This window comes from Trachypithecus francoisi, unplaced genomic scaffold, assembly GCF_009764315.1.
Source record: "Trachypithecus francoisi isolate TF-2019V2 unplaced genomic scaffold, Tfra_2.0 Lachesis_group21, whole genome shotgun sequence".
Lineage (NCBI taxonomy): Eukaryota > Metazoa > Chordata > Mammalia > Primates > Cercopithecidae > Trachypithecus > Trachypithecus francoisi.
The window spans coordinates 29,224,685-29,447,466 of record NW_022681467.1 but is presented as its reverse complement, the minus strand read 5'-3'; the positions used below and the strand labels follow the sequence as shown (position 1 = coordinate 29,447,466).

At 48.4% G+C, this 222,782-nt stretch overlaps 2 protein-coding genes, 2 long non-coding RNA genes and 2 pseudogenes across 8 annotated transcripts; 4 read left to right on the top strand and 2 right to left on the bottom strand.

Moving 5' to 3' along the window:
• The first annotated feature begins 33,789 nt into the window (after nucleotides 1-33,789).
• Nucleotides 33,790-35,238, top strand: LOC117068311 (annotated as a pseudogene).
• Nucleotides 35,239-91,868: 56,630 nt separating this feature from the next.
• CHMP4B (charged multivesicular body protein 4B) lies at nucleotides 91,869-138,912 on the bottom strand. Its single transcript, XM_033186139.1, has 5 exons — nucleotides 138,584-138,912; nucleotides 98,084-98,261; nucleotides 95,364-95,478; nucleotides 94,229-94,355; nucleotides 91,869-92,739 (listed from the first exon to the last, which is right to left on the bottom strand). Exons 1-5 carry the CDS (start codon nucleotides 138,771-138,773, stop codon nucleotides 92,675-92,677), a joined length of 675 nt encoding a protein of 224 aa, XP_033042030.1. The 5' UTR covers nucleotides 138,774-138,912; the 3' UTR covers nucleotides 91,869-92,674.
• Nucleotides 137,911-155,433, top strand: LOC117068667. The gene is made up of 3 exons (XR_004431202.1): nucleotides 137,911-138,175; nucleotides 150,048-150,135; nucleotides 154,539-155,433. It is a non-coding gene; the product is annotated as an uncharacterized LOC117068667 (long non-coding RNA).
• On the top strand, nucleotides 138,186-139,465 carry LOC117068666. Its single transcript, XR_004431201.1, has 2 exons — nucleotides 138,186-138,502; nucleotides 138,648-139,465. It is a non-coding gene; the product is annotated as an uncharacterized LOC117068666 (long non-coding RNA).
• Nucleotides 155,434-156,109: 676 nt separating the features above from the next.
• Nucleotides 156,110-219,901, bottom strand: ZNF341 (zinc finger protein 341). Of its 5 annotated transcripts, none has more exons than XM_033186134.1 (15): nucleotides 219,506-219,901; nucleotides 209,851-209,961; nucleotides 204,679-204,875; nucleotides 201,475-201,624; nucleotides 198,332-198,583; nucleotides 194,384-194,558; nucleotides 192,908-192,998; nucleotides 190,368-190,561; nucleotides 184,289-184,479; nucleotides 181,024-181,232; nucleotides 167,879-167,975; nucleotides 165,096-165,228; nucleotides 159,400-159,511; nucleotides 158,750-158,820; nucleotides 156,110-157,387 (listed from the first exon to the last, which is right to left on the bottom strand). In XM_033186134.1, the coding sequence occupies exons 1-15, from the start codon at nucleotides 219,534-219,536 to the stop codon at nucleotides 156,858-156,860; spliced, it is 2,544 nt and encodes an 847-aa protein (XP_033042025.1). In that variant the 5' UTR covers nucleotides 219,537-219,901; the 3' UTR covers nucleotides 156,110-156,857. The 5 variants fall into 5 exon arrangements, with proteins under 5 accessions (XP_033042025.1, XP_033042024.1, XP_033042028.1 ...); XM_033186133.1 differs by having other exon boundaries at nucleotides 194,363-194,558; nucleotides 219,506-219,793; XM_033186136.1 differs by lacking the exon at nucleotides 198,332-198,583 and having other exon boundaries at nucleotides 156,112-157,387; nucleotides 194,363-194,558; nucleotides 219,506-219,793.
• LOC117069072 lies at nucleotides 198,736-199,276 on the top strand (annotated as a pseudogene).
• Nucleotides 219,902-222,782: the final 2,881 nt, after the last annotated feature.

Below are 222,782 nucleotides of genomic sequence, written 5' to 3'. Positions count from 1 at the left end.
CGCTTGAACCTAGGAGTGTGAGGTTGCAGCAAGCCACGATGATGCCACTACACTCTAGCCTGGGTGATAGAGCCAGACCTTGTCTCAAAAAATTAAATAAGAAAAAGGAAACAATTCTGGTTCTATCCTCCTTCCACTTGGACTCCTTTCACCTCTCATGCCTTAGTAAAGAGTCTGCTGGTTAGAAGAAAAAAAAACACTCCAAAAATGAGGGTAGGCCAGGCACGGTGGCTAACTCCTGTAATACCAGCATTTTGGGAAACTGAGGCAGGTGAATCACCTGAGGTCAGGAGTTTGAGACCAGCCTGGGCAACACAGTGAAGACCCATCTCTACTAAAAATACAAAAATGAGCCGGGCATAGTGACGGGTGCCTGTAATCTCAGCTTCTTGGGAGGCTGAAGCAGGAGAATCGCTTGAACCCAGGAGGCAGAGGTTGTAGTGAGCTGAGATCGCGTCATTGCACTCCAGCCTGGGGAACAAAGGGAAACTCTGTCTCAGAAAAAAAAAAAAAAAACAGGGTTCACATGAGAGGGTCAGAGATCATCACCAGCTGGGTGACCATGGGACTCTCATTCAGCCAAGAGGAGTAAGCAAGCTGAGGGCAGGGCCGAAGAGGTTGGAAAAGAGGCGGACTTTAAAGAACTCCCAAGGGAGAAGAGAAAGAAAGACAGGGGAGCAGTGTGGGAGGTCCCTGGCATGTGCTGTGTGTAACAGGCAACCCCCCTTCTGTCTCCCATGAAATCTTCAGTAAAATGTATTTCTCACTAATGTCCACGGCAGCCTTCACCCAGCCTATTGCTGTGTTCCCAAGGCTCCACTCACACAAGACCATCAGGGAGCAGATTAGTTTCCTAGGGCTGTCATATAGTTGGTGGCTTAAAACAACAACAATGTGTTCTCTAACAGATCCCAGGCCAGAAGTCCCAAGTCAAGGTGTCGGCAGAGCCATGTTTCCTCCAAAGGCTCCATAGGAGGATCATTCCTTGCCTCTTCCTGCTTCCAGTGACTCAGGGCATTCCTGGGCTTGTGGCTGTGTCACTCCAGTCTCTGCCTCCTCCTTCACATGGCCTTCTCCTTTTCTGTTTCTGATCTCTATATATAGATAGATAGATAGAAACAGGGTCTCACCAGGCTGAGCACAGTGGCTCAAGCCTATAATCCCAGCACTTTGGGAAGCTGAGGCAGGCAGATCACTTGAGGTCAGGAGTTCGAGACCAGCCTGGCCAACACAGTGAAACCCGTCTCTACTAAAAATATACAAATTAGCCGGGTGTGGTGGCGCACGCCTGTGCTCCCAGCTACTCAGGAGGCTGAGGCAGGAGAATCGCTTGAACCTGGGAGGCAAAGGTTGCAGTGAGCTGATATCATGCCACTGCACTCCAGCCTGGGCAACAGAGTGAGACTACATCTCAAAAAAAAAAAAGAAAGAAAGAAAAGAAAAGAAACAGGGTCTCACCATGTTGCCCAGGCTGGTCTAGAACTCCTGGACTCAAGTTATCCGCCTGCCTCAGCTTCCCAAAGTGCTGGGATTACAGCCATGAGCCACCACACCCAGCCGCTTCTGTTGCTTATAAGGACGCTTGTCATTAGATTTAGGGCTCACCCAGATAATCCAGAATGATTTCATCTCAAGATCCTTAATTATACCTGTGAAAGTCTTTTTTTTCCAGAAAAAAAGTCATATTCACAGCTTCTGTGGATTTGGATGTGAACATATCTTTTTGGAGCCACAATTCAACCCACCCCTAGAGTTACAACTGATCCTGAAGATTCGAGAACAAACACAAGGAGGTGTCATCACAGAATAAATCATCTCTTGAACTGAGTGTTAGACACTGCTGTAGCCAACGTCCCCCACCTGGGAATGTCACTCCTTTCACCGTGGCCTGTTGCCAATCTCCCCTCTCTATGCCATTTACAAAAATCAGTTAAAACAAAGTGCTAAATAAAGGTTAACAGTAAAAAAAAGAGCAAAGATACATGAGGCAAACGCCATAGACAGTACTTAAGTACTTAGGGAGAGCTGAAAATCCCAGTTCTTTAATCAAGCGCAGCAACACTGGCCCCCAAGCAGGTGTCTCACCTGCTCCCCAGGCATTTCTTTGCATAATCAATAGGTCTCTTGAAATATTTTCCCAAACCCAACAGGAGTTCTTTCTCAAGGAAGAAAGTTCTAACATCTGCCTATAGACAGTATTATGCGCACACTGCATATAAAATAACATATTTTGGGCCGGGTGCGGTGGCTCAAGCCTGTAATCCCAGCACTTTGGGAGGCCGAGATGAGCAGATCACGAGCTCAGGAGATTGAGACCATCCTGGCTAACACGGTGAAACCCCGTCTCTACTAAAAAAAAAAAAAAAAAAAAAAAAAATACAAGAAACTAGCCGGGCGAGGTGGCGGGCGCCTCTAGTCCCAGCTGCTCAGGAGGCTGAGGCAGGAGAATGGCGTAAACCCAGGAGGCGGAGCTTGCAGTGAGCTGAGATCCGGCCACTGCAGTCCAGCCTGGGCGACAGAGCCAGACTCCGTCTCAAAAAATAATAATAATAATAAAAATACCATGTTTTGGCTGGGCGTGGTGGCTCAAGCCTGTAATCCCAGCACTTTGGGAGGCCGAGGCGGGCGGATCACGAGGTCAGGAGATTGAGACCATCCTGGCTAACACGGTGAAACACCGTCTCTACTAAAAAATACAAAACACTAGCTGGGCGAGGTGGCGGGCGCCTGTAGTCCCAGCTACTCGGGAGGCTGAGGCAGGAGAATGGCGTAAACCCGGGAGGCGGAGCTTGCAGTGAGCTGAGATCCGGCCACGGCACTCCAGCCTGGGCGGCAGAGCGAGACTCGGTCTCAAAATAAATAAATAAATAAATAACATGTTTTGGCCGGGTGCAGTGGCTCACGCCTGTAATCCCAGCACTTTGGGAGGCCGATGTGAGTGGATCGCTTGAACCCAGGAGTTTGAGAACAGCCTGGGCAACACAATGAAACTCTATCTCTACTAAAAATACAAAACAGCCCGGTGTGGTGGCGAGCCTGCAGCTCCAGTGACTGGGAAGGCTGAAGTGGGAGCATCGCTTGAGCACAGGAAGTCGGGGCTGCGACCTGTGATTGGGCCACTGCACTCCAACCTGGGTAACACTGAGAGAGCTTGTCTCAAAAAATAAATAAATAAATAATAAAAAATTAATAGGCCAGGTGCGGTGGCTCACACCTGTAATCCCAGCACTTTGGGAGGCTGAGGTGGGCGGATGACTTGAGGTCAGGAGTTTGAGACCAGCCTGGCCAACATGGTGAAACTCCGTCTCTACTAAAAATACAAAAATTAACTGGGCGTGGTGGCACACTCCTGTAATCCCAGTTACTCGGGAGCCGAGGCATGAGAATAGCTTGAACCCGGCAGGTGGAGGCTGCAGTGAGCCGAGACTGTGCCACTGTACTCCAGGCTGGGCAACAGAGCAGAACTCCATCTCAATAAATAAATAAATAAAAATACAAAATACAAAAATTAGCCAGGCACGGTGGCACACACTTGTTGTCCCAGCTACTAGGGAGGCTGAGGCATGAGAATCGCTTGAATTGGGGAGGCAGAGATCACAGTTAGCCAATATTGCACCACTGCACTTCAGTCTGGGCAACAGAGTGAGACTCCTTCTCAAAAATAATAATAATAATAATATTTAATTTAAAAATTAAAATAAAATAACAAGTTTTCTCCTAGCATCAGTAAACTGATCCCTCTGGTTTCCTATGAATCTAGTTCAGTGTAGAGAACTTGGGCTTTCCTGTTCAGGAAAGGATTTTGCAGATACTAGGAGAATTCTCAGCCCAGGGAACATTCATTTAGTCTGTGCTCATTCTTGTTTTCTTTTTAGGCCTTCAAGTAAGCCTTTCAAGCAGAAAAAACAACTCTCGCCTATTTATATCCGTGATTTTTGAGGGTAGAGTTATGTGGGAAAGGGACATCCCCTCTCTGGGCAGTTTTTCTGTCACCAGCATAGGAGAGGGTATATCTAGGACACCTGCAGAGAGGCCTCAGCTGTTGCTCTCTTTTATCTGTTTCAACATGGGGCTTCCATGTCAGATTTCATTGGAAATACACCTAAAGACTGGCAAACTCAATGACTTCCAAGACCTCCATCTAGTTCCACCCTTTGTTCAAGTTATTCAGTAAATATTTACCAAGCACCTGCTAGGGGCCGCGTACTGTCAAGGCACTGAGGACCCATCAGTGAACAAACAGGCCGAAAAAATCTCTTTCCCCAACGAGACCACATTCCTTTTAAAGTAAATTGCACATTCATCAGAAGGTGATGAGTGGTCTGGAGAAGACTCAAATAGACAGGGGAGCTGCAATGTTTAAAAGGGTGATCGGCGGTCCAGGCACGGTGGCTCACACCTGTGATCCCAGCACTTTGGGAGGCCAACGTGAGAGGATCGCTTGAGCTCAAGAGCTTGAGACCAGCCTGGAAAACATAGCAAGACCTCCTTTCTATTAAAAATCAAAAATTTAGTTTGGCATGGTGCTGCATGCCTGTAATCCCAGCTACCTGAGAGGTTTGAGATGGGAGGATGGTTTGAGATGGAGACTGCAGTGATCTGTGATTATACCACTGCACTCCAGCCTGGATGCTAGAGCAAGACCCCAACTCACAACAAACAAATTTAATTAGACAAGAAAATTAAAAAATGATCAGGGAAGGGTTCTGCGAGGGCGGCGTTTGAGCGCTCACAAGGAAAGTGAGGATCGAGCCAAGAGCCATCTCAGGGAGGAGCTTTGTAGCAAGTACTGCTCATGGGCACTCCGGATCCTCCCGGCCTTCCCTGGCTCCACAGATTTGGCCACTGGTTCCAGCTTAGTTGCCGCTGCTCTGTGGCCAGCTCCGTGTGAGCTCTCACTGATCTCATGCCTGGGCCACCTGCCCTCGCCTCCTGCTCTGGAGATTCCCTGTTGACGCTGAGGTTGGAGATGACATGGGACCTGCTGGGAGCCCGTGCCTGAGCTACTGGGAAAGTGGGGGGGTTAATGCCAGTGTTAGTCTGTTTTCACACTGCTATAAAGAACTACCTAAGAATTTCTTCTTAATTCACTAAGAAAAGAGGTTTAATTGACTCACAATTCCACAGGCTTAACAGAAAGCATGACTGGAAGGCCTCAGGAAACTTACAATCATGGCGGAAGGGCGAAGGAGAAGCAAGAACCTTCCTCACATGGTGGCAGGAGACAGTGAAGGGGGAAGCGTCACACGCTTTTAAACCATCAGATCTCACAGCGTCACACACTTAAACCATCAAATCTCACAGTAACTCACTCTCATCATAACCATGATGAGAACAGCAAGGGAGAAATCTGCCCCCACAATCCAATCACCTCCCACTAGGTCCCTCCTCCAATTCAACATGAGGTTTGGGTGGGGACACAAATCCAAGCCATTATCAACACTAGTGAACCTTTACCTAGTGGTAACAGAAGCAGGTGGATGAATTCCTTTCCCTTTGTTCCCTTGGGTAGATTGTCCTGAGCTGGCTTTATTCATGTGGTCTCACAGAAGACATTTCCAGAAGATCGAGCAGTCATGCTTGATACCAAGTGGTGACCTGGTTGGTGGTGCACCCTTGTATTGCCTCTTCCTCCTTCCTTGGGATTGCACTCCGAGTAAACACAGACGTAATAAACATAAGCTGGCCCAGCGCAGTGGTTCATGCCTGTAATCCCAGCACTTCAGGAGGCTGAGGCAGGTGGATCACTTGATCACAGGAGTTCAAGATCAGCCTGGCCAACATGGAGAAACCTTGTCTCTACTAAAAATACAGAAAGTACCCAGGCATGGTGGTATGCGCCTATAATCCCAGCTACTCAGGAGGCTGAGGCAGGAGAATTGCTTGAACCCAGGAGGCAGAGGCTGCAGTGAGCCAAGATCACACCTCTGCACTCCAGCCTGGGCAACACAGTGAGGCGCCATCTCAGAAAAAAAGAAAAAAGAAGAAACAAACCATGAGCTTTCTTCTGGCTCTGCTTTCTGGGGAACCCAGGCTCTGGCAAGTGTTCTAGGCAGGGAAACAGGAAGTACAAAAGCCCTGAGGTAGGAGCAAGATCGGTGTGGTAGAGGAACAGCAAGGTGGCTGAGGCAGAGAGAGAAGGACTGTGGTAGGTGAGGGGACCACTAAGGTGCCTCTGAAACTTTAGTGTGTATTATGAATCACCTGGGGATCTTGTTAAAATGCAGGCTGTGATTCAGGTCTGGGGTGGGATCTGAGATTCTGCTTTTTTTTTTTTTTTTTTTAGAGATGAATCTCACCCTGTCACCTGGGCTGGGGTGCGGTGGTGCAATCATAGCTCACTGCAGCCTTGAACTCCTGGGCTCAGGCAATCCTCCTGCCTTAGCCTCCCAAGTAGCTGGGACTACAGGCGCATGCCACCATGCCCAGATACTGCATTCCTAACCAGTTCTCAGATGATATTGATACTGCTGGCCAATGGATCGCAATTTGAGTAGAAAAGGTATCAGCTATAGTAGGTTCTATGGCTTTTACCCTGAATGAGATGAGAGCCAACAGAGGGTTTGAATGGAGAAATTACATGATCTAATGCACATTTTTAAAGGACATCAGGCCCGACGTGGTGGCACACGTCTGTAATCACAACACTTTGGGAGGCTGAGGTGGGTGGATCACCTGAGGTCAGGAGTTCAAGACCAGCCTGACTAACATGGTGAAACCCCATCTCTACTAAATACAAAAAATTAGCTAGGTGTGGTGGCGCATGCCTGTAATCCCAGTGACTTGGGAGGCTGAGGCGGGAGAATTGCTTGAACCCAGGAGGTGGGGAGGTTGCAATGAGCCAAAATTGTGCCATTGCACTCTAGCCTGGGCAACAAGAGCAAAACTCCATCTCAAAAAGAGAGAAAAAAAAAAGGGGGATACCATTGGCTGGGAGGAAAATAGGTGGGGAATCGGGGTGGCGAGCTTAGAAATAGGAAGGTCAGTTAGGAGGATCTGGCAATAATCCAGGTGAGAGATGCCCTAGGAGTCATTAAGATTTTATCTAAAAGTTTCAGTCTTTTCAATTTAGTATTTATAACTATTTCCCAAAATACAGGACACACATCAGTGGTGGTATATGAGCTCATTTTAGGTAGGACACCAAGTAACCATGTTTTATTTTTATGGTTATGTGTTTATTACAAGTATTTTTGCCTTTCACTTTTAGCAATGATACACAGTTATCTTTTAAAATAAAGGTTTTTAAGTTTATGAAATATGTGTTGATTTAAAGTGAAATACTAAGTAAATGAACAGTGGTGATACAAACATGGCAAATGTGAAGGTGTCTCCCAAATGACTGAGGTCTAGGAAACACTGACTTTAAAATAAATAAAATTAGGCTGGGCGTGGGGGCTCACACCTGTAATCCCAGAACTTTGGGATGCTGAGGCAGGCAGATCACTTGAGGTCAGGAGTTCGAGACCAGCCTCACCAACATGGTGAAACCCCATCTCTACTAAAATATGAAAATTAGCCAGGCATGGTGGTGTGCATCTGTCATCCCAGCTACTTGGAAGGCTGAGGCAGGAGAATCGATTGAACCCGGGAGGTGGAGGTTGCAGTGAGCCGAGATCTACAGTGGGGGTTGCAGTCCACTGCACTCCATCTTGAGCAAGAGAGCAAGACTAACTCTCAAATAAATAAATAAATTAAATTAAATACATAAAATTATTACTGGTTATTTATTTTTTTAATTTCTTTTTTTAAAATTCATGATCCTGCTCCTTCTGTAAGGTGGTTATTTATTTCTTAGCGTAATTTTTTTTTTTTGAAGAACCCATCTCGCATTCTCTAATAAAAAAGCACTGAGAAAATGGGAACTCAAATCTGAGACAGGGTTTGTGAGCCACCTTTTAAAAATGCACCCAAATGTAATAAACACTTACTTCTCACAAAGTCATTGTCCAAAAGGACAGCCCTTCAGTAATGGGAGGCATAGTTGAAAGAGTCACCCCGTGGTGGTTGATCTGAGAGGAATGAGCTGGATTCCAGTTAAGGCAGTTGTCCTCAAGCCTGGCAGGGCATAGTCACCGCTTTAAAAAAAGGAAAAAAAAGAAAAAAAAAAAAAGCCCAGGCCCCACCCCAGGTCAATCATATCAGCATCTCTGAGGGCAGGATCTGGCACCTGTGTGCTTTGAAAGCTCCCAGGTGATTTCATGCCTGTCTGTCCTCTTGTTCCTCCTTGGCACAGGGGAAAGGGCATGGCTTTTGGGACAATACAGACCCGGGTTCAAGTCTTTCCACTTGCATGCTGGGTCATCTTGAACTATTTATTTGACTGAATTTCTGCAATGTATGCAGCTCATCTGTACAATAAGAATCATCAGGCCGGGCGCGGTGGCTCAAGCCTGTAATCCCAGCACTTTGGGAGGCCGAGACGGGCGGATCACGAGGTCAGGAGATCGAGACCATCCTGGCTAACACGGTGAAACCCCATCTCTACTAAAAAATACAAAAAACTAGCCAGGCGAGGTGGTGGGCGCCTGTAGTCCCAGCTACTCGGGAGGCTGAGGCAGGAGAATGGCGTAAACCCGGGAGGCGGAGCTTGCAGTGAGCTGAGATCTGGCCACTGCACTCCAGCCTGGGCAACAGAGCGAGACTCCGTCTCAAAAAAAAAAAAAAAAAAAAAAAGAATCATCATCCCCCCCCCGCCTTAGGGTAGCTATGACAATTCAATGACACAAGATTTGTCACGGGCCCACAAACAACATGCCAAACAACAGGGCTCGGTACACTCTCGTCCCCTCCTTTCCTCAGTGACACTCCCGCCACCCAGACGCTGGCACAGAATGAGCGCCTGGTAGTAGGGCTTCAGCTTCCGCGAGGAATCAGAGGGTGAAGGTCTGAGCTGATTATTTTGGGGGATTAACAGTACCTATGAGTCAAACCTTCATTCATTGTTTTCTATTTTTAATTAATATTTAATTATGTCAGTAAAATGGAACCATTCTTTAAAAAACATTATAAATGGAGCACAAGTCTTCTTTGCCCACCTCCTGCAATCCTGGTCCACGGCCCCTTTCCAAATATTGAACTTGGCAAGTGCCTTCCAGATCTTTCAAAAATATATTCACGCATTTTATAGGAACCCATAGAAAAAATATAATATTGTTTTGTATATTTTAGTAAATAAGTGGATTTTTTTACCGTATATATCATTATGCAGCTTTTCTTTATGCAACAGTGTATTTGCAAGATTTACCCATGTTGTTACATACACCTGAGTTCATTCCTTTTAGCTCCTTGATAATGTTCTATTGTAAGAATTACCATAATTTATGTAATTATTTTCCTCTCGATAGATTCTTTCCAACTTCTTAACATCACAATCACAGCTCCCAAGGACATCCTTGTATTTACCTCCACATACTCGTCTGTATTTTTAACCTTTAAAATTACTCTTTATTCGCTCGACAGTGGAATGAGCACTGGATTGGGAGTCCACGCACTTTGACCTGGTTGCCAGGCTCCTCTGAATCCTAGGCTCTCCATTCTCGGCACAGATCTTTGTCCCTTTTCCACCATGATTCTCTTACCTTAACCACTGCACCTGCCTTGTCACTGAGCTCCCCATCTCTGGCCAGGTCACTGGTTCCTCCCAATCCTCACCTAACATCAACCACTATGTCATTCTGCTTAAAATCCTCCATTGGCTGCAGAGCCTGGCTCCAGCGAGGGCAAAACCTGCCTGAGTGAAGCACAGAGGCCCAGGGCTGGGGAGCAGGGGTCAGAGGGCAGGCAACGGCATTGCGAAGGGCCACAGGGGACAGCGCAAAATCAACCTGCCTGGAGAAGTCCCTGCTGACCACTCAACCCGCCCCATGAAGCCTACTGGGGCATAGCTGCCATTCCTACCTCCTGAACTCGCCTGGGACGGTGTCCTGCTACTATTTCACGCTCTGCATGCTGACTTTTGCATGTTATCTTCCTGCCTGACTCCCCTCGGGCCTGTGACCTCCTCAGAGGCCAGGAGTGTGTCTCTGAATCCTCAGCGGCCAATACAGGGCTTGGCTTAACTAGCAGGTGCGACTCCATGTTTGTTGAACAATGGCATGAGCTTCCGCTTGAAGCTTGGTGGGCAGAGCAGCCCTGACAGGTGGTCAGCAGCAGGAGACCCCACGTGAGTGTCAATTGGGGATCCTGAAGTTGGCCGAGAATAGTTTGCAGCATGCAAAATGGCAGGGGGGAGCCAGACTCTGGTCCTAGCAGGGCTGGAGACTCAGTTACCTATTGCTATTTAATATGCTACTCCACTCCAGACCTCAGTGGCTTAAAATGATGATGTGTTATTGTATTAGTCAGGGTTCTCTAGAGGGTCAGAATAAATGGGATATATATATATATATATAAAGGAGAGGTTATTAAATATTAACTCACATGATCACAAGGTCCCACAATAGGCCGTCTGTAAGCTGGGGAGCAAGGAGAGCCAGTCCGAGTCCCAAAACTGAAGAATTTGGATGCTCAAGGGCAGGAAGCACCCAGCAGAGGAGAAAGGTGTAGGCTGGGAGGCTAGGCCCATCTCACTTTTTCACATTTTTCTGCCTGCTTTATATTCTAGCCAAGCTGGCAGCTGATAGATGTTATCCACCCAGATTGAGGGTGGGTCTGCCTTTCCCAGCCCACTGACTCAAATGTTAATCTCCTTTGGCCACACCCTCACAGGCACACCCAGGATCAATACTTTGTATCCTTCAATCCAATCGAGTTGACACTCACTATTAACCATTGCAGTTCCTTCCTTCCTTGTTCCTTCCTTCCTTCCTTCCTTCCTTCCTTTCTTTCTTCTTTTTTTTTTCTGCCCAGGTTGTAAGGCAATGGCGCCACCTCGGCTCACGGCAACCTCCGCCTCCCAGGTTCAAGCGATTCTCCTGCCTCAGGCCCCTGAGTAACTGGGAGGCATGAGCCACTACATCCAGCTAATTTTGTATTTTTAGTAGAGACTGGGTTTCTCCGTGTTGGTCAGGCTGGTCTCAACATCTCGACCTCAGGTGATCCACCTGCCTTGGCCTCCCAAAGTGCTGGGATTACAGGCGTGAGCCACCGTGCCCAGCCTCCATTAGAGTTATTTCTTATGGTTCTAAGGGATGTCCAGACACAGATGGAAAGTTCTGCTCCACAAGATATTTTTGGGGATCACTCCCACATTCAGCTGGGGCTGGAACACTCAAGACACACATAGAAAGGTTCTGGCCCCTTCCCTATCCAGGGGCTCATCCCTGAACCTCAGCCTTAAACGGCTCCTCCCATTGCCCTGTCTCTGTTTCTTCCTCTACCCTGTCTTCGTGGAGGCCTTGGTTGTCAAGGAGTAGTTGGACCGGCTGGGCCCTGGCTGGGCCTCTCTCCAGAAGGTTAGTTGGATTTGCTTCTCAGTGGCTCAGGGCTCCAAGAGAACGGAAGCTGCTAGGCCTCTTACAAGCCAGGCATGGAACCAACACAAGTGAAAGCAGGTCACAAGGCCAGCCCAGATTCCAGGGAGGAGAAATAGTGCCACCTCTTGACAGGAGCCTGCGTGTCCAGGGACAGGAGGCATTTCGCTCAACAAGACGGAGTTTCGCTCTTGTTATCCAGGCTGGAGTGCAATGGCAGGATCTTGGCTCACGACAACCTCTGCCTCCTGGGTTCAAGCAATTCTCCTACCTCAGCCTCCAAAGTAGCTGGGATTACAGGCATGCACCGCTACACCCGGCATTGTTGGTGGCCATCTTTGGAGGCATCTCCTCAGCTGGGAAAGGAAGCCTGAACACTTGTTTTCCAGGTGCCAGCCTTTATCATCACCTTTATCTAAGTCTTAGGTGGGGTACTGGTAGGAGGAGGACAGGTGGTTGTTAATCCTGTGGGAGTGGCCCAGCATCTGTAGGGAAAAATCCAGAATGGTTAAGAATTGCCTAAGCCAATTGCGGTGGCTCACACCTGTAATCTCAGCACTTTGGGAGGCCGAGGTGGGCGGATCACTTCAGATCAGGAGTTTGAGACAAGCCTGGCCAACATGGTGAAACCCCATCTCTACCAAAAATACCAAAAAAACAAAAAAAAAAATTAGCTGGGCATGGTGGTGGGTGCCTGTAATCCCAGCTACTCGATTCTCTAGCTGATGCAGGAGAATCACTTGAACCCGGGAGGTGGAGGTTGCAGTGAGCCCAGGTTGCACCACTGCACTCCAGCCTGGGCTACAGAATAAGACTCCAATCTCAAAAAAAAAAAAAAGAATTGCCAAGGCCATCAAAAAGAGGAGGTAGATGAAGGGAACATAGAGGCAGGACAATGGTAGGAGGGGTCAAGGCTGGGGTTCAGGGCTAAGCCTCTGGCTGGGGCAGGGGCCAGAATCCTCCTGCCTGTGTCAGTGACCATCATGTCAGGCTAAACAACCGTAATCTGATTTCAGCAAGAAGAGGGGAGAAGCATCATCCAGATGTTGCCCACCCCTCTGATATGTCAGAGACCACAAGACTTACCCCTCCCCACCCACCTAGGCTGGCACTGAACCCCTTACCCACTGGAATCATTCCTAAGCCCACCCCATCTCCACGCCCAGTTAAAGACCAGACAGTTTCTTGTATATCTTCTATTTTTATAATTATTATTTTTTGAAACGGAGTTTCGCTCTTGTTACCCAGACTGGAGTGCAATGGCAGGATCTCGGCTCACCACAATCTCTGCCTCCCGGGTTCAAGCGATTCTCCTGCCTCAGCCTCCCGAAGTAGCTGGGATTACAGGCATGCACTACCACACCCAGCTAATTTTGTATTTTTAGTAGAGACAGGGTTTCTCCATGTTGGTCAGGCTGGTCTTGAACTCCAGAACTCAGGTAATCCACCCGCCTCGGCCTCCCAAAGTGCTGGGACTACAAGCGTGAGCCACCACGCCCAGCCCAGTTTCCTTGTATTTCAATTGCCCTCAGTAATAGACTAAGAATATCTGTCCAGTCTCTCCTGCTAATAAATATTTGAACAGCGGTTTGTTAATTTTTCTTACCCTTCATGATGGAGATTAATTGCTATTTCACATTACACTCAACTTCTATTAGTTTGGGATTTACTTCCTCAGTGATACCACAAGCATTGGGCTTGAATAAAACATTTTAACCTAGACAAGCTCATTAAATTCTTGAAGGTGAATGGACAGAAAGTGGGGAGAACTGGCCCTAGTTTTGCAGTTTTGAGGGCATCAATTTAAATCCATCAGGCAAGTGTCAAACAGGTTTGGAGTTGGGACATGCTCGATGAGGAAGGATGGAGGTTACTGGAAGGACAGTCCTGTTTAGTCCTGCTGCGCCTCAGGCCACCAGAACCAGCCCTTCCCCAGAGCCAGCCCCACCCCACCTGGCTTCACCCTCAAAGTGTCCACAGCCTTGTTGCCAAAGAGTTCACCCTGACCCAAATAGGACTGTTGAATCCTATTTTTTAGGGTCCAATTTTACTCCTTGGACCTGACAGTCCTGCTGAGAGGAGTAAAGTTTTCTCACCTGTAAACAGGAGTGGTCATGCCCATTATCATGTTCACCATCATTATTGTCATAAATATCATGCTACCCCTAGACCCAAGGGTTGGACCCTGCTGACACCTGGGGTGCACCCCCACTTGTGACTAGCGCACCCTATATTATTAAGAACCCCTCTAGTCTTGAAGCCAGCCAACCCAACCACTCCTCTCTGACTCCAGACCCTGCTGGCTCCATTGCTTTCTCTCTCTTGCCTACAGGGATTATGATCATACTACAATATTTTTTTTTTTTTTTGAGGCAGAGTCTTGTTTTGTCACCCAGGCTGGAGTGCAGTGGCATGATCTCGACTCGTTGTAACCTCTGCCTCCCAGGTTCAAGTGATTCTCGTGCCTCAGCCTCCTGAGTAACTGGGATTACAGGCACCTGCCACCACACCTGGCTAATTTTTGTATTTTTACTAGAGATGGGGTTTCGCCATGTTGGCCAGGCTGCTCTCAAACTCCTGACCTCAGGTGATCCACCCGCCTCACCCTCCCAAAATGCTGGAATTACAGGTGTGAGCCACCGCACCCGGGCCAATACTATTTTAAGACCAAAAAATCTAAGAAGTTTCATAGAGTTATAGAATCAGGTGTCTATAAGTTATTCTTAGCTTCCTGAAAGACTCGTAACTTCTAGATCGGGGTGTCCAATCCTTTGGCTTCCCTGGGTCACATTGGAAGAAGAAGAATTGTCTTGGGCCACACGGAAAATACACTAATGGTAGCTGAAGAGCTTATATAATATATATATTTATATATTTATTTATATTTTTATATATATCACAAAAATGTCTCATAACATCTTAAGAAAGTTGGACCACATTCAAAGCTGTCCTGGGGTGCTTGCAGCCCACAGGTTGCACAAAATTGTTCTAGATATTAACCTCTGGTGTTAATCATTTGACGACTTTCAATTATACTGGGAATGAGAAACATACTTGAAGTCACAACCAGAAGCAGCTCTGGAAGAAGTTCGTATTTAACCCTGGTCATTAGTGCAGACTCCCACAGGTATGGTTCTTTTCCCTGTGGGTCTTTACATCATTTTTCCCTCCAGGGGCTTTGGTCGGGCTCATCACAATTAACCAGAAAGGTTGTGATCATGTTTTACCTCAAAAGAAAAGGGCATGGGGCCTCGATTCCTAACCTTTCAGGTAGCTCCTGGCCTGTATGCAAATTTGCCAATTTTCACTCTACAAACTGTGGATTTATTTTGGGGGGCATATTTACATAGCCACAGAATGTCTTTGGGGGTACCTTTCCCCTAGAGCAAGAGGCACCAACTTGCCTGATAATTCCATATTTGAGGGAAGAATCTGGAAGAGTCCAAGAGAATTTGCTGCATCTAGATAGGGAAGAGGTTAAACTATCTTAGGTTCCAGAACACCTAACATCCCACTTATGTAACTACTTGGAGAGCCACGAGGGAGAGGCACAGGGCAGTGCTCACAGGGACCAGGAACCCACAAACCCTTTCACTCTCTTGGAGTCCACGTTTCCCTCTCTCCCCTCCCCCGCCAGCTTCCTCTGCCCGTGCCCCCACATCATGTCCACATGCCACCTAACTGTTTGGGTTCCCCCAGAAGCCGACCTTGAGACAGAGGTTCAAGGGCAAGTCATTTACTTGGGAGGTGATCCCAGGAAGTACCAGTAGGGGAGGGGCAAAGTGAGACAGAGAAAAGAAAGGTACATGATGAAGCCAGTTACCCCATGGGCAATGGGAGCCCAATCCCGCCAGGGGATGCTGGAGACAGTGTAGATCATGGAGGCGGAGTTGCCCCACCCCAGGCAAGGGAGCTGGGTCTGTATCCCATCAGTCATTGGTGGAGGGCTCCTGGCCATTCACCCTCTAGCAGACTGGCTTTCCCTGCACGCAGGTGGACATGCCCTCAGCAGAAAGAAGCCAGATAAAAGCCCGCAGGTGGGAGGTGGCAGGTGTTTGCGATTATACCTTCAGGGGGTAGGGCTGAGGATCTTGCAGACACAAGCAGGGCAGCAGTCATGGTGGCTCCCTTGCCCCAGCTCAGATGCCATGTGAATTTTCATTTCAAACTCTTTGTTATGGGCTGAATTGTGTCGCCTAAAATTCATATATTGAAGCCTTAATCCCCAGTACCTCCGTATCCAAAGACAATATTTGGAGATAGAGCCTTTAAAGAGGGGATTGTATTAGCCAGGCATGGTGGCACACACCTGTAATCCCAGCCACTCAGGAAGCTGAGGCAGGAGAATCGCTTGAACCTGTGAGGCGGAGGTTGCAGTCAGTGAGCTGAGATCGCACCACTGCACTCCAGCCTGGGCAACAAGAGTGAAACTCCATCTCAAATAAAAAAATAAAAATAAGGGGTGGGGGGATTGAGTAAAATGAGGTCGTTAGGGTCAGCCATAATCAGAGCTTAGTCCCCTTGTGAGAAGAGAAAATGTGGACACACGGGAGACACCAGGGATTTGCACCCAGAGGAAAGACCCCATGAGGACGTAGTGAGAAGGTGGCCATTTGCAAGCCAAGGAGGGATGCCTCAAGAGAGGCCATCCCTGGGCACAGTGGCTCACGCCTGTCTTCCCACCATTTTGGGAGGCCGAGGCGAGAGGATCGCTTGAGCCCAGGAGTTTGAGACAAGCCCAGGCAACACAGGGAGACCTCCGTCTCTACAAAACTAAAAAAATTAGCTGGGACTGGGCGCAGTGGCTCATGCCTGTAATCCCAGCACTTTGGGAAGCTGAGGCAGGTGGATCACTTGAGGTCAGGAGTTCCAGATCAGCCTGGTCAATACAGTGAAACCCCTGTCTCTACTAAAAATACAAAAAAAAATTAGCCAGGCCTGGTGGCAGATACCTGTAATCCCAGCTACTCAGGAGGCTGAGGCAGGAGAATTGCTTGAACCCAGGAGGTGGAGGTTGTAGTGAGCCAAGATCATGCCACTGCACTCTAGCCTGGACAACAGAGCGAGACTCAGTCGAAAGAAAAAGAAAGAGAGAGAGAGAGAGAGAGAGGGAGAGAGAGAAAGGTGGGGGGAGAGAGAGAGAGAGAGAGAAAGAAAGGAAGGAAGGAAGGAGGGTGGGAGGGAGGGAGGGAGAGAGAGAGAGAAAGAAAGGGAAGGAAAGGAAGGAAAGAAAGGAAAGAAAGGAAAGAAAAGAAAGGAAGAAAGAAAGAAAGAAAACTGGGTATGGTGGCACATGCCTGCAGCCCCAGCTGCTTAGGAAGCTGAAGTGGGAGGATCACTTGAGCCCGACAAGGTTGAGGGGTGACAGAGCAAGACCCTACCTAAAAAAAAAGAGAGAGAGAAAAGGAGAGAGAAGCCAACCTTGCTGGCACTGTGATCTCAGACTTCTAGTGTCCAGAACTGGGAGAAATCCATTTCTATTGTTTAAGCCACCCAGTCTGTGGTATGTTGTGATGGCAGCCCTCATAAACGAAGACACTCTTTCCCAGTTCTAGTTCTCCATCTCCACTCCTGCCTCTGGTTGACCCAGCCCCTCTCTCAAGCCAGGCTACAGGTCAGAGGTGACTGAGTCTTCTTTGGGTCAGGTGTCCATCTCAGTCCAATCAGCTGCTGTGGGAGAGCAGGGTGCCAGGGCCAGGGTTGTAAATGAGGACAGAGCCCTGGAAAGGGAGCCTCACTGGGGAAGGTCACCCAAAAGTGTCTGCACCGTGGCCTGGGAGGGTTCTGAGCTGAGGCATCCATGTGCTTGCTGTAATCTGGGCTATTTCCAAGCCATCATGTCTTTGTTCTAGAGATAGATCATCCTGGGATATAAATCGGCATGACACTGAGCATCTAGACAGCGCTTCAGCAACCCACACCTTGGGCCTGTGTGAGCTGCTTTCCTGGCTCAGAGATTGTGACGATGACAGCCCCAAGCCTTGTCCACTGGGGCTGAATCGGAAGCTGAAAGGCACAGCTCGCTTCATCTGGAAACCAGCAGGATGTGAGGCTGACAGTTAATTAGATTAATAAGGAAGCCATGCCTTAAAATGTAATGCTGTTTTCATGAGCCTTTAAAGCCTATCAAAATGTTTGCCGAGCTTTATGGCTGGTAATTAACAACCTTGTAAAAATATACAAGGAAACAAGGAGATATCAGGGAGCTAATGAATGTGGCAGCTGCCAGACTCACAGACAGAGCCTGGCTCTGGCTTTCACATCACTGGGGTTTGGGTCCCAGCTCTGCCTCGACTTGCTCAGACAAGTCCCTCACCCTCTATGATCTGTTTCCTCATCTGTCCCGTGGAAAGGCTGGATGACTGCTGAGCCCTGGACCAGCTGCATTTCCCAGCCTTCCACTTTCTTGTGCTTCAGAGCTCAATTCACGGGCAGGTTCCCCTGCTCAGAGGGCCATTCAATCATTAAGACTGACGTTTCCCCACAATAGGTAGGAATCCAGTATCTCAGTGAGATCCTCAACATCCCACTCCATGAAAGTGGACGTAAGCAGCTTTTGTGGCCAAAGGGCCATTCACCCTTCTTTTTTTTTTTTGAGACGGAATCTCACTCTGTCGCCCAGGCTGGAGTGCAGTGGCACGATCTCAGCTTACTGCAACTTCCACCTCCTGGGTTCAAGTGATTCTTCTGCCTCAGCCTCCCAAGTAAATGGGATTACAGGCGCATGCCACCATGCCCAGCTAATTTTTTGTATTTTTAGTAGAAATGGGGTTTCACCATGTTGGTCAGGCCGGTCTTGAACTCCTGACCTCAGGTGATCCACCCGCCTCGGCCTCCCAAAGTGCTGGGATTACAGGTGTGAGCTACCGCACCTGGCCTTTTTTTTTACTTTTTTTGAGACAGGGTCTTGCTCTGTTGCCAGGCTGGAGTGTAGTGGCACAATCAGCTTGCTGCAGCCTCAACCTCCTGGGCTCAAGCCATCCTCCCACCTCAGCCTCCCTAGTAGCTGGCACTACAGGCACACACCACTATGCCTGGCTAATTTTTAATTTTTTTATAGAGACAAGGTCTCCCTTTGTTGCCCAGCCTGGTCTTGAACTCCTGGCCTCAAGTGATCCTTCTGCTCAGCCTCCCAAAGTGCCGAGATTACAGGCATAAACCATGCACTTGGCCTCATCCTTCTTCAGTAACAAATTTTTCCTTCAGCAGATCACTCTCTCCCAGTTCTCAATCCCTAGCTTTAGACAGAGTTGACTCTACCCCTGCTGGTAGGGGTTGGCACGTGTCTCAGTTGTAACCCGTGAGAGCATCGCAAGGATGATCACCTGACCTAGTCAGAGCCAATGCGACACAATGGAGAGAGAGTCTCTCCATTCATTTCCATTGAGATGAAGACGACTTAGACCTGGCATAGCCGGCAGCCATCCGGGCACCATGTGGAGTGTGAACGCTCATCCAGCACACAGCAAGGCCAAGTCAGATGGTGGAGAAAGATCAGGTCGTGGTACTATTGTTTGGGCCCCTGAGTTTAGCCACATCTTAAATTTACCCTTGGACTTTGCAATTGCATGAGTCAATAAATTCCCTTTGTTGATTTAAGATATTTTTGAGGTGAGTTTTCTGTCACTTGCAAACAAGAGTTCTAACAGTTACATGGTGTGTCCGTTAATGGGTGTAAGAGAGAGAGAGAGGAAAAGAAACAAAGTCATGAAAACAGAGAAAAAAAGAAAAATTTTGTTTTACTGAAAGCGCATGCTAGAGTTTGTACGTGCTATTAATATTTCTCATTCGTAAAATGCCATTTGCTCTCTTTTTTCTCTCTGGAGATTCCTAGTCATCCTCTCAAAGCGCATCTCAGTGGCTCCTCTTTCCCAGCTCTCCAGGCAAAGTGAGTCACTTCTTCTCCCTAGAAAGTCAGTCCTTCACGACTTTTGACTTATGGCAGAAGTCATGTATATATTACTAAAAATAAACTACAGAGCGTTATAAGTGGTACATCTATGTGTAAACTAAACATGTTAACAATTACAACTGTTGTTATTCATTGTTATGGTCATTATTGTGGGTTGACATGTGAGCTTGACTGATAGACTTTTTTCCACGTACCCTTTAACCCCAGGACCCTCCACATTATGACTGGAATGGATACATAGGGCTGACACGTGTACCGAGGTCACATGGTCAGAAAGGGACCCACGGAAAGAATCTTCAAATTTTCAACCTCTTTCTTTCCTTTTTCCTTTCCTTTCTTTTCCTTTTATTTCCTTCCTTCTTTCCTTCCTTCCTTCCTTTCCTTGCTTTCTCGCTCTTTCTTTCCTTTCTTTTCTTGTTAGAGACAGGTTCTCACTCTGTCATCCAGGCTGGAGTACAGTGGTGCAGTCACAGCCCACTACAACCTCAAACTCCTGTGCTCAAGTGATTCTCTCGCCTCAGCCTTCTGAGTAGCTGGGACCACAGGTATGTGCCACCAAGTCTGGCTGATTTTTTAAGGTTATTTTGGAGAGATGGGGTCTCACTTTGTTGCCCAGGTTTGTCTCAAACTCCTGGCCTCAAGCAATCCTCTTGCCTCGGCCTTCTGAAGTGCTGGGATTACAGGCGTGAATCACTGCACCTGACCCAAATTTTCCATTTCTAAATTTGAGAGATAAAAATGCTTAGAAAAGAGATGAGAGTGGCCAGGCACGGTGGCTCACGCCTGTAATCCCAGCACTTTGGGGGGCCGAGGCGGGCGGATCACAAGGTCAGGAAATTGAGACCATCCTGGCTAACACATTGAAACCCCGTCTCTACTAAAAAAGACAAAAAATATTAGCCGGGCGTGGTGGCGGGTGCCTGTAGTCCCGGCTACTCGGGAGGCTGAGGCATGAGAATGGCGTGAACCCAGGAGGCAGAGCTTGCAATGAGCCGAGATCGTGCCACTGCACTCCAGCCTGGGCAACAGAGTGAGACTCCATCTCAAAAAAAAAAAAAGAAAAAGAAAAGAGATGAGAGCAAAAAGAACCAGTTTTCGCCAGTTACTTACTTTAACCCATTCTGAATTTCCTCCATAGTAATAGAGTTTAAACTGAACAAATGCTGATTCTCCAGCTAGTGACAACACATCCCAGGCTTCTTTGTGGCTATGTGACCACATGGCTAAGTTGTCACCAAGGGCATATGAACAGAAGGGATGGGGCACCTTTTTCCTAACATTTTTTCTCCTTCCCTGAACATAGATGTGCTGTGACCAAGTTCTGACAATGGAGATGAAGATAACACCATGAAGGATACAGAGAAACAAGATGAAAGGATCTTTAATACCTGAGTGATCATATGGAACAGAGCCATTTCCCCACCCTGCAATACTTACCTTGAGGTTGTTACATGAGAGTGGATAAACTTTTATTTTCTTCAAGCCGCTATATTTTGTGCCCTCTTTATTACAGCAGCTTAGGCTTGCTCGAATTAATATATTCCCAAAAACCTCTCCTCCAATGACTAGAAAATTCCTCCCAGTTAGGAATTTTGGAGAGAAAGAAGAGGGAAGGGTAGAGGCTATATAACCCCATGCCCCAACACACACACACACATACACAAACACACACACGCACACTCACACACACACACACACGCACACACGCACACACACACACGCACACACACACACACGCACGCACACACACGCACACACACACGCACACACGCACACACACACGCACACGCGCACGCACACACGCACACACACACAAACACACGCACACGCACACACACACACACAAACACACACACGCGCACACACACACAAACACACACACACACACAAACACACACACACACGCACACGCACGCACACACACGCACGCACACACACACACACACGCACACACGCACACGCACACACACGCACGCACGCACGCACACACACACACGTACCTTGCCCTTCCCCTAAGACAAGTCACAGATTTGATGGCAGGAAGAAAACAATAAAATTCTTTTGAAGTTTGGGAGATTAAAGAATAAAGACAGCATGTGGCTTATTTCCATCTGGAATTCGTCCTTCGCATTAGGATGTGAGCATCTTTTGTTTTGCCTTCCATCACTTACTTTCCCTTCTTCGGACAACAGTGTCCAATATCCCTCTGGGAGTTCTGGGGATACCCTTAGCTGCCTCTTGTCACATCGGGCCTGTTTCGTACAGCTGCACAGTTTGTGCACTGCACAACACCAGAAAACTCATTTCACATAGACCATGATGTAGATGTGTCGCCTGGAGTTGTGTAACAGGGCAGCCTTGTGGCCCTCCACATACGTCACTAACTCTTGGTCTCCACGAGAGTGGCACCTGGCTGCTGTCACTTCTCCAGGAGGCAGAGCCCAGTCTCAAACTGGATGGAACACTCCATGTATCAATGGAGTGATAAATAATCAACCTGACAATCTCCCCCACTCCATGCTTCCCATAGCACCACTTATATCCTGGGAGTATAATGTTGACCTATGGCTCTGCTGTAAAACTCTTACTGACAATATTCATTATGCAGTTGTCCCTCAGTCTACGCGGGAAATTGGTTCCAGGATACCTTCCCTCCCTTGTGCACACCAAAATCCACACAATCTCATGTCCTGAAGTCAACCCTGAGGAACCTGCATAGGAAAAGTCATCCCTGCATATATGCATATTTGGCATCCTGCGAATACTGTATTTTCAATCTGCATTTGGTAGAAAAAAAATCCACAAATGAGAGGCCCCATGCAGTTCAAACCTGTGTTGTTCAAGGGTCAGCTGTATTATTCAATGCCTCCTTTGAAGAACTCACATGACAAGCTCCCAGGATGAGTTGGGGTGTCTTGAACAATTGGTAGATTTCCTTTGGGACAATAATGAGAGTTATGGAATCCACTGACTTTTTCCCTTTTACTTTCACTATCAAGTGGCCCAAAGTGAGGTTAAATGCCCTCGTCAAGATCACCAATGACCTCCATGTTGCTAGAACCAATGGTCGGTCCTCAGTCCTCACCTTATTTAACCCATTTTCCATACTTGACATACATAATGACATTCTCTCTCTTGAAACTCTTTCTTCATTTGGCTGCTAGGATCCTTTACTTTCTTGGTTTTACTCCTAGCTCACTGGCCTCTTCACATTCTTCTTCGTTGATTCTTCCTCATCTCTCTGAACTTTAAGCATAGGAACGTCATGAGTCCAGTCCTTTTTCATGCTCTTCTCTGCCATACACTTCCACTGGCAATCTTATCTAGCTTCATGACTTTAAATACCATATCTTTGATGATGATGCCTAAATTTATACCTCTAACCTGGGCCTTTCTCCTGAGTTCTAGACCTGTAAATCCAATTGCCAATTTGATGTCTCTTCTTAGATATCCAACAGGTATCTCAGACAACACACATCCGAGACTCAACTCCTTATCATCAAAGCTTCTCTACCACAGGCTCCTCATCTCAGAAAATGAAAACACTCATCTTTGGTTGCTCAGACCAAAACCCCGGAAACATCCTTAACTCCTTTCCCTTTTTTTTCACACCCCATTCCAATCCATCAGCAAATCCTATCACCTCAACCTTTAAAATATATCCTGGATCTGGGGACGGTGGCACATACCTGTAGTCCCAACTACTGGGGAGGCTGAGGTGGGAGGATCACTTGACCCCAGGAGTTCGAGGCTGCAGTGAGCCATGATCATGCCACTGCACTCCGGCCTGAGTGATAGGGTGAGATTTTGTCTCTATTAAAATTTTAAAAAATAAAATATAGCCTGTCTCCAACCTCAGCTCCTCAGTGCTTCCACTCTATTCCAAACTACCATCATCTCTTGCCCGGATTATAGCAATATTCTCCTAACTGGTTTTCCTAATTCTGCCCTTGTCACCCTTTAGTCTATTTTAATCAAGGCCTCCAAAGAGATTTGTTTCATGCCATCCTCTGTGCCTCCAGTGGCACCAGGATTCTTGGAGTAAAAGCCAAAGTTCGTCCTGGCCTATAAGGCCCCAGATGGTCTGACTCCCTGTTTACTGCTCTGACCATCTCTCCTACCGAGTGACTTCCCTCATGCAAAAGATATGACTGGTGGTCACGGGAGTGAGCGAGGTCACTCAGTGTAAGGGAGCTGAGTGGAAAGGGAAGGGGAGGGGAAGGGAGAGAAGGGGAGGGGAGGGGAGGGAACCCAGGATAGAGTTAGACCAAAACATGAGGAGCCTGAGAAAGACAACCAGAGGTCAAAGAGAAGGACCAGCGGAAGGTGGGCCCACCAAAACCAAAGAGAGAGAATGTCTCGAGAAGAAACAGCCTCTCGTCACCGAGCGCCCACAGGCTGAACAAGCCATCTTCAATTTCCCTTTCGTGCAGTTAAACTTTTTAAACCTTTTTAAATGATGAGCCATTTGTCAGGGATGCAGCATCTTGGCAGCCAAACTGGGTAAGGAGAAAAAATATGAGCATCTTTTGACTGGTCATTTTTTTCTCCCTTTCAGCCTAAGCAGGCCAGAACCAGTATTCATTATTAACAGACGCATGTTTTATTAAAGATATAAAGACCAAAGATTTGTAACTTTAATAATCCAGATTCTTATTTTAAATTCTCCAACATTATTATTTATTGATCGGCTGGGGGATGTTTCTTTTGCAATCCCCGACCTGCCAATTCCTGGAGGGGAAATAGAAATGGTGAAATTAGAGGAGTTAGCACTGACACTGATTTACTCCAAGGTGTACAAAACAACTCCCACAAAACGAGCACCTGCTTTGTGCCAGTCCCGGGGCCAGGCACGGGGCATCAGAGCCAGGAGGGCTCACGCACAGCCCTCCCCTAATTGGGCAGGCAGAAAAGCAAATAATTATACAGACAGGGCGATTATTCAGGTGTGTCGGGGAGCAGAGATGAGTCGTCAGAAGCTTTTCTCCGGAATTAGGAAGATTTAAGTCTCAGTGCCACAATTTACTAGCTGTGTGATCTCGAGCATGACACATTCCCTATCTGGACCTCTGTTTTCTCGTCTGTAAGATGGGGATGGTGTGGGTTTTCGTGAAGATTAACTGAGCCACTGATGCATACAGCTTGTTTGGCATGGGACTCAGCATGTAGAAAGCCCCCATTCAACAGCAGTGGTGGTGGTGGTGGTGATGTGAAAAGTTGTAGGGGCCGGGCGCGGTGGCTCATGCCTGTAATCCCAGTACTTTGGGAGGCCAAAGTGGGTGGATCATGACGTTAAGAGATCAAGACCATCCTGGCCAACACGGGAAACCCTGTCTCTACTAAAAATACAAAAATTAGCTGGGTGTGGTGGTGCACACCTGTAGTCCCAGCTACTCGGGGGGCTGAGGCAGGAGAATCACTTGAACTCAGGAGTCAGAGGTTGCAGTGAGCCGAGATCGCACCACTGCACTCCAGCCTGGCGACACAGCAAGACTCTGTCTCCAAAAAAAAAAAAAAGTTATCGGGGGCCGGGCATGGTGGCTCATATCTATAACCAACACTTTGGGAGCCCAAAGTGGACAGATCTCTTCAGCCCAGGAGTTCGAGACCAGCCTGGACACCATGACAAAACCCCATCTATACTTAAAAATTTACAAAAATGTGCCAGGCATGATGGTACGTGCCTGTAGTCCCAGCTACTGGGGAGGCTGAGGTGAGAGAATCACTTGAGCCCTGGAGGTTGAGGCTGCAGTGAACCGTGATCACACCACTGCATTCCAGTCTGGGCAATAGAGTGAGACCCTGTCTCAAAAAGAAAAAAAAAGCAGAGTGCACACACTCTGGGCATTCATTCTTCCTGAAGGAGAGAGTTAAGAGAAGGTGTCACGGAGGAGAATATATTTGAACTGGTTCTTGAAGGATGATGAGAATTTCAAAAGGTTGACAAGTTGAGGGAAGAACATTCCAGATGGAAAGCTGCCACGGAGAAATTCACTGGTGAGTAAATGTGAGTCGTGTCGGGGAAAAGTTGAAGAGCTCCGTGGGCTGAGGACATGGCAGCTTGAGGGGCCTGGTGGGAGGGTGGCAACAGTGCAGAGGGTCTCCAAGTCCAGGCAAGGGATCTGGGTTCGCCCTAAAGGCGATGGGGAGACTTTGAAGTTTTTGGGTTTTTTTTAATTGTGGTAAAAAACATATAACAGGCTGGACACAGTGGCTCATGCCTGTAATCCCAGCACTTTGGGAGGCTGAGGCAGGTGGATCACCTGAGGTCAGGAGTTTGAGACCAGTCTGGCCAACACAGCGAAGCCCCATCTCTACCAAAAACATAAAAAATTAGCCAGGCGTGGTGGCACATGCCTGTAATACCAGCTACTAGGGAGGCTGAGGCATGAGAATCACTTGAACCTGGGAGGCAGAGGTTGCAGTGAGCCAAGATCCTGTGACTGCACTCCAGCCTGGGTGACAGAGCCAGACTCTGTCTCAAAAAACAAACAAACAAACAGGCTGGGCATGGTGACTTACATCTGTAATCCCAGCACTTTGGGAGGCCAAGGCAGGTGGATCACCTGAGGTCAGGAGTTCGAGACCAGGCTGACCAACATGGTGAAACCTCAGCTCTGCTAAAAATACAAAAAAAAAAAAAAAGAAAGAAAGAAAAAAACGTATAACATAAAATTTACCATCTTAACCATTTTTTAGTGTATGGTTCAGTAGCGTTAAGTGTATTTACCTTTTTTGCACAACAGATCTCTACAACTTTTTCATCTTGCAAAACTGAAACTCTCTCCCCCTTGAACAACTTCCCATTTCCCCCGTCCTGGGCAACCACCGCTCTGTTTTCTGTTTCTAGGAGTTCAACTACTTTAGGTCCCTCATGTAGGTGGCTGGCTTATTCACTTAGCATGATGTCTTCAAGATTCATCCACCTTGTGGTATAAGACACGATTTCTTTCTTTTTTTTTTTTTTTTTGAGACAAAGTCTCGCTCTGTCACCCAGGCTGGAGTGCTGTGGCCGGATCTCAGCTCACTGCAAGCTCCGCCTCCCGGGTTCATGCCATTCTCCTGCCTCAGCCTCCCAAGTAGCTGGGACTACAGGCGGCCGCCACCTCGCCCGGCTAGTTTTTTGTAGCTTTTAGTAGAGACGGGGTTTCACCGTGTTAGCCAGGATGGTCTCGATCTCCTGACCTCGTGATCCGCCCGTCTCGGCCTCCCAAAGTGCTGGGATTACAGGCTTGAGCCACCGCGCCCGGCCAGGATTTCTTTCTTTTTAAAGGCTGAACAGTCAGGCATGGTGGCTCACACCTATAATCCTAGCACTTTGGGAAGCTGAGGCAGGAGGATCATTTGAGGCCAGGAGTTTGAGACAAGCCTGGGCAACATAGTGAGACCCCTATCCCTACAAAAAAGTAAAAAATTAGCTGGGAGTGGTGGTGTGCACCTGTGGTGCCAGTCACTTGGGAGGCTGAGGTGGGGGGATTATTTGAACCCAGGAGGTTGAGGCTGCAGTGAGCTATGATTGCACCACTACACACCAGCCTGGGTGCCAGAGTGAGACCCTGCCTCAAAGAAAAAGAAAAAAAGTAGGCCAGGTGTGGGGGCTCATGCCTATAATCCTAGCACTTTGGGAAGTCAAGGCAGGAGGACCACTTGAGCCCAGGAGTTCAAGACCAGCCTGAGCCATATGGTAAAAATCTGTCTCGGGCCGGGTGTGGTGGCTCAAGCCTGTAATCCCAGCACTTTGGGAGGCCGACCTGGGCGGATCACGAGGTCAGGAGATCGAGACCATCCTGGCTAACATGGTGAAACCCCGTCTCTACTAAAAAAGTACAAAAAACTAGCCGGGCGAGGTGGCGGGTGCCTGTAGTCCCAGCTACTCGGGAGGCTGAGACAGAAGAATGGCGTGAACCCGGGAGGTGGAGCTTGCAGTGAGCTGAGATCCGGCCACTGCACTCCAGCCTGGGCGACAGAGCGAGATTCCATCTCAAAAAAACAAAAAACAAACAAACAAAAAAACCTGTCTCTACAAAAAAAAAAAAATACAAAAACAAAAAATTAGTTGGGTTTGGTGGTGCATGCCTGTAGTCCCTACTACTTGGGAGGCTGAAGTGGGAGGATCACCTCAGCCCAGGAGGTCAAGGCTATAATGAGCTGGGATCATACCAGTGCACTCCAGCCTGGGTGTCAGAGGAAGCCCCTGTCTCAAACTAAACTAAACTAAAATAAAATAAAAAAGGCTGAATAATGTTCCATTTGACTTAGATATGACATTTTTATCCACTCATACATGAGGATTTCTTTTTTTCTGAGACGGAGTCCTGCTCTGTCACCTAGGCTGGAGTGCAGTGGCGCGATCTTGGCTCACTGCAAGCTCTGCCTCCCGGGTTCACGCCATTCTCCTGCCTCAGCATCCCAAGTAGCTGGGACTACAGGCGCCCGTCACCAGGCCCGGCTAATTTTTTTTTTTTTTTGTATTTTTTAGTAGAGACGGGGTTTCACCGTGTTAGCCAGGATGTCTCGATCTCCTGACCTCATGATCCGCCCACCTTGGCCTCCAAAAGTGCTGGGATTACAGGCATGAGCCACCGTGCCCGGCCCATGGGGGTGGTTTAAAAAAACCCTCCAAGGGGTGGTGAGGAAGGTGGTATGTAGAGTGAAGTGAAGCAGCCAGATTGGCAGCAGGGAGGCGAGGGAGGGGCTGGTGCAGCTGCCAGGTGCACACGATGATGGTGGCCTGGCTGCAGGTATGGCAGAGGGCTTGGATACAAAACACATTGTGGAGGTGGAATTGGTGGGATTTGATCATTGGCGACATGACATTCGTCCTAACTTCAGAAATCTAGAGGTGACTCAGGTCATTCCCGTCCTCCTACTCCAAAAGTGGGAAAGAGGGCCTGGCTGGTCCCTTCAAGGGTGAGGAGGAGGATAGAGAATTGCTATGGTGGGCGAAAGGCAAATGCCAACACTTCCAGTTCTATTAGGTTGGTACAAAAGTAATCACAGTTTTTGTTTTTGCCGTTACTTTTAATGACAAAAACCGTGATTACTTTTGCACCAACCTAATATAATCTTTCAGAAAGTCCCCACTGTGTAGACTATCTTCCCCACTCTGTCCCCCAGCATGTGACTGGGACATTGGGCAGGATGGCTAGCCAGCCACATGTGTGAGAGAACACAGTCCCAAGGGGAGAGGGAGCTGGCCTTCTGGTCCCTGTGCCACCTGTGTCTTGCTGTGTGACGCTGGTTATGTCCACACGCCTCTGTGGGTCTCAGTTTCTGTGTGTAAAGCAGAAGTGTTGGTGGAGCATTAGCGCTGCTGGGGCTGATGATGCTGATGATGGCGGCGGTGGCCAACGCTTTTTGAGTGCTTACTCTGTGCCAGGTACTCTTCTAAGTGCTTTTCAAGCATACATGCATTGATTCATTTTATTCTTCCAACACGATTATAATCCCCATTGTACAAATGAAGAAATGAAGGCAAGAGAAGCAAAGTTACTTGGCTGAGGTCACAGTGATAACAGGCAGAGCTGGAATTCAAATGCAAGCAGTCTGGCTCCAGGCCGCTCCCTGGAATCACTTGGTGAGCTTGAAAATATCAGATTCCTGGATCCACCCCAGACCTGCTAGATCAGAGCCTCTTGCTAACAAGCTCTCAGGGCTGAAGGCTGGGATTGGAGCTGAGGGTTCCATGGGGACAGACATTGCCTAGGTCTAGCCCAAGAGACAGTGGACCCTGACTCTTCCCCCACCTGCCCCAGCACTGATGTTCCCTGGGTTTGGGAGTGACTGACCCTTTTGGAGACACCCTGCAGGGTGTACCCAGATTATTCCCACCCTCTCACACATGACCTGGAGGGAGCAGCCTCCAACTTCCTCAAGCCCTCCCTGGAGTCCTCAGAAAGGGTCCCAGCAGGACCTGCCTGTTACACAGGTAACAAACGACCCTAAGAAAAGATACTAATCCTCTCTAGTAACCCAATGTCAGTTCGTTTTCTCTTGCTTATCGCAGAGTACCTGAAACGGAGTAATTTGCAAAGAAAAGGGATTGACTTCTTACGGTTATGGAAGTTGAGTAGCCCAAGGTTAAGGGTCTGCATCTACTGAGAACCTCCTTGCTGGTGGAGTGTCCCAAGGCAGTGCAGGGCATCACACATGGCGAGGGGGCTGAGCGTGCTAACTTAAGTCTCTCTTCCTCTTCTTCTTCTTTTTTAAAAAAATTAGAGATGAAGTCTCACTATGTTGCCCAGGCTGGTCTCAAACTCCTGGGCTCAAGCAATCCTCTATCCTCGGCCTCTCGAAGTGCTGGGATTACAGATGCAAGCCACCACACTCACCCCTCTCTTCCTCTGCTTATAAAGCCACCAGTCTGACTCCCGTGATAACCCAGTAATCCACTAACCCATGAATCCATGAATTATTCCAGATTAATCCATTCATAAGGGCAGAGCCCTCAGGACCCAATCACCTCTTGAAGGCCCTACCTCTCAATATTGCCACACTGGAGATTAAATTTCAACATGAGTTTTGCAGGGGACAAATATTCAAACCACAGCACTCAGCAAATGGGAGGTAAAGCAATAAGAAAATGCCCTGGAAGGTTCTCAAGATGGGAGGGCTGTAGTCAGACACCTTCCTAATCAAATTCATCCCTGCTCCATTTGGAACTTGAAGGCACTCGCGTGCTCGCAGGAGCTAAATGACTCTTTTTGTACATATGGTAATGACGGTATTAGACCCACAAATATCTTGGCATGTGGTTATTTTTTAAAAGGACAACATACTGTCAAGCTAGATACCAACAACCAGTAATCGCTCGAGCAATCGCTTTTTAAAACTTCAGTCTAAAAAGGAGTTCAAGAATTACTGCTATCTGCAACAAGAATGAATCTCATAGACTCAGTGAATGAGCAAAACAAGGCAGACACAGAAAGCTAGATACCAGATTATTCCATTTATATGAAATGCAAGAACAGACAAAACCAATCTATGGTGATAGAAGTCAGGATAATGGTTATTTTTGAGGAGTGCTGACTGGAAGGGAACCTTTTAGGGAGGTGGAATGACCTGTGTCTTGCCATGGGTTGGAATTACACGGGTGTACACAAAGTAAAGATTCACTGAGTTCTACATGTATAACTTATGCACTTTACTATGTGCAATTCATGCCTTAAAAATGTTTTTAAAGAGTTGGATTGTTTCTTTCTAGTTATCCATGTCCTTCATTAAGATTCGGATAGTGATTCAGAACTGACTGAGCGCTTACAATGTACACACCCACTCAAGAGGGGCAAGTGGCAGAAACAAGGGAAGGTGAGGCCTTGGCTTAGCCTGGCACTGGACTCTGGACTTACAAGGCTTACAGCTGGAGGGGGCTACCAAGGCCAACTGTGCTTGATGCCATTGAGACCCCCACTCCCACACATAGCCCAAAAGAGCCAAGGGCAGACCTGGGCTACACTGGGGGAGTGGACCAATCAGAAGGCAGCTGGGGCCGGGCGCGGTGGCTCAAGCCTGTAATCCCAGCACTTTGGGAGGCCGAGACGGGCGGATCACGAGGTCAGGAGATCGAGACCATCCTGGCTAATACGGTGAAACCCCGTCTCTACTAAAAAATACAAAAAACTAGCCGGGCGAGGTGGTGGGCGCCTGTAGTCCCAGCTACTCGGGAGGCTGAGGCAGGAGAATGGCGTAAACCCGGGAGGGCGGAGCTTGCAGTGAGCTGAGATCTGGCCACTGCACTCCAGCCTGGGCGACAGAGCGAGACTCCATCTCAAAAAAAAAAAAAAAAAAGGAAGGCAGCTGGACGGACTGGGAACAGGATAAGCTATTAGTCAGCAGCTATCCTGGCCACGGGGCTCTGCAGGATCAAAGATAAGAATTGATCGGGCCCACAGGGCAAGGGAGAGGCCAGAGCCAGCAGGAAGGATAATTAAGAAAGACATCAGGCCAGGGTGGACAATGAAGGCTCAAAGATGTCAGGATTCTCACTCCCTGCTGTGATCACACGCCAGGAGGTGAGTGCGCCCCCTGGGGGCCAAGCAGGTAACGGACAATGGTCCCCAGATAAGAGACCAGAGACGTCCAGTTCTTGCCCAACCTTACGCAGCAAGTCAGGGACTCAGCCAGGCCAAGACCCCATACATCCTGCACTCTATAGGCTCCTCCCCACCCCACCCCAGCAACACCCCAAGGTGATGTTTATTTCCTATCCTAAATGTTCCACATTCTACATTCCCTTCATTTTCAGCTTTTTTTTTTTAAGACTTAATTCTTGATTATTTTGACAGCTTACATCATCCTGAAAGTAAAGTGAAAAAGCCATACCACACTACCCACTTTTAATACAGATCTTTGTAGACTGGGAAGCATAAACAAACCAAAAGAGTGATAATTAGTTCTGAATTCAAGCGAGGTTTATGGAATGTGAACCATTTGGGTAACCGGCTGGGGTGGTGCCATGAAGTGGTAATTAATTTGTTTTTTTCCCTAAAATGTTTTACTTAATTAAGGGAGGTGTTGATTTATGTACAGCCGTCCCCTGGGGATGGTTTGTAAGGCAGGAGAAAATTCCAACTGTCTCCCTGCCACGTTTCTCATCGAATTATTTCATTACATTCAGATACACTTTTGCAACACTGATTGTGACAGATCCTGGAGTTATGAGCTCATAAATACTGGGGGTTGGGGGGAAGCTGGAGATGCACACTTAATGGGAAATGTTCTCATAATCAAAAGAATATTTCAAGCTGTGACAATGCAGGCCAAGAGAGGGAGGGGGAGCCACTTCAAAGAATAACAGGATGCTGAATAACCCAGCACCTGCAGCTCTGCCTCCTTCTGAGTCAGCTGGGCTCTCAAATATCAGCTTGCGAAGGGCGAATGTCAGGAGGATTTGTAGCTAGTCCTGGGTTCTTTGTCACAACTTACTTGGAGCTGATAGTAGCTTAAGTTTGTTCATTAATTAAATATTTATTAAGCAGCTACTATGTGCTGGACACTGTGCTATGCACTGGGAATACAATAGTGAACAAGACAAGCTTGTTTCCTACCTTCATGGAACTTATAGTCCAGGAGGAGAAAAATAATATAAACAAGTAAAAGAAAAAATAGCCGATAAACATATGCCTACTCAATGATCTAGCAATTCTACTCTCAGACATATATCCAAAATAAATGAGTGCATCTCTCCATGAAAAGACATGTAAAAGTGTTCACAGCAGCATTATTCAACAGCAACCAGTCAGGAGCAACCCACGGTCTGCCAGCAGAAGAATGAATAAACGAATTGTGTTATACTGACACAACGGAACACTGCTATGCAATGGAGTATTGCTATGCAGTACTCCATGGAACAGCAATACAAAAAGAACAAACTGCTGTTGCATTTATCCACATGCAAAAATGTGGCTGTATCTCACAGACAATGATGAAAGAAAGAATTTGGGCAAAAAGTGTCCAGATTATACAATTCCACTTACATGAAGCTCAAAGGCAGGCAAAACTCATCTATGATAGAAACCAAATAGAAATTAGAATAGTGGCTACCTTTGGGAAGAAGAGGCACGAGTGAGCTTTCTGGGGTGTCTGGGAACCTTCTATGTCCAGATATGGGAAACGGTTACAAGCACATATATGTAAAAAGTCATCGAGGCCAGGTGCGGTGGCTCACGCCTGTAATCTCAACACTTTGGGAGGCCAAGGCAGGTGGATCACCTGAGGTCAGGAGTTTGAAACCAGCCTGACCAACATGGTGAAACCCCATCTCTACTAAATACAAAAAATTAGCCTGGTATGGTGGCATATGCCTGTAATTCCAGCTACTTGGGAGGCTGAGGCAGGATGATCACTTGAACCTGGGAGGCAGAGGTTGCAGTGAGCCGAGATTGCACCATTGCAGCCCAGCCTGGGCAACAAGAGCGAAACTTTCTCTCTCTCTCAAAAAAAAAAAGTCATTGAGCTATATACTTAATATGATACTTCAATTAAAGCAAATGTTTTAATGAGACAAGAAAAATTTTAAAAATAATAAATAGCTAAGATAATTTCACATGGTGATGAAAGACATGAAGAAAATAAAACCATGCCACAGGATGGGGAGTTCCTTGCAGGTGGGGGTGGGGGAGCAGCGGTATTAGATGGAGAAGCCAGCAAAGATCCTTCTGCAGAGATAGCTTTGAGATGCCACCTTTTCCGGAGGTGGCCCACGGGAAAACCTGAGGAATGAGCATTCCAGATAAGGAAGCTGCAAGGCCGCTGGCTGCAAGGTGGGGCATCTGGGCATGTCTGAGCAACAGCATGGAGACCAGGATGGCTGGACTGGGAGAGTAGAAGAGGCCAGTGGGGCTGTCAGGAGCTAGTCAACCCTACGGGCCACATAAGGATTCGGGTTTTATTCTAAGCATGATATGAGTCATTGGAAAGTGGAAGCAAAGAAGTGGCATGACCCAACTGACCTGATTTTTTAAAATGGAGGACACCTATTGGAATACGGGGGGAAAAATTGACAGTAGGAGAAATGGCTGCAGTGCTGAGTGGAGAGGCAGGACCTGGAGCACAAGCAGGGGCTGGGTGGGCACCGTGACTGGGATCGCCACCATTGAGGAGGTGAAGCGTAAGAGCCAGGTTCAGCAGCAGCAGGCAGATGATGCAGAGGAGAGAGCTGAGCACCTCCAGCAGGGAGTAGAGGGAGCAAGGCGGGCCCGGAACAGGCTGAGGCCAAGGTGGCCTCCTTGAACCGTAGGATCCAGCTGGTTGAAAAGGGGCTGGGCTGTGCTCAGGCGCGCCTGGCCACTGCCCTGCAAAAGCTGGAAGAAGTGGTAAAAGCTGCCGATGAGAGTGGGAGAGGTAGGAAGGTTATTGAAAATCGAGCCTTAGCCGGGCGCGGTGGCTCAAGTCTGTAATCCCAGCACTTTGGGAGGCCGAGACGGGTGGATCACGAGGTCAGGAGATCGAGACCATCCTGGCTAACACGGTGAAACACCGTCTCTACTGAAAAATACAAAAAACTAGCCGGGTGAGGTGGCGGGCGCCTGTAGTCCCAGCTACCTGGGAGGCTGAGGCACGAGAATGGCGTAAACCCGGGAGGCAGAGCTTGCAGTGAGCTGAGATCCGGCCACTGCACTCCAGCCCGGGTGACAGAGCGAGACTCCGTCTCAAAAAAAAAAAAAAAAAAAAAAAATCGAGCCTTAAAAGATGAAGAAAAGGCTGGACACAGTGGCTCCTAGCACTTTGGGAGGCTGAAGTGGGTGGATCACCTGAGGTCAGGAGTTCAAGACCAGCCTGGCCAACATGGTAAAACTCTACTAAAAATACAAAAATTAGCTGGGTGCGGTGGTACACACCTGTAATCCCAGCTACCCGGGAGGCTGAGGCAGGAGAATCACTTGAACCCAGGAGGCGGAGGTTGCAGTGAGCTGAGATCACACCACTGAACTCTAGCCTGGGTGACAGAGGGAGACTGTCTCAAAAAAAAAAAAAAAAAAAGATGAAGGAAAGATGGAACTCCAGGAAATCCAACTCAAAGAAGCTAAGCACATTGCAGAAGACAGGCAGGAAGCATGAAGATGGGGCTCGGCTCATAAGTTGGTGGTTGTTGAAGGAAACTTGGGACACAGAGAGGAACGAGCTGAGCTGGCAGAGTTCTGTGGCCGAGAGATGGATGAGCAGATCAGATCGATGGACCAGAACCTGAAGTGGCTGAGTGCTGCCGAAGAAAAGGACACTCACAAAGACGACAGAAATGAGGAAGCAACCGAGATTCCTACTGATAAGTGCAAGGAGGCAGAGACCTGGGCTGAGTTTGCCAAGACATCAGTAATCAAGCTGGAAGAGATGATTGATGACTTGGAAGATAAACTGAAATGCACCAAAGAGGAGCACCTCTGCACACAAAGGAGGCCGCACCAGACCTGTTGACTGAATGAGATATGCAGAGCACCCCAGTCCCACCTTTGCCACTGCTCCTGCCTCTGACCCCAACTCCACCTAGGCCAGCCTGCCCGAAGCTGCTCTTAAACTGAGAGCTGATCTTTAACTGGAAGGCTGCTTTCTCCTTTCACCGCCCCCACCTCCCCCATGTGTCTTTTGTGCCAAACTGTCTCTGCCTCTTCCCAGAGATTCCAGCTGGGCTAGAGGCTGAGCACCTTCCGGAACAACATTGAAGCGAATGTGAGTGCAACACATAATGTTTTTAAAAGCATGTTGTGTTGTACACATTTTGTAATTACCTTTTTTGTTGTTTTGTAGCAACCATTGATAACACAGTCCAAATAGCTCCACAGCTCTGAAGCAGCTATCTAATCCCTTTCTCCCTTTTGGAAGGTGACTGTTTAGCTTACTGCATATTACTTCCTCTAGAGAAGAGGGAAAAAGATATGAGCCTGCCTTACTGAAAACCAAACAGAGCCCAGGGAAGGACTCCACTCTGAGAAATCATAGCTTTGCACAAAGTACCAGCCAAACCAGAAAGGTGATTCCAGGAGTTAGCCCAAAAACAACAGCAACAAAAAATGTGCTGTTCAGGTTTTCAGCTTTAAGATGTCTTTGGACAAAGTTATTTTTACTTTTTTTTTTTTTTTCCACTAGAAGTGACCACATTAAGCCAGGCACGGTGGCTCACACCTGCAATCCCAGCACTTTGGGAGGCCAAGGGAGGCAGATCACTTGAGGTCAGGAGTGTAAGACCAGCCTGTCCAACATGGTGAAACTCTGTCTCTACTAAACATACAAAAATTAGCCAGACATGGTGGTGTGCGTCTGTAGTCCCAGCTATTCAGGAGGCTGAGGCAGGGGAATCGCTTGAACCTGGGAGGCGGAGGTTGCAGTGAGCCAAGATAGCACCACTGCACTCCAGGCTGGGTGACAGAGCGCGACTCCATCTGGGGGAAAAAAAAAAACAAGAAGTGACCAAATTAAGATAGTGAGATCTCCGAGACCAAATTTTTGTCCCATCTCCACCCCCTTCCCAGCCGCTTACAGAGTGGCTAATGTGCCCCTTACATTGAGGTGACCACTTGATTGCTCTCCTGCCTCCTTGAAAGAAAGAAAGAAGATTATGTTTTTGCCACTGATTTAGCCACATGAAACTCATCTCATTACCCTTTTCTGGGTTTGAAGCTGCTATCTCTAAAAGTGCCATCTCGTTGTGCTTTGTATCAGTCAGTGAGAAATCTTGAATAGCTTGTGTACAAAACTTCTTAAATGTCGTATTATTTTGAAACTCTGCTTCTTTGGGTTTCTGGCACCCTGGCTACCCGCTCTGGCTGTGAGAGCTCTCTACAGTCTGTGGGATGGCAGATTGCTGATCTTTTAAAGTTTCTTTCCCTATCTAATCCCCACTTTTTGGTAAACTTTCTAGGAGGTCTGTTAGGCGTACACACTGCAGCTTATTGGCTTACAATGTACTCTCCTTTGATGCCTCTTTGACAACAATTGGGATAAAGAGAAATCAATACTGCAACTGCTTTGATACTAAAGACTGATGAGTGTCTTTTTGAAATAAAGAACCAGGCCATGCATGGTCGCTTATGCCTGTAATCTCTGCACTTTGGGAGGCCAAAGCAGGTGATCACTTGAGGCCAGGAGTTTGAGACCAGCCTGGCCAACATGGTGAAACCCCATCTCTACTAACCAAAATACAAAGAAATTGGCCAGTCATGGTGGCACATACCTGTAATCCCAGCTACTCAGGAGGCTGAGGCAGGAGAATTGCTTAAACCCAGGAGGCAGAGGTTACAGTGAGCCGAGATTGCACCACTGCCCTCCAGCCTGGGTGACAGAGCAAGACCCTGTCTCAAACCAAAAAAAAAAAAAAAAAGAAAGAAAGAAAGAAAGAATGAGTCCGTCTGAAAAAAGACCCAAACAAACAAGCAAACAAACCCTGACTGTACAGCGCTGGTGAGGATGGTAAGCAATAGGAACTCTCACACGTTGCTGTGGGAAGGCCAAATGGTTCAACTTCTCTGGAAAACACTTTGGCAGTTCCTTACAAAGATAAACATCCACTTAACAAACTACCCAGAAACCTCTTTGGCATTTACTCAAGTGAAACAAAACCCTATGTTGAACCAAAAAAAAATATTAAAATGTTCATATCAGCTTTAATTATAATCATGAAAAACTGGAAACCCCAAATATTTCCAGTTGAGCTGGAAATATTGAGGAAGGACATTGAGGAAGGATAAACTGTAGTTGAGCTATTCAATGGAACCCTATTCGGCAATTAAAAAAACGATGTCTACCTAAAGTAAACAGGAGACCTGCTCTCCAAAACAATTGTTCTCCAGGACAAGCAATTGATACATGCAAAAACTTGGATAAACTTCAAATGTATTGTGTTACCTAAAACAGTTTATTTGGGAATAAGAGGAGGGATATGCATGCTATAGTGAACCACAGGCATATGAGGTGCAACTGAGGGGTTTCGTTTTAAAGACAAAAGGAAAAGTTCACAAAAGCTGCTTTGAAACAAGGACGACTGATTATAGGGCCTGCTGCGATAGTTGGCATCCACTCATTGGCGAAGGCAGCCATTGTCAGTCAAATGTTCTTGTGCAAGAGCCTTATCTGAAATTTTTGAAATTGTTGTGGTTTTCAGAGAGTCCTTACAATCATTCCAATCATAGGCATATGTGCATGAGAGCCTTTCCTTCATGGCCCATGGGCTCCATTTTGTTAGGGGTTAACATAAGTGACTCCATTTTGATTACTGAAGACATCCACAGGGACAAGCAATGGATACAAGCAAAAATGTGGCTGACTCTCAAAGATATTGTGTTACCTAAAAGAAGCCAAAGATACTGTGTGATTTCATTTATATGGCACTCTGGAAAAGGCAAAACTACGGTGATGAAGAACAGATCAGTGGTTGCCAGGGGATCAGGGTGAAGAGAAGGTTTGGCTTCAGAGGGCCCTGGCCACATGACAGAACTGGCTCTGTATCTTGACTGTGGTTGTGGTTTCTGATTCTACACATTTTTCAAAACTCATAGAACTACACACCAGGCCGGGCGCGGTGGCTCAAGCCTGTAATCCCAGCACTTTGGGAGGCCGACCTGGGCGGATCACGAGGTCAGGAGATCGAGACCATCCTGGCTAATACGGTGAAACCCCGTCTCTACTAAAAAAATACAAAAAACTAGCTGGGTGAGGTGACGGGGGCCTGTAGTCCCAGCTACTCGGGAGGCTGAGGCAGGAGAATGGCCTAAACCCGGGAGGCGGAGCTTGCAGTGAGCTGAGATCCGGCCATTGCACTCCAGTCTGGGCAACAGAGCGAGACTCCGTCTCAAAAAAAAAAAAAAAAAAAAAAAGAACTACACACCAAAAAGAGTGACTCTCAGCTGCACGAGGTGGCTCATGCCTGTATCCCAACATTTTGGGAGGCTGAGGTGGGAGGATCGGGAGGATCTCTAGAGCCCAGGAGTTCGAGACCAGCCTGGGCAAAATAATGAGACTGCCTCGCTACAAAAAAATAAATTAGTCAGCCATGGTGGTGTGCATCGGTAGTCCTAGCTACTCAGGAGGCTAAGGTGGGAGGATTGCTTAAGGCTGTAGTAAGCTGTGATCACGCCATTGCACTCCAGCCTGGGCAACAGAGCAAGACCCTGTGACCTTAGTAAGCCCCTTCGTTTTAACCACTGAGTGGGAACGTGTACCTTGCAACAAGAAAACAAAACAAACCAGCCTAACCAAATTCATCCTAAGGAAACCAGAGATGTGAAGATTGTTGCAACACCCAAAATATTTTCAGTGAAAATGTAGGATTTTGCTAACTTAAGAAAAACACTTTGGGAGGCCGAGACGGGCGGATCACGAGGTCAGGAGATCGAGACCATCCTGGCTAACACGGTGAAACCCCATCTCTACTAAAAATACAAAAACTAGCCAGGCGAGGTGGCGGGTGCCTGTAGTCCCAGCTACTCGGGAGGCTGAGGCAGGAGAATGGCGTAAACCGGGAGGCGGAGCTTGCAGTGAGCTGAGATCCGGCCATTGCACTCCAGTCTGGGCAACAGAGCGAGACTCCGTCTCAAAAAAAAAAAAAAAAAAAAAGAACTACACACCAAAAAGAGTGACTCTCAGCTGCACGAGGTGGCTCATGCCTGTAATCCCAACATTTTGGGAGGCTGAGGTGGAGGATCGGGAGGATCTCTAGAGCCCAGGAGTTCGAGACCAGCCTGGGCAAATAATGAGACTGCCTCGCTACAAAAAAATAAATTAGTCAGCCATGGTGGTGTGCATCGGTAGTCCTAGCTACTCAGGAGGCTAAGGTGGGAGGATTGCTAAGGCTGTAGTAAGCTGTGATCACGCCATTGCACTCCAGCCTGGGCAACAGAGCAAGACCCTGTGACCTTAGTAAGCCCCTTCGTTTTAACCACTGAGTGGGAACGTGTACCTTGCAACAAGAAAACAAAACAACCAGCCTAACCAAATTCATCCTAAAGGAAACCAGAGATGTGAAGATTGTTGCAACACCCAAAATATTTTCAGTGAAAATGTAGGATTTTGCTAACTTAAGAAAAACACTTTGGGAGGCCGAGACGGGCGGATCACGAGGTCAGGAGATCGAGACCATCCTGGCTAACACGGTGAACCCCATCTCTACTAAAAATACAAAAAACTAGCCAGGCGAGGTGGCGGGTGCCTGTAGTCCCAGCTACTCGGAGGCTGAGGCAGGAGAATGGCGTAAACCCGGGAGGCGGAGCTTGCAGTGAGCTGAGATCTGGCCACTGCACTCCAGTCCGGGCGACAGAGTGAGACTCCGCCTCAAAAAAAAAAAAAAAAAAAAAAGAAAAACAAATTTGGCTGTGTGCGGTGGCTCACACCTGTAATCCCAGCACTTCGGGAGGCCAAGACGGGCAGAACACCTGAGGTCAGGAGTTCAAGACTAGCCTGGTCAACGTGGTGAAACCCCATCACTACTAAAAATACAAAAATTAGCCAGGCGTGGTGGTGGGCACCTGTCATCCCAGCTACTTGGGAGGCTGAGGCAGGAGAATCGCTTGAACCCAGGAGGTGAAGTTGCAACAAGCCGAGATCACACCACTGCACTCCAGCCTAAGCAACAGAGCCAGACTCTGTCTCAAAAAAAATAAATAAATAAAAACAAATTCACCAACTGGTTTGGCAGGTGTTTCCTCTGGGCTCAGGTTCCCAAGCCATTCTCTGAGTGGCTGGGCTCTGGATGCTCCTCTCCCAGTAGAGAAGTCAGATCGTTCCTCTGTAAAGAGAACCCAGAGCTAAATCAACTTGAAACCAATTCTAAATGCTGAGGCCCTGGGATATAGTAGTCAAACAATGTAGGTTCTAATTCCAGATCAGACTAGCTGTGTCACCTCGGGAAAGTTACTTTACATCTCTGAGCCTCAGCTTTCTCATCCATAAATGGGACTGACAATCAATCTCCTTCTCAGGGTTGTTATAAGAAGGCTGAAACGAATCTAGCTTAGACTTTCATTTAATTTTTTAAAAATTATTTATTCCTGGGCCGGGTACTGTGGCTCAAGCCTGTAATCCCAGAACTTTGGGAGGCCGACACGGGTGGATCACAAGGTCAGGAGATCGAGACCATCCGGCTAACACGGTGAAACCCCGTCTCTACTAAAAAATACAAAAAACTAGCTGGGTGAGGTGGTGGGCGCCTGTAGTCCCAGCTACTGAGGAGGCTGAGGCAGGAGAATGGCATAAACCCAGGAGGCGGAACTTGCAGTGAGCTGAGATCCGGCCACTGCACTCCAGCCCGGGGCAACACAGCGAGACTCCGTCTCAAAAAAAAAAAAAGAATTATTTATTCCTGTTCTGTTCCCCACACTTTAGGAAGGACACAAAAGAATGAGAGCTTTTTCCATGGGTGATGAGGCTGGTGGGAGCACCCAAAACTATTTCGTGCATAATTGATTTACTATTTGGGGAAACAAAAAAGAAGATCCACACAGATCCTCCCCTCAAAATGTATACAAAAATAAACTCCAGATGGAATCCAGTTAAATGTAAGCAAACATTTAAAACCTAGAAGAAAATAGAAACAGATATTCATCAAGTTGGGGAAGACTTCCTAAATTCCAAAGCAATGGAGAAGGCAGGGTGCAGTGGCTTACACCTGTAATCTCAGCACTTTGGGAGGCCAAGGCAGGCAAATCACTTGAGTCCAGGAGTTCAAGACCAGCCTGGGCAACATGGCAAAACCCTGTCTCTACCAAAAATACAAAAAATCAGCCAGGGGTGGTGCTAGGTACCTGCAGTCCTAGCTACTCAGGAGGCTGAGGTGAGAGAATCACCCGAGCCCAGGAAGTTGAGGCTGCAGTGAGCCGTGAATGCACCACTGCAGTCCAGCCTCAGCAATGGGAGTGAGATCCTGTCTTAAAAAAAAAAAAAAAGAATCACAAGAATCACAAAATAAAAGACTGATAGACGAAATTTAAATGATCTCTACAGAAACAACTCACAAATGAAACATATAGGCAAACAAGTTGAGATAATAGTTGGTTTCCAAAACATCCTTAATATATAGAGAGTTCTTACAAATCAACAAGTATAACACCTAGTAAGATCCCTAGCAGATAAAGAGACAAGTGACCTTGGCAGTTTGCACAAGAAGAAATACAAATGACCAATAAATATTAAAGTATTCCATATTATTAAAATTTAAAACATTTGAAGAAAATGAAAAATGTATTCATCTTTACCTATCAAATTAGCAGATATTGAAAAACAGTATTCAATGTTGGAAAAAGTACATATAATGGACACTCATATGATTTTAGCATGAGTAAAAATTGGTTTTAAAGTAATGAATTGGGCTGGGCATCGTAGCTCACGTCTGTAACCCCAGCACTTTGGGAGGCCAGGAGTTTAAGAGCAGCCTGGTCGACATAGTGAGACCCTATCTCTACAAAAACTAAAACAAATTAGCCAGGCATAGGGGCACACGCCTGTAGTCCTAGCTGTTCAGGAGGCTGAAGTAGGAGAATCGCTTGAGCCCCCAAAGTGGAGGCTGTAGTAAGCTGTGATGGAGCCACTGCACTCTAGCCTGGGCCACAGAGTGAGACTCTGTCATGAAAAAAAAAAAATTTAATAATAATTTAAAAATTTTTTAATAATAAAATAAAATAATAAATTGCTCTTACAATTTTTTTTCTCAGCAGAATGCCATGCCTTTGCCTCTGTCCTCCTTAGAGCACCTCAGTCCTAGGTGCTATCCCTGGGATCTGTACTGCTGGTGTGTGAATGATAAGATTTGTAAATGACCAGTACAGTAAGACATCTTTATAAAATTGAAAACAAATGATAAACTTTAGAAAAGGATGTTGTGCACATTTTTACAGTCTGGCTATTGGTGTGACATCTCGTCACACAATATGTTTCCCAAGCTGTATTTATCATCCCATTAAAGCTGTTAAAGACAAAAAAGTTGGGAGAATGTCATCTTTAAAATACCTACAACCCTTGGGCCTAGTGGTAACACTTCTAGGATATAAGTCTAAGGAAATAATTTGAAAGTGGTAAAATACTTTATATACAACTTTTTTTTTAACCACAGCATTGTGACGTAATAGTTAAAAATTAAATATAACCCAAATATCTAACAATTGGGAGCGATCAGTAAATTGTCTAGACAATGGTGTACTACATAATCATTAAAAATAAAAATCATGTCTGCAAAGAAATTTTAATGGTACAGCGAAATATTCCTGTAATAATGTCATGTGGAAAAAAGCAGAGCACCAAATTGTCTATGTACTATGCACTCGATTATGGGAAAAACAAATAGGAAGACAGAAGTAAAAGTTAACAGTGGTTGTTTCTGGGAGTTGGAATTATGGGTAATTTTAATCTTTCTACTTTGACATAAATTTCCCATATTTTCCACAATGCACATGGATTACTTTTCCACTTAAAAAAAGAAAGGCATATATTTAAAGAGAGAGGTGTTTTATTTTCTTAAAGAAATGATGGCTCGGCCATGGTGGCTCACACCTGCAATCCCAGTCATTTGGGAGGCCACGGCGGGCAGATCACCTGAGGTCAGGAGTTTGAGACCAGCCTGGCCAACAAGGTGAAATCCTGTCTCTACTAAAAATACGAAAATAAGAGGTGTGGTGGCACGTGCCTGTAGCCCCAGCTACTCCGGAGGCTGAGACAGGAGAATCGCTTGAACCCAGGAGGTGAAGCTTGCAGTTAGCCGAGACTGCACCACTGCACTCCAGCCTGGGCGATAAAGTGAGACTCTGTCTTAGAAAAAAAAAAAAAAAAAAGAAATGATGGATAAACCTTGTCCTATACAGAACATTTCATCCTTATGGGGATGGGGATGTAGGCGGAGCAGACCACTTCTGGGTGGCCCCAGGGATAGACCTAGGACTGAGCGTGGGGGCCTGGGAGAGGCAGGCAGGAGCTGAATATAAGGAAGAACTACACAGGAGACAGCTGGACTCTGCTGAAGGAGGCTGTCTCTGGAGGGAGGGAGATCCTCATGGCTAGGAGCATTCAAGTAGGGAGTGGACAACTCCTAGTTAATGGTATCATAGGAGAGAAACAGTGTCTGAAGGAAGATTAGAATAGATAAGGAATGTGCCAGCCTGAGATGCCAGGAAAGCGTGAGTGACAATGGTGGTATCTTGGTCCATACAGCAAGGTGGTAGAGGAGAAGTTTTTGGTCAGAGATGAAACTTGGTTGGAGGATTGGGGTCTATAAGAGATAAGTGGGCCAGGCCTAGTGGCTCACACCTCTAATCCCAGCACTTTGGGAGGCCGAGGCGGGCAGATCACAAGGTCAGGAGTTCGAGACCAGCCTGGCCAACATGGTGAAACCCCATCTCTACTAAAAATACAAAAATTAGCTAGGCGTAGTGGTGCTTGCCTGTAATCCCAGCTACTCAGGAGGCTGAGGCAGAAGAATCACTTGAACCTGGGAGGCGGAGCTTGCAGTGAGCCGAGATCACACCATTGCACTCCAGCCTGGGTGACAGAGCGAGACTCCGTCTCAAAAAAAAAAAAAGAGGTAAGTGGAGGCCGGGTTCAGTGGCTCACACATGTAATCCCAACACTTTGGGAGGCTGAGGTGGGTAATTGCCTGACCTCAGGAGTTCATTGCAAAATCCTGTCTTTACAAAAAAAAAATTAACCAGGCATGGTGGCATGTGCCTGTAGTCCCAGCTACTCAGGAGACTGAGGTGGGAGGATGGCTGGAGGCTGGGAGATAGAGGCTGCAGTGAGCCGAGATCGAGCCACTGCACTCCAGCCTGGGTGACAGAGCCAGACCCTGTCTCCAAAAAAAAAAAAAAAAGAGAGAGAGAGAGAAAGAGGTAAGTGGAAAAAATCTTTTTCAACTTTCACACACCACACAACACAACACTTCTGACACCAGATGTGTGAGTGAGAGGTTTTCCCCACACACCAAGCAGTTCTCCAGCAGACACCAACTGGGTGTCCTCTAATTCAATTCAATTCAGATGCATTCTGATGCTCTCTACCTGAAGACAGCATCAGATCACACAGAGTCCCACAACTCTGCCCCCACTTCAGAGGCTAGTTGCAAGTAATAGGTCGTCACCACTGACTGATAGGCTGCAAACTAAGAATCCCACAGCTCGCTCCTTGAGTCAGGTTAACTTGCTGGGACAGCTCACAGAACTCATGGAAGCACTTATGTTTACAGGTTTGTTGCAAAGCGTATTACACAGGACAGATGAACAGCCAGGTGAAGAAATCAACAGGGCAAGGCACGTGGGAGTGAGGGAGCACAGAGCTTCCCCGCCTTCCGGGAGCACCACCCTCCAGGCACCTTCACGTGTTCTGTTACCTAGAAGCTCCCTGGACCCAATCCTTTTGGGTTTTGATGGAGGTTTTATTTCATAGGCTTGACTGATCACATCAGTGGCCACAAGTTACCCACTCAACCTGCAGCCCCCTTCCCCTTCCTGGATATAGGGGGTGGGGCTGAAAGTTCCAGCTATCTAATCACATGGTTGGTTCCCTTGGCAACCAACCCCCATTCTGAGGCTGTCCAGGAGCCCCCCACCAAGAATCACCTGGTAAGAACAAAAGACGCTCCTATCACCTGGGGAATCCTGAGGGATTTAGGAGCTGTGCCTCGTGCTCCCATTACTCAGGCAATTAAAAAGGTTTTTGGAGCTTTGTTTCAGGAACTGGGGTCAAAGACCAAATATCAGAACAAAAGATTCTCCTCACTCCCCTATTGCTCAGGAAACTCCAAGGTCTTAGGAGCTCTATCTCAGGAACCATAGTCAGAGACCAAATACGTATATATTCACTGTCGCCCAGGCTGGAGTGCAGTGGCATGACCTCAGCTCACTGCAGCCTCTACCTCCCAGGCTCAAGCAATCCTCCTGCCTCAGCCTCCCAAGTAGCTGGGACTACAGGTGTGTGCCACCATGCCCAGCTAATTTTTTTTTTTTTTTTTTTTTTGGTAGAAACAGGATTTTGCCATGCTGTCCAGGCTGATCTCGAACTCTTGAGCTCAAGCAATCCGCTTGCCTCGGCCTCCCAAAGTGCCAGGATTACAGACGTGTATTTCTGATAATATTGCTTCACAGAGTCCTTCCAGTCTGGAGGCAGGAACGATCTGAGATGCCTGTGGTACTTCAGGTGTTTGTTTGTTTGTTTGTTTGTTGTTTGTTTTTCTGAGATGGAGTTTCACTGTGTCGCTCAGGCTGGAGTGCAAAGGCACGATCTTGGCCCAATGCAACCTCCACCTCCCAGGTTCAAACGATTCTCCTACCTCAGCCCCCCAAGTAGCTGGGTTACAGGTGCCTGCACCTCGCCTGGCTACTTTTTGTATTTTTAGTAGAGATGGGGTTTCACCCTGTTGGCCAGGCTGGTCTCAAACTCCTGACCTCAGGTGATCCTCCCGCCTCGGCCTCCCAAAGTGCTAGGATTACAGGCGTGAGCCACCATACCCGGCTGTACTTCAGATTTTTAATCCTGGAGTCTCAGCAGGTAGGGACAGGCTCTGCATGTGGGCTCTTACACTTACGCTATCTTTACCATCTTCAGGAGTAGGCCACTGGGCAATATGCCTCCATGTCAGCCCCCAGCCAGTCTTCTCCTTTGGCCAGGCAGAAGTTCTGTTTTACAATTGAGCATCTACCATGTGCCAAGCACTTTACCTTCATGATCTTTTAGTCCTACAATAAGCCCAAGAGATCAGTAATACAGACAAGAAGCTGGGCCTCAGAGAGGTGGTGAGACTCACCCACGCTGGCAGGGCGAGGACTGCCACCCAGGTCCTCCTGCCTACCTGGGATGAGGAGCTACCTCCTACCTCACCTCGAGTCTCCCAACAGCCAGAGATGAACCAAAGCCCGGCAGACAGACAGACAGACAAGACTGTATTGCCATTGCCATTGGCCTCAGCCTAGGCTGTGAGAGCTGCACCTGGCGGGGCATGCAGGCTGACACAGGGCACACCCACTTCACCATACCGAGTTCATTTTGTCCTTATGAAACTGTATGAGAGTTGGGCACAGTGGCTCACACCTGTAATCCCAGCACTTTGGGCGGTCAAGGTGGGAGGTTCCCTTGAGCCCAGGAGTTCGAGACCATCCTAAGCATTTAGACACACCAAAGTTTTTTTAATTAGCTGTAGTCTCAGCTACTCAGGAGGCTGAGGTGGGAGGATTGCTTGAGCCCAGGAGTTCAAGGCTGCAGTGAGCTGTGATTGTGCCACTGCACTCCAGCCTGAGTGACAGAGCAAGACTCTCTCTTTAAAAAGAAAAAAAAAAAAAAAAAAAAAAAAAACCCTGTATTATGTACCCTTTATATAGACAAGGAAACTGAGAAAGAGGGGTTGGAAATGACTTGCCCCATTTACATGGTATACAAGAACTTCCAAAGAAGCTTCAGGTGACCCTCAGGGTAGACTGAGGGGATACAAGCTGGGTGAGACCCTGGGCATCCCATGCTGGTCTTATCCATCCTCCTGTGAGATAGAATACTTTCCATCTTTCAGCAAGTCTACCATGGCATTAATTATAATATGCACCATGATTTTATCAACACGAAGAAAGAAAAAATGCTACTGATTAGAAATACAGCATACCAGCAATTGTAAGACATAGCCTAATTTCAGAGATGTGACAGTGAAAAACTGTGCATCTTAGAATCAATACAATATGGGCTGGATGCGGTGGCTCATGCCTATAATTTCAGCACTTTGGGAGACCAAGGCAGGTGGATCACCTGAGGTTAGGAGTTCGAGACCAGCCTGGCCAACATGGTGAAACTCCGTCTCTACTAAAAATACAAAAATTAGCCAGGCGTGGTGGTATGCACCTGTAATCCCAGCTACCCAGGAGGCTGAGGCAGGAGAATCGCTGGAACCCGGGAGGCAGAGGCTGCAGTGAGCCGAGATCGCACCACTGCACTCCAGCCTGGCTGACAGAGCGAGACTCTGTCTCAAAAAAACAAAACAAAACAAAACAAAAGGATCAATACGATATGGTGTACCCTCATTTTGCAGATGAAAACACCAAGGAAACAAGAATGAATGTCTTCTCTAAAGCTACATAGCTAATAAGCAGCAGAACCAGGATTCATATCTGGGTCCTTTTGACCCAAAGCCTGGCTCTCAACTTCCTGTAGCATAATTTGCAAAGTGATGCTGGACAGGTTGATTGCTGAACTGGGAATGGTGTCCCCTGGGAGTTGTGCAGTGACCATCCTGAGCAACTGTAATTGTCAGTCCTATATATTTGTTCCTCTGAGTCCAGCAAAGGTGGTAGAGTTAGGATGGTGAGGAACATTCCAGGAGGACTGGGGATATACCACAAGCTAAGGCACTACAGTAGGAACAGTCATGGCTTATGTGGCTAGAAACCAGCCTGACTGTGGCAGAGCTGTGTTCACACCACTCTCACTCAGAGAATGAGCAGGAACATCTTGATAAAGAGAGACTGCGCTGGGTGCAGTCACTCACGCCTGTAATCCCAACACTTTGGGAGGCCAAGGCGGGCAGATCACAAGGTCAGGAGATCGAGACCATCCTGGCTAATACAGTGAAACCCCATCTCTACTAAAAATACAAAAAATTAGCTGGGTGTGGTGGCCTTCATTTCTGTCTCAGTCCATTTATGCTGCTGGAACAAAAAACTTGAGACTAAGTAATTTATAAAAGACAACAATATATTGTATTCCCAGCTACTCAGGAGGCTGAAACAGAAGAATCGCTTGAACCCGGGAGGCAGAGTTTGCAGTGAGCCAAGATCATGCCACTGCACTCCAGCCTGGTGACAGAGTGAGACTCCATCTCAAAAAAAAAAAAAAAGAGAGAGAGAGAGGCTGGGGGAACCACATTTCAGTTACAGGAAACAGCAGAAACAAATTCTTGGTAAGAAATCTGGGGGCTGTCACAAGCTGGGTTCCCCAGGAAGCAACCTTGGAGATGAGTATGCAGGATGTTTACGGGGTGTGCTGTTGGGCTCACACCTGTGGATGGGAGGGCACAGAGGCAGGATTGGGCAGAGGGGGCGGTGGGGCTGCAGTGTCTCATTGCAGGTTCAGCTGACTCTGGGAGGGGCTTTCCAGTTGGGATGGTCCTTTGGAGTTGACCTGAACTAGGGCAACTGGACCAGGTCTCTGTACCCCAGCTTTGGTCAGTTGCTGGATGAAGGCTGCCTCTGGAAGGAGGCCTGACCTTGGGATGAGACCGTTTTCTTCTCTTGAGACAATCTCCAAAGAAGGCTAATAGCTGAGGGCTGTCTTCTGGCGGCATTCCCAGAAGCCATGGGAATAAATCCTTCATTTCTGTCTCAGTCCATTTATGCTGCTGGAACAAAAAACCTGAGACTAAGTAATTTATAAAAGACAAAAATATACTTCTCATGTTCTGGAGGCTGAGAAGTCCATGATCAAGGTGCCAGCAGATGCAGTGTCTGGTGAGGGCTGCTCTCTACTTCCGAGATGGCGCCTTGAATGTTGCATCCTCCAGAGGGGACAAACACCTTGTCCTCACATGGCAGAAGGAATGCATGGGGTAAACACACACCCTCAAGCCTTTTTATAAAGCACTAATCCCATCCCTGCAGGCAGACCCCTCACGGCCTAACCACCTCTTAAAGGCCTCACCTCTTAATACTGTTGCATTGGTGATTAAGTTTCAACATAAATTTTGGCGGGGACGTGAACATTCAAACCATAGCGATTCCTAAAGGGGTCCTGGGGAGCACATTACAATGTCTGTCACAAAAGCGGTGGATGGACTTGTAGATAAGGGAGCAGACTCTGAAATTGAGGACAATGATCTGGGTTCAATTTTGGGTTCTACCTCTGACTAGCTGTATGACCTTGGGCAAGTTATCTAACCCATCTGAGTGTTGGTTCTTCCGCTGCACAATGAGGAGAGTCATGCTACTCAGGTGTGCTTGTACTTGACAGGTGCCTGGCACAAAGTAATTACCCAACACATATCCCTTCCATTCATGCCTACCCTGTAGTCCTGAATGACATCACAATTTATTCCACGGTCCCTTCTCCTCCTTTGAACACCCTCACATCCTTGCCATCCCTCACCTATAAAACCATGCCTCCAGCTGTCTGTGATGTATCCCACAGAATGTCCATCAACTTGTCCACAGCCCACCAGAAGAATGATGGCCTTGATCCCAAAAGCGTTGGGGAGCCACTGAGGAGTTTTAAGAGAGTGACAAGATCAGATTTGCATTTAAATAATCACTCTGCCTGCCGTGTGGAGTTAGACTTGTAGAGAGAAAAGAGGGTGCAACCGGCACTTTGGGAGGCCAAGGCGGGCAGATCGCAAGGTCAGGAGATCGAGACCATCCTGGCCAACAAGGTGAAATCCCGTCTCTACTAAAAATACAAAAAACTAGCCAGGCATGGTGGTGCATGCCTGTAGTCCCAGCTACTCAGGAGGCTAAGGCAGGAGAATTGCTTGAACCCGGGAGGCGGAGGTTGCAGTGAGCTGAGATTGCGCTACTGCACTCCAGCCTAGTGACAGCGTGAGACTCCGTCTAAAAAAAAAAGAAAAGAAAAGAAAAAGAAGGTACAAAAGGACCCAACAAAAGGCTCTTGGGAGAGACAGCATGGAAGTCCCCACCCTGTGTCTTCATTTAAGGTTTGAATTCCCAGGAGATGACATCTGATTGATTTAGCTTGGGTAACAGTGCCTGCCCTGTTGGCCTGGGGCTGTGGGTCTGTGATTGACAGCCCTCCAGGATTATGTGGAGTGTGGAAGGTACATTTCTCTGATGCAAACTATGCTAGGAAAACAAAAATAAGAAATGTTTCCAGGAGACCTGATGTCCTATCCTCAAGCCATTCCCATATTTCATGGCTCACAGAACTCAGTTTGTATGCAGGCAGCCATGTACTCTTTCAACTGTGTTCCTATGAAGGGAACTGCTTCAGTTAGGAAGGGTTCCACTGCAATAGCAGAATGCCTGACTAAAGTGCTTACATTATGAGGCTTTGTTAATTCCACATGCCAAGGAAGCTGCTGGTGAGAGGTATCAGGATTGGTGCGATGGTTCAGTGAGGTCACCCAGACTCAGGCCCTTCACTCTGACTTCCATGGTGTGTGGGAAATGTCTCCTTCCTGCTCTCAAAATAGCTGCTGAAACTCCAAGCTTCACATCCCAACAAAGAAAGGAGAGGAGAAAGCGTTCCTTCTAATGTCTCCCTTATCAAGAAGGAGAATCTTTATTGGAGCCCCTAGCATACTTGCCCTTAAATGTCATTGACGGGATGAGGTCACACGCCGACCTCTAGACTGGTCACTAGCAAGGAGGAATGGAATAGTCATAATAATTTGGATCACCCATCATTCATCCCTTGCAGCTGGGCACATGATTGCCTAGACAAAAAAGGACCTAATCCCCCCAACTTTCAGGAGTGTTGGCTGCATCAATGGCTGGTTCATGCCTGGCCTCAATGGAAGACAACTCCAGAGAAGCCCGTAGGATTGACTGAGGAGGCCTCTGTTACCCAACCTGGCTTTCTCACTCTCACAAATGCTCCTGAATGCACTCCCCAATAAACTTCCTGCATGCTAATCCCCACCTCAGAGTCTGCTTCCCTGGAACCGACCTAAGACAGCTTACAAATATGGAGCAAATATGCCTCTTCCACTCCCTGCCTTGGTGGGATATATCACGAATTGATCACAGAGTTCTTTCCTGCTGAACCTGGATAGAACCTCAGAATCCTTCTCAACACAGCACTCAGACTGCCATTCATCACAGGAGATGAAACCACCCAGCTACACCTTGGACCCAAAAGCAGTATCAGAGGAAGGGATCTTCTAGCTCACTCCAATCTCCTTTGAATCCACCAAAAGAACAGAAACTTTACAAAGGACCTCATAGATAGATGACCAAGTAATTTGTAGCAAGGATTCCAGGATTTCTTCAAGTCCCTGAGGTTTTCCTCCCAGCCCTCAAACAAAGCTTGTACCCATCAGCTGTTCTGTCACAGGCTAGTTAATGATCACATCATGCACTAGATGGCTGCGGCCCTAGTGATGACAGTTGGGCCCCACTGAGCAATCTTAGGATATTCTGCATTCCCCTGTTGTGTGGGGGAATTGGAATGACTATTTGATATGCCAGAACAGTTAAACAAAACTGTCATCACCTCCATTTGCTCACAACTGTCTTTGTCTGGGCCGTGACTGAGTAGGATGAAACTCCCTTCATTTTTCCAGAGAGGCACTGTGCTTCTCTGAATGTCTCTGTTATTATTATTGATCTCCCTGGATTTCTTAATGGCCAGAAATACAAAACCCAATTTGATGAGGAGCTGATTTGAACTCCAAGATAAGGTGTGTCAATACACCAGCTAAGAATCAGCTTCCTCACAGCATGGCTATCTCGGAGTGATTGAACCTTTGACATAGTAGTTCAGAACTCCAGTGAGCAAAGTGGAAGCTGCCTCGCCCTCTATGACACAACCTCAGAAGCTATGCAGAGTCACTTCCACTGCATTCAAAGAATGTGTGTGCATGTTGCACACTGTCCCAGTTTCCTCTCCAGCCTCCTCTTAGGATGGAGAAAGCTGAGAAGAGTATCACATCCACCCTCACAACGAGAAAAGGCCAGATAATCTACAATTTTGTATCTTTTCTTATTTATTTATTTATTTATTTTTTGGGACAGGGTCTTGCTCTGTCACCCAGGCTGGAGTACAGTGGCACAATCACAGCTCACTACAGCTTCGACCTCCCTGGGTTCAGGTGATTCTCCCACCTCAGCCTCCCAAGTAGCTAGGACCACAGGTGCACACCACCATGCCTGGCTAATTTTTGTATTTTTTTGTAGAGAGGGGCTTTGCCGTGTTTCCCAGGCTCGTCTTGAACTCCTGGGCTAAGGCAAATCACCCTCCTCTGCCTCCCAAATTGCTAGGATTACAGGCATGAGCCACCGCACCCGGCCTTGTTTGTTGATTTCTTTGTCTCTTGACAGTATGTTATTTTACCTTGCTTCTTTATATGTCTTCTAATTTTTTGTTTACAGATATCTTGCATAGGATGGTGGAGATGAGGTAAATGGTATTTACAACTGGAAATGGGCATGCCTTTTCTTTTGCTAGGCCTTAAGTGTAGGGGACAAGAATGGAGCTGGGTTTGGCCTTTGTTGTTACTGGCTTACCATCAGTGCACTGTGGGCTTCAAATTCTTCTAGCATTCTTTTGTGTTTAAGGTAGAACCAGGTGGGGTTTTTTCCTCAATGATCTTATTCCACCCTCAGCTCCAGACTTTGTCTATGATCCTGCACCTCAGAGATCCTGCATCTCTATGTCTCCTAGGCTGGTCTTGAACTCCTGGGCTCAAGTGATCTTCATGCCTCAACCTTCCGAGTAGCTGGGACTGCAGGCACGTGCCGCCATGCCTGGCTTCTCTATGTGCTCTTGATCCTTCTCCAGCAGCAGACTACTACTTGTTACTTGATACTTGCTAGCCTGGGGCTGGAAGGTGTGCATGTATACTGTGTGGAGATTGTTCTCTGCTGTCTTGGTACTGCTTCAGTTTTAGGCAGGCACTGTGTCTCTGGGTCTTCTGGGTGGGGCCTTCTTACACTTGCTCCTTGCCCACTGGGACAGGAATTTTCTTTTCCCTTCTCCCAGCTGCAATGGGCACTGAGGGTGACAGGATTTGCCAACCTTTCCCAGTGTCTTATGGTTTTTCTCCAGCAGTGGCTGCTACTCCCCTCCCCGAGGCCTGCACCACAATGCAAGCTTTCTCTCGTCTCTCACTCTACCACCAGTCTTTCTCATAGCACCCAATGCTGTCCATGAAGATGAGCCTGTGAGCAGGTGCAAATTCCCCATGTGTCTGCTGCTCCCAGTGGATCCATATTTCTATCCCAGCCATATACTCAGCCTTAGCAACTTATTAAAACTTTAGCTGAATTTTTACCAGTTGTATGGCACCTCATCTCCGCCCCAGGAGAATTGCTTGAACTTGGGACGCAGAGGTTGCAGTGAGCCAAGACCACACCATTGCACTCCAGCCTGGGCAACAAGAGTGAAACTGTGTCAAAAAAAAAGAAAGGAAGGAAAGAAGGAAGGAAGGAAGGAAGGAAGGAAGGAAGGAAGGAAGGAAGGAAGGAAGGAAGGAAAAAGAAAAAGAAAAAAGAAATCAACAACCAGACTCAGATAAGGCCCAGATGTTGGGACTATCATACGTGGATTTTTAAATAACTATGATTACTATGTTAAAGGCTCTAATGGAAAAAATAGACAACATGCATGAACAAATGGGAAATTTCAGCAAAGAGGTGGAAACTAGAAGAAAATATCAAATGTAAATGCCAAAAATATAAAGCACAATATCAGCAATAAAGAGTGTCTTAGATGGGCTGGGCTTGGCAGCTGTAATCCCAGCACTTTGGGAGACACCTGTAATCCTAGCTACTTGGGAGGCTGAGGCAGGAGGATCAGTTGAGCCCAAGAGTTCAAGGCCAGCATAGGCAACACAACAAGACCCTGTCTCTGTAAAAATGAAAAATAAAAACTTCACTAGACATGGTGGTATTCACCTCAGTCTGGAGACTGAGGCAGGAGGATCACTTGAGCCCAGGAGTTTGAAGCTTCAGTAAGCTATGATCGCACCACTGCACTCCAGCCTTAGGTGACAGAGCAAGACCTTGTCCCTTAAAAAAAAAAATCTTGCTGGGCGCGGTGGCTCAAGCCTGTAATCCCAGCACTTTGGGAGGCCGAGACAGACGGATCACGAGGTCAGGAGATTGAGACCATCCTGGCTAACATGGTGAAACCCCGTCTCTACTAAAAATACAAAAAACTAGCCAGGCGAGGTGGTGGGCGCCTGTAGTCCCAGCTACTCGGGAGGCTGAGGCAGGAGAATGGCATAAACCTGAGAGGCGGAGCTTGCAGTAAGCTGAGATCCAGCCACTGCACTCCAGCCTGGGCGACAGAGCGAGACTCCGTCTCAAAAAAAAAAAAAAAAAAATCTTAAATGGGCACATCAGTAGACTTAACACAGCCAAGGAAAGAATCAGAATCAGTGGACTTGAACATGGGTCAGTTAAAAACTATCCAAACAGTGGGAGGTGCAGAGCAGGGGGAACCAACAAACAGATCAGAGCATCTAAGAGCTATGAAAGAATGTCAAATATCAAACGAGCTAACATACATAATTAGAATCTGATAAGTAAAATAGAAAGAGAATAGGGCAGAAGAAATATTTGAAGAGATAACGGCTGGGAATTTTTTCAAAATTAATGATGGACACCAAACCGCAGATCCAGAAAGTTCAGAAAACACTAAGCAAGACCAAAAAAGAAAAAGAAAACAAACAAAAACCCTACAACCCTAGACACAATCATATTCAAACTACTGAAAACCAAAGATAAAGAGAAAATCTTGAAGGCAGCCAAAGAAAAAAGGCATATTACATTCAGAGGGGAAAAGATAAGAATTACAGCCGACTTCTCATCAGAAACTATGCAGAGCAAAAGAGAGTGGAGTGACCGCTTAACAGTGCTGAAAGCAAACAACTGTCAACCTAAAATTCTATACCCAGTGGAAATATCTCTCAAAAGTGAGGAAGAAGTGTGAGATTTCTTCAGTCAAACAAAATCAGGGCATTAATTACCAGTAGACCTGCACTACAAGATGTGTTAAAGGATGTTCTCCAGGCAGAAGGAGTATGATGCCAGAAAGAAACTTGTATCTATGCAAAGAAATAAGATATGCTAGAAATGGCACAAAAGAAGATAAATATAAATTTTGTTTTTTCATATTTTTAGTTATTCTAAAAAATATTTGACCATCTAAAGCAAAACAGTAGCAAAGTACTGTGTGTTTGTAGCAAATGTAAAAATAAAATGCATAATAAGAGTAGCGTGGTGGATGAGAGAGAGGAATGGAGAGTATATTGTTGTAAGGTTCTTATACTACATGTAAAGTAGTACGATATTATTTGAAGGTAGACTCTGACAAATTAAATATGTATATTGTAAACCCTAGGACAACCACAAAAGCCACCACAGTCACTCTCTCAACAGATGTTTCTTGAGTATATATAATGTACCAGGATCCAGGCCTGGTCCTGGGAAAATGGGACCTTCATGGAGCTCACAGAGCATCCAGTGGGTCCATGGAGACAAACACCTGTTACAAAGTTGGTACAGAGGAGGCACCAATAATTTGGGGGTAGCTTATCCCATACTCTTAGCCCTTCCTCCTTTCTGGAGTCTTCAGGTTATAGAGGATGCACTGAAGTGCAGATGCCAAGGGTTGTTAAGTGCAATGGGACCCAGGGCAGAGGACAAAAGGGCATTGAACTCCTTTCTCAAGATAACCACCAAGATGGTGGGGGGGGCACCTCAGGACTAATTAAGGGGCAGCCAGACCAGCTCTTCTACCTCCCCTGGGCCCCCTTTAAATAAGCAGGTGGGGAGTTGGGGGAGGTCTTTGGAGCTAAGTGTCCCAGCCTGAGGAGAAGGCAGGCAGTACTAAGACTTTTCCCTCCCCTGGGAAGGGAGAAGGACTTTCACTTCCCCAATTCAAGCCAAATGCAGGGGGTTCCAAGTGAAATCTCAGAAAGCAGGGCTGCATTTAGGAGAGTCCAGCACCATGTTCTCCAGTGGGGGCTCTGCCTGGGCTCCCCTGCTCTCGTGCCTCTCTTTTTGGGAAGAAGAACTGTGAATGAAGTATGAAAAAATATGGGCAGGCAGAGAGGACATGTGGAACAGCCCACACCCCAACAACTGGGTTAGCAAGGGAGTGGGAGGTTTCCAGGAGCCAAGGGGGCATCATGGGGGAGAGACATCTTGCTGCTCGGCCAGCAAAGAGGGCTGCTGACCAGGGAAGGAGGCCCAGAGGAAAACAGGCAGGAAGGGGAGCTATGGGAGAAAAAGAGGGCACAGAGAGTCAGCTGTGAGAATGCAGGGTAAAGAGGCCTCCAAGGATCCCCCAAAGGACCTGCACCCCATGCCAGAGTCACCATCTGGCCCTAATGACACAGAAATCCCTGGTGGCCAGTTGGGGATGGCCTGAGAGATGGCACAGGCCACAAGAGGCAAGGGGGTCCCCAACAGGAAGCTATTAGGAGAGAGACCTTTTCCCTGTGCCCTCCCTCCTTCACGTTGACCCAGAGGCGAGGTGGGGCTTTCCACTGGGCCACACTGGCCTGGACTCCCTGATGCTCCAGTGTGATTGGCAGTCCGTGCAACCCAAGAAGGGACAGGGAAGACAGAACACGGGTGACGGCAGCGATCAGAGAATAAAACTACACAGGGAGCTCAGTCCAGCCAATAAACCAGAGACATGGAGAACCAGAGCATCCACTTGCAAAACCACTTTTCTTGTTGGCTTTGAAATCTCTTTATTCCGCCCCCCCGCCCCATCTGGCTCTTTTTTTTTTGTTTTTTTGTTTTTTTGTTTTTTTTTTTTATTATACTTTAAGTTCTAGGGTACATGTGCATGACGTTTATATCATGTATAACTCCCCAATGCAATCCCTCCCTCCTCCCCCCTCCCCATGATAGGCCCCAGTGTGTGATGTTCCCCTTCCCGAGTCCAAGTGATCTCATTGTTCAGTTCCCACCTGTGAGTGAGAACATGCGGTGTTTGGTTTTCTCTTCTTGTGATAGTTTGCTAAAAATGATGGTTTCCAGCTGCATCCATGTCCCTACAAAGGATGCAAACTCATCCTTTTTGATGGCTGCATAGTATTCCATGGTGTATATGTGCCACATTTTCTTAATCCAGTCTGTCACAGATGGACATTTGGGTTGATTCCAAGTCTTTGCTATTGTGAATAGTGCCGCAATAAACATACGTGTGCATGTGTCTTTGTAGTAGAGTAATTTATAATCCTTTGGGTATATACCCAGTAGTGGGATGGCTGGGTCATATGGTACATCTAGTTCTAGATCCTTGAGGAATCGCCATACTGTTTTCCATAATGGTTGAACTAGTTTACAATCCCACCAACAGTGTAAAAGTGTTCCTATTTCTCCACATCCTCTCCAACACCTGTTGTTTCCTGACTTCTTAATGATTGCCATTCTAACTGGTGTGAGATGGTATCTCATTGTGGTTTTGATTTGCATTTCTCTGATGGCCAGTGATGATGAGCATTTTTTCATGTGTCTGTTGGCTGTATGGATGTCTTCTTTTGAGAAATGTCTGTTCATATCCTTTCCCCACTTTTTGATGGGGTTGTTGTTTTTTTCTTGTATATTTGTTTGAGTTCTTGGTAGATTCTGGATATTAGCCCTTTGTCAGATGAGTAGGTTGCAAAAATTTTTTCCCATTCTGTAGGTTGCCTGTTCACTCTGATGGTAGTTTCTTTAGCTGTGCAAAAGCTCTTTAGTTTAATTAGATCCCATGTGTCAATTTTTGCTTTTGCTGCCGTTGCTTTTGGTGTTTTAGACATGAAGTCCTTGCCCATGCCTATGTCCTGAATGGTACTACCTAGATTTTCTTCTAGGGTTTTTATGGTATTAGGTCTAACATTTAAGTCTCTAATCCATCTTGAATTAATCTTCGTATAAGGGGTAAGGAAAGGATCCAGTTTCAGCTTTCTACTTATGGCTAGCCAATTTTCCCAGCACCATTTATTAAATAGGGAATCCTTTCCCCATTTCTTGTTTCTCTCAGGTTTGTCAAAGATCAGATGGCTGTAGATATGTGGTATTATTTCTGAGGACTCTGTTCTGTTCCATTGGTCTATATCTCTGTTTTGGTACCAGTACCATGCTGTTTTGGTTACTGTAGCCTTGTAGTATAGTTTGAAGTCAGGTAGTGTGACGCCTCCAGCTTTGTCCTTTTGACTTAGGATTGTCTTGGCAATGCGGGCTCTTTTTTGGTTCCATATGAACTTTAAAGCCGTTTTTTCCAATTCTATGAAGAAAGTCATTGGTAGCTTGATGGGGATGGCATTGAATCTATAAATCACCTTGGGCAGTATGGCCATTTTCACGATATTGATTCTTCCTATCCATGAGCATGGTATGTTCTTCCATTTGTTTGTGTCCTCTTTGATTTCACTGAGCAGTGGTTTGTAGTTCTCCTTGAAGAGGTCCTTTACATCCCTTGTAAGCTGGATTCCTAGGTATTTGATTCTCTTTGAAGCAATTGTGAATGGAAGTTCATTCCTGATTTGGCTCTCTGCTTGTCTGTTACTGGTGTATAAGAATGCTTGTGATTTTTGCACATTAATTTTGTATCCTGAGACTTTGCTGAAGTTGCTTATCAGCTTAAGGAGATTTTGGGCTGAGACAATGGGGTTTTCTAAATATACAATCATGTCATCTGCAAACAGGGACAATTTGACTTCTTCTTTTCCTAACTGGATACCCTTGATTTCTTTCTCTTGCCTGATTGCCCTAGCCAGAACTTCCAACACTATGTTGAATAGGAGTGGTGAGAGAGGGCATCCCTGTCTTGTGCCAGTTTTTAAAGGGAATTTTTCCAGTTTTTGCCCATTCAGTATGATATTGGCTGTGGGTTTGTCATAAATAGCTCTTATTATTTTGAGGTACGTTCCATCAATACCAAATTTATTGAGCGTTTTTAGCATAAAGGACTGTTGAATTTTGTCAAAAGCCTTTTCTGCATCTATTGAGATAATCATGTGGTTCTTGTCTTTGGTTCTGTTTATATGCTGGATTACGTTTATTGATTTGCGAATGTTGAACCAGCCTTGCATCCCAGGGATGAAGCCCACTTGATCATGGTGGATAAGCTTTTTGATGTGCTGCTGAATCCGGTTTGCCAGTATTTTATTGAGGATTTTTGCATCGATGTTCATCAGGGATATTGGTCTAAAATTCTCTCTTTTTGTTGTGTCTCTGCCAGGCTTTGGTATCAGGATGATGTTGGCCTCATAAAAAGAGTTAGGGAGGATTCCCTCTTTTTCTATTGATTGAAATAGTTTCAGAAGGAATGGTACCAGCTCCTCCTTCCACCAAAAAAAGTCCAGGACCAGATGGATTCACATCTGGCTCTTTTTAAAGATACGGCTTCCCCAGGGACAACAGAGATTTGCTATTATGAGTTGAATTGTTCTCTCCAAACCCCTCCAAAAAAAAAAGATATGGACCTCAGAATGTGATCTGATTTGAGAATGGTGTCCTTGCAGGTGTAATTAGTTAAGATGAGGCTATCCTTGAGTAGAATGGGCCCCTAATCTGATAGAACTCTTTTCTTCTAAGAAGACAGCTATGTGAAGTCAGGGAGACTACCCTGTGATGAAGAAGGCAGAGACTGGAGTTACACACCCGCACATCGAGGAACACTGAGGATTGCCGGGAAACCACCAGGAGCCAGAAAGAGGCAAGGAAGGATTCCCCTAGGAAGAGGCAAGGAAGGATTCCCCTAGGAAAAGGCAAGGAAGATTTCAGAGGGAGCAGGCCCGGCTTGATTTCAGACATTTGGCCTCCAGCACTGACACTCCTGAACACACTCCTGTAGCTGTAAGCCTTCCAGTTTGTGACACCTTGTTACAGCAAAGATGGTTCAAGGTCTGCCTGAAAGAGAGGCAGCTGGCACAGCCCTGGAGGAGGAGCAGGATTCAGTGTCAACATCATGATACAATTAGAAATAAGGAATAAGGACTAACATTTATTGCTCAAGAAATGTGCCTATTATATGCCAGGCCCCATTCGAAGCCCTGTATGTGTTTAACCCAAGCGAGTAGGTACCATTATAATTCTATTTTATAGATAAAGGAAGGCCCAGACAGGTGATGTGATTTGCCCAAAGTCACACAGCTAGTAATTATCAGGCAAGAATTTGAACCCAGGCTGTCTGGCTCCCAAGCTGAGGCTCTTAATCACCATATCATCTGCTTCAACAAAATAAGTGAGTAATCAGTGTTATACCTAGGGCCTCTATAAAATACTGGGGGACACTTTGGGAGGCTAAGGCATGCAGATCACTTGAGGTCAGGAGTTTGAGACCAGCTTTATCAACATGGTGAAACTCCGTCTCTACTGAAAATGCAAAAATTAGCCAGGTGTGGTGGTGGGGGCCTGTAATTCCAGCTGCTCAGGAGGCTGAGGCAGGAGAATCGCTTGAGCCTAGGAGGCAGAGGTCGTAGTGAGCCAAGATCGAGCCACTTCACTCCAGCCTGGGCAACAGAGTGAGACTCCATCTCAAAAAAATAAAATACTGAGGGAGTATTTTATACTCTATAAAATAATATATATATATATACACACACACATGTATATGACAGTTTCACTATTATGTGTTGAATTGGTCTCTCCAATCCCATGTGCGTGTGTGTGTGTGTATATATATATATATATATATAGAGAGAGAGAGAGAGAGAGAGAGAGAGAGAGAGAGAGAGTCTTACTCTGTCTCCCAAGCTGGAGTGCTGTGGTACGATCACAGGTCACTGCAAACCAGACCCCCTGGGCTCAAGTAATCATCTCACCTCGGCCTCCCAAAGTGCTCGGATATACCAGCCTGTGTTCTCATCTGTAAAATGGGAGTGAAGAACTCACCAGTTCACAGGGCATAATACACTTGTCCTGTGGCTGGCACAGAAGGAACTCGCTGATTGTTCTGACCCCCGTTGGGGGCTGGGAAAACTCATATTCTGCCCACTGCTTTCCCTGTTCTCTGTGCCTGGCAGAGTTTATTCTGATTTCCATTTGCAAAGAGATTCTTCTTCCCCGTCTTCTGACCCCTCTGGGAGGCCCAGCATCCAAGCACACCCCTGACAGGGGTGCCAGGTGTGGGTTTCTGAGGGCAGCTCAGAGGCACAGCCAGCTTGGAACAGACACAGTCATGCCATCTGCTAAGCCTGCAGGCTGTGTACATGGCCCTCGCCATAAAGTGGACATGGTCAGAGGCAGAGATACAGGGCGGGATGCAGGTGTGTGAGTGCCCAGCTCTTCACGTACACGTCTGAGCATACATGTGGGTGCGTTCACACATGTGCTTGTGAGCGTTGGAGGGATCTTCATATGACACTCTCTGCTTCATGGAATTAGCATTTGCTCATTCATCCTGTGAATATTTATTGAGTACCTACTAAGTACCAAGCTCTGTTGTAGGAGCTGGGGCTATACCAGTGAGCAAGGCAATTGAATGACTTGCCTTTGTAGGGGGAGGCAGCAGTAAACAAGGTCATGTCAGACAGCGCCTTGGAAGAAATGAAGTTGGTGTAGAGCCAGCTCAGGCTGCATAACAAAGTGCCACAGACTGGGTGGCTTAAATCAGCGGTCCCCAACCTTTCGGCACCAGGGACGGGTTTTGTGGAAGACAGTTTTTCCATGGATAGTGGGGGGGATGGTTTCGGGATGATTCACATTATATTTATTGTACACTTTATTTCTATTATTATTACACTGTATTATACAATGAAATAATTATATGACTCACCATAATGTAGAATCAGTGGGAGCCCTGAGCTTGTTTTCCTTTTTTTTTTTTTGTTTGAGATAGAGTCTCTCTCTGTTGCCCAGGCTGGAGTGCAATGGTGCAATCTCAGCTCACTGCAACCTCCGCCTCCTGGGTTCAAGCAATTCTCCTGCCTCAGCCTCCTGAGTAGCTGGGAGTCCAGGCACACACCACCATGTCCAGCTAATTTTTGTATTTTTAGTAGAGACAGGGTTTCACCATGTTGGTCAGGCTGGCCTCAAACTCCTTACCTCATGATCCACCTGCCTCGACCTCCCAAAGTGCTGGGATTACAGGTGTGAGCCACCACTTCCAGCCTGAGCTTGTTTTCCTGCAACTAGATGGTCCCATCTGGGAGTCATGGGAGACAATGACAGATCATCAGGCATTAGATTCTCATAAGGAGTGCACAACCTAGATCCCCCACATGCACAGTTCACAATAGGGTTCACACTCCTATGAGCATCTAATGCAGCCGCTGATCTGACAGGAGGCAGAGCTCAGGCTGCCATTCGAGTGATGAGGAGCAGCTGTATATACAGACGAAGGTTCTCTCACTCACCAGCCACTCACCTCCTGCTGTGTGCCAGGTTCCTAATAGGCCATGGACCGGTACTGGTCCATGGCCAGGGGATTGAGGACCCCTGGCTCAAATAACAAAAATTTATTTTCCCAGAGTTCCAGAGGCTGCAAGTCCAAGATCAAGGCACCAGCAGAGTTTCCTTGGAGGCCTCCCTTCTCGGCTTTTCTCCCCGTGTCCTCACACGGCCTTCCCTCTGTGCACCCTCATCCCTGGTGTTGCTTCCCCCTTTCAAAAAGGATACCAGGCCGGGCACAGTGGCTTACGCCTGTTATCCCAGCACTTTGGGAGGCTGAGACAGGTGGATCATGAGGTCAGGAGTTCAAAACCAGCCTGGCCAACATGGTGAAACCCCATCTCTACTAAAAACAAAAAAAAAAAAATTAGATGGGCATGGTGGCATGTGCCTGTAGTCCCAGCTACTCGGGAGACTGAGGCAGGAGAATTGCTTGAACCCCGGAAGAAGTTGCAGTAAACCAAGATCGCATCACTGCACTCCAGCCTGGAAGATAGAGCAAGACTCTGTCTCAAAAACAAACAAAACAAAACAAAACAAACAAACAAAAGGACACCACTCAGATTGGATTAGGACCCAGCCCCACTGGCCTCATTTTAACTTATTCACCTCTTTAAAGACCTTACCTCCAAACACAGTGACATTCTGAGGTACTGGGGGTTAGGGCTTCAACCTATAAACTTTGAGAAGGACACAATTCAGCCCATAACTTCCAGGAAAGTTGAGGGGGGAGCGGTTTTTTAAGAGATGGGATCTCACTATGTTGCCCAGGCTGGTCTTGAACTCCTGGCCTCAACTGATCTTCCTGTCTTGGCTTCCCAAGTTGGCAGGAGTGAGTAGGATATTTTAGTCAAGGTGGTCAGGGAAGGCCTCTTGGAGTAGGTGTAATTTGAGCTGAGGTCTATTCAGGAGATCTGGGGGAAAGAGAGTTCAAGCAGAGGAAAGTGTAAGAACAAAAGCCCCGAGGCGGGATCAAGTTTGAGGTATTTGAGGAACAAGAAGGCCACACTGGCTGGACCAGAGGTTGGGGACGATGGCAGGGACAGGGTCAGCAGGGCTTTGTAGGCCACAGGAAGGAGCTTGGATTTTATACAATCCTCCTCCTGCTTCACTAGAGGCCATGGGATGTGACAAGAGGTGCTGGGACATAGTAATGAATCTGATACCTCTTCCCCATTGCCCCCCCCAACAGCTCTGACCCCTGCCCAGACGCTCCCAGTCAGGCAGGCAGGTAAGGAGAGGATTTAATCCACTGTGATCATTCCTGATGCAGAGGAGGTATGGGAGAACCTGGGGCCCAAAGCGCTAGCCCTGCCTGAACTAGTTAGGGCAGTGTCTCTGGCCACGCTGCTGGACTCTTGATTTGAGATGACGAAGCAGAAGCATATCCCAGGCAGAGAGACCTGTATAGGCTAAAGCCTGGAGAAATGAAAGGGCTGCTGGTGAGCTCGGGGAGGTGGGGGATATGGGACAGGGCATCGGCAGCACCTGCCACACAAACATCCACCACCTGGGAGCTGGCTAAGGAAATGACGCTCAAGCTGTACCATAGAATGAAGCAGCCTTCTCTCTGCAGATTCGAAAAGATCTCCAAGATGTATTAAGTGCAAAAATCAAAATACAGAACCACGTTCCTGATGAGCTACGCTTTGTATAAAAAGCATGTGTGGGGATGGTAATAAGACTATGTTTTTGTCTTACTTATATTTGCATAAAGAAACGGGAAGGACACACAAGGAACTAAGGCATGTGGTGGGTCATGGGGATGAGGCAGGTGAGGAAGATGCAGGAGTTAGACTTGTTTCACTGTGTGCCTTTTGAATGTTCTTTTGTTTTTGTTTTTGTTTTTTGAGACAGATTCTCGCTCTGTCACCCATGCTGGAGTGCAGTGGCATGATCTTGGCTCACTGCAACCTCCGCCTCCCAAGTTCAAGTGATTCTCCTGCCTCAGCCTCCTGAGTAGCTGGGATTACAGGTGTGCACCACCATGCCCTGCTAAGTTTTGTATTTTTAGTAGAGATGGGGTTTCACCATGTGGGCCAGACTGGTCTCGAACTCCTGACCTCAAGTGACCCACCCACCTCGGCCTCCCAAAGTGCTGGGATTACAGGCATGAGCCACCACATGCAGTCCTTAATGTAATTTTTGAAACCTGTAATCATGAAACTCATTCTTAAAAATTGAAGAGCAAGAATACAGAGGATGTGGCATGGGAGCTGAGGTCACCAGGGCTGAGGTTGCTGTCACAGTATAAAAAGAGACATACTGCAACTATGAGATTAACAAGAGCCATAGGACCCACTTAAGCATCTCACAGGTCAGACACCAGGTGTCACTTAACAGTTGATGCAGCCTGGCCCCAGGATTTCCAACCCTGGCCAGGGGATTTCCAGGAAACAAGACCACCTCAGCACAGATGCAACTTTCATAAACCTTGAAACAAAGCTTCCCCTTACAAGAATAGCTTGAACTTCTTTTTTGAAAGAAACACCTGGCAACGAACCTAGACTGAACCTAGGTCTAAGAAAGGGAGAAGGATCCCCCAAACTCTGAGGATGGTCTCTACACAGAGACCCTCCTGGTCAGCTGGTCCTCTGACCTCTTAAGTGTATCTGGCCCATGTCATTGATGTCTGTCTCGTAATAGCACAGCCAAAATAAATCACTTGAGGCCGGGCACGGTGGTTCATGCCTGTAACTCAGAACTTTGGGAGGCCAAGGGAGGAAGATGGGTTGAGGCCAGGAGTTCAAGATCAGCCTGGGCAACATAGCATGATCCCATCTCTTTAAAAAAAAAAAAAATGGATAAACCACTTAAGCATCAGGCAGTGTCTAAGACTCATCTTTGACATGAATCAAACCAAAGGGGAGAAATTGTCCCTGGGAAAGCTGTTCACCTAGGACCACCAAAACACAACAGCTGCTTATGATTAGGGCAGTAGGGAGCCATGGAAGGATTTAAAGGTGGGGAGGAAGTGTGTGATGTGATCAGACTTGTGAGCAGACAGTGCAGAGAGTGGTTCAAGGGGGCAGCGTGGAGGAGGCAGGTGTGACCATCCAGCTAGTGCCTGGCCTCTGATCCAGGGCAGAGACAAGGAGGTAGGGCAGGGAGCAGAGCGTTGGAGGGGAAAGGGACAGTAGAAAGCAGAGCTAACGAGGCTCCACTGCCAGGCGGGGATGCCAACCAGCTCCTTCCCTTTGGAAGAGAGGTGGATGTCAAACCTCAAGCCTCGCCCAGCCACTCTGGCCCCTGATAAATCCCCACTGGCCAGTCATTAGTCTTTCTGCTTGCAGCCCCCTAATTGCCCAGAGATGAAGTGTCTGAGTCTGCCCTCTTGCCATGGCAGACAAATGCCTGTCTGAGCAAAAGCCGGAGGGAACAGGACAGATGCGGCCCTGTTCAGCTTCCCTGCTCCCAGATCCCAGGCCTCGTGGCTCCTGTGGGCTTTGGGAAACCAACAAGGGCTTGTGTTTAATGAGGTTGCCTGCTCATCCATCATGCAAGGCCAGTGCGCTGTGACGACAGCAACCGCCAAAGATGAGAGCCAGGCCAGGGTCCCTGAATCAGAGCAGGGTGAGGGTGGGGCAGGTTCAGTGCAATCGAATCCAGGCTGTGTAAATCACCACACCTCTCCAGGCTGTGATTTCCTCACCAAAATGGGGATCATGTTTTATGTGGTAGGCATTGCATGTTAACAACTCCACACACACTTGTTCTACTTCTTTACGAGGAAAATCACATTTGTTTTCAGGATGGGGAGGAAAGGTACCACCGAAAAAACTCTCTCCTCCCGCTTCCCGTGGAGCAGGGGCCACTATATGACCAGAGATAAGACATTAGGCCGGGCGCGGTGGCTCATGTCTATAATTTCAACACTTTGGTAGGCTGAGGCAGGAGAATCGCTTGAGCCCAGGAGTTTGAGACCAGCCTGGGCAACATAGTGTGACCTGTCTCTACAAAAGAAGAAGAAAAAGAAGTCTCCGGGAGCGGTGGCTCACGCCTGTAATCCCAGCACTTTGGGAGGCCGAGGTCGGCAGATCACCTGAGGTCAGGAGTTCAAGACCAGTCTGACCAACATGGTGAAACCCTGTCTTTACTAAAAATACAAAATCAGCTGGGCTTGCTGGTGCATGCCTGTAATCCCAGCTACTTGGGAGGCTGAGGCAGGAGAATTGCTTGAACCCAAGAGGCAGAGGTTGCAGCGAGCTGAGATTTCACCATTGTACTCCAGCCTGGACAATAAGAGCGAAACTCTGTCTCAAAAACAAAAAAAAAGTTAAGTTAGCCAGGTGTGGTGGTGCACACCTGTAGTCCCAGTTACTCAGGAGGCCAAGGTAGGAGGATCACTTGAGCCTGGGAGGTTGAGGCAGCAGTGAGCTGTAATCACACCACTGCACTCCAGCCTGGGTGATGGAGTGAGACCCCGTCTCAAAACAAAGAAGCAAAGAAAAGACAGAAGACATGGGACATTTGGAGATGAGATGCCTGGAAGTGCAACAAGAGGGTCAAAGCCGCACCCCAAGGGTGCTGAAATGTGAAAATCAAACATGTCCAAGTCCCTGGTAGCTTCATGGAGCCACTAAGTCACCTGGGGCTGCCATATCCAGACTTCTGAATAGCGCTGGGGTTTGAATGCCTCTGTGAGGATGAAAGACAAGGCTCCCGGCCCTGTGAGAGCCCTCCAGCTGAAGCTAGGCTCCCTACATCAGGAAAAAGCTGGAAATCAGCTGTTTCTTCTTGGGACTGGAAAAACTGCCCAATAACCTTGGGCTGCAGCCTAGAAGTGGGTGTCTTGCCCTGGGCCATAGAAAGAAAAAAGTCACCAAAGATAAACTGAAAAAACAAAACAAACCAAAAAGAAAGACAGAAACTCAATAGGTGGGTTTGACAGTAGTCTGTCATATTCATTTACTGGCCCTGTCATAATAAAACACAGTAGAGTGGCTTAAGTAACAGTAATCTATTAACTCACAGTTCTGGGGGCTGGAAGTCTCAGATCAAGATGCTGGTGTTTGGTTTTTTTGGAGATCTCGCTCTTTGGCTTTCAGATGGCCACCTCCTCACTGTGTCCTCACATGGTCTCCCCTGCACATGCTCATCCTTCCTGCCCCTTGGTGCATCCACATTTCCTCCTCTAGGGACATGGGTCAGATTGCATTAGGAGCCACCCTGACAGCCTCATTTTAACTTAATCACCTCTTCAAAAGCCCTGTCTCCAACATAATCACACTCAGAAGTATTGGGGGCTATAGAACACCTATCAGGGGTATTCACCCAGAATACATCACACAGAGAGATAAAGAAATGTGAAACATAAAGGGGAAGTTAAGACGGAGGATGAAATGAAACAATCCATTATATATCTAATAGGACGTACAACAGGAATAGGAATTCCAGTAAGAGACAGTCAAGAGGATGTGGAAAAAGCAATACATGAAACTATAATAGGGGCCAGGCACGGCCCAGAACTTTGGGAGGCTGAGGCAGGCAGAATACTTAAGGTCAGGAGTTTGAGACCAGCCTGGTCAACATGGTGAAACCCAGTCTGTACTAAAAAATACAAAAATTAGCCAGGCATGGTGGCAGTCACCTGTAATCCCAGCTACTTGGGAGGCTGAGACAGGAGGCGGAGGCTGCAGTGAGCTGAGATTGCACCACTGCACTCCAGCCTGGGTGACAGAGTGAGACTCTGTCTCAAAAATAAACAAATGAATAAAATATAATATAGTTTAATATGATATATAAAAATTTTTCAGGCCGGGCGTGGTGGCTCACGCCTGTAATTCCAGCACTTTGGGAGGCCAAGGCAGGTGGATCACGAGGTCAGGAGATCAAGACCATCCTGGCTAACACGGTGAAACCCCGTCTCTAATAAAAAATAGAAAAAATCAGCCAGGTGTGGTGGGCGCCTGCAGTCCCAGCTAGTCGGGAGGCTGAGGCAGGAGAATGGCATGAACCTGGGAGGCGAAGCTTGCAGTGAGCCGAGATCATACCACTGCACTCCAGCCTGGGCAACAGAGCAAGACTCTGTCTCAAAATAAAAAAAGAATTTTTCAGAATTGAAGAAAGCTCTGTCTTCACAGAGAAAAGCCATAGTTCAGAGTGGGATAAAAATAAATCTAGGCTGGGTGCAGTGCAGTGGCTCAAACATGTAATCTCAATGCCTTGGGAGGCCAAGGCAGGAGGATCACTTGAATCCAGGAGCTCAAGACCCGCCTGACAATATAGGGAGACCCTGTCTCTACAAATAATTTTAAAATTAGCCGGGTGTGGTGGCGTGTGCCTGTAGTCCCAGCTACTTTGGAGGCTGAGGCAGGAGGATTACCCGAGTTCAGGAGGTTGAGGCTGCAGTGAACTATGATCATGCCACTGCAATCCAGTCTAGGTAACAGAGCCAGATCCTGTCTCAAAAATAAACAAATAAAATCTACACTTAGGCATGTTTAATTGCAGTTGGACAATTTTAAGGGTAAAGAGAAAACTTTTGAAGCTCCCAGATTGGTGGGAAAGACGGATTCCCTTCAAAGAAACAATTAGACTAAAAAATAGACTTCTAATTAGCAACAATAGGAGCCAGAAAAGAGTAGAATAATATCTCCAAACACAGTGAAAAAATACTTGTCAGCCTAGAATTCTACACCCGGCTAAACTGTCATTGAAGAGTGAGACCAAAACATATTTCCAGGCCGGGCGTGGTGGCTCATGCCTGTAATCTCAGCCCTTTGGGAGGCTGAGGTGGGTGGATTACTTGAGGCCAGGAGTTCAAGACCAGCCTGGCCAATATGTTGAGACCCCATCTACACAAAAATGCAAAAATTAACTGAGTGTGGTGGCGCACACCTGTAGTCCCAGCTACTCAGGAGGCTGAGGCACGAGAATAGCTTGAACCCAGGAGGTAAAGGTTGCGGTGAGCTGAGATCGCACCACTGCACTCCAGCCTGGACAATAGGGCAAGAATCTGTCTCAAAGTATTTCCAGACATACATGATTTAGAGTTTACTACCCATAGGCCCTCACTGAAAGATTAAAGGATGCACTTCAATAAGAAGGAAAATGATTAAAGAGATGGAGAAGTGAATCCCATCTTGGTCATGTTATTTGAGCCTTTGATCAAGTTCAACCTGAAGATATTCCCGGACTTTTCAGTTTCAGGTGCCCACAAAGTTCCACTTCGTTGAGGGAGGGGGAAGGAGTTAGAGTGTTCTCTCACTTTCAACCAAAAGAGCCCTCACTGACACCACAGCTTTCCCATGGATGCTAACTAAACCAATAAGATTGGTTCCCCCAGCTTGTTGTTTAGCAGAGGTAAATAAATATGTGTTAAATAAATGAAACATGGTCTCTGTCTTTGTGAATCATGGAATCTCATAACTATTGACCAGGAGAGTTCTGAAGACATTGAATCTTGGAATCTGTCCCCACCTGTGGCATCCTAGTTTATCTGGTCTTTGGACCAAGACCCAGCCCATCTAATGAGATTACCTTCCTGTTTGTAACCCCCACACCACTACCACCACACACGCAAGCACGCATGCACGCACACGCTCCTCTTATTAAGCTCACTCTCACTGCTTGTGCCCACAACACCCTCACAACCCCTTCTCTGTTCCCTACCACCACCTTGAACACTTGCCAGGATACGGCCTGCTGCACTGCAGTGCGGTTGGTGAGCAGCAGCAGATCACCCACATGGCTTTTATTCCTCGAGCATCCCACTGATATGTGCCATTTAGTGTCAGATTTGGGGGTGATCTTAGGCAGGTGGAAGCCAGCTGGGAAAATGAGGTGGCTGAACTTGATCTCTATAAGGGTCTTATGGCCACAGAGAAGGGAGCCATCAAACAGCTGGATCTCCCAGTTCCCCGCCTCTAATAGAGTAGGTCCCTCATGATTTCTCGTATATACCTGGCTTTGATGTAAGATTTTCCTTGGAGAAGGGCTCTGTAACAAGTTTGGTTTTGGTTTTGTTTTTCTGAGACACGGTCTCACTCTGTCACCCAGGCTGGAGTACAGTGGTGCAATCACGGCTCACTGCAGCCTCAACCTCCCAGGCTCAAGTGATCATGCCACCTCAGCCTCCCGAGTAGCTGGGACTACAGGCGCCCACCAGCATACCCAGCTAATGTTAGTTATTATTATTATTATTATTATTTGAAGAGACAGCGTTTTGCCATGTTGCCCAGGCTGGTCTCAAATTCCAGGGCTTAAACAATCTACCGACTTCGGCCTCCCAAAGCCCTGGGATTACAGGCGTAAGTCATGGTGCCTGGCCTGTAACAGTTTAAACGTTAAGTTTGGAGCCGGGTGTGGTGGCTCCAAAACTCATTCCCCCTCCCTCACTGAAGTGGGACTTTGTGGGCATGTGAAGCCGAAAAGTCCAGGAGTATCTTCAGGTTAAATTTGATCAAAGGCTCACACCTGTAGTCCCAGCTACTTGGGAGGCTGAGACAAGAGGATTATTTGAGACCAGGAGTTCCAGGCTGCAGTGAGCTATGATCAAACCACAGTGCTCCAGCCTGGTCAACAAGTGAGACCCTATCTCAAAAAAAAGAAAAAAAAAAAAAGTTTTGAAAACTCCCAGAGCTAGCCGGGAGCGGTGGCTCAAGCCTGTAATCCCAGCACTTTGGGAGGCCGAGATGGGCGGATCACGAGATCAGGAGTTCGAGACCATCCTGGCTAACACGGTGAAACCCCGTCTCTACTAAAAAATACAAAAAGCTAGCCGGGCGAGGTGGCTGGTGCCTGTAGTCCCAGCTACTCAGGAGGCTGAGGCAGGAGAATGGCGTAAACCCGGGAGGCGGAGCTTGCAGTGAGCTGAGATCCGGCCACTACACTCCAGCCCGGGCGACAGAGCGAGACTCCGTCTCAAAAAAAAAAAAAAAATGAAAACTCCCAGAGCTGATGAAATATTAAGATCCCATCCAACTCAGTGCTCTACAATACCTCTGAAAATGTAGAGACCAGACGGTGATGGCAGAGACCTTGGGCATCCCAGAGGCCCACCGCTCCCCGCAGAAGACATCCTAGGAAGACATCTTCTGCCCGCCTTGCTCCAAGCAGATTCACCCTGCACCTTTGCAAAGGAAGAAGTCAGTGCAGCGTCCCGCTGCCTTCCTCACTGGGCTTCACGGGAGCATTCAGGCCCAGTCTTGGTGAGATGGCCTGGGATAGCTCATCGTGCCTGGGAGCCTCCATTTCGGCTAATGGGCTCATCGGCACAGGCTCCAGCACCATGTATCCTGTTGGCTGAATCAGGCAGTCAGTGTCCAGAGCCCTGAGCTCAGCAGTGGGTGGGGGCTGCGAATTAGGAGTCTAACCCGGAGGAGGTTGATGGACTCGTCGCCATTTGTAAGCCAGAGCACAGGGTGTTTGGTCCTTCCAGCGCCCCCCACAACTGCCACTCCTGCGCTCAGACAGACGTCTTCTGGGAGGCAAGTCCAGCTGGTCCCTCGGTGAGAGTGCAGGAGAAGTAGACAGGCTCCTCCCTGGGAGAATGCCAGAGAAAGCCTGCAGGCATTTAAAGTCCCCACCTCGGCAGGGCGCGGTGGTTCACGCCTGTAATCCCAGCACCTTTGGGAGGCCGAGGTGGGCTGATCACGAGGTCAGGAGATCGAGACCATCCTGGCTAACACGGTGAAACCCCGTCTCTAATTTAAAAAACACAAAAAATTAGCCGGGTGAGGTGGCGGGCGCCTGTAGTCCCAGCTACTCGGGAGGCTGAGGCAGGAGAATGGCGTGAACCCAGGAGGTGGAGCTTGCAGTGAACCAAGATCAGGGCACTGCACTCCAGCCTGGGCGACAGAGTGAGACTCCATCTCAAAAAAAAAAAAGAAAAAGAAAGAAGAAAGTCCCCACCTCAAAGGCATGGTCCAAGGGCAAGTGGGCAGGGCCCTGGCAGTGTCCACCCAGTGATGGACAGATGAGGTGGTGGCCTCCAGGACAAGAGGAAACAGGGCCTCCCACTGTCAGGATCCCTTCTCCTCCCTCTTCTTTCTTTCCTCTGTGTATTAGTGAGGGTTCTCCAGAGAAACAGAATCAATAGAAAACATGAAGAGGAGACAGCTAGATTTCTCTTAAGGAATTGGCTCACACAGTTGTGGGGGTTTGCAAGTCTGAAATCGGAAGGTCAGGCCCCGGGCTGGAAACTCAGGCAGGATTTTATGCTGCAATCTTGAGGCAGAATTTCTTCTCTGGGGAAGCTGAATTGCTCTTGAGGCCTTCAAGTGATTGGATGAGGCCCACCTACATTACCGGGGATGATCTCCTTTACTTTAAGTCAATTGATTGCAGATGTTGAGCACAGCTACAAAACACCTGCACAGCAACACTGAGATTTGCGTTTAATTGAGTTATAGCCTCACCAGGCTGATGGGATATGAGCCTCACACTCTGCTTCTCTTCATGTCCCTAGCCCTCCTCTCTTTGCACAGAAAGGCTTCTCCAGCGGGTGAGCGTGTAGCTCTGGGCTCCTGTCTTTCCGACTACATGACCAGAGAGGAAGGGGTTCCTCTTCCCTGTCTCCAGTTTAAAAATTCCCAGCAAAGATGGACCCAGGAGTCTGGGTATGAAACAAGATGATGGCATCGTCTGGATCCCAAAGCGGGTGAGGGGTAGTGGGGGGTGGCCAGGGACAGTACCCCCAGAGGAGAGGAGCAACACACACTCCTGAAAGGAGGAAATGCCAGTGGTGAAGCAGGACCTGCCCCCACAGGTCTCCTCCTGCAGGCAGGTGAGGCTGCGCCTAGCCTTCCCCTAACTCTCTGCCTGCACCTGCCAGCCTAGACCCAGCTCCTCCCGGCCCCACCACAACCCCATCAAGGAACATGAAGAAGCCTGAAGCCTTCTCACTTCCTTTTTTTTTTTTTTTTCCATAGACAGGGTCTCTGTCACCCAGGCTGTAGTGCACTGGCACAATTATAATCACTGCAGCCTTGACTCCTGGGCTCAAGCAATCCTCCCACCTCAGCCTCCCAAGTTGTTAAGACTACAGGGGTGCACTACCATGCCCAGGTAATTTTTTTTTTTTTTTTTTTTGTAGGCCAGGCACAGTGGCTTACACCTATAATCCCAGCAGTTTGGGAGGGCTAGGTGAATGGATCAACTTGAACTCAGGAGTTCAAGACCAGCCTGGGCAACATGACAAAATCTCATCTCTACAAAAAAATAGAAAAAATTAGCCAGATGTGGTGCATACGTGTGGTCCCTGCTACTTGAGAGGCTGAGGTGGGAGAATCGCTTGAGCATGGGAGGTGGAGATTGCAGTGAGCTGAGATCACATCATTGCACTCCAGCCTGGATGACAGAGTGAGGCCCTATCTCCAAAAAAAAAAAAAAAAAAAAAAAATTAGAGTAGGATTTCACTATGTTGCCTAGGCTGGTCTATGAACTCCTGGCCTCAAGTGATCCTCCTGCCTCAGCCTCCCAGAGCACTAGAATTATAGGCATAAGTCACCGTGCTGGCCCTTTCCCGCTTCTTAAACACATTCCCCCATCATCATTATTTCCAGGGTATCTACTATGGCCTAGATGGTTGAATCCCATTTCTCCTTTAATCAATATCGCCTTAGTCAACAACCCTGGGGGCTTTTACAGAGGAGAAACCCAGAGAGGGGAAGGGACTTGCTCAAAGTCCCTCAGCTACTAAGTTGAGGATCCAAGACTTAGACCCGGAGACCCAGAGGAGGAATTTCTCACGTCTGTGTGAAGCCAAAGCCAGGACAAAAACTTCTCACAGAAGCATGCTACTTCTCGCAAACAGCCTTTCTGGAAAAGCAAAGAAGATTGGGGGGTTTTTATGATTTGGGCCAGACCTTGGCCCTCCTGGTTAGCTCAGAGGCGAGGCCTGACTGTGGGGAAGGTATTTGAGAGTGAAGGTGTTCGTGTCCTTCCTCTGCCGCATCCTGGGCTCCCAGCTGCCAGCCACAGCTCCGACAGCAGAGTGGCCTAAATCCTCTCATCTAATTAAAAAATAAAATCAAAGAAAGAAAACTTTTTATTACACTCTCCTAATGGTAGAAACTAGTTTCAGGCATAAAAAGGCATTCACTGGCTACTTCCCAGGCGTCAAAAATTAACAGCCACTACATTTTATTCCGAGGAATTAATGGAAAATTTTACATGGTGGTGTAAAATGCAGGGGACAAGATGAAGGACATGATTCTTCATTGAACAGCTCAGCCCCTCGCTTGCAGCAAAGACACTGCTTTGGCCGTCTGCTCTGAGCAGGAATCATGGGTTCACAGGGGCCAAGTAGGTTATGTGGGGGATGGAAGGGAGAGGTGGGGGGAATTGGCTGCAGCCTCCAGGGAAGCTTCTGAACCCCCCAGTTGCACACAATTCTGAACCCTGGCCCCATCCAGTTGTCATCTTTCCTGCAAGATCCCTTCACCCTGAATGATTGCTGACGGTGAAAACTTCAGACTCAGGGGCAGTAGAACTGGGTTCTAGTCCTAATTCTGCCTCAGTCTCTCCATCTGTCAAATGGTCTCTAGAGCTCCGGATCCTGAATCTCTGAATCCTGATGTAAAACAAACTTGGTCTGTGTCTTCTCCTAAAAATATGAGCAAGAGCCTGGGCGAAGCTGGGCAGACCTGGGTTTAAATCCAAGCTCGACCACTCATCAGTTTCATGACCTTAGGAGAGTCACCTCTCTGAGCCTCAGTCACCAACTCTGTAAAATGGGGACAATAGGACACCCCTCTGAGGAGGGCTGTGTGATGTAGACATCAGTTTGTCCCACCTTGTCTAGCTCCAGGGGCCCCCAAGTGAACTCCCAGTGACGCAGGCCCAAGCTCCTTTTCTCCTTTTCTTGTTTCCACAAAAGAGTTTATCCTGAAACATGCCAGTGAGCAGTGAACACTACAGACGCCTCCTGGGGCTAGTGGAGGGGAGGGTTTACGTCACTCACTTGACAGCAAACCCCTGACAAGCCCTTTGGACCACGCTGGAAAGAGAAATCAGTTACTCCCTGGGGAGTGGAATGGAGTGGGCAGGGAGCAGAGGGAACTTTTCAGAACATAATGTGAGCATATTTGGGAAGGCAATGTGCAATTCACTGTTACGTCTGTGCTTTTTCTTTTTTTGTTGTTTTTTTTTTTTTTTTTTTTTTTTTTGAGACAGAGTCTTGCTGTGCTGCCCAGGCTGGAGTGCAGTGACCCGATTTTGGCTCACTGCAAGCTCCGCCTTCCAGGTTCATGCCATTCTCCTGCCTCAACCTCCCGTTAGCTGGGACTACAGGCGCCCGCCACCACGCCCAGCTAATTTTTTGTATTTTTAGCAGAGACGGGGTTTCACCGTGTTAGCCAGGATGGTCTTGATCTCCTCACTTCGTGATCCACCTGTCTCGGCCTCCCAAAGTGCTGGGATTACAGGCGTGAGCCACCACGCCTGGCCATCTGTGCTTTTTCTTTAAAATGTCCCTGAATCCAAACTTTAAGTTTTTAAATACATTTATTTTTAAATAAACATTTACATATTTAATCATATTGGCAATTAAGTTATGCAAGGAGCTGTAAGCTCGGGGTGAAGTCCCCCTCCTCCTCGACTTCTGTCCACTCCACGGCCTCGGGCGCCCCCTTGCCAGCCATGTCCTTGCTCCTTCTCCAGCCTGGACCTTTCTCCAGATCACAGGGCCTCCTGGGTATCTCCCCCCATGCCCCATGTCCCACTCAGAGGGTCCAACATTGAGCACAGCTGCTCGCCACCCCCAACCCCACCCCCAACTCCTCCTCTGTCTCCACCAGCTGCCCAGTTGTGAGCCAGGGTACTGGGCTCCATCCCGGCCACCCTCCTACTCCAATAACTGTCCCCATGGATTCCACCTCTAGGACCTCAGTTGAGTCTGTCACCTACTCTCCAGATCTGCCGCGCCAACCCTAGTTTCCATCTCTTGGCTTCCCACCCCATGCCTGGAGCTCGGGCTCAGCCAACAGTCTCACAGTTTGAGAGCCCCGCACACCAAGCTGTGCCTCTGCTCACACCACACCCTCTCCCTGGCCTGCCCTTCCCTCTGTTTATTTCTCCAGCTCGTGTGCCCTACCTCATCTCAACCTCACACCTAACTCATTTCTAGACACTCTGTACATCACCTTCTAGCCTGGTTCAAGCAATCAACTGCCTTCGAAAACACGTGATGAGCACCTTATGTGTGCTGGGGACACAGCGCCGAGTCCCTGCCCTCAGGGAGTGCCCAGTCTAATGAAAAAGACACAGACAACTAAAATCCTGTTTTGATGATGTGGGATGAAGGGTTCTTACAGGACTGGATAGAAGAACTCCCTGACACAGCTGGGAGATGAAGAACAGCTTCCTGGCCAGGCACGGTGGCTCACACCTGTAATCCCAACACTTTGGGAGGCCGAGGCGGTTGGATCACGAGGTCAGGAGATCGAGACCATCCTGGCTAACACGGTGAAACCCCATCTCTACTAAAAAAGTACGAAAAATTAGCCAGGTGAGGTGGCGGGCGCCTGTAGTCCCAGCGACTTGGGAGGCTGAGGCAGGAGAATAGCATGAACCCAGGAGGCAGAGTTTGCAGTAAGCAGAGATCGCGTCACTGCATTCCAGCCTGGGTGACAGAGCGAGACTCTGTCTCAAAAAAATAAATAAATGAAAATTAAAATTAAATTAAAGAAAAAAAAAGCTTCCTAGAGGAGGTGGGGTTTCGGTCAGGCCTCATCCGAGGAGGATGTATTCAGCCCACACAGCTGGCAGAGAGCACAGCATTGGTAAAGGCCTGGGGTCACCTAACCAGCCTCAAGAAATCTCCTCCTGGTGGCTCCTTTGCCATAAACCTAGGCTGGGAGTATTTCCAATTCTTCGGAGCACTGCCCAGAGGAAACTCTCTATGAGGATGAAGATGTATTTATTTGGTTGTAAAGTGAAAGCCAGACCAAGACAGGGCATAAAGAGGAGGGATAATAGAGAGCTGGCAGAGGACGGCGCCCTGCAGCCCAGGGACCCTGAGCCCGCCCTCCCCTCCGCAGAGGACCCTGCAGCCCCAGGATGCTGAGCCTGCCCTCTCCTCTGCAGAGGACAGCGCCCTGCAGCCTGGGGACCCTGAGCCGGCCTTCCCCTCTGCAGAGGACAGACAGTATATTGCAGCCGGGGGACCCTGAGCCAACCTTCCCCTCAGCTCAGTGCTCCTCCAACAAAGGTCCTGTCACAAACACATAGCAAGCGCCTGCTGCTTACCAGCCCTGTGCCAGGCACGGGGGATACAGCAGCCAATGAGACAAAGCCCCTGCTATCAGCCAGAGATGGAGGTGGACCTAGCAGTGACAGGCCAGGGCTATGCTGAGGCAGCAGGAACCCTGGGGCCTCAAGAACCCAGAGGCAGCCCTTGGCCTGGCCTGGTAGGTGTAGAGGGTAAGAGAGGGTAGACAGAGACAGCATCCAGGAGCCAGGGCCAAGTGAAGGAAGAGGGTATGCAGGATGCCCCCCAGCTGTGCTCTGGGGCCTCTGTGTCTGCAGGGGCCCTGACATGGGACCACCACCATGGCCCTGCTTCTCCCACCCCCTAACTCGCACCCCACGCAGCCACCCAGACCTCCTGCTGCCCTCCTCTTTTTTTTTTTTTTGAGACAGAGTCTCGCTTTGTCGTCTAGGCTTTAGTGTAGTGGTGCCATCTCAGCTCACTGCAACCTCCACCTCCTGGGTTCAAGCGATTCTGCTGCCTCAGCCTCCCAAGTAGCTGCGATTACAGGTGGCTGCCACCATGCCAAGCTAGTTTTTGTATTTTTAGTAGAGACGGGGTTTCACCATGTTGGCCAGTCTGGCCTCGAATGCCTGACCCATTGTCCCGCCTCAGCCTCCCAAAGTGCTGGAATTACAGGCGTGAGGCACCACACCCAGCCTTCTGCTGCCCCTTGAGTCCTTGCCCTGGTAAACAGTCCCAGCCAGCCTTGTTCTCTAGGGTCGACTTGGCCACAGCCTCCTCCATGCATCCCCTCCCTGCCCACCCATACCTAGTCCAATCCCACAGAGGTCCCAGGGCAGAGGCTGGGCCACTGTCTAAGCAGACACACACCTTCTAACATGGCCCAAGATGACTGTCTGCCCATCTAGTGGATACCCCCCATCTCTCTGCAAGGGGTCCCTTTAGAGATCCCCTCTCCTCTCCCACAGGGAGGGGACAATAACTGACCCCCTCCCAGGGGTGACAACTTACGATCCAATAATTCCCCTCTCTCCGTCTCTTGTCAGTTTACTGCTTATGGAGCAGAACGAGGTGATGAGCCAGGGGAGCCGGGAGACGCTGGGGACAACCGAACTGGCTGGACAGTATAAGCCTGAAGGGTGTGTCTGGTCTCAGTTTTAACTATGCTCTTTAGAATGCGGGGGACTTGGCCAAGTGCGGTGGCTCATTCCTGTAATCCCAGCACTTTGGGAGGCAGGTAGATCACCTGAGGTCAGGAGTTCGAGACCAACCTGGCCAACATGGTGAAACCCCACGGCTACTTAAAAAAAAAAAAAAAATTAGCCAGGCCTGGTGGCACACACCTGTAATCCCAGCTACTCGGGAGGCTGAGGCAGGAGAATCACTTGAATCTGGGAGGCGGAGGTTGCAGTGAGCTGAGACGGAGCCACTGCACTCCAACCTGAGTAACAGAGCAAGACTCTGTCTCAAAATAAAATAAAATTAAAAAATAACATGGTGTACTTGATGCTTTTGTCTGTAGCTTGGCCTCAGGCACCATTTCTGGGGCAACAGAAAACTTCATTCCATGCCTCATCCTGGTATGCGTGCAAAAATGTTCATTGCCCCATTACCTGCAACCATGAAAAACTGGAAACGACCCTCAGGCCTAACAGCAGGGGAGGATTATGAACTCTGCAAGAGCAGGAACAACATCTGCCTTGTTCGTTGTTAGGTCTGCAGTGCCCAGCGTGGTGCCCGGTACACAGTAGGTGCTCAGGAAACACCTATGGAAGGAAGAGAACAAAGGAGGAAGGAAGGAAGGGAGGGGAAAAAAGGAAGAAGAAACTTCGAAAGTTCTTCCGGAATCCCAGAAAGCAAACCTTTCCCTGCTCCCGCAGAGCTGGAGAGGACGCACCTTTTGGGGGGCTGTGACTGCTCATTTTTAAAACTTCCATCCAATGCCCCTAAAAACTTCATTCCATCTTGAGTGTTTTTCTTTTTTGATTTTCATCCTCCACCGTTTTTTTAACGCTCACTGTTGAATTTCTCGTTTGGAGAAGCTGATTGAATTGTGGCTCGGGGGACTCGAGACAGTCACTTTAGACATTTAGAGTTCCAGTCATGCTGTCACCACCCCAATCCCCTGCCCCTGGCACCAAGGAAACCATCTCTTATGAGAGCCGATTATCTTTACAGCCTAGAACGTCACACTCTAAAACACAGGCTCTGCAAATCAGAATTCTCCGTGACTAATACATGTCCACGGCCGGGCGCGGTGGCTCAAGCCTGTAATCCCAGCACTTTGGGAGGCCGAGATGGGCGGATCACGAGGTCAGGAGATCGAGACCATCCTGGCTAACACGGTGAAACCCCGTCTCTACTAAAAAAATGCAAAAAAATTAGCCGGGCGAGATGCCGGGCGCCTGTAGTCCCAGCTACTTGGGAGGCTGAGGCGAGAGAATGGCGTAAACCTGGGAGGCGGAGCTTGCAGTGAGCTGAGATCCGGCCACTGCACTCCAGCCTGGGTGGCAGAGCGAGACTCCGTCAAATAAAAAAAAAAAAACAAGACTAATACATGTCCAGTGAAAATATCAAAATGCCTATTTAACAGGAGAGGGCTGATTGGAAAAGCCCATCTGACCTGCTGGTGAAGTTCCGTTGCTGATGTCATTTGAGAGTCACCGGCTCCAAGCCTGGGTGGGGAAGGTTGTGAGATCACCTGTCTGGGGGCCACTGCGTCTCATCCTTCAGGGCCCAGTCAGTGCCCACGGTCCTCCCTCCAGAGACAGTGGTAGGCAGGGGAGGCCAGCGGACGGGGAGGCACGCACGTCAAGTGAGCGCCTACTGTGTGCCGAGCACTGTGCCAGGAAGGATCTCATGCAGTCTGAGAACAACCCTGCCGGCTGAGATTTATCACCGTTTTGCAGAGGGAGCTTCCTATGGGATCTCACAGGATAAAGAGGAGTTAGTTGGGGGAAGTGGAGAGGCCTGGAAAGGCATTCCATGAAGAGGGGATGTCATTGCAAAGGCAAGAGGCAATAAATAGAACAAAAGCAGTCTGGTGTTGCTGAAGCTTAAAGTGCCAGCAGGGAGAGAGAAGGACAAGGCTGGAGAGGTGGACAGGGAAGGAGGAGGGAGGCACAACTAGAAGCCTGGAGAAGCTGGAGTAGGCTGCCACTGTCATTCAGGGGAGAGATGGCAGAGGCTGTAGAGATGTGTGCTGGAGGCAAAGCCAGCAGGACTGGGTGACTGACTCAATGCCCACGGAGGCTGAGGGGCAGTGAGTACCCAAGGATGACACCCAGATTCCAGTCTCCAGAGCTGATGGCGGGGCTGCCTCTGATTCGGGGACTCAAGGGAGGTACCGATGGGGGAAAGATGCTGCATTGCCTCATGGGCATGCTGGGTTCATGGTGCTCGTAAGACATGAGCCCAGGATGACAGGGTCTGACTCATAGTGGGTCTAGACCCAAAATCGAGGCACAGATGTTGGTGGTGAGCTTGACAATGATCCCTATAGCCACAGATCAGAGGGGTGCACATGGAGTGTGGGGGAGGCTGCAGATGAGCACCCTGTTCATTCATCCTGCACACAAGTTCCATTTGGCCTGCAGTGTTTCAAAAATCTTTGAGCCAATGTTTAAAAGTCAAGCATGCTCTCTTAAAAATACAAATCTTTGGTTTTTCTTAGAAACTCAGAAGAGCTGGCAACAGAGACTGGAAATCCCTCAAAGCAACCATTACCGGATTGGTTGTCCCTTAGACAGGGGCACGCGATCTCCTGTTCACCACAGCCCCCACCCTTGTCTATTGCCTCCCAGAACCTGAGGCTAAGTAGTTCTTTTTTTTTTTTTTTTTTTTTTTTTGAGGCGGAGTCTCGCTCTGTCACCCGGACTGGAGTGCAGTGGCCAGATCTCAGCTCACTGCAAGCTCCGCCTCCCGGGTTTACGCCATTCGCCTGCCTCAGCCTCCCGAGTAGCTGGGACTACAGGCGCCCGCCACCTCGCTCGGCTAGTTTTTGTATTTTTAGTAGAGACGGGGTTTCACCGTGTTAGCCAGGATGGTCTCGATCTCCTGACCTCGTGATCCGCCCGTCTCGGCCTCGCAAAGTGCTGGGATTACAGGCTTGAGCCACCGCGCCCGGCCAACTAAGTAGTTCTTGTTGGTGATCACAGCACTTGTAATGATTCTTTGTCCCCTGTCTCTATCAAATGCAGGGAAACAGTAGTCTCAGAGAGTCAGATCCACACATTTAGGTAAAATAGGAGAGGATATATGTTTGCAGAGGCCAAGACAATTCCTTTGCCTTTGCCACACACAATGAGTCTGCGTCAAAGGCCTAATCCAGGCCAGACCTTCTTCTCTCATTCACGTGATCTACTGGTGTCCCCTGGTCTAGAGAGAGAAGAGAAGACACACAGGGAAGAGAGAGATCAAAGAAAGAGGATGATGTGGGAAATTGCCAGGGAAGAGACTCTCAGAGATGTCCAAGACTGCCTGGAAGTCAGATCGGGTAAGGCAGGAAGGATCTGTCCCAGGCAAGTGCACACAAGGCCACACATGCATCCACACACAAAGAAGAATTGCACAGACATGCACACAAACACACATGTGCACATGCCTACACCAGGACATCTCTAGGCCCGCTTACACTCATGTGTGCATGCCCCTCTACACACAGAGGCACATGTGTGCACACACAGAGAGCAGACCAATAAAGCGTATGCACACGCATAGGCAGGCAAACACCCACATGTAGGCGCATGGTCACATACGCTCAGGCACAAAGATATACGTGTCTGCACAGACACGGACATACCCCTGTGCACAGAGCCACCCGAGCCTGTGCCCTCCCAGGGATCTGCGCTCCCACCTCACAAAGCCCTGCCAGTTCCAAACCAGCAACTTGTAACTAAATAAATATGATAAACAACTCCCCTCCAGATGGCTCTGCACACACCCCCACTCCTCTTGCTTAGAGGGATGGCGCATTCTATGCCAATAAATCCTCCTGTTTGAAAACATTTGCCTTCTTAATTGGCCCGTTTATGGGTAAAATATGTTTCTGGGTAGTGCTCTGCCAGAATGGGATGCTGAGATGCAAGGCTGGCAGTGTGTGCTGCCGTCCCGGCCTGGAGGGGTCAGACTTGGCCCACCCCCAGAGACAAGGCCCAAAGTGGGGGTGAAGGGGTCTCAGTACTGCCAGGGCAAGCTCCCCCATGATCTTTTCCTCCCTGTGCCTGCATGTCTTTCTTGGGGTTCATATTTGTTGACCTTACTGTATGTGGCACTGTCCAAGGTCCTTAGAGGAATCCACTGGTCCTGACTTGCCTTTCTCTGAGAGCGAGCCTGTGAGGTGCAGCTGACTGTCAGAGCCCCCAAAGATATGTCCACATCCAAACCCCTGGGACCTGTGAATATGACCTTAGTTAGGGAAAGAGTCTTTGCAGATATAATTAAGTTGGGGATCTTAAGATGATATCATCCTGGATTTCCCTAGTGGGCCCTAAATCCAATGACAAGTATCCTTAGACAGGAGAAGACACACAGAGGAGATGTGACGACAGAGCAGAGATTGGAGACCACAAGCCCAGGAACACCAGGGATCGCTGCATCTTTTCCGGAGAAGGCAGGGCAGGGTTCTCCCCCGGAGCGTCTGCGGGAACGTGGCCCTGCTGACACCTTGATACGAGACTGCTGGCCTGAGCTGTGAGCAAATGCTTGTCTTGTTTTCAGCCACTCAGTTCATGTTCATTTGTCACAGCAATACCAGGAGACTGATCCACCCCGTCGCGTATGGGAGGTGCCCCAACCACACACAGCCAGGCTCAAATCCATCCTCTGCTGCCTCACGGGCTCTGCAGGAGACCCATGCTGGAGGTGGGGAAACTGAGGCCCAGAGAGGGTCGAGGCACCAGTCAGTGGCCAGGCAAGGACTAGAACGCAACACCTTGGCCCTCCTCATGTGGCACCCACCCTGGCAGTTTCCACATCAGGAGCAGGGAGGGGAGGATCCCCAGCCCAGGACAGCCCCAAGCTGAGGGTCCCCTTAGGGTCCCACTCTGAGATGCTCTGAGGAAGGACAGGAAAGAGGCCTCCTTGGGGGGTCAATTTTCCTTCATTCTAAGATGGCCCAAGGTGGGTGAAGCGTGAAGACCCCCCATAGCCACTCCAGCGACTGTTCAGATATGCCATGTGCCAAGACAACCTCTCCTTCACGTGCCCCCACCCCTACCCCCAACTGGGGAGGCAGTTTCTAACATCTCTGCTTCCCTTGCTCCAGGCAGGAGAGTGACGCTGGTGAGACCCCCACTAGCTGGGTCACCAAACTGGTTGGCAACAGAGCCGGGATTCTAGCTCAGGCCCCTCTGCTTCTAGTGCCGCCTGCTATGCTGCCTCGCAGGTAAGAGTCGGGAGCACATCCCAGGGTCGGGGGATGCAGCCAGGCCACCACAAACAGCATGAGGCCCTGGTTCCTCTTTCCCCCTCATTTATAAACTACTGGTCTCTGGCTCCGCTGCCCATTGTGGGCCAGGGTGGGTCAGAAGTTTGAATCCACTGTGTGGCCTTGGTCAGGTCCTCTCCCTCTGTGGGCCTCCATTTTCTCATCTGTACAATGGAGAACGTGGTAATAGCCATTCCTAAGAGTTGTAGTGAGGACCCATGGAAATAAAACCCCGGGAGCCCTTGGCAACATGCTGGCACCCAGCAAGCGCTCAATAAATGCTGGCGGGTGTTCAAGCAAGGTTAGAGGTCAGTGAGAGGGAGCACCTCGCCCCTAGCCACAGAAGGTCACTTGACCAAAGTGGAGGGGAGTGGGGGAGGCTGGTTGTGCTGGCAGTGGGCGGGACTGCAGCGCTGCCCCTGTGCTCACCATGAGCACCCCTCCCCAAAGGACACCAAATCCTCTGCCCATGGCTCAGCCCAGCCACTGTTCTCAGAGCCAAGCGATGGCCGAGTGATCCGCAGATACAGGGAGAAGGGGAGAGAGGAGCATCATCCTGTACGACAATGTGACAGCTGAAGTTCCCAGTCCGGCTAATACGAACAGAAACCAAATCGTCAACGTCAGCCAGGAGGGGTCGGCTAAGATTAAATGTAGGAAGAACAAAGGAAAGTGGCAATGTTGGCGCTGCCAAACCAGGTTCTGCAGAGGCAGTGGCTGCGTGGCCTCCGGAGTCAGGTGTCTGGTCCCTCCTCCCATTGCAGGCAAAGCAGCGGCCCTTTTCTGTTTCATGTCGTGGGCTTCCCTGTAAGATCTCATTTGATGAAATGAGTCTGTTGCCAGAAAACATTTGGAACAGCCCTATCCTGATCCAATTGTCCTTTTCATCAATTAATTCATTTGGCTCAATTTAGCGTGTACTCAGTATCTACTAAGTGCAGGCCTGCAGTGGCGTTGAGCACAGGACTATGCTGCTGATGGTATAAAGGGAGAGATCATACAAGGAAATGTAGTTTCCACAGGGAAGAGAGCCAGGCAGCACGTGTGCGGAGCTGTAAGGATATGTAACTGGGGAGCCCAGGGTCTCAGAACCAGGCCAGGCAGTGGTGGAGCTTTGCCCTTGCTCTCAAGGACAAGTGGCAGGTGTGGGAGTAACAAGATCCAGCCCAGAGATTAAGAGGTACCCCTGGCTGCTGAGTGGAGAATGGTTTATAGGAGATCAGGGACACAGCAGGAAGGCCAGTGAGGAGGTCCTGGCAGGCAAGCCATCCTGGTGGCCTGGAACAGAGCCAGGGCAGGTTTCATGGGTGTGCAACCTGAGCAACTACACAGGGCCCTCACTCAGAAGGGCTGCACAGTTGGTTTAATAGTCTATTGTTGCTGTCTTGAAATTCTTAATAATTTTTGAGCAAGGGGCCCTGTATTTTCACTTTGCACTGGGCCCCTCAGTGATGCAGCCCATCCTGACCAAAGCAGGGCAGGGATCTTTCTGTAACAAGCAGAGTCCTAAACAGACCTTTCCCACTGTTGTGCTGGAGCCGGCTTGTACCAGCTCTGAGACCCTATGATTCAACTTTTCCCCCCACATATTCCAGGGAGCACAGGAATGGCTGAATGTGAAGGAACTTTTCGTCACGTTGGCAGCTTGAAGCTGGCCATGGTAAGAGAATTTACACGATGGAAATCAGCAAAGATTACAAATTAGGGTCTTTTTTTCCGAAGGCATTTCTTCATCAGCGCATCTCCAAGTGCATCCAAGGCCCTCCTTGGCAGTATGATAAAAACATGTCTTCTGGGCACCCCTCCCCAGGCCTTGCTAGGCACTGTGCAAGGTGAGGCTCAGCACTATGAGATCCCCTCAGCTCCAAGGCCACACTGAGCCCACAAACCTCGCAGAAGGAGGAGGCAGAGGAAACTGGTGGAGTGGGGTTGGAAAAGGAAATTTGCCTCCAGTATGGGGGTGGGGAGCTCACCAGGGAAGTAGAGGGCAGCGGTTTGGGTCTGTGCTCTTGGAGAACCAGCTCCAGGGCAACAACTGAAGTCCCCAGCCTAGGACCCGCTCCCACCCTCCCAGGAGCGGGTTGCCTTCCGGCTAGGCCAGATGCAGGGCCTGGGGTGGGGGACACACATGTATCCATGTCCACGGAGCTGTCTTGCTTTGCTGCACTCCTGGGGCCAGCACAGGGACCTGGAACAGGGAGACCGCCTAGAAGATGAGCCAGCAGCTAGCAACTGCAGCCCCCCACCCCAGCACCGCAGAGTGGGCCTCCGTACATGGTGACTATTGCTATGACTGTTGTTACAATGGCCCCACCTCCTGGCTGGCTTGGCCCCCTTCTTCTACACGAGGGCTCTCGGCCTCCAGACCCTGGCAGGAGCTAGGACACAGCCCTCTCCCTATCCATGGGGGTGTCCCCGCGGGCAGGCGGGGGACGAAGGAGTGAGGGGGGCAGTGGGGGCCTGAGAAGCATGGAGAGAGGGGAAAGCGAGGTAGGGCAAGGGAGCAGTCCCCGATGCTAAGCAGACACCGCTCCCCGCCCCACTCCACCGCCTCCTCTAGGCCCCTCCCTGCGCCAGGCGCAGACCAGCCGGGAGGAGCCCACTGTCTCCCCTCGGTTCGGCGGGAGCGGGGTCTCACAGCCTGGGACATGGCGCCACCTGCAGGCCCTTAGGCGCGCTGCCGCGTCGGCCCCTCAAACCCAGGAGGAGGGATGGGGAGGACCCCACACGCTCTAGGGCTCCCCCGACAGCGTTTCCCAAAAGATATTCGGCGGAACTCACACCCTGGTCAGGTAGTTTGGGGGATGTCCCTTGGAGATTCCCAATGCACATTTGACCCTGAAGTCTGGCTTGAGCGAACGCTTCCATTCCCTAAATAAACACAAGCCTCAGGTAAGTGAGCCTTTCTAGGCCTCAGTTTCCTCATCTGCAGAATGGGGATGACGGTGTTGCACTAGAAAAGATTATCTCACAGACCAGGTGGGATTCTCAAACTTGCTGCTTGGGACAGTGCGGCAGCAGGCCAAGGAGCACCCAAGAATGCTAGGAGCTACCAAAATCCACAAGGGCCAAGGAGGAGCCTTCTCCACCAGAGGCTCTGCTGATACCTAGATTTTGGACTTCTGATCCCTTGAACTGTGAGAGAATACATTTCTGTTGTTTTAACTGAAGTTGGTGTGTCCACGTTACAGGCTGCTGATGTGGCCTGGCCACACGCCTGCCCGGTGTCATCTCTACTTGGAGCAGGGGGGTTTGACTGTACAGGATCACAGCTGCTGCAAAGCTGTCTCCACATCACTGAGGGAAATGGAAGGCAACCTTAGAAGCTTCATCTCTATCCTCTCCTGGCCCCAAATTATTGCCTGAGAACCTAATTTTCTTTCTCCCTTTCTTCCTGTTTTCTGTTCCTTCTTTCCTTCCTTCTTCTCTTTCCTTCCGTCCTTTCCTGCCTGCCTGCACTTGCCTTAGTCTCATGCCCTCCATCCCATCTAGCTCCAGCCTCCCTCTCCAGTTCTACCTCCCACTCACTCCAAGCAAGCCCCTTTCCCCAGCCAACTCCTCCTGAGGCAGCCCCTGGCCTCCCTGCCATGTCTCCCTCATCAGGTTCCCTTGGTCTACAGTGCTCCGCCCCTCACAGGCACACGTGGAAAATCTGCTCCTTCATGTGCAAGCTCAGATCCTGCCTCCTCCTGGCACACTCTGGCGACAGTACTTCCCTCTGACTTTCCACCACACCAGTGTTCACATAAACGTCTTTGTACCTGGTCAGTGCCAGGTGGACCTAGGGGCCAGGAAGTACAGCGACCTCACCATATGGTAAGGGAGTGGGAAATGATGAAGAGGCAGCGTGGAGAGGTGGGCAGCAGAGGAGGAAGCAGAAGCTCCTGCAGGACAGGGAGGGCTGTATCCAGGAGGGGAGGGCCACAGGGCCAGAGCACATGCTCCAGGAGACAGGGAAGTCTGGGTAACAGGATTTGGGGTTCAAAGGGAGATGAAAATGGGGGCCAGGTCATGAGGCCAAGTTAGCCATTCTGAGGACTTGATCCTGTGGACCTTGAGTGTTCAAGTGTGGGCTCCAGCCCACCTACATCAGAACTACCTCAGGAGTTCGTGAAAATGCAACTGTCTTTTGAGACAAGAGTCTCACTCTGTTGTCCAGGCTGGAGTGCAGTGGTGCAATCTCAGCTCACTGCAACCTCTGCTTCCGGGGTTCAAGCAATCCTCCTGCCTCAGCCTCCCGAGTAGCTGGGATTAGAGGCATGTACCACCACACCCAGCTAATTTTTGTATTGTTAGTAGAAACAAGGTTTCACCATGTTGGCCAGGCTGGTCTCAAACTCCTGGCCTCAAGTGATCCACCTGCGTCGGCCTCCCGAAGTGCTAGGATTACAGGCGTGAGCCACTGCACACCCAGCAGCGAAATCTAACTCTTGAGTCTCCACCCAGATCTGGGGATTTTTCTTTTTTTTTTTTTTTTTTTTTTGAGACGGAGTCTTGCTCTGTCACCCAAGCTGGAGTGCACTGGCCAGATCTCAGCTCACTGCAAGCTCCGCCTCCTGGGTTCACACCATTCTCCTGCCTCAGCCTCCCGAGTAGCTGGACTACAGGCGCCCGCCACCTCGCCCGGCTAGTTTTTTGTATTTTTTAGTAGAGACGGGGTTTCACCATGTTAGCCAGGATGGTCTCGATCTCCTGACCTTGTGATCCACCCGCCTCGGCCTCCCAAAGTGCTGGGATTACAGGCTTGAGCCACCGCGCCCGGCCACAAATCTGGGGATTTTTCACAAGTTCCTTGGATAATGGTGACGCACCTTTAGTCTGCCTAGAATAGGAGAGGATGGAGGCAGACTGAGGGATTCGAAAGGACCAAGTGTCACGATCAGATCTACTTTTTGGAAGAAATTGGTAGCACCAACCACATACCTATCTTATGTTCTTGGTTCTGCCTCCATGGTGGACACTGTCATTCCACCTACTCAGCAACTATCCCTCCTTCTTCATTGCTAACAGAAGCCTAATTCCATCCAGTATCAAGTAAGTGGGCAGTAATATATTCAGGGAAGAGAGGCTCCACCCCTAGCCCTACAGGAGAGCCCTATTGGTCCCTTTCGTCCGGTACAAACATTCCAGACTCCCTTGCAGCAAGAAGTGGCAATGTGACAGTTGTGGTCCATGAGGCATAAGGGACAAGTTGTGAGATGACTCTGGGGAAGCCTGGCCTGTTAACATAGGCTCAGGTGAAGCAAAAGCTGGCGGGTGCTGGGCCTGCCGCTTCTTGACACTGGGCATGTGAGGAAGGGCCGTCTCACAACCAAGAGACAGCAAGCCTTCCAGCCAGGTGCGGTGGCTCACTCCTGTAAAACCAGCACCTTGGGAGGCCGAGGTGGGAGCATCGCTTGAGCCCAGGAGTCCAAGATCAGCCTGGGCAACATTGTGAGACTCTCTCTCTACAGAAAATTTAAAAATTAGCTGGGAGTAGTGGCGTGTGCCAGCTACTCAGGAGCCTGAGGTGGGAGGACTGCTTGAGCCCAGAAGTTTGAGGCTACAGTAAGCCATGATTACAGCACTGTATCCAAGCCTGGGTGACGAAGTGACACCCTGTCTCAAAAAGAAAAAAAAAGGAAAAAGCCTCTATGTGTGCAGGGTGCCAGAGCAGAAGGATGCAAAGAAGCTGGTTCTTGAGGACATGGTTGAGTCACTACCCCAAACCCAGAACCCCCGCCTCGCCCCACCACCAAGACTTCTTGTCCTGAAATTTTTAGACTGTAACCACCTTGAGGGCAGAGACTCTGATGCCTGTACTCCTGGCCCCTTGAACAGTACTTAGCACACAGTAGGTGCTCAATAAATATTTGTTGACTAAGTTTTCATAAGTAAGTAAATGTCTTCATTGCTTATACCACTGGGTTGAGGCTTCTGTTGCTTGTAGCCAAGGAATCCTGACTCAGTAACTTCTCTGTGTCCCCAAGAACCTCCTGAGAACAGGAGAGTGGCTGAGTATTACTGAACACTGTACCCCACAGGCCCTAGCACAAGACCCACACCTAGTAGAAATAAGCGGCTATTGCTCAGAGGAGTCACAGGCCCTGCCCGGGACCTGGCTCCTGGGTTCACGAGCTAGAGGACTGAGTCTGCAAGTTCCCCTCACACGGGCCTAGGGCAAGACGTCCTGTAACAGCTGATGAGAAGAGCTTAAGAAAGTCCACTGCGGGGCCCGGCCCAGTGGCTCACGCCTGTAATCCCAGCACTTTGGGAGGCCGAGGTGGGTGGATCATGAGGTGAGGAGATCAAGACCATCCTGACTAACATAGTAAAACCCCGTCTCTACTAAAAATACAAAAAATTAGCCAGGCCTGGCAGTGGGCGCCTGTAGTCCCAGCTACTCGGGAGGCTGAGGCAGGAGAATGGGGTGAATCTGGGAGGCAGAGTTTGCAGTGAGCCGAGATCACGTCACTGCACTCCAGCCTGGGCAACAGAGCGAGACTCCATCTCAAAAAAAAAAAAAAGTCCACTGGGTCTCCCACACCAGTGATACCCAGAGGCCACACCAACTGCAGGCTGAGGGGGTGGAAGCTGGCAGCAAGCACTACCACTAGATTTGTTTTGAGGTGAAAGAACTTCTGAGACTAGCCAGACCCAACCTCCACACAAGTCAGGAAGTTTTAAGCCACTGTCTTCAAGTCCCAGTTCTAAGTGTGGCCGCCCTGGGATGATGCAGTGAGGGGTGAGGGGCAGGGCATGAGCCACTCCACACAGACAGGACCTCAGGACTGATCTGCTCCCATCCCCTTGCTTTCCAGGTGAGAACAGGAGCCCCAGAGAGGGGAGGCAACTTGCCCCAGGGCGCCCGGTGAGCAATGATGGTGTCTCGTTATGAACTCAGGTTGGTTTTACTTTAAAAGGTTTGGGAGTGAGCACGGGGGATGGGGGTGTCCTCTCAATACTGCAAATTTGCACGCAAAATTAAGGATGAATATGTAGAGATCCACCCTTCGGAAGAGGTTCCACAGCATGCATCACTCTCAAGGGGATACAAGACCAAAAGAAAAGGGGACAGAGTGGAAGGGGCTGGGCCAGAGTCATATGTTGAGTCTCAGCAGTCCTGAGGTGACTCTGTGTCCTAGATTCTCAGTCACTGCCCTACACTTCCTCCCCACGGGAAAGGCCATTTCTTCAATGTTCCCGATGAGCCTTGTCTGATGGGAGCATCATGGCTTCCAACAGGTAAGGCTCCTGCTGGCACTGCCCATGGACACTTGCAGAGAAGAAATAGGGAAGACCCTGGAGTGCCCAAGAACCAACTCACCCTGAACTGTACCCAGAGAGTCACCAGGCAAGGTGAGGGCCAATCTAGAACGTGAACAGACTTCCAGTGAGACAAGCTCTGCTCTTTCATTCAAACTGTTGATACATGTCATGGTTAAGTCTTCCATGGTTCCAGACTCCACTGTACACCCTGCTGGTCTGGAAAGGGTCAGATCCCGAGGCAAATGATAGATTAAACACAACAGCAAAGTATGAAAATTAATCGAGATATTTAATAGACAGTGCAAACCATAATTTCATCTGAATATAAATGTATGCACATGTTTCCAATGAGTTATCTATCAGTTATCACAAACAGCAACAAGGACCTTATAGCTATGTTAGAAAACTGTATAGCTGGAACTTAATTCTAACAATCTCACTTGCTCTCAAGAGAACACCATCCATCTCAAATCAATGTCACAAACTCCAAAACACCAGGGGAGCAAGGGGGTGAGGAGTGGGCCAGAGTGGTAAACACAGGGCCAATACACAGGTGATGGACAGAAACACAGCTCTGGAGGAAATCAAAATCGGATGCATTATTACAGCTAAGGGCAAGGAAAAGCCTATGGCTTTTGAAAAATGACTTTTCTGCCAGTACCGTACAAGTACACAAAGAGATGTGCGGCAAGTCAACTGACTTACAAGGACAGAGGCTACATTTCAGGTCATTTCAACTGCAATCGGTTGACCCTTTCCACTGAGGATTCAGCAGTGGAGTCAGCGTAGTCCAGAAGCTCAATGTTGGATTTGCAAATACAGTTTATTTTACAGAAATTCAACATTATAAACAGCAGGCACTTCCCACCCCGCCCACCCCCCTCCCCCCGCCCGTCCCCCCAGGTGCAGACCATGCTATGCAGAGAGTGAGCAGCAACGCAGCCCTACTGCTTTGGAGTGAGTCGAGAGCGATGGAACCTGCCTGCACCACATCCTGCCTGCCCCGCACACGCACACGCCTGCTCGCTGTGCAGGTCACCACAGTCTGTCTGGGCCCAGCCCGCGCTGGACCCGTTACATGGATCCAGCCCAGTTCTCCAATTCCTTCATGTCGTCGTCTTCCTCTTCTTTCTTCTTGGCTGTGTGAAGACAGAAAAGGCTATTTAGGATGGCTGGTGCTTTCAACATGTTCTGGCCAGAAACAAGGGCCGCCTGTGCTTCATGGAGTCTGTCAAACAGCCCTGCCCTGTGGCCAGCCTCCTCTCCAGGCTGTAGGCAGACTGCTCCTTGGTGCCTAAAAGCTGCAACATACAACTCTGGAAAACCAAGCACACATTGGCAGCACCCACCCTCCACCTCCAGCAGGCCCAGACAAAACAAGAGGGATTCTACACAGAGGCCCTCAGGATTCCCACGAGGCTTCGGTCCCAGAGCCTGCAAGGTGGGAGGAGGATGGGAAGAACCCCACAAGAGATCTAATCCTTGCCAACCCCCAACTCCACCTCAAGTGGCTTGACCCATGGCCACACAGCTCCAGGAGGCTCGCCGGACAGCCTCTGCCCACACGGGACTCCGGGAGGCTCGCCGGACAGCCTCTGCCCACACGGGACTCCGGGAGGCTCGCCGGACAGCCTCTGCCCACACGGGACTCCGGGAGGCTCGCCGGACAGCCTCTGCCCACACGGGACTCCGGGAGGCTCGCCGGACAGCCTCTGCCCACACGGGACTCCGGGAGGCTCGCCGGACAGCCTCTGCCCACACGGGACTCCGGGAGGCTCGCCGGACAGCCTCTGCCTACACAGCTCCAGGCAGCTGACTCTACTTGAGGGGGCCGTTTCCTCTTTCTACCCGGGAGAGGGAGGTGACCACAGCTGGTCAGGCACTGCCCCCAGGGCTCTCTTTCTCATGCCATATCAAATTGCCTCACTTTTTCTAGAAGTTCTGTGTGGATTACTTCTACCTGGGGGTGAAATATTGTGCAAGGGGATGGGGGAAGGGAAGAAGGAGGAAATGAAGGTTTTATAGAATCAGGTCTCTAAAGGAATCAAAGCTGTTTCCTTCCCCCAGGGGCGGCCTCCAGGGGCCAGGGCTTTCGCAGGTGTGCACAGCACAGGATACTAGAGAGGGGGCAAGAGCTGTACGGGACTCATGCTCTCACACCTTCTCACAGTGCCTGGAACTTTCTCTTCTTTAGTGAAATAGGAAAAATCATTCTAGAAAAGAGGCTCTCAACTGGGGGGATCATCCTCCCAACCCCTACGAAGGGACATTTGGCCATGTGTGAAGACATTTTTGGTTGACGTAACTCAGGGCGGTTGCTACTGGCATCTATTAGGCAGAGGCCAGGGATGGTGCTGAACACCCACAGTGCACCAGACAACCCCACCCCCACCCTCCATTCTCTCGACCCAGAGAGGTGTCTGGCCATGTCCGTAGCGTCAAGATTAAGAAACCCTGTTCCAGAGAGAAACCAGAAAAAGCCAGGTGACATGGCCTCTGTAGCCACTACAATGGATCCTGTCTGGTTCTCAATCTTGGGCAAGCTCAGGATACAAACCAAAGCCAACCGACCACAAGATCACCCGCCACACGGCCTCGTGGGTGTATCATGACTCCAGAAGCACTCACCAGGTTTGGATGGAAGGGCTATAGAGGGAACATTTGGTAGAGGGACTGTTTCGGGTCCACTGATTTCCAGCAAATTCTTGTCTAGTTCCTCCTGTTCTAGTTCTTCTAATTCTGCCATGAGCTCATCCTAGTAAAAGGAAACACAAAGTGAGTGCCCTCCCTGGGAATCCCAGCCCCCGCGGTCATGCCTCCTACCTAATTAATGCTCATGGAGAGACACACCCCTCTGAGAAGGTCTGCGGGGAGGTGAACTCCAGGTTCCACACCTTGTGATTCAAATATCCTAAAGCAGCTTCTACTGGGGAACGTATCACTGCTGCACATCACTGATGTAGACCTCGGTGTCCTGCACTACACTGTGAGCATCTGGGAGAGGGGATCGTATCTTTGCCTTCCTATTTCTTTGGCTCAGAGCTGGGCACACGAGTGAATGCTCAGAAATGTTTGCTGATTTGAAATGAATGAGATTCTTCCATCAAACTCCAGTATGAAAACCCTGGTTTTGAGAACCAAAGGTAAGAGCTGCAGGCTGTTTTCTCAGTTATACAGTGGGGGTCAGAAAGCACAAAGAAAGGTCCAGCAGAAAGGATCTGACCTTTAGGAGATTCAAATCTAACACAGTGGAGTACCTTCAACAGGGGCTGGTACCATTATTTTAAAAACCTAACAGACTCAAGGTCCCAAATTGCTCAGCAGAAACTGGCAGGTGGCCGAGATCCAGACACATCCCCCGGGTCAGGGGTAAGTGGCCCCCCCACCCTTGGCTCTACCTTTCCCTCATGCTGGAGCTGTCTCAGGGCAAATCCTGTGAACTTCTCCAGGACGTGGTCATCTCTGCGGCCCAGCTCTGTGCCAGGGCCCACCCTGGAAAGGTGCAGGCTAGCTACTTGTTCAAATCAGTTAGTGACCTGAAGCCTGCTAAAGCGTTGTGATGAATGTTCCTTTACTCTACCTAAGTTTCCACCCCAAATAGGGAAAGTGTCCCTCAAAATGTAGAATTCAGGGAGGGTTAACACCATGCCCTGTCTCTGTCCAAGTCCAAATGCTCCCTGCCTGAGAGCCTTCAAGAGCACATCAAGGGGCAGCCTCAGGGTGTCATTTGTGAAGCTTATGGGATCTGTACAAAACTACTCACCTCGTCAAACTCTTCTCCAAACCCTACAGGTTTTGAAATTGCTGTTGAAATCTCCTCCGCAAGCTCTTGCTGGTCAGCAATGTCCTGCATTAACTCATCAACTTTATCGATGTCCCTTCAAATGCAATGGACAGGTATCATATCAATTGATTAGGCTGTGTAAAGAGGGCCTGCAAGGCAAGTCAGGAGCAGAAACTGGGCCCCACACAATCAACTTCCCAGCCACACTCCCTGCAATGACTCCCTGTGAGGAGCTACTTGGCATTATTGCCTGCCTCCTCCCCTTTAAAATAGAGCACAAACTCAAGGGGACAGGAATGTCTTCAAGACACTACCCAGTCCAACACCCTACAGGTGGCACTATCAAGGTCCTACATGCAAATTAGCAAAGGTGTCAGATAAGACTGCAGGGCTTTAACTCCTGGGCCAATAGCTCTTTTTCAAGTCTAAGGGTAACTCTGCATGGGGAAAGTAAAAGCACAATCACAGAAGACAGCCATGCCGTCTAATGGCACTTCCATCTACTCAGTCCACCTATGGATCCTCTAGGACCACAAAGGAAAGGCAAATTCTGAAAATACGCAGAATTTTCTTCTACACACTGGACAATCATATAAACCTATATTTACTCAAGCCAATATATGCACATATATGTCAACATTTGCACAGTATTTAATGAGCTGCACTCTGCTAGGTTTTTAGGAGAACACAGAAATGAGGCATATATGGTTCTCATTCAAGCAGCTCAGTCCAACGAACATCTACCCTCAGACAAAACCTCACTTATTTGAAGGCTACTTCTCCTGCAACCTCACATTCCTACAGCAAAATCAGCAAGCTTTTTCTACAAAGGACCAGATAGTAAATACTTTAGAATTTATGGCCAGACAGTCTCTATTACAAATACTTAACCCTGCTGTGTAGCACAAAAGCTGCCACAGACAATATGTAAATTAAGGGACATGACTGTATTTCAATAAAACTTTTAAGGCCAGGCACAGTGACTAACACCTGTAATCCCAAAACTTTGAGAGGCCCAGGAGAGAGGATCACTTGAGGCCAGGAGTTCGAGACCAGTCTGGGCAACACAGTGAGACCCCCATCCCTACAAAAAATTTTTAAAATTAGCCAGGCATGATGTCACACACCCGTAGTCCTAGCTACTCAGGAAGATGAAGTGGGAGAATGGCTTGAGCCCAGGATTTTGAGAATGCAGTGAGCTAGGATTGGGCCACAGTATTCCAGCCCAGGTGATGGGACACAGCAAGACCCTGTCTCAAATAATAATAAAACTTTATTGGGCCGGGCGCGGTGGCTCAAGCCTGTAATCCCAGCACTTTGGGAGGCCGAGACGGGTGGATCACGAGGTCAGGAGTTCGAGACCATCCTGGCTAACACAGTGAAGCCCCGTCTCTACTAAAAATACAAAAAACGGGGCCGGGCACGGTGGCTCAAGCCTGTCATCCCACCACTTTGGGAGGCCGAGACGGGCGGATCACGAGGTCAGGACATGGAGACCATCCTGGCTAACACGGCGAAACCCCGTCTCTACTGAAAAATACAAAAAAAAAAAAAAAAAACTTTATTTACAAAAATAGATGGCAAGCCCTTAGGGTGCATTTTCCCCACCCATTGGACAGCACAGCTGAGTACCCAAAAGGAAGCAAAAAAGGCTCCTGGCACCCCCAAATATATGCTGCCAAATCTAAGCACTACAACAAATGCAGATTTTTTATTTTTATTTATTTATTTTTAATTGAGATGGAGTCTCGCTCTGTCGCCCAGGTTGGAGTGCAGTGGCACAATTTTGGCTCACTGCAACTTCCGCTTCCTGGGTTCAAACAATTCTCCTGCCTCACCTCTAGTAGCTGGGATTACAGGCGCATGCCACGATATCCAGCTAATTTTTGTATTTTTAGTAGAGATGGGGTTTCAACCATGTTGGCCAGGCTGGTCTCGAACTCCTGACCTCAGGTGATCTGCCTGCCTCAGCCTCCCAAAGTGCTGGAATTATGGGCGTGAGTCACCTCGTCCAGCCCAAATGCAGTTTTACTCATGAGAGAGGTCTTCATTTGGAGCCTCCTTACCTTAGCCTTTACCTTGGCTAGTTACAACTGTAACAAGCTTGGTTATCTAGTTTCTTAGGCCACTGCCATGAGAAGTAGCCATATAGGGGAAGAAGGAGTGCTGAGGGCAAGATCACTGTCAGTACGACAGCTACAGCTGGAGAGCAAGGGAGGGGGCAGAAAACGCCATCAAAAGCAGACACAGGAACAGAGAGATCCAAAGCTCTTGGATGAACCACACATTTCAGGGCCCCTGACAGCATCAGGGAAAAATCATGGGCACCGATTCTAATCCCAGTTCTATCCAAGCTCCCATGTCACAGAGGGCAAATCAGCTTCCCTCTCTGGGACACAGCTTCTCCACCTTCACATTCACAGGTCTGGACAACAGGACCTTCTAAAGGCCTTTGCAGCTTGAAACTATGCTCATCACAATAACCCTGAATTACTCAGAAAGTATTTTTGCATGCCATGAGATCTGCTTCCAAAGGCACATCATCCATTTTCGGAGTTCCAAAAAAGAATGAGAATTCAAACAAACTCGGGTGCTCGAATAGGTAAGTCAAGGGATCCGTCTGCCTAAGGCCATGGCCTGGGCACAAGGCATTCCGGGACTGGCAATGCCCTGTGGCGCAGGGGCGGGTGGACACGTACATGTTGTCATGGGCCGCCTTCATGGCCTTGGCGGCATAGCCCATGTTCTTGAGCACCTCGGTGTTGGTGTTGGCATTCTCCAGGGCCTCCCGCTGGAACTCGATGGTTGATAATGTGCCGTCGATCTGCGCCAGCTGCTTCTCATACCTCTTCTTACGCTTCAGTGCCTGGAGGGCCGCTGCGTTGGGGAGAAAACAGGGTTTTAGAGAGCCCAGGCACAGGGCGAGGTCCTAGTGTTCACTGCGTTCTTTCCCCAACTCTACTGGAAGCATCTCTGTTGTTGCTTCCGCTATAGCAGAGGGTTCATAAATTCTACATAGAGAGCACGTTCAATTTTCTACAAAAACATAAAATTCACATACCTCAAAACATGGCCAGTAAACAAGCACACAAGCCAAAGTTCAACCCTCGGGTAACCACGCACACACACAAATCAAAGCATGGACAGCCACACCAAGAAAAGGATGCTGTGGGGTCAAAGTCCTTTAGGGTCAAAGTCCAGCTCACAGACTCAGGTGAGCTACTTGGCTTCCCAGATGGTGTCAGTGTGAGCAGCAAATGACATACTGTATGTAAACACCTGGCACATTCATCAGTGTGTATGCTCCTCAAAAAAAGCAGTTCTCATTATTATAAAGCAACTTTAAAGTACCATTTTATGCCAACTAAATTACAGAAATCATAAATATAATGACTATACCAAATACTAGATCCGTTTGGGTTAAAAATGCTATTTCACGGCCGGGCGCGGTGGCTCAAGCCTGTAATCCCAGCACTTTGGGAGGCCAAGACGGGCGGATCATGAGGTCAGGAGATCGAGACCCTCCTGGCTAATACAGTGAAACCCCGTCTCTACTAAAAATACAAAAACTAGCCGGGCGAGGTGGCGGGCGCCTGTAGTCCCAGCTACTCGGGAGGCTGAGGCAGGAGAATGGCGTAACCCGGGAGGCGGAGCTTGCAGTGAGCTGAGATCCGGCCACTGCACTCCAGCCTGGGCGACAGAGCGAGACTCCGCCTCAAAAAAAAAAAAAAAAAAATGCTATTTCACTCATAGCCAACAACTCTGTAAATTGTTACAATGCTTCCGAAAAGTAACATGGCAACACACAGCAACAACCACCATGATGTTTTTACCCTCTGACCCAGTAATTTCCTTCTGGAAATGTATTCAAAAGCAAAAAGCCCCATGCCTGAAGATGGCTACTACAGCATCCTCCATCATCGAAAACACGACTAAACTAAAAAGCCAGACAGAACTCCCTGCCACGGCCAAACCCAGAGTCTGGCCATTTAGTTGGGTCAGTGGCATCATCAACCTTAGCCTCCTAGCATGCTGAGACTGTGGAGATCATCTCATGTTAAGGTCCAGTCACGGCAAGCAATTTGACCAAGGTGAATCTGTGGCAGAACTGGGACCAAAACCACATCTCCCAACTTGAAACCCAGATTTCCTTCCCCCTCATGGTCTCAGTTCCACTCTTCACACTGAAAAATATCTTTAGCATACATCTTAGATGACGTTAGGGGTCAGGACACACCACCCCAAAATATGACTGTAGGAGACCAGAATATACCACCCCCAAAATATATTTCTTTGGCATATTTTGAGCTGGTTATTCTAAGAAACTAGAGTAGCTCAAAAAGCTGTCCTTTTGTTTAAAAAAAAAAAAAAAGTACATCTAAGAAGAAAATCTACATTACTAAAAGTATCTGTGTCAGGAAGAGGGCTGCTCTGAAAACTTTCATTATCTAAGAGACCTTCTATCTGCATAACAACACATCCTTTACTCACCATACAGTAATTCTTCCCTCACCCTCCGGTAAGCTGTGTCCCCCCACAACAAACTCCAAGCCTTCACCATACAGTAATTCTTCCCTCACCCTCCCCGTAAGCTGTGTCCTCCACAACAACCCCCAAGCCCCTATTCCTTTCTGTAGCTCAGGATACTATATAAGCTTCAAGCATCTGACTCTTCTTCAAGTCTCATATTTTGTGGGATTTCCACATGTACATATGTAACTAAATATGGTTTTTCTCTTGTTAATCTGTCTTATATCAATTTAGTTTGTAGCCCAGCCAAAGAACCTAGAAGGGAAGCTATTTTTTGCTCCCCTGAAATGGGCATCAAAAGCCAGGAAGGAGGCTTAGCACAGACTCCGTCAGAAGAAATGGCTGAGCTGGAGTGGGCTGGGTCGGGAGCACTAGCCTCACACACACATGCACTCAGCACTCCCCCATGTCCTGGAGTTCTGGACCACGGCCATCTCCTGCAGACTGGAGGTCAAAACCCCCTCCCCCATGGAGCTCCGGTTTCTCCACATGTCACATGAATAGGTCCCATGCTCCTTCTACTCACACCCCCTGCTGGAGTGGGATTCCGTCCTAAGGACCATTTGCCAAGGGAAAACAGCTTGGCCTTCTTATAGCACACAGTTCCTCCAAAAGCAGCAGAAAAATTCTCCCAGCCAGTCTTTCCAATGAATGCTGACCAAAATACATACATACGCACATAAAGAGAACTCGTAAAACATCTAAAACAATGAAATGTGCCTCATTAAATCTGAAAAGTCACTGAATCCGTAATCTCCCTTGATTCTGATGTAGGCCGGAATGGCCCAAGACTTCAAGAAACCCATCGTGCAGTCACACCAGGGGATCCTCGAGACCCTTCTCTCTCACCTTCCGGTGGCGTAAGTCATGCTCACTTCATAAGGGCCTCAAAACAGCAACCCTTTAAGGTTAGAATGACCACCCCTTTTAGTTGATGAGGAAACTGAGGTTCAGAGACGTCCTGTGACAGCCCAGGTAACTGGCAGAGAGGGGACTTAAACCAGGTGTGGAACCCCAATGTCCCTGCCCTGCCACTATGTTATGCCCCCCACTTAATGAAAAGGGTAGGATACTGCCCTGGAGGGATCATCCAGTCCTGCAGGGAGTGACATGGGGACCATGGGAACACAGAAGAGGGAATGCAAATCTAACCATTCCTTTGCTGAAAAATCCTCAGTAGCTCCCTTTACCATATAGTTTAATATGGCCTGCGGAGTCCCGCAGAGGCAAGCCGTTAGAATTCTCTCCACAAGCCCAAGACCTGGGAGCCCTAGCACAAGGTCTACAGAACCGCCTTTCCCATGAGTAATGTCAGAAGGAAGAGGTCCTGGGGGAGTCCTGTAAGTGCCCCAGGGCTGGGATGGCTGGATTGCTTCCTGTGACTTCCTTGGTGTTGTGTTCCTTTTCCACAAAAGCCACACCCTAGACATACTCTAATCACCAAGTGACTGTGAATCTTTCCAAGATCAAGTGCCAATGGCCCACAGGTGCCCCCTTCCCAAGTCCCCTCCAGTCAGCTCCATCACCCACAGCCCAGCCCATCATTCAAGATTCACCAAGGCCTTCCAGAACGGGCGCACTGGCTCATGCCTGTAATCCCACCACTTTGGGAGGCCAAGGTGGGTGGATCACCTGAGGTCAGGAGTTCAAGACCAGCCTGGCCACCATGGTGAAACCCCATCTCTACTAAAAATACAAAAATTAGCTGAACATGGTGGCGCACACCTGTAGTCCCAGTTACTCGGGAGGCTGAGGCAGGATAATTTCTTGAACCCAGGAGGTGGAGGCTGCAGTGAGCCCAGGCTACTGAACTCTAGCCTGGGCAACAGAGCAAGACTCCATCTCGGTGGGGGAAAAAAAAGATTCACCAAGGCCTTCCGAGAGCCTGCTGTGTGATGGTGAACAAGCAACGGCAGTCTCATCCGCCTCCTATTTCATTTAATCATCCAGAGATCCCAAATGAACAAGGAGACTGGGGATCAGAAAGGTGATGTAGCTCACCCAAGTCACCCTGCTGCCAAGTGAGGAGGGGAGTAGTCTGTGTAACTCCCAGCTCTATGCTCTTCCTCACGGACTCAGAACAACAGCAAGTGACTCTGAGACTGTTCATAAGAGCAAACACTCTTTGACAGAGCTGCCTTGCTTTTCAGTGTCCTGAATATAGCAGGAGCTTGGTAAAATGCTTATGAAACTGATTTTATACAGTCAGCTACATTCTTATATTTAAAACCAAAGTTACTTCCCTATTAACATCATAGATTTAGAACTGCTTTTTCTCCAATACATTTTCCATTGGCAGTGACTCCTTGTATGCCAATCCTAACTTCCTCTGACTTCCATCTCCCACTTCTAAAATCTCCCAAACAATAAATGATCTGGAAGCAAATACCCAAATATACCAGGGAGGAAACCAAGAGCCCATCCCCACCCCGAATGAAATAATGCTGATATTATTCATGTTTGCAGATCAGCAATCCAGCAAAATAACTGATACACAGTAAGTGCTTCGTATCTACTAAATTGAACCTCCAATTTCATTTGTCTTACAAGGTTTTCATATATTCTGTCCAGGGTTCTTCTGGGGGATCCACCCATATTTTATCTCCCGTGCACCTCTGACCCAGAGAATTGACGTCTTACTGAAACACAGGCTAGAACAATCATTTGGCAGCATCCTTCCACTGCATTCCTCCTGGCCCACAAACAGGGACTTCCCGCAAGCACCTGGCTGTAAGGTGTGCTATCTCATACTGGGGATAGGACCTGAACAAACAGTATGAGGGACAGTCCCGGGGAATCCCTCCAGGACTCCCCTTCCTGCCTGCAGGGTTCACACAGCCTCTTCCCCTCTAAGCAGTGAACTCTCCAGGACGTTGATTTTTCTTATCTAGATCTATCTGCTGTCTGTGTTTCTCAGCTAGTTGAGAACTCCAAAGGGAAAGGCTACATGATTAATTTTCCCCCACAGAAACCCCCAAACATGCTTCATGAGTAAAGTAACCTTGAAAATAGACACGGGGTCAGCATCTGGGCTGCAGAAACAGACGCACACAAATATTCACAGCACTTGAACCACCTCCTGTATCTTACAAATGCGTGGCATCAGTGGTGAGGTGTAACAGGGCAAACTAAAGGCTCAGAGGTATTAGAGTGCTTCCACAAGTAAAATGCCATTCTTCCTGAATACTATTACACTTAGTAAAACTTCCTCCATGCCAACCCTATTTCTGACCACAGAAACTTTCTATCTGTAACCAACCCAGTGTTTTCATAAATATTAAATATATACTGGTTCTTTTTTTTTTTTTTTTTTGAGACGGAGTCTTGCTCTGTCGCCCGGTCTGGAGTGCAGTGGCCGGATCTCAGCTCACTGCAAGCTCCGCCTCCCGGGTTCACGCCATTCTCCTGCCTCAGCCTCCCGAGTAGCTGGGACCACAGGCGCCCGCCACCTCGCCCGGCTAGTTTTTTTTTTTGTATTTTTAGTAGAGACGGGGTTTCACCGTGTTCGCCAGGAGGGTCTCGATCTCCTGACCTCGTGATCCACCCGTCTCGGCCTCCCAAAGTGCTGGGATTACAGGCTTGAGCCACCGCGCCCGGCCTATATACTGGTTCTTAATGTCTTGCCTTAACTTCTCCAGATTCCTGATGTTTAGATTTAAAAACAAGTACTGAGTTAAAGAGAAGCTGTTCATCTAAATCAAATATTCAAAAAAGAGGTGTCTAAAGAAATCCATTTTCTGCCAGAGAACCCCCAGCGTCATTTATAAACACAATGGCTTTAACAATTGAAATCTAACCCAGGTCAATAGAAGTTTAAGAGGTTGCTTTTAGATGGGAAAAAAAACAGTCCTTGGAATCTCCATATTTAATTATGCCTTTGCCAGTTCCAAGAGAGTAATTACAGCAGCAATTACAGAATCTAATAACCAGCTTTATTGGCTCTGAAAGCTGAAGCAAAAACAGCTCCAACCATGTTGAAATAAACATTGGTCTCCAGACAGTTGCTTCATTAGACCCTCCAAACAGCTATTTAGAGGAAAGATACAGAATAGATACCCTAAGAAGCAGAGACCAGTCAAAAAGACGTTTGCCCAGGATGGAAAACCTTCCTGCGAGGCAACAGTTAGAGATTACAGAAACCATTTCTAGAGAATACATCAGTTCGATACAACCAGACAGGACGTTCCTTTCTCCTAGTCAAACACCACTTCTCTGAAAAGCTGCTGAGGAGGGGAAGTTTGTCTGTCCCAGATCTAGGGGTGTTCAGTATAGGGGCAAATAGCCCAGGGCATCTCAACAGATGCCAAGAAGTCATAACTATACACTCATTACTAGTATAGAGAAATTCAAGCATGGAGGGAAGGACGGACCAATAATATGCTCTCACTAAATGAATGGCAGTGCCTACAGTCCTTTCGAAGACCCCAGAGTCTACATTTGAAGTCATCTAACAGAAGGTATGGGGCTGGGAGGGAAGAGGGCTGCTGCTTTCCCACTCTCAGTGTGAACGACAAAGCAAATGAACACACTCCTGAGGACACTTACACACAAATGCAACACCAGGACTCCAGCCTAAGTGGGCGTTCTGAAGAACCCTCAGCAGCCTGGTCCCAGTAGGACTACCGGCAGGCGGGGAGCCAAGCAGGGCTAAGGGAGCCCCACTCTGCCTGCCAGCAATCACTCAGATAGAGCCCCCTGGTTCATTCTGCCAGTGAATAAACTCAGATATTCAGGGTGCCCTTAGCCAGGAGAAGCATGCCTGGCCCTCAAGCCACTAGTTGCTTTGCTGGACAGAGCAAGTGATGGGTGTGCCATCTGTGATCTGTCATCTGCCCCATGAGTATGGGCAAGAAAAGACCCAAAGTTAAGTCTACGGCCATACCACCCTGAATATGCCCAATCTCGTCTGATCTCGGATGACCCAAAGTCAAAACAACACAGTTAACCACCAATGTCAAAGAAACCCATTCACCCATAAACGTGGTTATTAGTGACCATCCTTGCACCACATGGCATTAAAGATCCCACCAAACTTTGACTAAATAAGAGTTACAATCATGGCATCAAGAATAGAGGGAGTGCCGGGCGCGGTGGCTCAAGCCTGTAATCCTAGCACTTTGGGAGGCCGAGACGGGCGGATCACGAGGTCAGGAGATCGAGACCATCCTGACTAACACGGTGAAACCCCGTCTCTACTAAAAACTACAAAAAACTAGCCGGGCGAGGTGGCGGCGCCTGTAGTCCCAGCTACTCGGGAGGCTGAGGCAGGAGAATGGCGTGAACCCGGGAGGCGGAGCTTGCAGTGAGCTGAGATCCGGCCACAGCACTCCAGCCTGGGTGACAGCGCGAGACTCCGTCTCAAAAAAAAAAAAAAAAAAAAAAAAAAAGAATAGAGGGAGCTTGAGGAGCTCTTGGAGATAATGAAGACCAACCCCTCATTAGATAACTGAGAAAAATGATGTCCAGAACAGGTGGCACAGTTTGCCAGGACCCCGCAGTGAGTCAGAGGAAGAACCAGGACTAGAACCCAGGTCTCCAGCCCAGGACTCTTTCCACCACCTCAAGTCTGTTGTTTCCAAATTTAATTGCTACAAATAAATCAGCAGTTCCCTGTGCCATAAGGAAAACAGTCTGCCTAATGTTCTTTCATCCAGCTTCCAAACCCTGCCCTTGATAAACTCCATTTTAAAGCTCATGCTGACACATGAAAACCAAAAAGCTACCTGGTTTGCTCTCCTAGGTCCCCAGACAGCAGAGGGAAAAAAGAATGGGAAAGAGGTGCTAATCAGGCTAGTTCAACAGTACCTTCCCCTAGTAAGTGCTGTTGATGCACCTACAGTTTCAGAAGGCAGGGCAGGGTTAGGCTCTCATTTCTCTACCCTGGGTGAGAGGGTGCCTGGGACAGCATGGGCAAACAGAAAGTTATCAGAAACCAAAATGCACAAAATGCACTTTGGAAGCCCAGACAGAGGCTGTTTTGTGTCGATTGTTGCTGAGACAGTGTTGCAGGCTCACCTGCAGGATGAGGGCCTCATCCTGCAAAAGCCTTGGAATGCTGTCCCTGACATTGCTGTATTTATTCCCACACAGCTGGAGAGTTCAGGCGAGAGGTGCAGACAGCTTTTTCCAGAGCAGCCTCCTTCTCTGTGATATATCTCCCTGTTCCTCTAATTTGCTCTCCGTGGCCTGGAGCTAATGCACTCCATTTAGAGATGGTAAAATAAGTACTTGTGTATGACCAGGAAATAGGAGTCTGAAGCCCTGCTGACTTCATCAGCAAACACATAGGGAGTACAGTACTCACTGCAAGGGAAAATTCTAGACAGAAAGAAAGAAGCCCCTTATCTGTTTGAAAGGGACAAAGATGAAAGAAATAAGCCCCACAACTAACAGCCTAACAGAATATCAAACGCTCTGAATCATTTAAACGGTACATACAAAGTGTGTTCCGTAAAAGGCATGATAAAACACACTCTGCAGTGAAACAACCTTAGGAAATGCTGGGTCACATCAAGTCACAATGGTCATTTAGGGAGTCCAGTTGTCCAGCTTCAAGTTTCACCTCCACCATCAAGTAAATTACTTAATCTCACGAATAACCCTCATGATAATAACACACACCTCATAGGGTTATTGTGAGGATTACAATGAAGTACATATGTAAAGCACCTGACACAGGGCATGACAGGTAAATGTTGGTCACTGGTATTATTTACTGCAGGACTTCCCAGATCCTATTTTGCTAGGAAGAAAACACTGACACCTAACTGGCTCACCAAAAAAAGAAAGAGAAAGACAAGAAAAACCAGCAAGACACACACCGACATCTGTAAAACACGGCTTGGGAGAAACCAATTTAAAACCACCTGACCATTTGGCCAATGCCAGCTTCATCAACCTCTGCCCTTGGTTGATGCCGGCCAGCACTGGGGCATACAGGAAAAAGAATATGAGGCTTGGTACCAGTAGACCAGGTCAGAATTCCAGCCCTGAAGGTGGCTGTCAGGTAAGTTATTTCACATCTCTGAGCATGTTTGTCAGATGCAAGATGGCGGTGAAACCACTACCCCAAGGACAGACGAGAAGGACAGTCACTATGCAAACACTTGGTGAATGTGAGCATTCTCTCTGTCTTGCTCTTTCCTCTCTTTCCTTGCCTGTGTCCAACATTGTCTCTGGGGATCTCTGCATCCTCCTGTCCCTGTCCCATCCCCCACACAATTTTTTTTTTTTTTTTTTTGAGATGGAGTTTCACACTGTCACCCAGGCTAAAGTGCAGGGGGGCGATCTCCGCTCACTGCAACCTCCGCCTCCCGGGTTCAAGTAATTCTCCTGCCTCAGCATCCCAAGGAGCTGGGATTACAGGAGCCGGCCACCATGCAGTGGTGTCCTGTCCCCTTTCCTAGCCCAGTGTGTCTAAGAAAGAGTAGACAATTATGGCATAGTGGAGAAAAAGATAATATATAACAACAGCTAACATTTATGAGAGGTTTCCTGGGTGCCATGATTGGTGCTTTCATGGGAATGAAAAATTGATACTATCCATGCTCACTAGTTCTTCCAGACAAACTATCTATGAGGTAGATACTGTTACTGTCCCACTTGAAAGATCAGGGTATTGAGGCTCAAAGAGTTTATCACCTGCCCAAGTCATATAGTTAGGTAGTGGCAGGCCTGGGATCAAAGTCAAGCTGCCTATCTGCAAATGGCATGTTCTTTCTCTGCAGAAGAGCATCTACCCTGCACCAAGCAGGCATCTGGGCCTGCTTCTGCCTGAGCCTGGGGATCTGAAAGTCCTGAAGGCCTTCCCCTCCCCATGGATCCCACAAGCTAGCAACAGTCTGGCACCGAGGGCATCCAGTGGGCTGCCTGTTCTGCCCACAAACTGTCCACTAGCGACAGTCCAGAGGGTATGCAGTAAAAACCTCTACCTGGAAAAAAAAAATTTTTTTTAGCAGATTTTTTTTTTTTTTTTCTAGCAGATTTTAAATTGGTTAAAAGCACACGGGGCCGGGCGCGGTGGCTCAAGCCTGTAATCCCAGCACTTTGGGAGGCCGAGACGGGCGGATCACGAGGTCAGGAGATCGAGACCATCCTGGCTAGCATGGTGAAACCCCGTCTCTACTAAAAAATACAAAAAACTAGCCGGGCGAGGTGGCGGGCGCCTGTAGTCCCAGCTACTTGGGAGGCTGAGGCAGGAGAATGGCGTGAACCCGGGAGGCGGAGCTTGCAGTGAGCCAAGATTGCGCCACTGCACTCCAGTCTGGGCGACAGAGCGAGACTCCGCCTCAAAAAAAAAAAAAAAAAAGCACACGGGATAAAAATCCAACCATTATCATCCTCTCTATACTTAGGTCGATGACTCTACATAGCTGGAAAGTTTGCTGTAAGCTTTTTTTCTGTGTTTTAAAGAATAAATGTCTTCTTCCCTCATGTCTACCCTAAACCATAAGCTCCTCCAGGGTGGAACCTCCATCTTTGTGCCCCTAACAGCACTGAGACAGGGAGAAGGGAAGGGCACTCCATAATACCCAATGTGACCCCGCCATTTCTTTACCCGTCAGTGCCCTCTGTCCTCTCACCCTATAATGGCTTCCAGCTCTTTTCCCAGGTCCTCATATGGCCTTCCCTCCACATTCTGGAAGGCCCAGGGACCAAAGCTACAAGAACCTCTGTCACTTGCCCACTTTTTTCCTGTGTCAACCCACACTGGAACTGCTAGAACCCTAAAACAAAATGGGTCAGAGGCTTATTATTAGGGGCAATAAGGCTAGGACCTCCCCTGTGACTATACCTGGAGGGAAGCAGCAGAGACCCAAAGTGAGCAGCAGATTATTCCAGACTGGGTCAGCAGGCGTGGCCCAGGCCATAAGGAAGGAGAGAAATGGCCACGGCAGTCAGGGTCACCAAAGGGAACGGTTCAAGGCCTATCTGGGCTGCCTCCTCCTGCTCCCCAAAGGGCAGCTGATCAGGAAGAGAAGGGGTTTCACTTCCTAGACCCAGCAGGCAGCCCTGGAGTAGCTCTTGGTGATCAAGATAATTCAGGGCCAGGGTGGGGAAACCAGGATACTGGGAAGGAAGGTGACCCCCCCCTGGTTAGTGAGGGCCATAGTCATTCAGCCTGTGCCCTGGAATCCAAGGCCAAAGTTCTGTCCTATACACCAGCCAGGCTGCAGAACTGCTATCAGAGGCTAAAACTAAGCGCCCATGCAGTCCACAGATATGTCTTCATTTGTCCCATGTCTTAATTAAGTCGTGTCTTCATACATAAATTTGAATATTACATATTTCACATAAAAATCCAGATTTTGGCTTCCTCTTGTAAAGATAGAGTATCTGGCAACACTGAGCCCACACTGCCACCTAGCAACAATCCACTAGAGCAGAGCAGCAGCCATCCCTTTTGGAAGGGACACATACTTTCCAGTCTATCCAGAGCCCACCACTGCCCACTAACTTCTACCTGGACACATTACTCATTTACATGTCCTGACCGACAGTCCCTGTAACATCTGACACTAATCTTACACCCAGAGGAAACTGCTAGGAGTTATCTGGTACAATCCTTTGCCTTCAGGCAGTTAAGGTTGTGTTCAAGTTAAAGATAGGCGACTGATGTCATAAAGGTTCAACAACGTGCTCAAAGTAACAAAGGTAAAGGTACTTGACAAGGAGGAATCCAAGCCAGGTGCCCCGAACAGGAGACCTGTATCTAGACACAACCTGCAACACGCATCCTATGATCCTGAATCTGGCTTCTAGTTCCAACTCTGCCATGAGTAAAGTATGTCACTGAGCAAGTCCCCTCATTCCTTAGTGCCTCAGACTCCTCATCAAGGACACAAAAAGGGTGGATTAGGTGCTCTCTCCAGGTCTTCCTCCAGCTCTAACAATAGGTGAACCCATATAGTTCTGAGATTTCCAATAACAGGATTGAAACAAACACAAAAGGCTCTTTCTGCTTGATCTTGCGTGATCCAGAATATGTAATTAACATCCATATGCTCCAATTCCCGACTGCTTCACATAATCAAGTTTTTCCTGCCCAATGAAATAAGCAGTCTTTCTTATTTTAACTGGCTTCACAAACTGAGTTAGAAAAATCAGAGACTCCCTTTAGCCTCTGAATTAAGCTGCTTCAACTGGGCAGAGGAAGTCAGCACTCAGATCCAATGTGAGCCACAAATGTCACTTAGGAAGTAACGGTAACTATAGTTAGAATGTGAACACAGACATCTTCACCCTCCATCTCCTTACAAGTTCTGGCACTGCCTCCCTCCTCTCTCTGAAATTCCTCTCTCCTGTCAGCCTTGGGGAATCCCCTAGCCTGGTTCCCTTGGACCAGAGGCCATTCCTTCTTGAGTTTTTGTTTTGTTTTGTTTTTCCTAGATCCTTTCCTCTTCTCAATTCCTAATGGTTGAAGCTCAAATCTTAAAAATCTTGATCCTGGGTTCTTCTGGTTTTTTGTTTTTGTGAGACAGGGTCTTGCTCTATTGCCCAGGCTGGAGTGCAGCGGCACAATCTCGGTGCACTGCAACCTCCACCTCCCAGGCTCAAGTGATCCTCCCACCTCAACCTCCCAAATAGCTGTAGCCCAGGCTGGTCTCCAACTCCTGAGCTCAAGCAATCCAATCCACCTTGGCTTCCTAAAGTGCTGGGATAACAGAAGTGAGCCACCATGCCCAGCCAGTTCTTCCTTTCTCACATGAAGTATCACCTATTCTGAGCCTCATATTTTATTATTGTATTTAATCCTGACAATAAGGAATTCGTCTTACTAGCCAATTTTACAAAGAGATTTGAGGCCTGGAGAGATTATCTCAAAGCTTGTGAATAACAAACCAGCAGAGTCAGGATTCAAATCCAGACTCTTCCTTCTGCTTCTAGCCAAGACAGGATGGCAGGGACTAGATTTACCCCTAGCCCAAGAGAAATGAATCAACAGTTTTTGAGACACTGGACATCAAGCAAAAAAGGACAGTGATCCTTGAGAGCTCGGAAGTAAGTTGAACCTACGGTCACACCCAGTTGATCGCTGAGAGTTTCCAGGCCAAGGTGCAGGCAAGGAAAACCCAGACAGAGTCCAGCAACTTCCTGAATTAATGAGATACAGCTGAGTGTCTGGGGAGACCAATGCAGCTGGAGTTCATGAGAGTATCTGAGGAGAGAGTTGCACGGAGAGAGAAAACCCCAGAGAGCCATGGAGGGTCCCCCTCAAGTATTCAGCAGAATACTGATCAGCACCCATGTGTGAAAAAGCTATCTAAGGCCAGGGAAAGAACCACTCAAAAGGATGACAGAGAATAAATAATATTAAGTACTCACATGGGGCCAGTCATATTGCCTCTTCCTCAGTTAGACTGGAAAAGCCTCATAATTCTTCTTGGAGGGCCTTCAGAAGAGCCTTGTCTTAATAGTAGGGATTAACTAGCCCTATACTAGATAAACACTGCTCTGAGCCTGTCTCATAATTCTTACACCTAAGACCCAAAAGGCAAACTGTTACCAAAAAATTCTGCCCCCGAAACATAAAGAATATTTATGGGAATACAGAAATATTCAGTACCCAACAAGGCAAAATTTACATTTGACATCTAATCAAAATCTACAATTTATACAAAGAAATGGGTAAATAACACCCATGATGCAGAGTAAAATCAACAAATTGCAAGTAACCCAAACTAACACAGATGTCAAAATTAGCAAAGAGATTAAAATAGTTATAACTATAGTCTATATGCTTAAAAAGCGAAGGAAAAACAGGGAAGGTATTTGCTATGGTTTGGATACTGTTTGGCCCACCAAGTCTCAATGTTGCTATCTGATCCCCAGTGTTAGAGGTGGGGCCTAGTGAGAGGCGTCTGGGTCATGGGGGCGGATCCCTCAGGAATGACTTAAGGCCATTACCCAGGAGTGAGTGAGTTCTTAGTCAGTTCTCGAAAGAGCTGGTTGTTAAAAAGAGCCTGGCACCTCCTCCTCTCTCTCTTGCCGTGTGATCTGCACATATAAGCTCCCCTTCGCCTTCCACCATGAGAGGATGCAGCCTGAGTCCTCGTGAGCAGCAGATGCTGGCACCATGCTTCTTTTTTTTTTTTTTTTTTTAAGATGAAGTCTCGCTCTGTCGCCCGGGCTGGAGTGCAGTGGCCGGATCTCAGCTCACTGCAAGCTCCGCCTCCCGGGTTGACGCCATTCTCCTGCCTCAGCCTCCCAAGTAGCTGGGACTACAGGCGCCCGCCACCTCGCCGGGCTAGTTTTTTGTATTTTTTAGTAGAGATGGGGTTTCACTGTGTTAGCCAGGATGGTCAATCTCCTGACCTCGTGATCCGCCCATCTCGGCCTCCCAAAGTGCTGGGATTACAGGCTTGAGCCACCGCGTCCAGCCGGCACCATGCTTCTTGTACAGCCTGCAGAACTATGAGCCAAATAAACCTCTTTTCTTTATACATATCCCAGCCTCTGGTATTTCTTTAATAGCAACACAAATAGACTAAGACAATTTTTTTAAAAACCTAAATCGAGCTTCTAGAAATTAAAATTATTACACGGATTAACAGCAGATCAGACATTTCACTGATGAAAAGATTTGTAAACTTGAATAGCAATAAAAACTATCCAAAATGAAATACAGAGAGAAAAAAGAATTTTAAACATCAGCAGAGCAGCAGTGAGGTGTGGGATAACTTCAAGTAACCTATATACATATAACTGGAGTCCCCAAAGGAGGAGGGCAGGTGAATAAATATGTCAAGAAATAATGGCCAAAAAATTTCCACTTTGACGAAAACTATAAACCCACAGATACAAGCAGCTCAGTGATCCTGGAGCTTAAGAAACATGAAGAAGACCACATATACCAAAGCACATCATATTAAAAGTGCTCAAAATCAGTAATAAAAAGAAAATCTTAAGAGCAGCCAAAGAAAAAAATACACATTATATATACTGAAATAAAGATGACAGAGATTTCTCATAGAAAACAATGCTAGCAAGAAGACGGTGGAGCAATATTTTTAAAGGATCTCATTAATTCTATCACCTGGGATGCAATTAAATTAGGAATCATAGGCCAGGTGCGATGGCTCACGCCTGTAATCCCAGCACTTTGCGAGGCCGAGGTTGGCAGATCCCTTGAGGTCAGGATGTCAAGACCAGCCTGGCCAACATGGTGAAACCTCGTCTCTACTACAAAAATTAGCTGGGCATGGTGGCAGGCGCCTGTAGTCCTAGCTACTCAGGAGGCTGAGGCAGGAGAATTGTTTGAACCCAGGAGGTGGAGGTTGCAGTGAGCTGGGATCACATCACTGCACCCCAGCTTGGGCAATAGAGCAAGACTCCATCTCAAAAATAAAATGGAAACGGAAAAGGAAAGGGAACAAAAAAAACTGTTAATCTGGAATTTTAAACCCTGTGAAATATTTCAAAAACAAAGGCAAGGCTGGGTGTGGTGGCTCACGCCTGTAATCCCAGCACTTTGGGAGGCCAAGCCAGGCGGATCACGAGGTCGAGATAGAGACCATTCTGGCCAACATGGTGAAACCCCATCTCTACTAAAAGTACAAAAAACAATTAGCTGGGCATGGTGGCGCTCACCTGTAGTCCCAGCTACTTGGGAGGCTGAGGCAGAAGAATTGCTTGAACCCGGGAGGCAGAGGTTGCAGTGAGCCGAGATCATGCCACTGCACTCCAGCCTGGCAACAGAGCAAGACTCTGTCTCAAAAAAAAAAAAAAAAAAAGGCAAAATAAAGACTGTCAGACAAAGAAAAGTTGAAAGAATTTATCACCAGAAAACCTTCACTATAAAATTTTTTTTAAAGTCCTTCAGGCAGAAGGAAAATGATACCAGATAAAAATATATATCTACGCAGAGCTATGACAAGTACCAGAAAGGATAAACACATGGGTAAATACATAAGGCTTTAAAATTATTTAAATCTCGCCAGGTGTGGTTGTTCATGCCCAGGATCTCAGTACTTTGGGAGGCCAAGGTGGGAGAATCCCGAGCCCAGGATGTCAAGACTGCAGTGAGCTGTGATTGCACCACTGCACTCCAGCCTAGGTGACAGAGTGAGACCTTGTCTCTAAAAAAATAATAAATAAAATGGAAGTTATTTAAGTATCTTTAAACAAAAACACAGTAATAGTGTAGTGTGGGGATTTATATATAAAAGTAAAACATGGTAATTGCACACAGGCCAGGAAAAGCAAATGAGACTATACATACATGAGGTGATACTGTGTATATCACCTGGGATGGAATTAAATTAGGAATCATAGGCCCAGTGCGGTGGCTCACGCCTGTAATCCCAGCACTTTGTGAGGGCCGAGGCGGGCAGATCCCTTGAGGTCAGGCGTTCAAGACCAGTCCGGCCAACATGGTGAAACCTCGTCTCTACTACAAAAATTAGCCAGGCGTGGTGGTGTGTGCCTGTAGTCCCAGCTACACATGAGGCTAAGGCAGGAGAATCGCTTGAACCCAGGAGGTGGAGGTTGTTGCAGTGAGCCAAGATCATGTCACTGCACCCCAGCTTGGGCAACACAGTGAGACTCTATCTCAAAAAAAATAAAGTAAAATAAATTAGGAATCACAAACAGATATGTTGTGTAAAAACACAACATATCAAAATATGTGGGATGCCACTAATGTGGTACCTTAAAGGAACTAAAGAAGAACAATCTCAAATGGACCTCAGCTTCCACCTTAACAAGCTAGAAAAAGACCAGCTTGGGACTGAGCAACATGGCAAGACTTTATTTCTATTAAAAATTTTTTTCAAAAATTAGCTGGTGGCAGCTGTGGCAGGCACCTGTACTGTCCCAGCTACTTGGGAAGCTGAGGCAAGGAGGATCGCTTGAGCCCAGGAGTTTGAGGCTATAGTGAGCTATGATTGTGCTGCTGTACTCCAGCCCAGGTAAGAGAGTGATAACCTGTCTCCAAAAAAAAATAAAAATAAAGGGCAAACAAAATCCAAAGTCAGCAGAAGAAAGGGAATAAAGATTAAAGTGAAAAATCAATAAAAGACAAAAAAGAAACAAAAGAGAAAGAAGGTCAATGAAATAAAATTCTGGCTCTTTGAGAAGTTCAACAAAATTGAACTTCTAGCCAGACTGAACAGGAAAAAAAGATTACCGGTATCGAGAATGGCAGATGTGGCCGGGCGCGGTGGCTCAAGCCTGTAATCCCAGCACTTTGGGAGGCCGAGACGGGCGGATCACGAGGTCAGGAGATCGAGACCATCCTGGCTAATACGGTGAAACCCCGTCTCTACTTAAAAATACAAAAAACTAGCCGGGCGACGAGGCGGGCGCCTGTAGTCCCAGCTACTCGGGAGGCTGAGGCAGGAGAATGGCATAAACCCGGGAGGCGGAGCTTGCAGTGAGCTGAGATCCGGCCACTGCACTCCAGCCTGGGTGGCAGAGCAAGACTCCGTCTCAAAAAAAAAAAAAAAAAGAGAATGGCAGATGTGATATCACTACAGACTCCATGAACATTAAAAGGATAAAAAGGGGATATTATGAACAACTTCATGACAATACTAGAAAAGGTGAAGCAACTTCATACCAATACTACAAAAGATGCAACAGTTTAGATGAAACAGGCAATTCCTTTGCTTATTCTACTGTACCAGAATTACGCTTTGCTCATGAAACCCTGCTAGGGAACTAGGGACAAAAATTATACAGTCCCAAGGCTGAAGGAATTCACAGGCCAGCAGATATGGACAATGTAATACGATGACAGAGGTCAGCACAGGACACTTAGTGTGGATGCCTAAGGCAGAGAAACTAACTTTTGGGGTTATCATGCATTTTAAAGGATGGCAGGAGACATCCAAGCAGCAGGAAAAGAGGAATATATCCAAGCAGCAGGAAAAGAGAGGCATTGAGAAAATAGGGAAGGGAGCAAGTAAAGATAAAAGTTAAAGAGAGAAACTCAAGGACAGACTTGGATGTCTTGTTAAGGAGCTGCTGGAATCTATCCCAGGGTTAGCAGGAAGCCATTGAAAGATTCAAAGCAGGACAGGAACGTGATCAGATTTACATTTCAGAAAGATCCCTCTGGCTGCTGTGGGGAGAAGGGGCTGGCAACCACTGCAATAATCCAGAGGGTGTGGATTTCAAGGTCCTGAACTGAGGCCACAGCAGAGGGGCTGCCCAGGAGAGGGTGAACTTGAGAGACACCAAGGGGGAGGACCATGGGCCTGTATCACCTATTTGAATGTACAAGAGAAGGAAATGGAGACTGAGTCAGGAATAAGTTCCAAGTTCCTGGCTGGGGCAACCAGGTGGTGGAGATGCCATTTCTCAGAGAGACTAGTAACTCAGGGAAGAGAAGATAAGGCAGGGAGGGAGAAACCATTCTCCCAGGTCTTTCTGTGGGGCCATGGGCTTCAAAATTCAAGTTAGCACCTGACGTTTGAATTAACATTCTCTAAATCCATATGAGGAAGATGGAGTTCAGGGACTGCAGAGTAGGTCAAATCTAAATCATTTCTGGCCAGCCGTGGTGGCTAACATCTACAATCCCAGCACTTTGGAAGGCCAAAGCAGGAGGTTCGTTTGAGGCCAGGAGTTTGAGAACAGCCTAGGCAACATAGTAAGACCCTGTCTCTACAAAAAAAAAAAAAATGTTTTTTTAAATAGCCGGGCATGGTGGTGCACACCTGTAGTCATAGCTATTTGGGAGGCTGAGGCGAGAGGATGCTTGAGCCCAGGAGTTTGAGGCTACAGTGAGCTATGATTGCTCCAATGCACTCCAGCCTGGGCAACAGAACGAGACCCTGTCTCTTTAAAAAAAAAAAAAAAGAAAGAAAAATCGTTTATTGTAAAACTATAAAGAGCACAGGATTCAAAGGTAACCTAATTACTACCATTCATACATGGGCATGTCTCAGAAGAATATACAGGTATAGTATATGCTTGTAATTGCAGAGACTATCTCAGGGCCTTGTAATTGGTCATTTCTGGGAAGGGCACACAGTGACTGAGGCAATGAAGGCACTTTTAAAATTATGTACAATTTACATGACTACCTAATCAAAACAAACAAAAACAACAGCCCATTTCTTCCTCATCCCCAGACGTGGAAAGGCGGTTATATTTAAAGAAGCAAATCATTTACTAAGAACCACCTAACTATGACTGGCACTGGCGCTTTGGTCTGGCCCTCCGGGTGGAATGAAGGCACTGATTGAGCTCCTCCCCCACCCCCCAGGTCCCAGGCTGGATGCTCTTAGCCAGGCTTGATGGAGGTGACCAGGTTCTTGGCTGGGACAGAGGGGAAACAGCCTGTTTTGGTTTTCCGTTCCCAGGCTGGGATGCACTCTTTCTTTTCCGACTGGCTTTTCTTCCTCTGCTTCCAGCTGAATCCATGCCAACAAGGGCCCCCTTCTGCCTGAGCAAGCATGAGAGCACCCTGGCAACCGAGATGACAAGGGAGGTCTGGGGGCTGGGGACGTTTGTGGGGAAGTGGGGAAGAGAGCGAAATGCCGGCAGAAAAATACTTCCAATGTGCACGCTTGTTAGAAAAGCAAGGCAAGAGGGGGCCGGGCGCGGTGGCTCAAGCCTGTAATCCCAGCACTTTGGGAGGCCGAGACGGGCGGATCATGAGGTCAGGAGATCGAGACCATCCTGGCTAACACGGGGAAACCCCGTCTCTACTAAAAAATACAAAAAAACGAGCCGGGCGAGGTGGCGGGCGCCTGTAGTCCCAGCTACTCGGGAGGCTGAGGCAGGAGAATGGCATAAACCCAGGAGGCAGAGCTTGCAGTGAGCTGAGATCCGGCCACTGCACTCCAGCCTGGGCGACAGAGGGAGACTCCGTCTCAAAAAAAAAAAAAAAAAGAAAAGCAAGGCAAGAGGGAAAACCCAACCAGCCTTTTATGCTTTTGGAATCAAAAGAGACATGAAGGGGTTGCAGACAAATGATTTTCCTTGCCCAAATGCAGCAAGGGGCAAAGGGCACTGGAAGCAGATTCTCTTTTGGGAAAAGGTAGTCTTGCCTTAGTCCTTAAAAAATGGGGCACAGATCAGACACGGTGGCTCACACCTGTAACGTTATGTATACTTTACCATAATTAAAAAACAAAAACAGTCTAGTTCATGGGTTTGCTATCCGATCCCTGCTGAACACTGTCACTTACAACTGTATATGTGAAAATAACAAAATTAAAGAATGAACTCCAAACTGTACAGAATTACCAGACACTGAAACACTGACAGAACATAATCTCTGAGGCCAGGTGCAGTGGCTCATGCCTGTAATCCTAGCACTTTGGGAGGCCAAGACAGGAGGATCATTTGAGGCCAGGAGTTCAAGACCAGCCTGGGCAACACAGCAAAACCTCATCTCCACAAAAATTTTTAAAACTTAGCTGGGAGGCTGGGCACGGTGGCTAACATCTGTAATCCTAACACTTTGGGAGGCCAAGGCGGGTAGATCACAGGAGTTTAAGAACAGTCTGGCCAACATAGTGAAACCTCATCTCCACAGAAACTTTTTTTTTTTTTTGAGACGGAGTCTCGCTCTGTCACCCAGGCTGGAGTGCAGTGGCCAGACCTCAGCTCACTGCAAGCTCCGCCTCCCGGGTTCACGCCATTCTCCTGCCTCAGCCTCCTGAGTAGCTGGGACTACAGGCGCCGCCACCTCGCCCAGCTAGTTTTTTGTATTTTTAGTAGAGACGGGGTTTCACCGTGTTAGCCAGGATGGTCTCGATCTCCTGACCTTGTGATCCGCCCATCTCGGCCTCCCAAAGTGCTGGGATTACAGGCTTGAGCCACCGCACCCGGCCCACAGAAACTTTTAAAACTTAGCAGGGCGGGCCGGGCGCGGTGGCTCAAGCCTGTAATCCCAGCACTTTGGGAGGCCGAGATGGGCGGATCACAAGGTCAGGAGATGGAGACCATCCTGGCTAACCTGGTGAAACCCCGTCTCTACTAAAAAATACAAAAAACTAGCCGGGCGAGGTGGCGGGCGCCTGTAGTCCCAGCTACTCGGGAGGCTGAGGCAGGAGAATGGCGTGAACCCGGGAGGCGGAGCTTGCAGTGAGCTGAGATCCGGCCACTGCACTCCAGCCCGGTCGACAGAGCGAGACTCCGTCTCAAAAAAAAAAAAAAAAAAAAAAACTTAGCAGGGCGGCCAGGCACAGTGGCTCATGCCTAGCACTTTGGTAGGCCGAGGTGGGCGGATCACTTGAGGTCAGGAGTTCGAGACCAGCCTGGCCAAAATGGTGAAAACCCGTCTCTACTAAAACTAGCCAGGCGTGGTGGTACCTGCCTGTAATCCCAGCTACTCGGGAGGTGAGGCAGGAGAATCACTTGAACCCAGGAGGCGGAGGTTGCAGTGAGCCAAGATCGCGCCACTGCACTCCAGCCTGGCGACAGACGAAGACTCTGTCTGAAAAAAAAAAAAATGAGCTGAGCATAGGTAGTCTCAGCTACTTGGGAGGCTGAGGTGGGAGGATCCCTTGAGCTGTGGAGGTCCAGGCTGCAATGAGCCATTTTCATGCCAGTGTATTCCAGCCTGAGTGACACAGCAAGACCCTGTCTCAAAAAAATTTTTTTTAAATTAAAAAACAAAACAAAACTCTGTTCCTTTGAACAATTAATTCACAGTGCTAGATTATAATCTGATTGTTTAGAAAATAATGTAAAGAAAGGAATGTCAGAAAGCAGCCTCCCTACCAAGAAAAAAAAACAATACCTCAAGAGTCCTAAAGTAGTCAATCAGAAAACAAAAAGCTAAGGGGTGCTATGGACTGACCTATATCCCCCAGAATTCATATGTTGAAGCCCTGGCCCCAGTGTGGCTGCACTTGGAGATGGAGCCTCTTGGAGGTCATTAAGGCTAACTGATATCACAAGGATGGGACCCTAATCTGACAGGACTGTTAGCCTTATAGGAAGAGAGACACCCCCACTTCCTATCCACCCCCGCGCAATGCACAACACATACTCTACGGGAAGGCCATGTGAGGCCAGAGCAAGAAGGCAGCTGTCTGCCAGTCAGGAAGAGAGCTCTCACCAGAAACGGAATTACCCAGCACCTTGACCACGGACTCTGAGTCTCCAGAACTGAGAAAATAAAGTTTTGTTGCTTAAACCACCCAGTCTATAGTATTTTGTTATGGCAGTCCAAGCTAACTAATATAAGGAAGATAAGCACTATAGATGCCCAAGCCATTCAAAATCTTTCAGCCTGGCCATGGTATCCCCCATACCCTCTTGCTGTAGGGCTCCCAGGTCCCTCCCCTGAGATGATTAACAACCTCAGTGTCTCTCCCACCTCAGCGCCTTGCTTTTCCTGGCTCCATATGCTGAGGGAACCATCAAATGCTTCTGCCACTCCTTTCATCCTCGTCTTCACCACCACCCCCTCCCAGCCAAGCTTCCTTCCACATCCTGCTGAGCACTCCACCAGAACATCTTCATTCTCCAGCACATGTGAGACCTGGTTCTGGTTCCAGCTCTGCTGCCAGTCAGTTCTGGTCACATCAAAGTCTGTTTCCTCATTTGTAAAATGGGAGTGCAGGAATTCCTCATTTGTAAAATGGGAGTCCAGATGATCTCTCAAGTCATTTATATTTCCAAGACCGACAACTCATCAGACCCTGAACAAGGTTCAGCCAGGCGGAGCCATCTGCCCTTCTTCCTTTCCTATCTACTGTCTACACATGTACCAAGATGTGGCTCTATAATGCTCAGATGTTCTATGGTGTTATCTCTTCAGGCTGACCCTACATTAGGCACTGGTCTTAAACCATCTCCGGAGACTCTCTCTAAAGAAAGGGGTCACCATGTGTCTACTCTGGATACAGCCTCCTCCTTTCCTACCAACCACAGAGCTATACGTGTGTATATTAGCCAGTTAAAAGAAAATCTAAAACTTATTTCTCATATATGAAAATGATCAGGAAAGTCTTTCTGGGGTCTGGTTTCACATAAGAAATTGAAATTTTTAATTACTCAACCAAAGAGGGCAAAGAAAGAAATTCAGGCCAAAATTAATTCACAGATTTGTGGCCTTATAACCTTAACACCCAAGACAGAAGGGAAATCAGTTCCTTAGAGTCTAGGGGCCAGAGAAAGGGAGGGAAGTGTCTCTTGTTCTTGCCTGAGTTTGTTTCTGCTTCCCAAGGGAAAGGCAAAGCTGAGCAAACACCACAGATGGGCACTGTCGGCCGGGCCTGCACCTCTCCAAGTACCCAACATGGTCTAAGAATGCAAAGAACTGACCGAGAAGGGGCTAAAGTTCATAATCTGGTCCCTTTCCTATGTTTACAAACAGAGAGAACTGGGGAAAATTCTGTGTCTACATAAATACCACACACCCTCCTCTCTCCCAGCAAGAAGCAGCCTCTCTCCTCCAAGCTTCCTCTCACAGCTCTTCTCGCTTTCTCCCTGGATTCAAGTCATAATCCCTAATGGGCTGTGAGCCCAAGACAGAGGCCAACAATTCTTCATTTCTGGTGTCCCAGCAATACCTAGCACCGTGCCCAGTACTACAAGGTGTTTGGGAAACATGTTGAATGAGTAACAGAAGGATAAATGGCCTCTGAAATTCTAAAAGGGGCCAGAATAAACAAATATTGCTCTATTCTCAAGTCCTAAACTGCTATAAACCCTCCAGCCTGCTGAGTGCTGGATGTTCTCATATCTCGATCTGTGTGGTGGTTACACAAGTGTATACATTTAAAAAATTCATTCAGCTGTCACCTAAGACTTACCTGCTTTACTATAAATAAATTATACCTCAACAACAACAACAAAAAAAAAACAAGAAGCACCAAAAATTACTATTTATATATCAACTTTTTCTTAGGTCTCTTTATAGACTTCCTAACCCTCCCCAGAGTCCTGTAAAATGAGCTGAAAGTAGGAATTATTCTGATCGCTTGCATGGAGGAAACTCTGATGCAGGGAGAGACTTGTTCAGCCTGGTCACACAGAGAGTCAGAAATGTAGGTGCAACAAGACCCTGTAGTTTATGATCCTCCACCACGGCTGTGCCCGCCCGCCTAACCACTGATCGCCAGTTATAACTCAAAAGAAAACAACCCCCTAAAATAGTAACTGTTTACTCCATCTCTCCTGTCAGCTGGCTTTCTGCATGGCACTTTCACTTTATTTTCAAAACTATTCTGGCAGGGTTGGCCACATTTACCACAGCGTCTATTGAGAAGCAGATGAGGCCACAGCAGAATTCACTGGAATGAGGAGATAAGAGACATGAGTTCCAGTCTCAGCTTTCCCTTCAATGAGCTGTGTTACTCTTAACAGGTCACCTCACCTCTCTGGGCCCAGGATTTCCCTCTGTATGGACAAGATGAGCACTAAAGTTTGATCTTCCAGAACTGCTTAGGAGACAGCAATGTACTGGGCAGGTTAATAAAAAGGAGAGGGCTGTTTTAATGTCACTAGTGGAGACCTGAGGTTTTAAAGGGCCTAATTTAGAACCAGGTGGGTAAATGTTTACCATATTCCTAAGAGGCTTAGCTGCTCATGATGGAGCCAGGACTTACGCTAAGCACATGAGGCCTTTGCAGAAAAGCCCGCTGTTCTTTCTGACACCGCCAGGATCATTGATTTTCTCTTCGATCGCCATCCTAAAAAGCAGATTGAATTAAAATGACTCAAGTCAGGCCAGCCCTTAGCAGCTGGTTCCTTTCTTCACTATCCTCACACAGGAGACAAATCCCCTACATCCTGTGGCCCCAAAGGTGGGCAGGTGAGGAAGTCAAGTCCTATCACAAGTCTTACCCCAGTGTGCTTGAAATGTATGGCCTCAGAAATACTGGTCACTGTCATCAACCAAAAAGAATAACTAGCTTTCTTTTTTTTTTTTTTTTTTTTTTTTTGAGACGGAGTCTCGCTCTGTCGCCCAGGCTGGAGTGCAGTGGCCGGATCTCAGCTCACTGCAAGCTCCGCCTCCCAGGTTTACGCCATTCTCTCGCCTCAGCCTCCCGAGTAGCTGGGACTACAGGCGCCCGCCATCTCGCCCGGCTAATTTTTTGTATTTTTTAGTAGAGACGGGGTTTCACCGTGTTAGCCAGGATGGTCTCGATCTCCTGAACTCGTGATCCGCCCGTCTCGGCCTCCCAAAGTGCTGGGATTACAGGCTTGAGCCTAGCTTTCTTTTGAACCAAAGATAAACATGAAAGGAAGATTAAACAATCCCAAAGATCACAACTAATTGAGTTAGCCAGCGAGCCAGCTGGGAATGAAATGCACAATATTAGCCAAGGACCTGATTAATAAATGAGGCTGGGTCAAGCTAGTTTAAGCAAAGAGGATTTGCCTGCTTACCTTTGGCATGCAACTTGAGATACTCTGAAAACAGAAAAATTGCTGTTCTGCTTCTACCAAGCTGCCCAGAATGGCTGGACTTCAAATAAAGCAGAAGAGGAACAGGGAGAACAAACAAGAGAAAGGGTAGTGACTGAGGAACTTCCTTATAAGGGAACAGCCCCCAGACACACCTTGTTCCCTCAGACAGTAATAGACAGACAGCCTACCAATGGGAAACTTCACCTGAGTGCTGTAGGGAGATGGCTGCTGGTCCTAGCAAACTGCTCTCTAGAGACAGAAAGTGTCCATTTGGCATGTGCCTCACTAAATTCAGACTAACACAGATTCCTCAGCTTGGCATCCAGGGCTCCTCAGGGAGGCTGCAACCCACACTCTCACTCCACCTGAGCCACCACCAACCCTCATCTATACCCCATAACCCCTCAACCCTCCCACACACAAACACAGCGCCTGCTAATCTCTGTACCTTGGGTCCCACAGTCCCCTCTACCTCAAATAGTCCTGCCGGCCTCCTCCTTCCCAAATCCCATTCATCAAGTCCCAGCTCAGAACCCCTGCCATCCCCCTGGCGCTACCCTAGAGTCTCCCAGCTGGAATTCACTTCTTCTTCCTTCCTCCTCCTACCATACTTTGACTAAATACCAATGGTAGGCGTGCCTTATTTTACAGAGTTATGCACTGTCTTTCTCTACAGCCCTCACCAGACGGGGAGCTCCTAGAGGGTAAGAACTATGACCCACACCATCCCTTCAAATGGAGTCTTTCACAGTAAACACTCAAAATGTTTGCCAAACTGGGTGGAACTAACAACCTTTCTTCCTTTTCCCACCATCACCTGATAAAAACACACAGCTCCACCCTATGACGCCAACCACGGGTCCATCTCCTAAACCGGGGAGAAGCTGGCTCTTTTTCAGGGACCCTTTGTGTGGCCTTGGCCTCTCTGCTTCTTACCTCTGAAATAAGAATAATGGTTCTTGGCCGGGCGCGGTGGCTCAAGCCTGTAATCCCAGCACTTTGGGAGGCCGAGACGGGCGGATCACGAGGTCAGGAGATCGAGACCATCCTGGCTAACATGGTGAAACCCCGTCTCTACTAAAAAATACAAAAAACTAGCCGGGCGACGTGGCGGGCGCCTGTAGTCCCAGCTACCTGGGAGGCTGAGGCAGGAGAATGGCGTAAACCCAGGAGGCGGAGCTTGCAGTGAGCTGAGACCCGGCCACTGCACTCCAGCCTGGGCGGGGCAGAGCGAGACTCCGTCTCAAAAAAAAAAAAAAAAAAAAGAATAATGGTTCTTGTCAGAGCAGCTCAGTGCTTTGAGATGAGAGGGTTTGCAAACACAGACTCCCAAGTTAAAGGCCATTATTTTAAACTCCCCTTAGACCCATGCACCATTTACTAACTAATGCTAGAAACTTAAAGCTTGTTTCCAGCCAAATGCCTCTTCTTCTATCACAAATGCCCTAGTGTATAGCTGTTGAGAGAGCAGCACTGAACACTCTGGGTAGCCTGTCGGCTTTTTATTTCCAGAGTGTGGAGATTTCCATCTCAAGTGTGAAGACAGCTCATGGTTTCAGGAAAAGCCGAGTTTCGGGTCTGCTGTTCTCTCAAGTCTCCTGGTATAATACGTCAATCAGTTCCCAACCTATGGGTTGTGAGCTCATGGGGTTCACAGTGGTCACTCCGGCGCTCTGTGAATGTGCCCAACTGTGCCCTGCCTGAAACTAAATGATGAATATATCACACAATAATAAAAACAACTACCATGTGTGTAAATTTACCATTTACACAGACACAGACATCGGGAAGAAAGACAGTGGCTATATAGTGAATATCGGATGAAGGGAATTTTGTATTAATATCCCATCTTCTGAATTAACAGGTATTAAAAGTACAACCATTATCATACACCCATTCTCGATACTTTTTGAAACTAGAAAAGGGTTCTTCAACCTGAAAAGACTAGGGACTATGGGTTGATCAAAGAGTCCTGGGTGGGAGGGATTCCCAGCCTAGCCAGACTTCCAGAAAGCAGAGCCAGGTGGCCCTTGGCTAAGTTTCTAGATCTTGGTTTCCCAAGCAGAACAACAAAACGCTAGGGTGAAAAGTACCTAGCAGACTTCCCCCGGCCCTGCTCTTTATGACCCCCTTATCCTTAGACCAGCCTCTGATACTCTAGAGCTCTATTTGCAGTGGCTTGACAAGCCCTAGAGCAACGGTTCTCAACCTAGGAGCTTCTGCCACCCTCCCCCCACCCTTTCAGGGACATTCAGCAATATTTGGAGACATTTTTATTGTCACAACTGGATGGGGAGGTATTAAGAACATCTAGTAGGTAGAAGCCAAAGCTACTGCTAAACATCCTACAATACACAAGACAGCCCCACACAACAAAAAAATTATCCAGTCCAAAATATCAATAGTCAAGGTTGAGAAACCCTACTCTAGAGGCCACAGAGAAAATGAGCTTATTGTGGGAAAAGATGGAAACCTGGCAGGGAAATGCACAATGTTGATGTTGTAGCGAATTGAATGAATGAAGACGAGTGAATAAAGGCTCTCAAACCATTCCAGAAAGTAACAACAGTCTCTTCTTGGTCTTCTCCTTGGCACTAGTCCCGCTGTGTATAACACGGTCCAGTCACTCTTGAGGCCCCCACACCCCAACCCCAACCTTGTCCTCCTCAACCTGACTGACCACACCCACTATTGACACAGCCCTGCTGAAGCTGGGGGGAATCTGAAATGCAGCATTAACAGGAAGGAGCCAGGGTGGATGCACAGAGTGGCAGAAACGAACTAGCCTTGGAGCCTCAAGAAGGGCTCTAGCCTTGACTCTGCCTCTAGGGACACCATTTAATTGTTTTGAGCCTTAGTTTCTTCCTTTCTTTAAAAGGAAAAAAATGGGGCTAAAAATCATAATCTGCCCTACATAAGGCTTCTCTGAGTTTCAAAACCAGATTATGTATGTGAAAGTTCTTTGGAAGCCATAAAACACTGTGAAGTATTCCTCTGCAGAATAAGGATAGGTGCTCACATTGTACAGGAAATATTATAAAAATTGATTTCCAATGACAAGATTCTGTCTATTGATAAATTACAAGCACTCAAGGATTATAGCAATCTAGGGCGGGGTGGTGACTCATCCCTGTAATCCCAACTCTTTGGGAGGCCAAGGTGGGAAGACTGCTTGAGCCCAGGAGTTCAAGAACAGCCTGGGCAATATAGTGAGACTCCCCTCTCTATAAAAAATAAAAAATTAGGCCGGGTGCAGTGGCTCACATCTGTAATCCCAGCACTTTAGGAAGCCGAGGCGGGTGGATCACCTGAGGTCAGGAGTTCGAGACCAGCCTGACCAATACAGTGAAACCCTGTCTCTACTAAAAATACAAAAATTAGTCGGGTGTGTTGGCATGTGCCTATAATTCACCCAGATACTCGGGAGGCTGAGACAAGTGAATTGCTTGAATCTGGGAGGCGGAGGTTGCAATGAGCCTAGATCATGCCACTGCACTCCAGCCTGGGCAACAGAGCGAGACCCTGTCTGAAAAATAAAAGAAAATATTAGCCAAGCTTGGTGGTGCATGCCTATAGTTCCAGCTACTCAGGAGGCCGAGGTGGGAGGATCACTTGAGCCCAGGATGTCCAGGCTGCAGTGAGCCGTGATCACGCCACTGCACTCCAACCTGGGCGACAGAGCTGAGATCCTACGGAATACCAAACACACCAGAAAATCCACTGTGATACAGCCCACCTCAGGATCCCCAAGTCACAGAGCTAGATCTGCCCAGTGACTCATATAATCTGAACCGTGACTTTCTCATCTCTAAAATGGAACAACACCACTCACACACATGATGAAGTTTGTAAAGTACATGGCATTTCCCAAAGATAGGGAAAGTGTTTTCATTTCCTGAGGATACCTTTTCTGAAAAAAAATTTTTTTTCTTTGAAATACAATGTTTTTAAGCACAATGAAAATTACTTAACCGGGCCAGGCGTGGTGGCTCACGCCTGTAATCCCAGTACTTTGGGAGGCCGAGGCAGGTGGATAATGAGGTCAGGAGATCGAGACCATCCTGGCTAACACAGTGAAACCCGTCTCTACTAAAAATACAAAAAATTAGCCGGGCATGGTGGTGCGCGCCTGTAGTCCCAGCTACTCAGGAGGCTGAGGCAGGAGAATGGCGTGAACCCGGGAGGTGGAGCTTGCAGTGAGCCCAGATTGCACCGCTGCACTCCAGCCTAGGTGACAGAGCAAGACTGCATCTCAAAAAAAAAAAGAAAAGAAAAAAGAAAGAAAATGACTTAACCAGGCCTATATTGCTGTGTCCTTTACACCTCCAAAATTACCTCTAAAATCTAACTGTGAGGGCTGTCCGCAGCTGTGAGCCCTGCAGCCCTGTCAGCTAGGAGAAGCAAACTGAATACCAGGCTGATATCAGTTCCCTCCTTAGACAAGGCCACAGAAGGCTATCGGAGCCCATTACAACTTGACGCCCAAAGTCCTACCTCCAGACTTGCCAAGCATCTGCGATGACACGCTGCCTATGTGCAAAATTCTGAGAACATGCTTTGGAGAGGTGAAAGCAACTAGTTTACCTGATAGAGAATTAAGAGAGTAGGCTGGGGGCGGTGGCTCACGCCTATAATCCTAGCACTTTGGGAGGCCAAGGTGGGTGGATCACCTGAGGTCAGGAGTTCAAGACCGGCCTGGCCAACATGGTGAAACCCCCGTCTCTACTAAAAATACAAAAGTTAGCTGAGTGTAGTGGTATGTGCCTGTAACGCCAGCTACTCATGAGGTTGAGGCAGGAGAATCATTTCAACTCGGGAGGTGGAGGTTGCAGTGAGTCAAGATCACACCACTGCACTCCAGCCTGGGCAACAGGGCGAGACTCCGTCTCCAAAAAAATAAATAAAATAGCAATAGGCCACGTACAGCGGCTCACGCCTGTAATCCCAAAACCTTAGGAGGCCAAAGTGGGTGGACACCTTGGGCTCAGGAGTTTGAGACCAGCCTGGGCAACACGGCAAAACCCCGTCTCTACAAAAAAAAAATACAAACATTTAGTTGGGCATGGTGGTGCACACTTGCAGTCCCAGCTACTCAGGAGGTTGAGGTGGGAGGATGGCTTCAGACCGAAAGGCAGAAGTTACAGTGAGCCAAGACCTTGCCACCGTACTCCCCGCCTGGGCGACAGCAAGACTGGAAGAAAGAAGGAAGGAAAGGAAGGAAAGGAAGGAAAGGAAGGAAAGGAAGGAAGGAAGGAGGGAAAAGAAAGAGAAAGAAAGAAAATAAAGAAAAGAAAGGAAAGAAAGAAAGAAAGAAACTAGCAATAATCTGGGCTTTTATTTTTAACTTTTTTAAAAAAATAGAGATGGGGTCTCGCTTTGATGCCCACGTTGGTCTCAAACTCCTGGCCTCAAGTTATCTTTTCACCTCACCTTCCAAAGTGCTGGGATTACAGGTGTGAGTCACCATGCCCAGCCTAATCTGGGTTTTAAATGTCAGCCTTGTCAGTCAATGTCTCCAAGTCCAGGGAACTCTAGGACACACCATGTTGATCAAATTCCTCACCCTGGCCGGGCGCGGTGGCTCAAGCCTGTAATCCCAGCACTTTGGGAGGCCGAGGCGGGCGGATCACGAGGTCAGGAGATAGAGACCATCCTGGCTAACACGGTGAAATCCCGTCTCTACTAAAAAATACAAAAAACTAGCCGGGCGAGGTGGCGGGCGCCTGTAGTCCCAGCTACTCGGGAGGCTGAGGCAGGAGAATGGTGTAAATCCGGGAGGCGGAGCTTGCAGTGAGCCGAGATCCGGCCACTGCACTCCAGCCTGGGCGACAGAGCGAGACTCCGTCTCAAAAAAAAAAAAAAAATTCCTCACCCTAATGGGGGAGTCACAGAGTAAATCCTAGTCTGGATGGCAACTCCTTTCCAAACCTCTTCAGGGAATAGTGGCTGGGCTACACACATGTAAAGTCTTATTTTTATTTATACAACTATTAGATCTTATAACGATTACAAACCAGGAATTTATAATGATTGCTTACGCAGACGGTAGAGAATCCACTACTCAGGTTTCTTAGTTCCTACTTCCTTTCATAGGAAGACAATTTTAACTGAATCATTAACTGAATAATTAAGCAAATTAATTATCAGAATAAACTATACTTTAAATTTAGTATTCCAAAGCTAATTATTTTATGACCAAGTTAAACACTGACCCATTCTCATGTCCCCGCCAAGGGGCTTCTGATTCAAATAAAGTACTTTTTAAAAGTACTGCAAAGAGTTCCACATTCCTGGTTTTTCTTTCTCAAAAACTTTTCCTATTAATCTAAAGTTTCAAGCACTCATACATTTTGAGTTCCTTTCTGCTCTAACATTTCATTACTCCCCAAAATAACTACTCAATAAAACATAAATTGAAGTCCCCCAGCCCCCACAATGAAGTTGTTCCAGTTCCCTCTGGTGCATGTCACAAACTGAATCCTGAATATGCTTCGAGAACAAATCGCACTGTACCCTGGTTATCTGTTTACTTGTGTCACTTGGCTAGATTATAAGCACCTCAGAGGCAATGACCTGTCTTCATCTGCGTTCACCCAGCAACTAGGACAGTATCTGGCACACAGCTCAAATTACTACATACTTACCTATCAAATAGATTCATGAGTGAAGCAAAAGTTTCCAGCCACCATCTTTGAAAATGGATCAACTGAAATTAAACGCAAATGTGTACCTATACAGCATTAAGATCAAAGATTTGGGATCTCAACATTAGAGTCCCCAAACTGCAAAATATCCAAATCTGTTTCAAAATCTCTCAGACTTTGATGGGCATACAAACCACCTGAGCATCTCATAAAATGTAGGTTCTGCTTCAGTAGGTCAGGATGGGGCCTAAGAGTCCACATTTCTAACAATGTCCCAGATGTTTCCATAGACCACACTTTGAGCAGAAAGCTTGTGTAGTCAATTCTGCATTCCTTTTTGTAGCTAAAGAAGCTGTTGTTTAGAGATATCAGGAGGCTTACCCTGGATTACCAAACTAGCAAGTGGCAGAGGTGGAATGTGAAGTCAGGCCTTCTCACCCCAAAGCTAGCACCTTTTCCACCATACCACATCACTGGCCTTTTGAGCTAAACAAATACAACCAGAGGGATGTATAGCTTTACTCCATCACTCAAAAAAGCCCTCCAAGCCAGCTTTGCCCTTTAAGGAAGAGGGAGGAGGTAGAGCTAGAAATATCAGTTGTTGGGGAATCAAGCCAGCCAGATGCTCTTGTTAAGAACTTAAATCATTCAGTCCTTCAGCTAAGACTCCTTAAGAAGGACCAAACAAACTTTAGGGGTTCCTAGATGCTCATCCCTTTACTAATGAATAAGCCACAGGAAAATACGATCACTTTTCCCTGTCTCAGTGATACCGGAAGTATCAGGGCTCAAGAGCACACGTAACCAAACTAGTTTCTAAACAAATGGCTTGGCCCTGCATGTTCTGACTTTGGCTAGAATATTCAGATTATTCAGCTCTGTCCACTCCACACCTTAAGAGCAACACTGGCCGGGCACGGTGGCTCACACCTGTAATCCCAGCACTTTGGGAGGCCGAGGCGGGCGAATTAGTTGAGGTCGGGAGTTCAAGACCAGTCTGGCTAACATGGGGGAAACCTCATCTCTACTGAAAGTACAAAAAAATTAGCTGGGCTTGGTGGTGCATGCCTGTAGTTTCCGCTACTTGGGAGGCTGAGGCAGGAGAATCACTTGAACCCGAGAGGCACAGGTTGCAGTGAGCTGAGATGGTGCCACTGCACTCCAGCCCAGGCAACAGAGCAAAACTCCGTCTCAAAAAAAAAAAAAAAAAAAAAGAGCAACACTGGTAAACAGCAGCACATCCAAAGGAGGGTAAAAAGGAAGGAACAGAAGCACCAGAAAATGGACAGTAAATGAAATGTAGAAGGGCTGTCCTAGAGAAGTGCAGGCTTGAGACATAAGCACAATTGTCCTTGATCTGTCATTTAGAAGTGAGATCAGACCTGTTCTCTGTGGCCCCAAGAGGCAGAAATCACGACCCGTTTTCTAGTTCACAAATGTCTAGTGTCAAAGCTGGGATTTGTCCCAACCCTTCAGTCTCCGTATCCCACATTCTTTTCACCAGCCCAGGCTGCTTCCCTATGAAGCTACCATCCCAACCTGTAGCAGAGGCAGGTACTACAGAACGACAGATATCAGTCCCAAATAAGAAAGGTGATTTTACAGTTGGAGCTGTCCAGAGACAGACTAGGCTGTAGTGTGGGAGGATAGGGCACCTAATACAAATCCTGTCAACAGAGGGGTTCAATCAGAGGTTAATCACTTGGCAGGAATGCCACAAAGGGAATCTGGGCATTGGATGGGTGGCCGGGTGAGATGAACCTGCAACCTCAGAGATGAATTAAACTCTTCCTGCTGTATTTTCCTCTAACATTTCATTTGTAAACTTAGGGGTTTGTCTTTTCTCATAGTTACTTTTACCTTTGTGTCTTCCTCAATGAACTGTGTGGGCCCTTGTGGGGAGAAGGCAGTGTCTTATCTATCTTTAAACTCTTACTGTCCCTAAGACTATCCCTGGGAAGCCAAGGAAACAGTTTCATCTCGCCTATTTGCCAGGCATTCTACATACATCAACTTATTCCATATCCTCACAAGAGCCCTAACAAGTAAGCATTGGTAGTATTTCCCTTTTCACACAAGGGGGAATTGAGACTGAGAGAAACTAAGTAACTGCCAAGGTACTACTGGTGAGAGGGAAAGTTGCATTCAAACTGGGAATCTTTTGCCCACATCACCACACTGCCTTCCTCCGAGAAGAAACGTTAATAAATGATGGCTGACTTGAGCCAAACAGCTTAAAAACAGACCAGTACTATAACCAGCTAGATCTGTAGTTTCCCATTGCTATGCTCAGATTTTCCCCTTCTAAATATAATCATCCATCTGCAAAATGACCAACTAAAGTTGTTTTCTAATATCCTCTGTCTCACACACTCTTCTTTTTTTTTTTTTTGAGGCGGAGTCTCGCTCTGTCACCCAGACTGGAGTGCAGTGGCGCAATCTCTGCTCACTGCAAGCTCCGCCTCCCGGGTTCACGCCATTCTCCTGCCTCAGCCTCCCGAGTAGCTGGGACTACAGGCACCCGCCACCTCGCCCGGCTAGTTTTTTTTTTGTATTTTTAGTAGAGATGGGGTTTCACCATGTTAGCCAGGATGGTCTCGATCTCCTGACCTCGTGATCCGCCCATCTCGGCCTCCCAAAGTACTGGGATTACAGGCTTGAGCCACCGCGCCCGGCCCACACACTCTTAAAGACAGTGACACAACACAAAATAATTCTGAGCAAGAAGACTAAGTTTTCATAAGAAAATCCTCAAGGCCCCAAGAGCTCTGCCCCTCCTCCTGGTGGGCCCTGGCTCCATGCCAAGGCTCTGGACCCCTGTAAACAAATTAAGTCTTGGTTTTTATACCTCAGAAATGGCTGGCTTGCACACATCTTCATAGGATGGTCTCCAAGACCTCCCTCCACACTCAAACCCAACTCTGGACAACTCAAGGTTTCTCCAAGCAAAATAGTCCTGCTCAAAGGTCTTCACGTGTAGTTAAACTTCGAAACAAAATCTATCTTGAGTTACAAATCACATTATAAACCTACTCTGGCAGGCACTTAAAAATATCTAATCTACCTGCCAAATGGGGCAAAATAAGGATTTTGTCATTTGAATCAAAGGCACCAGCATGTTTGGATAGCCAACACATAGGGCCTCTGGTACTCCATCTGTTTTAAGAAGTAAACCAAACTCAACCTAGCCAACCATTTTTCCAAACAAGAAACTTAAGCGTCACTGAGGGAAATTCCCACTGCTCAGTTCCCTGGGTGGATTTCGAGTTTTCTATCCCTGGGCCTCTAGGATAAGAGATCCTGCTGGCACATGCACCATTGAGACACTGTGCTTTTCAACCTGAGATCTTGATTCCAGAGAACCATAGTTAAGTTCACTATAAATTTCACTTATTATGGTGTCTTCACACATGCTTATGTTTTAGAGAGACTTTATTAAACAGGAGAAAACCACTCTCACTCCAGCAATGAGCACAACTTAATGAAGAAATATCTCTTGTGAGCTCCTGGCTTCTATGCATCCATCAGACATTCTCAGCTACACCTAAATTAACCTGTAAATGAACCGATTTGCATCCATAAATCCACAGAAATGTACCAATGTAGGGTGTTTCAGATGCCAGTCTCCATTTCCAAATCTTACACAATTCTCTTGTTAAATTATGATCTTGTCTACAACTGTTTTCATCTTTACTAAAACAGGAAAAAAAGGACGATCTGCACCATCTAGAGTAGATATTTCCTTAGCTAGTTACCAGACTGAAAAATAAAAGAATCTTTGATATTTGACCATCTTTCATTTTTTTATTTTCTTTTTTTCCCCACATGTTCTCCAGAAAAGTATGATCACCTTTCTTAGGGAAAAACACCAATGGGCATGGTTTAGAAAGGTACCAAAAAAGACCTAGCTTTGGGTGATTTTTGTCACTTCACCTAAACTCTGATCTTGGTTTCCATCCAGCTCTCAATGAAAGAATTTTCCATTTGACAACTAAACCAAAGAAGTCTGACCAACAATAACTTTATCAGAAAAGGAAAGTACACTTACTCAATATCCATAATTTGCCACACTCTTTCATATACTATCTTAGCTGATCCTCACATACCCATGTGAGGTGAATATTATTTCATAAATGATATTTAAGTCCCTTGAATGGCAGAGACCACATCTGGTTCACATCTACATTCTCAGCACCAAGAATGGGGACGAGGACACAGTAAGGGCCTGCTACGTGCTTAAGAACGAATATATGACTAAAGAAAAAGAAATGAAATTTGGAAAAAACATGTAATCCAAATTTTGCTCTAGGCCCCTCACTGGAACCACTACCTGGGACACACCTACACACTGCAAATACTCTACTCCAGCTTCTGAGGCCTGTTTCAAAGCTTCTAAAGCTTGTTTCATCTTTCCAAAGTGTATGCCTCAAAGATAGCATCCACATTTGGCTACACACCCAGCAGGGAATGGCCTGTTTCTGCTTCACTTCTTCTTCCCCTACTCAGCACCACACCTTGCACAGGTGGGTGTTTAATGAACTGAGTGTTTAATGAACATGGTGATGGCCATGATGACACCCTTGGTCATCATGGGAGTAAACAACACAAGATGCCCACAGTCAACAGAAGAACTGGTCTCTGAGTTGAGTTCGTCCCCTCGTGAGCCTCATTTTCCTCTCTTGTACAATGGGAATAACAGAACTTACCCACAAGATTGTTTTTTTTTCATTTAACAAATGCTGACCATTAACCATGTGCAAAGCACTGTGCTAGGTGGTGGGGACATAGTAATGAATGTGACCATCATATCTTACCTCGTGGACCTCACAGTCTCAGTGGATGTGGAGGGGTTTTCCAAACTTACAAGGACTATACAATTATGAAGTACCCACTCCTCCTGTTTCCCAACTTCATTAATGCCATCGCCATCCAACCAGCTGCACAACCTATAAACTGGGGAATCATCCTCTACTCCCCTCTCTCCTTCGTCCTGCCCACTCCCACAATTACAACAAGTCACCAAGTCTCTTTTGCTTCTCCTTCAGAAAAGTCTCAGACATGTATTATTTCTCTTCCAGTTTCCCATGCTTTTACACTAGGCCCTTTGTTCTCACCTGAAGAACTGCAAGTCTCCTTATAATAATGATAATGACAAGCATTTATCTGTCACTTACCATATGGCAGTCATTGTCCTAAGAGCTTTGCATGCATATTTTCATCCAATCAGGCAGATACTAGTACCCCGATTTGTAGAGGAGGAATGTGAGGTGCAGAGTAACCTGCCTCAGGTACACAGCTAGTAAATGATGAAGCTGTGGCTCAAACCCAGGTCCGAAAGATGCTAACCTTGCCCCTTATGAGATTCTTGCCTCCAGTCCCTTCCTGGTCAGTCTACACTTCTTCCTTTAAGTTGCTGCTGGAGTGCTCTTTCAAAATTCCAAGCAGATACGATGACTCTCTGCTTCCAACACTTTGGGAGGCTAATACAGGACGATCGCTTGAGGCCAGGAGTTTGAGACCAGCCTGGACAACACAGCGAGACCTTGTCCCGACAAAAAAAATGTTTTGAATTAGCTAGGTATGTGCCTGAAGTCCTAGCTACTCAGAAGGCTAAAGTGAGAGGATCATTTGAGCCCAGGAGTTGCAGGCTGCAGTGAGCTATGATTGCACCACTGCACTTTGGCCTGGGTGTCAGAGCGAGACCCTGTTGCTTAAAATGAATAAATAAATAAAAATAAAGGACAGCTAAGGGCTCCTCACCACTTCCAGGTCAAGGTCCAGAGACTACAGGCCACTCTCAGTGTTATCTCCTGTCCCACCCACAGACTCAAGAGGAGACACTGTTCCTGCTTCCTAAACACACCCAACTCCTTGCTGACCCACCTCACATTCTCCCTCCTCTGCCAAGTCTTCTTTATCCTTTCCCCCAAAACAGGTGTCCTCCTCCTCTGCAGCCTCAGCCCATGTACATACTCACGTTTCTGCACTATTATAATCATTTCCTGCTCTCTCTCTCTCACGCACACACGCTCCCAGCCCACACTTCCAATTCTGAGTTCCTGAAGGGCCGGCACAGAGTATTTTCATCTCTGACTCTCAAGGTCCCAGCATACTGGCAGGTGAATAAGTAGACTACCTGAATGTGGTAGTGTTCACCTCCCCACACTAAGACCTTCCTCCCAGAGGATGCTAAACAGAAGGGTAGGTTACAGTAGCTCCCATTCTCTCAAGCAAACTCAGGAAGACAGCCTGTTTTCAGGAAGTCTGACAACTGAGATTGGTCCTCTGCAGTCGGCTGACGAGCTCTCCTGCAGCCCCTTGAAAGTCAATTCAATCGCCAAAACTGCAGAAATGGCTGGGCGCAATGGCTCACGTCCATAATCCCAGCACTTTGGGAGGCCGAGGCAGGCAGATCACAAGGTCAGGTGTTGGAGACCAGCCTGACCAACATGGTGAAACCCCATCTCTACTAAAAATACAAAAATTAGCCAGTCATGGTGGTGCGCACCTGTAATCCCAGCTACTCAGGAGGCTGAGGCAGGAGAATTACTTGAACCCAGGAGGCAGAGGTTGCAGTGAGCTGAGATCGTGCCACTGTACTCCAGCCTGGGCGACAGAGCAAGACTCCATCTCAAAAAAAAAAAAAAACAAAACTGCGGAAACTCAGCGAGCTCCAGACCAAAAGATCAGAGGAGAATAGTAAATTGACACTTTACTCCTGCATTCCAAAATGCAGAAAGGTAAAAACACTGACTCTGATGACCACAAACAGAGGATCTGGACTGAGGGCGAGTCATCAGAGGAAAAAGCTAGAGACAGCAAAATATAACCCTGTTCCCATCTCCACAACTAAGCTGGAGTCCAGGCCACAAATGGACCACTGCAGCTGCCTCCTCACTGTTCTCCCTGCTCCCACCCTCTTCCCCCACCCACTCTCCAAACAGCAGCCAGATGATGTTTCAAAAACCCTGTCAATAAGGACACGTTCCAGCAAAATACCCTCCAAAAGCTTTCCATCCACTTGGAATAAAATCCAAACTCTTCACCAACAAGTTCAAAGTCCAACCCCCGCCCCCTTTATTTCATACCACTCTCCCTCCAAGCACTACATTCGGGACACAGGGGTCTCCCTCTTCTGCTTCTTACAACCTGCCAACCTCCGAGCCTTTTCCCATGCTGCTTTCCATGCCTGGAAGGCTCCTCCCCCAGATTTTTACAGAGCTGGTTCCTTCTCCAGACTCAGTTCAAACTTTACCTTTTCAAAGAAGCCTTCCCTGACCATTCTATCTAAAGTGGCATCCCTCCCACTCCACCACTCCCTATCAGACCATCTTTTTGTGTGTTTAGTACTTATCACCCCCAGACAATATTTTCTTCATTTATTTTCCTGTTTCGGTCTTTTCTCCCATTAGGGTTGAGGCTGTGTTTTGTTCACCCCTATGAATACAGCGCACGCACCAGGCACTAAAAAGAATTATCAGAATATCTGTTGACTATCAGCAGAGAAGCATCCTCAAGATAGGCTATTTTGTTCTCCTATTAGAATGCAGAAAACATCGATTTAGCCCCTACTATGTGCTGAGCACTGTAAATCCATGATTTTCCTTTTAGAAGGGTAAATTAGCTCAAGGTCACACTGTTAGTCACTAGCAGACTTCTGAGAGAATTACTTCACTTCTAAACCCCTCTCCAAGAGAAGAGATGTCGTTCTGTGTTTCACTCTCACATGGCCATAACAAGAAAAAGCAAATATTTCTAAACAGCTTTACAGTTTTAAAGCATTTTCACATTCATCTCACTTAAGAAAAACACAAAGCACTTAGAATGCCCAGAAAGCCATACACCAACAGGAAGTAAAGTAAGCAATGCCTCAAGATTCGATGCCGCGGCCCTGAATCCCAGTAGTGGGGACTGGGGAGGAGTCGGGAGTCTCTAGTTCTGGTTCAGAGGGATGGGGAAGCGGTGAGTCACGGGGTGAAGGCTTGCGCCACGGGAAACTTTGGTAAGGCCAAGCTATGAGGCAACAAGAAGTGAATCACAACGCTAGAAGACACCTTAGGCCTCAACTGAGGCCAAACCCTGGCTGACGGATGGGGAAACTGAGGCCTCAAAGGGAGAGCAACTTGCTCGAGTTCACTTAGCAAGTGAACAAGCAGGAATCAGGGGGTCTCCTCTCCCCCAGTCCCCTTTTCTCTCCACCAAGGAGGCTTTTCAACGAGAATTCTGAGTTAAGGGGATCGGGGAGGAGCCAAGGGCAGCTCACAGATTCCACCGAGGAGCCGGGAGAGGGCACAGGTAGGACCAGGAAGCACAGAAATGCTAGGATGGGGGCAGAAATGAGCCGCGGAGGAGGCAGGGGCAGTAGCTAGGCAGGTGGGTGAGGCCAAAGGGAGCAGAAAAAGGCGGAAGAGAAAGGGACAGAGTGCGGACGGAGGAAAGTGCTGTGATATTGGGTCTGAAGGGGCCTGGCGGGGTGGAGAGAGGGTGAGAGGAGAGAGCAGAATAAGTCTGACGATGAAAAAGTCCAGGGATCGCGGAGACATTGAAGGGAGTCGGAGAGGGGGTCCCAGATCCGGCAAGAAGTCTGACCCGGAGAGTTCCAGGGTCAGACCAGACCCCGAGGTGAGTCACGAAGGGGGAAGTCCGGGCCCGGGGAGCCTGGGGGGAACCCGTGGGAAGTCGGAAGGGGCCGGGCCGCCTCACCGCGCTTGTTTTTGGTGCCGTGCTTCTTGGCGGCCGTCAGCTCCTGCTCGATTTTCTTCTCTAGGAACTCTTGTTTCTTGCTTAACATCTCCTCCGTGTCCCGCAGCCGCTGGATGGCCTCCTGCGGGGTCGGGCCGCCCTTGCCGGCCTTACCCCCTCCAGCCCCGAACAGCTTCCCGAACACCGACATGGTTGCTGCTCGCCGCGCCGGCCTTCGCCGCCCGCTCCGGCTCGGCTCGGCTCCGGCGCCCGCTCCCAGCCCCGCCGCTCCCTGCCGCCGCAGGCCTCTCCTCCGCCTCCGCCTCCGCCCCGCAGCTGGGCCCGGCCGCGCCACCTCCCACAGGCCCCCACGCCCGGCCCGGCCGGCGTCAGGGCAACGCGCCGCTGACTACAACTCCCAGTGGGCAACGCGCCGGCCGCACCTCAAATCTAACGGAGGGAAGCGCGCTGCAAGCCGGGAGGCTATAGTCTTCCGGCTTCAGGCGCTCCCAGGCGCGTCTTTTCGGTCTAGCTGGGGTCAAAGGGCGTGTGGCATGGTGGGAAATGTAGTCTCCTTGGCCTGTGCTCTGTAGGAGTGGCATAATAGTAAGACAAATAACAGTAAGTGTGCAACACTGCTCAAAAATTTATTGCTAGAATGGGATACCGGTATGCTTGAACTTTACATCATGTGAAGTTATCTTAAAAGCGTGAAGGCAATAGTTGTTTCCAATTTCAATCTGTCAATTCTGTGGTCACAGAAGCAAAGCAGTATCTTCTCCAGTTAAGTACCGTAGTCTCCCCTTTATCTGCGATTTTACTTTCAGCAGTTTCACTTGTCCAACTAAGGTCTGACAATATTAAATAGAAAATTCCAGAAATAAAGAATTCATAAGTTTTTAATTTCCATTGACCTAATGAAATCTCATGCTATCCTGTTCCATCCCACCTGTGATGTGAATCATCCCTTTGTCCAACATACCTCTACCACCTGTTAGTCACTTACCAGCTTAGGAGTTATCAGATGGATTGTCACGGTGTTTCAGTGCTTTCATTCGAGTAACCCTCATTTTACTAAATAATAGCCCAAAGTGCAAGAGTAGTAACGCTGGCAGTTTGGATATGCCAAACTGAAGCTGTAAAGTGCTTCCTTTAATTGTAAAGATGGAAGTTCTCAGCTTAAGAAAAAAAAGTCGTATGCTGAGCTTACTGGGATCTGCAGTAAGAATGAATCATCTAGCCCTGGAATTGCGAAAGAGGAAAAAGAAATTCATGCTGGTTTTGCTGTCGTACCTCAAACTGCAAAAGTTACAGCCACAGTGTGTGATAAGTGCTTAATTAAGATAGAAAAGGCATTAAGTTATATCCTTACTTAGAGGGGGGAAAAAAGAAAATAAAATTTTTTAAAAAAGAAAAGAAAAAGCATTAAGCTTATAGGTGGAAGACACGAACAAAAAATATGTTCCAACTGACAGCAACCTGTTACGCCAGAAAGCATTGAGCCTGTATAAAGGCTTCAGCAAGGAATCTCCTAAAACAAGTGGCACCAAGCCACTTACTGAAAGTAATGGATGGTTACACCGACTTAGGAATAGGTTTAGATTGCAAGATATAAAAATTACTGGATGGGCTGGGCATAGTGGCTCACACCTGTAATCCCAGCACTCTGGGAGGCCTAGGTGGGTGGATCACCTGAGGTCAGGAGTTCGAGACTAGCCTGGCCAATGTGGTGAAACCCCCATCTCTACTAAAAATACAAAAAAAAAAAAAATTAGCTGGGCTTGATGGCACACGCCTGTAATCCCAGCTACTTGGAAGGCTGAGGCAGGAAAATCGCTTGAACCTGGGAGGCAGAGGTTCTCCATGAGGAGAACCTCTGTGTGGGGGCACCCACCCCACATTTCCCTTCTGCAATGCCCTAGCAGAGGTTCTCCATGAGGACCCCACCCCTACAGCAAACTTCTGCCTGGGCATCGAGGCATTTCCATATATCTTCTGAAATCTAGGTGGAGGTTCTCAAACCTCAATTCTTGACTTCTGTGCACTCAAAGGCTCAGCACCCCATGGAAGCTGCCAAGGCTTGGAGCTTGCACCCTCTGAAGCCACGGCCTGAGCTCTACATTGGCCCTATTTCAGCCATGGTTGGAGTGGCTAGGAAGCAGGGCACCAAGTCCCTAGGCTGCACACAGCTTGGGGACCCTGGGCCTGGCCCACAAAAGCACTTTTTCCTCCTAGGTCTCCCAGCCTGTGAAGGGAGGGGCTGCTGTTAAGTCCTCTGTCATGCCCTGGAGACATTTTCCCCATTGTCTTGGGGATTAACATTCAGTTCCTCGTTACTTATGCAAATTTCTGCAGCCAGCTTGAATTTCTCCTCAGAAAATAGGTTTTTCTTTTCTATCACATTGTTAGGCTGCAAATTTTCCAAACTTTTATGCTCTGCTTCCCTTATAAAACTGAATGCCTTTAACAGCACCTAAGTTTCCTCCTGAATGCTTTGCTGCTTAGAAATTCCTTCCACCAGATACCCTAAATCATCTCTCTGGAGTTCAGATTTCCACAAATCTCTAGGGTAGGGGCAAAATGCCACGTCTCTTTGCTGAAATATAACAAGAGTCACCTTTGCTCCAGTTCCCAACAAGTTCCTCATCTCCATCTGAGACCACCTCAGCCTGGACCTATAGTCTATATCGCTATCAGGCTTTTGGTCAAAGTCATTCAACAGGTCTCCAGGAAGTTCCAGACTTTCCTACGTTTTCCTGTCTTCTTCTGAGCCCTCCAAATTGTCCCAACCTCTGCCTGTTACCCAGTTCCAAAGTCACTTCCACATTTTCAGATATCTTTTTAGCAACACCCCACTCTACTGGTAGCAATTTACTGTAATTAGTCCATTTTCACACTGCTGATAAAGACATACCTGAGACTGGGCAATCTACAAAGGAAAGAGGTTTAATTGGACTTACAGTTCCATATGGCAGGGGAAGCCTCACAATCATGGCAGAAGGGCAAGGAGGAGCAAGTCCCGTCTTACATGGATGGCAGCAGGCAAAGAGACAATGAGAGCCAAGCAAAAGGGGTGTCTCCTTATCAGACCATCAGATCTCATGAGACTTATTCACTACCACAAGAACAGTATGGAAGAAACCGCTGCCATGATTTAATTATCTCCTACCAGGTCCCTCCCACAACAATGGGAATTATGGGAGATATAATTCAAGATGAGATTTGAGTGGGGACACAGCCAAACTATATCAAGTACCAACTACAAGCAATTAGTGTTAGTCACCTGAACCGCTGGGTTGAAAAGAATTTTGAGGCTGCATCAGAAATTCTTGTAAAAAAAGTGCAAACATTGTCCTGGCATGGTGGCTCGCACCTGTAATCTCAGCATTTTGGGAGTCCAAGATGGGAAGATTCCTTGAACCCAGGAGTTTGAGACCAGCCTGGGCAACATAGGGAGACCCAGTCTCAAGAAATAATTAAAACTTACCTGGACATGCTGGCACACACCTATGGTCCCAGCTATTCGAGAGGCTGAGGCAGGAGGATCACTTGAGCCCAGGAAGTTGAGGCTGCAGTGAGCTGTGAACATGCAACTGCACTCCAGCCTGGGTGACAGAGTGAGAAGCTGTCTCAAAAAAAAAAAAAGAAAAAAAAAGTGCTCAAGATGGATTTGTGATGTCTACCCAGGGTATGGGAAGGGGAGTGGTGACACGTGGGCACAGTAGCTGCCATCTTGGCTGAGAATTCAGCTGCCACAATAGAGATTCACAGAGTAGACTGGCTCAATACTGGAGAGCCCTGGGCTTTGCTGGTCTTTATTTTTCTGGTCTCTCAGACAAAGACACAGCCTTTTCAAACTTTGACCAACTCGTATTAACTTATTCAAAACTGTGTGAAAAAGAATGAGCCACTAGTACATGCAAGAATTTGGATGATTCACAGATATTATGCTGAGTGAAAGAAACCAGATACAAAAGCCTGTATGATTCCACATATATGAAGCTCAAAAACAGGCAAAACTAATCTGTGGTGGTAGGAATCAGAATAATGGTTACCTCCAGGGAGGTACAGACCAGAAAGAGGACCCTTACAAGGTGCTAACAGGTTCAATAGCAGGATCCAGAGGTGTTCACATGGCTGTATACAAATTCATCAGTGTTTATGCTTAAGATCAGTGCCGTTTACATATCTTATGTACTTTATTAAACACGTTACATTGGCCAGGCGCGGTGGCTCAAGCCTGTAGTCCCAGCACTTTGGGAGGCCGAGACGGGCAGATCACGAGGTCAGGAGATCGAGACCATCCTGGCTAACACGGTGAAACCCCGTCTCTACTAAAAAATACAAAAAACTAGCCGGGCGAGGTGGCGGGCACCCGTAGTCCCAGCTACTCAGGAGGCTGAGGCAGGAGAATGGCGTAAACCCGGGAGGTGGAGCTTGCAGTGATCCCACCACTGCACTCCAGCCTGGGTGACCGAGCGAAACTCCATCTCAAAAAAACAAAAAATGTTACATTACAATTTAATAAAACATCTCTAGGCCGGGCATGGTGGCTCATGCTTGTAATCCCAGCACTTTGAGAGGCCAAGGTGGGTGGATCACTTGAGGTCAGGAGTTTGAGACCAGCCTGGCCAACATGGTGAAACCCCGAGTCTACTAAAAAAATGCAAAAATGAGCTGAGCATGGTGGCGCACACCTGTATTCCCAGCCACTCGGGAGGCTGAGGCAGGAGAATCACTTGAACCCAGGAGGTGGAAGTTGCAGTGAGCTGAGATCATGCCACTGCACTCCAGCCTGGGCGACATAGCAAGACTCCATCTGAAAAATAAGTAAATAAGTAAATAAATAAATAACATCTCTAGCTGGGCATGGTGGCTCATGCCTGTAATCTCAGCACTTTGGGAAACCAAGGTGGGAGGATTGCTTGAGGCCACAGTTTGACACCATCCCGGGCAACATAGTGAGATCTCTTCTCTAGAAAAAAATTTAAAAATTAGCCGGGCATGGTGGCACAAGCCTGTAGTCTAGGCTACTTGGGAAGCTGAGGTGGAAAAATTGCTTGGGCCCAGGAGTTCAAAGCTACAGTGAGCTATGATGATACCACTGCACTCCAGCCTGAGCAACAGAGGGAGACCCTGTCTCAAAAAAAAACGAACAACAACAACAAAAAAAACACACACACAAACTATCTCTAATAAGAGGAGCAATAGAAGAACAGTTTTTATTTATTTGCAAAGTGCCTTTGCACACAAAAATCCCATCTCATCTCCATCATCCCTCTAAGCCCCATGAAATAAGCATTACTATCCTCCTCCATTTTACAGTTGAGGAAACCGAGGCCCAAAGAAGTAGGAATTGACTAAAGTCACATGGTTAAAGATACCCAGCCATATATTTGTAACCTTCCTTGAAAACATTAATTATGAAATAAAACCTTAATTATGAAACTTGGTCTCACATAATTACACCAAATTAAATACAGAGGACTTTGCTGATTTTTTTTTTTTTTTCTGAGACGGAGTCTCGCTCTGTCGCCCAGGCTGGAGTGCAGTGGCCAGATCTCAGCTCACTGCAAGCTCTGCCTTCGGGGTTTACACCATTCTCCTGCCTCAGCCTCCCGATTAGCTGGGACTACAGGCGCCCGCCACCTCGCCCAGCCAGTTTTTTGTATTTTTTAGTAGAGAGGGGGTTTCACTGGGTTAGCCAGGATGGTCTCGATCGCCTGACCTTGTGATCCGCCCGTCTCGGCCTCCCAAAGTGCTGGGATTACAGGCTTGAGCCACCGCGCCTGGCCGACTTTGCTGATTTTTTTTTTTTTTTTTTTTTTCTTTTTTTTTTTTTTTGAGACGGAGTCTCGCTCTGTCGCCCAGGCTGGAGTGCAGTGGCCAGATCTCAGCTCACTGCAAGCTCTGCCTTCGGGGTTTACACCATTCTCCTGCCTCAGCCTCCCGATTAGCTGGGACTACAGGCGCCCGCCACCTCGCCCAGCCAGTTTTTTGTATTTTTTAGTAGAGAGGGGGTTTCACTGGGTTAGCCAGGATGGTCTCGATCGCCTGACCTTGTGATCCGCCCGTCTCGGCCTCCCAAAGTGCTGGGATTACAGGCTTGAGCCACCGCGCCTGGCCGACTTTGCTGATTTTTAGTTGTAAAAAAGAGTTCATCCAACATCCTCTCCTGATTAAACAAAAAAACAACAACAACAAAAAAAACAAAACCTGAAACACTCAGCCAACTAGGAATAGGAGGGAAGATCTCAACCTGGTAAGAAGCATCTGTGCAAAACCCACAGCTAACATCATACTTAATGGTGAAGACAAAGGCCGAAAGCTTTCCCCCTAAGATCAGGAATAAGATAAGGATGCCTACTCTCATCACTTCCAATCAACATTGTACTGAAAGTTCTTGCCAGGGCAATTAAGCAAGAAAAATAAATAAAAGGCATCCAGATTGGAAAACCAGAGGTAAAACTATTTATATTTGCAGATTACGTGATCTCATATAGAGAAAAACCTAAAGAATACACAGAAAGCTATTAGAACTAAAAATGAGTTCAGCATGGTTCAACAATATCAATACACAAAAATCAGTTGTATTTCTGTACATTAGCAATGAGCAATATGAAATTGATATTAAGAATCATTTCCATTTACAATAGCATCAAAAATAATAAAACATTTAGCAATAAATTTAACCACGGAAAGTAAAGGCTTGTCCTCTGAAAAGTACCAAACCTTGTTGAAAGAAATTAAGGAAGACCTTTTTTTTTTTTTTTTGAGACGGAGTCTCGCTCTGTCGCCCGGGCTGGAGTGCAGTGGCCAGATCTCAGCTCACTGCAAGCTCCGCCTCCCGGGTTTACGCCATTCTCCTGCCTCAGCCTCCCAAGTAGCTGGGACTACAGGCGCCCGCCACCTAGCCCGGCTAGTTTTTTGTATTTTTTAGTAGAGACGGGGTTTCACCGTGTTAGCCAGGATGGTCTCTGATCTCCTGACCTCGTGATCCGCCCGTCTCGGCCTCCCAAAGTGCTGGGATTACAGGCTTGAGCCACCGCGCCCGGCCGACTTAATTGTTAAGATAGCAACACTCTCCAAATTGCTCAACAGATTCAATACAAGCCTTTCAAAATCTGAGCTGCATTTTTTGCAGAAATGGACAAGTTTATCCCACACTTCATATGGAATTGCAAGAGACCCTAAATAGTCAAAACAGTATTCAAAAAGAAAAATAAAGTTGGAAGATTCACTGTACTGATTTCAAAACTTACTACAAAGCTACAATAATCAAAGAAGTTTATCCATCAGTTGAATAGAATTGAGAGTACAAAAATAAACCTATACATCTATAGTCAATTTATTTTCAACAAGTGTGCTAAGACCATTAAATGGGGGATGCATAGTCTTTTCAACAAGTGGTGCTAGGACAGCTGGGTATCCAAATGCAAAGGAATGGGGCCAGGCCCTGTGGCTCATGCCTGTAATCCCAGCACTTTGGGAGGCCAAGGCAGGAAGATTGCAGGAGCCCAGGAGTTCAAGACCAGCCTAGGTAACATAGTAACACCCCCAATTCTGAAAAAAAAAAAAAAAAGAATAATAAATAAAATTAGCCAGGCATGGTGGTGTGTGTCTGCAGTCTCAGTTACACAGGAGGCTAAGGTGGAACGATCACTTGAGCCCAGGAGTTCAAGGCTGCAGTGAGCTGTGATTTCATCACTCTACTCCAGCCTGGGTGACAGAGTGAGATCCTGTCACCCAGGCTGACCCTATATGAAATGTTCAAAATAGTCAAATGCATAGAGATAGAAAGCAGATTAGTGGTTGCCAGGATCCAGAGAGGGGGGAAAAGGAGAATGAGTGCTTAATGGGTACAGGGTTTCTTTTTGGGATGATGAAAATGTTATGTAACTAGATTGTGATGATGGTTACACAATATTGTGAATGTACTAAAAAGTGTTGAATTGTATACTTTAGTTAAAATGGTGAATTTTTTTTTTTTTTTTGTAGCTGGAGTCTCACTCTGTTGCCCAGGCTAGAGTGGAGTGGTGCAATCCTGGCTCACTACAACCTCTACTTCCCAGGTTCAAGCAATTATCCTGCCTCAGCCTCCTGAGTAGCTGAGATTACAGGCACTGCCACCACACCTGGCTAATTTTTTGCATTTTTAGTAGAGATGGGGTTTCACTGTGTTGGCCAGGGTGGTCTCAAACTCCTGACTTCTGGTGATCTGCCCGCCTCAGCCTCCCAAAGTGCTGGGATTACAGGCATCAGCCACCGCACCCGGCCAAAATGGTCAATTTTATGTCATGTGAATTTTATCTCAATTTCTATTTTTATTGTGTGAGACACAGTCTCGCTTTGTTGCCCAGACTGGAGTGCAGCGGCGCAGTCTCAGCTCACTCACTGCAACCTCCACCACCCAGTTTCAAGTACCCACCACTATAACCGGCTAATTTTTGTATTTTCAGTGGAGACAGGGTTTCACCATTTTGGCCAGGCTGGTCTCGAACTCTCAAACTCCTGACTTCAGGTGATCTGCCTACCTCGGCCTCCCAAAGTTTTGGATTATAGGCTACAACCACCACACCTGGCCTTATCTCAATTTGTTGTTGTTTTTTTTTGTTTTTTTTTTTTGAGACACTTTCACTCTTGTCGCCTAGGCTGGAGTGCAATGGTACGATCTCGGCTCACCACAACCTCCGCCTCCCGGGTCCCGGTTGAAGCAGTTTTCCTGCCTCAGCCTCCAGAGTAGCTGGGATTACAGACATGTGCCACCACACCCAGCTAATTTTTGTATTTTTAGTAGAGACGGGGTTTCACCATGTTGGCCAGGCTGGTCTCAAACTCCTGACCTTGTGATCCACTCGCATCAGCCTCCCAAAGTGTTGGGATTACAGGCGTGAGCCACCGCACCCGGCCCCTTATCTCAATTTTTAAAAGTGCGTTGAAGTAATGAAGAGGGAACATGTTTTGGTGCCTACCACACAAACCTAGATTAGAAGTGGGGGCCGAGGCCGGGCACGGTGGCTCAAGCCTGTAATCCCAGCACTTTGGGAGGCCGAGGCGGGCGGATCATGAGGTCAGGAGATCAGAGACCATCCTGGCTAACACTGTGAAACCCTGTCTCTACTAAAAAATACAAAAAACTAGCCGGGCGAGGTGGCGGGCGCCTGTAGTCCCAGCTACTCGGAGGCTGAGGCAGGAGAATGGCGTGAACCCAGGAGGCGGAGCTTGCAGTGAGCTGAGATCCGGCCACTGCACTCCAGCCTGGGCGACAGAGCGAGACTCCGTCTCAAAAAAAAAAAGAAGTGGGGCTCTACCATTCAGCTATGTGCTTTACCTGCCTTGGTTTTCCTATCCGCAAAACAGAAATAACACTATATTCCTCACCAGGCCATTCTGATGATTCAGTGACAACACAGACAAAGGCCTTAGCACAGAATATGTATTCAACCGATATTTATGAAATAATAACCACAGGAATCATAATCATTATCATCCATGGAACCCTCGCTCTGACAGACAGCTTACATAGTATATCTCATTTATTTATTTATTTTTATTTTATTTTATTTTTTGAGACAGGGTCTCACTCTGTCACCCAAACTGGAGTGCAGTGGCACGATCATGGCTCACTGCAACCTCTGCCTCCCAGGCTCAAGCGATCCTCCCACCTCAGCCTCCCAAGTAGCTGTGACCACAGGTGTGTGCCACCACACCCAGCTAATTTTTATATCTTTTGTAGAGACAGGGTCTCCCTATGTTGCCCAGGCTGGTCCCAAACCCCTGGGCTCAAGTAATTCTCCCACCTTGGCCTCTCAGAGTGCTGGGATTACAGGTGTGAGCCATCACGCCCAGCCAGATTATCTCATTTAATCATCCAACTATAGTTCTATGAGGCAGGTACAGATTACAGCTGAGGAAACAGAAGCTTGGAGAGGTTGAATCACTTGCTGAAGACCACACCATTACTGAGTGGTCTGGTTGGCACTTGAACCGTGAGAAAATAACAGAATCTTCATTCAGCACTTTATGCTAAGCCAGATACTGAGCCGAGGATTTTACATGCATTACCTCATTTAGCCCACACAACTATATGAGGTAGGCTTTATTGTTCCCATTTTATACATTAACAGAGGTTGGACACTTTGCCTAAGATCACACACTTGTAGGAGGCAGAGCTGGGATTCTTACTGTAAAGGCAACCCGTTTAGCCACTGTGCTATTCTGCCTACATGCCAATGAATGAATGAACAGAGACATTCACACATACAAACAGGTAAATAAATAAAGTGTGGTGGGCCTGGGAGCAGGTCTGACCTCCCAGGGGAGTGGGGCAAAGTAAGCAACGGGGGCAGGAAAGGCCCGGCCCAGCAGAACTTGAGGGGTTAAGTGAGGAGTGAGGGGGAGGCGGGTGAGATTGTTGACCCTGAAAGGACCCTATACTCGTGCTAATGGTGGGTTACAGGGCCTACTCCATACCCATTTGTCTAACCACATGCAGGCCATGCAGCAGGCCCTAGACGGCCACACAGGCTCCAGTCAATGACTATGACTCCCTGGACCTTACCCCAGGGAAACCCAAATCCTCACTCAGGCCCAGGCCCAAGGCATAGGTAGACTAGAAGTCTCCCTGCATGAGGAAGGAAAAGTACACATCCAATCCTTTAGAATGTCCTGTTGGCTCTACCCTCAAAATATATCCAGAACTCTATCATTTCTTACCATCTTCATTGCTGTCACTCTGGTCAAAAGTACCTGCACTGTTGCAGTAGCCTCCTGGTGGGCAGGATAATGGTCTTTCAAAGGTCCCTGTCCTCATCCCCAGAATCTCACCTTAAATGGACTTTGCAGAAGTGTTAAGGAGCTTGAAATGGCCGGGCACAGCGGCTCACGCCTGTAATCCTAGCACTTCGGGAGGCCGAGGTGGGCAGATCACGAGGTCAGGAGATTGAGACCATCCTGGCCAACACGGCGAAACCCCGTCTTTACTAAAAATACAAAAAAATTAGCCAGGCATGGTGATGTGTACCTGTAGTCCCAGCTACTCAAGGAGGCTGAGGCAGGAGAATGGGGTGAACCCAGGAGGCAGAGCTTGCAGTGAGCCAAGATAGTGTCACTGCACTCCAACCTGGGCGACCGAGCGAGACTCCATCTCAAAAAAAAAAGAGCTTGAAATGATGAGATTATTCTGGATTATCCAGCTGGCCTCAACGTAATCACAAAACAGAAGCAAAACGTTTCAGAGTCAGAGACTGGCAGGATGCTGCCCTTCTGGCTTTGAATGGAGAAAGGGGCCACAAGCCAAGGAATGCAGGTGGTTTCTAGAAACTGGAAAAGACAATGGAACAGATTCTCCCCTAGAGCCTCCAGAAGGACAGAGCCCTGCCAACCACTTGATTTTAGTCCAGTGAGAACCATATCAGACTTTTGACCTCCAGAGTGGTAAGATCTGTGTGGTTTAAACCACTAAGTTTCTGATTCTTTGTTACAGAAGCAAGAGGAACCTAATACTCTTCCCCATTGGCCTTCCTGTCTCCATCTTTATTCCTTCCAGTTCATTCTCTGCATGGTAAGCAGAGGTATCCTTTAAAAAGTATGTGTTTGGCCAGGCACAGTGGCTCATCCCTATAATCCCAGCACTTTGGGAGGCCAAGGCGGGTGGATCACTTGAGGCCAGGAGTTCAAGAGTAGCCTGGGTAACATGGTGAAACCCCTCTCTACTAAAAATACAAAAATTAGCCGGGCATGGTGGTATGCACCTGTAGTCTCAAGAGGCAGAGGCATGAGAATCGCTTGAACCTGGGAGTTGGAGGTTGCAGTGAGCCGAGATCACACCACTGCACTCCAGCCTGGGTAACAGAGACAGACTCTGTCTCAGGAAAAAAACCAAAACATATATATATATTTTTTTTTTGACATCTGACATATATATACACACACATATATACATATATATACACACATATATACACATATATACATATGTTTTGACATTGGACATATATACGTATGTCAGATCCAGTCACTGAATGCTCACAATCCTCCAATGGCTTTCCACATCCCTCAAGTAAAACCCAAAGTCCTTTCAATGTCCTTCAAGTCCCTACGTGATGTCATGATTTTCCCATCACCTCCTTGCCCTCCTCCTTTCCAGTGCCTCACTCCAACCACACTGGCCTCTCTACTCTTCCTCAAACACATCAGCAACCCCCAAACTCTCAAAACCTCTACTCACCTCTACTTTTTTTCCTTCTCTATAATACTCATCACCTCCTAACTTCTATAACTTACTTATTTACTTCGTTGTTTATCTTCTGCTTCCTCCACAAAGGATCTCCATAAATAATTGTTTTGCTCATGATGTATCATCAAAGAACTAACTATGCCTGGCACGTAGTAGGTACTTAAGAAATATTTGTTCCATGAATAAATAAGTGGACTGAGGAAGCAGCGACCTGGGAAGCTGCCTTGCCTCGATGAGACTTTGGACAAGACCTTTTCCCTCCCTGGGACTGTTTATTCTCTGTGATTCTTCAAAGGAACCAAGGCCCTTAAAGTTGGGCCTTGGCATCCTGCCTCTGGGTTCTGTGCCTAAGCCTACCCGAGGCACCCTCAACTAGTAAGAGTTCACTCCCAGTCCTCAGGTGAAACCTGCTCACCTCCCTGATCACCACCCTTCAGGCCCTGAAAGCTTTGTGTGTGGGGGGTCACTTGCTGGCAGCCTTGGGGGTTGGGAGCACCAGTAGCTGCCACCTCCACTCCTTCTTCCCCAAGGGAGACAAAACTAGTCCAGCCAGTTCTCCTGGGTCACAGGGACACCTGCTCTGTCGCCGGAGACTTCCAAGCCACCTGCATTAGTCATTTGGCCCAGATATTCTCTGCTCCCTCTTTGAACAAAGGAAAATATCCTTTTATATCAGACATTACTTCCCTGGAGTCTGGGCCAGTCCTATCTCAGCCTACATGACAGATTCCCCCTTGGCCTCCCTGGGGTGAGAGGAGGGGGTGGGTAAAGTGGGCCTTCTTCTCTCAAAGTGCTGTTGTTTATTCACTCGACAAATATTGATCGAACAATTCCTGGGAAGGTCTAAGCACTGTAGATATATCAGGAACAAAAGAGACAAAAGTCGATGCCTTTGTGGACCTTTTGTTTCTAATGAGGACAACAGACAATAAACAAATGTCTAATATAATGTCAAGGGTGATGAATAAAAATAAAATAGAGTAAGGAATTTGAGAATGATGGAGGTGGGCCTATGTTAGACAGATTGGCCAAGGAAAACTATCAGAGGAAATGAGTGTTTTTGTTTTTTTATTTTTTTATTTTTTTGAGATGGAGTCTCACTCTGTTGCCTGGGCTGGAGTGCAGTGGCATGATCTCAGCTCACTGCAACCTTTACCTCCCCGATTCAATTGGTTCTCCAGCCTCAGCCTCCTGAGTAGCTGGGATTACACGCACGCACCAGCATGCCCGGCTAATTTTTTTTTTTTTTTTTTTTTTTTTTGAGGCGGAGTCTCACTCTGTCGCCCGGACTGGAGTGCAGTGGCCAGATCTCAGCTCACTGCAAGCTCCGCCTCCCGGGTTTACGCCATTCTCCTGCCTCAGCCTCCCGAGTAGCTGGGACTACGGGCGCCCGCCACCTCGCCCGGCTAGTTTTTGTATTTTTAGTAGAGACAGGGTTTCACCGTGTTAGCCAGGATGGTCTCGATCTCCTGACCTCGTGATCCGCCCGTCTCGGCCTCCCAAAGTGCTGGTATTACAGGCTTGAGCCACTGCGTCCGGCCGTCCGGCTAATTTTTTGTATTTCTTAGTAGAGACGAGGTTTTGCCACGTTGGCCAGGTTGGTCTCGATCTCCTGACCTTGTGATCCGCCCACCTGAGCCTCCCAAAGTGCTGGGATTACAGGTGTGAGGCACCACGCCTGGCCCAAATGTCCCAATTTTTTACATTTTCTAATTGCTTCTGGAGTAGAGGAGCATAGTCGATTTGTATATATTGATCTTGCTACTATTTCAGCACCCTTGCTACTATCTCACCATTTCCAATCCTGATACTATTTATTTCTTTTTCTTGCTCTATTATTCTGGCCAGGCCGCTAATGTAATATTGGAGTCATAACAGCATAACATCCTTGTGTCATTCCTGATGCGTAGCGTCTCACATTTCACCACTGCAGTATATTTTAAATTTGTTTTTAAATGTTGGCTCACTTTTTCAGACACTGTGAATGCCAAACTGTCTGGAGGCTGCCATGAGCGGCAATTTGTGATCTCTGCTTTACCTGAATTATTTCCCTGAATTGTGACATCAACCTCGCCACGTAGGTACTATTATTCTCCACACTGACACGAGGAAACTGAGGTTCAGAGAGGTGAAGTGACTTGCCATAGTCACACAGATAGGAGGGGGCAGAGACAGAATTCAAACCCAGCTCTGCTTGATACCAAAGACTGTAATCTTTCTCTTTTTCTTTTTTTTTTTTTTTTGAGATGGACTTTTATTTATTTATTTATTTATTTTGATACAGAGTTTACTCTTACTCTGACACTCACATGTCCAGGAGTTTACTCTGTCACCTCGGCTGGAGTGCAATGGTGAGATCTTGGCTCACTGCAACCTCCATCTCCCGGGTTCTAGAGATTCTCCTGTCTCGACTTCCCAAGTAGCTGGGATTACAGGCACGCGCAACCACGAATGGCTAATTTTTTGTATTTTTAATAGAGATGGTGTTTCGCCAAGTTGGCCAGGCTGGCCTCGAACTCCTGATCTCAGGTGATCCGCCCGTCTTGGCCTCCCAAAGTGCTGGGATTACAGGAGTCAGCCACCGCGCCGGGTCAAAGACTGTGATCTTTCTGGGGATGGAGTGAGACCCTGGAGGCCTAGGCCAGCCTCTTTTTATGCTCCACTCTGTCCAGCATCTTGGAGTTCAGTGGAGGCCCCTGGGGTCCTGGAGCAGCTATCACCAACTTTCTCATTTATTTATTTATTTTTATTTTATTTTATTTTATTTTTTTGAGAAAGAGTCTTGCTCTGTCCCCCAAGCTGGAGTGTGGTGGCATGAACTCGGCTCACTGCAACCTCCGCCTCACGGATTCGAGATTCTCCTGCCTCAACCTCCCGAGTAGCTGGGACTACAGGTGCGTGCCATCACGCCTGGCTAATTTTTTGTGTTTTTAGTAGGGACGGGGTTTCACCATGTTAGCCAGGATGGTCTCAATCTCCTGTCCTTGTGATCTGCCCACCTCGGCCTCCCAAAGTGCTGGGATTTGTCACCAACTTCCTGTTAAACATTATAGCTGATCTTGGTACGTCCTTATCTGTGGCCTGGCTCTGCTACTTCCCTGCTGTGTAACTTCGGGCTGCTTAGCCTTAATGTTCCTGTTGCTTCATCTCAGCTGCAAAATGGGCTTAAAAGTAGCGCCTCCATTGAAGTGCTGGGGATGGTGCCAGGCATTCGATAACTAATTAATGTAAGTTCTTGTGATTACCAGTAGACATGTATGCCTGTGTACACTGACAGGAAGAAGCAATAGAAAAACCACTTAAATAGGAAGAAGTTGTCTTTTTTTTTTTGAGACGGAGTTTCATTCTTGTCACCCAGGCTGGAGTGCAATGGCACGATCTCAGTTCACTACAACCTCCGCCTCCCAGGTTCAAGCGATTCTCCTGCCTCAGCCTCCTAAGTAGCTGAGATTACAGACGTGCGCCACCACGCCCAGCTAATTTTTTTGTATTATTAGTAGAGATGGGGTTTCACCATGTTGGCCAGGCTAGTCTCGAACTCCTGACCTCGCGTGATCCACGTGCCTCGGCCTCCCAAAGTGCTGGGATTACAGGCGTGAACCACCACACCCGGCTAAAGATGTCGTTCTTCACATTTCTTTCAATGCCATTCTTACAATTTTTTTAAATGTTCACTGTCTCCCACGACTCCTTCATTATGCAGAGAATAAAGTCCAGATTCCTTAACCCATATCTAAGTCCCTTTCTGATTCATCAACCCACACTTCAATCACAGAAAGTGGCTAAGAACCCATGGAGGCAGGCTCCTCCAGCTTGAGTCCCAGCTCTGCAGCTTTCCTGGCTGTGTGAGCTTGGGTAAGGAAGTTTGCCCCTCTGGGCCTGGGTTTTCTCAGCTGTAAAATATGGAAAGTAACAGCACTCACATGACAGGCTGAGGCGATGTGACTGTAAATAGCCTGGCACAGTGTTCCTCGTGTGGAGAAGCTGGAAGCATCAGCCATGATCATTACCCACCTACTCCTCCAAGACCTCTGGTCATCCTGGAACATCCCAGAACATAGCAGGCCCGGCACTCTCCCACCCCAAGGTGTTTGTGCATGCCCTGCTCTCCTCCAGCACACCTTCCCCTATCCATCCACCCATCAAAGCACCCCAGGCCAAGGCCCAGCTCCAGGGGCATCCCCTCTGACTTCCTGTCCCCACCAGTCCCCCTTGGGCCTTTGTGCAGGCCGGTACACTTTCACACCTCACCCCCATCAACTCTGTCCCTCCTGCCGCCTCACACCCTTCCTGAGGACGTGGGAAGCTGGGCCTGGCTCTGGGCTCCAGCCCTGAGTTCCAACACAGATGACTGAGGGACCTGCCAGCCTTCAAAACAATTCAGTCATCAAATGGAGTTGACAGCCCAGAAGGGTGGCTGTGAAGATAAACAGAAAACACTAGTCAAGGCCCTTTTCTCCTTCCCGCCTCCTCATGAGCCCGATCCACCTCCCACCTGGACCAGCTGAGGGGGAGGAGGAAGCACTGGACGTGGGGACACTGACGGCCTCCAGATGCCCACGCGAGAGGAATTTCTGATCTTGATTACAATGGATTTGGAGGTGGCTAACAATCCCGAATTCCCACAAGTGAGTACAAACCCTGACCCCCATGGGGTGTTGTCCTGGACCGTTTTCTGTGGATAGGTGTTCCCAATTTCCTTTTTTTTTTTAATCTTTGAGACAGGGTCTTGCTCAGTTGCCCAGGCTGGAATGCAGTGGCACAATCTCAGCTCACTGCAGCCTCGACCTGCTGGGCTTAAGTGATCCTCCCACATGAGCCTCCTGCATATCTGGGACTATAGGCACCAGCCGCCATGCCTAGCAAATTTTTTTTTTTTTTTCTGAGACAGGGTCTCACTCTGTCTCCCAGGCTGGAGTGCAGTGGCACGATCTCAGCTCACTGCAACCTCTGTCTCCTGGATTCAAGTGATTCTCCTGCCTCAGCCTCCCAAGTAGCTGGGAATACAGGCGTGCGCCACCACACCTGGCTAATTTTTGTATTTTTAGTAGAGACAGGGTTTCGCCATGTTGGCCAGGCTGGTCTCAAACTCCTGACCTCAGGTGATCTGCCCACCTTGGCCTCCCAAAGTGCTAGGATTACAGGCATGAGCTGCTGTGCCCAGCCTTGCTTCCCTCATCACCTCTCCAGGGCTCCCTGTGTGAGGGGCCCAGGACCCCTCAGCCACCACAAGCTGCAGATGGGAGTGCTGCCACCTAGGGGCAAAGAACGAAACTGCCACAGCTTGGCCCATGCCACCCGGACACATATTATAACAAAAATATTTATTGAGCACTTTCTGCGTGCCGGGCACCGTGCCGAGCCCCTGGCGCACTTCATCGCACTGGATCCCCAGGACAACCCTATGAGGTAGTAGTATCAGTAAGCCCCATTGTACAGATGAGGAACATGGGGCTCAGAGAGGTGAAGTGACTTGCCCAAGGTCACACAGCAAATGCATGGCAACTCTTGGATTTGAAGCCAGATCTGTCTCATAGCTGCAGTCTAACCGTCACACCTGAGTGCCTCCTAAAAGCTACATCACAGAGCTGTCTGAGGACACTGTGGGGAACCGTCTGTGAAAAGGTCCAACACATAAACTCCGAAGAGTTTATGGCAGGCCTCCTGAAGAACAGCGGACTAGAGGCCACCCAGAGGCAGCCTGGAGGCAGAGTGGGGAGGAACTCCCTGTCTTCTCTCCCAGGGGCCCCAACCACCAGCCTAGACTAGCGGGACTCTGGGCTGCTCAGGTTTCAGCCATTTCTCTCCTGCCGGCCGTGGCTCTGCCCAGAAACCATAGGCAGCCCTACCCCTGATCCTAGAATGTTGCAGGGCTTTCCAGCAGGAGAGGGGACACAGGAGGGCGACCATGGGCCAAAGTTTCTGAATGACATTCAGAAGGATTTCTGCCAATGGCTCAATGGCTCGCTTCCACTGGTAAGGATCAGCAGTCTGCCCCCAGGGCCCTGGACCCAAACAGGAGCATCAGGCCTGCCCAGGAAACACACCTCAGGTTCGTCACTCCGAGGCCTGGATGTAGACAGGCACAGCGAGCATGGCACATGGGCCCTCAGCCCCGGCCTGCAGCTCCGCCAGAGCCAGGTTGGAGCCCAGCCCCTCAGCGTGTCCAGGTACCACCAGCTCAGGTTCCGCGCCCACCGCACCACCCACAACGATGGACAGCACCGCGTCTGGCTCTGTGAAGGGCGGCTTGCCAGGGACAGCCTCGGGCACCAGCCCAGCCCCTGCGTCCTTCAGCTCCTCCAGCCCCAGCGGGTCAGGCAAGGGGGTCACCACCTTGCGCCCACCACTGCCGCCACTGCGGGGGGCTGCCCTCCTCTGGGGGGGCCGCCGGGTTTGCAGGTCCTTGTCCTTTTGGGGGCCGAGACGACAGCGGTGATCTTTGAGGTATTTGTGGCGGGAAAAGCCCTTGGCGCAGCCAGCACAGCGGAACTTGTAGTTGCCCGTGTGGGCGCGCTGGTGCTCGGCGAGGTGGGCACGGCGGCTGAAGGACTTGCTGCACAGGGCGCATTTGTGGAGCTTCATGCCTGGAGGGCAAGGGAAAGTCAGTGAGAAGCATCCAGACCTTCACCCCGCAACGGTGCCTCGCACTGGGAATAAAATCCAGGCTCTTGCCCCACCAGCGCCTGTGTGATCTGGCCCCAGTTCTTTCCACCCTCGTTGTCTGCCTTGTCTCAGCCACTCTCTGTGCCAGCCACACTCGCTCTCCTCAGAGATGCCACGCTGGCTCCTGCCTCTGCGCCTTTGTACTTGCCATTCTCCTCTGCCTGGAACAGCCGCTCACTACCTGCACCTTGGCTCACTTTGTCTGGTCATCTCAGGCTCAGGAATGTGGCAGCACCAAGACTCCAACCCAGCTCTGTGTGTCCAAGTCATTGACCTACTCTCCCAGTTTTCACACTTTCTTTAGTGACTGACTTCTTTCTGTAAATCTTCTCAAACAGGGGAGACTTTACCCGCTAGGGGACTCAGCAGTGCCTAGAGATATTTTTGATTGTCACAGCTGTGGAGGGGATGCCACTGACACCCAGTGGATAGAGACCAGGGATGCTGCTAAACATCCTACAGGGCACAGGACAGCCCCCAGGACAAAATTATCTAGCTCAGACCAGGCGCCGGTGGTCACACCTGTAATCCCAGCACTTTGGGAGGCTGAGGTGGGCAGATCGCTTGAGGTCAGGAGTTCGAGACCAGCCTGGCCAACATGGTGAAAACCCCATCTCTACTAAAAATACAAAAATTAGCTGGGCGTGGTGGCAGGCACCTGTAATCCCAGCTACTTGGGAGGCTGAGGCAAGAGAATCACTTGAACCTGGGAGGCAGAGGTTGCAATAAGCTGAGATCACACCACTGCACTCCACCTGGGTGCTGGAGTGAGGCTCTGTCTCAAAAAAAAAAAAAAAAATTATCTGGCCCAAAATGTCAGTGGTGCCAGGGTTGAAGAACCTTGTTCTAGACCTTGGCTGGCATGTGGAAAGCCAGCCAGTCTGCTCTGAGGAGTTGCTGAGAAGCTGAGGAGTGACTTGAAGACCCCTGCCCTGCCCTATCAAGGAAGCTTCCTGGCCATGTTTTGGACCCGCCTGGAATCTGATTCCCTCCACAGCTGGTCCACACCTCTATCACACTGGGCACTGCTCTGACTGAGTCATCTCTGCTCAGGTCAGCTTCCTCCTTGGACTGGGGGACTGTGTCTGATTCATCTCTGTTCATCCTAAAGTCCCTAATACAGGCCTGGCTCATAGCCCACATAAGTGAAAGTGCTGGCTGGAATGTGCTAGGCAGGGAAAACAAGCCTCACGGGATATGTCTGCTCTTTCTCCTCCTGGCGGGTCTATCCCGGTAAACTAGAGCTGAACCAGTCCCTCCTGTCAGGCCCAAGAGCCACTTACCAGAGTGGGAGAGGATGTGGGCCTTCAGCTTGTCCGGCCGGTTGAACTCCTTACTGCAGCCTGTGTGTGTCCTAAAGCCCAAAGACACCGGTCAGGGGGAGTTCACTAAGCTTAGGACGCTCTTGCTGGCCCCTCTGCTAGCCCTGGGCACAAGGGACCGCCTTGTCCACCCTAAGGGCTGGGCAAGGAGGTAGGGTGGGGAGTGAGGCAGACAGGGCCCAGGACAGGATAAAAGGAGAGAGGCTTGGTCGGGCACGGTGGCTCATGCCTGTAATGCCAGCACTTTGGGAGGCCAAGGTGGATGGATCACTTGCGGTCAGGAGCTCAAGACTAGCCTGGGCAACATGACGAAACTCCATCTCTACTAAAAATACAAAAATTAGCCAGGTGTGGTAGCAGGCGCCTGTAATCCCAGCTACTTGGGAAGCTGAGGCAAGAGAATAGCTTGAAGCCAGGAGGCAGAGGTTGCAGTGAGCCAAGATCATACCACTGCACTCCAGCCTGGGTGACAGAGTGAGATCCTGTCTCAAAAAAAAAAAAAAAAAAAAGGGAGAGGCCTGCCCTCAGGCCTGACATCTGTCCCACCCTCCCGGGCAGTGCCCCTGGAGAATCTGCCCTGCTACCCACCCTGCATGGCAGTCTCTACTCACGAGAAAGGGCATTTGTATTTCTTGAAGGGCTCGTGGATCAACATGTGTCTCTTCAGTTTGTCCTTGCGGTTGAACGCAGACTCGCACACTGAGCATTTGTAGGGCTTCTCGCCTGCAGCAGACACAGACAGGGAGAGCCAGCACTCGCCAGGAGTCGGAATCCAGGGCACAAGGGTCCCTGTTGGGCCCCTCAGGGGAGCAGCTCCTCTAGGGAGGTGGCCAGGGGAGAAAAAGGCCTCTCTCATTCTTCGGTGGCTTTGTTTTGCCAGGGACAAGACAGGGCTATTTTGATAGGATGCTCAGGAGAGGCCTCTCTGATGAGGCCATGCATGAGGAGAGACCTCAGGTCATCAGGGAGATGGTCCAGGCAGCAGGGAAAGCAGGTACAAAGGCCCTGAGGCAGGAGCGCATTTGGCGGTGCTGATGAACAACAGGGAGGCTGGTGTGGCCAGAGAACAAGGCAGAAGGTGAGGGCAGTGAGCCAGCCAGGCCCACAAGGGAGGACCTGGGAGGCGGAGCTAAGGACTTTTTTTTTTTTTTTTTTGAGACAGAGCCTTGCTCTGTCACCCAGGCTGGAGTACACTGGCGAGATTTCAGGTGAGTCACTGCAACCTCTGCCTCCTGACTTCAAGCAATCCTCCCAACTCAGCCTCCTGAGTAGATGGGATTACAGGTGTGTGCCACCACACCCAGCTAATTTTTGTATTTTTTTTTTTTTTTTTTTTTTTGAGACGGAGTGTTGCTCTGTCGCCTGGGCTGGAGTGCAATGACCAGATCTCAGCTCACTGCACGCTCCGCCTCCCGGGTTCACGCCATTCTCCTGCCTCAGCCTCCCGAGTAGCTGGGACTACAGGCGCCCGCCACCTCGCCCGGCTAGTTTTTTGTATTTTTTAGTAGAGACGGGGTTTCACCGTGTTAGCCAGGATGGTCTCGATCTCCTGACCTCGTGATCCGCCCGTCTCGGCCTCCCAAAGTGCTGGGATTACAGGCTTGAGCCACCGCGCCCGGCCTTAATTTTTGTATTTTTAATAGAGATGGGGTTTCACCATGTCGGCCAGGCTGGTCTCAAACTCCTGACCTCAAGTGATCCACTCGCCTCGGCCTCCCAAAGTGCTGGGATTACAGGCATGAGCCACCGCGCCCTGCCAGGACTTTGGCTTTTACTCTGAGCCAGAAGAGAAGCCACCAGAAGGTCTGAGTAGCGCAGGGATGGGCTTTGATGTAAGCTTTTAACCGGCTCCCTCTGTCTGCGTGTGGAGAGCAGACTGAGGGGGTGAGGGTGGAGGTGAGGATAACCAGGAAGTGGCCCAGGATAGCCATGTTGGGAAGGCAGAATCGGCAGCCCTTGCCACTGGATTGGCTGTGGCTGTGAGAGGAGGAGGGGAGAATCTGAGGCGTTGCCTGAGTAGCAAGGTGGCCTCATGGCATTGAATCACACCTTATCTAACTGAATCCTTCCAACAAACCAGGAGGCACCGACTCCCATCATCCTCATTTCACAGATGAGAAAGAAGACTAAAGTTCAGAGAGGTGAAGGGACTGGCTCAGGGGCTACCCCTATGGTTGGGGGAGCTAAGATTCCAGCCCAGCAGCGTGATCCAGAGCCCATCTGAGCTACCCCAGATCTTCCTGCTGTTAAACCTGTCCTGGGGCAGCTCTCGCATGATGGGCTACCTGAGGAACCCACAGGAAATCAAGGGAGGTGCCTGCAAAGTTGCCGTGGGGTCACAGCCTGCCCTTTGGAAGGGGCTGTTTCTGGGCTGCTGTGACTTCCTGCCATTATTTCCTCTCTGTTCTCCCTCTGGAATGAATAAAGTACTTCTGAAAAAACATCAACCCAGTTGATACAGAAATGCTGGTCCCTACAAAGGAATGTTCTGTGGTCATTAAAAAGATTAAAAAGGTCAATCTGTGTTTCCTGATCTGGAAAGATCTCCTGGACATATTGCTAGTGGGAAAAGAAAGCAGTAGAACAGCTTAACACAATCTCATCTTTCTTAGAAAAAAAATGTAATCCTTACTGGATATGTAAGCTCCAACAAAAAAAAAAAAAAGAAAGAAAGAAAGAAAGAAAAAATACAACCCGCATACCCCCAAAAAAGCCCTAGCCATGTGTCTCTGTAAATAAACTGAAGATGCAGGGAGAAAGATGGGGAGGTATAGGGAGAGGACAGACCAAAGTGTCAGTGGCAACTACAACTTGAAGGGGAAATTTAACATTTTACTTTATGTACTCCTATATTGCTTCCATTTTTATAATAACCATGTATTATTTGTGTGTGTGTGTGTGTGTGTGTGTGTGTGTGTGTGTTTGGTTTTTGGTTTTTTTGTTTTTTTTTCTTGAGACAGAGTCTTGCTCTGTCGCCCAGGCTGGAGTGCAGTGGTTCGATCTTGGCTCACTGCAACCTCCACCTCCTGGGTCCAGGCAATTCTCCTGCCTCAGCCTCTCAAGTAGCTGGGACCACACTTGGCTAATTTTTGTATTTTTAGTAGGGATGGGGTTTCACCATGTTGGCCAGTCTGGTCTCGAACTCTTGATCTCAGGTGATCCACTCACCTTGGCCTTCCAAAGTGCTGGAATTACAGGTGTGAACCACTGCGCCTGGCAGCATGTATTACTTTTGAATAATAATTTTTAAAAGCCATAAAGCGCCAACTTGGTAATATCAAACTTACAATGCATTACTTATTTTCCCTTCTTTATTGTGGAGAAATATACATAACAGAAAATTGACCATCTTAAGCTTCTTTTAAGTGTATAATTCAGTGGCACTAAGTACATTTGCACCATCATGCAACCATCACCACCATCTGTCTCTAGAATCTTTTCATCATCCCAAACTGAAACTCGGTATTACACATGCATTTTAACCTAGCATTTCCATTCCTAAGGATATACATTACAGATACACTTCCAAAAGGTTGCCAAGGGACCAACACAGCATTGCGTATACAAACTAATAGCTGAAATGTAATTTAAGGGTTCATACATAGGCTGGGCATGATGGCTCACGCCTGTAATCCCAGCACTTTGGGAGGCTGGGGCAGGGGGATCACCTGAGGTCAGGAGTTTGAGACCAGCCTGGCCAACATGGTGAAACCACATCTCTACTAAAAATACAAAAATTAGCTGGGTGTGATGGTGGGCACCTGTAATCCCAGCTACTTGGAAGGCTGAGGCAGGAGAATTCCTTGAACCCAGGTGGTGGAGGTTGCGGTGAACCAAGATCGTGCCACTGGATTCCAGCCTGGGTGACAGAGCAAGACTCAGTCTCAAAAAAAAAAAAAAAAAAAAAAAGGTTCATACATAGATAACTGGCTAAATACAAGATGAAAAATTAATTGAGGAAGACTACCCAGATGTGAAAAAGAAGGTGCTGTTGGTAACATCTTTCTGGGGGGGCCTGGGGGAGGGGGACCCACAGAATTTAGCCTCCAGGGGAACTGTAAGCACACACTCCTCAGGGAACATCGCCAAGGTATACGATCAGAAAAAAGGGCACATAAGTTATAGTATGTGCTCACTTTTGCAAACGTAAGCAAGCGTTTTATATACGTGTAAAATAAAACTAGAAGAATGCAGACTAGATCGCTAACAGTTGTCTTAGGGGAAGAGAATTAGGAGTATTTTGCAAACTGCAAACTACAAGTCAAACCCTGTTGGTGGTTATTTTTAAGAATTAAACATGGCCAGGTGCGGTGGCTCAAGCCTGTAATCCCAGAACTTTGGGAGGCTAAGGGGGGTGGATCACCTGAGGCCAGAAGTTTGAGACCATCTTGGCCTACATGGTGAAACCCCATCTCTACAAAAAATACAAAAATTAGCCAGGCATGGTGGTGGGTGCCTGTAATCCCAGCTACTCGGGAGGCTGAGGCACAAGAATGGCTTGAACCCGGGAGGCGGAGGTTGTAGCGAGATCACACCATTGCACTCCAGCCTGGGTGACAGAGTGAGACCCTGTCTCAAAAAAAATAAAAAATAAAAAATAAAAGAACTAAAATTGAACAGGACAAAATAGAAAACCCTGTTTTGTAAAACTTTTGTTGCAATATATCCTGTGTGTATATATGTGCTTCTTGGGTTGCAATATGAAATGTAATTTTTTACCATAGGTCATAGGAAAGAAAGAAAAGGAAAAGCATTGGATTGTTCATCTGAAGTGAGACGGAGTTTATTTGTACTATATATGCTTTGTCCTGTCAAGGATTTTCCCTCAGGTTTTCTCAATCTTTAGAACCTGTTCAATTAAAAAACAATTTTTAAAATATAATTTAAAAATCTAAAGATTAGCCTGTAATCCCAGCACTTTGGGAGGCCGAGACGGGCGGATCACGAGGTCAGGAGATCGAGACCATCCTGGCTAACACGGTGAAACCCCGTCTCTACTAAAAAAATACAAAAAACTAGCCGGGCGAGGTGGCGGGCGCCTGTAGTCCAGCTACTCGGGAGGCTGAGGCGAGAGAATGGCGTAAACCCGGGAGGCGGAGCTTGCAGTGAGCTGAGATCCGGCCACTGCACTCCAGCCTGGGCGACAGAGCGAGACTCCGTCTCAAAAAAAAAAAAAAAAAAAATCTAAAGATTAATAGAAAAGAAAATGTCAGTGTGTTTCAACTGGGGAACAAGGAGACGGCGTTTTGTCCAGGTTTGAGTGGGAACTTACAATGAGAGCAGTGTCCCCACACAGGGGGGCAGAGTCAAGAGTCCCTCACACGGGCCGGGTGCAGTGCCTCACGCCTGTCATCCCAGCACTTTGGGAGGCCAACGCAGGTAGATGACCTGAGGTCAGGAGTTTGAAACCAGCCTGGCCAACATGGCAAAACCCCATCTCTACTAACAATACAAAAAACTAGCTGGGCGTGGTGGTGGGAGCCTGTAATCCCAGCTACTCAGGAGGCTGAGGCAGGAGAATCGCTTGAACCCGGGAGGCAGAGGTTGCAGTGAGCCAAGATCTACCACTGCACTCCAGCCTGGGCAACAAGAGCAAGACTATCTCAAAGAAAAAAAAAAAAAAAGTCCCTTCCACACAACCTCCAGGGGCTCTTCTCTAATCTAGTGGTGGTAGGAACCCCTTGTTCATCAGTTAAGGCAGGTGGGTCAGGGGCCAGGAAGGAGAGAGGAAGGAGGAGCAAGGGGAGAGGCAGGAGGGTGGCAGGAAGGCTGGAGGAAGATAGAGAGCAACAGAGAGAAGGGGGGGCTGGAGGGAGAGGGGAGAGAACAGCGGAGGGAGGCTGGAGGGGGCTAGAAGGAGATGGGGAGAGGGAAGGGAAGGGAGGCTGGAGGGAGATGGGTAGGAGGAGGGAGACGGGGGCTGGAGGGAGATGGGGAGGAGGAGGGAGACGGGGGCTGGAGGGAGATGGGGAGGAGGAGGGAGATGGGGAGGAGGAGGGAGATGGGGAGGAGGAGTTCGAGGGGGAGGAGGAGGGAGGGGGGAGGAAGAGGGAGACAGGGACTGAGTGAGATGGGAGAGAGATGGGGAGGGGGAAAGGGGCTAGAGGGAGATGCAGGGAGAGGGGCTGGAGGGAGATAGGGAGGAGGAGGGGAGAGGGGCTGAGTGAGATGGGGAAGCAGAGGGAAAAGGGGCCGACAGAGACAGGGAGAAGAGCCCGATGGGGATGGGAAGAGAGAGAAAGGGATGAGGAGAGGGTGAGGAGGAGGGGAGGGGCTGGGCTGGAGTTCTCAGGGGCAGGGCACCCACCTGAGTGGATGTGAGCATGCAGTTTGAGGTAATGCTCCCGCCGGAAGAACTTCTTGCACACCTGGCACTTGAACCTGCCCCCACTGCCGTGGGTGGGCAGATGACGCCGCAGGTAGCGTTCACAAGGAAACACCTGGCAGAGAAGAGGGGCCTTCAGGTCTGACTCACCGGGCCCCCCTCCCCTGGCCATCTTCTGAGCTCAAAGATCCCTTGTTTCCAGCCCCTATAGAGACACCTTCCTTTCTGGCTACCAGAGACCAGGACCCAGAATGTCAGACTCAGCCCTTAGAACTTCATGGCTCCCCACAAGCCCGGACAAAACATGCCTGCCCTGAGCTTTTGCCCAGATGTTCTTCCCACCCAGAGGGCCTTTCTCTCTTTACTGACAAACTCTTACACATCCTTCAAGACTCAACTCAGGTGTCACTGCTTCTGTCAAGCCTTCCCTAGCTCCCTGGTGCTATGCCTGGCAAAGTCAATTCTGCCTTTGAATGTCCACCCACACTTTTAAGTCAGCATTTAACCCACTGAATGACAGCCCTTTGCTTACAGGAGCTCCAAGTGGGCAGAGAGGGGATTTCATTCCCCAGCACAGAGTCTGGGTCAAATGACTGACAAGTAAAAGAATTAATGGAAAATGAGCAAATTACTAAAGAAATCAATGGAAAGGTAATTTTTTACTTTTATTTATTTTATTTTATTTTATTTTATTTTATTTTATTTGAGATGGAGTTTCGCTCTTGTTGCCCAGGCTGGAGTGCAATGGTGCGATCTCGGCTCACTGCAACCTCTACCTCCCAGGTTTAAGCGATTCTCCTGCCTCAGCCTCCCAAGTAGCTAGGATTACAGGAGCCAGCCACCACTCCCAGCTAATTTTTATTTTTAATAGAGATGAGGTTTCTCCATGTTGGTTAGGCTAGTCTCGGACTCTTGACCTCAGGTGATCCACCCACCTCAGCCTCCCAAAGTGCTGGGATTACAGGCGGTTAACACACACCCAGCTAATTTTTGTACGAAAGGTAATTTTTTTAAAGCCAGAAAACACAGAAGTGAAAATCTATTTCCAATCCAGGCAATGGAAGGGCATGTATTCACACATTTATTCATTTTGGTGGAGGGGCACAGACCCAGCTGCCCCACTGCTTATTAGCCCCATCATTTCCTAGCTAGGTGGCCTCCCTGCCTTGGTTTCCCCTCCTGTAAAGGGAGATAGTAGTAGTACACCTATCTCCTAGTAAATTCCGGTGAAATGCTCAGAACAGCATCTGGCATGTGGTTCTTACTCAATTCATAGTATCTTTTACTTGGACCACAACTTCTAAAGCTTAAAATTAGGCTAGATAATTAGAAACATCTAGAATGAGGCCAAAGTGAAACCAGGGCTGTCCTGGAAAATCTGCCACATATGATTGTAAGAAAATGAGTAGAGTGGGGCCGGGTGCGGTGGCTCACACCTGTAATCCCAGCACTTTGGGAGGCTGAGGCCGGTGGATCACAGGGTCAGGCGATTGAGACCATCCTGGCTAACACAGTGAAACCCTGTCTCTACTAAAAATGCAAAAAATTAGCTGGGTGTGGTGGCGGGCGCCTGTAGTCCCAGCTACTCGGGGAGGCTGAGGCAGGAAAATGGCGTGAACCCGGGAGGCGGAGGCAGAGCTTGCAGTGAGATCGCACCACTGCACTCCAGCCTGGGAGACAGAGCGAGACTCCGCCTCAAAAAAAAAAAGGAAAATGAGTAGAGTGAAGAAGCAAGTTAAACACACCAGGGAGACGTAATCAGCAAAATCCAGACTGCAGGGAACACCGCTGGACCAAATGGCCCAGTTTCTTCAACACATAAATTCAGAGGAAAGAAAATAGGGAGCAGTGGTGGGGGGCGGGGGGGGCTGTAGATTAAGAGAGACTTTTCTGGTATCAATCAATTGCAATCCATGGAACTGATTCAAATAAACTTTACAAAATGATGAAGCTTTGAGACAACTAGAAATTGGAGCACTTCCTGGATGTTTGATGTTATTAGGAACAGGCTTTAGTGAGGCTTCCAGAGTCACTGGAAAGAATCCAGGCTGGGCATGGTGGCTCATACCCGTAATCCCAGCACTGTGGGAGTCTGAGGTGGGAGGATCACTTGAGGCCAAGAGTTTGAGACCAGCCTGGGCAACATAGTGAGCCCCATCTCTACAAAAAATTTAGGCTGGGTGCAGTGGCTCATGCCTGTAATCCCAGCACTTTGGGAGGTCAAGGTAGACAGGTCCCTGAAGCCCAGGAGTTTGAGACCAGCCTGGGCAACATGGTGAAACCCCATCTCTACAAAAAATACAAAAATTAGCTGGGCATGGTGGCACATGCCTATAGTCCCAGCTACTCAGGAGGCTGAGCCCAGGAGGTTGAGACTGCAGTGAGCCATGATGAAACCACTTCACACTAGCCTGGTGACAGAATAAGACTCTGTCTCAAAAAAAAAATTAAAAAGAAGAGCCAATTGTAATAAGGATAATCTTACATCAGGAAGCTGGAAGGCTGCTGCTCAGACACTAGGCCTGGGACCAGGACAGCCTGCCCTGCCTGGCTCCAGCAGCAGCCCCGACAGGGCCACATCTGGAATGTGATGGATGAGATGGCCAGACAGAGACACTGTGTCATCTGTGGAGCAGCCCCTGAGCCCTGCCTGTGTGTCCTATGGTGAGAGAGGAAAAGGAAAGGGTGAGGTGTGCACCCCACCCCACCACCTCCTTGCCCCTATTATGGCGTGGGTCCCCAGAAAAGAGGACAGTGGCACCCACCTTCTGGCAGTGTGGGCAGGGGAAGTTGTGAGTGGCGGTCTGCAGGTGGTGCTCCAGGGCCTCGGGAGTGGAGTATTTGTTGACACATTTGACACACCTAAGTGGAAGGAGCAGGAGAGGTGAGGGAGGAAACATAGCAGGCATAGGAAGCAGCCCACGGCCACCCCAGGGCCAACGTTAGGAGGCAACGTCCTCCAGTTAATTCATTCCAAATCCATCCACTCTTCTCAATTGCCACTGCCCGTCCTCATCTGAGCGTCATCGTCTCTTGCTCGGACTTGTGCAGCAGCCTCCTCACTGGCCACCCTCTCCCTGCCTTGCCTCCTGTAGTCCATTCTCCACAGGGCGGCCGGGGGCACCTTTAAAAATGAAACTCAGGCTGAGCACAGTGGCTCACACCTGCAATCCCAATGCTTTGGGAGACCAAGGTGAGAGGATCGTTTGAGCCTAGGAGTTCAAGATCAGCCTGGGCAACATGGCACGACCCCTATCCCTATAAAAATTTAAAAATTAGCTAGATGTGGTAGCTTCCCAGCTACTCAAGAGGCGAGGGCAGGAGGATCACTTAAGTCCAGGGGTTTGAGGTTACAGTGAGCCATGATTATGCCACTATACTCCAGCCTGGGTAATAGAAAGAGAACCTGTCTCTATTTAAAAAAGAAGAAAAAAAAAAAGGCCTGGTGTGGTGGCTCATACCTGTAATCCCAGTACTTTGGGAGGCTGAGGGAGGCGGATCACCTGAAGTCAGAAGTTTGAGACGAGCCTGGCCAACATGATGAAACCCCGTCTCTCTACTAAAAATACAAAAATTAGCCAGGCATGGTAGCATGGACCTGTAATCCCAGCTACTCAGGAGACTGAGGCAGGAGAATCGCTTAAACCCAGGAGGCAGAGGTTGCAGTGAGCCTTGATCGCACCACTGCACTCCAGCCTGGGTGGCAGAGTGAGACTGTGTCTCAAAACAAAACAAAACGAAAAAGTAAGTCAGATTGTGCCACACCATTGCTTAACCCACCTCCCACCTTAGCCTACAAGGCCCTGTGGTCTGACCCACTCCCACCTCTCAGACCTCATCCTTCTCCTCTCTCCACCTCACTCACTCTGCTCCGGCCACCCTGGCCTCCTTGACCTACCTTGAACACACCAGGCTCATTCCTACCTCAGGACCTTGGCACTGGCTGTTCCTGTTCCCTGAAACACTCTTCCCCAAGTCTTCCCCAGGCAGTGCCTTCTCATCCTTCATGTCTCAGCTCAAATGTCACCTCCCCAAAAAGACCCTCCTGGCCACCCTGTCTCAAGCTGCCCCCCACCATGCACCCTCAGCCACTCCCTATTATGTCACTCAGTTTTATTTTCTTCTTACCACTTCTTACCTGGAATTATTTATTATTGGCTTACTTGGTTATTATCTGTCTCCTCCACTAGCAAGTGGTCCCTGTTCCAGATACCACATCTTGCCCATTCACAAGCTGCTCCCAGCACCAGTGAGAACTTGTTGCGTGAAAGAGTCAGACAGACAGGGATCCAAGCCCAGAGCCTTCCCATTTCTGACCCTCTGGGCCTCCTCATTCAAAAAATGGGGTGTGAGTCCCAAACAGACCTGCCTGTCACTCATTCTTACGACTGTCACATTGCTGGGTGCAGTGGCTCACACCTGTAATCCCAGCACTTTGGGAGGCCAAGGTGGGCGGATCACCTGAGGTCAGGAGTTCAAGAACAGCCTGGCCAATATGGTGAAACCCTATCTCTACTAAAAATACAAACATTAGCCAGGCGTGGTGGCGCCTGCCTGTAACCCCAGCTAGAACAGAATGACTGTTATGTAGCGTAGAAGTGGGAGGGAGATGTTTAGATGGGGCCTGTGGGAAAAAGTGGGGCCAAGGCATGAAGGGCCGCGTAGAAATCACAAGAGCTTTGAGAAGTTGGCAGAGGAGTTAGAACTCAAGAAATGGGGTGTAGGGTAACTTGCCTCCAAGACTCTGGGAAATGGGGCAAGAGAGGCAGGGAAGCCAGGCAAAGCTTTGGCCAGCCAAGGGGCAGAGATTTCTGGCAGTGATGACTTATTCCCATTTGCACTTGAGAAATTTTCTTTGGCTCTTGCCCTTCCGATTTGTGGGTTATCTGTGAGTTCCTGTGGCTGTGTGACTCTGGAGTGAGATGCCAAGTAAAGGGAAGGAAGCACCTGCTCTGTGCCAAGCTTTGCCCTTAGTGACATGAATCCCTGCAGTCCTGGGAGGAAGGTGGTATTCTCCCCATTTTAAAGATGAAGACACTGAGGTTCAAAGAGAAGTGACCTGCCTACCAGAGTAACAACATCAGCAGAGTGTAGATTCGAACCCTAGTGTGAGGTCTTGGAAGCCTCACAGCCTTGGTCTTGGAGTTTGCAGGTTGAAGGTTAAGCCCAGTGCTGATGACCCTGTGCAGTCCCCTTGTAGGGTCATAGTGCCAGTGGCCCTTTGTAGACATTGGAGCTGTTGTCCTGTTCCAAAAGTAAGGCCCAGTGAGCCAGGCCCCCATCTGGATGGCCTGAAGGTGGAATGGTATCATGGGTAATGGTAAGGGTTCTGGAGCCATTGGCCTGTGCTTAAATCCTGTCTTGACTGCAAATCCAGTAGATGACCTTGGGCAAGGTATTCAGCCACTCTGAGCCTTGGTTTTCTCCTCAGTGAAATGGGATTATTTATAAGGATCAAGTAAGACAAGGCCGAGGCTCTTAGAAGTAAGACAAGGCTGAGGCTCTTAGAAATGGTACCTGGAACATAGTAGGTACTCAATAAATGTTATTGTTGCAATTATTATTATTCGTGTTATTTAAGTAGAGGTTTGGCTGCATGCAGTAGAGACCTAAAATAACAGTGGCTCATATACCATGAGAGTTGCTTCTATCTCAGAGTGACATTTGAGTGGCTGTGGTGGCTTTATCATACTTTTAGAGGTCCAAGCCCTGTCATTCTGGTTTCTGTTCCCTGTCAGCCACATTGCCTTGGCCTGCCTATGTCTACTTTCCCCAAATCTCTCAAATGAATTTTAGTCATGTCACTGTATGTTTACTATATGTTTAATATTTTCCTTTAAAAAATAAGATTTGGCCGGGTGTGGTGGCTCACTCTTGTAATCCCAGCATTTTGGGAGGCCAAGGAGGGCGGATCACTTGAGGTCAGCACTTTGAGACCAGCCTGGCCAACATGGTGAAACCCTGTCTCTACTAAAAAAAAAAAAAAAAAAAAGGCCGGGCGCGGTGGCTCAAGCCTGTAATCCCAGCACTTTGGGAGGCCGAGACGGGTGGATCACGAGGTCAGGAGATCAAGACCATCCTGGGTAACACGGTGAAACCCCGTCTCTACTAAAAAATACAAAAAAAACTAGCCAGGCGAGGTGGCGGGCGCCTGTAGTCCCAGCTACTCTGGAGGCTGAGGCAGGAGAATGGCATAAACCCGGGAGGCGGAGCTTGCAGTGAGCTGAGATCTGGCCACTGCACTCCAGCCTGGGCGACAGAGCGAAACTCTGTCTCAAAAAAAAAAAAAAAACAAACAAAAAAAATTAGCCGGATGTGCTGACACACTCCTGTAGTCCCAGCTACTCCATAGGCTGAGGCAGGAGAATCGCTTGAACCCGGGAGGTGGAGGTTGCAGTGAGCCAAGATCGTGCCACTGCACTCCAGCCTGGGTGACAGAGAGAGAAATTCCGTCTCAAAAAAGAAAAAAAAAATAAAAAGAAGATTTATTGATTTTTCCCCCAATTGCAAAAGTTAATGTTCAATGCAAATGTTCAATGCAGAGAAAAGAATTTTGTAAAAACCCATGCAAAAACAAAAAAACAAAACTGTCACCCAGGGATTGCCACTGCACCATTAACCTCTTGGTAGATATCCTTTGGTATAAGTGTGTAATATATATGTGTGTAATATATACATTTACAGATATGGATACGGATATAAATATCACAGACTATATTTGAGTCAGGTGATCCCAAATACAGTCACTGAATTTGGTGAAAATTCATCACACTGTCTTCCTGTAGCGCAATGTCCAACAAACAGACTGATTTAATGGGATCACTGTACATATAGTTTCATCACTTAAAACTTTTTCACTTAAAACAGTAATTATAGCTGGGCACGGTGGCTTATGCCTTTAATCCTAGCACCGTGGGAGGCCAAGGCAGGCAGATCACTTGAGACCAGGAGTTCAAAACCAGCCTGAGCAACATGGTGAAACCTTGCCTGTATAAAAAATACAAAAATTAGCCAGGCATTGGTGGCATGTGCCTGTAGTCCCAGTTACTTGGGAGCCTGAACTGGATTGTTTGAGCCAGGAGTTCAAGGCTGTAGTGAGCCATGATCATACCACTGCACTAGTGAGACCCTGTCTCCGGGAAAAACAAAAACATCAGTTATATGGACCGTCTTTGCATTTCAGCAACAATAGACCTGCCAAATTCTTTTTTTTTTTTTTTGAGACAGTCTCGCTCTGTTGCCCAGGCTGGAGTGCAGTGGCCGGATCTCAGTTCACTACAAGCCCCGCCTCCCGGGTTTACGCCATTCTCCTGCCTCAGCCTCCCGAGTAGCTGGGACTACAGGCGCCCGCCACCTCGCCCGGCTAGTTTTTTGTATTTTTTAGTAGAGACGGGGTTTCACCGTATTAGCCAGGATGGTCTCGATCTCCTGACCTCATGATCCGCCCGTCTCGGCCTCCCAAAGTGCTAGGATTACAGGCTTGAGCCACCGTGCCGTACTGGGATTACAGGCTTGAGCCACCGCGCTCCGGCCCTGCCACATTCTTTAAACAGTTACTTAGTATTCCATTGTGCATGGATGTTCTGTGATTTACTTAAGTCATCTCCCATTGTTGGTTAGTGAGGTTATATTCAGTTTGTCATTAGTATAACAAAGATACAGGGAACAACTTCGGAAGTACATCTTTGCTCTTTTGTAAGTTCCTAGAAGTGATTTTGCAGGTCAGAGTTCAAAGGTTTTTTGTTTTGCTTTGGTTTGGTTTTTTTTTTTTTTTTTGAGACGGAGTCTCGGTCTGTTGCCTAGGCTGGAGTACAGTGGCGCGATCTTGGCTCACTGCAACCTCCACCTCCCAGGTTCAAGCGATTGTCCTCCCTCAGCCTTTCTAATAGCTGGGACTACAAGCGCCTGCCACCATGCCCAGCTAATTTTTTGTATTTTTTTTTTTTTTTTTTTTTTTGAGACGGAGTCTCGCTCTGTCGCCCAGGCTGGAGTGCAGTGGCCGGATCTCAGCTCACTGCAAGCTCCGCCTCCCGGGTTTACGCCATTCTCCTGCCTCAGCCTCCCGAGTAGCTGGGACTACAGGCGCCCGCCACCTCGCCCAGCTAGTTTTTTGTATTTTTTAGTAGAGACGGGGTTTCACCGTGTTAGTCAGGATGGTCTCGATCTCCTGACCTCGTGATCCGCCTGTCTCGGCCTCCCAAAGTGCTGGGATTACAGGCTTGAGCCACCGCGCCCGGCAATTTTTTGTATTTTTAGTAGACAGGGTTTCACCGTGTTAGCCAGGATGGTCTTGATCTCCTGACCTTGTGATCCACCCGCCTTGGTCTCCCAAAGTGCTAGGATTACAGGTGTGAGCCACTGCGCCTGGCCTTTTTTTTTTTTTAAGATTAATTATGTACTTCAAAAACTAATTATGTGTATACAGTACAATATTTTAAAACTATCATAGGGCATAGAGTGAATAGGAATTCTCCATCCACTGTGACCCACTTCCCCATATCACAGACAATCATGTTCAAAAAATGTTCTTTTTAAACCTTTTATTTTGTCATAATTTGATTATGGATTGATTGATTTTTGAGACAGGATCTTGCTGTCTCACCCAGGCTGGAGTACAGTAGCACAATCATGGTTCACTGTAGTCTTGACCTCCTTGGCTCAAACAATCCGTCCCCCTCAGCCTCCTGAGTAGCTGGGACTACAGGTGTGTGCCACCACTGCCAGCTAATTTTGGTATTTTTTGTAGCGACAGGGTCTTGCTATATTGCCCAGGCTGGCATAGAACTCCAAGGCTCAAGCAATCCACTCTTCTCAGCCTCCCAAAGTACTAGGATTACAGGCACGAGCCACCATGCCTGGCCTTCAATATATGTGTTTTAAAGCTGTCCTTTGTTTCATGAATTTAACTTATGTATTTATTTTAATTTTAATATAATTAATTAATTTTTTGTTTAGAGACAAGGTCTCACTGTGTCACCAAGACTGGAATGCAGTGGCATGATCATGGCTCACTGCAGCCTTGACCCTTGACCTCCCCAGGTTCAGGTGATTCTCCCACCTCAGCCTGCTGGGTAGCTGGGACCACAAGTGTACACCACCATGCCCATCTAATTTTTTAAAAAATTTTTTTGTAGAAACGGGGTTTCGCCATGTTGCCCAGGCTTGTCTCAAACTCCTGGGCTCAAATGATCCTCCTGCCTTGGCCTCTCAAAGTGCTGGGATTACAGGCATGAGCCACTGTACCTGGCCTTTTTTTTTTGAGATAGTGTCTCACTCTGTCACCCAGGCTAGAGTGCAGTGGCGTGATCACAGCTCATTGCAGCCTTCGCCTCCTGGGCTCAAGCAATCCCCCACCTCAGCCTCCTGAGTAGCTGGGATCACAGGTGCCGTGCCACCAGGCCTGGCTAATTTTTTATTTTTTATAAAGAGGGGGTTTCACCATATTGACCAGACCAGAACTCCTGGGCTCAGGTGATCCACCTGCCTTGTTCTCCCAAAAGTCTGGGATTACAGGCATGAGCCACACACCTGGCCAATTTTTATTTTTTATTTTTTTTTATTTTTTATTTTTTGAGACGGAGTCTCGCTCTGTCGCCCGGGCTGGAGTGCAGTGGGCGGATCTCAGCTCACTGCAAGCTCCGCCTCCCGGGTTGACGCCATTCTGCCTCAGCCTCCCGAGTAGCTGGGACTACAGGCGCCAGCCACCTCGCCCGGCTAGCTTTTTGTATTTTTTAGTAGAGACGGGGTTTCCCCATGTTAGCCAGGATGGTCTCGAACTCCTGACCTTGTGATCCGCCCATCTCGGCCTCCCAAAGTGCTGGGATTACAGGCTTGAGCCACCGCGCCCGGCCCAATTTTTATTTTTTTAGAGACAGAGTCTCACTGTGTTGTCCAGGCTAGAGTGCATCAGCTATTCACAGGTGTGGTCCCCTTGCCTCAGCCTTCCCAGTAGCTAGGACTACAGGCAGGCACCACCACTCCTGGCTAAATTTGTTTGTTTGTTTGTTTGTAGAGACAGAGTCTTTTTTTTTTTTTTTTTTTTTTTTTTTTTTTTTTTTTTTTTTTTTGTTGAGACGGAGTCTCGCTCTGTCGCCCAGGCTGGAGTGCAGTGGCCGGATCTCGCTCACTGCAAGCTCCGCCTCCCGAGCTTCTCCGCCATTCTCCTGCCTCAGCCTCCCGAGTAGCTGGGACTACAGGCGCCCGCCACCTCGCCCGGCTAGTTTTTTGTATTTTTTAGTAGAGACGGGGTTTCACCGTGTTCGCCAGGATGGTCTCGATCTCCTGACCTCGTGATTCGCCCGTCTCGGCCTCCCACAGTGCTGGGATTACAGGCTTGAGCCACCGCGCCCGGCCGAGACAGAGTCTTACTATGTTGCCCCGGCTGGTCTTGAACTCCTGGCCTCAAGTGATCCTCCTGTCTGGCCTTCCTAAAGTGCTGGGATTACAGGCGTGAGCCATCACACCTGACCTGTATTTCCTAAAAACAAGGATAACCTCTTCCATAAGCGCAGTATATTATAGTTACCAAAATCAAGAAGTTAGGCTCCGTGCACTGGCTCATGCCTATAATCCCAGCACTTTAGAAGGCTGAGGTTGACAAACTGCTCGAGCCCAGAAGTTTGAGACCAACCTAGACTACATGGCAAAACCCCATCTCTACAAAAAAAAAAAAAAGAGCTGGGCATGGTGGCATATGTCTGTGATCTCAGCTGCTCAGGAGCCTGAGGCAGAAGAATTGCTTGAGCCCAGGAGGTACAGGCTGCAGTGAGCTGATTGAACCATTGCACTCCCGCCTGAGGGACAGAGTGAGACCCTATCTCAAAAAAAAATTTTAAAAAAATCAGGCCAGGCACGGTGGCTCACGCCTGTAATCCCAACACTTTGGGAGGCTGAGGTGGGCAGATCACCTAAAGTCAGGAGTTCGAGACCAGCCTGGCTAACACGGCGAAACGCCGTATCTACTAAAAACACAAAAATTAGCTGGGTATGGTGGCGGGCACCTGTATTCCCAGTTACTTGGGAGGCTGAGGCAGGAGAATCCCTTGAACCTGGGAGATGGAAGTTGCAGTGAGCTGAGACTGGGCCACTGCACTCCAGCCTGGGTGACAGAGTGAGACCCTGTCTCAAAAGAAAAAAAAAAGAAAAAAAAAAGAAATCAGGAAGTTAGTATCAGTACAGTTCTATTATCTAATTACAGGCCTTATTCGGAATTTTCCAATTGTTCCAATAACATGCTTTAGAGAAAAAGAAAAAAAAAAAAAGGTTTCTTTTGGCCCAGAATCACATGTTGAATTCAGTTATCATGTCTCTCATCTGTCTCATGTCCTGTAAGCTGGAACAGTTCCTCCTTCTGTCTTTGTCTTTCGTGACCTTGATATTTCTGAAGAGTATAGACAGGGTATTCTGTAGAATGTCTCAGTTCGGGTTTGCCTGATTTAACCCCATGATTAAATTCAGGGCATGCACTTTTGTCAGGAATGTCACAACAAATTCTGTGTTCTCCTCTGTGTGTCATATCAGGAGGCATGTGATGTTGATTTGCTCCATTACTGGTGATGTTACCTTGGATGACTTAATTCAGGCGCTGTTTCTGGCAGGAGATTTTAATTTTCCTGGCTATTGGTAAATTATCTCCCACACAAACCTATGTCTCCCCCAAACTCAGCCCCTGAAGCCTGTGAGATTCTGTCCTTTCCCATCTCACTAGCTAGTTAAGTCTCTGCCCTCCTGGTACCTTGGCTCCCACACCACCTTCCCTTTCTTGCTACCTGGAGGCATTTAGTATGTGGTTTCTTTCTTTTTCTTTTTCTTTTTTTTGAGACAAAGCCTCTCTCTGTCACCCAGGCTGAAGTACAGTGGCTCACCACAACCTCTGCCTTCCTGGGTTCAAGTGATTCTTGTGCCTCAGCCTCCCGAGTAGCTGGGATTACAGGTGTGAGCCACCACGCCTGGCTAGTGCTAAAAATTTTTGTATTTTTAGTAGAGACGGCGTTTCTCCATGTTGGCCAGGTTGGTCTCGAACTCCTGACCTTGAGTGATCCGCCCACGTTGGCCTCCCAAAGTGTTGGGATTACAGGTGTGAGCCACCCGCCTGGCTAGTGTGTGGTTTCAGAGTGCGGTCTGTGGGGCTCCCCTGGGCCCCTCGCAGGTTCAGCCTGCCCAGGGTTTCCCACAGGCAGTACTCTACACAGCCTGCCTTTTTGTTTTTTTTTGTTTTTTTTTGTTTTTTTTTGTTTTTTTTTTTGAGACGGAGTCTCGCTCTGTCGCCCAGGCTGGAGTGCAGTGGCCGGATCTCAGCTCACTGCAAGCTCCGTCTCCCGGGTTCCCGCCATTCTCCTGCCTCAGCCTCCCGAGTAGCTGGGACTACAGGCGCCCGCCACCTCGCCCGGCTAGTTTTTTGTAGTTTTTTTTAGTAGAGACGGGGTTTCACCGTGTTAGCCAGGATGGTCTCAATCTCCTGACCTCATGATCCGCCCGTCTCGGCCTCCCAAAGTGCTGGGATTACAGGCTTGAGCCACCGCGCCCGGCCGTCCTGTTTTTGGTTTGAATTTTTCCCCTACCTGTGACATTCCTCACTGATAACTCATTGTAAATAGGCCAGTTTGCTGGCAAATGTTTTCTTTTTTTGTCTGATAATACCCTTTCTTCCTTAGCTGGCACATGTTTTCATGATGGGGAGATGGCGGTGTCTTTTCTCCCTTCAGAGTGGTTTGTGGCCTGAGACTGCTGTTATGAGGACATGTTTATGAGCCGTTTGGCACAGTTGTGTTTTTTGACTCTGTGTTAGGCCGTTCTTGCACTGCTATAAAGAAATACCTGAGGCTGGGCGTGGTGACTCACGCCTGTAATCCCAGCACTTTGGGAGGCCGAGGCGGGCGGATCACAAGGTCAGGAGATTGAGACCACGGTGAAACCCTGTCTCTACTAAAAAAAAAAAAAAAATACAAAAAATTAGCCGGGTGTGGTGGCGGGCACCTGTAGTCCCAGCTACTTGGGAGGCTGAGGCAGGAGAATGGCGTGAACCTGGGAGGCGGAGCTTGCAGTGAGCTGAGATCGCGCCACTGCACTCCAGCCTGGGTGACAGAGCGAGACTCCGTTTTCAAAAAAAAAAAAAAAAAAAAAGAAGTACCTGAGACTGGGTAGTTTTTATTTTTTTGAGATGGAGTCTCGCTGTGTCCCCCGGGCTGGAGTGCAGTGGCACAATTTCAGCTCACTGCAAGCTCCACCTCTCTGGTTCATGCCATTCTCCTGCCTCAGCCTCCCAAGTAGCTGGGACTATAGGCGCCCGCCACCACACCCGGCTAATTTTTTGTGTTTTTTAGTAGAGACGGGGTTTCACCGTGTTAGCCAGGATGATCTCGATCTCCTGACCTCGTGATCCGCCCGCCTTGGCCTCCCAAAGTGCTGGGATTACAGGCGTGAGCCACCGTGCCTGGCGTAACAGTCATTCTATTAATAAACCACTTGCTATTGTATTTTAAACTTGTGGTTCCTCCTGCTAGGAACACACTGCACCCCATTCATTGTCTACCTGGCAAACTCCTATTCATCCTTCAAAACCCAGTTCAGATGTCACTGCTCCTGGGACAGCTTCTCTAGCCTGCCCCCCACTATGGTACCTCTATACCTTATAAACATATATGATAGCATTTTATCAAGTGACAGGGTGTGTTTGTTTACACACCTGTCACCCTGAGCAGCCCATGCATTTTAAGCTCAAGGTATTTACTTATCTCTGCACCCAGAAGCTTCACCCAGGAGTTACAGGGGCCTCATTAACAGAATCACCAAATCTCTGCAGGTACAAGTTTGTACAGAGAAGCAAAAACCACTGTAACAGGAAAATATTTGCTAATGAACTGGAAGGAGGCCCCAGACAAACACCACTCCTGGCCTTTTGCTACTATCTACCCCCATGGGCTTTGTGAGGCAGCTGCTCCCAGATGATGCAGGCAAATGCACAGCAAAATGACTGCAGATGGGGGATTTCAGGACATCATCAAAGTGATGTTGCACATCTGCAAATAACACCATCAACAAAGGAGGATCCGGCAAACAGACCAGAAAACAACTGAGGCAGAGAAACTCAACAAGGATGATCAGAGGTCAGTAGCTCCAAAGACTACAGGTGCGTGCCACCACACCTGGCTAATTTTTCTATTTTTGTTGAGACAAGGTCTTGCTATGTTGCCCAGGCTGGTTTCAAACTCCTGGGCTCAAGCCATCCTCTCACCTCAGCCTCCCCAAGTGCTAGGATTACAGGCATGAGCCACTGTACCCGGCTTTAACGTGAAGATCTAAAGATAAAAAGCACGTTGCAAAACTGAGGGAACCTTTCATCATTTCTGCCAAAGGAACCCTCTTCACGACCACAATGGAAGACTGAAGTGATATAAATGATTATCAGAATAAATTACCCCAAATAAAATCCATACTTGATCCATTCCTTGTTCATTCTAAGAATCAGCATATAGGCTGGGCACAGTGGCTCACGTCTGTAAACCTAGCATTTTGGGAGGCTAAGGTGGGAGGATCACTTGAATCCAGGAATTTAAGACCAGCCTGAGCAACATGGCGAAACCCTGTCTCTACAAAAAATACAAAAATTAGCTGCGTGGTGGTGCGTGCCCGTTAGTCCCAGCGACTCAGGTGGCTGAGGTGGGAGGATCACCTGAGCCTGGGGAGGCTGCAGTGAGCTGTGATGGTGCCCCTGGACTCCAACCTGGACAACAGAGCAAAACCCTGTCTCAAAGAAAAAAATCAAATAAAAATAGGAATCAGCATATAGCTTCAACTTTAACCTAGATCTTATAGATTATAAAACAAATGAATATTATTTTTATGATTTTTGCTTTTAAACATGTTACTGTTCATTTTATTTTATTTTATTTTATTTTATTTTTTTTTGAGACGTAGTCTCGCTCTGTCGCCCAGGCTGGAGTGCAGTGGCGCGATCGATCTCACTGCAAGCTCTGCCTCCCGGGTTCACGCCATTCTCCTGCCTCAGCCTCCCGAGTAGCTGGGACTACAGGTGCCCGCCACCATGCTCGGCTAATTTTTGTATTTTTTTTTTTTTTTTTTTTTTTGAGACGGAGTCTTGCTCTGTCGCCCAGGCTGGAGTGCAGTGGCCGGATCTCAGCTCACTGCAAGCTCCGCCTCCCGGTTTACGCCATTCTCCTGCCTCAGCCTCCCGAGTAGCTGGGACTACAGGCGCCCGCCACCTCGCCCGGCTAGTTTTTTGTATTTTAGTAGAGACGGGGTTTCACCGTGTTAGCCAGGATGGTCTCGATCTCCTGACCTCGTGATCCGCCCGTCTCGGCCTCCCAAAGTGCTGGGATTACAGGCTTGAGCCACCGCGCCCCGCGAACTGTTCATTTTTAAATGTATTTTATTTTGTAGAGATGGGGTCTCATTATGTTGTCAGGCTGGTCTCGAACTCCTGCCCTCCTCCTGCCTTGGCCTCCCAAAGTACTGGGGTTACAGATGTGGGCCACCACACCCTGCTCATTCTTTTTTCACTGTGAGAACTGGTGCACCGCTTCGATTGTAAGCTAAATTTTGTAGATTATGAGACAAAATAATACTGTCATAATTGTTTAGTTTGGAATAAAATGCTCAAACCTTTTTCCACTATGAACAAGAAAATATAGGTTCCTCTTTTTAAGGATTTTTTTTGGGAAAAATGTCTACCAAGACATAAGAATGATATAAGGAGAGCCAGCATCCTTTCTTCCACCAGTGCCAAAGCCCAGAACCCACTCTGCCAGGCTGGACCCCAGCCAGGAGCCTCGGTTTCTCCTTTCAAGTATCTCACTGGTCCTGAGAAGTCAGAACCACCAAGGCCACAGGCCCTGGGCTCCCTGCCCACCCAGCCATCCACCCAGGGAGAGGGAAGTGGGAGGGCACATACTTGTAGACGGCGCTGTCCTTCTTGGGGCTGTGCTGTGGCAGGAGGCTGTGGGAGTACTGGTGCACGCCCAGGTCGTACAGCGAGGGGAAGTCCTTGCCACAGAGGTGGCAGCGGTAGCTCAGCTCCTCCTGGTGGCTCTTGATGTGCTCCAGAAATGTGTCAAGCTTTGGGAACGTCTGGGCACAGCTTTTGACCACACACTTGTACACCTTGAGGGAAGACACTGGGCAGGTGACAGGAGGCAGGAGAGCTTCCTCCACTGCAGCCCCTGGCCTGTGGCATTGGCCTTGGACACTGCTGGTAGATGACTTGACCACTGCTCCCTAGGCTCCCCTGCTGTCACTGGATCCCAGGGTTTTTATTCATTCATTCATTCATTCATTCATTCATTTTTGAGACAGAGTCTCACCCTGTCGCCCAGGCTGGAGTACAGCTGCGCAATCTTGGCTCACTGCAACCTCCACTTCCCAGGTTCAAGCAATTCTCCTGCCTCAGCCTCCCCAGTAGCTGGGATTACAGGCACGCACCACCATGCCCAGCTAATTTTTGTATTTGTAGTAGAGACAGGGTTTCACCATGTTGGCCAGGCTGGTCTCGAACTCCTGACCTCAAATGATCCACCTGCCTTGGCCTCCCAAAGTGGTGGGATTACAGGTGTGAGCCACTGGGCCCAGCCCCTGGTTTTACTTTGATTAGAAGGTTCCCTCCTCTCAGCCAGTCATGATGGCCCTACTACCCTTCCCTCAGGTTCTGTGTGGCATGGGTATATTTAGAAAAATTATTCAAGAACTGGATATACAGTGAAAAGATGATAGTGTACCCTTTCAATGTCATACTGGAATAGCGGCTCTCAAACTGATGCAGGCCTCAGAATTACAGGTTGCTGAAGGCTGCACTCCCACCGCCCCCGCCATCCCCCCCACCCCCACCACCCCCATCACCCTGAGAAATCTGACTCAGCGGGTCTGAATAAGTGCATCACTAATGAGGAATCCTCAGGGGATGCTGGCGCTGCCAACCGGGAAGCTCACTTTGAGAACTGCTGTCTAAGGAGCCCATCTATAGCCTGCCCACAGTCATCTCACTCTACGGGATGTGGCTGCTTCTCACTACTTCCCATTGATTAGGACTCTACAGTTAAATGTTAATTTGTTAATTTGTAAAAAACTGATCCAATGTCATCGATTTGTGTCAGGTAAAGAAGATAACCCCAAAGGTCACAGGTTTTGTTGTCTTGCAGGACATTAACCAGATTTGTATGTAATCTGGCAATCTGACTTCAGTATCTCTTTTTTTCATTGACAGTTATTAGGCATAGCTATCTGTGTCTCACGGCCTCTGTTGAACAGGCTTTGTCTTCCTTCGGGTTCCCTTGCTAATGAGTTAAGTAAAATTCTGACTCACTTTTGGGTCTCATTTGTATGAGAAGTATGTTTTTAACAACTTGAAAATTATACTTTGATAAATAGTACATAAGTCCTGGTTGCCTACACAATATCATGCACTCCTTCTACCTACAAAGTGAACCCTGATTTGCTCAGAATAGCAACATACCTAGTTAAAACACTTGACCCAGGCTGGGCGCGGTGGCTCGTGCCTGTAATCCTAACACATTGGGAGGTCAAGGCAGGCAGATCAATTGAGCCCAGGAATTCGAGACCAGCCTGGCCAACACGGTGAAACCCCATCTCTACTGAACGCACAAAAATTAGCCAGGTGTAGTGGTGCCTACATGTAATCCCAGCTACTTGAGAGGCTGAGGCAGGAGAATCTCTTGAACCTGGGAGGCAGCAATTGCAGTGAGCTGAGATCAAGCCACTGCACTCCAGCCTGGGTGACAGAGTGAGACCCTAAAAAAACCAAAAACATGGGCTGGGCGCGGTGGCTCATACCTGTAATCGCAACACACTATGAAGCCGAGGCAGGTGGATCACTTGAGGTAAGGAGTTTGGGACCAGCCTGGCCAACATGGTGAAACCCCATCTCTACTAAAAATACAAAAATTAGCTGGGTGTGGTGGGGAGGCACCTGTAATCCTAGCTACTTGGGAAGCTGAGGCGGGAGAATCGCTTGAATGCAGGAGGTGGAGGTTGCAGTGAGCCGAGATCGTGCCACTGCACTCCAGCCTGGGTGACCAGAGTGAGACTCCATCTCAGGAAAAAAAAAAAAAAAACACTTGATCCTGGTTCCCTTGCATCTAGTGTCAGCCATGTGACTCCTTCCTAACCAATGATATACAATCAGTAGTCTTTAAGGACAGCATCACTTCCAGAACACAAAGGCAAAAGCTTCCCAGGAGAAATCCCCTCTGCTTTCTGTGTTTGTCTTGACTAGAATATACATGTGATGGATGGAGACATAGCAGCCATCCTGCAACCTTGGGGATGAAGTCCATAAGCTAAGAATGGCAGATCAGACAGCTAGAAGCCTGAGTCTACTGTGACATATCTGACCTGCTCTATATAAGCCCAACACTGCCTACTTAGGGACTTCTTCTTTGAATTTATTTGATGTGAGAGAAATAAAACCCTGTGAAGCCAATTTTCCATAATTTGTAGCATAATAATGTATTCTTAAATGATAGAGCACATGTACTGGGTTTGACCAAAAAGAGATCTACAAAGTGCTTCTAGGAAAAGCTTTCCTGCTGCTATAAAAGATACAGAAGAGATAACCCCTTTTGGTTCATAGATAACAGTGGGTCTGGATCAGTGTCCAGAAAGAGTGACCACCAGCCAGATGCAGCAGCTCATGCCTATAATCCTAGCACTTTGGGAGGCCAAGCAGGCGGATCACTTGAGGTCAGGAGTTCAAGACCAGCCTGGCCAACATGGAGGTGAAGGGGTGCCGTGAGCTGAGATCACACCACCGTACTACAGCCTGGGCAGAAGAGTAAAACCGTCTCAAAAAACAAAAAAAGTGATCACCATCCCAGGACAGGAGGACAAGGTAAGCCATCAGGAGAGGTCAAGGCCATACCCTGAGATGGCAGAGACCAGAGCTGGAAAGACACAGGGTCCTTACGCTGGGGGGGAGTCAGCTGTCTCAGGTCTAGAGGTGAGTCAAAGTTTTCTGTGATTTGCCCCAAGGGTAACCTTCCCTAACTCCATCAATCCCCTGCTCGGAATCTAACCCTGGGGGGATAGAGCCGTGGAAGGTCTGACTCACTTGTTCCTACCCCTTTCTAGGCAGCATTCAAGACCCTAGCACCAGAGAAAGGCCGGGACTGGTGTGCTGTGGGCCCCTGCTGCCACCACCCACCTACCTGCTCATTCTTATGCTGGGTCATGTGAGACTTGAGCTGGAAGTAGGTGCTGAATTTGCTGGGGCAGAATTGGCACAGGTAGGAGCTGTCGATGAGGACCACCTGCTTGGGCTCCGGCTTGTCCCCCTCTTCCTCACCGGCTATGGGCAAGGCCTGGGGCTGTGGTGCACCCGGCAGGGGCTGGCCCAACCCTATGAAGAAAGCCAGGGAGGTCAGGACAAGGAGCCAGCTCATTCAGGAAGGACCCACAGAACCCCTACTCTGTGCTCCTCTGTGTTCACCCAGCACCTGCTACCCGCTTTGGGTCGGACTCTGTGCTTAAGGTGCTGCACTCACACTCAGCTGGTGTGCACTGATACGGCCATCCCTAGGCTCAAATACAGAAATGCTTCCTTTCTGAGTGAGAAACAGCTGCTGCCTCAGGCCTCCCCTCTCTGGCCTTCCCCTCAGACATCGCAGACCTCTCCACGGTTGTTAAAAATTCTGAACACCATCCTAGTTGTACTCATAATGCCTCCCCAGTCTCTTCCAATTGTAATCATCTGTCTGGGTGCGATGGCTCACACCTGTAATCCCAGCACTTTGGGAGGTCAAGGCAGATAGATCACTTGAGGTCAGAAGTTCGAGATCAGCCTGCCCAACATGGTGAAAGCCTGTCCCTACGAACGATACAAAAATTAGCCAGGCTTGGTGGAGGGTGCCTGTAATCCCAGCTACATGGGAGGCTGAGGCAGGAGAATCGCTCGAACCTGGGAGGCAGAGGTTGCAGTGAACAGAGATTGTGCCACTGCACTCCAGCCTGGGTGACAGAGATTCTGTCTCAAAAAAAAATAATAATAATTGTAATCATCAGCCGGGTGCAGTGGCTCACACCTGTAATCCCAACACTTTGGGAGGCCAAGGCAGGTGGATCAACCACGTTCAGGAGTTTGAGACCAACCTGGCCAACATGGTGAAATCCCATCTCTACTAAAAATATCAAAAAAATAGCTGGGTGTGATGGCGCACACCTGTAATCCCAGCTACTTGTGAGGCTGAGGCAGGAGAATTGCTTGAACTCGGGAGGCAGAGGTGGTAGTGAACCAAGATTGCGCCATTGTACTCCAGCCTCAGCAACAAGAATAGACTCCATTTCAAACAAACAAACAAACAAAATTGTAATCATCTGTTTCATCATCCTTCCCTCACTACACTATTCCTCACTTCCCTTGACATCAGGGACCTCTGGCCTCATCCCTGCAGGTCCAGTGGCCTGGCACATAGTAGGCCTCTATAAATGTTTGCTAAATGGTTAAACCTTTGATGCTAGGCACTAAAGGAGCTTCAAAAGAAATGGAAGAAATGATTTATTCTGTAGGGCCATGTGGTGACTCATTCCTATAATCCCAGCACTTTAGGAGGCCAAGGAAGGAGGATCCCCTGAACCCAGGAGTTCAAGACCAGCCTAGGCAACATAATGAGACCCAATCTCTACAAAAAAATAAACAAAATTAGCTGGGCATGGTTGCACGTGCCAGTGGTCCCACCTACCCAGGAAGCTCAGGTGGGAGGATCACTTGAGCCCAGGAGGTTGAGGTTGCAGGGAGCCACCATCGTGCCACTGCACTCCAGCCTGGTGACAGGGCAAGATCTTGTCTCAAAAGAAAATTTTTTTTTTTTTTTTTTTTTTAAGACAGGGTTTCACTCCTGTTGGCCAGGCTGCAGTACAGTGGCTTGATTGAGGCTCACTGCAGCCTCAACTTTCTGGGCTCAGGTGATCCTTCCACCTCAGCTTCCAGCGTAGCTGAGACCACAGGTGCATGCCATCATCCCTGGCTAATTTTTTGTATTTTTTTTTGTAGAGATGGGGTTTTGCCATGTTGCCCAGGCTGTTCGCAAACTCCTGGCCTCAAGCGATCCACCTGCCTCGGCCTCCCAAAGTGCTGGAATTATGGGAATGAGCTGCCACACCGGCCTATCCAGAATCTTTAGATTACTAACTTCTGTCTTCCAGGTTTTCATGCCCTTGGAAATTTCTGCATTTTTTTTTTTTTTTTTTTGAGACAGAGTCTCGCTCTGTCGCCCAGGCTGGAGTGCAGTGGCCGGATCTCAGCTCACTGCAAGCTCTGCCTCCCAGATTTATGCCATTCTCCTGCCTCAGCCTCCCGAGTAGCTGGGACTACAGGCTTGAGCCACTGCGCCCGGCCAAGAAAATTTTTTTTTTTTTTTTTTGAGACGGAGTCTTGCTCTGTCGCCGGGGCTGGAGTGCGGTGGCCGGATCTCAGCTCACTGCAAGCTCCGCCTCCCGGGTTCACGCCATTCTCCTGCCTCAGCCTCCCGAGTAGCTGGGACTACAGGCGCCCGCCTCGTCGCCCGGCTAGTTTTTTGTATTTTTTAGTCGAGACGGGGTTTCACAGTGTTCGCCAGGACGGTCTCGATCTCCTGACCTCGTGATCCGCCCGTCTCGGCCTCCCAAAGTGCTGGGATTACAGGCTTGAGCCACCGCGCCCGCCAAGAAAATTTTTTTAAAGAAAAAAAAAAAAAAAAAGGAGTTCACAAGAACTCAGAGGGCACACAGTAGGGCTAGTTCCAACAGGAAGCCTGAAGGAAGGTCAGATAAAAGTGGCTACACATTGTTTTCCCAGCAAAACACTCCCTTCATTACCTAGCACGTGGCTGGCATTGCTCACTCTTGGGGCTACATGGGAATGGCTTAGACTCTGGCCTTACACTGTCCAATAAAGTGGTCCTGAGCCATACGTGGCTACTGAGAACTTGAAATGTGGCGCCAGGCATGATGGTTCACACTTATAATTCTGGCACTTTGGGAGGCTGAGGTGAGAGGATCACTTAAGCCCAGGAGTTTGAGACCAGGCTGGGCAACAAAGCAAGACCCTGTCTCTACACACAAAAAAAATTTTTAACAATTAGCCAGGCACAGTGGTGCACCCCTGTCCCAGCTACTTAGGAGGCTGAGGAGAGAGGATCACTTGAGTTCAGGAGTTTGAGGCTACAATGAGTTATGATTGCACCACTGCACTCCAGTCTGGGGTGACAGAATGAGACCCTAACTGGAAAAAAAAAAAAAAAAACAGAAAGAAATGTATCCAGTCCATATCCAAATGTGCTATAAATGTATTTACCTGATGGATTTCAAAAATTTAGTAAAAAAAGAATATAAAGTATATTTAATCTTTATATTATATGTTAAAATAATAATGTTAATATATTGGGTTAAATACCAGGAGATGGAGGTTGCATTGAGCTGAGATCGTGCCACTGCATTCCAGCCTGGGCAACAGAGCAAGAATCCATCTCAAAAAAAAAAATATATAGGCCGGGCGCGGTGGCTCAAGCCTATAATCCCAGCACTTTGGGAGGCCGAGACGGGCGGATCACGAGGTCAGAAGATCGAGACCATCCTGGCTAATATGGTGAAACCCTGTCTCTACTTAAAAATACAAAAAAAACTAGCCGGGCGACGAGGCGGGCGCCTGTGGTCCCAGCTACTCGGGAGGCTGAGGCAGGAGAATGGCGTAAACCCGGGAGGCGGAGCTTGCAGTGAGCTGAGATCCGGCCACTGCACTCCAGCCTGGGTGGCAGAGCAAGACTCCGTCTCAAAAAAAAAAAAAATATATATATATACACACACACACACATATATATATATGGTTATATATAATATATATGGTTAAATAAGATATATAATTAAAATTAATTTGATCTTTTAAAAAATTGTTCTTAATGTAGCTACTAGAAAATTTTATTTCATTTATTTAAGATTATTTTTGCCACTAAAGACAGAACTTATAAATTTTTTCTTTTTTTTTTTTTTGAGACGGAGTCTCGCTCTGTCGCCCAAACTGGAGTGCAGTGGCCAGATCTCAGCTCACTGCAAGCTCTGCCTTTCGGGTTCACGCCATTCTCCTGCCTCAGCCTCCCCAGTAGCTGGGACTACAGGCACCCGCCACCTCGCCCAGCTAGTTTTTTTTTTATTTCTTTAGTAGAGACGGTGTTTCACCGGGTGAGCCAGGATGGTCTCGATCTCCTGACCTCGTGATCCGCCCATCTCGGCCTCCCAAAGTGCTGGGATTACAGGCTTGAGCCACCGCGCCCGGCAAATTTTTTTTTAAATAGAGATGGGGTTTTACCATATTGCCCAGGCTGATCTTGAACTTCTGAGCTCAAGAGATCCTCTCACTTCAGCCTCCCAAACTGCTGGGATTACAGGCGTGAGCCACCATGCCCAGCTGAACATTTTAAATTACGTATGTTGTTCATATTATATTTCTGTTGGGCAGCAATGCTCTAAACCTAGTCAAGTTCTCAGTCCTCATGCAAGAAAGAAACTAAACCAGTATCAGGGGTAGGAACATTAGCTCAGGGACAAATGATGAGAATCTCACATGTATAAAGAGCTTTGGAGACCAACTAACAATGGAGGTCAAATAGTTTTCAACTTCTGATCAACTACAGTGACTGCCTGGAGCAACACATAGAAAACAAATTCTGAGCAGGGATGGTGAGGGAGGGCAAGGGTTGAAAAACTACTTGTTGGCCAGGCATGGTGGCTCATGTCTGTAATCCCAGCACTTTGGGAGGCCAAGGTGGGAGGATCACTTGAGGTCAGGAGTTCGAGACCAGCCTAGCCAACATGGTAAAGCCCTGTCTCTACTAAAAATACAAAATTAGCCAGGTGTGGTAATGGGTGCCTGTAATCCCAGCTACTCGTGAGGCTAAGGCAGGAGGATCACTTGAGCCTGGAAGGCAGAGGTTGCAGTGAGCTGAGATAGCACCACTACACTCCAGCCTAGGTGGCAGAGTGAGACGCTATCTCAAAAAAAGAAAAAAGAAAAACTACCTGTTGGTACAATGTCTAGTATTTGGGTGATGGGTACACTAGAAGCCCAGCCACCACCATTATACATCTAATACCCATGTAACAAACAAGCACATGTACCTCCTAAATCTAAAATTTTTAAAATAAACATAGCTAAACATAGAAAAGGTAATGCAGTGTGCTATGATTTTACAAGGGCAACAATGCCACTAGATGACAGACATTTCCAGTCCCATTATTATAATCTTATGGGACCACTGTCACATATGCCATCTGTTACTCATGGAAACATCCTTACATAGCATGTGACTGTATTACTATGGTGGTTGTCAAATTGTTATTTTCTAATTTAATCATTATTTCTACTTTTATCAGTTCACATTTTACTATAAGAAAGGGCTTTCTTTAAATGTGGCACATACATACCACGGAATACTATGCACCATAAAAAAAATGAGTTCATGTCTTTTGCAGGGACATGGATGAAGCTCGAAACCATCATTCTCAGCAAGTTAACACAGGAACAGAAAACCAAACACCGTATGTGCTCACTCACAGGTGGGAGTTGAACAATGAGAACATATGGACACAGGGAGGGGAACATCACACACTGGGGTCTGTCGGGAGGTGGGGGACAAGGGAAGGGAGAGCATTAGGACAAATACCGAATGCATGCAGGGCCTAAAACCTAGATGACAGGTTGATAGGTGCAGCAAACCACCATGGCACACGTATACCCATGTAACCAACCTGCACATTCTGCACATGTATCCCAGAACTTAAAGCACAAGTTAAAAAAAAAGGCCTTTTATCCCCTATTTATTTATTCATTCATTTTAACAGTATGGGCTCATAAATTTTTATTTTATAGTAGTCTCCCCTTATTTGTAGTTTTGCTTTCCATGATTTCAATTACCCTAAGTCAACCATGGTCTGAAAATATTAAATGGAAAATTCCAGAAATAAACAATTCATAAGTTAAAAAAAAAAAAAAAGGATTCTGAGGTGAGATCCAGGCTCAACAAAAAATGGGTAGGTGATTGAATAGTGATATCTGCCATGGATACAGTATTAGAGTAATGCCACACATGTTGTATGTTTGTCATCCTTCCTTTCATCTTATGCCACATTTTATAGATAAAGGTAGATTGAAGCCTAGAGAGGTCATGGGGGTTGCCCAAGGTCACACAGCTAGCAAAAAAACCTGTGAAGCAGCAGAAGAGAGGTGTGGGGAGCACAGCGTTCCCTACTTCCACCCACCTGTGTTTTCCTCGTCCTCCTGCCTGCTGGGGTTCAGGGCCATGACCTGTACAGTCACAGAGTTTCGAGACACGGTGCCACCACTGTGTCCCGGAGGCCACACCTTGTGGGTCTGCATGTGTTTCTTAACATTAGACTTCTGGGCAAAGGCACGGCCACACGCAATGCACTGGAAGGGCTTCTCACCGGTGTGGCTGTGGAAGACAAGCTTGTCAGTGCCCTCCTGCAGGAACGGGGACGAGGCCTCAGTCCAGGAGCTCACAGCCACCAGGAAGGCCCAGAAAGAATATCCAGATGCCTCTGGCCACCATTCTGACACCACAGGGACAAGCCCCCTCACTAAGGCAGGCAGACCAGAGATGGAAAGACCCTGGGTTCTAGGTCACATTACTGAGCTGCTCATCAACAAACTCTGGAGCTGCCCTCCTCTGGCCATCTCATGCTGTGAGAGAACATTTCCTAATTGTTCAAGCCCATTTAAATGAGGACTTCTGGCCTGGCACAGTAGTTCACACCTGTAATCCCAGCACTTTGGGAGGCTGAGGCAGGTGGATCACTTGAGGAGTTTGAGACCAGCCTAGGCAACATGATGAAACCCTGTTTCTACAAAAAATACAAAAATTAGCTAGGTGTGGTGGTGCGAGCCTGTGGTCTCAGCTACTCAGAAGGCTGAGGTAGGAGGATAGCTTGAGCCTGGGAGGTTGAGGCTGCAATGAGCCGAGATTACACCACTGCATTCCAGCCTGGGCAACAGAGCAAGGCCCTGTCTCAAAAAAGAGAAAAAAAATTAAATTCATTAAAATAAAATAAAATACAAAATTCAGTTTCTCAGTCTCACTAGCCACATTCCAAGAGCTCAACAGCCATGTATTGTCAGTAGCTACCATACTGGACAGTGCCAATTTGAGCATTTCTTTTTTTCTTTTTTGAGACAGAGTCTCACTCTGTCACCCAGGCTAGAGTGCACTGGCGCGATCTCGGCTCACTGCAACCTCCGCCTCCTTGGTTCAAGGGATTCTCCTGTCTCAGCCTCTGGAGTAGCTGGGTCTATAAGCACCTGCCCCCATGCCCAACTAATTTTTGTATTTTTAGTAGAGACAGGGTTTCATCATGTTGGCCAGGCTGGTCTCAAACCCCTGACCTGAAGTGATCCACCCACCTCAAGATTCCCAAAGTGCTGGGATTACAGGTGAGCCACCGTGCCTGGCCCAATTTGAGCATTTCTATAGCTACAGAGAGTTCTCTTGGACAGTGACAGCACTCGTGTAGAACAGTTCTCAACTGAGGCCAGTTTTGCCCTCCAGGGGACATCTGCCATTTTTGATTGTCACAGCTGTAGCTGCAGTACTACTAGCATCTAATAGTTAGAGGCCAGGGATGCTCCTGAACATTCCAAGATGTGCAGGTCAGCTCCCTACAGGAAAGAATGATGTGATCCAAGATCCACAATGTCGGTAGTGCCAAGACTGAAAAACCCTTGTCTAAATAGAAGCTGTTGCCGGCCATGGCTGGAATCTGAGGTTTGTTCTCTCTCTCTCTGTTTCTCTCTCTCTCCCTCTCTCTCTCTCTCTCTCCTTCTGTTATAAGAGATGAGCATGTATACCAAAGGTGTTAAAGACCAAATTATACCAAATTGAGGTTTTCTCTATGACTCCCTAAGGACTGAAATTGCAAAGGGAATAATTTTCCCACTACATCTTTCAGAACTTTTCAACCCCATATTCATGAACCACCAAAAATCATCTCATCGGCCAGGCGTGGTGGCTCACTCCTGTAGTTCCAGCACTTTGAGAGGCCGAGGAGGGCAGATCACCTGAGGTTGGGAGTTCGAGACCAGGCTGACCAACATGGAGAAACCCCATCTCTACTAAAAATACAAAATTAGCCAGGTGTGGTGGCGCACACCTGTAATCCCAGCTACTTGGGAGGCTGAGGCAGGGGTATCACATGAACCCAGGAGTCAGAGGTTGCAGTGAGCCGAGATCGCACCATTGCATTCTGGCCTGGGCAACAAGAGCAAAACTCAGTCTCAAAAAGAAAAAAAAAAAAAATCATCTCACGTACCAGTACATCTCACTCTGCGAGAAACGCTGAACAAGCCCACCTTCCCCTTCCACAGACGGAAAAACCAAGGCCCAGAAGGGATCCCCGCATGGTTAGTCTGGAGGGAGCACAGAGTCCACAGAGTCCTATTTGCAAAGTATGGTAGCCCTGGCAGGCCAGTCTGTTCTGCAGAGGGGAGGCCTGAGACAGCCCTAACACATCTGTGAAGCCCCTCTGGGTTCAATGCATTTCTTCCCCTACACGGCCCATCCCTGACCTTCCCAGTCTCTATGGGCAGGTCACACAGCTTTCACAGGTCCCTCCCACAGCTCCTGAGATAGAAGAGGAAAACCACCCAACCTGGACTATAGCCTGAACACGCAAGTGCGGCCTGGGTCACCCCACAGGCTAGGGGCTGAGAAGGGAGTCTCGCTTCCAGCGCAGATGGTCCCAGCCATACCTGCCCAGGAGCCACCTGCCTCACCATGCATGTGTACCTTCGGATGTGCTGCTGCAGGTCAAAGTTTTTGGTGAATGACTTGTCACAGTATGAGCACTTGAGTCTCTGAGCCTTTGGCTTCCCTGCAGCTGAAAGACAAGTGGAAGGAGGGGACAATGAGGCTGGGGGTGCAGCTCAGGGCGCAAAGAGCAGCCTCCGGCTACTGTACCTGAGCCAGACAATGCACACCCCGAGGAAGTCTACGCCCATGCACAGGCCAGGGAGGAGACATAGGAGAGCTTCACAGGGCCTGGGGAAGAAAGCCTAGGATATGCTCCAGCTGGGAAAGCAAGACAAATTCTTCAAAGGCTCCCCTCTGCCCTACAATCAAATCTACCCTCTTTGCCATGGCCCACAGCGCTCTGCACCCCTCACTCCTGACAACCTCATCATTCTGTCCATCCAGCTGCAGTGAATTCCAGCTAATCTTGCTAACCTTAAAAGACCTCAAGCACGTTCCTGCCTCTGGGCCTTTGCACCTGCTGTTCCCCCTTGCCTAGAATGCCTGTCCCACAGATACCCACAAGGCTGCTTCCTTCTCCTTCCCACGTGAATAGTTAGAAGCATTTTCCAGCCTCTCCCTAGTTGTTCTCAATCATAAGACCCATTAACTCCTTCCTGGAGCAACCCAGAAATATTTATTTATTTATTCCCTGTCTCTTCCATGAAACTGAAGACAGAAGGAATCACAGACCAAGAGAGACTACATTCCAGTGCCTGACACAGGGCCTGGCACAAAGATGCTCAATACATCATTACGGAAGGAAGGAAGGGAAGGAGTAGTTGACTGGAAAGCCGCTGAAAAATTCTCAATTTCTATCCTTTCCATCTGCTGCCTGCTCTGACACCACCCCCCACCCCATACTTAGCATCTGCATTAGGATGGCAGATACTACTGCTTGCCTAATATCCACTCCCTCCTTCACTCCTCACAAATCCCATAATAGGAGTATCAATGTCCCTAGCCAAAAGAGACACTTCCCAGTTTCTCTTGCAGCTAGGTATGGCCATGTGACTAAGTTTTCAGAAATGAGATATAAGCAAAAATATCAAACAGAACTTCTAGAAGCTGGGAGAAGCCCCTTTTATCCTTCCCTTTCCCTTCTTCTTACTGCCTGGAATATTAAAGTGATGACCGGAGCTCCAGCAGCTATCTTGGACAATGAGGCACCAGGATAACTGATACCATGTTTGGAGGTGGTGGAAACAGAAAGACAGAAGAAATGAGGGTGCCTGGTGCCCATGCAGTCACATGATCCCCAGATTGTCTGGCTTCTGGCCTTGACTTACACAGGAGATAAACAAAATTCTATCATTTTGAAGTCATTGCTGTTTTGAATTTTCTATTGCATGCAACCAAAGTTGAACTACCATGAAAGGGAAGACCAGAACCAAGCAGCTTGTGGATTGACCAATGCTGAGGAAAGATGCCCATGGCAGGCTGGGGGCCCACCTTCCGGGAGTCCCCTGGCACCTTTAGCCCGTCGGGTCTTCAGCGTTGATGGAGAGTCAAAGGTGGCCACCGTGCCCCTGGTGGCGGTGGTCATGGGGGCAGCGGGGTTTGGTCCTTTGGGTTTGAATCCCTGTTTGCCAGGGCTATACACTGTGGGGGTGGGGTATACTGGAGCTTCCACACACTGGTTTGGCACCTAGAAGGACAACACAGTCAAGGAAAAAGCCCTGCCAGGGGAGGGGAAGAGCTCCCAGCCAGGGACACTCTCCCTGCCTCCCTGGCTGACCTCAGCCACTCTCCCCTACATCACCATCACAGCCCCTCCACCTGGCCCAGTCACCCAAGTCACTCCCAAGCCCCCTTAGAACTTCATGAAGCCAGGAGGCCACAACAGCTATGGATCCAGGCTGCCTGGGTTCAAATCTTGACTCTTCCACTTAGCACCTAAGTGACCTTAGGCATCTTTTTAATTTCTCTGTCTCAGTTTCCACATCTGTAAAATGGGACTCATCATAGTACCCCTCTCACGCGGTTCCTGTGAAGATTAAATGAAGCAACACATAAAGGGCTTAGAACAGTGACGGGCACAGAGTGAGCATGCAATACACATTAGCTGTTATTATTGCCATGGCTATTCTTATCAGTGCTACTTTCCTAGCATAAGAGAACTAGGTGGCTGGGCACGGTGGCTCACACCTGTAATCCCAGCACTTTGGGTTGGGAGACCAAGGTGGGCAGATCACCTGAGGTCAGGAGTTTGAGACCAGCCTGGCCAACATGGTGAGACCCCGTCTCTACTAAAAATACAAAAATGAGCCAGGCATGGTGTTGTGTGCCTGTAATCCCAGCTACTCAGGAGGCTAAGGCAGGAGAATCGCTTGAGCCTGGGAGGCGGAGGTTGCGGTGGGCCAAGATCGCACCACTGCACTCCAGCCTGGGCGATGGAGTGAGACTCTGTCTCAGAAAAAAAAGAGAACCAGGAAGTCAGAGGGTTCTGTGTTCCCCCAGCTGCTCCAATTCCTGACTGACACTACCCAATGCCACAGTAGCAGGCTTCCCTTCACTGAGAACTGAAACCACAAGAAATTACCAAATGAATTCTGGGGCATTCAGATTTAGTTAACACTAAGCTTACATCCCCATACTGGGACATTGTAAAGAATTCATTTATTCAGCCTTTTTTTTTTTTTTTGCTTACTCTGTTGCCCAGGCTGGAATACAATGATGTGATCTCGGCTCACTGCAGCCTTGACCTCCAGGCTCAAGCAACCATCCTGCCTCACCCCACTAAATAGCTGGAGAACAGGCACACACCACCATGCCCAGCTAATTTTTATGTATTTTGTAGAGACGAGATTTCACCATGTTGCCCAAGCTGGTCTCAAACTCCTGAGCTTAAGTGATCCACCCACCTCGGGCTCCCAAAGTGCAGGGATTACAGGCGTGAGCCACTGTGCCTGGCCTATTCATCATTCATTGGTCTTCCTGAGGTGTCCTATCCAAGATTTCTGGTCAGGCACGATGGCTCATGCCTGCAATTCCAGCACTTGGGGAGGCCAAGGAAGGAGGATCGCTTGAGCACAAGAGCTTGAGACTAGCCTGGGCAACATAGGGAGAGCTGATCTCCACAAAACATTTAAAAAATTAGATGGGCATGGTGGCGCATGCCTGTAGTCCCAGTTACTTAGGAGGCTGAGATGGGAGAATCAACTGAGCCTGGGAGATTGAGACTGTGGTGAGCCGTGATCACACCACTGCACTCCAGCCTGGGTGACAGAGTAAGACTCTGTATCAAAAAAAAAAAAAAAAGAACTCAACTCAGCAAAATACCCAAAGTTGAAAAAATATTTCAGACAAATACAAATAAATAGAAAGCTACAGTTGGAGTAATAAAATCAGACAAAGCTGAAAAAAAGGTAAAATAATAATAATAATTATAAAATCTGGCCGGGTGTGGTGGCTCATGCTTGTAATCCCAGCACTCTGGGAGGCTGAGGTGAGAGGATCACTTGAGGCCAGGAGATAGAGACCAACCTGGGCTAAAGTGAGACCCCCATCTCTAATTAAAAAAAAAAAAAAAAAAAACCCTCTGCAGAAATACCTTGCCTGGTTTCTATTTTCCTGACCAAACCCTGACCAATACAGCACTCAAATACTTGTTGGGTCAGGTGCGGTGGCTCACACCTGTAATCCCAACACTTTGGGAGGCCGAGGCAGGCAGATCACCTGAGGCCAGGAGTTCGAGACCAGCCTGGTCATCATGGCGAAACCCATTTCTACTAAAAATACAAAAAAATTTAGCTGGGTGTGGTAGCTCCGGCCTGTAATACCAGCTACTTGGGAGGCTGAGGTACGAGAATCACTTGAATCTGAGAGGTGGAGGCTGCAGTGAGCCAAGATCGCACCACTGCACTCCAGCCTGGGCGACAGAGTGAGACTCTGTCTCAAATAAATAAATAAATACTTGTCACGTGAATAAATTCAGCCATCACTCAAGGCATTACTGAGTAATTAACGTGACTGCCACTGGCATAGGCTCTTACTACTATCCTCAACAGCTCTTCAGGGAGCGTTCCCATTTTAGAGGAGTGCAAACTGAGGTCAGACAGTCCAGTGTAAGGTATCTACTCTAGGAGTGCTCTGCTAGGTGCTAAGGATGCAAAGTCTGATAAGACTCAGGCCCTGCCCTCAAATATCACCCTCATCTATATGGAAAATCAACAGCAGCAGCTCCCACTGTGCTGGTCCTCTCTGGGCTGGTCCCCTCTGACTACCACAAGCCACCAGCATTATCTCAGCATCCCGCTAACTTAACTTTTTCTCAACGCAATAAATTCCCTAGAGAAGCTTGCTCTATTCTCCCAGGAGAGGGCAAATCCCCTTGCAGCCCCTCAGAAATCACATGACTGCCTTGTGGTGGGATCTTCCCACTGGTCTGGGCTCTCTTTATTCAGAGACTACCTGACAGGGGATGTCCTGGCTGGATTCTATGGTGAGTCTGAGTTAGTGTGATTTCTAGTGCAGTGGGTTGTTTCTGTCATAACCATACCCTCCAGCACTGATGTCTTGGAAGGTTCTGTGAACTCAGTGCATTTCGAGTAGATGGCCTGTAGCTTAGAGCTCATCGGCAGGGAATTACTATGGTACATTGATTGTATTATGGCCCCAGTTCTTCACCCCTCCCCGTACCCATGCCTTTGCAGTGTGACTTTGCAGCTCCTCCCATCAAGAGGTGGCATCTATTTCCCTACCTGCACTATCTAAGCTGGCCTTGTGATCTGCTTTGGCCAGTAGACGTGATTCTGTGTTACTTACAAGCCTAAACCTCAAAAGGCCTTGGGCATTTCTGCCTGCATTTTTGCACCTCCACCATGGCCATGAGAACCTAGTGAAGGATGAGAGTCACACAGAACAGAGCTGAGTCACGCCACTTGTCCCAGCCCAGGCCATCCTAGAGCAGCTGACAGCCAGCCAACCTTCAGACATATGAGTGAGCCCAGCCAAGACCTGCAGTTGTCTAGCTGACCACTGCAAACACGTGAACAATAAACACTTTTGCTATATGCCACTGATGCCTGATGGATATTTCTTACCCAGCAATAGCTAACTGATACACCTAGCTTATTAAAAACTGTAAGAGACACTTAGGCAGATAATTATTTTGAATCTTTTTTCATTTTTTGCCTGAAAAGGTAGGCATTCTCTGACTGTTCTGAGCATTACCTACAAGCAGCTTATATTTCTGCTACAACCTGCACTCCATTCCACCTTCTCATGGCTTGCATCTTACATCTGTGGGTGTGATGCTTTGATTAAAGTCTTTCTCCCCCGTGATGTGGCCGGGACTGGATCTAGTTTTCATGGTATCCCCAGCACAGTGCCTGGCACACAGCTGGTGCTCAGGATGGGTCCAGGTTGGCCATGATGTCCATGACCAGTGTCCTCTTCCACCCTGCCCCCTCTGCTCACCTCCAGGGGTGGGTAGGGCTGCATCCCCAGCGCCTGGATCTCCACTGTTCCACTCCCAGCCAGGGGCGCAGCAGCACTGTACACCTCCACCACACCGTTCCCACCAGGGTTGGGACGCCCAGGGGGGCCCAGGCTCTGGGGTGGAGGTGGCGGGGGCTGAGGTGGGGGCGGTGGGGGCAGTGGTGGAGGAGGTGGAGGAGGGGGTGGAGGCTGAGTGAGGTAGCTGGGCACGGAATGCATGTTCAGGCTGCTCTGAAATCAGAAAAGAAAAAGTGTTACAGCCTCTTGATACTAGTTGTCTTATTGGGGAGGAAGGACATTTGCTTTAGCCAGCCAGGTGGAAAGAACAGCTACTCACCAGGCAGCTCAGGGGAGGGGCTAAGAGAGGTTGGGGAAACAAAGTCATGGGAGAATTCAAAGGAAGCCTCAGCTTGGTGCTGCTATCCCTTTTCCCTATGAAAGTTGGCAAAAATGACCTCACTGATACACAAAAGAGTTAATATAGCAGCCTAATGTTGCTATCTTAAGAAGGGCTTCCCTTTCCAACTTGGACCTGGCAGAACGGCTCCCACAAAGAAGGGTGGCGAGAAGAAAAAGGGCCATTCTGCCATCAACGAGGTGGTGACCCAAGAATACACCAAAAACATTGGCAAGCGCATCCATGGAGTGGGCTTCAAGAAGCGTGCCCCTCAGGCACTCAAAGGGATTCGGAAATTTGCCATAAAGGAGATGGGAACTCCAGATGTGCGCATTGATACCAGGCTCAACAAAGCTGTCTGAGCCAAAGGAATAAGGAATGTCCCATACCGGATCCGTGTGCGGTTGTCCAGAAAACGTAATGAGGATGAAGATTCACCAAATAAGCTCTATACTTTGGTTACCTATGTACCTGTTACCACTTTCAAAAATCTACAGTCAAAGTGGAAGAGAACTAATCGCTGATCGTCAAATACCTCAAATAAAGTGATAAAATTGCAAAAAATAAAAATAAAAAAGGGCTTGCTTGCAGCACTAGCTCGTGACTGGGACCTGAGAACCTGGCTTGTGGGACATCTCCTTTGTTGACAAGGCTTGTTTTGCCACCTGGGGCACTGTTCTATGGTACCAGCTTACGTAGACTGTTTAGACAAAATATGTGATTCATGGTGAACACTTCCTTCTCTTCTGGGAGTCTGGAATTTTGGTCATGGTGGCTGGTCACCTACATGACCAATCCCTAACAGAAACCCTGGCCTTGGGCTTGGCGCAGTGGCTAACACCTGTAATCTCAGCACTTTGGGAGGCCGAGGCAGGTGGAGTCCAGGAATTCGAGACAGCCTGGGCAACATGGCGAAACCCCATCTCTACTGAAAATACAAAAACATTAGCCAGGCATAGTGGTGCACACCTGTAGTCCCAGCTACTTGGGAGGCTGAGGTGGGAGAATCACCTGAGCCCAGTGAGGCGGAGGTCGCAGTGAGCCGAAATCGCACCACTGCACTCCAGCCAGGGCAGTTGAAATGAGACCCTGTCTCAGAAAAAAGAAAAAAAAAAAAAAAACCCTGGCTTTGGAGTCTTAAGTGTGTCTCCCTGTGTAGAAACTCGGCACACGTTTCTAGACTTCACTGCTGCAGGAAGAAGTGTGCTCTGTGCAACCTCTCCCCTCCTCCCAAGACAGAGAACTCTGGATTCCTCCAGATTCCAAAGTGTCTTTTTCCCTTGCTGATCTTGCTGTGTGTTCCTTTGCTGTAATAAACCACAGCCATGAGTACAACCACCTCTGAGTCCCGTGAGTCTTTCGAGAGAATCATGAATGTGTGGGTAGTCATGAAACGCAGCCAGTAACTTCTAGAAATTTATGCTACAAAAAAAAACCAAGCAGGTGGGCAAAGACTTCTGTACATGGATGGTGACTCCAGCCATTTTTATAACAGCAAAAAACAACAATGACCTACATGTCTATACATAGAAACTTGGCTAAACAGAAGATGGCCTATCCATACGGTGGAATCCTTTGCAGTTGTTAAAATGATGGTACTGCTGGGTGCAGTGGCTCACACCTGTAATCCCAGCACTTTGGGAGGCAGAGGGAGGAGGATCGCCTGAGCCCAGGAGTTCAAGACCAGCCTGGCAACATAGTGAGACTCTGTCTCTAAAAAAAAATTTTTTTTTAGGCCAGGCACGGTGGCTTACGCCTGTAATCCCAGCACTTTGGGAGGCCAAGACAGGCAGATCACCTGAGGTCATGAGTTTGAGACCAGCCTGACCAACACAGTGAAACCACATCTCTACTAAAAATACAAAAATCAGCTGGGTGTGGTGGCGCATACCTGTAATCCCAGCTACTCAGGAGGCTGAGGTAGGAGAATCGCTTGAACCTGGGAGGCAGAAGTTGCAGGGAGCCAAGATCACACCACTGCACTCCAGTCTGGGCAACAGAGCAAGACTCTGTCTCAAAAAAAAAAAAAAAAAAAAAACAAAAACAAAACTCAGGCTGGGGCAGTGGCTCACGCCTGTAATCCCAGCACTTCGGGAGACCAAGGTGGGAGGATCACCTGAGGTCAGGAGTTTGAGACCAGCCTGGCCAACATAGTGAAACCCCGACTCTACTAAAAATACAAAAATTGGCTGGGCACAGTGGCTCAGCTCATGCTTGTAATCCCAGCATTTTGGGAGGCCAAGGTAGGGAGGTCCCCTGAGGTCGGGAGTTCGTGACCAGCCGGACAACATGGAGAAAACCTGTCTCTACTAAAAATACAAAAAAAAAAAAACCCAGCTGGCTGTGGTGGCACATGCCTGTAATCCCAGCTACTCAGGAGGCTGAGGCAGAAGAATCACTTGAACCCAGGAGGCAGAGGTTGCAGTGAGCCAAGATAGCACCACTGCACTCCAGCCTGGGAAACACAGTAAGATTCCATCTCAAAAAAAAAAAAAAAAGTCAAAATAGCTGCACTGTATTGACAAAGCCCCACATGTTCTGGGTCCCCACCTAGATGTAGCAGCTTCCCACCTATAGCAGAGCTGAACAAGGGGAAGCTGATAGCCTCCCTCAGCATCAGGGAGAGCTGGGGCCAGGCCCCCTTTATTCTACAAGATTCTTAATCTGCAGGAGTTAATGTACAGGTCTGGAATCAAGACCCTGTGAGAAGCTCACACCTTCTTACCTGCACAGGTGGGGGGCCCTGGGGCATGGGCTGGTCCAGGGATGTGAAGGCTGACATGGCAGACATGAGCACATCATCGCTCACCAAGATGTTCCCCTGCACCAGGGTCTGGATCAGTGGGGACGGGGGCACTGTGATGTATGTGGAGATCTGGACAGTGGGAGAGACAGAATGAGTGAGACAGAAACAGAGAGAGAGAGAGACAGAGTGTGTGTGTGCGCAGGTGTGCGTGTGTGCATGTGTGGACATGTCTGAGGCTCTGTAAGTAAGCCGAAAGTATGGCACAAAAGATCCCAGTTCTGGAATCCCACAGACCTGGATTCCATTTCTACCTCTGCTGCTCCCTGCTGTGTGACCCTGGGCAAGTCACTCTACTTCTCTGTACCTCCATTTAATCATCTACCGAATGAGGAGGATAAGGCTGGGCATGGTGGCTCACAACTGTAATCCCAGCATTTTGGGAGGCTGAGGCAATTGAATCATTTGAACCCATTTTGGGAGGCTGAGGCAGGTGAATCACTTGAACCCAGGAGTTCAAGATCAGCCTGGGCAACATGGTGAAACGCTGTCTCTACAAGAAAAATACAAAAATTAGCCAGTGTGGTTTTGTGCACAGCTGGTGTGGTTTTAGAGACTCTGTCTCTAAAAATAAACAAACAAAAACAGAAAGAAAAAACAAATGAGGAGAATAACTCACATCTCTCTGCAAAGTACATACCCTATGACTCAGTAATAATACTTCCTTGTATCAGCCGGGCACGGTGGCTCACGCCTGTAATCCCAGCACTTAGGGAGGCCAAGGTGGGCGTATCACGAAGTCAAGAGATCAAGACCATCCTGGCCAACGTGGTGAAACCCCATCTCTACTAAAAATACAAAAAGTAGCCAGGCATGGTGGTGCATGCCTGTAGTCCCAGCTACTCAGGAGGCTGAGGCAGGAGAACCGCCTGAACCTGGGAGGTGGAAGTTGCAGTGAGCTGAGATCGCGTCACTGCACTCCAGCCTGGCGACAGAGTGAGACTCCATCTCAAGAGAAAAAAAAAAAATACTTCCTTGTATCTATCCTAAAGAAACACTGAACACATGTCCACAGAAGTCCACAAGTATCTTAGGTCAAGAAGAATATCCAGTCTGGCGCGGTGGCTCATATCTGTAATTCCAGCACTTTGGGAGGCCAAGGCAGGCGGATCACTTGAGGTCAGGAGTTCGAGACCAGCCTGGCCAACATAGTGAAACCCCATCTCCACTAAAAATACAAAATTTAGCTGGGCGTGTTGGTGGGTGTCTGTAGTCCCAGCTACACAGGAGGCTGAGGCAGGAGAATCACTTGAACCTCAGAGATGGAGGTTGCAGTGAGCCAAGACCAGCCTGAGCTACAGAGTAAGACTTTGTCTCAAAAAAAAAGATAACAGAGGGTGACGGGAATATTTTCTACTAGCAAAACTCATAGTCAAGCAGTGAGAAAAATGACTATGTTTTATGCCAGAAGATGCCTGTTTCAGTCTCTATGTCCTATAGGTCTGGGGTGAAGGCTTTCACTGTAATGGCAGAAATGATACCTATACAATGAATGAAGATAATGTTCTAAAGAGATAAGGAAAGAAAAGGAAGCCAGTTGAAACTCTGACCCCTTGACCTGGCATCCTGAGATATGCCCAGCCTCCTTTATGAGGGATCCTTTAATCTCTCTATGAGCCCACCACCCAGGGTGTCTTTGCTCCAGAACCGTGTTTTTGGCTGAGGACTCTGGAAGCTTCCCCAGATGCTTCCAGCCTGGTCCTCTGCTCTGGCCTCCAGACTTGGAAATCTACATCGTCTACTTCCTCACTGACTCCACTTAAAGGTCGCAGGCATCTCAGCTTCAACGTGCCCAGCTGAACTCCTGACATCCCCTCAAAACCTTCTCCTCACAGCCTCCTCCCTTCAGTCAGTGGCAACTCTAAATCAGGTGTCCCCCGTGACCCTTCCTGATCTCACACTCCTCACCCAATCAATTCACAAGTTCTGTCAGCAACACCTTCAAAGTGTCTCTAAAATCTCATTTTCTCACCACCTCCACTGCCAACATGCTGGTCAAGCTACCTGCATCCACTGCCTGGATTTCTGCCACAGCCCCTCAACGGGTCTCCTGGCCTTCTCTCTTGCCTTCCCTCAAAAACTATTATCTGTCCAGCAGCCAAAGTGACCTGATTAAAGTCACCATGTCCCTCCTCTTCTTGACAGCCTCCAATAGCTCCCATCTCATTCTCAGTAAAAGCCGCAGAGGCTGGGCATGGTGGCTCACACCTGTTATCCCAGCACTTTGGGAGGCCGAGGCGAGGGGATCACAAGGTCAGGAGATCAAGAGTATCTTGGTCAACATGGTGAAACCCCATCTCTACTAAAAATACAAAAATCAGCCGGGTGTGGTGGCGCGCACCTGTAGTCCCAGCTACTCTGGAGGCTGAGGCAGGAGAATCGCTTAAACCCGGGAGGCGGATGTTGCAGTGAGCTGAGATCACTCCACTGTACTACAGTCTGGGCAACAAGAGCGAAACTCCATCTCAAAAAAACAAAAAAACAAAACAAAAAAAAGCCCCAGACCCCACATGATCTGCCAAGACCCTCCTGCTGCCTCTCCTATCACCTCCCACCTTCCTACTTACTCACTCAGTCCCAGTCACTCTCACCTCCTCGTCGGTGCTGGAACAAACCCGGCACACTCCCACCTCAAGGCCTCTGCATCTGCTGATCTCTGCACCTGGCTCCCACTTCCCCAAACCAGCTGCATGAGTCATCCCCACACCTCCTTAGGTCTATCTGGTATGTTCTTCCTACTGATTTAAGTCACTGCAGAAATTATATAGTACTATTGTTTCAGATTTTAAAAATAATAATATATTATCTACTATTATTCTATAATTTGATTTTTCATACAAAACCTTTTATCTGCTATATAGTATTCTTCCCAGTCACCTCTTCACAGAGCACTTCCCCAAGCACCATAGACAATATGGCAAAACCTCCCACCCCCGTCTGGCATCCCCTATCTCTCTGCATTTAATGTGCTGAAAACAGTACATGTGCACCATCCATCTCGCCCCATTCCACAAGGGCAGTGACTTGGTCTGTCTTATCTATTGCTACAGCCCCAGTGCCGGGCACAGTGCCTGAACATGACAGGCAGTCAAAAAAGACACGTTGAATGAATGAATGAATAAATACCTGGCGATTGGCAGGAGGGGGGGCCTGCTGGACTGCTGTGGGTGCTGCTGAAGGTGTGTAGATGCTGTTGGTGGCCAGGGAGACTGTTGCCAGGGCGGGGGCATTCCCCTGGCACTGTTCCCGCTTGTGGGTCATAAACGCTGGCAGCGAGTTGAATTGCTTCTTACACTTCCCGCAGAGAAAGACATCCTCATCATCTGGGGTCACACCCGCAGGGTAGTGGGAAGAGGCCACAGACAAAGGTCAAGTAATGAATAAAAAGCAAGAATATGTCAAGGGGCATTACAGTATGAAACAGGAGAACTGCAGCTGACCACAAGCAGCAATCTGGGAGGAATGCCGTGACTTGACATGCAGGTGTCAGTCATCATGTGCTTCCTAGGAGTTTTTGAAACCACACAGGTGGCCAGGTGCAGTGGCTCATGCCTGTAATCCCAGCACTTTGTGAGGCCGTGGAGGGTGGATCACCTGAGGTCAGGAGTTCAACACCAGCCTGATCAACATGGCGAAACCCCATCTCCACTAAAAATACAAAAATTAGCTGGGCGTGGTGGTGCACACCTGTAGTCCCAGTTACTTGGGAGGCTGAGGCAGGAGAATTGCTTGAACCCGAGAGGCAGAGGTTGCCATGAGCCCAGATCGTGCCACTGCACTCCAGCCTGGGCAACAGAGCGAGACTCCATCTCAAAAAAAAGAAAAGAAAAAAAAAAAAAAACCACAAGTTCCTGCAGGGATAGCCGTATGCGGCCAGGTACCAATTAATTAGAAATCAAAAAACAGTAAAATGTGTTCACTACAAAGTTGAGAACTTCAGAATCTTTATCCTGTCTGAATTTATTCATCAGTCCCCAAATGAGCCACCTGATCATACTCCTCCATGCCTTTGCATCCACCGTTTGCCCTGCCAGGCTGCCTCTCTGAGGACAACTTGTTCTGCCACGCTTAGCTTGACTATCACCTCTTCCAAAAAGTCTTTTTTTCTTTTCTTTTTTTTCTTCTTCTTTTTTTTTTTTTTTGGAGACGGGGTCTCGCTCTGTCGCTCAGCTCACTGCAAGCTCCGCCTCCCGGGTTTACGCCATTCTCCTGCCTCAGCCTCCCGAGTAGCTGGGACTACAGACACCCACCACCTCGCCCAGCTAGTTTTTTGTATTTTTTAGTAGAGACGGGGTTTCACCGGGTTAGCCAGGATGGTCTCGATCTCCTGATCTCGTGATCCGCCCGTCTCAGCCTCCCAAAGTGCTGGGATTACAGGCTTGAGCCATCGCGCCCGGCCTTTTCTTCTTTTTTTTTGAAAGAGAGTTTCACTCTTGTTGCCCAGGCTGGAGTGCAGTGGCGCAACATCAGCGCTCTGCAACCTCCGCCTCCCAGATTCATGGAATTCTGTCTCAGCCACCCCAGTAGCTGGGATTATAGGTGTGCACCACCATGCCCTGCTAATTTTTGTATTTTTAGTAGAGACGGGGTTTCACCATGTTGGCCAGGCTGGTCTCGAACTTCCTGACCTCAAGTGATCCACCCACCTTGGCCTCCCAAAGTGCTGGGATTACAGGCATGAGCCACAGCGCCGGCCTCTCCAGGAAGACTTTCGAAAGCCAGCGGCTGTAGTTCCTTCCTCTGGCACACCTATCATATAACAGTTTTCTTATCAATACCAGACTGTGAGTCCCCTAGGGGAAGGAAATGTAACTTATTTATCGCCATAACTACAATATCTCCTGGACACAGAGGAGGTTCTCAATGGATGTTTGTTGAATGAATGAAAAACCAAATAAATGATGAGCTACAGTTAACACCATCCATTGCTGAGGGCCTACCACAGCTATGCAGTCACTGGGTCAAGCACCCAACATGTGGTAGCAGAAATGTCCGATTGTTATTCAATTCTAATTGTATCCTTTTTTATTTATTTATTTTTTTAAGAGACGGGTTGCCAGGCAAGGTGGCTCACACCTGTAATCCTAGCACTTTGGGAGGCCAACGTGGGTGGATCACTTGAGGTCAGGAATTCATCACCAGCCTGGCCAATATGGTGAAACCCCAGCTCCACTAAAAATACAAAATTAGCTGGGCGTGGTGGTGCATGCCTGTAATCTCAGCTACTCAGGAGGCTGAGGCAGGAGAATCACTTAAACCCAGGAGGTGGAGGTTGCAGTAAGCCGAGATCACACCACTGCACTCCAGCCTGGGCAACAGAGCAAGACTCTGTCTCAAAAAAAAATAAAATTAAATTAAAAGGGCAGGGCGCAGTAGCTCACGCCTATAATCCCAGTACTTTATGAGGCCAAGGCAGGCAGATCACCTGAGGTCAGGAGTTTGAGACAAGCCTAGCCAACATGGCAAAACCCCGTCTCTACTAAAAATACAAAAATCAGCCAGGTGTGGTGGCAGGTGCCTGTAGTCCCAGCTACTCAGGAGGCTGAAACAGGAGAATCACTTGAACCCGGGAGACAGATGTTGCAGTGAGCCAAGATCGCGCCATTGCACTCCAGCCTGGGCAACATGAGCGAAACTCCATCTCAAAAAAAAGGAGAGACAGGGTCCGGTTGTGTTGCCCAAGCTGCAGCACAGGGGCTATTCACAGGCATGATCATAGTGCACACCACTCTCAACTTGTATCCTTCTTATATAATAATACAAATTTCAGTGGGAAACATGGCTTCCTAAATAATATATTTCCCAGGCTTCTTTGTGGCTAGGAATGACATGTGACAGAATTCTGACCAATGGGACAACAACAGAGCTGTACCGTATCTGCAACTTCCCCACAAAAGGAAAAGGAAAGGGTACAGACAGGGCACTGTGGCTCATGCCTGTAATCCCAGTACTTTGGGAGGCTGAGGTGGGAGGACTGCTTGAGCTCAGTAGTTCGAGACCAGCCTGGGCAGCACGGTGAGACCCTGTCTCTAATTTTTTTTTTTAAATTAAAGAGAAGTTTTTTGGACAGGCATGGTGGCTCACGCCTGTAATCTCTGCACTTTGGGAGGCTGAAGTGGGTGGATCACCTGAGGTCAGGAGTTCGAGACCAGCCAGGCCAACATGATGAAATCCTGTCTACTTGGCCGGGCGCAGTGGCTCACGCCTGTAATCCCAGAACTTTGGGAGGACGAGGCAGGTGGATCACAAGGTCAGGGGTTCAAGACCAGCCTGACCAACATGGTGAAATCCTGTCTCTACTAAAAATACAAAAATTAGCTGGGCGTGGTGGTGGTGCCTATAATCTCAGCTACTTAGGAGGCTGAGGCAGGAGAATTGCTTGAACCCGGGAGGCAGAAGTTGCAGTGAGCCAAGATCGCACCACTGCACTCCAGCCTGGGTGACAGAGCAAGATTCCATCTCAAAAAATAAAACAAAACAAAACACAGCACAAGCGTCTAGTATAACTTCCACTTCCCTCTTTCTTCCCTTCATGTTGGTTGGAATGTGCAAATCAAAGTGGGAGCTAGAGCAACCATCCTGGGCTGCAGCTTGAGGGCAGTAGAGCCACAGGAAAGAAGGAGTCTGAGTCTCACCATGCCCACTTCAAATGCCCAAATGCCCATCAGGACTTCACATAACACAGAAACAACCTTTTTTTTTTTTTTTTTTTTTTTGAGGCAGTGTCTCGCTCTGTGGCCCGGACTGGAGTGCAGTGGCCAGATCTCAGCTCACTGCAAGCTCTGCCTCCCGGGTTTACGCCATTCTCCTGCCTCAGCCTCCCGAGTAGCTGGGACTACAGGCGCCCGCCACCTCGCCCGGCTACTTTTTGTATTTTTAGTAGAGACGGGGTTTCACCGTGTTAGCCAGGATGGTCTCGATCTCCTGACCTCGTGATCCGCCTGTCTCGGCCTCCCAAAGTGCTGGGATTACAGGCTTGAGCCACCGCGCCCAGCCAGAAACAACCTTTAATCTTGTAGAAACCATGGTAAACTTCAACAGCTAAAACCAAATCCCAAGTACTCTCATAAGATTCCTATGAGGCAGAACAATTGTCCCCATTTTACAGACGTAGGAACTGAACCACAGAGAAATTAATTCACTTGCCCAGGGTCACAGAGCTAAGAACTATAAGAACAATAATTCAAACCCAGCTGTTTATCTCCCTGTCCCTAGTGTGATTCCCAAGTACACAGAAATGTTTGTGGAATGAATAAATGAACACAGTCTCACATAGAAACTTCCAAAAGAAGGTTCTTATAGGCTGGGTGCAGTGGCTCATGCAGGTAATCCCAGCACTTTAGGAAGCTGAGGTAAGCAGATCACCTTGGGTCAGGTGTTTGAGACCAGCCTGGCCAACATGGTGAAACCCCATCTCTATTAAAAATACGAAAATACGGCCGGGCGCGGTGGCTCAAGCCTGTAATCCCAGCACTTTGGGAGGCCGAGACGGGCGGATCTCGAGGTCAGGAGATCGAGACCATCCTGGCTAACACAGTGAAACCCCGTCTCTACTAAAAATACAAAAAACTAGCCGGGCGAGGTGGCGGGCGCCTGTAGTCCCAGCTACTCCGGAGGCTGAGGCAGGAGAATGGCGTAAACCCGGGAGGCGGAGCTTGCAGTGAGCTGAGATCCAGCCACTGCACTCCAGCCCGGGCGAAAGAGCAAGACTCCGTCTCAAAAAAAAAAAAAAAAAAAAAATACGAAAATACAAAAAATTAGCTAGGCGTGGTGGCACATGCCTGTAATCCCAGCTACACGGGAGGCTGAGGTATGAGAATTGCTTGAACCTGGGAGATAGAGGTTACAGTAAGCTAAGATCGTGCCCTGAACTCCAGCCTGGAGGACAGAGTAACACTCCATCTCAAAAGAAAAAAAAAAAAGGCCCTTACAGTCCTGGCCCGTAAACAGGAGAAATTCATGCTCAGCCTATTCTTTCCACAGAAGGGAAGTTGAATAATCACTTCCAGGGCAAAGGCACAGGCATTGTTGTCAGGCATTGGGGCCGTTAGCCATTCCCTGCATCACGATCCCATCTCCCCACATTTACCAAGCAATTGAGAGTGGCGTCCTCAGAGCTAAGCAGAGAAAGGCATGAGCCCAAAGATCCAGGCTGGGAGGTGGGGGAGAGGTTTAGGCACCAGAGCATGTCCTGGGGACCACAGCAGGCATTTCACTCCCACAGCCCAGCACGAGCTCCACCTACTCTTCGCAGGGAGCCATTCACTCTCCCACTGGTAAACCTGAGCAGATACTCACCCAATGGCTGGATAGCAGGTGGCGCGTTGACACTCTGGCCTGTCGGATCAGGGACTGCTCCTTGGCCATCCAATAATGACTGGACAGCCAGAACGGTCTGATTGTCCATTCCTGAAAAAAGAAATGCAGCCTCTTTGGAAGGTAGGCCCAGCGTCATGCTCTGACACCACTCTTACAAGCCAGACCCACGGCAAAACCCCTGTGGCGGCTGGGTACGGTGGCTCACACCTGTAATCCCAGCACTGTGGGAGGGTAAGGCGGGAGGTCGCTTGAGCCCAGGAGTTTAAGACCAGTCTAGGCAACATAGTGAGACTCCACCTCTACAAAACAATACAAAATGTAGGTAGGCTTGGTGGTGCATGCCTGTGGTCCCAGCCACTAGGGACACTGAGGCAGGAGGACTGCTTGAGCCTAGAAGGTCAAGGGTACAGTGAGCCATGATCATATCACTGCACTGCACTGTACTTGCTCTTGACAGAGCAAGACCCTGTCTCAAACAAAACAAAACCCGGTGGCAAGGATGGCTGGCTATGCCCCAATATACATTCTCTCCTGCTTCCACTGCGAGAGAGCCCAAGATTTTGGGCTGGAAAGATGGCCCCCAAATAAAGGTTACACTTCCCAGGCTCTCTTACAGTTAGGGAATGACTAAGCTCTGGTCAAAGGAATGTAAATGTGCTATGTGGCAGCTTCTGGAAAGTTTTCTTAAAACTGCCTGATATGTGACCCTTTTCTTTGCCCCATCCTCCTTTCGACTTTCCAGAATAAGAATATGTTGGTAGCAACTCAATCCACCACCCTGGATCATGAGGACAAACCTTAGGATCATAGGACAAAAAGCTGGATGAAGCCAAGCACGGTGGCTCACGCCTGTAATCCCAACACTCTGGGTGGCCAACGTGGGCAGATCACCTGAGGTCAGAAGTTCGAGACCATCCTGGCCAACATGGTGAGACCCTGTCTCTACTAAAAATACAAAATTAGCTGGGCATGGTGGTGTGTGCCTATAATCCTAACTACTTGGGAGACTGAGGCAGGAGAATTGCTTGGACCCAGGAGGCAGAGGTTGCAGTGAGCCGAGATCGTGCCACTGCACTCCAGCCTGGGTGACAAGAGCGAAACTCTGTCTCAAAAAAAAAAAAAAGCTGGATAAATCCTGGGCCTCTGAGAACCTTGTAGAACACAGCCATCCTCCTATCCTAGACTGCCTTCCTCTGGAATTTCATGTGAAAGAAATAACCTTCCAGCCTGTTGAAGCCACTGTGACGTGGGGCCTGTCTTACTCATGGTTGACTCTAATCCTATGTGACAAAGTCCCTCCAGAAATCATGTTAGCCAGTCGTCCTCATGCACACCCCGTAAACCCCACAAATCTGTGTGCACGTGGGCATCCTTGTCTTCCTTCTTTCTCAACGTGTGCTTGTCTTTTTTGTTCCGCAATAAACAATAGACTCTGAATTGGTGGCTGGGGGGTCGAGACACTGATTTCTTCCATGTTTTCTCATCAGTTATCACAGTTGAAGTTCACAGTAGTACACTGTCTGGCCATGTCACTAGCCGGATGAGAGGCCTCCTCACATCTCAGTGGCCACCAAGGCACACTGCACCCCTCCCAAAAGACCCAGATGGTGCCCCCTCTCTATGACCCTACAGCCAATGCTCTGCCTCCAACCTCTCAGCTCTTACTGGGATGTCTGCCCCAGCGTCTAACTACAATACAAATTGAAACCATCAGACCAGCTATCTCTGGCCAGGTGTGGTGGCTCACGCCTGTAATCCCAGCACTTTGGGAGGCAGGGGCGGGTGAATCAAGAGGTTGGGAGTTCAAGACTAGCCTGGCCAACATGGTGAAACCACGTCTCTACTAAAAATACAAAAATTAGCTGCGCATGGTGGTGGGCGCCTGTAATCCCAGCTACTAGGGAGGCTGAGGCAGAGAACTGCTTGAACCCGGGAGGCGGAGCTTGCAGTGAGCCGAGATCACGCCACTGCACTCCAGCCTGGGTGACAGAGTGAGACTCCATCTCAAAAAAAAAAAAAAAATTGAAACCATCAGCTCCTGCAGCCAAACTGAATCCATGCTTTCCCTTGTCACAATGCAGGCTGTGTCCCTCCTGACGCCAGCCCTCCCCTCCATCTACTCCTGCTCCTCAGAAGCCACTCTTCACCAACTCTCACCACACTGTGCCTGGGAAACATCCACAGCTACACATGATCAGCCTCTCCAGAGTGCCTTCCTGCGAACCCAACTTTCCATCTCTCCTCCCTTCAACAGCAAGGATCCCATGAGGGTCACCTATACCTTCTATCTCTTCTACCACCTTCCAGTTCTCCTCCCCCATTCTAGTGGGACTTAAGCCCTCTACCATCTGGAACCACCTCTGAAAAAACGGCAAAGTGAGAAAATCATGACAGTGAAAGACACCTGACCTAACCAACCCCCATCTTGCCTTTAACCTCCAAACTGCCCTTAGTGATTCCTGGGCTTGGGCCAAGATAACTATCGGAGAAATTTAGTTCACAGTTTATTTTGTATTTTATTTTATTTTATTTTTCAGACGGAGTCTCGCTCTGTCGCCTAGGCTGGAGAGCAGTGGTGCGATCTCTGCTCACTGCAAGCTCCGCCTCCCGGATTCACACCATTCTCCTGCCTCAGCCTCCCGAGTAGCTGGGACTAGAGGCACCCGCCATCACACCTGTCTAATTTTTTTGTATTTTTAGTAGAGACGGGGTTTCACCGTGTTAGCCAGGATGGTCTTGATCTCCTGACCTCAGGATCTGCCAGCCTCAGCCTGCCAAAGTACTGGGATTACATGCATGAGCCACCACGCCCGCCCAGCCTAGTTTACAGTTTAAATGATAATAGCCTTTCCCCAAAACTAACCCTCCTTTGTAAAGCTAATGAAAGACCACCAGGTTAGAAGGATAAGAGGATCCTAAATTCTGCTAAGTTGTAGACATAAATATTACCAGCCATTATTCCAGAGGTCACAAGATTTGCAACTTCCCCAATTATTCCTGCAGATAATATCATTATCATTACTATTATTTTGAGATAGGATCTCCCTATGTTGCCCAGGATGGTCTCAAACTGTTGCGCTCTAGGGATCCTCACACCTCAGCCTCCCAAAGTGCTGGGAATACAGGTATGAGCCACCACGCCTGGCCAACATTTTCTTTTTTTTTGAGACAGAATTTCACTCTTGTTGTCCAGGCTGGAGTGCAATGGCGCAATCTCGGCTCACCGCAATCTCTGCCTCCCAGGTTCAAGTGATTCTCCTTTCTCAGCCTCCCAAGTAGCTGGGATTACAGGCATGTGCCCCCACGCCTGGCTAATTTTGTATTTTTAATAGAACAGGGTTTCTCCATGTTGGTCAGGCTGGTCTCGAACTCCCAACCTCAGGTGATCCACCCGCCTCAGCCTCCCAAAGTGCTGGGATTACAGGTGTGAGCCACCACGTCTGGCCCCAACATCATTATTATATAACCTAAGATTGGCCTTTTGAGACATCTTTTCAGATTTTTGCATTTCTGACAACCAATGGCTCCACCCAGACCTGCCAATGAGTCCTGCAGCCCCATCCAGAAGCAGACTCTGCATGTAGGAGGGCCATTTTCCACAACCTTATGATTGCACCCCCCAACCAATCAGCAGCACCCATTCCTTTGCCCCCAAACCATCCTTGAAAAAAACCTAGTCTCTGGCCAGGCACAGTGGCTCACACTTGTAATCCCAGCACTTTGGGAGGCCGAGGTGGGTGGATCACAAGGTCAGGAGATCGAGACCATCCTGGCTAACATGGTGAAACCTCATCTCTACTAAAAATATAAAAAATTAGCCAGACATGGTGGCGGGTACCTGTAGTCCCAGCTACTCAGGAGGCTGAGGCAGGAGAACAGTGTGAACCCAGGAGGCGGAGCTTGCACTCCCGAGTAGCTGGGACTTCAGGTGCATGCCACCACACTCAGCTAATTTTTTCTATTTTTAGTAGGGATGGCGTTTCACCATGTTGCCTGGGCAACAGAGCAAGACTCCATCTCAAAAAATAAATAAATAAAAATAAAAAACCTACCCTCTGAATTTTCTAGGAGGCAGATTTGAGTAATAACAAAATTCCAGTCTCCTGTCCAGTCGACTGTGTGAATTTAACTTTTTCTCTATTGCAATTTCCCTGTCTTGATAAATTGGTTGTATCTGGGCAGCAGGCAAAATGAACCCATTGGACGGTTATAGTTCCACCAAAACACTTTCCCCATCATCACCAAAGACCATCTGGCAGCATCTGCCACTCCCTGAAGCACTCTGCTCTTGGCTCCAGGGCACAGCCTCCCAGGGTCTTCTCTCTACCTTTCTGTGCCTCCTTTACTCTCTTCTCCTGGCTACCCCCTAAGTGTTTCCATTTGGGGGAAACATTTTGTCCTTTGTTCCTTTGTCTGGACTCTCTCCTTTGCCTCTTATGCTGTCCCTGGGCAGTCTCACTCACCCCATCTACTTCCTTCCAATATCTCGAGTTTCAAGCCTGAACAAGCTTCAGTGAATCTTCTACCATTTTATGTAAAATTGTGAGTGCTTTAGCATTTGTATGCAAATCTGTACACAAATGTTCAAAGCACTTTTAGGTATAATACTAAAAAATTTAGCCTGGGCAACATGGTGAAACCCCATCCCTACTAAAAATAGAAAAAATTAGCTGGGTGTGGTGGCACACACCTGTAGTCCCAGCTACTCAGGAGGCTGAGGCAGGAGAACTGCTTGAACTTGGGAAGTGGAGGTTGCAGTGAGCCAAGATGATGCCACTGCACTCCAGCCTGGGCAACAGTGAACTTTTGACATGGAATCTCCCCAGGTTACCCAGGTGAAAACCTGGTGGTCTTTCAATAGCTTTACAAAGGCAGTTTAGTTTTGGGGAAGGGCTATTATCATTTAAACTGTAAATTAAATTTCTGCCAAAGTTAGCTTGGTCCAAGCCCAGGGATGACTAAGGGTGGTTTGGAGGTTAAAGGCAAGGTGGGGATCGGTTAGGTCAGGCGTCTTTCTCTGTCATGATTTTCTCACTCTTACAATTTTTGCAGAGGCAGTTTCAGAATGGTGGGGGGCTTAAGCCCCATTAGAGTAGGGGAGGAGGACCAGACGGTAGTAGAGGAAATAGAGGGTGTAGGAAATGGTTCAGAAGAACATCTGAACTGTTTCCAGCTTTTACTTTTTTTTTTTTTTTTTTTGAGACAGGTTCTAAAAAAAATAGTAAAAACTGGAAACAGTTCAGATGTTCTTCAGTGAGTGAATGGTTAAATGGTGGAATAACCATATTATGGAATACTACTAAGCAATAAAAAGGAACAAACTATTGCTATACACAACTTGGATGAATCGCTAGGGAATTATGATGGGTGAAAAAAGCCCATCTCAGTGGTATATACTTTATGATTTCATTTACATAGCATTCTTGAAATCACAAAATTTCACAAATGGAGACAGATTAGTGGCTGCAGGCATCAAGGATGGTGGGAGAAGGGGAGGATTTAGGGTGTGGCTATAAAAGGGCAACCCCTTGGAGTGATGTCCTGTTCTGCATATTGACTGGTGGTAATATACTGTAGTTTTGCAAAATGTTACACCAGGGGAAATGGGGTAAAGGACACGTGGGATCTCTCTTTATTATTTCCCACAACAGCATGTGAATCTACAGAAAAAGTGATTTCAAAATAAAAAAATTTAAACAAATGCAGGGTGGGTACAGTGCCTCATGCCTGTAATCCTAACACTTTGGGAAATCAGTGTGGGAGGACTGCTTGATGCTAGGAGTTCAAGATCAACCTGGGCAACATAGCAAGACCTCATCTCTAGAAAATTTTAAAAATTGGCTGGGTGTGCTGGCATGCACCTATAGCTACCTGGGAGGCTGAGGTGGGAGGATCACTTGAGCACATGAATTTGAGGCTGCAGTGAGCTATGAATGCACTACTGCACTCCAGGTTTGGAGACAGAGTGAGATCCTGTCTTTACAAATAAAAATAAAAAAGGCTGGCTGGACACAGTGCCTCACGCCTGTAATCCCATCACTTTGGAGGCCGAGGCGGGTGGATCACTTGAGATCAAGAGTTCGAGACCAGCCTGGCCAACATGGTAAAACCCCGTCTCTACTAAAAATACAAAATTAGTCAGGCATGGTGGTAAGTGCCTTGTAATCCCAGCTACTCGAGAGGCTGAGGCAGGAGAACCACTTGAACCTGGGAGGCAGACGTTGCAGTAAGCCAGGATCGTACCACTCCAATCCAGCTTGGGTGGCAGAGTGAGACTGTCACAAAAAAATAAAAAATTAAGTTAAATTTAAAAGGCAGCCTGGGCTAGGCTCAGTGGCTCATGCTTGCAATCCCAGCACTTTGGGAGGCAGAGATGGGTGGATCACTTGAGGTCAGGAGTTCGAGACCAGCCTGGCCAACATGGTGAAACCCCCTTCTCTATTAAAAATACAAAAATGAGCCGGACGTGGTGGCATGTGCCTGTAGTCTCAGCTACTCGGGAGGCTGAGGTACAAGAATCACTTGAACCCAGGAGGTGGAGGCCTCATTGAGCCGAGATTGCACCACTGTACTTCAGCCTGGGAGACAGTGTGAGACTGTCTCAAAAACAAAAAAAAGGCAGCCTGTATAAAACTGAATTCGAATTAAATGTCTTCCTCCACCCCAAAGTTTGCTCTCACAGTAATCCTCATCAAGAAGAACAGGGCACCACTGTCCATCCATCTACAGCCTCTGGGGCACCTCTTGGGTGTTCCCTCAACCCACTGCTCCCCCTCTCCACTCCCCATTTCTGGTTCTTCAGCACGTCTAGCCTATTCTGCCTCCCCAATACATCTCAAATAAACTTTCTTTCCATCCCCACAGTTGTTCCCCAGCCCAGTTCTCTGCCATACAACCTCCACCCCGACCCCCTGCTGCCACTCTGGCCCCCTCCAGTCTGTTCCAGAGCAGCTAGGGTGAACTTCATAAAACACACATCACATTGTACTGCTCCCCTGCTGAAAATCTTTTGTTAGCTCCACACTGATCCCAAGATAAAGTTCAGCTGCTCCATCAAACCCCATCTCTAGCAGCTCACCCACACGGAGCTTCTGTGAATCCCAGGAGACTTCTCTCCCCATGGCTGTGAAAATGCAGTTCCCACTGCCTGGGCCATTCTCATGCCCCCCTTCCCCGAGATCTCCACAGTCCTGCTGCCCTTTCTTCACCCAACATGCATCCCACTATCCTACGAATGGATTTCTCTTTAACTGTCTTCATTACTCAATACACAAACACATTCTTGCAGTAAAAATTCCAACAATGGGGCCGGGCGCGGTGGCTCAAGCCTGTAATCCCAGCACTTTGGGAGGCTGAGACGGGCGGATCACGAGGTCAGGAGATCAAGACCATCCTGGCTAACCCGGTGAAACCCCATCTCTACTAAAAAATACAAAAAACTAGCCGGGCAAGGTGGCGGGCGCCTGTAGTCCCAGCTACTCGGGAGGCTGAGGCAGGAGAATGGCCTAAACCTGGGAGGCGGAGCTTGCAGTGAGCTGAGATCTGGCCACTGCACTCCAGCCTGGGCGACAGAGCAAGACTCTGTCTCAAAAAAAAAAAAAAAAAAAAAAAAAAAAATTCCAACAATGAGGAAGTCCAAACAGCCTAAAGAGAAAGTAAGCCTCACCCCATCCTACTGGCCTCTGGGAGGGAACTACCACTGACCCTGGCCTTCCTGATCCACCACCCCCTGCTTATGTTATTCACAGTAGGAATGGCCAACTGAGGTCATCTTATTTTACATGACCTTTTCCATAATTCTGTAATTTCTATAATTGCTTGTTTTATAACTTCTCTCCTCCACCAGACTGCAGGGCAGAGACTACAGGGAGTGTCTGGCTCAGTGAGTCTTCTGAATCCGAACCCCACTAGATGGAGACAGTCCACCCCCCCTTTCCCCCCATTTCCTGGTGCGAATTGTGATCCTTCAAGAAGAGAAGGGAGTCCTGGAGCAGTGGCTCACGCCTGTAATACCAGCACTTTGGGAGGCTGAGGCGGGCAGATCACTTGAGGCCAGGAGTTCAAGACCAATCTGGCCAACGTGGTGAAACCCCGTCTCTATTAAAAATACAAAAAAAAAAAAAAAAAAAAATGGACAGGCGCGGTGGCTCATGGTGGTAATCCCAGCACTTTGGGAGGCCGATCAGGAGGTCAGGAGATCGAGACCATCCCAGCTAACACGGTGAAACCCCATCTCTACTAAAAAATACAAAAAAAAAAAAAAAAAATAGCCGGCCTTGGGGCGGACGCCTGTACTCCCAGCTGCTCGGGAGGCTGACGCAAGTGAATGGCGTGAACCCGGGAGGTGGAACTTGCAGTAAGCCGAGAGATCACGCCACTACACTCCAGCCTGGGCGACTCACGCCACTACACTCCAGCCTGGGCGACAGAGCGAGACTCGTCTCCAAAAAAAAAAAAAAAAGAAAAAAGAAATTAGCCGGGTGTGGTGGCACACTCCTGTAGTCCCAGCTACTCGGGAGGCGGAGGCACGAGAATCGCTCGAACCCGGGAGGAGCAGGTTGCAGTGAGCCGAGATCGCGCCACTGCACTCCAACCTGGGCGACAGAGTGAGACTCCGTCTCAAAAAAATAAAAAAGTGCAGGGAGTGGCTGAGGATCTCCTAGGAAGCTGCAGGACTCAAAGCTTCAGCTTCATCCCTCCAGTCCAGCACTTCGAGTTTGTATCCTAACTGTATACTCATCTCATCCCACTTCTCCAAGACCAATCTTGGTCTGTATTTCCCACAATGTCTATTCTATGTCACGGCCCCGAGTCGCTAAGGCTGCCCTTCCTCCCCGACTCCCAGCAGGTGCACACATGGAGGTGCTCAGTGTTTGCTGTCTCCAAAGCCCACAATTTTGAGCCTGAGCACCAACCCCATCCCAGGTTCTTGCAGAGCACGGGACAGTCCGTCGGCACCCAGCGTTGGCTGGCGTGGGACTCGGAGCACCACGTCCCGGCCGGGCACACCGCCGGCACCCACGGTGTCAGTTGAATTTGTAAAACTGCACCGGCCACGGTGCACACTGCAGGCGCCAGGTGTTTGCTGGCTTGGGTCCCTAAGCTCTGAGTCCAGGCTGTGCACACAGGTGGCGCCTCTGCTGCCGTGGTCTGATTTTGAGACTACGTCCTAGCACGAGGCATACAGTCCAATCTGCAGAAGTTCTTCGTGGTCAGGCCGCCGAGGCCCTCCGGCCCGCAGCTGCGGCCGCATCCCCGTCCCGGGCCCCGCGCACCGTCTAGCCACCTCCCTGGCCGCGGCTGTTCCAGACCGCCCCGCCGTCGCCTCCCGCGCGGTTCCCTGCAGGGAGCCCCTCCCGCGCCCGCCCGAGGCCGCTAAGGCTGGCGCTGTTCCGGGCCCGAGCCCCCTCCCCGCCGGCCCGGCTCTCCCCGGCTGTTCCGGCCCCGGAGCTCCCCCGCCGGGCCTCAGCTCCCGCGCTGTTCCCGCCCGCGCCCCTCCCGCCCCGCGGCTGTTCCGGCCCCGGCGCCCTCCGCCCCACGGCCGCCGCGCGCCCTACGCCGGGCGCTGCGAGGGCGCGGCGGGAGGGAGCGGCAGGGCGGAACAGCCGCCTCCCCTGGCCCCGCTGCCCCTCACCCTCCAGGGCCTCAAAGATCGCCTGCGCCATCTTGGAGCCGCCGCCGTCGCCGCCACCGGAGCCGAAGCCCGGCTACGCGAGCATTGTGGGAGCCGCGGCGGCTGAGTCGGGGCCGCCAGGGGGCGCCCAGGAGCCGCTGCCTAGCCCCCAGCCGTGGAAACCCGACCTCGGCTCGCAGGACCCCAGCATCCCTAGGCTGCCCTGGCTCCACTCGATAACCCAGTCACCGGGCCACCGAGTGTGGACCCCGCCTCACTTGAACGTCCAAGTCTACGCCGATCTTATATCCGCCGCACACGCGGAACTTCCCATCCCTATTATCTAAACCTACATCCCCATCTCACCGGACCGGACCCCCTAACTCTGACACAGAACCCCCCATTCCCACTGCACGTGAGTCCTCCAGGTCTGCAGCACGGACCCCGTTTCCACTAAGCACGGTATACCCCGACTCTGCAACAAACCGTGACCACTATCCCACTTCACCCAGACCACCCAACTGTCACAGGGATCCCCAAACTGTGCAACGTAGATTCCCATCCCTCATCCCCTGTTGGAAACGTACCGCCCTACTACTACGCTCAATTCTGCCTGTTGGGAGCCCGCCTCCGCCCCCAGAGTATCGGGGACTACCGACACATGCCGCCATCTCCTGCTAATTTTTATTTTTATTTTTTGTAGAGATCAGGGTCTCACTATGTTTCCCAGGCTGGTGTCAACTTCTGGCCTCCAGTGATCCTCACGTCTCGGCCTCCCAAAGCACTGGGATCACAGGCCTGAGTCTCCGTGCTGGGGATCCCATTATCTCTTAAGTAACTCCATCTCTTCACCCTCCATCCCAGCTTGTCAGGACCCCATTTCTGTCACATGAACCCCCAACACCCACCCCAGCCACTCCTAGCCCAGCCTCCGAGGGGTCCTATCCTGGTCGCACAGAATGAGAGGTGCTCCTCACTGGGACTTCTCCCACACACACAGACCCCTCTCATCTTCATTCATCCTCCATCAACTGCTTATTAACGGCCTGCTATGCACCAAGTCCCGTAATATCGCTAGAGACACGGTGGTCCTTTCCCATGGAGTTAGAGGTGGGAATTTTTTCTCGAAGACACCACACCCTACCTCCCTTCCTGGGAATCTTGAAGGGCACACTCCAAGCTGTAAGCGTCCCCTTCCATTGCCTCGCTGGCAGGGTAAAGTCAGGGTTCCTTCCTCCCTTTCTCTAGCATGCTCACTGATCCAATGGCCTCAGATTCTCCCCTCTTCCCTGCAAGTTTCTCAGTATAACTATTCTTTGTTTGTTTGCATCACCAAAGCCTGCCAAGTATACCTATTGTTTGCTTTTGTTTGTTTATTTATTTATTATTTTTTGTTTTTTGAGACAGAGTCATGTTGTGTTGCCAGGCTGGAATGCAGTGGCCAATCTCCGTTCACCGCAACCTCCGCCTCCCAGGTTCAAGAGATTCTCGTGCCTCAACCTCCCGAGTAGCTTGGACTACAGGCGCCTGCCACTATGCCCGGCTAATTTTTGTATTTTTTGCAGAGACAGTGTTTCGCCATGTTGGCCAGGCCGGTCTCAAACTCCTGACCTCAGGCAATTGCCCGCTTCAGCTTCCCAAAGTGCTGGGATTACAGGCGTGAGCCACCACACCCAGCCTGTTTTAATTATTCAAATAAGAAATGAATATGTTCACATTTATTTGATTACTTTCAAAATATTTGTTGAGCACCTACTGTGTGCTAGACACCATTCTAGATGCTGGGGATGTAGGCATTAACCAAAAGACAAAAATCCTCGCCTTCATGGAGTCTCAGTCTAGCTAGGTGAGATGGGCTGTAAACAAGGGAAAAAAGGCCGGGCGCGGTGGCTCAAGCCTGTAATCCCAGCACTTTGGGAGGCCGAGACGGGCGGATCACAAGGTCAGGAGATCGAGACCATCCTGGCTAACCCGGTGAAACCCCGTCTCTACTAAAAAATATAAAAAATCAGCCGGGCGAGGTGGCCGGCGCTTGTAGTCCCAGCTACTCGGGAGGCTGAGGCAGGAGAATGGCGTAAACCCGGGAGGCGGAGCTTGCAGTGAGCTGAGATCCGGCCACTGCACTCCAGCCTGGGTGACAGAGCGAGACTCCGTCTCAAAAAAAAAAAAAAAAAAACAAGGGAAAAAAAAGAGAGAGAGAAAGAGAAATTTTCTATGATTTTAAATACTTTTTTTCCAGAAGGAGGAGAAGCTACTTTTAGACAGAATGGTCAAGGGGAGCCTGTCTGAGGAAGTGGACCTGAGAAATGAGCCGGAGTCAGCAATGTGAAAAGAGAACAGAAAGGCAGACAGACCAACAAGTGCAAAGGCCCTGAGGCCAAAATGAAAGGAAGCCAAGAACTGTAAAGGGGCAGCCGAGGGTAACAAGTGATGTATGGGTCGAGGGAGATGTGGGTAGAGAGATGGACTGGGCCACAGGAGGGTGGAGGTTTTATTCTGAGGGTGATGAGAGGCACTGGACAGTAAAAGATTCACTAACTCAAGCCTTGGAGTTTCCCATATATTTCCATACCACCAGGTGCATATGCAGAGTAGATTTTCATCTTCCCTGCAGGCCTTTGCACATGCTGTTCTCTCCTGCTAAAACGCCTAGAACAACAGGAGCTTGGCCAGGCGCCGTGGCTCATGCCTGTAATCCCAACACTTTGGAAGGCCCAAGTGGGCAGATCACCTGAGGTCAGGAGTTCGAGACCAGCCTGGCCAACATGGTAAAACCCTGTCTCTACTAAAAATACAAAAAATTAGCCAGGCATGATGGTGCGTGCCTGCAATCCCAGCAACTTGGGAGCCTGGGGCAGGAGATTCGCTTGAACCCGAGAGGCAGAGGCTGCAGCAAGCCGAGATATGAGCTACATATGCCTGTAGTATACCTGTTGTCTCAGCTACTTGTAGCTGAGATCTGGGCTACAGAGCAAGACTTCATCTCAAAAAAGCACCCCCCCACACACAAATTGGATCCCAAGGCTTACCACAGAGGCAACTTGGGAAATGCTTGACTGGGAGCTTGACTGATGGAACAACTGAATGAGTTTCAGGGACATAGAGCCCCACCTCTGGCAGGCTCCCCAGTCAGGCTGCCCCCACTTCAAACTTTCCACCCCTAACTGGCATCTCTTCATCCAGCAAACACTTATCAGTCACATGTCCAATTCCCTTGGGGCTACCTGATTGGTGCTGAACAGAATCCAATCACAGCTTCGAGACTCCTGGGGTAGGTAATGTAATAATTCCAGGCAAA

Excerpts from the sequence above, each read along its gene's own strand:
- CHMP4B (XM_033186139.1), bottom strand. The coding sequence starts at position 138,773 with ATGTCGGTGTTCGGGAAGCTGTTCGGGGCTGGAGGGGGTAAGGCCGGC. Across the intron at positions 94,356-95,363 it reads TTGGAGAAGAGTTTGACGAG|GATGAGCTCATGGCAGAATT; the intron begins GTGAGTAGTTTT and ends TCCTTTTACTAG. Across the intron at positions 92,740-94,228 it reads AGCCCTTCCATCCAAACCTG|CCAAGAAGAAAGAAGAGGAA; the intron begins GTGAGTGCTTCT and ends GTCTTCACACAG.
- ZNF341 (XM_033186133.1), bottom strand. The coding sequence starts at position 219,536 with ATGGCGCAGGCGATCTTTGAGGCCCTGGAGG. Across the intron at positions 204,876-209,850 it reads ACCTGCTATCCAGCCATTGG|ATGATGAGGATGTCTTTCTC; the intron begins GTGAGTATCTGC and ends GTGTGACCCCAG. Across the intron at positions 190,562-192,907 it reads CTGCAGCAGCACATCCGAAG|CCACACCGGTGAGAAGCCCT; the intron begins GTACACATGCAT and ends TGTCTTCCACAG.